This window comes from Rousettus aegyptiacus, unplaced genomic scaffold (genome assembly GCF_014176215.1).
Source record: "Rousettus aegyptiacus isolate mRouAeg1 unplaced genomic scaffold, mRouAeg1.p scaffold_m13_p_6, whole genome shotgun sequence".
Classification (NCBI taxonomy): domain Eukaryota; kingdom Metazoa; phylum Chordata; class Mammalia; order Chiroptera; family Pteropodidae; genus Rousettus; species Rousettus aegyptiacus.
In genome coordinates, this window is record NW_023416309.1 from 89,314,155 (window position 1) to 89,601,161 (window position 287,007).

Below are 287,007 nucleotides of genomic sequence, written 5' to 3' on the forward strand. Positions count from 1 at the left end.
ATTCCACTCTCCTGCCTCCTAACAGTAAAGAATAACGTGTAAATCAGGGTTTAGGGCTCTTTCTAAATCATACCAGCATTTCCTAAGCTTCTCTGACTCTAAAGCCCTTTTTTATCCAAACATTTATTAACATCTCCAGGAACTACTATTCCACAGGATATAGTTTGTGAAACTTGTGCTATACTAATTACTGCTATTTATGTAAAATGCTTACTGTTTAGGATAATTACTATGCAACATAGTAACTGTTATAATTAATATGTTGGCTTAACTTGGTGCACGTTTTTATTTGATGCCACTATACTTTCGTGACTGCCCAGTTTTCTCATGCCCATATAGAAAAACCGTGCCTTCAGATTTGAAATCAGAGTGGACTTTTGTTTTTGTCTCATCTGTGCCCCCTTACCCTCTGACTATTTCTTTAACCTATGGGTTCCCCAGGGCACTGTTCTTCAGTCACTGCTCAATTTGAGTAGTTTCATCCATATTTATGGTTTTTACCATGATGTGGGCCCTGATAGCCCCCATAAAATCCCAGACCGCTCCACTATGGGTATCCCACAGGCTCTTCAGATTCTTCACATATGCACATAAACCTTGGTTGTTAAGAGCATCGATTCTGGCACCAGAATGCCTGGATTCTAACTGCTTTTCACCACTCGACCAGCTGTGCCGATATGGCCAAGCTATTTAGCATCTCAAAGTTTCCTTTTCCTCATCTATAAATCAAGAATAATAATATCCACACTTCGTAGAGTTATGAGTAAATGCATGAAAAACTCTTGGTGCAATGCCTAGTCCATAAGTGATTAAAAATGGTAGCCATCATCAACATCTCTCTTCCAGATTTGTTTCCCTTTTTTGTATATATCATCTCGGTTCATGGCCCCATTATCCACCCAGGCACCAAGTCAGAAACCTGCGAGTCCCCCTATATTTGTATGTCTCCCTTATCCACCACATCTTCATCATCATTAACCTCCTGGCTATTTCTTCAGTTCATGTCTCCTTTATAAGTACCTTATTCTCATTATGAATGCCCTGCATCAGGCACTCATCACGTCCTCCAAATGGTTCCCTGCTCCCATTCTTGGCTCCGTCTTCCCAAATCCACACTGCAGTGATCTATCTAACATGCAAATATCCCACACACCTCCCTCTTCCCTGCTTGGAAAAAAGACCATGGCTCACCTGTCTGTGTCTCTCTCACATATATACACACACACACACACACACACACACACACACACACATACACACACACACACCAGTCTCTGCCTTTTCTCTCCACACTTCCCATCTCCCTCTTCAATCTCTAGTAATACCATCAACTAACTGCCTATAGTTTCCTCCACACCCAGATTCCACACCTTTGTCCATGTGGTTCTCTGGCCTGTGAGGCTATGGCTTTCTTTCCTGGCTAACTCCTTTGAGTGTCCTCTGTGAAGCTTTCCCTGAATCCCAGGTGGGATACATACCCCTCTTCTGTGCTTTGTTACATCCAGGTCTTATCACTGACCATGTTCTATTATATCTGTCAATCTTATGTTTGTCTATAGTTCCTTGTAGACAGGAATCACGCCTTATTTATGTGTGGGCTGCAGAACTCAGCACAGTTCCCGGAACATGGGAAATTCTCTGTAAGTATTGGTTAAACCGATCATGCCCATTAATGGCTGAAAATACAGCTTGGAAGGACACTCTGTCTCATCCTCCACTCAAAGAACCATGGCCAGGCTTTTCTGCCTGTCTAGAACCAGCAATGAATGCTATTTACACTGAGTTTTTCCCACCTAGAGCCAAGTTGCTAGCTAAGGTAAATCATTGTCAGCCCTGGGGAAAGTCCAGGCCTGATTTCTGAATCGATTTCCTCCTCAAACTCTCTGCTGGGTATTTGGCTGCTATCCTGACACCTTACAGGTAAAGACAATTAGGGCTCTCCTACCCCAAACTAACTGGGTCACCCAGAAGAAAGAGACCATGGCAGTGACAGAAGTCATTTCACCAAGCCCGTTAGCCGTTGACTTGATTCAGGGGCTCCAGGAAGATGGAGAAGGATGAGGACACACACACTAACACTCCCATCGCAGTGCAAACTTGGTGCTAGTCCCCTCTGCCAAGTGCCAAGGGGAAAACCTAAAGAAGAAAGCAACATGACTAGAACCACTAGAATCTGCCTCAATTCTGTGCTGATTTTTTAGATGGCCTTGAAAGACATACTTCCCTAGGCAACCATTTACTAAGTCCCAAATATTGCCCCAAATATAAGTCCCCTGAATCCTGGAGGAGCCAGCCAAGGTCAACCATGTGACTTGGAGCTAGCAAGATAAGCACTGGCCGCACTGGGAGTCAGAGGAGAAGTCCTAAGCCCAGTGTGGCTCTAGTCAAGTTATTTCACCTCTCAGAATCTGAATTTCTTCATCTAGAAAATGTAGGACTGGATAGCCTGTAATGTAGCTGTCAGCCCCAAAGTCTACAATTCTCTAATTTCAATACCCTATCACACAGGGTAACTTCCCTGTAGGTCAGAGAAAATTTCTACCTCTAGCCAAGCTGTAATGCTCTTTTTCTGATCCTTCTCACTAATCCACTCAAAAGTCAGAGAGCATATCTTTCTGCTCCCATACCGCCCTCCAAATTTGGGATATCATTTTATTCATCCTTGTATCCCCTCCACTAATAAAGTACCTTGACATAGTTAAGATTCAGCAAATGTCAATTAAAATATTAAAGCAAATGGGCACCAAGAAGGAACCAAGAGAAGATGCTCTAATGAAAGTATAGTAGTGGTGTCTAGGCCGTGACTCCTCATAAGGTAGAAGTCTTCCTCCTTCATTGTCTGTACAGTCTTGAGGAACCCCTGCCCCTGCTGTGGGAGAATCATGGCAATGACCTGGAATTTGTCAGCCCTTGAACATCCAAGAGATCAGGTTAAGGTTCTTGGGTGTAAGAAAGTCTGAAGAAAAAACAGGACCAGAGTAGCTCCTCCCCCTGCCCCTCCCCAGACTCTGGGGAATGGGAACCATGGAACAGTTTCCTCAGGGCATCCCAGTGGGGCAAATCACTAACTTTGCCCTTGAGTTGCCCCACTCTTGATTTAAATTCCCAAAGAAGGGTATCTGATTGGACAAATTGAGTCACAAGTCCACATCTTGGCCATGGAAGTGAAGAGCAGCCTGACTGATAGACCTTCTGAAGTTGAGGGGGAAATAGTTGATAGAAGAAAAATTCACATGCAGTTACCAGAAGCAAGAGAATGGATACTGGGCAGGCAGAAACCATCAATTGCTCTTGGAGAGCCTCGAGAGTGGGAGGCAAGATTTTTACATGGGCATCCTTGTCTCCCCTGTCATAAAAACATACACTATGCTCTCCCCCTCAGTCCGTTAGGGTGAAGTGGGGAATGTTGAGAGGAGCCCTAAAATATTTGGTCTGCACAACTTTGCCTTTCTTTTTGAGGACCATTTTGGAGGAAAACTTTACATCGTCAAGCATGTTGTAGTAGTATATTCCAGTTGTCAAAAGCTATTTTTTATCTTTTTCACTAGGAAATGGAGGCCCACCTTATATTTCACATAATAAGGTAATTATAAACAGCTTGATTGAGATATAGGTCACTTAACGTAAAATTCACCTTTTTAAAGTGTTCAATTCAGTCGTTTTTAGCGTATTCACACAGCTGCGCAACCAGCACCACTACCTAACCTTAGACTATTTCCCCACCCCATAAAGAAACCCCATGCTTATTGGCAGTCACTCTCCTATTTCTCCCCAATCCCCACTAACTTACTGTCTCTATGGATTTGCATATACTGGACATTTCGTATAAGTGGAATCATAAAATATACAGTCTTTTGTGCATGTTTTATTTCACTTAGAATGTTTTCAAGGTTCATCCATGTTATCCATGAATCTGTAGTTCATTCCTTTTTATAACTGGTTAATATACCATTGTGTGGCCATATCACATTTTGTTTATCCATTCATCAGTTGATGGACATTTGGGTTTCCACTTTCTAGCTATTATGAATAATGCCTCTATAAACACTCATGTACAGGATTTTGTGTTGGTATACATTTTCAATTTCCTTGGATATACACATTGGTGTGAAATTGCTGTGTTTTATGGTAACCCTATGCTTAACCTCTTGAGGAATGGTCAGACTGTTTTTTCAAAGCAGCTGCACCATTTGAAATCCCTACAAGCAGTTTATGAAGGCGGCAATTTCTCCACATCCTCACCAACAACTATTATTATCTTTTTTTTAAATTACAGTCATTCTAGTTAGTGTGAAGTGTTATCTCATTATGGTTTTGATTTGCATTTCCTTGGTGGCCAATGATGTTGAACATCTTTTCATGTGTTTGTTGGTAGTTTGTATATTTTCTGTGGAGAAATGTCTGTTCAGATCCTTTATTCACTTTTAAATTAGGTTATTGGTCCTTTATTATTGAGTTGTATATGTTTTTTACGTATTCCGGATACTAGGCCTTCATTAGAGTAATAGTTTACAAGTACTTTCTCTCATTCTACATATTATATTTCCGCTTTCTTGATGGTGGCACAAAGTTTTTAGTTTTGATGAAGACCAGTTTGTCTATTTTTCCTTTTATCCTTTGTGCTTTTGATGTCATATCCAAGAAATCACTGTCTGACCCAAGATCACAAAGATTTACTCCTACGTTTTCTTCTAAGATTCTTAGCTCTTGCTAAATGATCTAGTTTGAGTTAATTTTTGTGTATTGTGTGAGATGGGATCTAATTTCATTGTTTTCCATGCAGATATTCAATTGTCACACATCTTTAGTTGAAAAGAATATTCTTTCGCCACTAAATTGTCTTGACACCCTTATCAAAGATCACTTGACCATACATATAGGAGTTTATTTCTGGACTCCCAATGCTCCATTGATCTATATTTCCGATCCATGAACATGGGATTTCTTCCCATTTATTTAGATCTTCTTTAATTTCTTTCAATAATGTGTTATAATTTTCAATGTAAGTGTCTTGCATTTCTTTTGATATATTCCTAAGAATTACATTATTTTTAGTATTATTGTAAATTGTTGCCTTAATTTCATAATCAAGTTGTTCTTTACTAATGTATAGAAATACAACTGATTTTTGTATACTATAGTCTGTATTCTGCAACCTTGCTAATCTCATGTATTAATTCCTAATTGTGCATGCATGTGTTTTCTTTAGAATTGTCTATATACATGATCATATCATATAAATAGTTTAACTTCTGCCCAATCTAGGTACCTTTTATTCTTTTTCTTGTCCAATTATCCTGGCTAAGAACCTTCAATATAGTGTTAAATAGAAGATATCTTGGTCTTGATCTTGATCTTAGGGGGAAAGCTTTGTCTTTCACCACTAAAACTAATGTTAGATGTGGGGTGTTTGTAGGAACTCTTTACCAAATTGAGGAAATTCACTTCTATTCCTGGTTTGTTGAGTGTTTTTATCATGAAAAGATACAAAACAAGTATCAGATACTTGTTTTGTATCTATTAAGATGAGCATGTGGTTTTGGTCCATTATTCTATTAATGTGGTGTATTATATTGGTTTTCAAGTATTAAACCAATTTGCATTCCTAGAATAAATCTCACTTGGTCATGATGTATAATCCTTTGTTGTTGTTGTTTGTTTCCTATCTACAGCACCCAGTCTTCCTAGGTGGTTTCCCATCCAAGTACTAACCAGGCCTGATCCTGCTTAGCTTCCGAGATCAGACAAGATTGTGCGTGTTCAGGGTAGCATGGCTGTAGACCTGTATAATCCTTTTTATCTGTTGCTGGGTTCACTTTGTTTGTATTTTGTTGAGGATTTTTGCATCTATATTCATAAGCGATGTTGATATATTTTTTTCTTTGATGTCTTTGGTTTTTGGTATCTGAGTAATACATGAAATGAGTAATACATGAAAGTGTTGTCTTCTATTTTTTGGAAGAGTGTGAAGGATTGGTATTTATTCTTTAAATATGTGGTAGAATTCACCAGTGAAGCCACCTGCGCCTGGAATTTTCTTTGCAGGAAGTTTTTAAAATACTAGCAATCTCTACTTTCTAAAAGTCTATTCAAATTACCTACTTCTTGAAGTAGTTTCAGTAGTTTTTGTCTCTCTACCAATTTGTTCATTTTATCTAGGTTATCTAATTTGATAGCATTATATAGTATAGTTGTTCATAGTATTCTTTCATAATCTTTTTTGTTTCTCTAAGGTCTGTACTAATGTCCCTCTTTCAGTTCTCATTATAGTAACTTTAGTCTTCGCTTTTTTCTTGGTCACTCTAGCCACAGATTTGTCAATTTTGTTCATCTCTTCAAACAACTAACTTTTAATTTCATTAATTTATTTCTATTGCTTTTCTCTTAATAAAGTGGTTCTTGAGCACTCAGATGACACAAGCCGCTTGGGTCAGGGCAAGCTCAGACTGAGACTATTTCTTTGAGCAGCTGGATTCAAACTTAACTCCTTGTCTATTTCACTCTAAATCAAGGTTCTCTTATTTTGGTGTCTCCCTCAGCCCTATAACTCTTGAAATGATATGATAAAGAAGATAAGAGACCACACTATTACTTGGGGACTGTGAGGAACAACAATTGCTTTAAACCCATAAACATTCTCCCCCCCCCCATAAACATCTCTTAAACATCTGTAAAAAGCTCTTAGGAAGGCACCAAGGTGGACAGAGATGAGTAGCCAAAAGCAGCCTCAGACTTTTCCAGGTTCGCAGTATAGTTAGGGAGACACTCATGTACATAAAAGCTTTCACACAGGCCAGACTACATTAAGGACTGTGATTGAGAGTAAGCAAAACTCTCGATCACAGTTGGTACATTAGGGCATGGGGGTTGGGGGCATTTAATCTGTCCAGAAGAATCAGGGAACATGAAAAGCTGACATTTAAGATAAGTCTTGAAGCGTGGTAGGATTCAGGACAAAAGAGAAAAGGGAGGAAGGGAAGATTCTTCAGTCAGAAAGAAGCACACAAGCCAAGGCAGGGAATGGTAGGAAGCCAAGCCTGGCAGGACAGAGTGTGCCGGGGAAGAGAACAGGCTAGACAGAAAAGCTAGGGCCAGACTTTAGAGGGTCCTAAAGGATGTGCGAAGGAGCTAGAACTTTATCCTTAAGAAACTTGGGACACATTGAAGGACACTGATCAGGAAGATGACACAACGTGCTTATGTAGGAATTCAGGGCTGCAACAGAAACCCAGGTTGGTTTATTCAGGCCCAATGGTGCCATCCACACCCATAAAAACAGCAGAGAGAGCTGCCTTTACCACTGTTGATCACCCCTCTTCAGTACTGTCTCCTCCCTAAGCTTCCATGGCACAGCACTTCCCTGATTTCCTCCTACCTCTCTAGCTGCCTTAGCAGGCTCCTTGTCCTCTGCCCATCCTGAGTGCTGGTATTTCTCAGAGTTTTGTTCTAGATCCTTTTCTATTTTCACTAGACCATTGTCCCTTGGAGATCTCACGTGTTGCCATAGTTTCAATGGCCAACTGTGGATTGAGAACTCCCAAATCTATATGTAGCTTTCTCAGACCCATCAGATCTAACTGTCCATTGTACATCTCCATTTATGTGCCATACTCATTAAAATTAGGTCCAGCTGTGAGTAGAAGGAAAACCCCAAATAAATGGCCCAAAGAAGAAAGGAGTTTATTTCTTTTTTAGGTAAAAGGAGTCCAGAGGTATTAGGTCTAGACCTGGTGTGACGACCTAGGAGTCATATCTCTGAAATCTTTCCTTTTGTCTTTATGCCCAGGCCACCATCCTCCTGTAGGTCAACTGCAACAGCTTGGTCATTCCTGTTCCTCTCAAATGCATTCTCTATATCAACCCCATCCGGCATGGCAGCCACTAAACACATGTGGCTATTGAGTACTCAAAAGGTGGCTTGTCCAAATCAAGATACACTGTAAGTATAAAATACATCCTAGATTTCAAAGGTTTAATAGGAAAAAAATGTAGAATATCTTAATATTTCTCTATTGATTCTATGTTAAATGATAATAATTTTGATACACTGAATTAAATAAAATATATTATTTAAAATTAATTTCACCTCTTTTTTAATATCTTTTTATTTGTTATTTTTTTTTTTAGGTGAGGCAACCCTTGGTTGACTTCATAGATTACAAAGACCTTGTCAGCTTATGATCTCTTATTTTTTAAGTCTGGTCTTCCTAGGTGGTCTCCTATCCAAGTACTAACCAAGCCCAACCCTGCTTAGCTTCTGAGATCAGACAAGATTGGGCTTATTCAGGGTAACATGGCCATAGACTCTTTTTTTTTTTTTTTTAAATTTTTAACGTGGCTACTTAAAAAATTTCATATCACACATGGTTCACATTTATGGCTCTTATATTTTTATTGAACATACCACCCCCCTCAAAACTAGAAAGGTTCTTTCTAAACACAATTCTGAACATGTCACACATCTTAAAACCTTTCAGTGCTTTATCTTTGTCTTTAGGATAAAGTTCATTCCACTCAATATTGTTTTCAAGTCCTCTGTAACCCAGCCGCAGTCTCACCCTGCGGCCTCATCTTTCACCACCTCCTCCCTCCGCCTGCCCCTTTCACACTATGCTTCAGCCTTCTGCACTCCTTTCAGTTTCTTACATATACCAGGTGCACTCCAGCCTCCGGACCTTCACACATGCTATTCCCTGTGCCTGGAACAGTCTTTCCCCTCTTGGGTGGCTTAATGCTCCCCCATCTTTCCAGCCTCAGCTTAGATGTGTCTCTCCTCCAGGAGGCCTTCCCTGCTACCCTGCTTCTCTGAGCTCCCATTACTTCTCTATCCTGACCTCACCCCACCCCATCCCCAAATAACAGTGTGCCAACTAACTGTGACCTCCAGGCCAACCAGAATCTCACCTGTCATGTTCACTGTAGTATCCCCTGCACCTAGAGCAAAGGCTGGCACATGGTTAGTAGTCAACAAGTATTTGCTGAATGAATGAATGACTCACCACCACAAAGCCAGATAAATAAAATTTCATATGTGGGTAGGGCCAAACTAGATGTGGGTAGGGCCAAACTGAGTCTTAAAGAAAGGGCCAGCCAATGACCATTAAGTTCTCAGTTTTGGAGGTGAGGCAAAGAGAAACTTGCAACATATTCCCTGGTCTTCCATCCTGCCTTAGGCCCCACAGGCCCATTTATAGAGACTCAGGCCACCACTGTCTCTTCCTCCTCCTCAGGAAACACAAATAGCGCTCACTTTCCTCCCGGGAAAGCTCCCTGGCATGTGCCCCCACATTTTCAGAAAGAGCTATATTGAGGATCCTCACCAGAGAAGAGCTTCCTCCTGGGTGGGGGTGGGGCGGGAGGGGAGGGTTGAAAGAGGAGAAGGAGGAGGGTGCCCGTTTTGAGTTACTGTTTATCCAGCACGAGGAGAGTTGATGTGCATGTTGCTAATGGAGCGTGAGCCTCTCTGATGAGATTTCCTTTTAGTAGACTGGTGGTAAAGCAGATGGAGGAATGGGGAGCCAGAGCCACAGACAGGAAAGAACTAGGAGTCAGGAAGCCGGAGAGGGATTCGCTGGGGCTCCACTGCTAACTTGTTTTGTGACCCAAATCACATAGCCTCTCTGTGCTTCAATTCCTCATCTATAATCAGAAGACTCTGCTTTCTGTACCTCTGGAGGGGCTGTTGTAAGGAAGGAAGGTGATGATGGATATAAATAAGCTTTAAAAATACAAGTATCAGAGTAAAAGGTACCACGCAAAGGCAAGGTTTTTGGCTGTTGTTCTGTTTGGGCAGGAGATGAACATACAGTTGTGGAAATGAGGCTGGGAGTAGTGGGTGAGAGCCCACCTTCTCTCAACAAAAGTGTCAGAGCTAGAAACCATCCTCCCTACCATGGCCCAGTAGCCTGATCTGCCTATTCTAAACTTGGACCAGAAAAGATAAATTAATAAATAATTAATTAATAAAAAATAAACTTGGACCAGAAAAGCTGAGTCTTGAATAGAGCCTTGGAGAAAGTGGGCCCAGATGGGACCTCAGGACCTTGAGAGAAGCATAGTTCCATTTTTGCCCCTGCAATGCTTCTGATATACTCAGGTGAACATGAACAGACACACACACGCACACACACACATGCGCGCGTGCGCGCGTCCTGTGTAATTGATGCCCAGGTCTTCTGCTGAGGTCCCTGAACCTTAGAACTTCCCATTATCCCTTCTCCACTCGGAAGGACTACAGGTGGATTAACACTGCCCTTTAACCCAGCTAGAGACCACCCTGCCATAGGCTACTCCACATGGAGTCCCTGATCCCAAAAGAGGGTTTCCCTCTGTCCTACTGAAGTGGGTCTGGAAGTTGGGATACATGTTGGAGGCCCCTCCCTCTTGGGGCAGACCCCATACCTGACAAAGCCATTGCTCACAGCTTTTATTATGCTGGTTTCTCTTTTCCTTTCACAGCCAGGTCAGATCTCACAAAGCAATCAGTAGTACCCACAGTTCCCAACCTGGAGAATTGAAAACACATTCCCCAGCATGCTGCCAGCAGCAGCCAGCACGAAGAGACTCTGTAATTACAGACAGGCAGGAGTTTGCCTTCCTGTTCTCACTCATCTATGAAATGCTTCCATTCCCTTCATTTCCCATGGTGCCTTAAAAAAGGAGATGTGAAACCAGGCCCTTCAGAAAAATGAGTTCCAATTCCCTACTCCATCGTAGGCAGACATTAGACCTTGCTACGATTCAAATCCATTAGGTCACGTGTTCATTTCTTCATCCAAAATACATTTAATAGCCTCCTACCCTGTGCTGGTACTGGGCCTTGTGTTGGGGACACACCAAATGTGACCCAGGTCCCACTTTTGAAGAGCTCACAGTCTTTGAAAAGGTAGTTATGATATAAGTAGTTACAGGAAAACAATCAAAAAGTAATGTGTAATAAAGAAAGTGAAGATACAATCGTAGATAAGAGAAAAATAATTTTGGAAAGAGTGGCTGTTTCTTCAGAGGTAATATAGTATAGTGTCTGAGAATATAGAGTCTGGAGACACAGGCCTGGGTTCAAATTCTGACTTGGCCACTTAATAACTGTGTAACCCAATGGAGAAATGGGGAGAATTTCGAGGTTATTATAAAGAAGAGTATAGTGTCTAGTGCAGAGTAGAACTCGATGGTTGTCAGCTGGTATGATCAGGGCAGGTGACATAGAACATGGGTTTTCTGGAGCAGGAGGGTAGGACATTCTAGAAGGATAGGGGCACAGAAAGAAAATGTCATGTTTTATGGAATTCCTGTTGGCTACAGCATAGCCTGTTAGAAGGGAAGAGATGAGGCGAGTAAATTGGGTCAGGGTTAAACTTTGGAACATTTAATGAGCTTAAAAAGTACAATGACATAGACAACCCTGATAGGGCAGAATGCCCACTTAGCCCCAAGCAATGGTCCAAATGTTCAGAGCCACATTCTATTGAACCAAACTTCAGGGTCTCCAAAGATCGAGGAGCCTGCCCTTGGGGCTTGGTGCAGTGTGCTGGCCTGTCTCCTGGATTTTCCCCACCTGGAAAGGTTTATTCCTGCCTCTCCAGCACACTGAGCCCTGGAATCAGAGCTAAGAAGAGCCATCCTCTTTCACAGGGATTCGTGGATGTAGGCATCTCTACATACCAGAAGGCTGGTGTTGGGGTACAAAGGCTGGAAGAGACCTCAGGAAAGATGGCTGATGGGTAGGGAGGCAGGAGTAGAGGATAGATAAGGTCAGGCAAGGCTGGGGTTATACAGAACTTCCTCAATCCTATTTTGGACTGAGGCAGACTGAGAGCAAAGATTTCATCAAGTGCAAAACTGAGAGGCCCTGCTGAGAGATTGCAAAGGGGAACAAGAGTCCCAGAGAGTGATTCCTAGCTCAGGGGGCATCCCAGCTCTGGGTTGAGGGATCGGATTGGGAGGTACGGTGGTACCTTGCAAAGGGTCCTCGCCTAGAGAAATTAGGAGGCCTCCATTCTTATCGATTGTGTCTCCCTTTGTGGACCTTAGGGAAATCACTTCCCCTTAGCCTCTGTTCCTTCTCAGTAAAACAAAAAGATTTTACCGGGAACATGTCAGATGCCTTTACAGCTTTTTATTTGAGTTAAGCAATGCCCTGCTGTTAGAATTTGGGGTGCTGGAGTGTGTTCTAAATATTGGAAGAACCACCAGACCTGAGAAGAGAGGGAACTAGAGGGGCTGTCCTGAGCCCCCAATTGGTCTTCAGGGTACACAGGAGTGAGGGCTGCAGAAGGGGTGGGGAGAAGAGGGAGAACGAGGAGAGGGAGGCCAGACTATCTGAGCGCCTGGTATCTCCAGGGCAAAAGAAGCTATCTGGTAAGTGTTTTTTTCTACCAACTTCAGCTACCTCAGGATCCTGTGGAAAAACTGCATTATAATCGATAGCCTCATAAATAAATAAAGAGTCAACGCATCCTGTCTCCAGCTCAGGGCTTCTTCAGGAAAATCGAACCTTGACCTACATCTGCTCACCCATTCTGGATTTCAAACTCTTACATGTCATCTGTGGCATCTCTCCACTCTGGGCTGGCCTGTCATGCACCCCATCCAAGAAGGTCAAGGGCTGGGAAGTGTGCCCTCTGTCTCGCCCCAACCCGACCCTCTAGGAAGACCCTCCCTCTCCTGTAGTCTTCTTTCTCCAGGCCCTTGGGGTTCTCTCACTCTTACCTTCACCCTCCTACCCCTGGTAAACACTCCTTCTCAGGCTCTTTGCCTCTCACCTCTGCTAATGGGCCTTTCTTCTGACTACCACTTGGCACCAAACAGAATCTACAACAGGAGGAAGGAAGGAAAAAAGGAAGGAAGGAAGCTGCTCCCCAACCTCTGAAGTCTCCCTCTATACCCACCCCTCAGACTTGTCATCAGTCGTCAATGAGCCTCTTGGGGTCTGACAGAGGAGATGCATTTCCGGAAGCAATGGACAACGACCCTTGTAACTGTATGGAACAGATCCGTGCCAGCAAGTTAACTGCAAGCAGTCTTTCTCTTACAACACTGGAGATGGTTTCTCATAGGAAAAAGCAAGTCTCCAATTCAATATTTTGGACCCCAAAGAATAAGATGGTGGTCAGCTCTGTGTGGTAATGGGCAACTGCATTCTGGATGTGCCTTGACATACCTCAGAACCTCTCTTCTGCATGGCTGCCTCAGTCTCTCCTCTACCTCCTGGCCCAGGCAGGGAACACCCCCATGCCTAAGGATCTTAGGGACTGCCGGTGCAGTGAGCATAGAGAAAGGAGCTGGCGGAGTGTGACAGCCCTCTTTGTTCATAATTAGTGACCACCACACTCCAGCTGATTCCTGGGGACTGAGCATTTATTTAATTAAAGGTTTCTGACTAGAAAGTACCACATCCCTGCTTTCTATGTTCTCCAAGTATGAAATTTAGAATATTCTATTTCCTTCAGAGTTAACCACCGCAGAGTTTTCTGCCCAGCTTCCCAAACCCACCTGACCTCCTCCCGTCATCAGTAGTTACCTGAAGGAACAACTAAGGGTGACGTGGTAGCCAATGTCCCCACAGTGCTTCCCAGTGTTGTTCTGAGACATCTACACTGCAGTTCTGTTCCCTTGGCACTGATAACTGGGGTTTCATTGTCCCAAGGAGGAACTCAGGCCTAGGAAGCAGTCAGTAATCAGGGCTCCTGGCTCTGGTTTGGCTATCTCACAGCCAACAGGAGGTAGCTCTGGCTGCCCAGAAAGTGGCAAAGGATTCATCCCCTGGGACCTCCTAAGGGGCAAGGGTGGCCAGTAGCACACTTAAGTGGACTTGTAAAGCTTGGTTACCAATTTGCAATGCTGAACAAATGAACTCCTTCAAAACATGGGGAACATGCCTGTAATGGACTTCCTACCCTAGGAAAAGCTTATAAATGCAACACACCAACCTTCAGCCATACCTCTGAGAGCCAAAAGGGTCTTCAAGAAGTTATTTAGCACACGCTTCTCCCTTCGAGCAACCTTCAAGAACCAGCCTTGAAGTGACTGGCCCAGGGTCTCATACAGGGAGGGCATTAGGGTCCAGCCTTAGGCTCCCAGCTCTACCCACAGTACAGGCTAGGGCTGGCGCTGAGCAAATGGGTTGTGGTTGTCACCAGAGAGGGACTGGCAGCAGGCACAGCAGACTATGTTTTCTTTGCAGGCTGAGGGTAACTAGAAGAAGCTGAGAATTCCTCTGCTCTGCTCTGCCTCAGGCAGGAGGAAGGGGAATAGGGAGGAGGAGGGGAGCTGGGAAGGCCGGGGGCTTTCACTCCAAAGGAGGAATTGCTCCAGCTCCTAGGACAACAGAGGTAGTTTGGATCAAAGATGGAAGGGAAGACAGCCTTAGGGTCCCATGAAGTCCCTGAGGAGGACGTCAGGAGCCGGGGTCTTGTTTGGAACTGCTCTGGGGGAGTCATGGCAAGACCTAATATTTACTAAACGCTTTGCTCGGTGCCAAGCACTGTGCTAAGAACTCTGCTGTATTATGAAGGCAGTTTATGCAAGAGTGGTAACATAGCCTAAGTGACACAAGCCCAACTTTGCTACTCACTGGCTCTGTGACCTTGGGTAAGTCACTTAACCTCTCTATGCCCCAGTTACTTCATTAATAAAATGGGAATCATAATAGTACCCACCTGATAAAGTCGTGACTATTCAGTGCGTTCACATACATAAATCTCTTAGAACAGTGTCTGCCATGTAGTAAGCAGTAGGTGAGTTTTTGCTATGGCTCCTTAGTTGAATCTGAAGTAGATATTAATTTCTGAGACTCAAAGAAACCAAATTATTGAAAACATGGGTGCCCTCCTAAGGTTCCTTTTGAGAGTAAGCAGCTTCCGAATTCACCAGCTCCCCACCCCAGGTCCGTTTCTTTTTATAAACTCCACAGCTGCTTCATCAACAGAAGGAACAAAGGTGGATCTCTCTCCTGCCTCAGAGGCTTGGCATGCCTCTAGGGGCCAGGCTGGCTGGTGGCTTCAGGCCTAGCCAGAGGTACCACCCACAGACTCCTGCAGCACTCACACCAGAGAACCTCCTAGAGGCCTCACCCTGCATTGCCGCCTCCAGCTTCCCTTGGAGTCACCACCTTCCCCATAGTCTCCCCTCCTTATGCAAGGTGCTGGCCACCCAGACTGGAGGGACCCTTTAGATCTCAGGATAAACAAACTGCTGCTCTGGCCCAGCCCTCTGCTGGCTTGCTGTTCCCTGCCCCCCTCAATCCGCAGTGCAAAGTCGCTCTGTTCCCCTGCCAACTTGGCAGCTCGTCTCTGCTGTTACTATCAACACCTCCAAGGGAGAAGGGAGAGGAGTCAGCTCTGATCGCCTGGCGCACTGAGCAGCAAATTCATGTCAGAGCCAGCCCTGGAATGTCTCCCAAGCTCCCGAGGCTCCTGGTGAAGAAGGAAAGGTGGGCCTGATCACAGCAGCCCTGATTGCAAACCAGCCTCCCAGCAGAGCCGCTGAGCCTGGCCAAAGCTGCAGACCTCCCAGGAGCAGGCAGCCCTGATAGAAAGGGCTGCAGGAGGGTGCTCTGAGGCTAGGCAGGAGCACAGGAGCAGGCTGCAGGGGCCGTCTCATCCCGCCTCTTGCCATGGTTCAGGGCAGGGTTGGTGGCTTTAATTACAGAGATGGTTGGTCGGAGTGGGGCAATCTGTGGCCAGGGCTGAAGAAATAGGTCTTTCTCTCCCCAGACTGTGATTCTTGGAATACCTGGGCTATGCCTTCTTTCTTGAACTCCTTGTGTGCAGAGCTCTTGCCTAGCCTTGTCAGATTGGATCAGGAGCCCTAAGCAACCACACTCTCCCCACAGAATGGAAACTTCCCAGAAAGAAACCATCTTTTCCTTTTCCCGGCCCTCTCCCCCTGCCTCCTGGGCCCTGTCCATTGTTTCTATAAAGCAGCTGATGTCCTTATCTGGCACCTGCCAGGATTCCTGGGGCCCTGTTAGGAAGAAAAGTGAACCCATATCTTCAGAGACCCAGTGCCCACCCTCGAGCAAGGCCTTCCCATGGCACAGGGTCTGTGGTCAGTCATCTGCCCCTTGGCAGGACCGAAGGTGGTCACTATGCAACTCTCCCTGGTGGAATCGCCTTTCCAGCTTTTTCACTGCTTGTCAAGGGAAGACTTATGGGCCCTGCTCAAGGCCACTGGCATCAACAAAAGTGGTGAGTTCAGAGGAAGCTTCCTAATCCTTACACCACCCAGCTACCTGGTCTATTCAAGGATGTGGTTATAAGTTCTCACTCTGGGTGCTGCTAGACTGTTTCCTTCTCTGTGATAGAAATAACCTTTCTGACTCACTGGGTTACAGCAATGGTGATAAAGATATAAAGATGATGCCTATATGCTGCTAGGATTGTGCCTGGCACTTAGAGTCCGTCCTTTCTTCCTTCCCTCCCCCATTCCTTCCTTCTTCCTTTCATTCTCACTTCCTTATCTCTTTCCCTCTTTCCTTTCTCTACTCCCTCTAGGAATCCTCCTCCCAGACATGAAACTGGTCCTAAGATGCCCTCTATTTCCTACTTCAAAAGTCTGAAAAACACCACCTTCCTTGCAAAATGCCCCAGGTTCCTGGAAGTCCAGCTGACTTTCTAGGGGCCTGGAAATAGGAAAAGAGAATAGTGGGCCAGGAAGTAAATAAACCACAAGAGGCTGCACCATTCCAGGCTGCACCTGTGAACATTCCTCGGCTAAAGCCCTGTCAGCGTTTCCATGACAAACTCAAATTTCTGGATGCCTCTCTTCTAGCTTCAAGAGCATGCCTTGTGGTAAGACTTGACACTGAAAATGCTTTCATAATTTTTTTTCCTAAAAAGGTTGCATGCTCTAAAAACCCACCTGCTTGTTATATATGTTAGCTTTCCATTCTGAGAGGTTTTTTTGGATATCGTATTAATACAGTATGCATGCAAGCATACGATATACATGTAGGAGTTCTGTGGTGGAGTGCTGTAATGGCAAATACGACCACCACACAGAGTGATATGACCTCTCCCCTCCCTCAAACAGCTCCCACATTCCTTTGCCTATCCCAAAGCTTGAAATTGTATCATTAGAGATTTACTATTTTTGAGTTTGAATAATTATTGGTCCCTAAGAGTCTCCTATGACAGTGCACCACCCCCTAAAAAGGACTAAACTACCATCTGATAAAGCGTTAGGAAAAGAACCACGAGTCATCAGGAAGGATGGCCAAAGGGTAGAAGAGCCCTAAAAGAGTAGATGAGTGGCATCCAAGATGGATTACCTGTTTTACAGGTTTGTTAGGCCTGCCTGTGGGAGGACACGTGCCTGCGCACAGTGCTCTTTATATAGAACAGTTGTTCCCCAAACCTAAGTGGTGTTCAGATTCATCTGGGATGCTTCCAAAAATGCAGATATCAAGGCCCTGCCCCCAGAAATACTGAATCAGAGTTTCCAGGGCTGGAGTCAAGCCCAAGACTGCATTGAAGCGAAGCATTCAGATGATGCTGATGATCAGACAGGCTTAGAAACCACTGATATAGAGGATAAAGTACCAGGAGAAGAAATGGAACACCTGAACTTGGGTTGCAGTATCACCATTTTTCGAGGGTCCCTGGGCACAGCACTCTCTGAAACCTAGCTGCCATGGCCTGTATGAGGCAGTGTTATAGAAATGCCTGTTGAAAACCGTCAGACAATGCAAATGTTCATTGTTATTCCATACACACACGGGGCACGTGGCACACATGGGTACACTTGTTCATGTTCATCCAGGTACCTGAATTTCCTGCCGAGAGGGCAGGTCTGATCTTCATTCTCCTTCACCTAATTTTGTAGCTGTCTTCACTTCCTGATGGACTTTCTCACTTTGAGACAAGCTCCCTGCTCTCCTCTTCCAACAGCTTGGCACAGCCCCCAATAACTTAAAAAAGGTTTTTCTATCTAATGGTTTTATCTACCATGTATAATCTCTCAAATCTTCATCCCTTCCAGGGAGTAAGAAGGAACAGGGGTAGTTGCTCCCGTTTTATGACAAGGAGAAACCCAGGCAGGTGGTTTTAGATGACTTTATACCATTTAAACGAAAATATACAAACACAGAATTCTTCAACAGTGTCAGGGTGTCATGGATTTCCTGACACCTTCCCATGGCCCCCTAGGAGTCCAGGAACTCAAAGAACACCTGCCCCACCTGGCTCTGGGAGCCCAAGCCCTCTGAACATGCAGAGGGTCTCATTCAAGCACAGGAGGCATCCTTTCATCTGTGCCTTTGCTGACTGACTTGTCACTCCCTCCCCATAAGCTTGGAGATGAACTTGCCTGACCTTCCCTCCTCCCCAAGAAAAAGAGTTAAAATCCAGCGATGCAGTGACATATCACCTGTGTCAAGACAGGATCTTCTCAGACCAGACTCTGCCTTCCTGTTCCGGAACCTGCAGCACAGAGCGTCTGAGCTGCAATAAGATGTCAGGAGGATGGATGGTCATTTTTGCAATAATGGAAAACACAGCTCAGACTGGCTTAAATGATAAAAGGAATCTATTGGTCTGTGACAATCAAAAGTTTGAGGTAGAGTGGGCTTTCTGCGAGGTCCAATCCATCTGTTCTGTGTTGTTTCTTTTTGTCACTCCACCCTTTTCCATGATGTCGGCTTCGTCCTAAGACCCTCAGCCTTCAAGGTTGCAACTTGGTCCCCTGCAGCAGGAGAGAGAATGCGAACTGCTTTTTTGATAGTTCCCGTGAAAGAAAGTGGAAGCCTCTTTCCAGAACCGGTCAGTCAATGTCTCCCCACATTTCATTAGCCCACAATGGGAAACATGCCATCCCAATAAAGGCCTCTGACACTGGAGTGCTGCACGGCTGGGAAATTCAGAACACAGTAAAGATGGCATGCCTCGATGCTCAGATCCCTAAGTCCTGTCCTTGGGCTTAGCCCCCCGCCCCTGTGCAATTCAAACTACTTCCAGGAAAAGAATTAAAAACTCAAAAGAAATGATTTTGTAAATACTCAGGCTCTGGTATTGTCTCACACAGGCCCTTGGCAAAAGCCTGAGCCTTCTCAGAAAGGAAAGCAGGGATGGATTTTCACTTTCTAGAAAGGGAAGGAGACAGAATCTGCAGTCAGTCAGCCGAGTGGAATGCGGGCCATGTAGAGGGTTGGAGGTGTGAGGGATTATGCCTCATTTTTCCCTTAGGCAGCCCTTTGGGTTGCCATGATCAATTTGTTTATCCTCTCCGGCCTCTGTACAAAAAGAGTAAAACGGTTATCCCTTCTACTTCACAGCAATCCTCTGTGAGGTACCACAGCTTGGGACGAAGATGAGTCTAAGATTCTGGGCTTGCATTCTAAGGTGCAGAGAACAGAGAGCATGGTGCGTGGAGTGGTTTCTGGCCAGTCCTCAATTGCCAAAACCATCCAGAGGTCTTTTAGTGTAACTCCAATGAAAGTAGGGGTCCTATGGGGCCTTGGCTCGCTCGGGGGTCATATAATTCAGAAACATGATTAGGCGACTGAAAGTCATTTTCAAAGAAATTCCAATTATTTACATCTTTTGAAGAAATAAAAACACTTGGCAATGTTTTTCTAAAGCCTTCTTTTCTCATCCCTAATTCTCATATCCATAGCTACTCAAGGGCCTTTTATAAGTCAAAAGCTTCCATACTCTCCCCAGCACCCAAATATCTCCCTTCTTTCCGAGCTTGCTTGCTTGCTTTCTCTCTCTCTCTCTCTCTCTCTCTCCCTTCCTTCCTTTCTGTCTTCCTTCCTTCCTTCCTTCCTTCCTTCCTTTCTTTCTTTCTTTTTTTTCTTTTTTTAATTGAAGAAATGATTTAAATTATTTCCCCCCTCGTGCGAGCCCCCATCTACCTTCTCCTTCCCTCCTACCCTCTGGTAACCAATAGTCCATTGTCCATGTCCATGAGTCTCTGTTTCTCCTGTTCATTTGCTGCTTTTAGGTTTATATCCCACATATAAGTGATATCATGTGATTTTCCACTTTTTATGTCTGGCTTATTTCACTCAGTAGGATTATTTCAAGGTCCATCCATGTTGTTGTAATGCAGTATTTCATCTCTTCTTATGGCTGAGTAATATTCCATTGTATATATATACCACAGCTTCTTTAGCCAATCATCTATCGTAGGACACTTCAGGTACTTCCACGACCTGACCACTGTGAATAATGCTGCTATGAACATTGGTGTGCACATATCTTTTTGGATATGAGTTTTAAAGTCTTTGGGGTAAATACCCAGTAGAGGGATTTCTGGATCATATGGTAGATCAATTCTCAGTTTTTTGAGGAAACTCCATACTGTTTTCCATAGTGGCTGTACCAATTTGCAGTCCCACCAGGAGTGTATGAGGGTTCCTATTCCTCTGTATCCTCTCCAACATTGGTTATTACTTGTCCTGTTGATTAAAGCTATTCTAACAGGTGTGAGATGGTATCTCATTGTGGTTTTGATTTGCATTTCCCTAATAGCTAGTGATGTTGAGCATCTTTTCATATATTTGTTGGCCATTTGTTTGTCCTCTTGGGAGAAATGTCTGTTCAGGTCCTCTTGCCCATTTTTTGATTGGATCGTTTGTTTTTTTGTTGTTATTGAGTCATATGAGTTCTTTGTATATTTTGGATATTAGGCCCTTATCAGAGGCGTTGCTTGCAAATGTATTTTCCCATTCAGATGGTTCTCTCTTTACCTAGTTGATGGTTTCTTTTGCTGAGCAGAAGCTTTTTAGTTTGATGTAGTCCCATCCATTTATTTTAGTTTTTACTTCCCTTGCTTTTGAGGTCAAATTCATAAAATCCTCTTTAAGTCCAAGGTCCATGAGTTTAGTTCCTATGTTTTCTTCTATGCATTTTATTGTTTCAGGTCTTACATTCAGGTCCTTAATCCATTTTGAGTTAATTTTGGTGTGTGGTGATAGACAACAGTCCAATTTAATCTTTTGCAGGTGGCTTTCCAGTTTTCCCAGCAGCATTTATTGAAGAGGCTTTCCTTTCTCCACTGTTGGTTTTTGGCTTTGTTGTTGAAAATTATTTGCCTGTATAAATATGAGTTTACTTCTGGACTCTCGATTCTGTTCCACTGGTCTGTGTGTCTGTTTTTCTGCCAATACCATGCTGTTTTGATTACTGTTGCTTTGTAGTATAATTTGAAGTTGGGCAGAGTGATGCCTCCAGCCTTGTTATTTTTTCTCAAGATGTCTTTGGCAATTCGGGAAGTTGGCACAGAAATCTAATTATTACATACCTCATCTTGAAGTAGAATATCAGCTTTAGTTGTTTTTGCCAGTATAAACAGGGGGTCATGAACCATCCACCAGGAGAATATTACCTTCTCATAGCTTTGACTCCTAGACTTGTCATTCAGAGCAAGTCTGGAGGACATTCTCCATTGGCTTCCTCAGCCCCACCTTCCAGCCTTCTTTGCCCCATTCTGAGATCCAAGAGGCTGACCTGTGTGGTCTATACCCAGAGGCTCCCTTGCTCTCTGGTTTCTGGTTGTGTTTGGGCAGTGGGAGGCATTGACAAGAGAAGGGAAGGAGAAGGAGGTCAAGATGTTTATTCTGCCAGCTCCCTCCCTGCTGGGCTGATGGTTGAGTAAAGTCCTCATCCCAAGCCCTCTCTCTCCTAGCTGCAGCTGCCCCTGGGATCAGGCCACTATTTCCCATTTGCCCCTTGAGCTTAGAGGTGATAATGAGTCCCTGTTCTTGCTGGTCCCTGGGACTCCTTACTACAGTCTCTTGCTTCTTTATCCTTGTTGCTTACCTGAACCTTGTAAACAGCCCCTTCATTCGACTCTCCTCACTACCTGGAGCGACAGGACCCAGACGTGCACAGCGTTGTCACTTCATTGAGTTCCATCCTATGGCTGTAAAGCGAAGAGGAGAGGGAGGTAGAATTACATTCTTATTTATGGAGGTTCTGACATGTGAAACTTTTGGAAATGATTCAAATGTCAAGGTCTAATTTGCATTTTTGGATTGAAATATCCACGACTTTTGGCCAAGTAAAGGATTTAGTCAGTGGCTGAAGAACAGTGTTTCTGAAAAGCTAAGATAGGATGAAATCATATCTGCCCATATCTGAAATTTCATCAGTAGAGTGGCATAATTTTGCCTTTAGGCCAAATGTAAATACGGTTCCATGAAAGGAATAATCTAGCTGCATTTGATTAATAGTTTCATTATGTGCAAGGCACTGTGCTAAGCACTAATGTTTTAATCCTAGTGGTTATCCTTGAGCATGAATAAACTGGATATCAGGAAAAGAAAGAGGAACCACAAAGAGGTAGGAAGAAATATGCCAAAAAAAGGAGGAAGCTGAAGACACATTTTGCCTTTATTCATTCTGTGCTCAGGGGAGAGGCTCTGTCTGGATAGTGATGATATAAATAAGGGGTCTTGCAGCATATGGCTGGTGTTTAAAGCCATGGGACTAGATAAGGCCACCCCAGAAAAAAACGCCTAGAGAGGAAAGGAGAGGAGCTGAGAGGAGAGGAGAGAGGAGGGGAGAAGAAGAAAAGGGAGGGGAGTGGTAGAGGGGGAGGGGGAGGGAAGAAAGGAAAAGAGAGGCTAGCAAGAACTAAGCCCTAGGGCATTCCAATCTTAGAGCAATATGATCCTCCTGTGATCATAGGTCACGAATTTAGAGGGAGACTTTCAGCACAGTCATGTGTTTTTCTCCAGCTACGTTCAACGGCTGGAGTATAGTCATGGAATAGGTGAAAGTTAGATTTGACCAGTGTTGGGGCTTTGCTAGGCCCATAAGTTGGGATGGATGAAGGTCAAGATGGTTGTATCTATTGTTAAAAAAATTATCCCAATACTTAGTGGCTTAAAATAATAGACATTTATTACCTCATAGTTTACATGAGACAGAACTTGTAATTTGGAAGCAGCTTGGCTGAGCAGTTCTGGCTTGGCATCTGTCAAGAGGCTGCAGTTAAGATGTTAGCTAGGCTGCAGTCATTTGAAAGCTTGACAGGCCTGGAGAATCTTCTTCCAAGATGGAGCACTCCACGACTGGCAAGCCAGAGGTGGCCACTGGCAAACAGACTCGGTTCATCTCCATGTGAGACTCTTCACAGGCTGCTGGAGTGTCCTCACATCATGACATATTCCCTCTCCCAGAGCTAGCAATCCAAGAGGGAGAACAAAGCAGAAGCTCTCCTTTACGACCCAGACTCCAGTCACATTGCATTACTTTTGCCACATTCTATTTGTTAGAAGTAACTAACCAAGTCCACATACACTCACAGTCAGATGATAATACGACATATCTCATAGGGTTGTTAAAAGGACTAACTGAGCTAATACTCAGTGTTAGACTGCCCGTGCGGTGTGTTTTCTGACCCACACCAATTCTCTGGCCGCAAATGGGTGTGCAACAATTCAGTTCTGACATTGTCTACCTGGAGTTAGCATCAGATCCCACAAATTAAAGGACTAAGCCCCACAAGACTGCCCCTACTTCAGATGTCAGCTGTGAATGGGGTGCCCAGACTTCCCACACTTCCACCCAGACAACTATAAATTTGGGGTTTCCCATAACCCTCCTCAGGTTCAGCAATTTGCTGGAATGACTCACAAAACTCAAGATAATGCTTTACTCACTTTACTTACATTTATGGGTTCCTTATAAAGAATATGAATAAACAGCCCAATGAAGTGGTATATAGGGTAAATCCAGACACAGGAGCCTCCGTCCCTGTGAAGTTCAGGTACGCCACCCTTCCTGTACATGGATGCATTCACCAACCCAGAAGCTCTTCTGGGTCTTGCTGTTCAAGAGTTTTTATCTTGAACAATCTCTAGCCCTCCCCTGTCTTCAGAAATTGGGGGAAGAATGGGGCTGAAAGTTCTCATCCTCTAATCTTACCTGTTTGGTCTTTCAGGTGGCCACCCTCTATCTTGAGCTGTCTAGGGGCTCCACCCTGAGTCTTATTAGCATAAACTCAGATGTAGTTAAAAAGAGTGGGGGAGGGGCTTGTTATGAATAACAAAAGACGCTATTACAATATCACTCAGGAAATTCCGTGGGTTCTAGGAGCCCTGTGCCAGAACCAGGAAGAAAGGCTAAAGATATTTTTTATTATACCACAGCCTGACACATAGTAAGTGCTATATTAGGTGACCAATAGGTGAAAATTGCATTAGTGTGTGTTTTGATATTACCAGTAAGCTTGGACTTTTTTAAATATGTTGATTGGCTATATCTACTTCTTTTAAAAATTGCCTTCCCACCAGCCTCTGTCTGTGCTTCCCATTTTTCTGGTGAACAAAATCAGAACAACTCCTCTTGCCTGCCTATACTGCCACATCGGTTTACTCATCACGGCCCCTCACAGGGTGACCAATTTGTCTGGTTTTAAAACTGGAAGTCCCATGTCCTAGAAATCCCCTCAGTCCTAGGTAAATGGAAACAGGTGGTCACCCGACCTCTGGGCCTTAAATCTTTGCCTGGACAATGAGGACCAGAGGCCCTCTCATGTCCCTCCTAACTCTTCCATCATTCATCCCACAAATTTGTACCATGCTCTACTGCTCTGGACAGGCATCCTGCTAGGCAGGCTTTAGAGATTCTTGTGAACAGGACCCAAGCATTCCTAACATCTGTGATGGTTCCCGGAGGGATAATATCTTGATGAATTTTCAGCTAACACCCTAATGTGATTGGTTGATAGCAAATGAAGGAGTCCTAATATGGGAGAAGGAAGAATGGTCCCCAGGGTATACCTGAGGCAAGTTAGATGCCAGGAAGGGTGAGAGAGGGATAAAGAGGCAAAAGATACATCAGACATACTTTGAAGTTTGGCCAGGGACAAGCCTGTCCATGGCTCATCTCAGGAACAGGTAACAACGTCCACTTCCCCAGAACTGAGACAGGTGCTGTACTATCTGAGGCTATCCACTCCTTCATGCCCTTGCCAAAGTCCAGAGCGCTCAAAATAGGCATTTGAGAAACTCCCCTGGGTTCCAAACGACTTCATGTGTCTCTTTATTGGCCCAGGTTTACATCTCCCAAGATTTTGAAAGAGTTTCTCTCCCTGGGACTTCCTGTAGAAATGAGTACAACTAGAGATTGTCTATTCAATAATCCCCAACCTTTTTGATGATCTGAGGTGGAGCTGAGGCAGTGATGCTAATGGCTGGGAAGCAGCTGCAAATACAAGTAAAGTTTTGCTCACTCACCTGCCACTCACCTCCTGCTGTGCGGCCAGTTTCCTAACGGGCCATGAACCAGTACTGGTCCGCAGCCCAGGGGCTTGGGGACCTCTGGTCTAATGGGGCAAATACTTTTGTGCTCCACATTACTGAATGGCAGAAAATAAATTTTCACAGAGCCCAAGAAAGGACATCAGAGAGAAGCAGCCAGGGACAAAAAGCTATCCAAACCTCTCTACTCTCCACAAGGCTCAAGTGTGCCTGGCTTTTTGGTTCTAATCAAGAGACTGCTGGAAGGACAGGGAGCTCACTGAAGGCAAGAACAAATTTTTGCCTCCCATGCCCCGCTGCAGCACTAAACACAAAGCCTGCACACAGGAGGAGCTAAGTAAGCGCTGACTGAACTGAACGGACCTGGGTGGAGGAGAGGGAGCAGGAAGGGGAAGAGGGAGCTGGAGCCCAGATCTCCCACCAGGCGCCTTCAGGCTGCGGGAAAATTCTAATGAAAAGCCTGCCAGACCTCTAAGCAGAGCTAAACCGCCAGTGGGCTGTGATTGCTCATTGTTTGGTTGTAATTAGCAGCGTGCTCTGTGATGGCAAAGCTGCAGCCTGCAGCAAGCAGGAGCAGAGCTAGGGAATGGCTGCCACCCTCGCAGCCACCAGCCCTGGGATCCAAACACTGGGCCCTTTCGCTTTCTGGCTCAGCCTGCCCTGGGCTCACAGGCACGGCCCTTGGCTGGCCAACGTCCATCATAGATACTACGCCGACACCAAACCCCATTCTCAGGCCAAAGAGGAGCTGCTCACTGTGATTGCATGAGAGCATGTCCTGAAAAATGGGCACACCTGGGTATGAGACCAAGTTCTGTCTGCAACATACAAGCTATGTGGCCTCAGGCAAGTTATTTAACCTTCTGAACCTCAGTTTCTTCACCTATAAAATGGAGACAGTAATAAAAGTATTCAGCCTCCTTATGGGTCTCCTTATGAGACTCAAAAGAGATTGCTCATTTAAGGTATTTGGGAGTGTCTTGTGTGCTGTTGGCACTCAGTGCATTGTGGCAGCTGTCGTGGAGGTGCTGGGAAATGGGCTTCTTCTCAAGCCCTTTCCTCTCTCTTTCCTGCACTGTGTGTCAGCGGCCTGCTACTCTTCTTTTCCCCTGTGGAACCAGCTCTCAGGGGAGAGTCTGCGGTAGCAATTTCGGTCTCAGTGTGAATATATCTAATTGTGTTACCTCTCCCAGAGAGTAGTTTTGAACTTTTTTTACTGTGACCCACAGGGGGAAAAAACAAAAACATTTTACACAGTGGCCCAAGATACAAGGTACAAGCAGATAAAACAGAAACAAAAGTTTCATGAAACAATACTTATCCAAATCAAGTGTGATGTATTCTGATATGTTCTGTTCTCTTCCCTTCTCGTGTCTATATTTATTTATATCTATCTATAGTTTTGAAGTTTTGCCAGAGTTCAGGACCCACTAAATTGATTTTAGGACCCAACAGTGGGTTGAGAACTTCAGTGTGCAAAAATGCCCCAGGAGAAATAGGCCAGTTTTCCCTGTTATAGAGTAAAAGGCTTTGTTCCCTATTAAAGGGATTTTTATCAGAAAGCTAGTGGAGAGAGGATTTTGAAAAGCTGAAGCGACATAGCTGTGTCTGAGGTTTAAAGATGAATTTAAAGTCTGAATTTCTGTCTGTCATTAGGGGGGTGGTCTTACCTAAATTTTGGGGTGCTTCAGAATCAAGCCTCAAAGAATAAGAGGTCATCTATTCTTTGCTCCTATACCAAACTGCAAGCTGACTTTTCCTTAGCTGGGATTTCAGCAAATCTTCCAAACGCCACTATGCCTGGGTACCAGGGAAGGGCAAGATTTATGTAGACTCAGCTGGACAGCAAATGCTCTGAGCTAGAACTGTACTTATGTTTTTTGTTGTTTTTTTTTTTTTCCCCATAACAAATTTGGGGCATGTGGCCTCACAAATACTTACGGAGACAATAGGATAAAATATTTAAAATTGAAACGGTCATGGAAAGCCACAAACTTGGGATTGCAAGTGGAGCCAACAGTCAAGGCAGAAGGAGGGAGAAGTCCTCTTTCTCATGTACTCAGATCTTGTCCTCTGATTTGAAAGGAGCTTTGGGCTTCCAGAACCTTCTGGAATACCAGAAACTTCTGATTCCCCTGAGGGTGTTGAGTTATTAAATGCATTAGTAGATCTGTAGGAGGGCCGGATCCTGATCGGCAAGAGAAGTAGAGAGAGTAAAGGGACATGGGAGGCCTCCAAAGTATTTCATGATTTTGCCTACAATTGCTTGGGCTCTCGGCTTCTTGCTCAACCTGCCTTGCTCCAACAGCCCCCTCCCCTCACTCCCTGCCCAATCCCCACGGCACCCTCAGCTAATTCTCCTGTTAACAATGTGACTTTGGCCAAAGGTGGCTCTCGTTACTGAAGAATGAAGATGGGCTGAACTGGGCTGGGCTGAACTTTCACACTCGGCTCTTTTCTTCGTGGATCACTTCTGTGTAGGAGTGTGATAAAATGGTTTCTTTGTCATTTGAGGGCTCAAATGCTGGGGTTCTTCCCTTCTACACTGCAACTCAGGTTTCTGAGGCTTGAGTAGGATAATCAGAAATCTCCTCTACCTCACAATGTCTTCTACGTCCAGCTCTAGTTATATACACTGCCCACATCTACACTGTGCATGCAGTAGGACACACAGCCAATGGGAATGGTCGCCTCCAGGCCTGGGCCTTCAGTGAGCCTCTGAAAGGGGGTTGATTCCAACATATACTCAAGGGCTTGCTTCAGGACCTAAGGGAGGAAGCCAAGTGAGACAAAGAAAAACTCCCTCTGAGAACCCTCTCTGAGACCTTCCTCCCACAGATTCCATGAGAGAAGGTAAAGGGACCATGGATTACCTCTCAAGAACTTCTATAGCTATTAAACAAGCCCAGCTCAGCCCAGCCCATGATGTTGATGGTCAGCAGATCCTAACCTCAGTGTCAGAAAGTAAAACTCGAAGTCCCTCTAATCGTTTTCCCAATTACCTCGTTCCACGCTCTGACCTCTCCATTCCTTGGCCCTGTACCTTCTGAAAAGAGTGCCTTTAATTAAAAGCCCCGACTACTGTTGCTTTCTGCCATCTGCCTCCTTTGCCCACTTGTTTCCTATGTCTATGTTTCTAGGAGTCTAATTGTGATGAAATTACAGGGTAATACTAATAGAGGGGTGAGAACCCAGCTAATGGCTCACTGTTCCACTAGGCAACAATTGTAGTAATCACCAAGCTAAAGGCTCCCGTGCATTAGCTGAAGGTTGCATGGGTTCCCTGGCCTACGCTTCCTCCACACCCCGTCTATGCGAGTGAATACAGTTCGCAGGGCACACTAAAAACTCAGAGGCGAGAGAAGATGAAAATGACATTTTTGAGAAAATAAAAGGGAAAGCAAGAGAACTCAGAAATAAGAATTTGAGTCACAGCAAAAAAAAAAAAAAAACCTTGGAAAATGAAACCAAGTAATCATATAATTATATAATTTATTAAAAGGGCTTTGGCTTACGTGTTCTGGGATGTGATGAAGTTGGGGTAGCACTGGTCCTTCACCCTCTCCAGATTCGGCCTGATGTAGAGAACGTGTGAAATAAATATTTGCTCTGCAGAGCAAATCCATGCCACAAACATTCCAACAGACAAAGGCCAGCAGCGCTACAATTCCATCCAATAGATTGTGGTCACATTGAGATAGAAGAAAAACAACATGCCATGGGTCTTGACTTCAGGGTCCACACAGTACAAGATGGGGGACTGAATAGAGTTTAACTATAAGTACCTATTCCTGAACACTTGTGACTCACTTCTCAGTTTAGAAAGCACTGCACGGGATTTTGGAATATAGAGACTATTATTCCCATTCTACAGATGTAGAAAGCAAGTCTCAGAAAAGTAACTTGCTAAAGGTCATGCATGGGCCAAGTTCCTAAATTTCTTTGACTCTTACCTCTTTCCTGCAGGGAGTCCCCACAGTGGCTCAATATGCTCTTGAAGAAGTTGGCCCCTGCCACTGCTCCACCACCTCACACCACACCCTGGGGGTGCTAGAAAGCAGCCAAGGACAGCAACTCCCCTCTGGAGTCAGAGTTCCATACAGGAATGCACCAACACCATACGGAGTTTGAATGAAATTCTGTCTGTCCCTCTTTTTTTTTTAATTCGAGTCCCCTCTCTCACTAGAATCTAGATTTGGATTTAAAAGGGCAGGGCCTGGGAAATAAATCCAAATGGTAGACAGTATCCAATGCTTGAAAATATAAGTAAATGTCTTATTAATGCTCAGGATTCAAGTAGGAGCATTTTGGTTCAAGAGGTGTCCTAAATCGAATGAAATCAGATGTTAAAACAGGAGTTTCTGCTGAATCACAATGAATACCAAATTCCAAAATGAAGTGCTAGACCAGGATTGACAAAGTAAGTGGCAAAGAATATCTAAGGTACAGAAGAGTTTAGGGTAAGATCGTAGATGAGAATCCTTTGGAAGAAGTTGTGCTAGGAGTTCCACCCTAGCCCTATCTCACAGGTGTCAAGCCCAAGAAACCAAAATGGCAAGAGGCACAGCAGAGTAGAGTATTACACTTGGGAATTAATTACATCCAGAGTTGGGGCAAAGTTGAGAGTTGTGAGTGAAAGAGAGGGTTGGCTTGGGATAGTCAAAGATTCTTGAGGGGCAAAGAGATCTCAACCAAGATAAAGTGGAGCTGTGGAGGAAGGAGTAAGCAATGAGCCAGAAGAAAGTGCATCACCTACACGGAGAGAACTGTAGGTAAGATGGGGACTCAGCAATTAAAGTATTGTGTACTGAGTGGTTTCTGTGTCCCCTCCCCTCCAAATTCATATGTTGAAATCCTAACCCCCACTGTGATGGGATTAGCAGGTGGGGCTTCTGGGAGGTGATTAGGTCAGAAGGAGGAGCCCTCGTGAATGTGTTTAGGATCCTCATAAGGAGAGGCCAGGGAGCTAGCTGGCTCTTTTTCTGCCTGGTGAAGATACAGTGAGGACTGGTCAGCAGTCTGGGACCCAGAAGAGGGCGCTCATCAGAGTTGGCCTATGTTGGCACCCTGACTTCAGAACTGTGAGAACTAAATTCCGGCTGTTTATAAAACACCAGTATGTATTACTTTCTTTTTCCTTTGTTAAAAATTAATTAATTTATTTTTAATTCTTTAATTTCACCACATATTTGGCTCCTTTTATCTCACCTACCTACCTCCTCTCCCCCCGCCCCCACCTCTGGTAAACCACTAGTCTATTGTCCATGTCCATGAGTCTCTGACCTGTTCATTTGTTGCTTTTAGGTTTATATCCCACATATATGTGATTTTCAACTTTTTCTGTCTGGCTTACCTCACTTGGCATGATTATCTCGAGGTCCATCCATGTTGTCATGTCACTTTGTTATAGTGGCCCAAACCGATTAAGACAGAAGGTGGACAGGATATAAAGAGCCCATACAAATGGCAGCTTTAAATGCCTGCCAAGACCAGAGAACGCCGATGCCAGATCCTCGGGCTAGGACCCGTTAAGTGGGAACTTTCTTGCTTCTTCCCACTCCAACACGGGAAGCACAAGAAACCCCAGTTAAAAAGACAGGAGAGGAAAGACAGAAGCATCGCTGACTTTAAGTGATCATTCAGCCTGAGTTGAAGGAAGGGGAAGAGCTTTGATTTTACATCACATTTTGAATCCTAACGATTACATAAACATTTTGATCACTGAGTTGTGTATATATTCAGACTTAGGAGTGAAAACAGACTAAGAAAGACCAAGGAAGTCATGGGCCCACCTGAATTATCACCCAGGTGCAGCAGATGCACCAGCCCTACCTAACATAAAAGGTTAACAAGAGAGGAAACAAGTTTCTTTATAGTTACATCCCATCATTTGTGCTTGTTTAATTTAACAGTTGTTCAAAAAATGGTCTGATTTGTTAAAATGCTTTCCTGAGAAAGCCAGAAACTTGGTATGCCATCACAAATAGACCCTGCCCCCGAAACTGGTATAGGTTTATTGGGAGGTCACAAGCCAATGAGAGACAGGCCTCACTCTCAGGTGACCAGCTTGAGGAAAGTGCGCAGTCAGGAGCAGGCTTGCCTCTGCAGGGTGGACCACTGGTCACTGCCTGAAGCTGGTGTACAACCGCCAGCCTATCCCAAGGATGTCCTGAGACCCAAGACTCTGCCAGCTCCCCTTGGACAGGAGAGATGGAGAACTATGCAGCTGAGTCTTGGTGCAGGAGGAACCATGTACGCAGAATCTGTTCTTCATCCCACTCTGGGCTGGGTGGGAGGAGATGTTGAGCAATTGGTGCCACTTGCTTCTTTGTTCACAGTGTACCATCTATAGGCCTCCGTACATGTGAGTGCCTACGGTACAGCAGACTCACTTTAGCTGAGGCATGCTTGTAGGCAAGGGAGAATGGAAATGGACTTTCTGGAAATTACTGAAGGAGTTCAGAGGTCATGCTTCTGGAAGGCAGCCCAACCTGTTCATCAGACAGGTACCAACAAGTGTGAATTCTAGCTGAGCAACAGGCTGAGACCTCTCTCTTTCTCTTTCTCTCCCCCCGCCCCGCCCCCGCTTTCTCTCTCTCCCTGCCACACTTTCTTTCTCCTTCTCTCTTCTCTCTCTTCTCTCTCTCTCTTCTCTCTCTCTCTCTCTCTCTCTCTCTCTCTCTCTCTCTCTCTCTCTCTCTCTCTCTCTCTCTCTCTCTCCTCTCTCTCACACACACACACACACAAACGCATGCACCATTAGGAAGTAAAACATTAAAATGCTGGCCTTTCAGCAAACCCCTTCCCCAACATTGTCCTCGCCAGGCTCCCTGCCTGAAAATATCCCTCCTCCAATGTGGCCTGCACACCATCACGCCAGATTAATATTCCTCAATCCCCGTTTTTATTTCACCCCTTCCTCAAGCATGAACGTCCTGATGCCTTTAGGCTCTAGATCCAACCTTCTGCAGCGCCTTCCTTCCAACGACCTTTTTTCTTGTATAGCTACACTGCTTCATTTACTGGCACCCCTGAAGATGCTCTGCACTTTCCTCCATACCTGTTGACACACTTGCCCCATCCTCAGCCAGGTAGGACAGAGCTGCTAGCAGTGGACTGAAAACGAGCCCTGACCAGGGCCTCTGGCTCTGCCACTCGTCAGTCTGTGAACTTCAGGAAGCCACCTCACTCTCTAGGCCTTTCTTCTGTCATAAAATTAGACTGAATAATTTTGAAGGCTTTTTTTCCTAGCTCGAAGTTCAATGATTCTCCTATTAATCTTGCTCTTAAGCAAACCTCTGCCTCTCAGGTAATTCTTTGGCCCAAGTAACCTAAATCCGATGACATATCACTACATTTTTTCTGCTACCCTTTATGCATATTTTCTCTCCTTTGGCCCCAGACTGAGATGGGCTTGCATTGCTTTTATGATCCTCTCTATTAGCAAAGGAAGATTTGTCTTTTTTTTTTTTTTTCTTTCCTTGGTATCTTCTGGGTCCCAGTATTTGTGTTTTTACGGCAGCAACTTGACTTGAGGCCCTGCTTCAAATGGTTCGAGTATTTAAAAGGTGTTTCTGTCTACGCTTTAACTCGACACAAAAGGCTCTAGGTTCATTTGGGGCCACAGGAACAGGATTCTGAAGGAGAGTAAGGACAAAGGGTTAGTTATAATATTTTCAAAACCCAAACCAGACTGAAATTTCATCACTCAGGAAGGGCTGGAGACTCCTGAATTCCAAGAACCTGACCAAGAGATGTTAGCAGTGCCTGCTTATCTGCTACTAGGTGACTGTTTTGGTCCCATTCTGGGTATCGAGGATCACAGTGCCTATCCTTCTTCCCAGTCATAAGCCCATTTGAGAACCCCATGTAGATGGACATAGGCTTATCAGAATGAATATTAATCCTCAGAAATGCAAACATTTGAATTAAAAATTGGGCATCTCTGGGTACTGACCCTAGACAGCTATTTTAATAACTGGTTGACCTTGGGCTAGAGTCTTAACCTTTCTGCCTCAGTTCATTATAAAATGGGAAGTAAAGACAGGGTTATCATGAGAATTAAAATAAAAGAATGAATGTGAAGCTCTGAGCACTATGCTTTGCCCTACTGTTTCACAAATAAGATGAATAACCTTATCAAAGGCTCATGGTCACCCAGCTTTGCCTCCTGGATAGTGGGGTTGGATAATGAGAGGACACAGAGAGAGAACACAGAACCCAGGTTATAATTCTTGCTCTCATCTCCTTGCTTTCAACATGAGTTCTGAAGCACCTGCCTCCAGCACCAATACTTTGAAAATCAGAAGTAACATACAGGCAGCAGGATGATTAGTTATTATAAATAGCCATTTAAAAAGGCTTATGTGTAAGTGAAGGTAAAATATAAGAACTGGAGGAGCCTCGGAGACTCTGGATTTCATTCACCATTGAACTCTCTTTACAAATAAGTAAAGAAAGCCCAAAGAGTAATATCGAGCCAACAGTACGACTAATTTAGGTTAATCTAGGTAAGTTGGAGACTGAGGCAAATATTGCTCAATTAAATTTTAGAGGGTTGTAAATATTTACTGGTTGTTGGTTTTTCATTTGCTGGTTTTTAATTTTAAGTAAGTTTTTACTAAAGGGTAATAAATCTGACTCTCAGACAGAAAGAGCATTTTTTTTCACTGATTAAGAGAGCTGGGGAGAGAAATGGTCTGGCTTGGACCAGAGAAAGAGAGGAACAGGGGAGGCAGGCGTGAGTCGTGGAAGGCTCCAGCTAAAACTGTGAAGTAAAGGCCGAGAATGGGGACCCACAGAAACAGTTTGTGCAGAGCCTGGGCGATGTAGCTGCTTCAAGCTAGTCTATATTGCTGCCCTCCATCCCCCCCCCCCCCCCCCCCAGCAATCAGAGTGTTGGTCAAGGCTGTCCTATTCTAGGAAGTTAACTTGAGGGTGACCAGCGGACAGTGAAAGGGGAAGATCTAAAGGGTGTGGTACTTGTGTGGAGAGAGGAAACCCTGATTGCTAAGATGCTGGTAGGTAAAAATGCTGTCAGAAGTGGAAAAAATCTAGGAAGTCTTCCGGGGGTGTCTTGGGTAGGGCAGTTTGGGGAAGAGGAAAGAAAAAAAGAACTTTTATTTTAGCCTCTACCGTGGGCCAGGCACAGTGCTAGAGAGCATTATTTTTAAATAGCAATTCTTTTTTTTTTTTTTTAGGCAAGGCAACCCTTGGTTGACCTCACAGATTGTAAGGACCTTGTCAGCTTATAATCTTTGATTTTTATTTTTTATGCCTAGAGCACCTGGTCTTCCTAGGTGGTCTCCTATCCAAGTACTAACCAGGCCCAACTCTACTTAGCTTCCGAGATCAGATGGGATCAGGCTTGTTCAGGGTGGCATGGCCATAGACTTAAATAGCAATTTTAATGAGGTATAATTCACATACCATACAATTCATCCATTTAAAACGTACAATTAGGTGGTTTTAGTATATTCAGAGAATTGTGCAACTATTACCAGTATCTAATTCCAGGACATTTTCATCACCCCAAACAGAAACCCCCAAACCCACTGGCAGTCAAACAACCCCATCACCATATTCTCCCCATCCCCACCCTGGGCAGCCATTAACCTATTTTGTCTATTCTGGACACTTCATATAAATGGAATTGCATATGTGATCTTCTGTGACTGGCTTTTTTCACTTAGCATGTTTTCAAGGTTCATCCACGTTGTAGCATGTATCAGTACTTCATTTCCTTTTACTATCAGATAATATTCCATTGTATAGATATACATTTTATCTATTCATCTGTTCATAGACATTCGGGTTGTTACACCTTTTGGCTGCTATGAACAATGCTGCTAACTTGTATATAAACAGTCACATACAAGTTTTTGTGTCAGCATACGTTTTCCTATGTCCTACAGTATATACCTCAGGACCGGAAGTGCTGGGTCATACGGTAACCTATGTTTAACCAGTGGTGACCTGCCAGACCGTTTCCAAAGCAGCTGTACCACTTCACATTCCTATCAGCAGTATGAGGGTTCTCACTTCTCCACATTCTTGCCAACACTTGTCATTATCTGACTTTTCGATTATAGCCATCCTAGTAGGTATGAAGTGGTATCTTTATATATTCTAAATAAAAGTTCCTTTATCAGAAGAATGAGTTGCAAATATTTTCTCCCATTCTGTGTGTTTTTTTTCACCTTCTTGATGTTGTTTGGAAGCACGAGATGTTTTTATTTTTGATGAAATCCAACTTATCTATTTTTTTCTTTCGTCACTTGTGCTTCTGGTTTCATATCTGAGAAACTATTGCCAAGTTCAAGGTCATGAAGATAATTATTTGCTACTCTGGATATTAAGTTGATGTGTGGCAATTTTGATGAATTACAAAATAAAGACATTTGATTTATAAATTATCTTTAGTCCATAAAATATATTCCATAAAATTAATCTTGCCTTTATTTCAGTAAAATCACTAATTTTGTTGTTATAATCTAGATTTTTCGCATAATTTATTTTCCGTTGATAGTAATGACCTAAAGCAAGGGTCAGCAAACTATGGCCCACTGGACAAATTCAGCCTGCCATGTGTTATTACAAGTAAAGATTTATTGTCACACAATCGCACTCATTCATTTACTTATTATCTATGGCAGCAGTGTTGAGTAGCTGTGAAAGAGATCACAGGCCCCAATAAGCTTAAAATATTTACTATCTGGATCTTTACAGAAAAGGTTTACCAAACATTGATGTAAAGGATTAATAAATAAAAAGCAATTTTATTCAAAATACATCCAATTTAAATACATCTCATCAAAAATGTTAAAGTAAATGTCAAATATTGAAAATATAAAATTATATTCATGGTTTCAAAAGTTTCTTCTAAAAATTAAAAACTATTAAAATTAAAAGAAAATTCAAATTATAATGAACAAATATCAACATTTTAAATTAAAATTCTAAAGATTTTAATTTAATTTTTTGAAAACCGTAATTAAATCTTTACATTTTTATAAAAACAAAAGTGTTCAATTCTAGCATTCAATGTCCATCTAGTGACTAATATGAAGAATCTGTACTATGCTTCACACATCATATTACCTACATATATGCACATTTAGGAGTGATATAAATTGTTTAATATTGCAACATATTCCTCATTCACTATGTGCAACTTTTGCAAATACCACTAATTAGTGTGAACCACAATGGAACATAAAGAAAAATGAGAACATGGATGCCTGGCACTACTGGGAAATAACTTCATTATGCAACAATCTCTGTCGCATTTATGCAAAGAGGAAGAATTTGACAAGTTAATTTGTCTTTTCTCTCACCTAAGTCTCTCTGCCACTCAGACCTAAAGCATTCTGTCTCCAACACAGGCAGTAGCACAACTCAGTCTGTTTCAGACACTGGGCTGTGAAGAAGCGTTGCCCTGGAGCCTGAATTGTCCACCACAACAGTGGAGGTTTAGGGTATGTCATGCTGGTTCCACACTTAGTACACAAAAATCAGAGTGCTAGAGGCACCTATGTCTTTATTTTAAATCTTTTAATTTTAATTTTTCAATTACAGTTGACACTCAATATTATTTTATATTAGTTTCAGGCATACAGCATAGTGGTTGGAAATCTATATAATTTATGAAGTGATCCCCCCACTATACATGGTTATTACAATATTATTGACTATATTCCCTATGCTGTACTTTACATCCCTGTGACTATTTTGTAACTACCAATTTGTACTTCTTAATCCCTTTACCTTTTTCACCCAGCCCCCCAATCCCCTCCCATCTGGCAACCATCAGTTTGTTCTGTGTGTCTATGAGTTTTGTTTGTTCATTTGTTTTGTTCTTTAGCTCCACATATAAGTGAGATCATATGGTATCTGTCTTCCTCTGTCTGACTTACTTCACTTAGCATAATAAAGACAGCTATGTTTTTAAAATCGGTGTGTTTTGTGATATGTGTGGAAACTTGAGTAGGGGCCTCTCCTGCCTGCATCTAATGGTGGTATTTCCAAGACAGTAAGAAGGAATTAGCATGAAAACCTGGAGTTTAGGTAGGATCATCCTGAAACTAGTTAACTAGGAATCAGTGTCTCAGTATAGAATATCTTACTATAACTCAAATCAGTAACTATATTGTGGTCCTGAACCTTAAACTAAATAAGTCTAGTTGGTTGGCTTCTCTTGGCTAAGATTGTGCCATCATATAAAAGTGTAGATGATAAAGCAGATGCTTGAAAATGTTTTAGAAAACAACATACTAGAGAAATGAATATATCAAATTTGTGGTTTTAATTTGAAATGTTTAATATCATTAGACATGATATTTAAATTTTCTTATCAACATACTCCATGCTTTGCAAAAGTAAACAGTTTAAAAGTAAAATAATAATTTGAGGTTTATAACAAAAAAACAACAGTCTTCAGTTAATTCCAATAGTAATCACTTTCAATTCTTTTAGCTCTTCTTGAAACTACCTCCATATTTCTATGGTTCTCTTTTAACTTATCAATTGCAAATGGTATGTAATGAGTTATTATTATGATATATGACTGTTTAACTCTCTTACACCCCCATCCAACTTCCAAATAAAGTTAGATAACAATTTTTGCTTGAATTCATACTTCACATTTTAGTTACCATGACTACATAAATATTGTTCAAGGCTGAATAATAGTTTTCCTGGAATTAATAACTGACTTGGTTTTAAAACAAACTTCTATTTTAGAACAGTTTCAGATTTACAGAACTATTACAAAAACAGAACAGAGAGATCCCACATACCCCATACCCAGTTTTCCTTACTATCAACATCTTACATTAGTGGGATATATTTGTCACAATTAATAAATCAATAATGATACATTATTAGTAATTAAAGTCAATATGTTTTATTCAGATTTGTTCAGTTTTTCCCTAATGTTCTTTATCTATCCCAGGATCCTGTCTTAGATTCCTCTTGGTTCTGATAGTTTTCCAGACTCTTCTTGTTTTTATGACTTTGATAGTTTTGAGAATTACTAGTCAGGTATTTTGTAGAATGACCCTCAACTGGTATTTGTCTAATGTTTTTCTCATGATGAGACTGGGCTAATTTTATTTTTAGGAGGAAGATCATTCTCATCACTTCATACCAAGAGTACATGTTATCGATATGACTTATCGTTAACCTTGATCTGGCTTGAGGGAATGTTTACCAGCTTTCTCCACTATTAAGTTACTCTCCTGCCCCAACACACACTCATTTCTATACTGTGCTCTTTAAAAGGAAGTCACTGTCCTCAGCCCACACTTAATGAGTGGGGAGTTAGCTCTATATAACATTTGGAAATATCCTATATGAGAGATGTTTATTTTCCCCATTTATTAAATTATTTATTATATCAGTATGGACTCATAAATATGTTTTTATACTTTGGGTAATTAGCCAATGCAACTTGTTGTTGTTGTTGTTGTAGTTGCCAAATTGTTCCAGCTTTGGTCTTTGGGAGTTCTGTCAGTTGGCTCCCCTCAACATTATCCCCATCATTGTGGTGGTTGTTTATTTGTTTTTTTTTAATTGTTCTTTGTGTATGTGTGTGTGGGGGCGCTGTTTCTTTTTTTAAGCACTTATTTTCTGGCACTAAAAAATGCACTAGGCTCATCTCTTATATTTCCTGCCCCAGTCCTAGAATCAGCCATTTCTCTAAGGAGTCTTGGTTCCTTTTATTGGAAAATGGTATTAGAAACCAAGATCAGGGTGCTGAAAGTGCTTATTACTACTGGCGTGTCTTGTTTTTAGGCCTTCTCAGCTGACAGAGCAAGGAGATATAAACGTGTATACTAATCAGTATACACATGCATACCTAGGAGATATTGTGGGTTTAGTTCCAGACCACTACAATAAAGCAAGTATTGTCAAAGTGAGCCATAATCTTTTTGCTGGTGGAAGGTCTTATCTCTAATTTGTAAAAATGCATCTGTGAAGCACAATAAACAAGGTATGCCTGTATATACATATCTATAAATATTTCTATATGTAGCAATGTGTATCTATACATATAAACATGAGTTCATTTTGTCCCCAACTCTATTCCATTACCACATGAATCATTCTTGCTGCTTCTTCTAATATCTTTTTTCTTGGTTTATTTTTTCTTTTTAGTGGAATATATTTTCTAGCAATTTCCTGAGAAATAATAAATGGAAAATACATCACTGAAAATGTTGGCTTCGCTCATGATTGAGAGTTTGCCTGGGTATAGAAATATCAAGGAATTGTTCCACTGTTGTTGTTGTTTTAGCTCTGAGTGTTGTTATTGAGAAATCTAATGATATTCTGACTCTTGGGAGGGTTTGTATGTGATCTATTTTTTTTTCTTTAAAAGCTTTTAGAATATATTATCTATGGTATTCTAAAATTTCACAATGATGTCACTTGGTTTGGGTTTTCCTTTCGTTCATCATGCTGTTTGATGGTATCTATTAGTTTGAATACTCATATCCTTTAGTTCTGGGAGATATTTTATACTATCTCTTTCATAATATCCTCCCTACCATTCTGCCTTTTTGGGAACACTCATTTTCTTGTTTTTTTTTCTCTTTATTGTCATCTGTTCATTTTTTTGTTGTTGTTCTAATTTCTGATAGGTCTCCTTGATATCACCTTTCAACTCTTCTTTATAGTTTATTTTTACTATCATATTTTGAATTTTCAAGAGTGCTTTTTTCTTATTCTGATTGTTTTATATACATACCACATAAACATTCCAAATCTCCTTTTGTTCCTATTTATTCGCTCCGGTTTCTTTCTTGTTGAACATTTTCCTTAAACATCTGGCACGTTTCCTTTCTCACAACTATGAATGGTCCTTGACTGGCCATTCACAGTATAAGGCGCTAAAAAGATGACTGAAAGCACCATATGTATGAGCAGTACTTCACTATAAGGAGATCATGCTACAATTAATTTACTTTTAGGCAAATTGAATTTTTTTAGAGATTCTATCTCCTATGTTAATTTCACCCACCCTGGAACCCGTTTCTGAGCCTTTTACAGGTTTTGAGAAGGAATTCAGCTTGTTGTGTAGGGCACTCAGGTCTGCCTTTCTGTGACTATGCCAACCTGCCAAGTCATCCATCTACTTTTTATTTCTACTTTCTACTTTTCCGTATGGTTTATGGCCTCAGATGTCTTCTAGTTCTATCAAAGACAGAGTTTGTATTTCTGATTTCTGTTCTTGTGTTTTTCAAGATGAGACTGGGACATAAATGTTTATACTCTGCCTCCTTAAAACCAGAAATCTACTAGAATTATACTTTTATTTGAGGTGTGATTGATATTTGTGATTTTAATCTGAAAAGTGGGAAGAATTTGGTTAATTTCCTAAACAGAATCTTACAAATGTTGGGTTGATAAGCAGTGTTGCATTAGAAAATTTTTCTTTATATTAGATTTGCATGATGGCTGTGAGTGCTATATATGAGTATTATTCTCAATAAACTCATACCACTAGGGCTGTGGGTATAAATGAAGTTACACCAATTAGATGTACTTGTGCCCTAATACAACAAACTATAAAACTTTCCATTGTGTAAACTATGACTAATCATCTACTATCTGCAGCATAGTAGCTACATAGTAATGTCTACAATGGATGCCTGTGATTCTAATTGCGAATGAAGTGCCAATGGAAATGATCCAGTTCTTCTTTTCCATTTCAATAGTACTTCCTGTGCATGCTCAGTTGCTTATGTTTGGCACACTGGAAACTGAACTGCAGGAGATGGAAGATTATAATAATCAGTCAAAACCAAGGCATCAAAATAACTATCAAATATCATACATGGAATATCCAAGCATCAATGTATATTTACTGAACAACTTCTTTGTGACTATGTTACAGGCTGGAAAAAAAACCCCATCTTTTTATTTTTCATGACACCTTTCTTCATGAAGGTTTCAATTTACTTAGAAGAATTGAAACAATGAGCAACAATAATCAAATAAGACAGAAGATAGAGTCTGGCAATGTCTATCTTCCTGAGGCTTTACAGTGTGTGGTGCTGATGAAACTTAGGGTTTCCAGAGTCATCTCTAGCTTCTTGGGTGTTGAGAAGCAACTGCAGTACTGGCAGGCAGATAGCACAATTCAGCGATGAAGCAATTGTGGTGGCTATTACAGCTTCCTAATCCTGGCTCCATGATCCCTGAAAAGCATCTTAGGCTGTGTACTGAAGATTTTTTAATCTCAACAGTTTAGATTCTGGCCTACAGACATCCACTTTCCTGACTGTGGCAGAGGAAGCAATGCTCTTAATAGGTTGGTATGCAGTGTTTTGGGAGCCACACCTGGAGGTATGCCTTGAACCCACTCCTGCATTTCTTTCAACAATTTGCAAGTACCTAATCTCCTGGATTTAACCCCCTTTTGCCTAAAACACCTAGAGTGTTTCTGTTTCCTGCACTTACCCTGACTAATGTAGAAATAATGTCAGGAATTTGAAGAGTTTTAGATAATTGGATATATTTAATATATAATTACTTAAAATGTTCATGTTTCTTTAACTTTGTACTCCTGATGTCCAGCATAGGGCCTGGAATAGTGAGAGTGCTTGATAAATGCTGTGAATAAAAATGAATACACAGGCAGATGAATGGATGGAATAAAAGGACATATATTTAGATGCCCAGCATAATATAACCAATAAATGGAAGTATCAGGATTCAAATTCAGATCTGCTTAACTCCAAAGTCTGTACTTTTCCAAGAATAGGCTGCTGCTCAGCACACCAAAGAAATTAGCAAATGGAACCTGAGATGTTTTTCCAACTAGTTGGTTGTTTAAAAATTACACAAGATAAGTCTCAAGCAACAGAGAAAAGCATTACATTAATCGAGAGGTTTTTATCCTATCAGCTTTCCCACTAGGGAGACATTCTTCAGAAACATACAAAAGCAAAAGAGCCACATCACATTTCCCCCAGTTATATATTTGGATAGCACTGGAGGCTGTGTCCTCTGTGACCAGGGACACTTTTGTTTCTCTACATGATACCTGGAGGGAATTTCTCAACTCTTTCAGCATTAGCCATATCTTCCCTGTCAAAAAAACAACAACAAAAAACCTTAACTTAGGCAAGAACTTCAACATTCTTTCCACTAAGTTATCTATCCATAATATCAAGTTAGTCACAAGACAGACTAGAGTTTCACTTCTAGAGTAAAGTGGACCAACATTTGAACCTTTAAGTGTTGAAAATCCAAGGGCATAGGTAGGTGTTTAGACCCTGAGCAAGAAACATCATTAATTATTCAGAACCTCTGTGTGCAGGCCGCTCTACTACATGTTATTTCATTTAATCTCCATAACAAACTTTGAAGTACTATTATTATCCCCAGTTTTAAGATGAAGAAACAGAGGCTTGAGCACGTTAAGGAAGTTGTGCAAGATCGCACAGCTAGTAAATGACACAGGGGATTGAAACCAAAACCCATCATGTTCAAAGGCCATCTTTCCATTGCACCAGATTTCCAGATGGCAGAACGATAAGATATGTAGAGTAGTCCCTCAGCTGACACATGGTCGCCAATATTTAACATAAAAAAGTAAACCTTGGTTATTCTGTAAGCCACTAGGATTTAGGGAGTTGTTTATTATTACAGCCTTACTGTAAAAAAGTAGGTTGGTATGAGTCTTTAAATACTTAGTTTATAGTGGTGTAAACTTTGGAAATTGCTTTAATAACTTGGTACAGTGCAAACTGTGCTTAGTAAGAGCCTCTATTACTTTATACCATCTCCAAACAAGCATTTACTTTTATTTAAAATAAAGCATCAAAAATTATTGAAATTCTGCAGGGAAAGCTGTGAATATGTCGGGGCATGGCTTTGCATTCAAATAGTTGAATATAAATTGTTGTATAAACTTCTAGAAAAATATATTTTCTTAAGGGCAACTAGAGAAATGTAAGAGTACATTATCAGATGGGAAATGTAACTAGAGCCCCAATATTTATATGTAAACTTGCAAACTAAAACCTTATAAGAAACTTTCTAGAATTGATTTGAATTGCTAACAGAAATACCTATAATTTTCTTAAAAACCCGTATTTAGTTGAGGCTAGGAAAATATATCTTAAGGTGATAAGCAGTTACTACATCTATAAAGATAGAAGATCTGAATAATCCTTTCGACTGTTTTTGTGTTAGGAAGCCTCTCTAGTTCCACAAATTTAAACCAATGCCCATTTACTCATCTCAGAAAAATTTTTTAAAAAGCTTTTTTCTTAATGCAGATATTTTAGACTGAGAAGCTGAATATATTACTTGGGTATATAAATTACTGCTTTTGGCAAAGACATGCTATACTAGTGCAAAATTATTATGGGGAATTATGAATGTATAGATAAACATATTTCTTATCTCTAAGTGGATGTAGATATGTGTTGTGGGAAAGTGTGTGTTCTTGTTTAAGCTGTGGCTTGTACTGTTTCAGATACTGAGATCCAGAAGACCACATAAAGGATTGTCAGACTTGTTTTTCATCACTTACTAGAGAAGCTGGAACTGCAAAAGGAAAAATATATTAGCCCATGTTTGGCTGGCAAGGTTCAATTTTGACTATGTACTACATGTGGTGTTAACTGTTAGCAATCCAGATTTTGGAAAATATATTAATGTTGGCCCATTATGACTTGAGGCAGAGGAAGAGGTTATATTCCTGCAGAAAAAGAGAGGAAATTCTTAAAAAGGCAAACATTCTCATTCTTAATCATTTTATATAGAGATAGATTAAGCCAAGGGAAAGAATTTTTTCTCCCCTGGACTCTGGATTCTACAAAGAGTAGAAATTAACTAAGAAGGAATTCCAGCCAGACAAGGAAGGACCCCATGGTCATGGGTCTACACTGTAGACTACACAGGTTTCCACATTTAGTAGCCCTCTAGGGCTGGCATGGTGGTACCAGCACCAGCCTGAAAAGTGAGGGGATGTAGAACATAATCTGCAAATTTTAGAAAGTTCATCTGTAAATTCCACAGTGAGTAAACACACTAATAGATACTTACTGAGAACAAAACCTCTTATGGACACTTTGCATAAAACATCACTTCAATGCAAGAATGGTTATAGACACCTACACTCCTGCACTGAGCATTATGAGCCAACTAGACTACAAATAAAATAAAATAAAATAAAGCAACCAACTGGAACAGAGCAACAACTCCTGTTCTAGGCTAAGCAGACCAGCAGAGGAGTTTGTTTCTACCAGCTCTTGGAGCCTTATCACTAAACTGTAGTAATGGCTGATGAAGTATATGGAGGGAACAGTTCAAATGAAAAAGTGTATTATGTTTACAACTATTAACAATGTAAGATTTACCCGCAACAAAAATACCTATAAGAGAGAATATGACAAAACTGAATTTTTGAATTAGGTTTAAGCAAAAGTTAAAAAAGCAAGTTATTTTCCTCTCAGTCAGAGACTGGCAAACTTTTTCTGTACAGGGCCAGATGGTAAATATTTCAGGCTTATGGACTGTGTAGTCTATGTTGCAATTACTCAACTCTGCAAGCAAATTTAGAAAAGTAATTCTGAAAGTTTTCAGCTAATCTGGGGTACCTTCCAAAACAATAAAAAGGAAAAAATAATCATTCTTAAAATTTCGAATAAAAAAATTTTTATTGAAACTCTTTCTAACACACTTGGCAGCAGTATCACTATATAATACCACTAGTACTACTAATACTAATAGCTAACATTTATATAGGACTCATACTATAAGATTAAATTGGCAAAAAAAGGTAACTTTTTTAATCAAATAAAGCATATCTGCCATATTTTTAATATAATTCCTTAAAGAGCCATTTTCTCAGTCCAATTAGGAAATGTACAATATAAAGTGGAGTTTTAATTTTTAAGAGAAAGGACTAAGCAAGAAGAGGGAGAGAGAGAGTAATAATTAGGGAGAAGACATGGTAAAAACCTCTTTGTAATAGATCATTTTAAGAGCTGTTTTCTAGCAAAATCATATCCTAATATCATCAATAAGGGAACAATAAAGATGAGATGAATTAGCCAAAAACAAAACAAGATGACTCAAAGAATGAAGGAGGCCAGTCCTACAATAATGACTTATTTGGGCTTGAAAACTGACCATCCTTATTATACTGTGAAATGAAAAAACAATCCTTGCACCCGTTGTGTCTATCCTCTGACAGCAACATGATGAAGTTTCCATAGAAACAACATTCTGCTCATCTAATATCCCGCCTTTTTCAAAGAACAGTCAGTAAATTGTCAATATTTGTTTTAACAGAGAATTTACTGGTAATACAGGGAGTCGCAGCAGAAATATGTCCTCGGCATAGTTTACTAGGGAAGATGAGACAAACAAATGAAAAAACATATACTATTTCTTCCTTTTTCAGAGAATATTTACAACTAAAACAAGGGGAACAATGGAATAGAGAATTATGTGAGTGGACTGTTCCTAGAGATAACTCCTGCATACAGTAGAATCAAATATTCCTAATCTTTGTGCTTCTTTACCTAGTAAAAATAAGTTATCCCCAGGGAAGACAATAGGCCTTGACACACAAATATTAAAAACAACTGCCAGATTAGGGAAACCACATTTCAGTGCAAATTACTCTACAACACCTCCGCCCCCAGTATTGCCTTTACAGGAATGGTACTAGAGAGTGTTTTTGCTGCTTGTGGAGATATTTTTTTCCCCAGTCATTTTTTAAAACTTTGACTGAGTTACAACTTACATACTACACAATTCACTCACTGTAAGTGTATACAATTTAATGGTTTTTAGTATATTTAGAGTTTTGTGTAATTGTCGTCATAGGTATAGGGTTTTAAGTGGTCAGCAAATCACTGAAAAACCGGGTCTTCTGATTTCAACACTAACAGTAATCGACTCTTTGGGTATCTTTCTTTTTTTTCCCTCGAGTAATTATTTCCAGGGTATAGTGCTGACACTAGAACATCCTTACTGAATTGAATTGATAATATTTAAAGAGTTTCCTTTTGAGGAAATAACTTTTCATAAACATCAACAGTGTTGAAAATAAAGCGGCGTCTAGGAATCAAGCTAGTAAAATCCATTCTTAATAGATTAGCTAATTGCAGGAACGATCCATAAACCTGCCTGGGAATATATAACTGAGGAGTTTAGAAATATTCTAACCTCCTTTCTAAGATGAAGATGTAATCTTAGGAGGCCAAACTGCAAGTGGTTGTAATTCAGTCAGCAGAAATCTAATCAATTGCCTAGCATGCTGTTCAGAGAAAGTCTGCATGAAGATTAGCCTACAGAAAAAGAATGGCTAATTTTTACCCAGCTCTATCCAGGAACAGAGACACAAAATCCATGCTGTTACTGAAAAGATATACTCTGTTGTGGAGGCAGCGATCATTTATCAGGTCTCACCAAGATCAGAATGAAATCTCTCTCAAAACAGTTCACCTCATTTTGTTTTGACTCCTCATTTATTAAGCAACGGCCTAATTTGCTTTCCAGTTCTGCCAAAACAGTTACCTTGGTATATGCAATGTGAGTGTCCTGGTTATCAAAAATGAATCTGCCCCACCACCCAACAAAAGAACAAATGGTTTGGTTTACTTGCTTTCTCGTCAAATAAAATATGTTAATTAACTCTGGTACACCAATAATATTAAGATCACAACCTTAACTATAATAATCACCAAGCCAATGTCATCCTGGGAGACCTTGATAAACAGCCATCCAGACTTCTGCTACATCCTGACTTCATCATGGATCCCTGAACCTATAATTTGGTTTTGTTCAAAAACAATAAAAGAGACCAACATAAAAACAAGAATGTCCTATTCACTCTATATTAAAGTCTACCTTGTATTTTTCTGAACTGAACAAAATCAGAAATGATGGCATTGCAATGCAAATTCACAGTTTTATTATTTTTCTGGAATGAAAATGTTTTGAAATTAAATATACTTACATTTAAATCACTTCAGTTATCACTGACTTAACATTAATCAACAGAAGATAAATCTGAATACCTTTGTATTTATGGATAAATTTAGAACAGAAAGATAACATGCTCAGTAAATAACTATTGAATGGGAATAATACATGAGATACCGGCAATTAAAAAAAATATATCTTCTGCTACTAACTGAATAGGACAATGCTGGAAACTAAATAGACTTGTTAAAACAGTATCCTTTTTGATCAGTTACTCATTTAAAAAATTATCAGGTTATTGTCTTTTTAATTAAAAGATCAGTTTTGAAAAATATCATTGAGGATGGTCAAAGGATAGACAATCTGTTCTTCCCTCTAAAATTTTCAGAGATACTTTTCCCTCTTGGAGTCTACAGACTCCTTTAGAAATCTGATTAAAATTTCAAATCCTCTTTGCAGAAAAAGGGACATGCACATATATACATAATTTTGGAAATCAGCACAGTGTTCAAGGACTACCAAACATTTGTAAAATATGTTCAATCAACTTCTAGAACTAAGAAATAATACCCTTCTCCTAAATGATCTATTTTTTTAAATCTTGGAGGAACTTTAGATTTAGAACAAATTTGTTTTTCCTTCTTTACTGACTTCTGGGATGACCAAATTTGCAGTTCATCTCTAGGAACTCACCAGGCTATTACTGCAGGCATTTTGTGTACTAACCTTATCCATGACTTATTTTCCCATTCTCCCTCATTTCTTCATCCAGTTTTAATAATGTTTTATGGCTGCTCTACAAAAAAACCGCCCCAAGTTCTTAGGGAGAGGAATTGTTCCAAATAAATGTATACTATGAAGAAAATCATTCTTAAAGTCAGGGTGCAGATCTGTTTTGGCACACTTATCACTGCAGGGTTTTTTAAGAATTTGAATTCATAACTAATATTTAAATCCCAACATTGCACATAAAAATTCAGATTTTACATGTCTCTGGAAAGAATGTAAAAAGTTCTCGACTCCTTGGGTGAGCACGGAGGCAGGATCTGCTCTGAGCAAGAAACTGTGGTCTCCAGTAGTCACAATTCTCACATATCCATTTTGCCCGTTTATATTACCCGAAAGTCCCGATAATGAGTTAAAAGAAGCGAACTTCAGGATTTTATACACGTACACGCTTTGTCTCGTCTTTGAAAGAGGGTGATAAAATAACACGCACAATTCGTTCTGTAAACCTTCACTGGACCTCTCCTTTGTGCTAAGCCTAACGATAGGCGATTAAAGAGAGAAGCCGAGGTCTGGGTTCCGGTTAGCAGATACCACCAGTGACTGATCAGGGAACGAATCACCTCCACTAGCACAAGAATTAATTAAGCTATACATAAATTAAGTTTTGAACCAAAGGTTGGAAGGACACTTAAAGTTGAATATTTACTTGATTCCCCTAAATGAGACGCTTATCTAATCAACCTACGGCTTGGTCACACAGGGAAGGGAAGACACAGTCAAGCCTTGGATCTTGATTAAGAACAACGCGGTCCCGGATCCGGCGCACTAAGGATGCCCCCGTTTCCGGAGCAACCGCCAGTCCCACCCCCTTTGACCCCGCCCCCGGGGGACTTTCCCGCCGAAGGCCGTTAACGCCGCAGAGCATAGTGGGACAGGTTCTGGACTAGGTTTCACTAAATCCTTTTAAGGTGCTGAGCTGCTTTAAGAGGCTTCTTCCTGAGGAAAGTAACTCTTAAGACTCCACAAGGATTAATAACTCCTCCAAGGAGAACTCTCTATTAGTTTATCAAACGGCGAGTCACTCCATGAGCAAACCACTCCGCAAATCGAAAGCGCGGGGCACTTTTTTCCCTTCGCGCGGAGGGTGACGTCGCGCGTGCGTGATCGTAGTTTCGCTGCACCCGTTACGCTCTTGCGCGTGCGTACTGAGATCAAATAGCTGCTTCCTACCGCGTCTCTTCCTCCCTCCTCCCATATCCGTGCGCCAAGCTGATAAAGGCGCCATTTTGGACGGGCCGCGGGAGACGTGGTGTCGCTGCGGTCTCGCTCTGCTGTGCGCTAGGCTTGGTGGGAAGGCCTGTTCTCGAGTCCGCGCTTTTCGTAGCCGCCATGTCGGGAGGTGGTGTGATTCGTGGCCCGGCAGGGAACAACGATTGCCGCATCTACGTGGGTAACTTACCTCCAGACATCCGAACCAAGGACATTGAGGACGTGTTCTACAAATACGGTGCTATCCGCGACATCGATCTCAAAAATCGCCGCGGAGGACCACCCTTCGCCTTCGTTGAGTTCGAGGACCCTCGGTGAGGCGGCCGAGGCCTTTCGGCCTTGTGAAAATAGGTTAGAGTAGTTGGCGATAGCTCCAAGGCCTTCATTTAGAGAACTGGGAGGTGGGCTCTTAGGTTGAGAGCCAAACAATATCTCCCAGGAGTCGAGTAAGGAGCTGAGTCGGGGTGGCTTTTCTGGTGGCTGGGGCCCATGGTTGTTCCCAGAGTTTACTCAGACACAGAGCGGGAAACTGAGGCGCTGAGAGCTTGTGTAGTTAGTGGTCGGGAGCTTGGCGTGCTTCTGGGTGGGGGAGGGGCCGTTCCTATTATGCAGCGCATGTGGGCTCTAACATACTGGGTGCGCATGTGCGGGGAGTCAGTAGTTCCTGGTTGTGTTAGCTTCTTCGGGTCCTTTTTCTTACCCCTTTTGCTTTCTGTGATCACGCAGAGACGCGGAAGACGCGGTGTATGGTCGCGACGGCTATGATTACGATGGATACCGTCTGCGGGTGGAGTTTCCTCGAAGCGGCCGTGGTACAGGCCGAGGCGGCGGCGGGGGTGGAGGTGGCGGGGCTCCCCGCGGCCGCTATGGCCCCCCATCCAGGCGATCTGAAAACAGAGTGGTTGTCTCTGGTGAGTTTACTGTTAATGTGAATTGATGAGAAGGAACATAAATCACTTAAATTTTTTCTCGCATGACCAGTTTAATGCAGGTTTTTATGTTAGATCTTAAATTAGTTTGTGTGAATTCAGTAAACAAGAATTGCTGTAATGAAGATTTATCAAATTAGGTTGCAGTACCTACAACATAAAGATCCTTACTTTACAAATAATTTGGAGTCTGGATTGGAGAATCGTAGGTCTTTACCCAGGAACCTAACTGTAATCATTAATTTTAAAGTAGTTTTTGTTGTAATGTAAATTAAGTTTAATAAGAAATTTAGGATGATTGGAATTGAAAAACGCTTTTTCAGGACTGCCTCCAAGTGGAAGCTGGCAGGATTTGAAGGATCACATGCGTGAAGCAGGTGATGTATGTTATGCTGATGTTTACCGAGATGGCACTGGTGTCGTGGAGTTTGTACGGAAAGAAGATATGACCTATGCAGTTCGAAAACTGGATAACACTAAGTTTAGATCTCATGAGGTAGGTTATACACTTATTCTTTTCTTTGGCCAGAATTGGATACAGTGGTCTTAACAGTGGAATTTGAAGGTAAGATTCAGGCAAGAGTGTCCAAGTAAAGTGCCAGATTTCTGGTATTAGCTACATTGTTTTCATTCAGCATGCCTGAAGACAGGTAAAAGCTTAGATCTTTCAATCGAAAGTTCTGTCTATTCAATAGGGAGAAACTGCCTACATCCGGGTTAAAGTTGATGGGCCCAGAAGTCCAAGTTATGGAAGATCTCGATCTCGAAGCCGTAGTCGTAGCAGAAGCCGTAGCAGAAGCAACAGCAGGAGTCGCAGTTACTCCCCAAGGAGAAGCAGAGGATCACCACGCTATTCTCCCCGTCATAGCAGATCTCGCTCTCGTACATAAGATGATTGGTGACATTTTTGTAGAACCCATGTTGTATACAGTTTTCCTTTACTCAGTACAATCTTTTCATTTTTTAATTCAAATTGTTTCGTTCAGAATGGGCTAAAGTGTTGAATTGCATTCTTGTGTACTATCCCCTTGCTCCTAACATCTACATTCCCCTCATGTCTGATAAATTGTATTTTAAGTGATGTCATAGACAGGATTGTTTGAATTTAGTTAACTCTCCATGCTCTTCAGACTGTGATATTGTGTAAATGTCTTGTTCTCCTCTGGTTTGTGTGAACTGGGATGTTGGGGATGTTTTTGGTTATCTTACTTGGGGAAGTTCTTATGTTTATCTTGCTTTTCATGTGTCTTTCTGTAGACATATCTGAAGAGATGGATTAAGAATGCTTTGGATTAAGGATTGTGGAGCACATTTCAATCATTTTAGGATTGTCAAAAGGAGGATTGAGGAGGATCAGATCAATAATGGAGGCAATGGTATGACTCCAAGTGCTATTGTCACAGATGAAATTGGCAGTATTGACCTTATACTAAAAGGAAAGGGTTGAAAAAAATGAATATATGCATCTACCTTAAAACACTTGCAGACTTCTTACGCAGTTAGCTACAATTGCTTTGCTTATTAAACCTTGGCAATTGTGGCAAAATTACATTGCCCATTTTGTAACAATTTATTTTGCTCCCTTCCCCCCTTTTTTGTTTTAATAGGGACTAATGTGGGAAGAACTGGCTAATTTGTCACAGTGCTTAGTTACAACTGTTAATGTGTGACCTGCTGTTGGTGTACATGTGGGTACAGGGTGTCTTTAATTCCAATCAGATAGAGTATAATATCAATACTGCTAAATCTGCATGTCCTCTGTGTGACTGATATAGCGTTGCTATTTCATTTTTTTAAAGACAAAATGAAAGCAAATTCCAACATATTGATGTAGATAATCTAGTTGGGAATACTTTTAAGTCTCACCTTCCCCTTTAAACTAATATTCTTAATTGACTGATATGTTTAAAACTTTAATTTACAAATTAAATTGCAGATGGGAGCATTAGATTTAGTTTAGACTTAGGTGGGTAGCATTCCCAGTATACTTTTCAACTTACATAACTTTTTGCGACCACAAAACCTGTAATACGCTGTACAGTAACAAGTGTTGGCATTATCAGTTGAACTGTAAATATAAAATGCTTCTTCCAATTAGTCTCTATGATGATTAAGTTTCTAAAATTTATCTGAACACCATTCAGAAACTTGTTTTGGGGAATTTGATAGTTATTGATGTACATCTGTTAAACTGATGACAGACATAACTCATCATTCCCCAGAAACCTTTTTTGATTACAGTATCTAACATTTTGCCTCCTCTTTTTTGGTTTTGCTGGTTATAAAGGTTTGGATTGGAGAGGGCTCACTGGATCCCAATCCTTGGAGCTGGATCATTGGATTCAAATCATAATGTGGATAGGATAGGGAGGATGAATTACAAGGATTCATGGAGCGGGATCAGATTACCAGGAACATAGGAGTGGATTCCTGCCCCAACCAAACCGCATTCGTGTGGATTTTTTTTTTTTTTATTCAACTTAATTGGCTATTCCAAAGATTTTTTTTTTTCCTATTTTTGACGATTGGAGCCCTTAAGATGCACGATGGAATTGTGTTTTGCATTTTTTGGTAAAAGGAGCAAAGCGAGGACCTGGAGATAAACGCTGGAGCAATCTCCTTGGAAGGATTCAGCACGAGTAGATGGTAAACATTTAAAGGGGAAAGGGGGGGTTTGTTTAAAATAGTAAATCAGTTAAGTCATTTCTAAATTTAAAGAAAACAAAATTGGAGTTGAAGAATAAGTAGGTTTCCAATTGGCTGTTGCCGTTTTTCTTTGAAAAAATAAACATTTTTTAAAAAACTATGCATGGTTGTCCTTTTTCCTCTTCTAAGCTTTTAATTGGGTGACTGTCAGTTAATACTTTGAATTGATAAGATTCTGACTTTGTATTTTTGTGTTAGTAAATTAAAGGTTCTTGAAAGGTAATCTCTAAAGATGTTTATTAACCAATTTAATTGTTAATTGTAAAAATATTCAGGGGAAGATAAGGTGAGAAGATATGGGGAAGATATGGTAAATGAGGGCTGATACAGTCTCTGAAAGATAAGCTTCCCATACTTTGATAAAAATTTATAGATGCTGTTTTTGGTGATCATCTAGACAACAGGCTTTTATGCAAAATCAAGTGATGACTCAATTAACTTGGAGATAGCCTTTGAGATTCTCAATGGAACTCATCTCAAAGGTGGGTAAATATCAAATGTTTAAATTCAGCACAGATTAGAACTCAACACAAATTACATTTTTATTTTGAAATGTGACTAGCATACTAGAAGATTTAATTTGCTGCTTTGAGTGAATCATTGCTAATAAAAAGCTTGAGCATTCTTTAGAATTTTGCCTTGTAAATCCTTTTCAACTATAAGGTTATTCTGTATCTAAAACATACCAAACCAGTGATTACGTATTATAGTCTGCTAGCTTTGTGTCTTTATTTGATATAGTCCCTTGGTTTTAAATTTTCTATTTGCTTGAATTAGAGGGACTTTTTACCTAAAATCCCTAATTTGATTTCTTGATAGCGAGGCAGAACCATCAAACTACTTTTTTTGCACCCAATACAAATAGCTAAAACATTTCCCCAGGGTGCTAAAATTTGGAGGCTGAATTTAAGACAAGCTATTCAAGTGACATTACAAACCTAAGAGAAACTAAAAATAATTTGGTAGTGGAGGAAATGGGCCCCAATAATTACGTAAGGTCACCTAACCAATATATTTAAATGATTCTTGTGGGATTGTCAGGAGGAAAAAAAGATACCCAAAATTAGGGTTCCACATTAAGTAAAGCAATTGGTATAGATTAAGGAACTAGTTTTTATGAAAGTTCAAAAGATGTTCAATAAGATTTACTAGTGAAAACTAGTTCTGTTTCCTGTTCAAGTACTAACTGGGCCTGACCGTACTTGGCTTTCAAGATACGATTGAGTGCTTTCAGGATGGTGTACAGTTTTATGTGTAGAATTTTTTTTTTTAGTATCTTTAAGTGACTAATTTTGGAAATGTAATTGTGAAGTAGATTTTAAGCAAACGAGTTCATTTGTGTTCATTGAACATTTTGGAAATTATGAAAATGAAAATTGCCTTCACTGAAGGCTGACTACGTTTAAGCTAACTTGAAAGATGTACTCTATTAAAAGTTTTAGTAGTTCCAACCCCAGATTGAAATGAGATAGAAAACATTTATTGTATATCAACTGAAGATAAGAGGACATAATGCATGTTTGTAAAAGGTAGAGGGGCACAGGTTTTGCAGTTAAAATCAGACAGCTAAAAGCTGTGAAAAGAGATGCAGACTGTTTCTGTTTTTTTCAGCCTTAGGAGATGGACCTTAAACCCGTATTGGCAGCTATTAGAAGAAAGTCACCCTTTTGGAACTTAAAAGCTGGCTTGAATTTTTTCCCCCTTTCTCCCTGTTTACCCTTAGAATATTGTAGGGAGCCTATAATTAGCTTGTTACTTTCTAACCAAGGAAAAACTTAAGTCCAAGGAGCACTTATTTTCATAACAACAGATTGAATAACCCATCTTGCTGTTCAACCCACATCCTGGAAACAAAAGGTAAGAAACCCATTTTCTGATTCCTAATCGGGAGCTGAATTAAGTTATGTTTAATAATTTTCTTAAAATATTGTTTGGAATATGAACAGATTCCCCTCTTAAGTTTTTTTCTAAGTTTGATGTATTAATAAACTGCATGTATACACATGTGTTTTTATATGATTCTAGAAATTTAGCTATTTTAATTTTGTCTTTGAAATACCTTGATTATTAGGGCTAGTATTTTCAAGTTTCTGTGAAGATGAATTTATATGCGCCTTTTTATTTATATAAAGTAATGAAATACATAATGTGTATTTACCAGAAAAGTTATTAGAAGGAGAGAAACTATTAGACTGAAGTGCTATTGTACCATAACCCTTTGGTTTAACTTTATTACCAAATGAAGACTGCAAAGACAGGAAACAATCTCTTATCCAAAAACTCAAAACAAAAATTTTGTTGAACTAATTGTAAAACCTGACCAGAATTGATGCCTTCATTTTGTACTTACCATGACTAAAAACTGTTCCTGCAGAAATATTGATGTGTTTAATTATACAGTTGCCGCAGGCTTTGTTTGCTGAGCGTGTTAACATTTCATATAAGTCTGTATACTATATTTTTTTAAATTGCGAACAGCTCTAAATTTCAGATAACATCTGCCTCCAAGAGTTTGGATAAGGGATTGAAGAACTGTGTAATAGAATATCCAGGGCCAAAGCTTCTGTGTAACTTCAGGCCTGTGAGTGAAAACAAACCTGTTACTGTGGATCCTTTATTAATCGAGATGTAAGTTTCTCATCTTTTTAAGCTGAAGCAGCCACAAAAGTATGACTTCTTAAAGTCTGTTAGTATAGTGGACTCAACAGTTGTATTTCACTGAAGGAAATACTTTACAATCCTAGTATATATAGGGGAATACTGTATTTTTTCAGTACAGGAACATTGATCATTCCGATTCTCTAGGAAAAGCTGGGATTTGCATGAAGCGAAAAGATAAGGAAACATCTATTTTATCTATAGAATAAATAGTAATCATGGCAAAAATATTAGACCCAAGAAGTTACAGTATACTTAAATCAGCACTTATTGTGATTTAGAACTAAAGAGGTGTCTCTCCCTCACTTTGAAAGATACCTGACAACCCTGAAGGTGGTTATGATATTGTTGGGATCAAGGGAAGGATTTTTTTTCTATTAAAAAATCGCTTGATGCTTCTGTAATACACAAAATAAGTTAGTCTTTGTCATACAGCAATTTAGAAACCTCATAATAAACATTTAGAAGGTTATCAAGTCTTTTCATGCCTTTGCATAGGAGGTTACCATTTAGGTAGGTATGTAAAAAAGTACAGAGGAGTTCAACACCAGACTAAAAAGTGTCTTAATTGCACTTTACAAGTATCATCTATCAAATATTGATAGAACTATCACTGTGGTGATAGTGAAAATTGAGCCTCTGTATGATGCCATACTCATCTTCACCAAATATACTTTGAACAAAACATCGGATGCCAAATGTCTAAGATGATTTTTAAAAAACAATATTCCACTCTATTTGGATAAATGCTAGTGAAAGTCAGCCACTAGAGGGAGCTATGATACAAAATCAACCAGGAAATTATCCCTACTGTAAAGGATCCATACAGCAAGGTGGAAACCAGCTGTATGTACATCAGCTCCAAAGTTTGGATGTTCTGGGGTAAGTTTACTTCTGTAACTTTACCTCTGTCTTATTTATTGGGCAAAATCCTTTATGTTTTCAGCTCTTGGATCCATTTAGGTTTCAAATAAAACTTCATGAGTGCTAAACTGCTATAGATGAGAAAAATGGCTAGAACTTAGAAAATGCTGAAGATGTGAATCAGCTTGTTTTCTGCCTACTTTGTACACCTCCAGGTATGGAATAGTAAGGCCAGGAGTTAAGAATTGAGTGCAGAAGTAGGTGTGCTGCAGAAAAAGAACCTTGGCATAAAATTGGCCATATTCTACAAAAAAGGTACACTCTCAGAAACTTTTTTGCCATTTTTATGTGTCTGGAGTGATCAGTCTTACTTCTCGGCATTCCTAAGATTTTTAGTTGTTAATGTATCTTAACCTATTTGTCAGGTTGGCTGTTTACTTTTCTATTTTCTAAACCTTAAGTAGGTACAATATCTTGTGACTAAAGAAGTATTAGTGCTGTTTGAAGGAAGCTGAAAATTGGGGATTAGCATTTCATTTGTCATTCATACCCTCTAACTTTATTGCAAAGATGTAAAGGACACAGACTTAAACTTGCCTCCTATTTAAATTATCATAAGAACACAAAGTTTTTTAGGCCCACTTGATCCAATTTAGTCAAAATAAATATGGGCGCACTTGTCTGCTTTGAAGAATGAGATTAATGGGACCGATAATGGTATTTTTCCAGGAGAGAAATAAAAATCAAGTTTACATAATAGAGATTACCTGCTAAACATGTAGCAAGTGAGACTGCAGAAGGTGGTTGCTGACTAGCAGCCTTGCTGCAAATTGGATTTAGAGTACTAAATGCACTGGATTGATTATGCCTGTTCTTAATCCTAAAAGTTTTAACTCTGATGTCTCCTTAATTTAACTCATGGAGAAACACTCTAGATCCAAACCTGTACAAAAGAAAGTCTTAGTAAAAGAAAAACTTGGAGATTGCTAAAAGTGCCAGAAGGGATGGCTGAATAGTACCCTATGGTTGCTAGGTACTGGGGGATCCTTTACGTATGTGTAAGTTTGGGATAAGCTTTCAGGTTGTGGCAGTTACTAAGATTTAATACTTAGAATTGGACTGCAGCATCAGTAAAACAAAAGACAAACTACAGCCTTTAAATAGGACTTGAAGCCTTGGGTCATATTCTTCTACCTTTAAAGTGGCAGGCCTAGAAATTTGAGTTACAGCATTTATATATAATCAGTGAATGCCAAACTGATAATTCATTGGTATTATCACCCCAATTCCATCTCTCTACCAGCCGCTGTTGGTAAAGTAAATTTTCTAAAAGTTAAAAATACGTCAACACTAAAATTATTTGAAACATTGTCTGGAGGATATACTCCTTAGAAAGGCGGGTGTAGCAAACGTTGGTAACCTGGCCCCCAGCCTACCTTTGAAGTCTCATTTCTTATTTCTCCCCATGATATTCTTTATATCAAAGGACTTGGCATTCTCCAGCATTTCTTGGATTTGGTCCTACTGTTTCCTTACTCCTGCAGTGTCTTTAGTCTCTTCATTTAGAAGATTTTAACTTACCTTCAGTACCTGAAAAATCACCTCTGAAAACTCTGACACTCATCAAACAGAACCACTCCCAAGTGTGTTGGCACAAACTTTGTATGTGTACCTCTAGTATAGCGTATGTCGCCAAGCTTTCTCACTCTACCTTGACACTCTTGGTTCATGAATTTTTATTTTCTAAGGAACCAAGACTGGCACATGATAAATGCTAAGTTGAATAAGCACCATTGGTCCTTCAGTGTTCTCACGTAGGATTAATGCTATTGTATCTTAAGACTTGAGCCAACATACTGTTCTGATATCAATGAGTTGTTCATATATCTGTCTTCGAAAAGGTCATAACCTCTTCCCCTTTCCTCCCAGGTATATAGCACAATGCAATTACACTGAATATACACTCAAAAGATGAAGTATTTCTCTTTCTGAATATCTTAAGTAACCAGTAAATACAGGTCTTTTTTCAAAGTTGGGAATAAATCCCTACTCAATTTATACTTACTGTGTAGTAGAAGCTGCTAAATATTTGTAGTAGAACATTTTCCATTTTGTGACCTGGGTATTACTAATTTTTGGAGGCATTAAAATATTTTTGATATTTATAAAATAAACCAAGCGACATCCACATCTTAATACTAGAAATGTAAATTATTAGAGCAAACACATCACAATAAAAACTGAAAATGGCAACTTTGTCTTCTAAAACTAGTAGATTTGCAGCAAGGTGATAGTCAAGTTTTATGACCTTCCCCTGCTCTGGTTGATCTGGTAAATACTTTTTACTAACCAAGCTTGTTTTTGCCTCTGTATTTGCTGTCTTTGGACTTATTCCTCCCTTGCACTTAGCAGTCACCCTGCAGCTTTAAATCCTGAATCGTCCTCAAGTTAAAACTTCATTCCAGAAACTATGGAATGCAAGCTGCTAAATTCATGTAATAGCTCACTGATGCATTCAGTCTCAATTTATTACCATAGAGTGTTAATTTTTTCATGCCCTATGGAATTTTTAGAATATCTGTATTTCCCAATGAGCCAAATACAATGCTGACAGTTTAATAGGTTGGAGATAGAAAGAACTTAGTACTCCCTAAAAGCAAAATGATATATAGAAGCCTATTCACAAACTTGGTGAACTGGATGGATGAAGTCACCTCTGAATTTAGTGGTCCTCTTTCGATGAGGATTCCTGCAGATTTCTCAGTGGGATTGAATCATTTTGGTTCTTATTATTTCATAGAGGGATTCATATATCTATATAGAGTCACATAGAGTGAAGAAACAGAATGTTAATGCTATTTCATTTGAGTCTTTTTAACATTACTTCAGGCCCTGACTCTGGTCTTAAGGCTGATAGAGGATGAACCAACTTCAGCAATCTCAAAGCCAATTGACACAGCAAACATTTAACATACACACCCCAAAACCTACAAGCATCCCAATTTCTTTCACCATTAAAAATTTTTCCACCCCTTTATGATCAGCTAACGATTTAAGCTTTCATGGACTAACTGCACTGCATTTCTGCTTTGCTTTCTTTGTGTTTGTGCGGTGTCACATAATGTATGTACTTACATGTTGCCTCTAAGCTGTCTAGCTTCACATGTTTGTTTTTTTCCCCAGCTACATGGTAAACTCTGAGAGCAAGGACTGTGTTAATAACTGACATGTCTTTCAAGATGCCCAGTATGCTAGTATATACGCTGTAATAAATGTTTATGAATAAATACATTCACGAAATCCTAGGCAGGCCCTATAATTAGACCTGATATTGTGGTGTGGTCCTCTAATCACATGGGGCTTATCCCAAAGTGGTGACTTTGCTACTTGTTTTTAATGAAAAATTAGAGGAGAAAATATAAGGACAAGACACATACCTCATTCTTACTGAAAGCAGCTAATCGTTTTATGAAGTAATTTGATTCATTTTAATCCTCAAGTAGTAGTAGCCTCGTTTTACAGTTTGAGGAGATAATCTCAGAGGTGTTAAAGTGGCCTAGAACCTGAGTCCCTGTCTCCTGTTGACAAGTTCTTGTTTATGTTACTACTACATTGCTTTTTTAAAGCTAGCCTGCTGTTTCCAGTGGGGAGATTAAGGTTTTGAACGTCACCTGTAATATCCACCTGATGCCACCAGGGTGTCCCATGGTGCTGTCTGATAAATCGTCTTACCCCGGTTGCCTGGAGGCTGTTAAAAAGCAGGAGTTAATGTAGTTACAGTGGCTGCGGCACAGAGCAAGAAAGTGATATGCTTAGCTTCTTGGCTTTCCAGTGTACAGTGCCCAGCCAACATCAGAGCCCTTGCCCGCTTTTGACCACTAATCAGGCTGGCCCCATAGAAGGACAGCAGGTCATGCAGCAGTGAGGGCCTGGCTAGCACTCCAGGCAGCAGCTCCACAAAGAACAGTAATAGAAAAGACCCCATGAATGGGTAAATAACTACAAATATCTGCATTTGCCTTGGTATTTGTATTAGTAAAAGATCCACAACAAGACAGCACTGAATTGTTTTACCAACATATGTGGTGGTTTCTCACTTTCCAGTTACAATAAAAGTCTGCTTTACATTTAACCGTAAGTGTACAGCCTCTTAGGCATCAGTTTTAATATTCAGCAACCCTAGAGGACAATCCTCAGGGTCAGAGCTAACATGTGAGAAACAGTGAAGTGAACTCTCAGATTTAGTATTAAAGAGACAGCACCTTTAAAATTTCGCTTCCTTCCCAATACTCTTTAAACACTTTGTACAAATATCTAGTCTGTATTCTCAAGTTTTGATTACTGGAAGAGATCTTTCAAAGTAAGTCTAATGACTAATACCATTTTTAGCATTTAGTAGGTGCTCAATAAAAATTTGTTTACTGAAATAAAGCCTCCATAATAGGGAATACTTCTACGCATAAGCCGCTTTTCTAAGGAGGGAATCCACATTAGGGTGGTCTTTTGTCTTCAAGCTGATTAGAATCCATTATGAACTGGGAAGTTAGTCCCTGGGCTAGCCTAGCTGATCTTTCAAAATCTTATTCTAGGTTGTAATTAGCACAGCGTGAATTTGGGAGTTTATCTGAGCTGATTCTCTTTAGATATCCATGCACTATCTTAAGACCAGCTGTTTACCTGATGGCACTTAGAGCCACCAGGAGAGACTAAATTAGAGCAAACATTGGAGATGTTGAACTTGTGCCCTTTTCCCTCCCTCCCTTTCTCCCTATTTTCCCAGATTCTGGTTTTAAGGAGATCACTGTGGAGTGAATCCCAAATCTACTTCTAGTAGTCAAGCTTTCCTTTCAATTTTCTCAGCTATTCTCGGTTAAGAGAGCTAATCACAGATTAGTACCAACTTGGCCCTTTCCATATGCTTTGCTTAAGTAATCAGAGTAACTGCCTCAATGTAGTAAACTTATGTATGGAACATATATGAGGCTTATCCCAACTCCTAGAATGCCTGTTTCTGGGATTGCTTTATACCAATGCTCAGGAAGTGTTTTTACTAGCTTAAATTGATTACTTGTCATCTGCTCTTTGAGCATTCACTGCTGAATAAAAGGGGAGAGAAAGTAAAAGGAGAGGTGTAGGGGGAAGAGGAAGCTAAAAAAAAAAAAGCAAACAGCTGAGGAGTTGGGGATACTTATGTAAGATCGGTGAAACAAAAAACAGGGTCAGGCATTGGGGGTAGAGGGCTAATTAACTTCAGTTGAGTAGAGCCTTGCATGCTTTCTTAGACTAAAGTTACTTCAAAGAAATAATCTAGGTGCTCTGGATCTGTCTTCCTAGTGTGCCATACACAAATTGTTGATCTAGTTAAAATCTATCCTGTCCTCTAGGAATTCTGGTCCTCTTTCTTCAGGTCTAGCAAAGAGTTTGCTGCCACTGCTCAGACAACCAAGGGTGAAATGCTTCAACTAGTACTTGTGGATAGCAGGTAAGCTCAATGTTTTATTCACAGCTTAAGGAGGAAGTACTGAGTACAGTGTTGTTAACAACCAGCTTACCTGGTCCCTGCATCTGCTTTTATACTAAGACCCAAAGACAAGAACGTTAGGCAGTTTCTAGTTCAGAGACTTTTCAAGTTCAAGAAACATCTTTAAAGAAGCTAATTCCCTCTCTAATTCCCTTCCAGATCTTATGCTATCCTAGTCTTATGTTGCTCTTTCTTGGCATTGCTTTCTAGAAAGGAGCTGCCTTCCTAAGCTTAGTCTACCTAGTCTTGCAATATCACTTCAGTGTCTTAGGTCACTACTGCTCACATCCCTTACCTACTGCATAGGTTCCTCAAAACCTGTTTCATTGTTCCTTGTTCCCTTCACCACCAGGAATAGAGGAATCCTCTCAGTTGTAGATCAGATTGACACAATGAGGCTTTTTTTTTTTTTTTAATCCAATGAAAAGGAGGAGTATACTCAGAGGGAGGCATAAAATATGCATATATTAATATGCTAACTCTTTTTAGACTTATGAGAACCCTAAGTCTAAACTATTTCCAAATCTGGTATGAAGAAGAAATTGAATAGATGTTTCTATTCAAGTTTGTGTAAAGAGTATTCACTCCATATATCTTATGTTTTTGCTCTGCCCCTACTCTTCACAAGAACATTTGAACAGGCATTAACAAATAGTAATTTTTTTTTTTTGTCATATGATTAGTGTTTTTCTGGTAACGTAAATAGGGAGCATAATGCTGTTTAGTGTCATACATCATTCTAACCAGTAGAATGTATTTGGGTTAGAGGCGCTAGCTATTGAAAAGTACTTCTGCACCAGGATAACTTTATATAAGGATTTAATTTATGATTTTGGCTATTAGAATGATGTTTTAACTAAGGTAAGCAAGCTTTATAGTTTGGTTCAGGCTCACCAAATTTGTGTGAACTTTTAAGTATCAACTTTTTTTTCAAGTCCAGCCATTACCCTGGGCTTGGGGCATCTGAGGGCAGGGAGGAACAGGTGTCCAAAGGAGAAATGTTGGTGCCTTAGAGTGTGTTTTCCAGTTGTATTGAATTTCTTACTTGGTGTATTTTTGACCTGTCTTAGTTTCCTTCTTGTGTCCTATGCTGTTTTGCTTGCTATTTATTAGATATCCTCCGTCAGCCATTCAGAAGTTGTAAAATGGAAGTTAGTATTTGTACTCAAATACTTTGTGGATGAAACCAGTAGGTTTAGCATCGATTTCTGGCAGCTTCTTTCAAGAAGATTTAAAGTGATAAATGTGTTTCCCTGGCTTTGGACTTGTTTTTGGCATCTTGGATGTGTGAACTTTCTTAGAAACAACATAGAATTTAAGAACAGTCAACTACCAGTCGAACTAAATGTACTAGGAAAATGGGTAGATTTTTCCCTGCCCCTGTGTTCTCTATGACTGTTTTCCCACTGTCAAGGAACTTAAAACAGGTATTAAGAAAAAAAAAATTATTTGTTTCCCTTTTCGCACCTTACCAGTTAAAACAAATAACTAGTAATGACACTTTAGGTGGTACAATTGAAACACAAACCCAACTTCTGACCACATGGGCCACAGGCAGTTGGTTTTTAAGCCCGTAAGTGTGGTTATGGAGCTTGGGGCAGAGTGGAGGGGGATGGGGAGATGACTTCTGCTTTCCTCTCAGGGAGGTTTGGTTGTTGTTTTTGTTTTTGCTTTGTGGGGAGGGGGTGTTTCTTTTTCATCTGGTGTAGAGTGTGCTTCCTTTTCTCAGTTGCATTGAGGCTGGTAATGAAGAGTAACATTTCCCTTTGGCCAATGTTTTTTGGTATTTCTAAATATTGCAGTCTTGATTTTTACTAGTAGATTTGTGAATTGTCACTTCTAGCTTTTTTGCATGAGAGTCCATTAACTTGCCAATTTGAAGGTTCTAACTATATATTCTCTACTGAAAGTTTTGAATTTGATTGTTTTTGGCTTATTGAACAGACTTATGTGGGGACAGGTAGTTGACAACAGCAGAGATGCTTTCTATTGCTAGGATTTTTAATCTAATCCTAATCCTTAATGTACTCACACGATTTTAAAATCCTCTCCAAAATAGGAAAGAAATATCCTGTTGCATACTAATGTTTGCTGAAAGTTGTCTTTAGAAAAGCTAATCTTAATAGGCATTTTCCTTTCATGTATCATTCATTAGCCGTTTGGCCACTTACCATAAAGGACAGGGCATGGGGGAAAACTTGTCACTTTGAGAGAAAATGAGAGGAATAAGTAACTGGCTTAGAGCTGTTATGCAGAGTTCTTGGCCCCAAAGTTAATGGCGGACTACTCAGTAATATCAATAAAAATAGTTAGCACTTGTTATCCCAGAAAATGTTCTAAGCATTTCACATACTGTTCTCATTTAATCCACAAGTGTCACCCTTATGATTTAGGTAATTACTTTCTCATTTTCCAGATGAGGAAACCGAGGCTCTGAAAGATTGACAAGTTATATACAACCTGGGGCTGGGGAAATGGGAAGGAGGAACCTGAATAGGATAGGGAGGGGATCCGAGTTTTATTTGAGTGGATGTAGGCACAGTGTATTCTTTGCTTAGACACCAAACATTGCAGTTATTTATCATATCTGACGGTAATACATTTATTCACTCACTGAAAGTTGTTTACAATAATCAAGATGAATGTACTGTCTTTAGACATTCCTAGTCTTCTGACTGGACCCCAGTATGGTCTGAAAACTGGCTTGAGGAGGGGCTTATTTTATTTTTATTTTCTTGTAGTTAAGGATGTTGTGTGTCCTTAGGATGAAAATGCCCCTTCTAGGGCTGGAGTCTTTGATCTTACTAGTTTCATTATATTCCTCAAAACAGTTGGAGCTGATTGTTTTTCAAAGCCTTCCTAAGGTTTAAAACGGCATCTGAATTTAAAAGGTGGTTAAATTTCCTTTTTAAGAGAGTTTGGGAACCAATCAGGAATTCTGGTTTCATCTCATGGATAGAGATAAAATTAGCTGTTTTCCTCAAGAAAAGAGATACTCCTGAATCTCCTACCTCTTCAGTAATGAGAACTGGATTGTTTTCACTTGACCTCTACTTCCTGTTAGTGGGAAAACCCCTTTCCAGAGGTGCTGTGAGAAAGATTGCTGGAGAAAGTTTTCTACATCGCAGGATAAGTTCGAGTCCAGCAATATTGTGATTATAATAATGGTCTTTGAGTACGTGTTTTCATAATCCTGAAGCTTTATTTTTACCAGTTTGAAAGGCAACAAAGTAGGAGGGGCTACACAGGGAAGGAGGAAAATTGCGATGAATTTACAGGAATGAAGTGAATGTTAAAGCAGAAAAGAAGCAGAGACTTGAGTTTGCTGAAAGAAAACGAAAGAACATGCAATGTCCAAGGTCAGAGCCAAAAGGTTTTAGTTTACCTAGTTAATTCCTTAGGTTTGCAACTTTGTTCCCTCCTTATCTTCTTACATGTATACATAAACTTAGGTTTCCCAGTAAAAAATCATTTTATATATTTTTTCAAAAAGAGCCTAATGGACATTTATAGGCGATATAAGGGGCCATAGTAGCAGTTTATCTGAGGAATGTATTAGAAATTCTTCATCATTTTCGATCCTCTCCTGTCAGGCTTGACCAGTTCCTTGATGTGTTATCTGCTTCTGCCACTGATCCAAACTGCAGAACTTGTCTTTGGTCTCTAAGGCCTCCAGGCGGCATCCAATAGAGAATCAACTCTAAAATGAACCAGACCAATGTTTTCCAGCCCCTTCATTCTGGTGACTGAGGGAAAGAAAGAGTGGCAAGGGGGTATACATGTGTAGTGGATGGAAAGGAAACAAAGACTGTCAAATTACTATACCTCTTCAGTTTAATTTACCAATAGAATTCTTCAACAATATTATGGGAGAAGTTGGAGATGGTGACCTTGATTACAATGTGTTTGAAGAGGAATAAATGGAGGGGATGAGATAGAGACAGTTGGTTATGAAAGATGTCGAAGTCTTGAAATAATGTGACCATCTGAGGATATTTTTTAAACCAGAGTTTATAAAAATATCACTCATACAGCCAGCCCCCTCATTTCCTGCCACCCGAGACTTCTTGGACTGGAGACATTCGTTTAATAAAAACTTGTCTCTGATACTCCCAGTAGCTACCTCTATGTGAGTAAAGGATAGAAAATGTTCAAAACATCATCATACAAAGTGCCAGTAGCAGTGACGCCTACACGGAAGACTTGGAACTGCAAAGAGGCTGGGGTCACCTCAGTCAGTGACATCTGACGCTGGCTGTCCAACCAGAAGTTTTGGGGGGTGAGGAAGCCAACTGTACTAAAGGACTAAAGTAATTTCTTGACTATACTTTCTCACTTATTTTTAATTTTTTGGCGGGAGAGGTGGTGTTTGGGTAGAATATCACAGCCTATCTGGAGTTACAGGGAGGATGGGGAAGCTCAGCCCTTTACCCAAGAATAACCCAGTTATGACATCTCTTCGCGTGGGAAGTGTTTCACTCGGCACTAGGAGTATCTGAGGCTGCACCTCAGTGGGATTCCCTGCTTGAGTTGGAAGGCCACTCAGTTAGATGCTTGTTAGAGAAAGAGTGCATGGGATTTAGCTAACTGGGGATGAAATACCAGAGGGGAGAGATTGGAAGTCGAAAGCTTCCCCCAGTTGGCGGTGGGGGCTTTGCTGAGGATCAGGGACTGGAAAGCCAGGTGGCCGCCTTGGCCTGTGCCTTCCGTTGAGGGTCTGATAGGGACGCGACGCTGCGGGGCACCGTCACGGGAGACGGCCCAGCAGTGCCCAGCCAAGCAGCGCCAGACCCTGGCGTCCTCCATCTTCTCTCCTGAGCTCCCCCTGCTCCAGCTGCCTGAGCCACGGACCGCAGCACCACACACCCCCGCGGGGGGGGACGCCGCGCCCCATCCCCGCCCCCGGCCCCACCCCAGCCCCCCCGCGGGGGCCCTGACCCCACCGCCGGCGGGCACTGGCTGAGCTCCGAGGCGGCGAGTCGGCAGCGGAGACGCCCAGGAGGGGTCCGGGGAACTGGGGGCGGTGGCAGCCGGGTTGGGGCTCCCCCCCCGCCCGCGCTCGCCGCGGCGGTGGTGCGTCCCGGAGGTTACCGGAAGTGGCCGCGCTCGGCGCTGCCATGTTGAGGAGCCGCCGCTGCCGCTGCCGCCGCCGCCGCCGCCGCCGCTTTGTTGTCGCCTCCTCCGGCTGAGGAGGCTCCCCGAGCGGGGGGAGTGGGGAGGAGGGGGGTCGGCCGCCGCAGCTATGGAGGCCAACTGGACCACGTTCCTGTTCCAGGTACTGGGGGCCCCCCCGGGGGGGCACGGGGGGGGACAGGGGGGCCGGGCCCCGGGCTGGCGGGCGGGCGGGCGCTCCTCCTCCCCTCCCTCCCGGCTCCGCTCTCCGGCCCGGCCTTAATCCCCCTTTGTTTTTCCGCCCGCCCGCCTCGGCGGAGCAGGGCTGCTGAGGTGAAAGGAGGCGGCCTCACGGGGTGCGGGGGAGAGTGCAGGCCTCGGGGTGAACCCCGGGCCCCCCCCCCAGCACACTCACGCACACACCCTTCCCTCCCGCCCTGAAGGGGAAGGGAGGAGGCCGGCCGCTGTCACCACCCGCGCGGCCCAGAGAAAGGAGGGCGCCGGGCCGCTGGATAGCGCGGGCCGCTCGGCCACTGCGTGCCGGGCCGGGGCCAGCACTGTGGGGTGAGGGGGTCCCCAGGTCCTTCTCTAAGTCCCCCACCACTACCACTTCTTCCATCTTTCGTTGGCTCTCCTTCCTTTTCACCTCTCTCTCTCTTTTTGTATGTGTTGACTTTCTGACCCCCATCCCTGCGAATAGCGGGTATCCCTGGGTTCTCCGCCACTCCCCCTTCCCGCTGACCCCCCCAGTTGTTTACCCAGTTGGGGGGGGGGTGTTGTGAGTGTGTATTCCCTCCCCAAACTTTTTCACTGGATTTACATTTTTTTTTTTTTTTTGTCCTCAAGTCTCTGCCGAGCCTTGGCAGCTGACACCCTGTCCCTCTGTCCAGCTCTCCCGCCGTCCCATTCAGTTCGGGGAATCCCCCAGCCGGGCAGGGGCGGGGGAGCGGCGATGGGGGCCGGGACTCCAAGAGCGCTTTTCTCTCTCGTCCCACCGCTAACGTTTCCTTCGACCAAGTGGGGGAGAAGGAAAGTGGAGCGAGCAAACAAAGTCCGCTTACAAAGCCCCCAGATGAGTCATTCGTTGGGGTGTTGGTCTTCACTTTTTGCAAGAAACTTGATAGTGACTGTAGCCGATAGGTTTGGCAATCCTCTTGCCAGACCACTTTAGGTGGGGGACCCCTTTTGGAAGACCTAGGCTGGAAGTTATATTTTTCCTGCTTCGTTTCTATTTGCAAGGGAAGCGTTTAGTGGGCAGAAGTGATGAGCTCACGGGGAAAGTTCGGAACCGGAGGAGGCTAGGAAGCTCGTCACTTTAAGTGCGTTCTTCCCGCCTCTCGGAGATATTTTCCTTTGAATAATTTCGTAAAATCTCAGACGCGTAGCTTGGGCGCTTGAGACCTTTCCGAACAAACTAGGAATGGATGCAAAATTTTTAGAAACTTCTCCCAGCCACTGAACCCATCCCAGTGGAGTTAATATAGGGAATTGGGTAATTCAAACATTATCTATTGTGTAGAGCTGGTGTATTGTTTTAAGATGTGTATTATTTCAAATGTGAGTAATTTGGTTTTTAAGTAGTTGTTGAAATATATTCGGGCTTCTTAAAATTGAAAATACCCATAATTATGGAACTCACAAACTTCCCCCTTTCTCATTCTGATCTAGTCTTGTTTTATCAGGCTTTGATGAGCTTGATAATTATAAGTCAACTTAAAAATGCATTGGAAAATAATTGATATATAACTTGCTGGCATCCTGGGTGGTGTCGAGGTGGCAAACGCCCTCTCTAGAAAAAGCTTTCAAACAATTTTTTTTTCAAATATGGGATTAATGGGCCACTGAAGTGACTTTTCATGTCAGGAATGAATTAGAGTTACCATATTAAACCTGATGTCTATAAACTTAATAGAGATTGGAAAAAACTAGAGTTCTTTAAACGAAAAACCCACAACTAATTTTTGGAAAGCTAGTTTAAAAATCTTTTGGAATAATTTTATTATTTTCCTGGATAAAGCAAATGCCAAGCATTTACTGACCAACTTTTTAATTAGATTTTATATTTAATTTTTTTCAGCTTTTAAAATCTTTATCCACCTGATGGAGAAGTGTGAAAGCTAATATTTGATTTGGGGCTTGGTAATGTATGCAGTGAAAATTGTTGGAAAATTTATAATTTACAGCTGAGAGGACAGTCGAATGGGTAAAGAGAATATTTCAGTCTTTACTAGGGAAAGGTAGACTTAAATCTAGTTTTAAGTAATTTTCACTGGGGAAAAGGAGATTTAAACTCTGTTTACTGGAGCATCCTATTGAATTCCTATTTTAAAACAATTTAATACCTGCTTGCTTTCCAGATAACCTGGTGGAAAGTGAAAGCCATAGGTGTTAAAATGTTTGATGGATGATTCTCCTAACAGGACATTCAAGATATGACTCACGGATGCTAATTTGTTTCAGTACAAAATCTTTTACCCTCTGGCACTGGAAATTTCTTGGTGCCATATCCTACCACCCTGGGTGATGAAATAACATTTCTGTTTTATTTTTTGCCAGCCTCAGAAAAAAGGAAAGCTTGGGAGGGTTTAAAAAGCCTTGCAGTTGAAAACGATGAGAGAGAACATTAAAACTTCGGTTGATGATGTTAGTCAAATATGTGTCTACCCAGAAGTTTCTCATATATACATATATGTATATATATATTTTTGTAATCGCTTACCTGAAGGCAGGCCATGTTTGTTATTTTGCTCTGTCTCTCCCCCAGAGAACAAGTTGGGGAAACCCAGTTCCCCTCTTAGAAGGCTTCATGTAGAAGTGTGGGGATCCTAGGAATCCTCAGAGAGAGATTTCCGTAGTGGTCAAGGCATTCTACAGCATTTCACCCAAGAAGCAGGGACCTGGTGTGACCCTCGTGTGAGAGTGAGCTTCAGCAATGCTGTAAAAATACTTTATGTTGCCACAGACATCTGAATTGGTAAAATGGCAGTAAGTGCTTTTAGTACTCCATCAAACTAATGGTTATTTAGAATTGAAAAATGCTTCTAAACACTATAAATCTGAACTTTGTCCAGATTTGCATTCCCTATTATTTGATCTGTTAGCCTTTGAAATTGTGTATTTTGAACTATCTTCAGCTATTAACCATTTGTATACTGTATGGAAACTTGGGTATCCTAAGGCTAGGTTGGAAAGGGGGTAAGATTAGAGTCCAGATTCTATAGTTTCTACTAATGTCACCTGGATAGACACTGACATTTAGAAGAGCTCCATAAGTTAAATTAAAAGTAGACTATAATTCAGTATGATCACTAAGTCCAGAAAGATACTCATAAGTAAGCACACATTTTCTATGAGTGCTTCCAGGACTTAAAGGAAGATTCGATCAAAATTATTAAATTGAAACTAGTAACTCTGGATACCACACCTAATGATTTGGGGGAGACTGGATCCAGGCTTAGCTGTTGTGCTGTCATCATGTAAGTAAATATGGAGCAAAGTATTTGGAGCTCTTAACCTTAGTGCATATATCTTTTTAGGTTTATTAAACTAACATAGGGGCTTAGGCTCACTGTCAAGAGTTTCAGAAATAATGTGTGTAAAGTACAGCATATTAGGAAGAACTATTTCAGGAATTTTTTCCCATCATTTCCTAAATGTTTATCGGTATGAAGGTACGGAGAATTTTGAAAGAATCAAAACTAAGAGAGTAACTACTCATAAATACCAAGAACTTGATCCATTATGAAATTTTAGTTTCAGTGCAGTAAAAGTAAATTTTCAGACAGTGTCCAGCCCCCAATTTTGGAATGGAGAAACACATTATAACAGCAAATGTCTAATACTTTAATGAAACCTACAACTGTTGGAAGAAGATGAAAATGAAAGGAATTTTGATTATTTATAGTTCGTTTTCTCTTTGTCTTTGAGAGTTTAGGGTTAAACAACTAGTGTTGCTAAGGATGCAAACTTACAGTGTAAGGTTAAATGAACTGAAACAACTGACAGGTGTTTTGCTCTGGGCTACCTTCATGGATGCCTTCCAGGTTGATTAATAGCAGGTTTCATTTCAACCAAATCTTTTAGTAGAATTAAGTGAAAACTTTAAAAGTAAGCTTAACAAATAGCATATGTATGCAGAGAATTAGATTCCTTTTATTGCTTAGCAACAGCCTCCTTCAATCACTAAGAGTTCTCTGATGGAAAGAGAGAGACATAATGCTTTTCTTTTTCTAAGTGATAGACAAGTAGATGATTACATTTGGGAGGTGGGTGGTTTGTGCATTACTGTAGTAAGGTACTGTTCAATACTTAAGTCTGGAGTGTAATTTTTTTGACAAGTTATTTAAACTTGGTTTCAGTCGGCAGAATAATGCAGACCGATTTCATCAGCTTGTATATCCCTTATGAACCAGGGTAGTGTGTAGTTTAGTCAGCTGTCTGAAAGCAAGATCACTGTCAGCAACTTAGTCATGAAAGTTTTGTATCCGCACAGTGATTTTAATGCTTTGTATTGGGAACTGTTAAGAGTAACTAGGTGGTTGGTGGATCTCTGCTATAGAAGGTAGCTTACAGACTATTTGATTGTTTCTTCTGGTCCCTGTTGTCTGAAGCATGTTGAATTTTGAAGGTCATTGTGAGAGGCTGAGTTTCTGAAGTGCAAATGTTTGGTTTTAGACCCATGAAGGCTCTCATCACCAACAGCAGGCAGCACAGAACAGCTTGCTGCCCCTCCTGAGCTCTGCCGTGGAGCCCCCTGATCAGAAACCATTGCTTCCAATACCAATAACTCAGAAACCTCAGGCTGCACCAGAAACATTAAAGGATGCCATTGGGATTAAAAAAGAAAAACCTAAAACTTCATTTGTGTGCACTTACTGCAGTAAAGCTTTCAGGGACAGCTATCACCTGAGGCGCCATGAGTCCTGCCACACAGGGATCAAGTTGGTGTCCCGGTCAAAGAAAACCCCTACCACAGTGGTTCCCCTTATCTCCACCATCGCTGGGGACAGCAGCCGAACTTCGCTGGTCTCAACCATTGCAGGCATCTTGTCAACAGTCACTACATCTTCCTCGGGCACCAACCCCAGCAGCAGTGCCAGCACCACAGCTATGCCTGTGACCCAGTCTGTCAAGAAACCCAGTAAGCCTGTCAAGAAGAACCATGCTTGTGAGATGTGTGGGAAGGCCTTCCGAGATGTTTACCACCTCAACCGACACAAGCTCTCCCATTCAGATGAAAAGCCCTTCGAGTGTCCTATTTGTAATCAGCGCTTCAAGAGGAAGGATCGGATGACTTACCATGTGAGGTCTCATGAAGGAGGCATCACCAAGCCCTATACCTGCAGTGTTTGTGGGAAAGGCTTCTCAAGGTACTGCATTTTGCTTTGCTTTTTTTCATTATGGTATTCAGTGAACTTCACTTTTGTTTCTGTGTGTTCTAGAAGGTTTATGTGAAAATGGATGTGGGCAGGCCTGCGTTATTAGAGAATGGTGATAGATAAAGTATTACACCTCCAGGTCTAATTTTGGTTTGTTGTGATTGACAAGTGATGACATATTGATTAACTTTATTATTTCATTTAAGATACCTTGGTGGACTCAGGCCTATATTTGGCACATAAATACTTATTACTGCAAAACCACCAGAATCCAATTAATTCAGTTGGGTGACTGATCATGAGGTTCACTGCCTGCACAAATCAAAGAAACTTATTTTCTGGAAGTTAGGATGACCTTAGATACTCATAATAAAACTTGGGAGAATATTTTTTCATCTTTCTGTGGTTACTAACATTTCACTAATTTTCATTTTTAAAGGCTTTTAAAGTATATATAAAGTATATATAGTAGTAGCCGTTTCTGGCAAGTGTTAGTACTAAAACTTTGGGTATTTTGTAATTGTAAAGAATCAAGACCTAATATGATTTGATGTTGACTAGGAAAGAAAACAGGTAATAAAGGACTTTCGTTTATGGTAAGAGAGGTAAAGATGCTTGGACTGGGGGGAGGGGGAGTTGGTAATTCTACTAGCTTTCTTTAAAATGCCCACCACCCAAATCTGCCAAGCATGTAAACATCACAGTAAGTAGTAGCATTTCTCTATGTGTTCCATTATATCTTCTGTTGAAACTCTCTCTTTCACAGGCCTGACCACTTAAGCTGTCACGTAAAACATGTCCATTCAACAGAAAGACCCTTCAAATGCCAAGTAAGAGTTAAAATGACTTATCCTTAGTGTAGCACTTAATGCACATTATCCAGAAAGTCTGAGCCAATCAAATCTCACCGTTCTTTAAAAGTCTTAAAAATCATTGACTTGAGTAAATGTGGTCCATTTGAATTCTAGTTTTATAAAATATAAATGACAGCTTCTATTTCTGTGGGGCAAGATCATTTAAAAATGTAAATGTTGTTTTTTTGTTAAGCTACATTTCCCTTTCTTTGAGCAACAGCATTTATTGCTATAAGAAAAAAAAATTATAGTCTTGCAAAGGTTGCATATTGAAATGAATGAATGAATGAAGTGTTTGAAATTCATTTCTGGGTTGATGGTAAAGGTTGTCTTAACTATAATAGAAAAAACATGCATTTTCTTTCAAATGTTATCACTTATTGGATTTTTATCTACCATTGCCAAATTAGAGCATTTTCTAGTTGTTTGAAAATCTGTTCATTCATGTTGATGATTTTATTCAACATAAGTTGTGATAATGAAAAGGTTAAGAATCTTGCTAAATCAAATTACTGTTTTACATGTCAGAAATTCTAGTTTGTTGCTGGAAGTCTTTTTGTGTTCCTTTCAGTGAAATTTGTTAATGAATGATTTTATTAAGTAAATGATTTGAATTCTAAGAAAAATCCAGTTGGAGGAAGGAAGCTAGTGTCATTTTGAGTAAGTGTCTTCTATGTGCGAGGCCAGGCTCTTAATCTACCAGCAATTTTGTGAGGTAGGTATTATCATTTTGTAGATAAAGAAACAAATTCAGATAGGTTAAGTAACTTGCTCAATGTTACACTTGTTAGTGAATCGGGGAGCTGGATTTAAATCCAGCTTTAACTGACTTTAAAGCACTTCTCACTACTCTGTTTACATTTTTTCTTCTCCTAAAATGTAAAGTCTAAAATTCGCCAAGTGTTTTATTATGATTATGATTCTAGGTAACACATAACAATCAAAATTCAGCTAACTCAGTCTACTTGCTAACATGCATAGGGTAATGCCTAGAATATAACATGCTTTAAAATGAGTAGAACAGGATAGTCTATATTTAAAAAAAGTTTTCCTCCCTCATGCAGACGTGCACTGCTGCCTTTGCCACCAAAGACAGACTGCGGACACACATGGTGCGCCACGAAGGCAAGGTATCATGTAACATCTGTGGGAAGCTCCTGAGCGCAGCCTACATCACCAGCCACTTAAAGACACATGGGCAGAGCCAAAGTATCAACTGTAATACATGTAAACAAGGCATCAGTAAAAGTAGGTGATGCTTCAAATTGTATTTCTTTGGCATTTGATTGTTGAAATCTAGATGTTTTTATAATGTATCGAAGGTATTTTCGCTGTGCTCTTAGGACTATTATTGTTCATCTTACGTTCCCCGCTATTACTAAAGTGTCCCAGCTTGCAATACTGGAGAATGAATATCAGTATTGGAAATATACTTTATGTGCGTATATGCAAACGGCACTAATTTTGCTTTCAGTCTGTGCTTGTCTACTGTTAGCACCCATGTTAGAAAAGCAAAATTTCCCTACAGCTATTTTTCAGTGTGTCCTGTCTTCTTTGGGGTTGAATAAAAAGCTCTAGTGTGTTAGAATTGTGGCAGTAGAAGCCATACTAGGAAGTTGCATCATATCCAGACAATTTTAATTGTTTTATTTAATGTTAGAAAACTTCTCAACCGTGTATTTCATTACTACTGATGGTATTAATAATGTATCCTTAATAACCTTAAAGATGAAAGCAGTGTTAATAAGTTTCATTTTCAAACCGAAATCTGTAGAGAAATGGAATAGCAAATCCATTTTAAGATTTAAATGCTTTACTTACCTTAAATTCAGAGTTGAAGATAGAATATTCCAGGGACTTAGGGATGAAATTCAGTATTTGCATTTACCCAGGCTTTTTCTTTAAGATCTCTCTAACCACCAGAAGAAAGTGTTTTCCTAATTTTGTATTCTGTTATGTATACTTTATCCAGCAGAAACATCAAATTCTCAAAATAGGTGGACAAGAGTGAGTAGCAAAGAATGCTTAGTGTGTTTTAATCTCATCCATTTTTGCTTCTTTTTAAGTACATTGGGTTTATTATCTAGCATTTCATTCTTTAAGCTCATAAAAATTTACTTTTAGTGTACATCGTCGTGGTCCAGTAACCAAGTATTTTAGATATTTTTATGAATATTAATTAGTTCATGATAATATTACTCAAGTTCCATTCTAAAAGACTTGCTTTTTACTATAGGAAAGAATTCTTTTTTATATTGATTTTCTCTAGCTCTCTAGTTTTCTAAATTAATTTGTCTGTTTTGACCAATAAAGACACAAGCAGCAAAAAAGATGTACTGTAGTAAAAACTATCAAGTTAAATGGTAAAGATCATAGAGGCACAAAGGGTCCAAAGTATCTAATTTTCAGATTTTGAAAAAAATGGCTGCATTTTTCAAGGTAAATGTAGTGTTTCTGGTTTGTCTTTGGAGTAGCATGCATGAATGAAGAGACCAGCAATCAGAAGCAACAGCAGCAGCAGCAGCAGCAGCAACATGTGACAAGCTGGCCAGGGAAGCAGGTAGAGACACTGAGACTGTGGGAAGAAGCTGTTAAAGCAAGAAAGAAAGGTAAGATGAGGGTCTAGTGCTCTAAGTATGGCTAGAGAAGTATTTTCACTCAATATGCCAAGTGATCAAAGTAAGGAAGCCATAGCTTGGGAAAACCAGCTTTATGGAAACGTGGAAATACTATATGCTGGGAAGTATAAGTTATTGGCAACAAAGCTTTCAAGCTTACAGATAGGTTTTTTTAACTAGGAAATAAAGATTCTCAGTATTTCTTGTCATGTTCTTTCTTTTGATTTACTTTTCATTACAGATTTAGAACCAAATTTGGTCCTTGGCTATGTATGCTCAGGGATCCGTTTTTATGTTCATTTTTATGTCAACCTCATGCATTATGGGCTCCTTTTTTTTTTCCCTGTCTAAAAAATTCCCCCTGTTAGAGTTGGGTAAAATGTCCTTATGTGTCATAAGTTCATTTTTTTACAATCATGCTAATTTCTGCTGTTTAGTGTTCTTTCTGTATTGTTTTATTTATTACATGTTCAGGCTCTTTATCTCTTGGTCTCACCCTTAGTCTCACTCAGTCTGTCACTGGGGCTGGCTTTAGCTTAACATGTATGTACTTCAGTTGTTAGAGACTTTGCTTTAATTGTTACCAAAATTGAGAATGGTTTGTTTTTCTCTCATATATATTTTATGAAGAATCAGTTGGAATATCAGTTTTCAACATAGATTTTTAACTGATTAGTTGTAGCTTTGGCTTCTGGACTATTGTGCAGCCATTTCAAGTAAATTATTTTGTCCATGTACCAACAGCTACAGCATAGATTTCAAAATTCCTTCTTTTCTACCCCACCCCTGCCATGTCTTACTGTTTTTTAAATTCATAAGGAATCTTCTACATGTAGGCTCCTCTGTAATTCCTTTGCTGTGTAGTTTCTTCCATCCTTTGCGTTCATATGATGTGGCTGTTCCCTTCTCGAGATCTCCTCTAAACATTCTGTTCTTGGATAAAGTTAAAAGGAGTAGCATCCTTTTCATACATCTACTGGCATTGGAGGAGAAGAACGCAGCAGTCTAGATAGGCCTTTTACCCTTCCTCAGGTCCAGGTCCTGTTTGTTTCTGTCTTCCAAATGAAGATTTGTCATTATTTTGATAAATTTTTTTGTGTGTGTGATAGGAAAAGGGTAAAGAAATGGGGAAAGGGTATAGAAAATGTATATGTGTATATATACTATGATAATTGCATAGTACGTTGAAGTATATTATGAAGGTTGTTTTACTTAGAGAAGGAGTGAGTAATTTTAAGTTATAGAAAAGAACAGTGTTAGATTAAAATGAAAACATGGGGGAGGAGGTAGGGAGACAGCACATGGGAAAGTGAAAACTCCTTTGGCGGATACAGGAGAATATCCTTAGCAATGCTACCATCACCTTAAAAGTGAATTGGTTTTCTCTTTCATTCTCTTTTTCTTTCTGCACTCTTCTGTTTGGTATTGTATTTCAGTTTGCACAATAAGACTCAGTTATTTAGCTCCTAAATCTTTGACCTCCATGAAACAAAATGTTATTGTATTCCCATTCATGGCATAAATAGCTCTGGAAACGATCACTGATGTTAAAAACTTCTGTATTCATGTTAGTAAATGTGACATTTTGGGGGAAAGGAGACTCCTGGCCTAATAAACTTGAATCAGCACATTTCTGTTAAATATTGGGTTTAACTGATGCAATATAAGTTTCCAAACTTGGATGACAATCAGATCATTTTTGCAGCGTTTAAAAAAGTACAGACTTCCCAGGCTCCATCAGTCTCACTGTTGAATTTCCTGGGAAGCCATTTTTTTAAAAAGCTCCCTAAATGATTTTGATCATTAGCCAGGTTTGGGAATCTCTGATATAGAGTACAGAGTATGCCAAGTTACATCATATTGATCAAGGAAGGGCTGCTTATTGGCCCAAGGCTCCATCTGAGGTGATTTGACCCACATGCGGATGTGCACAGACCTTCATCTTTAGTCTCAAATGTATTTTTCCATTTTGACGGCCAAGTCACTGCCAGCCCACCCATCTGTCTTCTCATTACTGTTTTGTGACACACCAGCAGGTGGTGTTGAATTTTGTTGAGTGGTGGGGAGAGGAAGTCATCTCTTAAAGAAGTTTTCTTTAAGAAGACTTTGCTGGATAACAAGAACCAAGGCCCCCCAACTCATTGCAAGGTCTCCTTGCCTGGTTAGTCCTCCTTGGTATTGGTGGTGGTGTGTGTAATATGTGTGGTTAAATGACACTAGGCACAAAGTAGGTGATTATGTCAGCATCAGAAAGAGAAGTACAAATGGGAGTGGGGAGGAAAACATAGGATATGTTTTCTTTTTTAACATAAATAAGACACAACCAGAAACAATAGGGTTATTTAAAACAGTTTTTCTAAGACTGAAATAAATAGGTGATATTAAAATAGCTTGTTTATCAGTCTCTATTTACAGATTTTTAAAACCTTAACAGAATGTTTCTTCACCAGAGAAGGCTCAAGAGTACCTATAGCTTTAAGGAGACCCACCTCTTTCTGCTACAGTGTACCTTATGAGAAGATTTCTCTGATTATCCATTATTGCATAACCATCGACCCAGCTCTTTGTAAACAAGCTCTTGTTGCCTGGCCTGCCTATAGTTGGCTTTTCTCAGGAAAGTCTTTAGAACTCAGAGGAACTGTGTGAAGTGGTAGTAAGAATACTCTTGGGCTCCTTGATTTCTCTGCTCCCCGCCCCCCGCCCAGAGTGCCTTGCAGAAATATACTCATCTTCCCAGTATCTCTGTGATGTAGGTAAGTAAATCTAAACTTGAAACCAGAAGTACCAGAGCTAAACAAGTTGCCTAAGTCCTTGAGGGAACACACGTTGGAATTCCTGGCCCCCCGTCTTATGCGCAGAAGGATCCTCCCTGTTGACTACTTGGTAGAAATTAATTTAATTTATTAAATGTTTGTTCTTTTTAATTGAAAGAAGTTGATTCAGAAGCTGTTTGTGAATTTTGTTCCGTTTTAAGAGTCTAAAGGTCCTTTTGTCTTCTTATTTTAGAAGCTGCTAACCTGTGCCAAACCTCCACGGCTGCTACGACACCTGTGACTCTCACTACTCCATTCAATATAACATCCTCTGTGTCGTCTGGGACTATGTCAAACCCAGTCACAGTGGCAGCTGCAATGAGCATGAGAAGTCCAGTAAATGTTTCAAGTGCAGTTAACATAACCAGCCCAATGAACATAGGGCATCCTGTAACTATAACCAGTCCATTATCCATGACCTCTCCTTTAACACTCACTACCCCAGTCAACCTCCCCACCCCCGTCACTGCTCCAGTGAATATAGCACACCCTGTCACGATCACGTCTCCAATGAACCTGCCCACACCTATGACGTTAGCCGCCCCTCTTAATATAGCAATGAGGCCTGTAGAGAGCATGCCTTTCTTACCCCAAGCTTTGCCTACATCACCACCTTGGTAAACAGTATTATAAAATCAAAATATAAGTTAAAGTAAATATTTACCAGCAACTTTTAGTTTATTAAAGCAAAAAGTAATGATGAAATTGGGAGATTTTATCATATTAGTTAATAATAGTGTAGTAACATTTTTCTCCAATTTGGCTGGGATTGTTCAAAGTAGGGTGTGTGTTTAACTTATCACTGGACCACTTTAGTTTAATCAGAAATTCCTTTTAGCTGACAGCATTGCTTAAACAGGATAGTAGTTGGCAAGATGAAATGCCAGAATTAAAACCAATCATAAAAAAGCAAAACCCATTTCAAAATAAAAAAACAGCATTAGTTTTTAATCCCAAGAAATCATTTTATTCTAAACACTAGCAGAACTCTTCTCTCAGTACAAGGCGGATGGCTGATTTTAACCTGAAGTTCTAAGTCCATGGATTGAGAGCTAGTGTAGAATTGTCTGTGTTTATTGTTTTTATGAGTAAATACATGCATTGTCATAATAAAATGCATTTCAGAGAATATGCATTTTACCTTTGGGAATATGTTAATTTCAGGCAGCATTCCCTATGGGAAAGGTGATACCAGCTCTGATATGCAAAGCATATGATAATTTATCATTCTAACTTCAACATATAATAGGGATTGTGACCTGATATTTGGAGATGTAAATATTGCTCAGCATATTAATCCTGATGGAATATAGCATTGTAGTTGACTTTTTAAAAAAATTTAAAAATATATATATATACAGATTGTGTTTTGGTAAGAGAAGGCCGCAACTGACAGAGGAGAAGTCAAGTGCGTGGACAGGCAGACTCCTAACAAATGGAGGCCAATGGGACTCCTATTCAGGAGCCAAGGAATACTTCGGAACACTTAAAATTATTGCTTTAAATTGGAAGACGCTGGAGGCACTGGGATGTGATATGCCCCTCTCTCTCCCGTTCAGAGCCTGTTGATATTACAACAGGGAAAGAAAGGTGTGTTAGTTGCTTACTAGAGTTTGTCTTATATTAAATTGTATACAGTTTTTATTCTAACCACTAACTAGGTAGTATGCCCCTTCAGAACAAGCAGAGTGTTTTTTTTTTTCATTTCTCCTTTTGTTTCTTAATCAAGTATTGTGCAGATTTGTTCAAGTTTGTAAATATGAACATCACTTTTTTTTTTCTTTGAGAAAACACTTGTATCAGCTTTGTGGTGTTTTCAGGGAGACAGCTGTCCACACTCCCTGTAGAAACCCAGCAATGATTGTGCACGTTAAGACATGTGCTTTTTATTTCTTAGCAAGATATCTTATTTCTGTACATAAAGTAGAAACCAAAACCTAAGGAAACAGATACTCTTTACACCATCATGCCACACATTGTTTTTAAAGCATTGTGTTTTAAAAAATAATTACTAAAACCAAGACGCCGTGATTTTCTTTTAGTTGCGATACGTTTTTGGTTTCTTTTTTCAATTTTGCAGTTAAGTGAAAATTAGTTGTGTTAATCTTGCAGAGTGTTTGCAAGACTCACTATCAAACTGGATGACTTCCGTTTATACCCCACTGTGTCAGTTCAAGCATCAAAATACCCTGCATCTGAGGCAGACTTCCTACATCAGGGACAGGTATCTGTGTGTCATTATACAAAACAGTTCGAGGGGGTTGAACTACATAGTAAAAAATAAAATAAATAGTACTTAGTGTAAAATAATTTTATAAATGATCTTTTGTACTTTAGGACATTAAATTGTACAACTTTTGTATATATAAAAGCTTAGGAACTTTCTGTTTAGCAGGAAGGCAACACATTCCTACACTTTTAATGTATATGTTTGTTATAATGTCCATGTAAACATGCCCTATGTTTGTGCCTTTTAATTAGTTTGTCTCAATAAACAAAATGTAGAGAAAAATATGTAGCTATGACTTTGTTACAACTGTTCCTATCCACAGTACAAAGATGGTTTGTTTTTAAGATGTAGAGCATTATGTGTGGACTACTGGAAGGACTCGTGTAGGGAAGGCCCATTTGTGGCCCTGCTGAGCCTGAGATGAGGCAGGTGGTGGCCATATTTGGAGGAAGCCCACATTTCCTGACATGCAGCCCCAAGACCGAGTTCTGGTTCTGCCTGCTGGGATCCATCATCTCTGACTGGGCTGGTAATCACGGTCCTTCATGATTCAGACAGCCAGCCTTCCTTCACAGTGGCCCAAGGAGCAGTACTCTGTGGGGGCAGGTACAGACCCTACCCCCAGGTTAGAGTGTGGTCGTCAGAACCCTGAAAGTATTAGTTCTTTAAAAAAAAAAAAAAAAAAAAAAAGATATATGCTAGAAATGATTGTTTTATCAATTCAATCAATTCATTGTATAATAAACAGGAGTGATTTCATTGTATGACTTCAGTTAAAATGCTATTTTGTATGCATTCTTTATTCACTTAAGAAGCTTGTCTGCAATAATAAAGCCACGCCGTGTCTTCTTTTGGGAGGGAGAGAGTTGGCAGGATGGGGTGGCAGCAGGCCACTGAAAGGGGGCTGAGTAGGTTGTGTGGTGAAATTCTCCTGTGTTTGGAACTGGAATTGAGTTTTGATGCTGATGAACTGATTCAACCAAGTGTTGAAGGCACAATGGCCACCACTCTACGAAAAAGCAGTTTTTCCATTCCGGTTGTAACCTGGTTGAGAGCATCCCCTTTATCAGATTGGCAGCTGAACAGTTGTATTAGATAATCCTCAAATCTGACATCAGCCTGTTATGCTCTAGGGCTCACTGCTTGGCCTGCATTTGCCTTTTATTGTGTATTCATTTCCCTCCTAAGGTGTGCTCCTAAATGAAGGTTTCTATGTAAGCAGATGATGATTTTTCCTGTCAATACCAGCACTGTATTACTAACATGCGAAATACTGCAGATTTATTTTGACAAATTAAAGTTAACCAGTCACAAATGCTATGATGGATTGCTTAATACCTCAGAAGCTTCACCAGTTCGCTATGACGATAGAGATGTTTTTGAAGCACTGCTTCTCCAGGTGTACACATAATTCTGGGCTGGAGAGAGAGGGAGGGGCTAATTTTAAGCTGGTTGGTATTGAAATACTATGGACAAGGGAGGGTGGAAATGCTCCAGGCTGACTGCAAGAGAAGTACCCATGCTAATCAGCTTGAAGCCAGGCCTCTCTGGGCAGTGGCTACAAGCTTAGGCCTTTGTCCTACCCAAGAGAGAATATGAATTTAGAACATTTCTTTTCATGCTCTAGAACCCAGTTTTTTTTGGAAAAGGCATTAGACTAGGTCCTCGACTGATTTTTATTCAACTAGATTTATCATATGCATAGAATACCAACAATGTCACGCACTGATAAGCACTAAAGGGCACATAAAGGTGGTGAAGACATGGTTGCTACCTCTAAAGAGGACATTGAGAGAGAGAGAAGTACCCGAGTGAGAGATCACCAGACAGCAAATCAAGATGAACCTGACACTCCTTTTATGAAAAAGTTTTGGGTACATACATCTGTTTTATATAGAATTGAGGCTTTCCAAACTTCCTCTGATAATTGCTTTAGTGTCTGTTGACTCCATGAAAACAGCTGGAGGAAAAGTGTTCCTTGTGTTGCTTTTATCAGAGAACAGGAAGTGTTATTTCAAAGAGTCTTATAGCCTCAAAGAATGCCATTTGACCCCATCTGAGCCTATAAATCCGTCCCCCCACCCCACCCCCCGCCCAGCTGGTCTAACCCATCCAGTAAAAGGTGGTAGGCAGGTCAGTGTGTAAGGCTCAAAACTAATTGTGTGCATTGATCTGGCTGCCGACTTTGGGCCCATCTAAAGCTCACTTAGTTCCCAAGAAAAGAATGGAGGCACGGTTAAGGGCTTTGCTCTAGATATTCGTGTGATCTAGCCTTCTCCTTGGAACAACCCATCAAGGGTTGGCTAGCTTTCCCTGTCCCGAGACAGGCACTTGACCCAGATCTTGGCCCTAGACCATGAAGGTCAAGTATACTTCACTTTACAAAAACTGCCCCGTCATGGTAAAGGAGTAGATTTTTACACTTCAGATTCTGTATCACCACTGATTTGCATCTTAATTTCATACATTTCTTCATTCCTAATTATCTTCTTTACGTTGACATCTCATTTCCCTCCCAATGCCAAATATCTCTTTGAAGAGTGCATAAAACAAGAATTTAAAATCACTATTCTTGTTGAAATGAATCCTTTCCGATTCACGTAACTGCCAATCCTGCAGGAAGAATTCTCTGGGGTGTTTTGGTAAATTCACATTGTTTATGGAGTTTTTTCAAAGTGCAGTCTACCTGCATTTGGCTACATCAGCCCTGTTACCTGAATGTCACTTTTTCCTAGGAAAACATCTATAAAGGGCCTGGAGCAAGATCTAGTAAGCTAAAGATGGGTGTGAGGACCATGTTGTGTTCTCCCATGAGTCATCTTTTGTCATGACAGCTGGAAAGGATGAGGAAACCAAGGAAATGGAAGGGACATCCCCTTCTAGTGACTGGCCCAGCAGCTTTGTCTGGTAGTCAGTACCCAGGTCCAACAATGGCAGCAGATGTGTCACTTCTAGAGGCTGCTCTTAGACAGGGGAGGCAGTCTTGGAGACTGGGACGGGAAGCTAAGTCTTTGTCAATCTTAGAGCCAATTGGGGGCCACCAAAGCCACAGTTCCTACCACGTCAGCCTACATACACTCAGAGATCTGGCTTGAAGGATCCTGGATCTCTAAAACTCTTGCTCATGAGCCAAGAAATTCCTAACTCTGTTAATAATGGGTAAAGAGCTAGAGAAAAATCACCTTTGTTTGTGAGGAGAGAGGGAGAAGGTGGAACTTTGATTTTGGGAAGAGGCCCAGGGAGGGAAGAGAGATTTTGAAGAAAAAGTCTTTGTGCTTGCTGTGGTGTAACCTCCATGTTAACACCCATCCCTCTCCATGCATTTGCCCTGTGATGGACACAATTACTCAGAGGACTCTGTGATAGCCTGCTAGTCCAAGCCAGCTGTAATACTGTCAGCTTCAGTAAATGGGCATGAAAAAAGACGTGTTCTTCTAAGCAAGAAAAAGAACAAAATAAGTAGCTGAAGAAACAGGCAAGATGCAAGTGATTAAGTAGGGAATCCTCCCTGCAGTGGGGACCCATAAGCCTCTTCTGGTGAAGAGGTGGGGGGCCCCCTTCCTGGAATCCCTTCATCCCAGGAGAGTAGGCCCTGACTCTAGGGTGTCCTGTCCAACACAAGGGAAGTTCTGCCACCTTGTCAATCCCAAAAGTTTGTGGCTGTCAAGGATCTCTGAGAGAGAAGAATGGGGCAAGGGTGGAGTTGGGGAAGGAAAGGAGACAGAGCCTTTGTATGTGCTGTTCCTTAGGCCTAGAACGGCCTCCCCACAAGCAACCATCCAACACATTTTTTTCCATTGTGAATCCCTAGATATCCTGCAAAGTCCAATTTAAATGTTGCTCCCTCTGAAATCTTCCCTGTAAATTCACGCAGTTGATTCCTCCTTGGTATAACAGGAGGAGTTGGGAGGTATCCCAATAAAGCGGAGGTAGTCCAGCATCCCCCAGAAGGGATGCTAGTTCCTGAATTCAACTTAACTAGTTCCAAATGTTTTGCCACATCCCTTAAATCTTTGGTTCTAAATTAGTCAAACTACGGCAACCTGTGGTTTTTGCTGCCTTTCCCTTGTATTGATGAGTCCCAATGTCTAGAAAGCCTGAAATACAACAAGGAACCAAGCACCAAAGGTCAGAAACAGCAGCAACAGGTCAGTGAGGACCACAGAAGACCCAGAGCAGGATGGGACCTGGCAGAAGGGCCAGTGGCCAGGAAGTGCTGTGATACAGGGTTGCGATCAAGAACAGCAGCTTGGAATCTGACAGGTCCAGGTTGTGCCACTGGGAGCTAGCTGTGTGACCTTGAATGAGATACGTGACCTCGCTGGCCTCAGTTTCCTCAGCTATAAAATAGGGACAATAATAGTTCCAACCTAGTGATGTTTTTGAGGATCTAATTCATGTAAAGCGCTTAGCACAGAGCCTGATATAGAAAAAGGAGCTTCAAAATCAATGCGCGCCCCACCCCACCACCACCTGGTTTTTCTGTTCCCTATTTCAGTAATGGCAACATCAATTGGCTCAGAGGCACCAACTACACTGTCCGAGACCTGCAAAGGAACCAGATACCTTCCTGAATGACTTCTCCACCTCAGATTTTCAGGATGGGCATCTAGTATGGCAATCTAACCTCATCCCAGGAATGAGAAAGTAAGACAGAATACACATCTCCTCAAAAGCAGCTGGCCAGGAATGTTCAGCTGACAAGGAGTGTTCAAGTTAGACGCATGCAAGAACACCAAGTTGGAGACCTTGAAAATGTGCCATGATATGTGCCTATCTGGGGATGGTGCATCCTGCTTCAGAGAATTCTTTCCACCCAGCTTTATTCACCCACATGCGCTAAATCCGGAGGATATAGCATAATTCTTCCCTCTGCAATCTCACCATCCTGGCAGAGTTAGTTCTTAGAGCTGCTGCAAGCCTTCCCAAAAGGACAAGAAGCGCCACCGCCTACCCAGGCAGAATAGGGAAAGAGAAGCCTGCCACATCCTTCTCAGACCTGCTCGCTCCTGAGAAAGCCCTCATCAGCCCCACTGGCTCTCCCAACAGTGTCCTGGACTCTCGCGCTCTGAGAGAGGGGCCCGGCAGAGCGAGCAGCAAATGTGGGTATTGATCGGGCTGGATCAGTCAACCTAATGTGGTACGTTAACATTACTACTGTCAGGCCTAACTTCTGATGTCCTCCACCATTTAGCCTACCCACTTTGCCTACCTTCTCTCCACTAGGGAAGACTAGAGTTAGAGCCCGGCTAGTGCGGAGCGGAGGCCAACAAACAATCCTGGGCGTGTCTGCCCCGCCCCAACTAGAGCATTGCCGAGCCGGGATTGGTTGATATCTTCTTGTTCTGATTGGGCAGGTGAGGGTGCTCATTCACAGGGGTCATTGCTAGCCTCCTGCTGAAGTTTCCATCTCCAATGCGGCTTTGCTTTCTAGCCCCTGCACAATAGTTGTACGCATTCTATGCGAACAGGTAAAATTCAGTTCTGTGTTTTCCACAGATGATGTACCCCCAAGTACAGTGTTGACCCTCTGAAGGATGGGAAATCTGTCTGTTTATTGTATCCTATATCCAAATCACACTTGTGTGGGTGAATGGGGAGAGGGTTGTTAGGGAAGCTGTGGGGGCCTGCATTTTGCATCCCGGGCGAGACCACACTTTATCTAGAGATACCCTTTGCTGAGTTAGCTTCTCAGAAGACCCATTTTTGCCAGAACTTGTTCTTTCTACCATCTACACTTACATTTTACATTTGCTTGCCTTCATACTGTTTTGTATGTTAGAGATGCTTTTCCTTCTCATTCACCATTTGTCTTTTTTTTTTTTTTTTTTAATGTGGTTAAATATTTCTGCTCACTAAGATCCTCTGGAGAAAAAGCTGATTGCAGGGTTTGGTCAGGGAAAACACAAAGCAAGCCCGGAACATTTTTTTTTTTTTAACTTTTTATTTGTAAATAATTTTCAACTTACCAAAAGTTGCAAAAGTGAAAGTAGTGCAAGAAAAACCTGTATACTCTTTATCCAGATTCACATATTGTTAATGTGTGTTTCATCCCTTGCTTAACCGTATATGGGCTTTCCCTTTCTATCTTTCCAATTTCTTTCCTAAACCATTTCAGGGTTTCATACTTCATGGCTCTTACCTCTAAATACTTCCGTATTTCTGAAAAATATAGTTATCCTCTCACACAATAGACCAGTTATTAACTATACATTTACATTTGCATAATACTTTTATTTAATCTACCATCCACATTCTAATTTTGTCAGTTGATCTAATTATGTTCTTGTTAGCATTTTCTCCCCTCCCGTACAGTGTTACATTTAGTTGGCCTGTCTCTTTAGTCTCCTTAAATCTGGAACATTTACATAGCTGGCTTTTTTTTTTTTTAATTTAAATTACAGACCCTTGTCTCTCTCTCTCTCTCTTTTTTTAAAATAGAACATTCCCCATTTTGTGTTTGATGCTTCCCTGTGATTAAATTGAGGTTATGCATTCTCAGCTGGAAAACTGCTGAGGCAATGTGTCCTCAGGATATCATATCTGGAGGCACACGATGTCCCTCTGTTCCTCATAGATGATGTTAATTTAGATCACTCGGTATAGATGTTGCCCAGTTTCTCTATTATCTAATTAATTACATACCCCTCCTTGCAACTAAGAAGTCTGTGAGGAAATACTTTAAGACTATTCAAATATCCTGCTCATCAAAATTTCCCCCTAGTTTTAGCATCCATCAGTGGTCTGATGCAATCTTCACCTTGATGGCCGAAAGTTCTCTTTTCCCAAGAAGGTAAGGGTGGGAATGTATCAAAGAAGATGGGAATGTATTCAAACAAAACAACAGCCAACAAGTGGCCAAATCTAGAACAATCTAAGCATCAAAATAAATCATGATAATAAGAAATTATAAGCTATTGAAGGAAAGTAGGAACCAATGAATACATGAATAAATGAAGTACTATATTCTTCTGCTCCTGTGAATCTCAGTTCAGTCTTCCAATGAACCAGTCCTGAAGTGGTAGCTGTGCCCCTCTATGCTATTATGCTGCTGGCTGTACCTCAGGTCTGACCAACCATCATCTGTGACCCTTCCTTGACTATGGAATGGGGCTGAACTGAGCCCTGACTCCATGTAGCCTTCCCAAAAGGAGAAAGCCCTGCAGGCACAAATGTGAGACCTGAGGCTGAGGGTTTGGACCCTGGGAACCCAAAATCCTGTCATAGCCTTAGGGTCCTCTTGCCCCAACAGATGGTCCTGCCTGGAGAGAGGTTTCTGTTTTCCCTTTTAAAGAGACACCAGAAAGTGAAATCTCCCTCAGCCCTCTAGGATCCTCTGCTCACCATCCTCACCCTCGAAACTGGCTATGATACAATCCCAGGGACACTTTCCTGCCATAGAATAAGACATTTTTGCCATTTCCACTAGTGCCCAGAGCCCTGTTCAGGGGCCAGGCCAGTGAGATAGGGCCAGTTTTCTCTCCTTTCCCTGGCCATTTACTGGCCCAGCAAAGGGCCCCTCCCTCCACGCAGGAAGGAGCCCTCCCCAGTACACCCAAGTCGAGAGGCTCCTCCACTGGTGGCTTTGCTCCCCAGTGTCACTCAGGAATATTCATCCTGCCCCACCCTCACCCTCCTCCATGGATCTTTATCCCTGGAAAGAAGCAGATCTGAACATCTTATTGTTTGCAGGCAGGCCTCCCTGGAATTATAAGAATGACAATAAGTAAAACAGGCATCATTCATTGAGTGTATTAAAGTGAGGAGGAGCAGACTCTGTAGCCAGACCACCTGAGTTCCTATTCTGATTCTACAAAGAAACGTGGGCAAATTACTTAATCTCTCTGTGCCTCGGTTTCCTAACCTATAAACGGGGCTAATGGTACTAACCACCATAGGGAGAGCTTTCTGTTTTCCCTTTTAAAGAGACTCCAGAAAGTGAAATCTCCCTCAGCCCTCTAGGATCCTCTGCCCACCATCCTCACCATAGGGTCACTGAGGAATAACGAGTCAACAATGTCAGTGTTAACTGGCATATAGTAAGTGCTATGTATTTGCATTTATAATTATTGTAATTGTGATCTCTGGGGGGATAATGAAGTGTGTGGGCTCTGGAATCATAGAATAGGTTTGTATCTTGGTTTTACCACTTATTGTTGACCTTGCTCAGCCTTTTTGACCTTCCAGTGTGGCAGTTTCCACATCTATCAAACAGAAATGGTAATAATGCCTGCCCCTTAGGGGTATTCTGAAGATTAAATAAGATAAAATGTGTATAAGTGTTTAAAACAGGGCGAGACACATTGTAACTCAGAAACTTTATTATTTACTATTACTATTTTTCATCTAGTGAGGAGAAAGGCAATATTCTTATCATTTTAGAGATGAGGAAACCAAGGCTCAGAGAGGTTAAGTAATTTGCCCAGTTTGTAAGTGGGTACAGCAGGGGCTTATTTGTCCCCTTCTCTGACTGGCATGAATCTGCTACGCACTATATGTAGCAGATTTACAAGGAGTTTAGGAAGAAGAAAGAAATCTGCTGCTCCAAGCAGGGATTGGGTGTAGCAAACAACTTCAGGCTGGCTTTCGCCAGGAGCTGGTATGGTGCAGGACCGGGGGGCCTCACGGCCTCAACTCTTGGTGATGTCAGTAAAGTCAAAGCCAAAGTTAATATTCGTTTTTGAAATTCAGGCCTGAGCCTGAAACACGCTCCTCCTCTGTAGATTCTTAAGTTTGGTGTTCCAGGCCATTTACTGTCACACCCTTTTCACCTTCCCAGGCTCATCATGCTGTGTCACCCACCCCACACTCTGGCCACAGTGGATGTTCACCCACATCTAAACAGACCTTCACTTATGCTATGCCCTTATCCCTAGTTAAAACCCTTTCATCTCCCAGGCACAGATCCAAGAGCCAGCTTTTCGAAGGTGCCCTCTCTGATTTTTCCCCCATAAGAATTAACCAATTCCTTCCCGTGTAGCCTCCAGCCCCCTGCCTAAACCTTGATTTCACTAAGTTCACACTCTGCCTTGTATCACTTGATAGCTGTTCCATATCGCCCTTCCCTTAGACTCGGAGGGTGAAGGTGGCTACATATCGTTTATTTTGGAGTTCTTGGTATAGAGTTCAATTGAAATAGCCTAAGTTAAACATATTTATGGAAGAAAGTTAGTTATGTTTAACTTTCTTCCTTCCAATCATAATGATCTCAGTTAAATATAGGCACACATACATACAATTATAAAGGAATGTATGTTCAATGGAGGAATTTGGAAAATACAGAAAAATATTAATAGCAAAGTAAAAGTTATCTATAAAACCCTCATCTAACAATTGTTAACATGTTGGCATATTTTCTTCTATGTTTATAATTAAATAAAAATAAATAAATCGGCTCATATTGCATATGCTGGAAATCTCCCTTTCCCATAACATACTGTAACATTTTTATAGGCATTAAATATTCTTTAAAAGCAATTTTAATGGTTACATGGGATTCCATTTATCTGTGCCTATTCTCTGCCCTAAAGACATGCTGTCAGCATCTGTACTGCGGGCAGGACCCCTGGAGCCTCACAAACTATTACCAGTGAAGGGAAGACACATGATTTTGTGAGAGCAAACCAGGCATGTCTCACCTACCTGTCAGAGGTCAGTCCTTTGGCAAATATTTACTCACCCATGAGCCAGCAGCCTTTAGGATGGGAGGTTCAGGCACTGAGACAGAAGACACCCCCACCTCCCGGGAACACACACAGAGACCAACTATAATACCAGTGCTATAGATAGGCTGGCAGGATGGATAAAGGGACTGCCAGGGAGCAGTTTGTTATGCAAGGGAACAGGGTCCAAAGAAAGTACCGTAAGCATGACCTTGGCGCTGTGCCATGAGCATGACCTTGGCTCTGGCACTCTGGAGAAGGATGAAGTTCCCAGAAATCCTTCTCTAAAACGGAACTGAGATTACCAATCCCGCAGGCATCCATCTGGTTATTGTCCCAGAAGGGGTTGTTTTCTCATTTTTTGGGGGGGGTCACTGCTTCCACATGTGACCCATGTGTTCTTTCAGACCCCTCAAGTGATAGTACTAAATTCTTCCAGTTTCCTCTGAGTTTCTTGGTCAAATTGGTGAAGACAAGGAAAGGAATAGGATTACCCAAAATTTCTGGATGTTTACGCCACTTTCTTTTCCACCTTGGGCCTTGTTAAGCTGCCTTTGGTGGTTCAGGGAGGAGGATGGGGTCTCCTGGTGGCTTAGACAATGTGGTTGGTTCCAAAGCTGCAGCACATGCTCTTGTCCACCATTTGTGCCTCAGTGTTTGTCCTGGGCTGGGGAAAATCCCAAAAGGGAAATGTCCTGTTTTCCCTGTGGTCCAGCTGGAACCCACTCTTTCTAACCCTGAGCCCCAGAACTCCCCATCAGCCTCATCCTCGTAGTGGAGGTGAGACATGGCAGATGTGCTCCCTACTGTCTGTGGTTACTGTAGCCAGAGCCTTAGTAAGAGACTTCCCATGTACTCTGTGGGAACAGTAAGTGGTCTTAGCTGATCTAGCCTGGGGGTGGGCAGGTGGGGAGAGCATAGGAAAGGGAAGGAGCTGAATCATAGGTCGAGGGCAGGCTGGGAAGGGCCTAAGGTGTTTAAATTTCATTCTTCAAACAGTGAGATGTCATCTGTATTTTTTTCAACAGGGCAGAGACATCCCTAGTCCATGCTTTAGAAAGTAACTGCTGATATTGAGGAGGATGGATTGAAAGGTGGGGGCCTGGTGGCCTGAAACAGGGCAGAGCAGTGGGAATAAATAGAGAGGGGACAGAATATTATGGAAAGTCCAGAGAAATTCAGGAAGTAGAAAGCCCTGAGTTTACCTAGGGGTTTGCTTGTGGGAGAGGAGGAAGGTGGAATGTGAAGTTGGTAGCATGGGTGAGTGAGAGATACCCTTCTCCAGGACAGAGAATTCTGGCAAATGAGGATGTGGAAATGATGGGTTCCAGGCTTGCCATGCTGAAGGTGAGTTGACTGGGACAGCCTGTCCAATGGAAAGGACACATTCCAGTCAGCTCAAGAGAGGGAGCAGGTGCAGGAATCGGTCATCAGCAGATATGGTACTATTATTATCAATAACAATACTGGGACTTCCTGTACATTCAATGTACCAGGCACTGTTCTGGGTACTTCACATGTGTGGATTTGTTTAATTCTCACCACAATCTTTTGAGGTAGGCAGGCAGTGTTATGTGCCCCAAATATAGATGATGAAACTGAGGCACAGAGAGTTAAGAAACTGGCCCAAAGCTGTGCGGCATGCAAGTGGAGCACTCAGGGGATGGTATCCACTTTGCCCTAATCCCTTCGTGAGAGCATCCTGGGAATTGTGAGGCTTGTGAAAAGTTAAAAGGATCATGCCCTGGAGAAGCGCCTGGGACAGGCAGTGCTGAAGAAATGAAAGAGTTGGTAGGAAAACCAAGAGGGTCAGAAGCCAAGTCGTGGGAATGGGAGTCATTTCAAGGTGTTAACTGCACCCAGGGCTGCAAGGGGGCCAAAAAGTGAAGTAGGGAGGAGGCCATGGGTTAACCCAATGGCCCCGTTTGAGAGCCATTCCTGGAATGACGGGAAGAAAGCCAGATTGTAGGAGATTGAGGATTAAATGGTGATTGAAGCAGCAGAGAGAGTAACACATGGTTTATTAGAGGAAGTCTGATGAATGGGCAAGTGAGAACTAGGATAATGGCCTGAGTGCAGGGCATGGTTGGGGTAAGAGTTTCTTAGAAGGGTGAATCCTAGAGTGTTTTTAGGTCTGAAGCAGAGAAAGGGGGAGAAAGAAAGAACTGATAGAGTATCTGGAAGCAGACAGGAGGGTAGGTCTTGAAAGCAGACTCATCCTCTGAGATGAGCAGAGACAATAAGGAGCCTGAACCAGGGCAGAAGCTGGGGGAATAAGGGAGCAGAAGGAAATGCAGGAATGAATAGGACCTGATAACTAATACAATGCAAGGGAAGGAACACTGAGGACTGAGGTTTCTAGCTGCTAAGCCAGAGGATGAGGAGGAGGCTTGGGGAGGCAAGGGGTTTAAGTTCACTTTTAGCCTCCTTGCAGGTAAAGTGTCTGAGGAACCTGTAGGTAGAGAGTTTCTGTAGGTAGCGTGTATGAGGGGCTGGAGCACAGAAGGGAGATTTTACCTGGGACCCTGGGGAACCTGCAGCTCAGAGGCAGTGGTGGGAGTGAGGGTGGTTACCCAGTTGGGTTGTAAGAGGCAGGAAAAGAGTCTGAGGAAAGCTTACAGGAAGATAGCCCTGAAAGGCAGAGTATGTTTGCAATGCCTAAGAAGAGCCTGTCAACAAAGAGCGTCCATTACAGTGACTAGTTTCATTTGATAACTATATTAATAATGTATTAAATGCTTTTATGAGCACTCAGAGATGAGTATATACAGGGACATCTCTATGTTTGCAGGTGCATTGCCTGGTCTCTGAAATGCCAAGGGAGGAACTGCAGAGGGATCTTGCAAGTAAACAGAAAAGTGGCAGATGACATAATCTAGATGAATAACAAGAAAGATAAATCCTGACTTCCCAGTCACAACTTCAGGACAGGAGTCAGCATGGGTCAATTCCTCTAGATTAAAAATCTTTAGCCTGAGGTTGAGGGGACCACCTCCTGGGGTTTCAAGGATTTCCCAGAATCGAATGTACCACCAAATGAAGGAGCTTAGGGAACAGGGGCAGCAGAGAGCATTCCCAGGAAGGTCTGGGAGCCAATTCTTAGAGCTCCACTCAACATGCTAACCTAATGTAGGGCCTCCCCAAAGAGGGAGTGGTTCTAAGGTTTTTCCCCCTCCCAGGTTCCCGATTTGCAGAAGAAACTTACCCTTGACATGCAAATGATGGAAACACATTGGCTGGCGTCTGGGGCCTTTTGGTTTGTGGTTTTTACCATCAGATGTCTCTGTGGCTGAGCATGTTGATTTGCTCATCAAAGCTAGAGGACTGCAAGTCCTCAGAAAAACGGGAGAGGGGGGCTCATCTTTGAGATCTGGGCCTATGGGCAAGTGGGTCTCTAAGGCAAACTTGTTCAGGAGGAAGGCTCAGACCCTCTGCAAGAGCTCTAGGGGCAGAGCTGGAACTGCACTTTGGCCTGTCCTCCTCAGATCCTCTAGAGCCTAGGTAGCTCCTCTTCCAAACAGAGTGCTTGGTGATCACCACCTGGCCCACCTACCCACCCCCAAAGTGGAGCTGGAAACCAAACAACATGGAAAAAGACTAGCTAAAATTGATTTTTCATTTATTGAACAAGTTTTTCCGTGGAAAATATTCTCAGGTCGCAGAAACCCCAGAAATGGCCAGGGATGTCGGAGAGGAGATGGGGAAATGGCAGGTCGAATCTAACGATATTAATGGGTAATAGCTTCGATTTCCTGACCTACTCCCCACCGTCTCCGCTGACCTCGCATTTTATTTTGTTTCCTTCCCGAGTCCTAATTCCCAGGAGGCCGCCCCTCCCCCACACCTCAGCCGTCCCAGACCTTGCTCTTCTTTTCTCCTAGGAGCCGAGGTCTCGAGTCTCCCCGAGCCTGGAGGGGCAGAACCCCAACACCCTGCTCTGCCCGGGAGACTGAGGCTTCTCTCTCACGCCCTCCTGCCCGCCAGCTGGGAAGTCACTACGGCTGGTGCCAGGGGGCGGGTGGGGGGGGTAAACGGCGGGGATTTTCCTGATCGTCACCCGGCGCCCCCTATCCCCCGCCACCGTGTCGCTTTCTGCACCCACTCCGGCGGTCCTCCTCTCTCATAAGGGGTCAAGCACCCGGAGAGGGTCTGGGGGCGCCGCCGCCTGGCCCCCGCCCTGCCTGCAGCCCGCTCCTCCCCGCGCGGCCCCACTTGTAGCCCCGCCGGCAGGCGCGCAGGGACAGCTGCATTTCTCGCCGCCCGCCGCTAGGAAGCTGGCCTCGCCTCGCTTTCTCCGCCTCCCGCTCCCCAGCCGCGCCGCCGCGCCGGGCCCGCCGCCGCCGCCGCCGCCGCGGGATTGCCGCCCCTCCCCCCGTCCGCCGGCCCCACCGGCCCGCGGGGCGCGGACGCGCGTGGCGGCTGCTCGGTAAGACCCTCCCCCCCGCCGTCCTCCGCCGGCCGCCCCGCGCGCCTTCCGGACCCCGGCCTCGCAGCCCCACCTTCCCGGGCACCGACCGCCGAGACGCCGCCGGGAGGGCAGGGCCGGCGCGAGTTTGATTCCCGGTGCTGCCGCCGCGGCTTCCCGGGAGCCCGCGCCGCCCAGCCGCGTGCGGCAGGTCCGGCCTCGCTTTCCTCCCGACCCCCACCTCCTCCCTGGCCGGGGGCTCTCGGGGCGTGCGGGCGTCTGGGGGCAGGGAGCGGCGCGCGGGATTAGGGGGGTGGGCTCCGGCGGGCGGCTCCAGGCAAGGCAGCGAGGCCTCTCCGAGCCAGCGCCGCCCGGATCCTCCTCCCCGGCCGCTCCCCCTTTTGTGTGGGCGCCCCTCTCGGCATTGCTCCGGCCTTGGGGCGCTGTCTGGTTGGCGACAGCTGGTGGGGGCGCCTGCTGGGGGCAGAGCTCCTTTTAGGAGAGGGAGAGGTTCGCTTCCTGCCCCTGCCGATGTCCCAGGTCGCCTCAGCCTGTTCTGGTCCCACCCGGTCCCCTGGGAGCTGCATCTCCGGGCGTCTTGGCTAGGGAAAGTTCAGAGCGTACTGTCCCCGCCCCTGCTCCCCCGCCCCTCTGGCTCTTTATGCTGGGGGCTCTAAGCTCTGGGGGGTTGGTGTTTGCGTTAATTCATTCTTTCCTCTTCGGTTTCTCTTTGTATTGTTGCCTTATACCTACCCCAGGCTTGCCCATTTCTTTTCCCCTTAAAAGAAGTTTTAGCTCCAAGAAATTTATACAGAAATTAAATTCCTGGAGAGGAATTCATTTTAGGGAGGGAAGTTGTAGATTTTTCGTCTTTCTTTTCTTTGCTTTTTTCTTTTCTTTGCTTTTTTCTTTTTTTTCTTTTGGTGAAAGTGGAGTGTGAGGCAGAATGACTGGGAGTTTAGAAATAAGATGTCCTAGAGGTGATACAAGACCACCTCACTCCCCACCTGACCCTCAGACAGGAACATCACACAGGATGCTGCGTGAAGGGGCAGGAGAAACAAGCCTTCCTGTTGGTTATTCTGCTGCACCCTGAGCCACCTGGCCCAAGAGAAAGGACTCAGGGAGATTTTCTGGGCCTTTTATCCCTCTCCTTTGCCAGGCATGCTCACCGTTACAGCCTGGGCAGAGTTATCCAGGTGTGCCTGAAGCAGGTAAGGGACACCAGGAATCCTCTTGTGCAGAAACTCATCTCACCATGAAATTTGGCCTCCGTGGGATTAAGTGTGAAATTGGGCCCTCTCTGCTGTTGGGGGTCGATGCCCTTGGCACCTCAATTTGAATGGAAGGTGGCATCTCTGAGATGGAGAGAAAAATCTGGTGCAGGTCACCAGGAAGCTGGAGGATGCGTATAGGAGGGTTGCCTTTGAAACCCCCCCCCCCCCCGGCCACTTTCTGATGCTGGAAAGAGCAAGAGACAAGGGAATAGGAGTGGTGCCTCAGGCCTGGGCACATCCATGAATAGGAGAGAGATCTTGGACAGCTAGGACGGCTTAGGACTAATATAATGACGAGGGGGAACTTGGGGGCCAAAGGCTAGGGTCATGGGCTACTCTGAGAATCAGATGGAAAATTCTAACTCCTTTCCCCCTCAGAATCATGCATGTGTGCAGGAACACATTATGTATGCAATATCCAAGGGTTACTATACCTCTTGGAACTGGGACCCCTATAAAGAGCTCTAATCTAGAGTTTGTGGTCTAGCCTAGGCCGTTCAGAACAGTTTTCTCCATTGTGGTAGGTCATTGAATGATCCCAGGGTGCAAAGAACAGACCTCTCAAGAGGTCTTTTCTCATGACCTTCTGATGCCACTTTGGGCTTGTGGCCATGGAAACCTGTAAACTCTGGACCAGATCCCAGTTTCCTATAGCTAGCCAGGATGGGGCAGATGGGGGCCCTTTCTCTAAGTGCTGATTTTACTGTCCCTGTGTAGGATGGCTCTGGCACTGGGCCTCGGCCTCAGAGCTATTGACTTAAAGGTAAATACAGAGATTAGGGTAAGGGCTGGATATTGTGGTGTTTTAGCTGAGAATAGGAGCCAGGTGCTTTAAGAGCCCAGCTCATTCTTTGGATAAAGGGGTTGAGATGGGAGCAGGTGCTTCGGTGGAAAGTTTAAGTGTGAAAGATGCTCTTCCTCTTGAGGTCTTGGGACAGAGTTGTCCAAGACCAGGGTCTAGGTATTGTAGGTTCCTTAAATCGCTCTGGACTTTAAAAGGCAACTGGGGGCCAGAGGGGATGTCCGTCACTATCCCCAGAGTATCCCTGAGGAGGCCTGGTGTACCTTTTCTTTCTTAGTCAAAGCTCACTGGGTCCTGGCTGCTGCTCAGCTATTGGTGGCATCTATACTTCCTGGGGATCTGGAAGAGCCTTTGGTAGAGTCTGCCTCTGCCATCTGCAACTTCTTTGCCTTGGTATTGAGAAGTTTTTCTTCTTAGGCTCAAGTGCCCCCAGACTATGGTAGCTCATGGGATTTTTCTTTAACTAGAGAGCATAGCATTTGTCATATAGTACCATTCTCACTTGTTTCTTCCAAAAGAACTCCCTAAATTTACTCTGCCTGATGGGTTATTCCCATTCTGACAATGAGCAATTTAGGCAGGAGTATTCTAGAGCCTTGGGGGCAGGAAGCTGGGAGTCAGATAGGGATCACTTCTGACTATACAAGGTGGCCTGGAGGAGGTGATGCCTGCATTCTGTTGATTTCTTACATTTATGGGGAGTAAGAACCGTAAAGAGCTTTGGAGATGCAGTGGGCCAACAGTCCCTGCCTTGGAACTTGGAAGTTGTCTTGGGGTAAAGGGTCCTGTGGCAGTGACGAAAGATTCACATTCCTCAGCGGCCAGGACCTGTCTGCTGCTGCCATGGCTGCCCCAGGTTGATGAGTTTAGGTTGCTGGTTGTGCTGGCCCACTCAGTGCTTCTCTGATCCCCCCTCTGCTTCCAGACTCCCAGTAAGTACCTCTGATGTGTCACAGCAGTGTATGGACTCCTCATAATGTAGCCATTGCTCTTATCTTTAAAACAGGCCTTGACGATAAATATGATAGTAATGTCTGCAAGCATAAACCCCTCTTTTCATAAAATGTCGCCATTTCATTTCTGTTATGGTGACACCAAGTGTCTTTGAGGAATGATTGGTGGAATAAAAAAGTTCCAGTTCCACTGGTCTGACCTTCACCCCCAGGAGGCAATCTGGCCACTTTGTGCCTGTTTCCACATAGTTTAGTTGTTTGGAGTATAGGATCTTAAGTTCTATATCCCCAGTTAGAATCCCAGCTCTTACTCTATGACTTTGAAAGTACCTCAGTTTCTTGGCTCTAGAAAGGGTTCAAATAGATCTAATAGGTATACCAAAAGAGGAAACATTCCTTAGATGCCATATTATTATTTTTGCATATGGGTGCTAATGTTCTGAGGCTCCTTATTATTAAGGAAAATCTTTGGTAAAATCCATAGCGGCTAAGGCTGGCTTTTGGAGAGGCGAGACAGGGTGGGGTGAGACTCTTAAATCATGAGCAGAGGAGATCGTACAGCGAGGAGCTGGGGAGCCTGAAATATCAAGAGCGATGACAGAGGAGCATAGTCGGGGGCAGAATTACTCAATATTTGTAGCCCTGCTGTGGAACCAACTTTTCTTCCTTTTCTTCGGAGAGTTTGCCCTATAAGTTCATGGAGGTGGGGTGAGGGGAAGAGTGTAATTGGTGAGGAGAGTGAGTGACATAGTAACACCACTGGTCCTGGTGGAACAGAGCCCAGGGGGCCTGGAAGAGGGGAGTCTAGTAGGAGGGGCAAAATGTAGACACGGGGTGGAAGCTGCAGGGAGTAAGTAGCGGGGTTCTGTGAGGTAATAGGCTTAGGAGATAATAAATCCAACACTCTGCACTTGGCTGTGGGTCAGACCTTGTTCCAAGTGCTTCTCATGGATCAACTCCTTTAATCCTCACAAGACCATCGGAGATATTATCTCTATTTTTCAGTGAAGAAATAGAGACATAAAGAGGTTAAATAACTTGCCTAAGATCACATGGCTACAAAGTGGCAGAGCCAGGATTTGAACCTAAGAAGGCCAGCTACAGAGCTTACATCCTTAGATTCTCAGAGATCTCTGCTGAGCTGGGGGCGGGGGAGGTGGTGGAGGAGGGAGGTAGAAAGCTGGGGTGGGAGGGACTGGGGACATATTAGTGTTCTGCTTGGAGCGCTGCCAGTCCAGTGTTCAAGCATTGCTGGAGCATGCCTGGAGGGTTCAGACTAGCATAGTCTGCTGAGAACCCCTGGCCAATGTCAGACACCTTACTGGAGTCTGTCCCCAAGAACAAAGGTCACTAAGACATGGCCCCTGCTTGCAAGATGCCTACAGTCTATTAGAAACAAACACATTAGCCTAGAACTCCAAACACTATGGCAAGTGCTGTGATGAGGCAAAGCACTGAGTAAAGGGGCGCTTTGCCATCCAGAAGGGGAGTTGGGGGAGGGAAGGCTTCTTGGAAAAGGGGGCACTTGAGCTGAATGAGGGTCAAGGTGGCTGCTATCTCCGGGACTTTTGATCTGGCTATGTGACCTCGCTCTCCTATTCTGTGAACTCGGAGTGCAATGGAGGGTCATATTTTCAGGGTAAGGCAGGAACTGGGAAGTGTAGATGGTTTCCTTGATGCCTTTGTGGTTTTTAATAGTTACCTCCTGTAATGCCTGCAATGAACAGGCCAAAGAAGAAATAAGAGTCTTGTAAGAGTATTGCTCAGAACACAGTGATTCACTCTCATTTCTGCGTATTTAGAAGCAGAACCAGAGGCAAATTAACGTAAGCTGCGGAGGAAGGACTCAAGGCACAGGGACAGCATTCCAGATAGGATGTGAGAACAAGTGACTCATAGGAACAGAGTGGAATGGCTTCCCCTGAAGGTCTTTAGAAATGGGAACCAGTTCCATTTATCTTTGTGGTTTAAAAGGTTTCTTCTGGAGACAAGAAGATGAAATAGAGACCCCAAGAGGTCTGTGTCAACTCAGTAATAGGAGGGTCAAAGAAGCTGGAATTTTTGAGCTAGAAGGTTATTCATATCTGGTCTAGCCTCTCATTGTACCCTTGAAGTGACTGAAGAATGCTCAATAACGTTGAGCGACTCACCCTTAATTAGTGATCCAAGTCACAAATCGCATCTGCTCAACAGCTGTGTGTTGCCCTGTGTTGATCCTGGCCAGAGCAGATGCTTCCTGGGAGTGCTCACGGCCCTACAGGATGGAGTCCAAGCTTTGTGAAGAGGGTTGCAGGAAACCTGCAAGTATCGACCTGTTGTCTGGCTGTTGGAACTAGAGAAAGCATCAGCTCCTACTCGGAAGATGTTCCTGAGAATGGGATGCCCAGCAGGAGCTAATAGGTCATCTTATTCACCCTGCTGGACCAGCACCTAGAAGAGCTTCTAGTGCCTATACAGAGCCCTCAGTAAACTTTGTAGGGTGAAGAGTAAATAGCAGATAATCCAAAAGTTTTTACTCTTTTATCCACTTGTTGGGCCAGTGCATTTACCCTTTCAACTCTGTTTTGCTTAAGCCAACAGTAGAATCATTACATAATGCTGCCAGCAACAGAGAAAGACTCCCAAAAGTGTGCTGGGGGCAAGGGTAATTAACAACAACAACAACAACAACAACAACAAAAACAGTTCAGGATCTTTCTTAAAATTTATAATTTTTTTGAAAGATCATCAAGGGCTGATATTATGTTCATTTATCTTGACTTGCTTTTTTTGCTTGTTTTAGTTTTGATGTTTCTTGCGTAAAAGTAAAGGCTGCATTTTTCAAATTTTGGAAAAGCATGCAATATAGCTAGCAATCTAGGGTCCATTCAGCAAGATGGCTACAGAGATCTCCGAAGAGAACAAGCCTTGCTCTCAGGAGAGAATCTGATTAAGAGTGAGCCAGATATGAACTGATACTGGACAATGAGTTTAAATTACTGGGTGGTGAATTATAGTTCCTGGGGTGAATTTAGATCGACTTGTGCAAATTGAAGAGAAGCAGCAGCAGAAAACACTATGGCAAGAACTCTTGCTTCCTCCTCTAACCCTGTTATCTCCTATTCATTAAGGGATCATTAGGTTCTGGGAGAGGACCTGAAGAGGTCTGTTTTTATTTTTTGGTAACCAGTGAGCTGGATTTGGAGCTCTTTTGAGGAGAAGATTCTCTGTGGTCACATAGGGTGATCAGGAGTAGGAAATGATTTCACTTCATTCAGGCCTGAGATTAGTTTCGGTTTCAGGCTGTACCAGGAGCTGAGAGAGATGGAGCTTGGGAGAGCAAGAGGAGGGTGAGCTAGGAGAGAGTTTCGCCATTGGCTGTGCCTGCTAGTGGCAAGGCGGGTGGGCAGCGAACTCCTGTGCTGAGAGAGAGGAACAAGATGAATCAGAGATGGAGTCCAGGAAGGCAGCCATTGAGTGTGTGTCTGGAGGCTGGGCTAGGTGGTGAGGGAGGGAGCTTATGGTATCAGCATGCATGGATAGGACAAAGCCCCGTGCAAGTATAGGACTAGTGAGCCATGTGCTAGGAGGATATAAGGAACCTGTAAAACAGATCGTTCGATGAGGTGAGTTTTCCACGAGCAAGTGTAGACCCGAGAGGAAAGCAAAGTGTAAATATGCCACAAGGCCTACATGTATCCTGTACTGGCATCCTTAACACTAGTCCTCACTCTGCAGCATTTTCTTATATTTGACTTTCCTTGGGTGGGGGGGGGGGGAAGATCCTGTTAAGATTTGAGAGCTGATAGTTGAGAACTTGAACTTGCAAACTTTTGCAAGTTGGTGCATCCTTTAAGAACCTCAAGCTGTCATTTTTCCTGAGATGGTTTGGGGCCAGTCTGGTTGTTTCACAGGGCATCATTATCCTAGAAAATCATCAGTTTTCCTCCCCTGACTGGATGTGGGTGAGGCATACCCAGATATTTCATTCCACCTTAGCAGTGTAGAGCATCATTGCATTTTATTTCTCACATTCATAAATTCATTTTATTTCTAAAAGCAAAAAATTATTGAATTTTAAAGCCGGAAAGGATTCTGAAGATCATGCAGACGGCTCCTAGAGGAATTTATGGTCCTGGGTCATAAAGCACCTTGAAAAGACCTATGGTTTGTGGTTAAGAACACCAAGTCAGATCACTCTTGTTTGAATCCAGCCTCTGCTAGTTGCTACTGTGTTCTTAGGCCAAGTTAGTCAATCTCTCCAAGTTTCCTGAGCCATGCAACGGGAGTAATAATAGTCCCTGATGGTTGCTAATGAGTATCAAATACTTATTAAGCTCATGGCACAGTGTTTGGCATACTATAAAGCCTAAGTAAATGTTAGCTGCTCTTGCTGTGGTTGCTATCATCATCATCATCATCATCATCATCATCATCATTTCACGAAATCATGTGGCTAGTTAGTGGTAGAGCCAGGGCTGCAATGCTAAACTCTTTATTCCTAATTCTCTCCAGCCTGGCCATAAGGTGATTTCATCACAGTGAAGAAGTCATGTGAAGAGCGTTTATGAAAGCGATTGTATAGAACTCTTTTAATGAATGTTCATAATAGAGCTAGAAGAAATGGGCTTAATTCATTTATTAGATATAATTAGATTTTAGGCATGAAGTCATATGTTTGCCAGATAGTATGTTTCCATCAATATCATTTACTAGTGTTTAGAGGATTCCTAATGCCAGATTGGTTACCTCTGCTGGAAAGGTTGGGGGGTGTTTTTAGATGTTTTTGTTGAGCAGTTCTCAGACTGGGAACATCTACTTTCAATGAGTTGTGGCACACAGGCTTTTGGGGTTAATGGAAATATTTCTGTAGCCTGGATGCTATATATCAAAGATGAAGACTGTGCATATTTAAAAAAAATACAGGCTTGGCAAAAGTTCACATATCTTAGGCCATGCCTGCACAATGCACTCCCAAATGATTTGCACTAACCCTTTTTGCAAATTGTTGACAGCCTAGGAGCCTCCCAAGGGAGCCCTTTTAGCCTGTAACATTGTTGAGGCCAGTGTGATCCTCAGCCCTGTGGGGTCCTTTGACACTTTAGATGGGGTGATACCCTCTCCTTTAAGACTGCTTTGACATATTTTCTTGGAATATGGAAACAAATAGAATTAATTTTGTTTGGCGAATCTTGCAGCACTCCCTAGAGATACTGCCACTCTCTGGGGTTACAGGATTGAAATGCGTTTTTCATGGTGATCCATGGGGCTTCTCAAATTTCCATGCCTGAGGGAGGAAGCGTTTTGAAGTGTGTAATTTGTTAGTATGCAACTTGGAGTTTAAGACCAGAGATCTCATCTCAGCTTGGCCACGTATGTATGGCCTGTGTCATCCTGAGCAGATTGTTTAACTTCTTAATTTTTTTTGAGTTTAATCTATTATTATCCCCACAATAAGAAGTGGCTGTTGAACAAACCTGTTAAATAAAGCTGGTAATAGTCAACCCTACACACAGGATTGTTGTGATGGTCTCATAGTATTACGTGCTTACTGCATGCCAGGAATCTTTCTCAGCATTTTAAGAGTATTAATTTATTTACTCAATCCTATATGAATACAGTATTATCACTGCTTTACATATGAGGAGACTGAGGTGCAGAGGGTTAAGTCAGCTTGCCCAAGGCCACAGAGCTAGTGAGTTGAGGAGCTGGGATCAGAACTCAGCCAGGCTGCTGGGGTGTTTAGAGGAGGGCTTTTGTAACATTGCAGTTGTACTTATTTTATGACTGTTCTTCTTCTTATTTGATGAGCTGAGGGAGGGATAAGCCGAGCCTGGAGGTAGATTAAGTGTACAGATCACAGTGTTGGAAAGAATGAGGAGACGAGCATATGAGAGCTTTTTTTGGAGTTAGAGAGAAACAGCTGTTTCTAAGTTTGGGACAGAGCTGAAGAGAGCCGGCAGGGACAGAGAAGGGCATTTTCTGGGTGGATTTTTACTACCTGCTGTGAAGGATTGCGCAGTCTGCAGATTTAAGAGCCATGTGTCTTTTCCTCTCCTATCGCATTTTGTTTGGAAGCCTGTCTTTAAATCCCAACTCAGCCCTCAGCTGTGATAGCTTTAGAAACTTCGAAAACAGCCAAGCATAGTGAGTTCTTGAGACACGAAAGGTGAAGGATGAGCTTTTCAGTGGAATTTCTGTTATTGCATTTCTATGAAGTACACATGGGGACGAACCATGGAGAGGCTTACGTTCAACAGAGAGGACTGGGAACTTGGGTGACTTCCCTTTTTCTCATGAGTCGACTTAATGAGAGAATGAATCATCCTATTAGCTTTTATCCTGGAAAAGAAAAAAGAGAGCGAGTGAGTGAGAGAGATGGCATTTGACTGAAACCAGAAGCCTTCTGTGTCTGTTCCCAGGGCAGAGGCCAGGCCAGGCAGACTCACACGGTCTTGGTGGTTCAAGCCAAGGTGCAGTCCCTCAGGGGGCTTTGAGAAGGGCTATTAGCTTCCTGTCACTGCCACCCTCAGCCCTCTCCACCCCTGCGAGCCTTGGGGCATGAATAGACCTTAAGGGGAAATGAATAGGGGATGTAAGTGTCATTTTCTGATAACAAACCACTGGTGAAATTTACACATGAGCAGTGATAATTTTGAAGATATTAACATAAAAAATTTACTACATTATACTAGACAATTCAAAAATAGCTTTTGACCTTCAAAAATGTAAATGGCTACTCATACTTGTCTCAGTGAAGGTGGCAGGGGCCCTCCCTGTGCTAATGCTTGACCCCTGGACATCTGTGGGGACCTCTGTTCTCTTCTAGTACTCCAGATAGGAGCCTTCCAGGAGTGAGCACTTCGTGCCTGCCCAGCCCCACCAATCCGTTGCCCTGTTCTCTGAGTTTGCCGGGAGGCTGGGAACACAGCCTTTACTGAGCCACTCTGTGACCTTTCTGTGGACCATAATTTGGATTCTGCGCTGAGGCTGGGGTCTCTAGAGGAATGTGACATCTGCCTCAGGAGAGTGGAGTTGCAAGGAAACTCCCCTTAGCCAGTCCCTTGGAAGCCCAATTTAGGCGCATCAGTAAGGTGGTTGGTTGTGTTTTCAGACTATCGGGCTTATAGCACTTTCTTTCCTTGACAGTGCCCCTCTGTCCCCATTTTGCCTCATTTTCCTTCCTGCCCCCAGCCATCATCAGCAGCTAATAGCTCCCATGCATAAGAGGACTTACTCCGTGTCAAGCATTTCGCTTGATTTAATTGAGTCCCTTTACCAGCCCTATGAGCCCGGGATTATTGTCTTTTGCAATGTGGGAACTAAGACTGAGGGCTAAAGTACCGTAAGTCCTCACTTAACGTTGTCCATAGGTTCTTGGAATTGTGGCAAAACAATGTGAAATGAAACCAGTTTTACCATAGGCTAATTGATATAAACAAGAACTAAGTTCCTACAGCATCTCATTGACGAAAGGACATTGAACAAGGTGTCAGTGTTATCAAGGACCACCTGTAACTAGTTCAAGTAACAGCCACTTACTGGGCGGGACTTTTTTTCATTTGCTTGTTTTAACTTTTTATTGTGAAAATTTTCAAATATACACAAAAGTAGAGGGACTAGATAAATTCCCATGTACCCATCACCAAACTTCACTCCTAATGGAGAAGCCCCAGCTCCAGGGGTTCTATGGCTGCAGCTTACAGTAGACCCCTTGTGTATATTAGATGAAGGGAACCTTTCTCCTGGGTACACAGCTTGGTAAGGAGAGCATGGGCTGGATTCCAGCCCCATTCGCTCCTTTGGATGGGTACCTTGTGCAGTGAACAGGCCACACAACTGTACATGGTGACTCCATCTGCCTGACTTCTCATCTAGCTTTTGGCAGCCAGACACCAGTTCCTGACTGATGATTTCTCTTGTTGGTCCTTAACTACATGGGGTCAATGGAGAAAAGTGCAGTGATTGGGGACTTTTGAGGCTAAAATAAATTAAGCAGGGGGGTGATTCCCAGAGGAGATACTTCTGCAGAAGAAGGTAAGGGTAGCTGAGCTGCGTCTTTTGCTACTTCTGTTTTCTACCAGCCACCTGCTCTCTTGATGACTCCTCCTTGATGCCTTCTTTCCTCTGTTCTGTGCCCAGGGTAAGGCCACACTTGTGTGTGGCCACAAGGCTGGTAGGCGGAGAGCTGGCAGAGGCCAGGGCATGAAAGCCTGGTATGAATTCACTCTTGGCTGCCACCCTCCTGGAGTCTCTGGGATAAGCTGTTTTTGCCTCCCAGACAGCTAACCTTTACTTGAGGCTCAATTTAGCCAATGGCTAGGTGGGAGGTCCTGCTTTCACTCCTTTTAGTCCTGAAGTGAGGACTGGGGGTCACCTGATAGGGAGCTTCTTAGGAAGGATTGGGTCTTTCTTACTCCTGTGCTCTTAGCTATACCCACGACAGCAGCTGGTGTTGGTGTTCTAGAAATATTTGTTAAATAAATATTAAATAAATAAATGTAGCATCCTGCAGACCAGAGCAATGTGCCGAAGGGTCCAGGTTGAATAATTGGTATGCTTCAGTCAGAAGGGGGTAGACTATGCTGTGTTAATAATTAAATCCTAACTTCCCAGTGGCTTGACACAGTCTAGGTTTAATTTGTGCTCATGGAAAATCTGATGTCGGGTAGGCTGTTCTCCTCCATCTGTAGCCACACCATCTAGAATATGGGGCCTTCAGGGTTACCACAAGAAGGGATGAGAGAGATGGAGGCAGCCTCTGGCTTTTAAATGGTTGTCAAGGAACTGACACCTGTTACTTCTATTTACATTTTATTGGCCAGAACTAGTCAGTGGCTCCAAGCTAACTGCAAGGGAGGGTAGGAAATGCAGAGGTGCAAAGCGCTGTCTTGGGCTTTCAAAGGAGAGAGAGAATTTTGTATTTTTTGTCCTTGGCTTTAGTCCATTGGAATGCCTCTGGCCTGATCACTTAACCTCAGTTACCATTTTTTCACACTGCAGGAAGCGAACACCTGCCACTTCCTTTAATATGGGGAAGGAAGCATGGGATGACATTGAAGGAAAGTCGCATAGCAGGGATTTACCTTCTCCTTTATGACATTTTGGTCATGTGACATTCATTTAGTCACTTAACCTCTGTGAACCTCTTTTCTCATCTATAAAAGGAGGATAATAATCCAGCCCATCTTTTTGTTCACACTCTACTGAATGCAAGTAGCAACTAGCCTGAGCAATTGGAAGCCACAGGGGAATGGAAGAATCAAGGGCAGGAAAAATGGCTTGCCTCCTAAGTGCCTAAAAGTACAGGATGCCATCGCTTCTGTAGATGTGTGTCAGATGTCATGGACCATGTATGAGCTCCCAACTATACCCTCTTCCTTTCAGAATGAATAGTACTGCAAACTTGATTCGAATTCCTGGGGAAAGAATTTGATTGGCCCATCTGTGTCAGCTGTCTCTCACTGGTCCAATCAGCTGTAGCCTGGAGGACATGGTCATAAAGTACCACTATGAGTTGGGGGGCCTTCCACTGTGAATGGAGGTGGAGGCAGTCTTCAAAAAGGTGCCCTCGCTTACTTGGTTTAAGGGTCGTCCAGTCAACTGGATATTGTCTGTAAGACAGCTTAGGGAACTGTAAAGTGCTACATAAACGTGAGCTGGCATGGTGGCATGGGATTTCTCTTTAGGAATCTTGGAGATTGCACTGCCCTAAGGGGAATGGGAGAGATTGTAACACTGTGAGAGAGAACTTAAAAATCTTCGTGGAGGCAGGGGAGCTGTTTGTTGGAAGGTCATGAAGCAGGGACCAGAGGGAGTGGACAGGGCTAGCATGAGGCATTGCCAGGGGTCAAAAAGTAGGTAGGTTTATAGGCCATTGGACCATAACATTGTAAAAGAGAGTACCTTGAGTATACTCTCACCTGTGTAAATATGGATGCTTCTGTAGTTGAAACTACGCGATGCGGAAAGGATGTTAGCCCGGATTATAGGACTTCAGCCCTTATCCAACTGACTGCCTCAGCTGGATGTGTGGATATGAGCAAGTCACTTCACTTCTCTGGGCTTGGTTCTGCCTTTTGAAGATTCTCTGTGTGTGTGCAGCATATGCATACGACTGGTAATGTGGGGATTAAGGCACGGATCTGGAATTAAACAGCCAGATCTGAATCCTTGTCCTTCACTTGCTATCTGTATGACCTGGGGAAATTTCTTAGCCTCCTCGCGTGTTGGTTTCCTCACTTTCGAAATGAGGATATTCGTAGTACCTACCTCATATGGTTTGAGGATTACGTGAAATGAGTACTCAATAAAATATCAGCTAATATCAATAAAAGGCAAAGTCGGCCAATTCCAGGGACCTTCGGCTGTGTAGCAGTAATGCCTTATGGGGTGGGTGAGGGGTGCAGGAAGCAGCCTGCAAGGGCATAGGGAGCTGGAGGTTGGGGAGGCTGCCGACAGAAAGGCAAGTCTAGCAGGATGCTCTCAGGTCTTTCTATTCATTCAGTTCTGCCAGGACTGAGAGGTGCGACAGGTAGTAGATGCAGCTCCTGGAGTGCCTGTGGCCTCTCTTCCCACTGCCCCATTTGCTTCCCAGTCATTGTCCCTGGGCCTCAGGAATTTGTTGAATTCGGTAGAACCGTATAGGCGTTTAGAAGTTTAGTGGCTCTTTCACTTTAGTGCTAGGCTAGGAGCTAGGGAGGCTATGGGTCTCAAACCAGGTCCAGGTTTGAGATTAAAGTGCTTCCCCATTAGAAACTGCAGAGCCTAGAGACTTAAAAAATAAATGAAGAAACCCTTCTGACCACAGAGCAATTTGAGGGCTGAATTATTTAGAGGCTCGGCTCCCTCTGGCTTATCCTGGGAGAAAGGACAAAGGGCGTCGTAATGTGGGTTCCGGAGGGTTTAGGTCCCCTGGGCAGCCGATGCCCTCAGTCCTGGTCCTCTGCCTCTGTCCCCGCAGCGGCAGCTCCAGGTTTGGGCTGAAGCCCGGAGGGCGGCCCCTCCCCTCACCCGCTCCTGCTTGGATCCGGGGACGTAGTGATAATGAATTACATAAATAAGTCATCGCCATTAGCAGCCGGGAGGAAGCTGGTCGCTAGGGGAGGCGGGTGTGGCCCAGCCAGGCCTCCTCCCTCCCGCCTGGGGTCTGAGCCAGGAAGGCCAGTCAAGTCCCTGGGCCTTTCCTTGGGGAGCCCCTGAGGGAGGGAGCCGCTTGGCCTGCTCTGGGAGGAGCCTTAATTCTCATTCCTTCCCTTCAGGATTATGTTGTCAGCCGAGGACTTGATGAAAATCAGCGTTTCCCCCACTTGCGGGGGTTCAGCAGAGGGGTGTTAAGGAAAAGGGTGTTGGGGGCCAGTAGAGTCCTCTAGAATGGGGTCAGGGCGAGTTCCTGGCACTGAGGCTTCATCTGGGTTGCCAAGATGGACGGTGGCCATGGCAACCCTTGCCTGAGTTGGGGTAAACACAGGCTTTCAAAGGGGGCCTTGTTCCCTGTGGGAGCCCTTCAGTTCCAGCCCGCTGGGGCTTTTCAAACCTGGGGAGGAAAGGGAGGGCAGTGGAGGGGGGGCGGGCCTGTTGTGAGGAAATGTCACTCGGGGTTCTCCTCCTCTCCCCTGCCCCCAAGGCATGTTTCCTGGAGGCCCCAGTTTCCAAAGCTGTAGTTTCTGAAGAATGAAAAGAAGCATAAGCACCAGGAATGTGTTCAGTCTCTAGGCAACAGCGTGTAAGAGTGTGTGTGTGTGTGTGTGTGTGTGTGTGTGTGTGCCTGCGCGTAATTGAGGGAGGGAAGGAAGCTTGAAAAAAATCGCCCTCCCACTGGCCACCTCAGAATAGAAGGTCTCAGTGCCCTAGAAGGATTACAACAGCTAGCCAGGGCCACCTGAGGGCTTGCTTGTGCATCCTGTTGGCAATTAATATCAGATAAGTATAATCTCAGAGAAAACTCTAAATCATTCATTAAATATAATGTAACCACATTGGCAATTTGCATTCTTATGTATTAGCAAGTAAATTTTAGTAGAAAGTTGATCTTGGGAGCTTGAATAGCCTTTGCCATCCTTTGGGGAGCTTGGTCCCTAGATTCTCCTCCCTTCATTTTGTCTTTAACCCAAGCTCAACATCAGAAAGGATGGTGTGTCTGCCCTTTAAGCACTTAGATCACTTTTAAGGTATTCTCTCTATATTTGTTACTGAATGAGTGAGTGATGAATGCATTTCCACTTCTTAGAAAGATAGGAGTTAATAGTATTCTCCCTTGACACTGCATTCCTCGTTGGCCTTGTCTGAAGAGGTGGCCAGTGAGGGCAGTCTCAGGGGTAGGAAGGAGGGCAGGCAGGACACAGACCTGACTACATCTGTCAATGTTGGCCAGGCCTCTCTCAGTCAACTCTCCAGTTCTTCCTGGGGATCCTTACGGGAGGTGTGGGAAAAGATCCTAGACTTTCGGGCTCAGAAAGGAGCTGATTCTGAGCTCGTGTATATTTATTCTCATGTCACTGTCAGCCTGAGGAAACCAGCAACATCCAGTGTGGTAGACTGGAGTTTTTACTACTGCTGCCAACCCCCAGCCTCACGCCTTCAATTTTGGTTGGGAGCGGTGGGGTTCAATAAACTTGAGTATATGTAGCTGGCACCCTGGCAACCTGGCCAAGTTTCTTCACACCGAGGGAGAGCATGAAGGGGGACTTTTCATGGACGCTGGGACCAAAAGCAGATAGCTGGATTCTCATGGACCCCCATCTCTTCTGTCCCTTTCTCCTTTTGAAGTTTAGAAGTTTGTAAATTCTTCCTTGTCACATGCTGTTGAATTTGGGCTCATGTAAAGGGCTTCTTCATCTGAAATTAGGGTGAGAGAGGCTCAATAAGTTTCCAAAATTTTCTGATGAGCATAAAATAGGAGGAACTGCTTGGAACACTGTCTGGAACTTCTGGAGAGATTCTGGTGACTCAGTCAATACATTAAAAGAACACCAAGGGCTTGTCAAGTGACAGAAATTTTTGTTCACCTGTGGAATTTAGGCCAGAATCACAGTGTGTGTGGAGTAGGGGCCCAGGTTTGGGTGAGTTTTATAAGCTCCCCAGGTTTTTCTCATGTGCAGCCCAGGTTGTGGGCCATCCCTCTAGGGCAGTAATCCCAATTGGGAATACTTTCGTCCCCCAGGAGACGTGGGCAGTGTCTGGAGACATCGTTGGTTGTCACAGCTGGGGATGGTGGTGCTACTGGTATTTGTCAATAGAGGGCAAATATGCTGCTAAACATCTTCCAAGAGACAGCACAATCCCCAAAACAGAATTATTTGACTCCAAACGTCAGTAATGCCCGGAGCTGAGAAATCCTGCTCTAGTGCCTGGGCCAGACCTTCTGGAGATTTATTTTAAGCAGAATTCTGAGGGAGGGAAGGACATGATTGGTTGTAGGAGCAAGGTAGGGGCATCACATAAGGAAATAGCATTTGGCAGGGTTTGAAGGTAGGAGAATGTGATTGGTTTTTACAAAAAAGAAGGACGCTCATGGTTTCATGACAGTTATTGAAGATCCAGAGGAGGTTTTCAGCCTGGAGTTGGGCTCGCAGACCCTTTTGGTGGGGACATCAAGCCCCTCTGACTGTGTTTGCTGTCTGTGTGTCAGTAACCTGTAGGCCTTTCTCCACCTTGTGTGAGTCAAGTGAAGGAAGGCTTGTCAAATATCAGCAACTTCAAAAGCCCAGTCCCACCTCGGGGCTGACTTTCCCTGAGTCCATGCATATGTGAACTCACTTTCCTCCTGGCTCTAGAAGCAGGCAGTGCCCTTTGCACTAGTGAACAGCTCTATGGTTCCTTCTATCATGTATTCTCTGCTTCTTACAGAAGCGGGAGGAAAGCGCCCTTGGCTTCCAAGTCCATGCTGTATGCCCACGTCCTGTCGGTGCCTGGCTTGTGGCAGTTGTTCCATAAATGTTTTTTGAATGCATGAGTGAACCCCCTGAATGAGTGGGAGGTCCGAGGCTCTTACTGTGAATTGCCTCTTTAATAAGTACAGTCCTTCAGTCCCTGTGCCCTAAGTTAAATTAGGAGAGACTGAGGTTGGTAATAAGACTAAGGAAGGTCTCTATTGTCAAGAATTCCTAGGGAGTAGAGTAGATAACCTGAGGGTTACCTGTGGGAAGTGAGCATCATTCCCCTTTGGAGGTGAGCTGCTTGTGGCTCTTTCTGGCTGCATAAGTGGCCGGGGTGGGAGGGGGGCGGCGGCATTTTTGCCTTCCTGGAGTGACCCACATTAGTCTCCTTTCTCTTAGGCTTCCAGCTCTTAGATTTCTTTTTTCTCACAATAGACACAAATGTCTTTTTTTTTAAGAAGTAAAAAGTGCTGTCCTGATGCATGTGTGTAGTAATCCTTCCAGGGTATGACTGTCCGAGATCCAACTACAGTCTGGCATGATCAGGGTGAAGGTAGTAAGCACAGTTTTCTCAGAACATCTTCTCTTCTAGCAAATGGTTATAGGTAGATTCCCTGATGTTTTCAGATGCTTCTGAGCTGCTCTTCTCTGCCTTCTGTCAAGCCCTTGGGACAGAAAGAGTCTTCTGTTTCTTCAGCTCAGGAAAAAAGGGCCCTTGGGTGGCCCAGGCTCAGACCGATGTGGGGAAAGGTATGTTGGAAGGGCTGCCTGTGAGCTCAGCCCAATCCCATGCAAGGCCTCCTGCCCTCACAGCCAGTCCTGGTTGGTGAACCTGTTCTTGGGCCCTTTGCTGGGCTCTGGCTGGCTTTGTCAGGTGGACTTTCTGGCACCAGCCTCAATTGCCTCACTTAGTTTGTACAATTCGATTCTTACTCCTCAAAGTCCGGTCCTCAGACCAGCCATCTATCACCTGTTTAGAAATGGCGAATCTCAGGCCGCACCTCAGACTGCCCAAGGCAGTCTGCATTTTAAGACGATCCTGGGTATTTCTTGCCCATTTAAGTCTGAGGAGTGCTCTGCTAGAAGATTTTGCATATAGAGGGGACCACTGAGGAGATGGCTAGAGGTCTCGTTTGAGTGTCATATATGCCTCTGTCTTTGCAGAGTCCTTTGGAACTGGGCTTCTCAAACTCCCTGGAGTGAAGAACAGGTTGTTTTCTTCATTTGGGGATGAATTTTCATATGTGGTCCCAGTGAATATGGCCAGTCTGCACAAATGTGACACTGTCCAAACTAGTCTATATGTACCTTGTTCAAAGAGGCAAGTCCACTGTCAGTCACATGCTTGGATGCTGTGGCAATGTTAAATTGCTAGGAATGTCTCTAAATCCTTAATTTCTTTTTCTGGACTTATCTTGCCAAAGACCCATAACTACCAGTGTGTGGGTGGTATGTGGACTTGCTTTTAGTGGCCCTGGTCTAAAGCCCCATCTTTTAGGAACAGGTAGACCTGGGTCTGTCACTTGTTGTGTTTTCTCGGGCAGCTCTTTAACCTTTCTGAGCCTTAACATTGTCATCTGAAAGTCAGAGATAAAAATGCCCTTGCCTCCTAAGGCCGGGGTGAGGATTGAATGAGGTCAATGTAAAGCACAGAGCCCAGTACAGAGGACGTGCACTTGGTAATGTTGGCTGTCAGATGTGGGCAGCAGCACCACAGCTATTGTTTACTGTCTTGGAGCATCTGAAAACGAGGACAATGGCCCTAGTCAAAGGATGCCCTTGTTTTTAGACAGACAGTGGTCTTTAAAACTGTAGTAAAAAAAATAAAGAAATAAAATAAAAATAAAAAAATCTGATCGTTTCGGGCTGTTGGTAATGAATTTTCAATCCAAGCAAAACCCAGGATCAGAATTAGGACCATGCTGGAACTTGTTTATAAGTGATGGAAAGGAGTAATAAACACTGTAGGAAATTCCTTTTATTTTCAGAGTCCCCGCTGGTAACCTTTTGCCTCCTCCCCGCACAGTGTATCTATCTTCTGGTACCCTCTCCCAAGCAGGCCGGGTGGGTTTTCTGAGCCATGCTGCCTAATTCTAAACTGCCAGTGCATCCTCCCTTTCTGGAGAAATGCAGTCAGCCCTCTTGGCTATTTCTTTAGAGTCAAGTGAAAAAGTAGAGGACTCAAGTCAGAAGGTCTGTGTTCTAGAGTCAGCTTAAGAAGGCATTGGGGTGTGGCCTCTTTGGCCCATGGTTCTTAACCTCTTTTTGGGTCCCAGATCCCTTTGATAATCTAAGAGAACTTTGACACTCCTTGCCATCCTGAAAATTCCATGCACACATAAACACATTAAATTGTACATTTGATTTGAGGGGGTGGTTTCCACGGACCGCATCAAAACCTCAAGGACCCTTGACTAAGAACCTCTTACCGGGTTGCAACCTCCACAAGGCTTGTTTCTAGTGTACTAGAATATCCTAGTGACCCCCAGCATGTAGGGGTTGAATGCATAGGCTTTAGAGTGAGGGTGCTGGGGTCTGAATTACTCCTCTGCTGCTTGCTAGTTTGCTGACCTTGGGTAATTACTTATCTAAGCCTTTGCAGAAGGGATAAGGGTAGTACCTACCACATAGGGTAGTTGTGAGATTAGATGATGTAGTATTTGTCATGCTCACGTCACACTATTATTGTTTAGTCTACAGAACATTTCATTGCACTCTGGAGGAATCCCACCTTGGTGGCATTTGGACTGAGACCATGAGGCTTTCCTTTGGATGGGGCGAGGAGTGGACCTCTTAACATATCTCTGGGAAATTTGGAGGGTTGGAGAGCTTTGGAGCAAGGCTCATTAGAAGCCCTCTAGATCCAGCTGCTCCTGTTCAATAATTTCCATGCTGTTGTTGGTTTTGGCTCCCAGCGTGGAGCTCCCTGCCTCCAGAGCGTTCCTGAAACTAGACGCCCAACCCAGAGTGTGGGGAGGAGGGAAATGAAGAACTGAGAAGCAGACTTCTTTTTTTTCTCTCCTTAATTAACTCCGGCTTTTTTTCTCCCCGGGCTTTTGGGTTCTCTGCAGCCCCAGCAATTAGTGGGTGTGTTAACTGGGGTCAGGGCAGTGACAGGGCTTCAGGGAACTCCTGGAGACAGTGCCGAGGAGGAGGAAGTTCCTCTGGAGCCTCAAGCCTCGCATGAAGGCTTCCCCTCCGGCTGTCATAGCCCTCCTGTCCCTTGCTGCCCCCTTTTATCTGAGCTGCCCAGAAATGCAGTGCCGCCCCCCAGTTACAGCCTCACGCTCTGGCTCAGCTGTTGTATGAGAATGGTGAGGAGTTAAAGGATTCCAAACATTGGCCCCCACTGGGCCCTTAATTACATTAAAGCACAAAGCGGCAGTGCTGGACGTCTGCTCCATTGCGGTGCCCGGCCAGTCCTAGGGAACAATTGCCGTTCTGTTCTCACGGCCTGTTTTCCCCCAGCTGTGCCTCCCTTTCATCTCGGCCTCTTTCCCAGGGATGGGGGCTCATTTCCCAGGAGGGTGGAATCTCGGTTCTAACCTTCTTGCTTCCTCCTTGGTTTTGTTGGTTTTGTTTACTCCTTTCTCTCTTTCGCCTTTCCCCCATGAGCCAGTGCTTGCCCTCTGGTTTTGGAGGCCCCGTGCAGACTGCAGCCTCCGAGCCCCATTTCATATGTTCCCAAGAAAGCCCCATCCAATCCTGTTTTAGAGTGGGTGGGTGATGGTTTGGAGAAAAAAAATTAATGTGCTCGTTTGATTTTGCTTCTAATTTGCATGTTGTCATGAAAGAGAAACAAAATGTCTCACTTTATAATGACACCCCACTAATCATAATGACACCTTCCATTTGTTTAGAATTTGATAGTTTTTAGAAGGACCATCCCATATATTCCTCATGGATCTGCAAACTTTTTTTATGCAGTAGCTAGGATAGATACCACTTGCACCTTATTTTGGGGAGCGAGACACTTGCCCCAGCCCCCCAGCTAGCAAGCCATGCAACAGTGACAAGACCTGGTCTGACTATCAGGCCCTTCCTGCCTCCTTGGCTTCATGAGTGTGGGCACTTTCCATTTCTCCCCAGTGTCTCAGCAGGACAATATCCAGGAGGGGCCTTGTCAGTGATAATGAACTTGAGCTCCTTGCCCTGACTCGTGAGTGAGTGACCCCTTAAGAACTTGGATTTCTTATCTTTCTATTTGACTCTGTCTTCTCCTCAGCTTTAAGGGACAAAGAGATCCCGACCCCCCCCCCATTTTAGCGTTGAGCTGTTCCAGATGCTTATTAGGTCTTTAAAATTTCCAGAGAAGGAAATTCTCTAGACCTCTCCACATTCCAGTGTCTTCCAGCCTGGCCCTGGCACAGGCCTCCTGACCCTATACTGTAGACTTCTTGGTAAGCAGGACCTTTGGAAGCTGCTTTGTGGACCTGGGCTTCCCCATCCAGCTGGGGGAGGTGGCAGGCCTGTAGCCCCAGCCGGTTTCCTGGGTTTCCTGCTCGCTGCCTCTGGGCCAGCCACAGGCAGCGAAGCACAGGTGGATGGGTGACTGCTGGACCCTTGGGAGGATCTTCGCTTGAGTACCAGGCCTTGTTCAGGCGGAGCAGCCCCTGTAATTAGTGTTTTTTAGACACAGCTGGTGTAGTTCCTTCTCTTTAAACCCCCTTCCTTTTTCACATTTGCACATGGCTTAGAGACCTGCCATTCTCCCACTCATTAGCATTCCCAAAAGGCACCTGAGCCCCATATGGTGAAGCTTGTCTTTTTTACATCTTTGTGCGGTGGGCGGGGGAGGGGGGATCGGGATCGCGCAGTGGGCAGGAATCATCTGCTTGGGGTCTCGGAGGGACTTTGGACCCTACAGTGGCAGATGTCTTCTGTCTCTCTGCCTGGGGCAGAGCACCTGACTGGATTGTGTTTCACTTTGGCGTTTTCCCGAAAATCCTTTTGAGCATTTTGAGGGCTAATGGGCTTTCTATTATGTCCCCTGGAGGATTTCAGCCCCTTGGGAAGGGCAGCACACTGACTTGCTTGTCCAGGTGTGACCACAGCAGCCCTGCAGGCCTCTGGATCGCAGCTGCGTTTGTTCCATTTCATTGCTGTGGGCTGCTTGGGGTCAGGGGAGGGCGGTGGGGGGAACTATACGCCAGCATAGTCTTCATTCCGACTTCTCAGACACACTGATTTTAGTCAGAATGTGTTCCTCTTGCCCCTGTGTAGTTTACGTGTTCATTAAATTAAAAAAAAAAAAAAAAATGCTTAATTTCCAAAACAAACTGATCATTCTGACCATTTAAACACTGCCACTGATAACATTCGGTTGTATTTCCCTCTGATCTTTTATGTGCATCAATTGAAAAAAAAATAGGTGATTACATACTTTTGTATATAGTTTTTTAATGTAATGCTACATAATGAGCATTTTTAATGACACGGTGTGGTCTTCAAACATTATTTTAAATGGCTATGTAATATTTCTTCCAGTACAATATTGGCCATATAATTGCTTACTTGAGCATTCCCCTATTGCTGACCACCCCTTTCCCAACTTGTCCTTATTTTAAGCCTTGGAACTTTAGGAAGCATGACATTCAGGAGCCATTTGTTTGGGTTCTGTTGGTATAATGTTAATCCAGAGTGGGACCTCTGCCAATCTTGGCAAGAAGTGGCCTGGCTGTGATATAGGTCTGGGGCCTTACTGGGACAGAGGCTCTTAGCACGTTTTCTTCAGCCCTCAGCTCCATAGTCCTTAAAATGTGCCTCTCATTCTAATGGCCTTTGGTGGCTTCAAGAAGCTTCTTGCGGCTTATGGAGGGGTGAGGCGATGGGATACTCGTTCAGGCTGGCTCTCAGGGCTCATTGGTGCATTGCTTGAATCTCATTTCCAGCCGTGGGCCTGGCATAGTGGGCCAGGTGTCAGGAACATGCGACTGTGACCCAGCTCTGTCTCCTTCCTTGAGCTGTTGGGTTTTCGGACTTGCTATCTCACAGCCAGGGCCTTCCCCCAAAGTCTCCTGGGTATTTACCCTGTAGTTACAGGTGCTGTTCCCCCTTTCTTAGAGGGACGGGGGACTGCAGTGGCCTGGGCTGCTGGAAACTGCCTGAGGCTGGTGCCTTGCTTAGTCACCCTAAACATCAGGGTAAACACCAATTTTTTTCTACCCAGGTCTTTTAATTACACTTCTGATGATGATAATGATTAATAATCAGTATAATGATAATAGTTATTTCCCTTTGTTCTTGGAGACCCAAAGCCATTTTCAGTTCTGTGGATTTATACCTTTTTCCCTGCCCTAGTGGAAGGGTAAATTGAGGCACTGAGCAATTTAAGAGTAGTGAGCAGCACCAAAAGGAAGTGAGAAGGATTGGCCAGGTTTGGGTTCCAGTCCTGGCTCCGTCCTCTGTAAGTTCCATTATCACTTATCTACAGAACCTCAGTTTCCTAGTCTACATAATGAAAACAGTGATGCCTGACTTGCAAAGTTGATGTGAGGCTCAAATGTGAATATTTCTGTAAAATTCCCTGACACACACACATAGTAGTCATGTTGTTATGTTGATGTTGTTCAGGGTCACAAAGTGCATCAACCTCAAAGCCAGAAGGGACTTGCCAGCCCAGCCTCCTCCCTGCTCATGTTTCCCTGGAGTCCCTTCAACTGTGCTGACCTAGCCAGCTCCAGGCAGGAAGCTTTCCTGCTTGGCTGATCAGAGGAGTCTGGCTGACCAGAGTTGCCATTGTTTTCAGCTCCTTCTGGCTGAGACATCCTGCCAAATCAGGCCATGTTCTCTTACACCCCACTCATGCAAGTGAAAGTAAGTAGGGCCCTTTCTTTCTGACTTTTCCCTTGGATGGTATTGAGAAGGCAGCTCCATGTGAATGCAGGGTGTGGTGTCATGTTTAATTTGCTAGTGCGTCTTTGTGGCCATACTTGTCTGCAGGCTCTTATTAGAACTCAAAAAGCTAACAGGAAGCCAAAGTGAGAGTCATCTGAGGACAGGCTTTAATTCTAGGTCCTTGTACCCCAGTCTAAGGTCATATAGTTGACTGTCTGCTTCCAGGAGGCAATGGACTCTAGCCTGGCTAGACAGAGCTGGCCTTCGAGACTGTGCAGAAAAGCAGCTTATAAACTTCCCAGTCATCTGCCCAAGACCTCGAGTTTTGGGTGTTGTTCTTCCTGAGTCCATGGACCAGCAGCATTGGCATCCCCTGGGAACTAGTTGGAAATGCAGAATCTCAGGCCTCGCACCAAACCTACTGAGTCAGAACTTGGATTTTAGCAGGATCCTTAGGAGACTCACACACATGTAAAAAGTTGAGAAGCACTGATTTAAGTTACAGTTCTCAGCCATAGGTACATAATAGAATCGCCTAGAGAGCTATTAAAAATGTACTGATTCCCTAGGTCCCACCCCAGATCACTGAATCAGAATCACTGAGGATAAGATCTGGGCATTGGTATTAAAAAAAGAAAAAACTTTCCTAGGTGATTCTAATGTGAAGCTGGAATGGGGAACTGATTTAGACTCCTGTCTTTGGGACAGATGGTCTCCAATGACGATGGTGATGGTGGTAATAGTTGCTGTTTGAGATCTTACTCTGTATGAAGGGCTTTGTTCTTATCTAGGATCTTCTTTCCAAACCTGAAAAGTGGTAGTCTTCTTACTGTCTTACATATGAGGAAACTGAAACTCAGAGAGGTGAAGTGAGGTGTCTAAGGCCACGTAAGCAGTGGGGCTGGCACTGTCTGCCGTGAGGCATCTTTTGCCATTACTTCTCTGTAACTGAAGCTCATAATGGTTTAGAAGGGCCTGGTTCTGCTTGGAAAGTCTGGCAGGGGATTCTTTTCTGGCCAAGTTTCAAAGATACTTTGAGATTGTGTGGTTTTAGGATCGTTCAGTTTGACGAAAATCACAGCAGCTTTTAGTCCTCAGATTCCTATGTCCTAGAATGGAAGGGCAGAGGGATGAGATCAATGACAGACAAGTCACAAATGAATGATAGTGAAATCTTACATGAAAGCTGGATTCTCAAAGATCATTGAGGCTTGACCCAACTCTATTTATTTTAAACTAGCCAAATGGGTTTCAGCAAGTCATGTTACCTCTCTGTACCCACGCTCCACACCCCTCAGGTGAGAAAGGGGTGAGTCTCACTGCTCTTTCTGGTTCTGTGAATCTGAGTTGTGAGACAAAAGCCGGGAAATTAAGGCCTCAAGTCTTTTGCGCTAAGAGCAGCTGGGAGACAGCACTGGGCATCGGGTGCCATGGAAAGCAAAGGAGAGTACAGCCCCTGTGCCCAAATGCAAGGTACACAGAACCCTGAAACAGAACCTCCTGGGAGTTGGGAGCCTGTAGAGAAAGCTGGCAGCAAACACAGAGAAAATGAGCTGGAGAAATAGCCCTTTCTTTTCCTGTTTTGAACCACTTCCAAACCTAACTTTTAAGTTCGAATAAGGATTTGAAAGTCAGCCTGAGGCTCCCAGAATCTAAATCCAGGTTACTCTGTATATCTTCCTTATAAAGTCATGGAATAGTTGTGTTTAGGGAATGGAATGAGTGAGGGTGAATGTTTCATTGCTTTTTTCATTGCTTTTCTTTTCAAGGAAACACTTGGCCCTTGCGTTGCATAGCACCTTGCAGTTCATAGGGGCCTTTTATGCATTTTAAAGCACGGTTGGTCCCCGCACCAGCGCTATGGGGCTGGAAGGGTGTGTGAGGTGGCCCCCATTTTACAGTGAAGGAAACACAGCCCTACAGATGTTAAGTGAGAGCCTTGAGGTCCCAGAGTAAATAGGGGCAGAGCCTGGACTTGAGCCTGGCTCTTCTGACTCCAGGCACAGCACTCCTTTTGATCTATCAATCCTTTCCTGTGGACTCCTTCCCTTGGCCTTGCAGGGCCTGGAGTTGGGAATGGTCAGTAGCCTCAGACAGATGTAGTTCATAAAGTACAAGCAATTTCCAATGATCTGTACTTGTGTTTTGAAACATGGTTTCCTTTTTGATTACATTATACACAACCACATTATTTTTATTAAATATTTCAGATCATACAAACAACCCCTTTTACTACCCCTTCTTCGTATCCCATCCCATTCCTCAGAGGTAACCAATGATGAGTTTGAGGTGAATCTTCCTAGCCCTTTTAACCAAATGCATTTCATATTTGTTACTGATGGATTATTATAATCCCTAACCATCTTTCTTGCTTTAATTACCAGCTCTGTGTGTGTGTGTGTGTGTGTGTGTGTGTGTGTGTGTGTGTGTGTGTGTGTAATCAAAGATTCTAATATTACCTTCAGCAAGATAAAACTAGGATGGTGAATCAGCTGGACGGGTGGTTTAGAACAGTGATTCTCCAACTTGGGATGTGCATAAGAATCACAGAGTTTGCTAAAATGCAGATTCTGATTCAGTAGGTTTGGAGTAGGTCCTAGGACCCTGTATTTCTAATAAAGCCCCAGTTGGTACAGATACTGCCAGTGGTAGGCCACTTTTGGAGTAGGGAGGGTTTAGAGCACAGACTGGAATCAACAAGGACCCCATGAGCCTTTTATTGCTAGCCGGTTGAGCTGGGCAAATGTGTAAGCCTTCCACACTTGTAAATCGGGAATAACACCAACACCATTATGCATAGAATTGTGAAAACAAAATGAGCTGGGGCCCGTGAAGAAGCATTTAGTCCAGCACCTGGCACAGTGTGTGTGCTCAATAAATGTTAGTTATTAGTATCATCTAGAGACAAATACCATAAAGTTGTTTGAGCCCAACAGAAAATGCTTGCTGATTAGCTGCTTTTTGGGGCTGTTAATGCTGATTCACTTCTCCATTATCCATTTAATGTCACCAGCATTGTTGTAATCATCATCATCAAGATTTTTAATATGACTTATATGGTATTATTCCCATTTACTCTTGGGAAACTGAGGCTCAGGGAGTTTGGGTGACTTAACGAAATCCACACAGCTAAGAAGGAGCAGAAGCAAACTTACACCCAGGTTTCACGTCCAGTGCTTGTCATATACACTGTAGCTGCCTTCACTTGAGAATTCACTACATGCATAGCCCAGTGGGTCTGTCGGTGGCATGGAAGCTGCAGCCTCTGCGTGTAGCTCCAGGGAAGTGAAGCCACAAGCTTCAGACTTTTTTTTGCTCCCACACCTGTCAAAATAATTTTACAAAATCATATCCCCTTATGCGTTTTAAAATTCACATGTAAAATTTATTTATCATAACTTTAAGTAGAGTATATTTCCCACCTCATTGTATGTCATATACTTAAAATAGTTTGTTACAGCCTTACAATGGCAAACTGAGACCATGCAGTTATGGAAAATGTCTGCCATAATTCCTAATTGGGAAAGCTGGACCTTGTTTCAGCCATCAGCCACATCATACTGTGTGTCAGAAAAAGTCTGGACTCCATTTTTGATTTGAATAAATGTGTTTAATAGGTGTTCCTCTGTCAGCTTCCTCCCTTCCTCATTCTAATCCTGAAGTAAGCAGATGGCTAGATAAGATAAATAAGGCCCCTTCTCATTTAGAAGGGCCACTGTGAAAGGACTGCTGGTAGACCAGACAATTCTCAGCACAATTTAAGGGAGGACTCCACATGGAAGAGGTTTTGGAAATCAACTCCCTGAAAGCCAGTCGTGTGTGAACACCCCCAGGAAGTCCCTGGGCTTCCCAAATGTACCCTGATGAGAAGACCATTGAACCAGGAGGTTTTGCGCTGTGAACATTACACGTCTTGCTCCAGAGCTTGTGGATCTCTGGGAATCTTTTGCTAGAGCTAGGACTGAGCCTGTTCCTCCTACGGGCTCCCTGGTGACACCTTGGACCCAAGCCCTCTGTTCCTTCCCAGCTCTTCTCTCAGTGAGATGGTAAGGGCTCGCACTATGCTGATGCTTCCTTGTTACAGGAGAGTGACTTCATGGTCACAGAGCAGTCCATGTACCCCACCAAGAAAGCTGGTTGGCCTTCCCAAGGGAGGTATTGCAGGGGCAAAAAAGCCTTGGGTGGGTCAGGAGAGTGGATCTTCAGAGTCTGTCCCTGGCCTCAGTGCAAGTTGCTTGTACTCTGTCATTCTCAGCATCTCTTTCTGTTAAACGGACTGATGTGGCAGCATTTAGCCTAGTGTTCATGCTTTGAAGTTGGACAGAAATGTGTTTGAGTCCCGGCTTTGCCACTTACTAGCTGTGTGACCTTGGGCAGGTGAATTGCCTCTCTGTGCTTATCTCCCCATTGGTAAATGGCAGTAAGAATAGCATCTCCCTCATGGGGTGGTTGAGAGGATAAATGAGACGATGGCTATTTAGTGTCTGGCCGACGCAGCATGCTCAGTATATATTATTATTCTTGTTATGCTTGGTTTTTGTTCTTGTAGGAATCGTAGTCAGGAAAAGACTGGAGTGAAGGCTTGGTTGAGACTCTCTGAGGGCAGGGCTGTGCTGGTACGTGGTGTTGTTTCCAGGATGACAGCATGTGCAAAGAGGTGCTTAACACATGTCACCTGATGGATGGGGAGAGCAAGCCAGGAAGCTCCTATTACAGCTCTTGAGCCCCTGCCTTCTGCAGAGCCTACTGTTGGCATTTTCTTCAGGCTGGCCTTCACCAGGGAGCATTTCAAGCCTCTGACCTTCCTGATGCCCTGGGGGGGATGAGGGCTGCCCCCTTCTGCTCCTCACATTTCCTCTTAGCTTAATGGCTTTGAGAGTACAGTGCTTTGTGCGTGTGTTTTTTTTTTTTTTGGGGGGGGGGGCGCGGCGCTATGCTAGAGACCTGTTGGAAACCTGGGGCTGCCCAGACTCCTCCGCTGTAATCCAGGTTCTCGTGTCCTTTGTGGTGACCAGGACACAGGCATTCAGTTCACTCCCCTTTCTGTTTTAAAGTTGCCCTGTCTCGGTTTCTTGTGAGCCACTCCCAACAGATACCTTATAAACAGATGCCTTGTCCCCACCTCTCCGTCCTTTCCCTTTAGGAATTTTGTAATCTTTTCTTAAAAACTTTGAACTGGAAGTTATTCCCTTGTCCTTCTCCTCGGCCTTGGAGAGGCAAATAATGAAACAAAATGAGCCTCCGGTCCAACCCTGGGGTTTGGCAGTTTCAAGGAATCTCTTTGTCAAGCAAAGAATCCTTTTGTAAAGTGAATAATTGCTCACTTTGGATTTCTCTTCAGGAATTTTTTTTTTTGGTTCAGGATCTTTCTCAAGAGCGGGGGGCCTCTCTCTACCAACTGAAAGGGTTCCTGGTATGACTTCTAGATCTTCAGATTACCTTAATCTTCCCCTTGCCTTCCTGTCAGGGCCCTGGCCCGCCAACATCGATCACATTAGCCCCGGAAGGAAGGTGGTGACTGGTTTGTGTTTCTCCCCCTGTTTTGTTCCTTTGCTTCGCCAATCACGTCTCCATGGAAACAGGTGCAGCCTTTGTGTTGCCTTTGCTTTGGGCAAATCAATGCTGAGTGAGGGTTTTTCTTTGCTCTTTACCCCCTCCCATCTTTGGGATCCAAGGGGGAGGTGGGAGCAGTGACAGGAGGCCTTGTGGTGGCCTGGAGCTCCCTGGGCACGGAAGCTATGGTCAGTTCCTGCCAGGGACCCCGTGCAACCTGGCCTGGCCTGTTCTGCGTGGTCACACCTGGTGCATAATGACACTCTTGGAAGGATAGCAGTGAGCAGTTGTTTATAGACACTCTCGGCGCTCCCCTCCCCGCAAACCTCAATTCTCAGTCAGCTGCCGGCCACCTGCGATGGGAGGCTGGGTGAGAGAGCTGGCACCAGCTCTGATTCTTCGGCGGGACCTCGAGGGTGAGACCTTTTAATCTTCCGGCCCTTGGTTTCTCCTGCGGGGGTGAGAGGTTTTGAACCTCTTTGGTAATATGATATCTTTTACCTTAAGGAAATCCCATATCGGAGTAAACTCTGCAAAGGTATTGTCACATGATTGTTCTATGGTGAATAGTAAATCCTGTGTTTGATTCAAACCTGTGAGTTGCGTGGTTTGAAATGAAACATTTAGAAACAAGAACCTCCCTTCAGACTGAGCCTCTTGCTCAGTCTAAAGGGAGGTTCCAGCTCCCCAGGCTCCAGCTCCACAGGCGTCACCTCCTCTGCCCAGGGTGTTCTGCATTGGGGCTGATCATAGCCAAAGCACAAATGTTGGCCTGAGCAGCCTGGGGCAGCTCGGATCTGCCTGGTGTCCTCACAGGCATCCCAGCGTTTCAGCAGTGAGGGGGTGCGGGTGCCCACATGGGATGGGGATTTCCGAGGCCAGGCAGCAGTTCTCTGCCTGAGCTGTTTGTCCGCCACATGTCTCATAGTCATCTTTGTCACTGCTGGTTTCACAAACTATGTTACCCAATGGTAGACTTTTAGCAATGCCACGCTGGTGCTGACTTCAACGCAGTCACAGGACCCTCATTGCTTAAATCAACAAAATACTTCGTTTTAATATCTGAACTTTCTAGACCCACCTGCCTGTTAAATTTAGCTAAAGATATGTTTAGCCTCAGATTTTGCATTGCTTAAAAACCTCCCTTGAGCCTGGCGTGGAGCCAAACTGGCTGAGGGTACCTCTAGCATGTTAGGCAAGGTTCTCGTGGTGGTAAAGGTCAAGCTGTCCAGACTCCTACCTGCAGAACAGGCACTTGATGGAGCTGCCACCTTCTAGGATCTATCCCAGAAGTGAAGTCTGTAACATCTCTTTACAGTCAAGAAGTTTCTTCTAGAATCTAGCCTAAATCCCATTTTATTTTGTCTGTCTAGAAGGAAGATGGAGAACAAAAAGCAATTATCTTCAGTACTTTATTCAGAAACCCTTAAATCTCTCCTCAGCCTTGGCCAAACACTCCCAATCTTTGAGGGTTGCTTCCTCACTTTCTCTCCTTCCAGCAGAACAGTAACCGAGTTTCTTTTTGGTAAGACCAGGAGAATGTAGTAGCTGCCTCATTTGGGTAGGTGTAAAAATTAAATAAAGACTGTGGGGACAGCACCTCGCCAAGTGCCTGGCATATGGTTCACTTTCATTCATTTTCATCTATTCAGTTGGCTCTGAATGCATTTTATTTCCTGCCTGCTTTTATGCCACTCAGGGTTCCTGCTTTTCTTCACAGCCTCCTAGCAAAGCCCCTGAGCTAGTGGAACATCCTCCTCACTAGGCTGTTTGTGAGCCCAGAACAGGGGCACGTGGGACCGGTGCAGGCCACACACCTCCGCTACTCCAGAACCAGCGGACTGGGAGCCTCGGGCATGGAAGAGAGAAGCCTTCTCATGCCCAGGCCCTAGATGGCGTTATCCCTGTCCCTGTTTCTAGATCGACCTCAAGAGCTCCCAGTTGGTAATGCTGACTCCCCCGCTCCCCCAGATGGATGCAGCAGTGTCCCTGGTACCTCACTGAGAGGGGCCTGTGGCAGAGGCAAATCGGTCCTGCTCCCGTGGACCGTAGTCTGGATCTGTGCTTTGTCCAAAGGATGAAGTATGGACTCATTGTGACCCAAAGTCACAAAGAGCAGGGACTTCAGAGGTAGCTATTTCCCCCCCCCCCCAAATTAAAAAAAAAAAAAGTCTTCCTTAGTTTGAACCACAGATACCATAGCAGAGTGGTTGAGAGCAAGCCTGTGGGGTCAAGCTGCCTGGGCTCTCACCCAGCTATACCACTGTAGGCATGCTCTGTCTTCTCCGTGGCACATACGCCGTATTTAAAAAACATAGTTGCTATAATTCCCCTAGAGTTTTGAAAAATTCATATAGTGAAGCTGTTTGATTTAAAATGTCCTCTCCTCCCTTTCTCCTGATGAGCATAAATGTACATATTTGCTTGCCTGCTCTGTGCTGGGCACTGAGCTTGGTGTTGGGGACAAAGAGCTGAATGAGACAAAAACAAATAAACAAAAAAAAAAACCCCTGCCCTCCAAGTGGGCACTGTCTGTTGGGGCCACCAACTGGTACACTGGCACATTAGTCATTGTGATATCATGTGACTAGTGCTGCCATGCTGATTGTGCAGGAGGAGTAAGAATCTAACATGCATCTGGGAAGGAGTGCATCTGGCAAGACTTCTTGGAGGAGGAGGTCTGAAGTCTGAATCCTGAAATAAAGAGGCACAGTTGGTCAGAGAGAGGCTGCTGGGTCTAAGGCAGTTAGGATGAAGGACCAGAGAAATGTGCTGGGTGTGGCTGCCACCACAGTAAGGAGCAGTCCAGGATGAAGCAGTGAGGACATTCCTTCCCCAATCCCGCTGGTTTCTGGGCACCCTTGACACTTAACAGCCCCCTGCCGTCACTGCCCCCGCCTCCTCTCTTCTTAAATGATGATTTGCTACCCACCTCTGGGGTAGTGTCTTTTACGCAGGAGCGGCCCAGACTACTGGAACCTCTTTGACTTGCTTGGAGTTTGGGGAATGGGGATTCGGTGATTCAGTAGGGGGCCTTGGACATTTGTCTTTCGGAAGCTGCGCAGAGATCCCGTTGCACCCCTGCAGCTGCGATCACTGCTCCAGCCAGGCCTGTATACGTTGCAGGCTCCCGCACCAGACGCCGATGCGTCTTCCCTGCCTGTCTCTTTGCAGTTTCTTTCTTTTACTTTGACAGAGTGGCATTATTGTTTTTTTGTTTTTTAATCTTTCCTTCTTTTCTTCCAAATGGGATCTCTATCATCTCTCTCTCTCTCTCTCTCTCTCTCTCTCTCTTTGGCTTTATTACTTTTAAAAAAGATATTAGATAATGAAATGGGGGCACAAAGAAGTTAAAGTTGCCCAAGGTCCAGGAGAAGCCATGGTCTCCTCAGCCTGCTCAAAATGCCTTGCTGAGCAGAGGCCTGAGCGTCCAGAGCTCCAGATGTTTGAGGAAATGGGGCAGGGGTCTGCTCCTCAGAATTTAGATTTACCGCCTAGTCTTTAGGAGGTGGTGTCACAATTTCCTCTGGTGGGCCTAGGCCTGTAGCCACAACCATTGCTCCCAGCTGCTCTGTCCTCTTGCCTGGACATCTGTTCTCCTGACAATATCTGCCCATAAATTCTATCTCTGAGTCCAGGGTGGCTGGCTTCACTGGGGAACAGTGAAACCTGCAACTGGCGGCCAAGCCTTCACCATGGCTACGTGAGGGTGTGACCACAACTGTGTGCTTGCTGGCGGGCACCTACATCTTCATCTCAGCCAGGGGCGTGTGTGTGTGTGTGTGTGTGTGTGTGTGTGTGTGTGTGTCTCTCTCTCTCTCTCTCTCTCTCTCTCTCCGCCCCCCTCGGGCTAGAGGGGCGGGGTGGCGTTTCTCTGCAGTTGAAAGCGACCCTTACAGAGCCCCGTCTACAGGCTTCTGTTGTAATTCATGCTATAGTAATCCTTGGCCTCTCTGAAGAAAAGAGATTTTTATCATGTGTGCCCTGACATACAGTTGGTGCTTACTAAGTGTTTTTTGAGAGTGAATGAATGAGTGCATAATTACAAGTCCATGTATGGGTGTCCCTGGGGTGCTGTGAATGAAACGTTTGGTTCACCTTGGACATGCAAAATACCGCCTGGGTAATATAGGGTCACTGAAGTGTACTTTTAGTCTCTGCCTTTAAGAGCTGATATGATGGAGGAAGACAGCACTCTTCCCTCTTTCAGACCACCAGACCACGTTAAGTGTGAGGTGGTTTGGAAAAGTGGAGAGAGAGCAGCATTGGCCGAAGTTTCCAGTTACTGACTGCTTTGTGGAAAGGAGGAACTCCAGCTAGGTCTTGAAAGCTGAACAGAGCTTGAAAGGAGGACAGAGGAGAGGTGAAAATCAGTATTTTAAAGTGTGGTCCCTGAACTAGTGGCATCAGCACCACCTGAGAACTTGTTAGATACACGAATTTAGGGGCTCAACCTCTGACCTAGGGAAGGAGGATCTTTGGGGGTGGAGCCCAGCAATGTGTGTTTAGCAAGCCCTGCAGGTAACCTGATACTCTGGGATCCTGGCGATCACTGATGCAGAAAAAAAGAAAAGGGGTCTTTCATCTCTACTGGAGAAGCTGGAGAGCTGGGAAGTGACCTGGCTTGTCTTAGGTGAGAAAGACAAATGAGGAGGCATCAAAGGGAGCGGACCTGGGATACTGAGGGTCTCAGCTGGATCCGCGGAGGCTGTGGGAACCGAGAGCAAAGCCAGGTAATCCTGTGAAGGGAGAGTGGAAAAGCCTGGTGACACATTTGATCTCGTGCCACATTTTAAGAGCACTCTTTTCTTTCAAATGTTTTAAAATGACTTGTCCCCTATTGCATTGTCACATGCTAATTGTGGAAAACTATAAGAAAGAAAAAGATGTGGGGGCGGGGCACACAGAATTCCGCCATCCAATACAATTATTGATATATTGGCCCATTTCCTTCTGGTCCTTTTTTTCTATATATATATATTTTTCTTTCTGTAGTTGAAAGCACATGTATCAGTTTGCATCCTGCATTCTTTGGTTAACAAAATATCACAAGCATTTCCTGACGTGCTTTCAGGCTGTCTCTTTTATTGTCACAGGAATCCCATCACTTGGGCAGGGCAATGCTGGCCAGGAAGAAGTAACAGGATCAGAGAGAAAAAGAAACTTCCTGCATGAACTCCAGATAGTAGACAGTAGGGAAGTCTGTAGTCAAATGGCCTGGGTTCTTCAACTCGAAAATTATAAGGAAGGAAAAAGAAAGGGATGAAGGGGGAACCTATAGGTTAAAACAGACTTAAGAGACAAACAGTGTGCAAGACTGTAGTTAGTGTCCATGGGGATACATTTGAGTGACAAAGAAATGCAAGGGAGTGGTTACTACAGGAGTTAGCTGGTGGCACCTGGAGAGAATGTGGGAGTGGCTGGCAAAGTTTTATTTCTTGACCTGAGTTGTTACAAAGGTGTTTGCCTTATTCGTTAAATTCATTCATTAAACTTACATCTGTTTTGTGTAGTTTTCCTTATCTGTTTTATTTTATTTTAAAAAGAAAAAATGGTCAAAAGGAAAAAGGAACTTGCTCAAGGGTCCGTATGGCAGAGCCAGGACCAGATCCCAGGTCCCCACCTCAGGGGTTCATTTCCCATTGTTCCCACACTTTGTGGGTTGTCCACTCGCCCACCTCCTAGCCCCCAATCTTTGGCGAGCTGGAAAAACTGCAGATTTACCGCTCACTTTGGTTGACTTTCAGTGCTAAGCTGAGACAGCTTGGGAGGGAAATTGGTGATGCCCCTTTGACTCAAATGGAGAATTCTTTAAGAGATAGGTTAAGTTAGTAGTGAAGAGATTTCATACCTTCATGTGTGGTAGGTTTTGCAGGGGCGGGAGTTGCCTTGACCAATTTTTCTATCTCTGGTTAGCTCAAAAATACAAGCCCGAACACCCAGTCATCATTTGCATACTCAGAACCCCTTTCAGTTTATTTGCGTAGCCTGACCCATTTGGTTCCTTGAAATGATGTGTTTTTTTTTCTTTGATAAGCACTTACCCCCACTCCCCGCCCCCCACCCCCCCCCATCCCTGCCTCAGCTGTCCTTTTCCTCTGACTCCTTCCTATTGCTCTGGAGAAGCCCAAGGAGGCAGTGCCAAAGCCATCATGGGACACACCCTGGAAAGAGGACAGTGGATGAGCCCTGATGATGCTAAGCACCGCCTTCCCGCTGGCAAAGCAAACTGGAGGGCCTTTTCTGAATCTACTCTGAGAGGGGTCCTAAGAGGGCTGAAACCAGAACTTGGGCTCCTAGCTGGACTCCTGCTTTTCTCTGCCTGGGCTGTCAAGTTTCACTGGCAACAGGCCATAGCTTTGATCTCCCATGAGGCCCTAAACACCAGTGGGGAGAGGGCCTAGTGTGCACCCCAGCTCTGCCTGTTTAGGAAAAGGAATCATTCTTTGTACTTACCTGCCCATTCCAAAAGGATGTGGAAGGGCTTCTCTGTTGGGGATCAGTTGTCCACAGTCCTTGATCTCCCCCAGGTAATTGTAATGAAGCCCTCCAGTTTTCATACCGCTAAGGAAGAGGGCTCCCCTGTAGGCTCTGAAAGCACTGTCTGATGGAACTTCCTGTGATGCTGGAAATGTATATACTGTTCAACACGATGGCCACTGGCCTAGGTGGCCATTGAGCACTTGAAATGTGGTAGTTTAACTGAGAATCAGAATTTTAAATTGTATTTAATTTTAATTAATTGAAATTTAAGTTTATATTGCTGTGAGTGACTACTTGGACAGTAGTTCTAGGAGTGGGTCACTGAGACGGCTGGCTGTAAGTGACCAAGTTGAGATGTTTCAGAACTGCCTGTCCCCCCTTTTCCTGCGCATACATATACACTCTTACACAGCCTGGAAAGGCCTTGGATACTCTTCCAACAAAGTCCACTGTTCCCATGTTCTTATCTGGAGCGAGGCAGAGCTGCCACCGACCACAGAGCTGCCCCAGAGCACAGCCCCTGTGTCCTTGCACGATTGGAGATAAGCCGGGTGAGACCTCAGGGTCGCACGCACCTGAGAAGTTTGCATTCAGCAGTCGCAGGCGCCCTAGACCTGGTGTCCCACCCTGGCATGCCCACCCTTCTCTCTTTTCTTTGTGAAGAAAGTCTCTGGTATCTGTCAATGCCCGGGAACCGGGGGCAAGCATCCTTGTGTGACGAAGGCCCAGTCGCCAGGGAGGCTAGCCCACGCTGGCAGTTTTGATGTTATTTCTCATTCTGGATGGAAATGTTCGGCCTCGAGAGAGGAGGGGTTGGCCCTCTGCGAGAAGGCGGAGGTGGGGGACAGCTCTCAGTTTCTTTTTACATATGTACACATTTTGGGGCAAGGCGGGTGGTGGGACTGAAAGCACACTAAGGTATTCGCCGGATGAGTTGGTCCTCCTGTTCCCCCCACCTCCGCTTTCCCCCCGCCCAGCTGCTGGGAGCGCTCTGCCATGTTTGTTGAACGAATGATGAATGAATGAGAGATTTCCGCCTGCTGGAGTGTTCTCGAGGATGGACTTCTGCTTATCCTCCCCGCTCCTCTGCCCTGCTCTGCCTCTCCTCCTGCAGTATAGGCATGCTGTCTCCCCTTTCCCCTTCCCTTTTCATGAAGGCTCTTCGATGCATGCTTCGTTTTCCGGCACACTAACCTTTGCTAATAGCTGTTTCAGATCAGAGAGGGCTGAAAGTATCCCTGCACCGCCATCTCCCCCCAGCCCCATGGCATGTGTGACTCTGCAGGCCATGTGAACAGTCCTCAGCAACAGGGGTGTCATTGTCCCCTGGCCCGTCCTCGCAGATGGGGACAGAGCTCCTCTGTGTAGGCAGGATTTCCTGTGTGCTGGTTGCCCTGTCTCTGAACACTCCAAGCAGTGCCCCCTTCTGCCTGGTGACTCACGGTCTCTTCTACAACCCAGTGCCTAATCCCGCCAGATTTCTCTTTATTTTCATTGTGGTAAAATATACATAACAAAAAATGTTACCATTTTAACTATTTTTAAGTGGCAATTCAGTGGCATTAGGTATATTTACAGTGTCGTACAATCGTCACCACTATCCATTTGCAGAAATTGTTTATCATCCCACACAGAACCTCTGTGCCCAGTAAACAATAGCTCCTCATTCCCCCGTCCCCTCAGCCCCTGGTCACCTCTATTCTAATTTCTGTCTCTAGGAATTTGCCTATTCTGGGTACCTCATAAAAGTGGAGTCGTACTGTACTTGTCTTTTCGTGTCTGGCTTATATCACATAGCATGCTTTCAAGGTTCATCCATGTTGTAGCATATCTCAGAATTTCATTCCTTTTGTGGCTGAATAATATTCCATTGTTCCATATGTATATACTGTATTCATCTGTTTATTCATCTGTCGATGGATGCTTGGGTCGTTTCTACCTTCAGGCTATTGTGAATAATGTTACTGTGAACATGGGTGTGCAAATATCTGTTCAAATGCCTGCTTTCAGTTCTTTTGGGTATATACTTAGGAGTGGAATTGCTGGATGATATGGCAATTCTTTGTTTAACTTTTTGAGGAACCACCCAACTGTTTTCCACAGCAGCTATGCCATTTTACATTCCTCCAGCAATATACTTTTAAAAAAATTATTAATTTTAAGCTATAGAAATAATGCATTTGCTGTAAAAACTTCCAAGGACGTAGAGGTGCGGAAGTGAACAGCAAGGCCCTCATGTAACCCTACTTCTCAGGTAACTGCTACTTAGTATCTGGTGCATATCCACGCAGACATCTTCCTGTGCATAGCCAAATACACAAGTATATACTCGGACACTTCAACAGAAATCCTCCTGTACACGTGGCCCTGCAGCTTGGTTTTTCATGTCAGTCCACATTGGTGCCTGAAGGTCTCGGCTGCATGCTTTTCCGTTTTGTGGATGCACCTTGTGTTATTTATTTATTGCCAGGTATTGAGAGATAAGAGGGAGCTTCTCCTTTTTGCTGTCACAAAGGGGCCACCGTTTCCCCAGCTCTTGGCCCTTTTGGGGAATGCGAGCTGAGCCTGGCGTTGGGGAGACCACACAGCCCAGAACCATCTTCCCCACCAGTCTTAGCTTTTTCCGAGTTGCTCTCCGCTCTCAGGGCAGCTAAACTAAGCTGAGCTGTGAGCTTCTTTGTGGAGGAGGGCCACCCACCTGGCCTTAGCTGGCTGGCAGCCTCACCAGGCACACCCTCCACTTTGGGAGTTAGGGAGTCAGCTTCCTCAGAAGTAAGGAAGTAATTTAGAGCTGGTCAAAGGGGTGAGCAGGGGCTGGGGCATGGTGGGGGTAGGGCGGTGAGATAGCCATTAGCAGGCTGGGCTCTAGTCATGGGGCACGCAGGTAGGTTTTCTTTTTGGGGCTATGAGAAGTGTTTGTGGAGCCATCAAAGCAGGTGGTGGAAAGACCCAGTTTAGTCCTGTCAAAAGGCCACCTTTCAAGCCAAGGAGCAGCCTGTCTTTCACCAGCACCTTTCTGCAGAGCCCCAGGCAGCTGGTGAGAGTGTACAAAGAGGCCTGGAAAATCCATAAACTGCAAAATCAGCCCCTGCGTTTGGCCGCTTGACTCTGTTTATTACTTCCTGTCCCCGAAAGCCCTTTACAAACAGAGAGGCTTTGAGGGGGGTGAGTTGGACCTGGTGGGTGGCCTGCCCCTGCTAGACAGAGGTCCCTAAATAGGCCCCCACCCCTATGTTGTTTAGGGAGGGTGGGAGGGAGGGGTGGTCTGAGAGTGTGAGGGGACCCTCCCAAAGGAGGGAGATCCCACAGAGTGCTGTTTACTTTGTAATTAACAAAGGACAAGGATCCCATTTCTCCCAATTTCCTTGGGGGCCTGGAGGTTAAGCTCTAATGAGGTGCAGGAAGAGAGCAGAGTGAAACCTTAGCCCCTGACTGACCCCTGCCAGGTGTTGAGGGATGCAGACCCCAGTTCCCCAGGATCTAGGGACAGTCCTGGTTCCAAAGGCTTGTGAGGCTTGCTCAAAGCCTGTTTTATTCTTGTTATTTGTGTTACATTTTTTAAAATGGATTTTTCCTTGTCAGTTGACTTCGCTCCCTGAAAAGCTGCCCTGGACACACAGTGATTCGAGGCCTCAGGGGGGGTGCCTGTGGGGCCGTTCTTGCCTTGCATCTGGGAGACATGGGGGACATGTGACACCTGTGTGGTTGGAAGAGGTACAGCATTTTTGAGAATGGGGGTATAGGAAGGCTGCCTTCCCAGAGCTGGGGCTGCCCGTGCCAGCCAGATGTGGGGGGCGCTGTCCATCTCTGGGATCTGGGGCTCCAAACACGGCTGTGGTTCGGCGGCCTGAATGCCCACCCTCCCTCCCTCTGCCGCCTTTCTGCTTCCTTCCTTTGCTTGGTTTCCCTGACCTGGAAGATGACTGACCATAAAGTCCCGACATACTCTCTGTTGGAAGGCCTCTCCGATTTGAAAGGCAGTGGAGTTGTATTGGCCTGCAATCTCTCTCTGCATGGACCTGCCAGGTGTGAGGGCCATGAGTTTGCTGATGCTTTCCCTCAGGGGCCATCTAAGCCGACTTCCACATGGGACCTGTGTGTGTCTGAGCCTGTGTTTTTGGTTGTGCAATTCTGAGCCTGCCCCACCCTCCCAGCTCCTTCCTGAAAGTGAAATGCTTCAGTCCTTGCTCAAGAACAAAGGCCCCAAGCTCAGCCCTGCATGTTAATGATTTTCAAGTGTGGCCACTTCCTCTTGCCAGGCCTTGACTCACTCAGGCTGCTGCCCGCTGTGGTTGGGATGGAAGCACAGCTTGACGAGAACCCAGACTGGGACTGGCCCTGCTGGGGTGGGAGCGGGAGGCCGCAGAGGTCCCCTCTGGGCCTGGGACGGCTGTGGCACTGAGGAGGCATGTGGTGGGACTGGCCTGCCCAGCCCTGAGCTGGATGCATCCTCCTCTTTTTACCTCCTTGCCGCTGGGCCTGCTCCATACATCTGCTTTTCTCCTACCCCAGGATACCTGGAAGTGGGACCATTGCCAGGCCGACCCCGTGTTCCCAGCCCTCAGTTTCTCCCTTTGCCCCATGCAGAGTTGGAGTGGCTTATCACTGTAAGTGGGCTGTCTATCTGGTGACAGTTAGGAGTGTGGGCTTTGGGGTAGAATCCTACCCCACTTCCTGGCTGTGAGACCTCGGGCAAGTTATTTAATTCCTTTGCACTTCAATGTCCTTATCTGCAGAATAACACTTCCTACCTCACACTTCTGTTGTGAGGGTTCCACATAGGTAGAGTACCTAGTACAGTGCCAGGATGAGTCCCCTGGTGTGGGGTACATGCCCAGCCTAGAGTATGGCTGAATGGAAAGGGCTGTGGACACTCAGCATCGTAAACTGTTAAGTGCTGTGCACATAAAAAGCACAATCATTTGGGGCAGTCAACATGTTCAGAGTGCGAGGATGATCTATTTTGGGATTCTTAAATGGCTAGCTAGCATCAGCAGACCGTGGGTACAATTCAGATGTTTCCCACTGGCCATCCTTCCTCTTTGGTTATTTTGCACACATGCTTGCACGCAGGTTCACCGTACACAAAGGTAGCATGAATCTGAATTCACCCAGTGTCCATGGGCTATGGGTCTGGTAACCGCCATACTCCACACTCGGAGATTTATAAACTTTGAAGGATGAGTGAGTCATCTTTTGCCACTAGCAAGCAGTGCTTGAGCCCTGGCTGAATACATAGTGCTTTAATGGTGATATTAAGGAGACAAGGAACCGAGGAATGTCTAGCTGCTTTTGAAGGGGCCCAGCTACTTCCGGGTGCTCCCCTGCTATCACCTCAGACCCCTTCCGTCTGGATAACCTTGTAACCCATTTGTAGGCTGGGGCCACTCTGACTACATCATCTGTCTGACCCTCCCCTCGTGCCCTTCTGTAATGGGAGTAAGGGATAGGGTCCACGCAGCCCACGCCGGCTGCTTCCCTGTGAGACACAGAGCCGGATGAGTCCGGGCATGTGGGGTGACTTGGCAGTGCCTTTGTTTGATGACTGTTGACTAAGCTCAGGTGTGGGACCCAGTGTTTACAGAATCTGGTTGGCTCAGGCTGGAATGAAGAAAATAGATATTCAGAGGAACAGGGAGGTATCATGGATAATCCAAGAGGTATTTGTTTAGGGCCTAGAGCCAGAGATAAGGTATTTTTGCAGATTTTCCTAAGTTGAACAGACAGGAACTCTTTTTAATGTGTGCCTACAGTGTACGTTGGCTGCTACAGGGACTGAACGGTCCATGAAACTCGGCTCATACACCTATGGATCATCTAGAGACTCAGGGCAGACGCAGTGGATATGAGGGGTGAAAGAGGTCTTAGAGATCACGTAGTCCTCCCTGCCCATTTTTCAGATGGGAACTTAAAGTTCCAGGAGGTAAAACGACTTGCCCAGTGTCACTCCAGTGGTTCAGATGGAGCTAACACCAGAGTCCGGGGCTCCAAACTGCATCACCCTGTAAGGTAACGGTCCTCTTAATTTACTGGGCATCAAGCTGACCTGGGGAGCTTGTTGCCGTGCAGATTCTCAGGCCAGCCGTCCAGAAATTCTGATTTAATAGTGGAGTGGAGAATATGTGTTCTTAGCAGACACCTCAGAGGAGTCTGATGAAGTATCACCATGCTCTGAGGTACAACGCTAAAATGCAAAGAGCATTTGCTTGTTAGACTGATAGAGAAGTACACTTTCATTTCCAGAAGAGCAGCTTGGTTGCAGCGGAGGAAACAGGCAGAGGTGCCGGCAGCTTTGGAGATGAGAGCACATGGGTTAAACCCACGCTTTAAGATACTTGGAAGTAACCGATGTGTCAGGAGACTTGACAGAGGTACACTTGTCTCTGCCCTGTACGGCCGTGCAGTTTGGATGTGGCACAGTCTTGGACAGACTCTAGGTCACGTATAACTCAGTGTCCCCACCTGTAAAATGGCTCTGATAACCTAGTAATCTACAGTACTAGGTTATCATGAGGATTTACTGACATTTATTGAGCCAGGGCTCAATAATACTGCCTAGCCTCAGTAAATGGCAGGTTCTCTGATTACAGATAATTGCTGGATGAGAAGGGTGAAGGCAGGCTTCTGCTTAATGTCTTTATAGAATGGACTTCTGCTGAGGGTTTCTTTGGAGGAAGGGGTCTGATTCTATAGCTAAAGAAAGGATACAGATCCTTCCAGCACGGGGGGGACCTGGATGTAGTCACCTCCTACAGAAGCGTCATCATGGTTTATACCTAATACAGTGGTCTTTTTCTGGCCTTGATCCATCCCCCATCCCCACCCATGTTCCTGCATCCCTGGGAGGTTTCAGTGATGGGAAAGGTCAGGCCGAGTAGGGACTATTTCTCTCCGTTTTCTAGAGGTGGAAACTGAGGATCCCTAGGGGTAAAGAGGGCCGGTTATGGGACCCCCTAGGAGGTCTTGCCCCCTCCCCCGACTGTCATATTTGAGGGCCAGGACTGGTAGCCTCAGCAGCCTGAGGCCCTTCCCTACACTCCCTTCCAGGGGCCAGTCCTACAAGTAACCAGGAAGCTGGTACCTTGGCTAGAGTGTGCCGCTTCCAAATTCTGGCCAGTTTTGTTGCAAGTCAGGTCAGCCCGACCTCACTGTCATTGCACCAGACGCTGTAAAAACTATTCCGGGCAAAGATGGAAAAAAGATTGGGATTTGGAGCCACATCTGGCCCTGCCATCAGCGTAGTGAAGAGAGTGACGAGGGTGCTGTTAGTGCACATTAGTGTGTGTTTAGGAGAGTGTGGCTATAATTTTAAAAACATAGCTTCAGAGCTGGGTGGAAAGAGAAGTAGATTGAGTGCCTGGACTGGATGGGAGAGTTCAGGAAAAATCTGAAGAAGGTGTCTGTGTCCTGTGGCTGAGGGCCTGAGATGAGCACGTGGCACTCTGTGAGTGAACGGGTCTGATCGAGCTGGTGCTTGTGGCACACCGAGGCACACGAGCCGTTTTGGAGTGTGGTAGTGTGTATGCCTGCGCGGGGAACGGACGCTGGCCCAGGAGTCTTGAGAGCAGGGTTCAAATCCCAGCTCTGTAGCTATTGAATTCTGTGACCTTGGCAACATGCATCTGAAAGTGAGAACATGAGGTTTTTTCCTGCCTTCCTAACCATGGCGTCTCCAGAGGCCATGTGTGGGCGTGTGGGTATGTAGAGGCAAGGCCATGTAGATGAGTGAGGGCCTCAGGTGGGGAGGCGAGGCCTGGCAGCCGGCCTGTAGGCGCCTTGGTTGTGACTGTGGAAGGAGAGCTTTGCTGCTACACAGGCCAAGAAGGGACGGAGGCGGAAAGGAGGGAGCAGCCTGTGGCTGGGGGAGGTAGCTGGCCTGGTAAGTGGCTCTAAACAATCCCATCTGCTGTGTGGGCTGGGCCCTTCTCCATGGGGTGGAATTTCTGATGGTGTCCTGGCTGCCTGGTTAGGGGCGGGGAGTGGGCTGGGGAGGGGTGTCAATGGCCCTCCAGCCACAGCTGCTGCCTGCTCTTTTGAGCTCAGGGCCAACCACCCCCTCCCCAAGCCTCTGCTCCCAGCCCTTAGTTTGCATTCCTCAGCTGCCAGAGGTAGCACTTCTGAGAAGGCCACTGTGCTCCTGCTGCCCAGGGCCCTGAGAGGGAAGGTCCCTGTCACACCACTTCCTAGCCCTCAGCCCCCCAGCGGAGTGGGAGGCCTGGCAAACCAGGGCCCGTACAATATCCCAGTCGCTTCACTTCTCCTCCCCTAGGCTGGTTCTCTAGGGGCAGAGTATAGGAAGGAATGGGGCTGTTGGCCCAGCTCCCTGCTCCACTCAGGAGTCCTGGAGCCCCTAGCCTGAGGTCCTGGAGGCCCCTGAGGGCAGGCCTTTGTGCTATGCACACTCCCTCTTCAGGGCTGGGCTCAAGATCATAACCCCAGGCCTGACTCCTGGGCCTGGCCAGAGACTCAGCCCCTGAGTACTATGTGGCCTTAGGGCTTACTAACACCTGTCGTCCACTGAGAGGGTCCAGATGTGGAGCATGCTGCCCATCACAAATCCGCTTCAGGAGCCCATCCGAGGAGGTGTAGGTATCCCGTTCTACAGATGAGGAAACTCACCTAGAGAAGGTCCACTCACATCCCCCATCCCCCCAGTGGGGATCAGGATGTAAGCCGAGTTTGGCCCTGAGGTAAAGCCTCCGCCTTAACCGCTGTGCTCTGTGGCCTCTTACCTCAGACTCAGCTTGTGGTTTCCCCTCCACCAGGAGCTTCCTGGCCAGACCTGACCCTGCCCTTCCCCAGTGGGCCCTCCATGCTGTAGTCCGACCTCTGAAACAGCTGTGGCCTGGGCCATCACCTTACCCACTGGGCCTTGTCGTCCCCAGCAACTCCACCCGGAGGTGGGCAGGCCCTGACCATAAGGTTCAAGGAAGCACCAGGGGAGGGGCGGTGCCTGGTTCCCACTGAGGCAGGACTGAAGACGGCCTCTGAGTGGTGGAGGCGGGGAGGACCGAGTTGACTATTCTCAAGATTACAAAAGTTTTAAAGCCCTGGAGCCTCTGTGGTTCACTTTTTTCTTAAGATTTTTTTTTTCTATTATTCAGTTTTTTGTTTGTTTTTAATTAGACAGTATAAGGTGGAAGTTAAGGAGAGCACAGACTCTGGGACAGATGTTGGAATTCAGATTTTGGCTCTGTCACTGACCCTGTGACCCACTATAAGCTATATGAACTCCCTGAGCTTTAGTTTCCCTTTCTGTAAAGTGGGTATAATAATTGCTTCACTGTGAGGCTTTGATGAGATCATACATGCCAAGCGCTTGGAAAGTGCACGGCACACAGGAAGTGCTTGTGGATACTTGCTCTAATTATTTTTCAAAAGTAATTCACATCCTTCGTAGATAATATACATATGCAAAAGGAACATTAAACACCACTGGTAAGACTATCACTGATATTCTTTTCGAATTAATAAATGAACATGAAGCAAAATTTAAGATACACAAAGATTTACAGAGAAAAGTTTCCCTGATCTGTTTCGTATGACTTAATTCTCCCCTGTAGCAACCTGTTTTATTTGTTTCTTATGAATCTTTTCAGAGAGTGTTCTCTTTCTCCCTCTTCATGCATACAGACACGCACGTACCACAGTGCACGATAGTGCACAGGCACGCCTTGTTTTATTGCACTCCATTTTAGTGCACTTCACACATGTTGCATTTTTTACAAATTGGAAGCAAGGCTCTCCACCAGCAAAAAGATTACTGCTCTGTTGCGACACTTGCTTTATGACAGCGTCTGGAACCGAACCCGCGCTGTCTCCCAAAGTAGGCCTTCAGTGACTAACGTTTTGTGCCTCACCTTGTCTCTCTTAGCAATAAGCCTTGAGCATAGAGACATACAGAGATGCCTCATTTTTGTTTACCACCGCATAGTATTTTGTTATATATATTATATGAATTCCATAGAAGTGGAATTCGGATCAGTAGGTGGGTGCGAAGTGTATGTTAGTGTGGGGGGGAAAGGGGTCAGGAGTTGGGATTTCTGTTCCCCAGATCCTCCTCTGCTCACCCTGAGCACCCCTTCCTAATCTTGATTCCTTGGCCTGCATTCCTTGAATGTGCTCAGATACTAAATTAAATACTAAATGTGGCATTGTTGACTGACCACCTACCTGCCCAGGGGCCCAGAGACATTTCCCGTGGCTGTCTAGACTCCAGAGCTCAGCTCCAGACCGTGCAGGCCCCACCTGTGGAAGAGCCTTCACCCTAACTACCTGAAGGAGAGGTTCAAGGGAGGGACAGATGGCCCCTCTTTCCCAAGGGGCTGGACCTGGGCCAGCATGAGCTCATGCCTAGAGCCAGCCCAGCTCCACTGCCATGTACCTGAGCTGCCAGAGGCTACCCCAGTTCAGGCCATTGCACTCAGTTCCAGGTACAAACACATTCAGGTCAGCCCAGAAGCCTCCCCAGGGCTTTGGTCCCATGCGGGGCAGTGGGGAGAAGCAGTGCTCTGTCCACTGAGGTTTGATCTCCTCTCAGGCACCTGGGCTAAATGTCTTGGCTGAACTGGTGGTGTTTGTTGATGGAGAGAGGGATTGTTGTGGAAATAGTCCCAGCCAACTCAGGTAGAAGTGGAAAACAGTTGGTTGCCCAGGCAACTTGATAACCTTGGCAGGGTGGGAAAGAGGTTTTTGTAAGAAACTGCCAGGATTCTGAAGTTTTTCCTTTTGGATGAGGCTTTGCCTGAAGCCTCCTCCTTCTTCCTCTCTCACTCCCCCTGCATGGGCACGTACCCCCAGCCCTCCAGGGGCAACTCTGCCCTGCTAGGACTCAACTCAGTTCATAGTTACTGAGTTCTTGCTGTGTGCTCTCTGCTTAGCTCCAGGGAGTAACAGAGAGGTGGTTAAGCTCACGGACTGTAGAGTGTCAAATCTGGAATCAGACTTCCTGAGCTCAAGTGTCAGCTCGGCCACTTAGCTGTGGGGCCTTGAACAAGTTACTTGACTCTTTTGTGCCTCATTTTTGTACCTGTAAAGTGGAAGTAGCAGTGGTAATAAGTACCTCATAGGGCTGTAGAGAGAACGAAGAGTTAACATGCCTAAGGCACTTGGAATAATGGTTGGCATGTCAAGAAGTAGGCAATAGTGTTATCATTATTACTATTATTACCGTTATCTACCAAGATGAACCAAACAAATGACATGTTACTCATGCCTGAGGAGCTTCCTCTTGGATCTTTTCAACTGGAAGGCAGAGTTGGCTTCTTGATGGTGCCTTTCATGGCAGACAGGCCTAATATTTGGGCCTCAGGAGCAAAGATGAATGATGGTGTCCTTATGATAGAAGCTCTGGGGCCAACCCTCCCATAGGGGAGGGACCTTATTAACTTCCTTTGAAACCTCTTGTCCTAGTCCTTGCCCCACAGCCTGGATTGGCTACTGACCACAGAAGTTGAGGTGAGAGAAAAATTAGGAAAGAAAATGTGTTTTTCCCCTTTTTTTTTTCTTCTACAGATTTTAAAAAGATCTTTGGGGGATTTTTTTCTGCCCTAGCCCTAGATTAGACTAAATGATGGGGGATGGCCCAGAAAGGTCAATGGCTAACTCAAGGTCACACAGCAGGGAATGGCAGAGCCCTCTCCCTCTTTTTTTCCTGTCCTCTCAGGTCCTGCCGGGTCTCCTTTTCCCAGTGGCTGTGCCTGAGGGTCCTCTCTGCCCTTCCAACCCCTGCCCCCATCCAGCAGGTGGGCACAGGTGTGGCTGCCCAGGAGCTCCAGGCACCTGGGGAATGAGGCTGGCTTTGTTGCAGTCCCAGCAGCTGTGGCCCTTTGAGTTTCCATTAAGCCATTTCCGAGCCTTGGGCAGGAGCTGGAGGCTCGACATTTAAAGGTCACCCGGCTTTTTGAAGCGGCAGCGACATTAATAGCTTGGGAAGAAAACAAGCCTATGCAGGGGCAGGAGGACAAGGCGCCTCTGTCAGGGCTGCTCCCTGCTCCTCCCTGCTGGAAGCTCACACACGTACACACACACACACACACACACACACACACACACAGACCCTGAGAGTCTCTCTCTCATTTGTTCCACCCCCACCCCCCAAATTTCTCCCCCTTTTGGAGCCTCTCCAGCTCAGAAGCCCAGAAGCTAAGCAGACATCCCTGCTCCCTGCCCCCACCACGTCTGAGGTGACAACTGGACAAGGACGCAGCTGCCCCTGGCCCAGCAGCTTCTCCATTAACGCTGCCATTACCCACTTGAGGTTTCCCCAGGACTTAACCATGGTTACACAAGCGTCCCAGGGGTCATATGACCTCATTCTGGCCCTGCTGGCTTTTGCAGCCTGGATTCCTGATGAGACAAAGTTAGCCCAGGCCTACTCTTATACGGGAAATGAAAGGGCTGGCAAGCAGGTGCGTCTTCCTTGCCAGTTCTAATCACTCGGTAGTGGCTTGCCCAGAGCACAGTGTTAAAAAGGATCTGAGGCTGTGTGGGCGCCACAGGACAGTAACACCTGGATGGATTAGCAATGTCTGACAAGGACACGGGCTATAAATATGTGGCGTGTGTGCCTCGTATTTACTATCTTGGGAATAAATTATTTTGAAACTCTTGAATCTTGGGTTCTAAGACCCCTGGGGTGGTTGGGTGGGTCCTTTCCCTTTTAGTGAGGCCAAGGGTGGGGGTGGGGCAGATTCTTGGGTTCTGAGAAGCCGCTGTTTGCCCTTTCCATGGGAGCAGCCATGGCCCGAGTCCTGGGACACCACCTAGTGGCCTGGCATGGCAGTGCCACTGGGCTGAGCCCAGATCGTAGACAAGAGATAGCGAGTCCTTCTGCAGGCTGTTATCAAAGCAATTGTAGATGGATCACAAGATGGAATCTGTCCCTCCGGGATTTTCAGAGAAGGAAGCCAGGGGTGAGTAGGGACACAGCTGGCCTGGGGCAGTCCCACACACTTCCAGAAGAGTGACAGATGGGCAAGAAAGTGCTAGCAATTGAGATCTCTGGTCTTCCAGCCCCACCCCCACCTTTCTAACCCCCACCTCTCAGATGTGGGTCCTGGTCCTCATGGGGTGGGGGAGAGTGGATTTTGAAGGGGATCGACTTCCTGTCCCCTGAAGCTGGAGCTCACTTCAAAAGGGGACCAGCCTGATATCATGCTATGGGCCATGGAGGAGGCCCTCAGGCCAGGTGCCAGAAGGCTTATGGAACTTCAGCCATGTCACTAGACTGCGTTGGCCTTGGTTGCTTTGTCTGTGAAGTGGGATAGTAACGCCCCTGTGTAAGTGATAGGTTTGTTGTGAGGACTGCATGAGAACATAGAGGAGAAGGGGCTTTGGAAATGAAGAAGTCCCCCACCCCCATTGCTGTGAAGTTGGAGGAGGAAGGGAAGGGAAGACGGTCCCGTTACTGTGCCCCTTAGTCTCTCCTTCCCTTCTTTACTTACCCACCTAATAAATACCTGTTGACAGAGCCAGGCACTGTTGTAGGCACTGGGGATACCGCAGTGAACAGAGCAAAGACCTTGTCCTCACGGAGCTTACATTTGAGTGGAGAAGACAATCAATGACAATTAAATATGTAATCCCTCTGGTGATCTGTTTCATGAGGATAAAGGGTTAGGGAACACTGGCAGATGGGGCGGGTGGCATCTCTCTGATGAAGTGATGCTTGAGTGGGGGCTGGAAGGAAGCGGTCACGTAGATATTTGAGAGAAGAACTGGCAGGTGGTGGGAAGCGTAAGTTCAGAGTCCCCTCGATGGGATCTTACCAGGCTCGTTGGTGGACTAGCAAAGACCCAGGGTGGCCAGAGTGAGTAAGAGGAGGAAAGAGAGTGAGGGTCTGTTTGTGTGTGTGTCTGTGTGTGCGTAGTTTGATGGCAAAGTCAGAAAGGGGGTGCAGGCAGGACCACGTGGGGCCCAGTGGGCCACGGTAAGGCTCTGGAATGTGTTCTGAGGACATGGGGAGACACTGGGAGGTTTGGGGCAGAGAAATAACCACCACGATGAGTAGACTGTAGGGAGGCAGTCGGGGAGACAGGGAGATGGGCAAGGGGTAGTAGCAGTGAAGGTGTCAAGGAGGGGCCGGATTCTGGAATCATTTTGAAGACAGGGAAGACTGGATTTGCTGCAGTTTGTGAGGGTGTAAGAGAATGTGAGCACTCAAGGATGACTCCCAAATGTTTGGCCTGAGCCACATGGAGTTGCCATCAACAGAGATGGAGGAGAGGAGATGCAGGTTGGGGTTGGAAGAAATCACGAAGGTGGACAACCTGTCATGTTAGAGCTGGTACTGGACATCCAAGGGGAGGCAGCAGGTCAGATGCACAAGTGTGGAGTTGAAGGCCAGGAAACCTTAGGGCAAGAGAAATTTGGGAGCCAGTATTGCGTGTGAATGGTATTTAAAGCCATGGGACCGGATAAGATCACTCAGGGTGTGGTGTAGTCCAGGAAAAGGGCCAAGGCTGAGGCCACGCAAACCTGTCTCATTGGGGAGATAGAACTATGCTCCAGGCATCCTCGTAAGTTCTATCATAGCACTCCTGCCAGGTCGGTGTTATCCCTATTTTAACAAATAAGGAAGCTGGGGTTCAGAAAAGTGAAAAATTTCTCCAAGTCAAACAATCTTAATGGGAACCCAGAACTCTGGCTCCTGGGCCCTCACATCACCCATGTGGCCCCTGCCTGGTTCTGCAGGAGACTGGCTAGAGTGACCTTGGGCAAAGTCAAGAGAATAACACTGGGGCAGCTTGCCCACCTCTCTGGGCCAGGAGGGAGTGACTCAGGCCTTGGCTGTCTATTCGAGCTTGGAGTGAAGGTTGGCTATTCGCATCCCCTGCCAGGCCTGGATTGTTTCACGGGGAAGTGGAAGGCCTGGCTGCCTGGGACCTGCAGGAAGACAGGTATGGGGTTTCTGCTTCCCAGTCCCAAGGTCAGTCACAACTATGAATTCAGGAGAGCCTTTGAGTCAGCCTCCAAGACTTCTAACAGGCTCAGCGGGTTTGATTCACTTCCTTCTTCAGAAGCCGGTCAGGGGTTATCTCCCTCTGTTTCCCTGCCAGTGCCCAGCAGCTGGGGTTCAGAGCAGTGCAGTGGTTTTCCCCAAGGTCACAGAGCCAGCTCTGGGGCAGAGCCAGCAGACACCCCCCTTCCCTCCTCCCTTCCTCAGTGCAGTCTGGGTCACATTTCCTCTGCTGGAATGTCAGCCAGGCTGTGCCCTGTCTCTTGAGCCCGGGGCACACATGGCTGCATTTCTGAGGCTCCTTGGCTCTTAGCCCTGCAAGCCTGACTTGGCATTTTTGGCTCTTAGGTAGTAGATTCCTAATTCTGGCCTCTCTACCTACTGGCTGTGTGACTTTGCGCAAGTTACCTGACTTCTATGAACTTGTTCCCACAGCTACAACATGGAGATGATAACATCTATCTCTGGAGTTGTAATAAAGATTAAATGCGAAAGTGCCTGGCACAGCTCATAAACCTAAATCTCCTGCCATAATTCTTGCATGTGTTTCAAATTGCTTTTCATTCGAGTCTTACTAGTTGCAAAAGGCAGCCTGGGAAAGATGACTCTGACCCTGAGGACAGTCCTTCTGCCTGCTACCAGCCATGCTAGCCATACCTCAGCCCTGGCCTCAGATTGCACTTGAGTTTAGTTGGGGGTGGCGGGGGGATGATTCTGAAAGGTAGGGGCCTCACAGCCCCACCTGGTGCTAATTATAGGCGGCCTGGCTTGAGAGTCTGGGAGTCCTTGCAGAGCCCTGTGAAAATGGTATTTCTGTACATTAAATCCTGTTTCCCAGCATTTCCCATTACCATTTCTGAGCCACTTTCTCTTCATCCACAGAACCACCCTTTGATGGAAAAGTCTGGGCTTTGTCACTACTGGCTCTGTGTCTGTGGGCGACTCCCTCCTAGTCTTAGGTCTCCTCTCTTCATCTGTAATTTGGAGCAGGGGGTGCGGCTGGCTTAGAGTTTTCAGCCATTTACATGTCATGGCACACATACAAAATACTCTTTCAAGATTTTGCATATGGGGTGAATGGAAGAGGCTTCTTGACCTGTTGTGTCTCCAGCTGCCCAGGCCAGCTAGGCTTTCCCTGGGGCTTCAAGGACCAGTATCTCTTTCCAGAGGAAATTCCAGGGGTTAACATCCAGATGGTGGGGAAGGATTCTCTTAGAATCCCCCACCCTATCTACTCCCATAGCAGCGCGGCCAGTATTACTGACTGCTGCTGGCTTCTTGCCAGTCTTCTGGAGCAGTGGCAACAATGGTCACACACCTAACCATGTTCCAGGCACTGGGCTGAGGATTATCTTGTCGAATTCTCTTTGAAGCTCCATACATATAGGTGAGGGCACTGGGCACAGAGAGAAGAGATTGGTGTAAGGTCCCATAGCCAAGGTATGACAGAATAGAAATTATAGCTTGGGTCTGAACTGATGCACTTACTATAAATAGTAGGCATGTGAGAATGACTCTCAGAGAGGCCCAGAGGCTGAGGGACTGGTCCAAACAGGAAGATGTAAACCTCACCATTTTCCTTTTTCCTCCGCCAGGGGTGGGTCAGGTCCTGGCTTCTTTCTTTAAGTGACTGCCCTTAGCAAAGTGAAAGCTGAGTACCCCCCACCCCCCATCTCTCTTACTAAATTACTCTGAGGGGCAGGATGATGGTCGCTTTACTCCAAAAGGCACTGACTCCTATGTGCGACAATACCAAGATAGCAGGTGGCAACCCAGGGCGCAGGTTTCTGGGGCCTCCTGGCCTGAGGTCTGTGTGAGAGGCCTCAAGGCAGATTTCCAGGGCCCAGCCCAAAAGCAGTCCCCAGAGTGGAGCTCTGTCTTGGAGGGCATTCTGCCAATCAGAGTAGCATCCTCCAACTTCTCAGTGAGTTGGGGGTGGTGGGAGATGTGGGTGTGGGGATTTGCGGCATCTAAAGCCAGCTGTGGGAGGCCATGTCATACTTGGCTACCTTCCTGTGTTCATTCTCATAACAAGATTCTTGAACTGATCATTTGAGGTCACCCTCTGTCTTTCCTTGTGAATGGCTTTGGCCTCTTTGGGCTGTGACTTGCTCATCTGGGAAGTGATGGAGAGGAGGAGGTTGAATAATAAATCATGCTTCGGCCAGTCAACAGAATACTACTCAGGCATTAAAAACGATGAAGTATATCTATATGTATGTTCTAACATGGAAAGATGGCTATAATAAATTATGAAATGGAAAATACAAGTTGTGAAATAGATTTATGCTTTGATCACATTTCAGTAAAAAATTCAGATATATGGTAGTATATGCATAGAAGAGGAATATAGATATAGATATATCGATGTTAATCAGTTTTCTTTGGGAGTGGGAGGGGATTATAGTTCTGTAACATCAGTGTCAGGGGGCTGCATGGGACCCATGTGCTTCTAGTTTCTATACTTGAATACAGCCCACCGCTCTGGGACTAGGCAGACACCTGCCCAGCAAATCCCAGAACACGAGCCCTGGATAATTTCCATATCCCTCCAAAAAGGTAGAGGTTTGAAGGAAGTTAGAGTCTAAGCATGGTGGCTCTGGAAGGCACTAGGAGGTCAGTTTGAGGTCTCATTTTACCTGTGAGGGGACTGTCCTAAAGAGACAGAATCAGTGGTAGTGATGGGTCTTCTGACCCTGGGATGAGGGAGGGTCACCCCTTCCTCATTCCTGTGGTCTCGTCTTCCTCATATCATCAGCCATTTGACTGTTGAGACTATGGCAAAGAAGATCATCACATTGATTTGCACACACAAACATTTCTATATCAGCTGTTAAGATTATGACACAAGTACTAGAAAAGGGAAAACAGGTTTGCACCTGTTTCATCAAACTTAAGAATATCCTTTGATAGAACAGTTCCTTAAAATAAAGCTGCCACTTTTCTATAATCAGGAAAATTACTGTAAAACTTGGAATAAGCATGAGAAAGTCAGAACTTGATTTTAGACACGCACAACTCTCAATTCAATGCACTAACAGAAATGCAACCTTGGCAGTGATTTACATGCCTTGATCTGAGTGGGCTGGATGGTTTTCTGTCACAGATTTAGTGGAGCTGTGTACAGATTGGAAGCCATGATGGTGGGACCATGATGTTGGGACCGTGATGTGGGAAGACGAGGAAACCAGGAACAGGGTGGGGCTGGAGGCCAGAGAGGCAGGACGTGACCTATAGAGAGCCCTTCCTTCTTCATTCAGATCCTCAAGGGTTTTTGTCAGTGTGTGGTTGAGACCAGTGGCTCAGAGACCATAGTCCTGGGTTCAGATTCCAGCTTCTCCACTTCTTCAGCGTCTATGCCTCGATTTTTTTTTCATCTCCAAAATGGGGATACTCGCAGCTACCTCATAGCAGTGTCATCCGTTAGCCCACACAGAACACTTAGGATGGTGCCTGGCACAGAGTAAGCCCTTGCCAACTGATGGAACTGTTAGTGAAGAACTGTGCCTGTTTAATTATTGCAGCTGGAGAAGGAAGCGGTTCTCCCATGGGCGTGGCAGGGGTCGCCCTAATTCCCTTGCCCATCACCCTGAGCTTCATTCAGTTCGTTGCGTTCTGTCCCTGACACTGTCTACCTCGGTTTCAGGTGCGACCGACTGTGGAGGCGGCCTCAGGATGTCCCAGGGGTGCGGATGATCAGCTGTCCAGCCCCCCAGGGCCCAGGCCCGGATGCCGCCGGCTCTCGAGGATCGCTCCCCGAGGGCCGCCTGTGGCCCAGCGCTCTAGTCTCCTGACCCGGCGACCCCGCCCTTCTCGTCCGGTCCCGCCTGGCCGCCCGGGGGCCGGGGTAGGCGGGAGCAGCTTCCCGAGCCCCCCGAGCGTGCGGCGACGGCGCAGGGACCCGGGGGAAGGGGCTCTGCGCCGGCGGGCAGCACTTTCGCCCAGCGGCTCAGCAAAATGACCAGCCTGTTCCGCAGGAGCAGCGGCGGCAGCGCTGGCGGCGGCTCCGCCGGGGCGCGCGGGGCCGGGGGCAGCGAGGCGACCGCCTCGCAGGAGCTCAACAACAGCCGGCCCGCCCGCCAGGTGCGCCGCCTCGAGTTCAACCAGGCCATGGACGACTTCAAGACCATGTTCCCCAACATGGATTACGACATCATCGAGTGCGTGCTGCGCGCCAACAGCGGCGCCGTGGATGCCACCATCGACCAGCTGCTGCAGATGAACCTGGAGGGGGGTGGCGGCAGCGTCTACGAGGACAGCTCTGACTCTGAGGACAGCATCCCCCCAGAGGTAGGGGCGTGGCCCTGGTAATTCACCAGGGGCTCCAGTGCTGTTTGAACCTTAGAGGACTCGGGTTAGGACCTGGCCTGGGTCCTAACTAGCGAGCAGCCTTATTTCTCCTGGGGAAACCTACCCAAGTCAGTCAGTGACCTTATTTTACCGGCAGAAATCATGCAGTCATTCAACAAACACTGAGCACTTAGTGGTATGCCGAACATGGTAATAGACCCTGGGTCAGGAGTCATCAGAATCAAGGAGTTTGTTAAAAATGCAGACGCCTGGGCCCCATGCGACATAGTGAATGCCAATCCAGGGTGGAGCACTGTAGTCTGTATTTTTCAAAGGAAGGCTACTCTTGAACCTCTGGGAATCCACCTGGGCCAAATCAGACAAAGTTTCTGCCCTGGAAGAGCTCACAGTCCAGTGGGGACTAGGGGCAAGAGCCAGGCATGACAGCTCAGGTTGGCAAGTGCTATGTTGGGAGAAGCGGAAGCAGGAGTGGAGGGTACCCGCTTCCGAGGCACATATACTAAAATAGGAGAGGAGGGGATAGTTTCCAAGAGGACATCTATACTGAGACCCGAAGGAAGAGTGAAGAATGAGGGAAAGGGCGTGCAGGCAGAGGGAACGGCTCCTGCAAAGGCTCAGAGGTGAAACAGACCATGAATCAATCACCAGGGAACTGACAGCAGGACCATCTGTCAGGATCCTAGAATGAATGGAGACTGGGAGGTTGACGAGGCCTAACCACTGAGAAAGAGTGGGGCTGTGCTCCTAGAGCACAGGGAGCCGCAGAAGAGGAGTGACATCAGACTTTCTCTGACTGAGGCGTGATGGAGGGGGTAGTGAGTGATAGATACCCGAGCCGTTCTCTTCTCACTCCAGGGAGGTGGCTGAGGGATATGCGACCACCCTACAGCATCAAGGCCCACCTGCTGGGTGTGGCCAGTCCTCTCTGGCCCCATTCAAGAATTTAGTACACATTTGGACCCCAGCCTCCACAGGACCTGTAGTGGCTTGAGCAAAATGGGGGCACACAGAGTCTTTCAGTGAAAAGGTCACGGTCTGCAGGAGCATGTGGCACATGCAGCCATGGACAAGACAGAAGGACTCAGTGGATGGGATTTAACTCTGCTCTTCACCGAGTCCCAGCCTGTGCCAGGCACCATCCTCATGCTTTAGATGTTACCATCTCTTCTAATCCTCACAAACTGTTTGAGGTGGTGGTATTATTACTCGCATTTACAATGAGAAAACCTAGACCCAGATAAGCTTTCAGAACCCTACTCTGCACAGCCCTGCAGGCAGCCACTGTCCATCAATCAGAGTCATCCTGCAGGCTGAAGCTCACTTGCTCTTCCTCCCTTGGTGGATACTGCCTCAGCTTTCTCTCTCCAGGTAGAGAAATTTTGTGGACAATGACATCTGGCTCGTCCCTGTGCCTCTTGCAGCACCTGGGACAGTCCTGGCACATCACAGGCACTCAGGGAATGTTGTTGAATGAATAAATGTTGCTGCTGTCTTTACACAGCTTTCTCTAGTTTCTTTCCCCAGGAGACCACTCCTGTGATCTGCCTGGATTAGCAAATGGGGGGAATATTGGAAAACCCAGATTTTCTTTGTGAAAAGAAGGGCTGAATGTGTGTGTGTGTGTGTGTGTGTGTGTGTGTGTGTGAGAGAGAGAGAGAGAGAGAGAGAGAGAGAGAAAGGAGAGAGAGCGCGAGCGAGAGAACGAGAGCGCTCGCGCGCTAGAAGGAAAGTTCTCTGAAAACTCTGACCCTTCTATAGTCTCATTTGTTCTGACAGTCTGGCAGGTAGGATACTATTTCTTCCTTTGTCCATGGCACCCACAGCCCTGCGAACCTCTGCAAGGCTTCAGCGTCCCCCTAGATAGGCTTCTGTTTTTCTAAGAATCTTGCTTTCCAGATCGAATCCCTTCTCAGCACCCCTCTTTGGTTGTGTCCCCATCCCCCCACCTTTTGAGTTCTGCTTGAGCCCATCGGCAGGCAGTTCCTGAGCCAGCGGAAAGTGCTTTGGAAAATTTATGAGCAGCAGCTGGAATGACAATAACTGCTGACTGGAAAAAGCCCCCTCTCTGGGGGCTGATGGATGGTGGGCTGGCCCGAGGGGTAGCCTTGCCACAGAAAAACATCTTCCGTCAGATAAATGGCCAGACCCTGGCCCCCAGAGCACCTGGCAGGCATCCATCACCCACACTGAATTAAGCCAGGAGGCCGCAGAGCCGAACACTTCAGCACCTTTAGAGCCAGAAGAACGACCTCATTGTGGCTGGTGGGGTTGTGGGGAGAGAGGTAGGGGGAGGCCAGAAACATGGCTGGGGTTACTCTCCCTGGAAACGGGATCAGCCTTTCTGGAGCGTGCCTGGCCCGCTGCCCGCCTCCTTGGCGTTCCCTCATTCTGCTCCAGGAGTCTCTGATGAGTGTCTGGTTCTTGCAGCCCCAAGAGGCCACACTGAGGCACAGGAGCTGCCGAGAGGCCAGGGTGCCTCCTGTTGTGGTCATGGAGGCCTGATCTCCCTGCATCTGGGGACCCCAACTGCTAGGCCAGTTATGGGAAACCACAAGCAGCTTCCTTCTAGGAACAATTCCCACTAAGCTCACCCCTCCTCACCCATCTAACTCAGACCAAGCTTAGTGTGGACAGACTAGACCAACCACTGAAGGTGGAGAGGCTTATCCTCCAGGAATTGGCCTCAAGGTCCCAGGCTGGAACCCTGTCCCTCAGAGCAGTGGGGTCTGGGGGATGGAGAATAGGGGCTGAGGGACAGTACCAGTATGGTCTCTGGGTGTGCCAGATAGTTGCTGAGCCACTGTTCATGCCAGACACCTGAGGCTCACTGGTGACTAGGAATGGAGCTCACAGTGTGCTCTCTTCTCTTTTTTCCCTCTTTTGGAAATTTGGGGTAGGCAGAGCAGTGGCCTGCAAAGCAGCTACATTCTTCTCTTTCTGCAAAAGCATCTGTTTAAATACTTTCCGCCTCAAAGGGAAGAACGTTAGTGCATTCCAGGGCAAGAGGCCTTCTTGGGTCAGGCTTGCTGTATCTGCACAGAGCGTGGCAGTGTGTGTGTGTGTGTGTGTGTGTGCGCGCGCGCGCGCATGTGTGAGCATGTGTGCACTCATGTGTTCATGCTCACTTACCACCTGCCCATCTGCCAGGTGTCCCTGTAAGATTCTAGGCACGGCTGGGCTCAGGGCCAGGATGTGCCAGTACAACCCGGCCTGGCCCAGGCTTGCAGAGGCAGAGCAGAGGCCGTTTAGCAGTGACTTCTGCAAACTCACTTGAGGTTAAACCATGGGGTGTGGGGACTCTAGGGCAATTGACAGCCTCTGAGCCCTTCCCAGGTTCTTTGATCTTGAAGGAGATGGGAACAGAGCTGGGGAGGAAAGGAGAGGTGAGCTGGAGGCTAAGATATAGGCTGGTTGGGGTTGTGTGTCCTTGGATCTCTTGGTTGATGGCTGCCTCCTGCCCCAGACTTCTCTGTGGACCTCTCGGGAAGGGTCTAGGTCAGTCTATGGAGCAGAAACCCCAGCCTTTGCTCAGCCCTCAGCCTCTGCCTGCTCCTCTTTCTGGCTCCTGGATGAAGAAAGGAGTCCGGGAAGGAGAGGCACCCAGAGTACTTTCCTTGCCGCTGTCCACCCTGAGAATCCACCCCGGGAATGCAGGCACTGTGCCTGAGGGAGAGACCCTTGCTGCAGAGACCATGTTCAAGTTGAAGATTCAGTTCTAAAAAGTGTGTGGCTTTTGCCATGTCACTTAGTCAGCTTGGGTCTCAGTTTCCTCATCTGTAAAATGGGATATCAACCCATATCCTACCTTGCCAAATTGTTTGGGGTCTAGGTGAGATAATCCATGTAGAAGTACTTCGAGAGAGGGTGTGACTGATGTTAAAGTTAGTATTCAGCGATGACACATGTATAGAAGAGTTCGTCCATCGCAGGTGTGCAGCTCAGTGGCATTTCACCAGCACTCAGATCAAGAAACATCAACAGGACCTGGAATCTTCCTCATATCCCTTCCTGGCTTCTCCACCCTCACACCCTCACTGCTCTGACTTCTATCACGGTGATTTGCTTTGCTTGTTTTTGAACCTTACTTAGGTGAATAATGCTGCTCTGAACATTCTTTCGGGACATGTATTTTCATGTTTTAGAGTATGTTGGAATTGTAGGGTCAGGGGTAGACTTTCAGTATATAAAGCCAAACAGTTTTTGCAAAGTGCTGGTTGTAGCAATTTACATTCCCACCAGCAAAGCAGGGTTCCTTTACATCCTTGCCCACACTGGGTCTTGTGTAAATGTTACTTAAATTCAAGGAAGGGTTGTTAATATTCTTTTCTCTATTCTCTCTGATGCAGATCTTGGAAAGGACTTTGGAACCTGATAGTTCCGATGAAGAGCCCCCTCCTGTGTACTCCCCGCCAGCCTACCACATGCACGTGTTCGACAGGCCTTACCCTCTGGCTCCCCCCACTCCACCACCCCGGTGAGAAGCCAGCTCCTCTCAGCACAGGGCAGTATGGAAAGGGACCAGGGGTTGGGACTAGGTGCAGACACAGTAGGAATCTTGGCTGGACCCCACAGCATGCGGCAAGAGACATTTGAACTAGATACCAAGAACTTTCAAACTGTAAAGATTTTAAGAGCAAACGTTTCCTAAATTCCTTCTCTAGGCTGGGTGCTATGCCTAACATCGTATGGGACACAGAGTCAAATAAGGCTCGGCCTCTGTCTTCTGGGAGATGATAGTCAAGGAAGATATAGAGTGGGAATGACAAATCCATGAAGTGGGACACTTCCTTTCCTGAGCCCATGGCAGACATTACTAATCGATCACTGTGCTCCTTCCTGCTCAGTTGAGACAGACCCTCAGAATCCTCCTTAGCGCAGCAATCCCAGATAGCCATCAGTCATTGATGGAATGAGTATGTATTTGCCATCCCTCATCGAGGGATGTTGTGGGGATTTTTAAGCAATGGGAGCAAGTAAGTCTCTTTTGCTGGGATAGTGTGATAACTGGAGGCAGAAGGATAGACTGCTAGGTACTTGGAGACTGCTAGGTCAGGGACTCTGTAATTTGGAAATTAAACATGAAACTGGTTGCCAGTTGGGTGCCATGGATTTCTGAGGTGCTTGTTTTTCAGGGCTTTGTGTTTGTGGTGGGGGTGCTGGAACCCAGGTTTCTCTTTATCATAGAGCTGCAGTTCCTTAGAATGACTCAGGCCTGGGGTGGTGAGGGATGGGGAGAAATTATGGGACAGGGGACTTGTTCCAGTGGAGCTTCCCTTCTGAAGATCTTGGGAGCCTCAGACAGTGGTAGTGGAGAACTCTGTTATCACACAGAGTATAGACAAGATATAGGTATAGACAATAACATCAGCTACCATTTACTAAGTGCTGGAAACCATCACATTCCAGTCCTCTAACAACCTTTGAGGTAGGCACTGTTGTTATCCCTTTTTGACAGATGAGGAAAGTGAGCCTAAGAGAGGTTTCATAATGTCCCCAAGACTGATTTTTTAAATTTATTTACTTATTATTATTATTTTTAATGGTTTTGCAAAAGGTTTGATTTCTATTAGGCAGAGTGGTTCTGCCTATTTTTCAGAAGAGAGAATTTGGGCCCTAAGAGACAGGATCCCAGTGTAAACCTGGCATGAATATTCTGGCCACATCCTCCCTTCCCTACTCTGGCTGGGTGTTCAGCTGCTCTGGGTGGGGTAGGCCTGGGGGCAAGGGCAGTGCAGCCCAGTGATGGGAGCCCCACATGGGGGCAAGGTGACCTCAGCACTAGACCAGGGCTCAGGAGGCCTCAGTGACTTTGGACAAGTCACTGCCCTTGCCTGAGTTCAGAGTCCTGACCTAGAAATACTAGAAATGAAGGCTTTGCTGGCTGGAGGTAAATACAGGGGAAGAGAACTTGAGTTGTGGAGTTAGCCAGAAGCTCTCCCCACACGCTTCCTTCAGCTACCTAATTTCTAATTCTTTAGGTACCTTTGCTGTGAGGCCTTTGGCTCACCACTTAACATCTCTGAGCTTCATTTGCCTCTTCTGTGAAATGGGACTACTAATTCCCGCCTCAGCACTGTTGTGAGGATTGACCGAGAATCATTTGTGGAGCACTTAGCATAGTGCCAGGCACGATCAGGCTTACCATCAGTGGTTCACTGCTCCTCCCACCCCTACCCCCGCTGCATGGCTGGCCTCCGAGCTCTAACACTGAGCCCTGAGACCAGTGGTGAGGCTTCCTTTCAGAGACCAGTGTTCAGAAGAGGTGGGGCCGGCTTTTGAGCAGGAGCCCCTTTGTTCCAGGATGGTCCTGCTAGGCCCAGATCCATTCCTAGGCTACTTCCACAGCCTTATTTAGTCTCTCTATCCAGGACATTCATTTCCAGCATTTATTGAGTCACCTGCAATATTCAGGTGTGTGATGCAGAGATGAATACAGCACTGTCTGGACCCGTCCCTCCCAAGAAGTTCAGAGTCTGTGTGGGACACAGGATGCAAGAAAGGCTGCCTGAAGGAGCTGATGTCCGAGCTGTGACCTGGTGAAGCAGAGGACAGGAGGGCAATCCAGGCGAAGGAAACAGCAAGTGAAAAGGCCTAGAGGCAGGAACCATCTGGGGAACTCTAGGAAGTGTGGAATGGCTGGGTGAGGCAGCAGGAGGCGAGGAGATCGTGGGGTCTCTGTGGGTCCTCCGAGGAGCTTTGACCTTATCTTTCAGCCAGTGAGTTTAAGCGGGGGAGTGATGTGATCAGGTTAGTGTTTTAGAATCTTCCTCAGGCTGCTGGGGGAGATTAGATTTGAGGAGGGTCTTCAGGGAGGAATGGCCTGGCCCCTTTCTGCCACCTCTAGTTACTGGGCTGCCTGCAAAACTGCAGTTAGGGCAGGGTTTGGGAGATTGTCCTACTGGGGCACAGAGAGGCAGGGGGATCCCAGGGGAGCACATCTGAAATGCCAGGATCCCTGGTTTTGCCTGGATGATCTGTATGCCCAGGGACAGAGCCTGACCCTAGCTGGGCCTCAGTGTTCAGTCTTTACGAAAATCCTGCCTGGAAGGTTTGCCTCTGAAATCCTTCTGGGCTCTGATGTTCGGTTGGTAAACCTGGAGTTCTGATGGGGTATGAAGTTCTAGTGTTGGGGTCTGTGGGTAGGCTCTGCGCCAGGAGAGCCTCCCCAGTGTCTCTCTCCTTCTCCCCTCCCCCAGCCAGTCCTTCCCTCTGTCTCCTGAATGAAAGACCAGCTCTGAAGCCCAGAGGCACCCCTCCACACAGGCCACCTGCTGTTTTTCCATTGAAATTACAGCCTTGGAAGTTTTTTATTTGCCTCTCGGCTCATTTCTGACATTCCGTTCCAACCACAATGGAGTTGCCTAGGCTGACTGGGCCCAGGGCCCCCCTGTCTCTCGCAGCTGCGGGCTGACCTCATCTTCGCTGGTGCCAGGGCAAGGGGCCCAGTGGGGGCTGGGCTTGCCCTTCCTCCAGGACTCAGGCCCAGAAGCAAGGGAAACTCAGCTGAGGATGGGGCTCCTGCTTATTTGTCCCCCTCCCCCTCGGGCTCGGGGGGTCTGAATGTGACTTGAGGGCTCTCCACAGCGAGGTGTAGTGAGGTGTAGTTGCAGTGGGGTGGATACCCATGCCCCAGACGAAGGCTTTGAAGCCCAAGGAAGGCTGGCGACGTTGGGGAGGCTTTCTCCATGCTTGAACTCACTAAAGGTGGTCTTAGGGTTCCTGAGAGATGGGGGAGCTTTTCCGCTCCCTCTTGGGCCCTTGGGAAAAATGAAGCCTCCAACAGTGACAGGAGGTGGCAGAGTGATGTGGAGAGAAAGCCGCCAAGGAATCAGGTCCTGGGTCGAGACGCAGACGCTCGTCTGGACCATCCCCTCATCTGTACAGCGAGAGGGTGGACGAGGCGTGCCGGGGTTCCCTTGGCTCCAGCCTGCGTGTGCTGCTACCGCCATGCACTTAGCAGCTTGTTATCCTGTCTGCTGCCGCCCCCGCCCCCCCTCACCCCCCCCCCAGGCCACCCGCCCAAAATAGAAAAGGAAAGGAAGTTATTTCCACAGGCAGCAGCAGCCCAGCCGGAAAAGCTCCCCTCCAGTGAGGGGGCGGCGGGATTCCTGGAGCTGGAGACCAAATCAAGGCCAGGCTCCAAAGCCAGAGTGGCCCCCACCACCCCCAGGCCTCGGCTGCCTTCTGCGCGTGTCACCTCCCTGATTCAGCAGAACACGTGTCCTGAGGTTGCCACGCTGCAGGCTGCTGAGGAGCTGTGGGGAGCTCCTGGCTTGGGCCCAGGCTGCCCTCGGGCTCAGGGCGGCAGAGCAGGAGCCTGGGGTCAGGGAGGGCGCATGCTACCTCTTCCCTTCCTCTCCTTCCCTCCTCGTTGTTGGCCTCTGCCAAGGCACATGCCTCACACCAGGCACCTTGCCTACGAAGAAAGGTACCTTGCCTATAAAGAGCAGAACTGAGTGCCCCCGGAACAAGAATCCTTCTGTGCCTTTTCAGAACATTGTTCAAGACAGCCTCATGAGGGGCTCCCACCTGCCTTGGTAGCGAGTCATGGGCTCACCCGAGACCACCCTGCAGGCTTGCGGCTGCATCAGAACTGGAACTTAAATATATTCTACACTCTGGGGATCCTGGCCATTCAATAGCCCCTTATCCAAGCAAGCCAGCATTCCGGCAGACTGGGCTGTTAGTAGCTTATGTGCTTGTTAATTTGGAGCATACCTGTTACTCAGCAGCCATGAGCCCGTCCTGTGCTAGGTACTAGGGATAGAAGCATGAAAGGACATGACCCCTGCTCTCTTTAGAGGGTGTTCATAAACATCTCCATCTAAATCCACAACACCCAACCTGAGTGCCATGATCAGAGAGCTCTCTAGGCCTAGAGACCTCGATGGCACCGAGTAATGGTTGGAGAGCAGTGAACTTCTGGTGCATCGAGAATCCACGCCCGAGGCTAGAGGTGGGGCTTAGCCAAACCTGGTGGAGAAGATGAGCTAGAGCCCTGGGCCTCTGAGCTGGAAGCAGTGGAGGGCATGAGCAGAAGGAATGCCATTCTGAGCAGGATCCTGGTGTGATGGGCCAGGACACCTGTGTTTGGGCCTGACTGTTCCCTCCTCATTGTCACTTTTCGTCCTCCAGCATTGATGTGCTGGGCTCTGCGCCCCCTTCCAGCCAGAGGCGCTATCGGAACTGGAACCCACCACTCCTGGGCAACCTCCCCGACGACTTTCTCCGCATCCTGCCCCAGCAGCTGGACAGCATACAGGTAACGGAGGATGCCCCCGACCTGCCTGTGAGCATCCCCGCTTGCCCACACAGTTCATGCCAGCTAGTTTCACTTCCTGATGTTTAAGCCCCAGCTAAGCTATTTCTGTTACCCCGGGTTTGTAGGGAAAGAATGCTGAGCCAAAAGCCTCATTTCCTGTCCAGGCCTGGAGATTTCCTGTTCCACCCAGGGAAGGTGACAGCCCTGAGGAGACTCTGGCTATAGTCACCATCCCAGGCTTGAGAGAGGTGGGCATGTGGGCAGCCAGTGGCAGAGGGCCAGAGCACCTTCCTTCCCTCTCCTGGGAAAGGGCCAGAGGTGACTTCTCCCCCGATGTTAGCGTATCCCAAGGGGCTCTTGCACACAGTGGTGGCCTCACCCTGAGGTAGCTGGTGCAGGGAGAGTTTTGAGTTTGGGAATCCTTGTGTAGGCTCTTGAGCAGTTTGCAGATTACTTTTCAGGACTATTCAGGTTGTAAATAAAGGGATAGGATGGTCCAAGGGGGAGGAGAAGTCATTTTTAAGCTCTTGCTGCTTCCTGAGCAGAGAGGGGGCTCTGGCCCATTCAGTTGGATTTTGGCCAATGATAGACCCTTAAAGGAGGCTCAGGCCCCCAGGTTGTGGCTGGAGGATTCTGGGAGAGGACACGTGTACCCCCAGATGTGCATGGATGTTTGTACATGTGCCCTTGTGGGTAGGCATTCAACATACTCGCTCCCCTCCTTAGGGCAACCCTGGGAGCTCCAAGCCCAGGAGCGGAGATGGCGGCCTGCCCCCTGTGGCCGGGCCTGGCACCCGGGACCTGGAGAGCCGCTGGAAGCAGTACCTGGAGGACGAGAGGATCGCCCTCTTCCTGCAGAACGAGGAGTTCATGAAGGAGCTGCAACGCAATCGCGACTTCCTTCTGGCCCTGGAAAGAGGTGGTACACTGGGTGGGGACCCTGTGGCCACTTCTTTGTGACTGGGTGATGGAAATGATGTTGGCTATAGCCTTCGGGTTCAGGAGAGGCAGGGAGCTGGAGGCCAAGGGAGCTGAAGGTCTCTGAACTGCTGAGACGTGGCCCTTATCACCTTGTCCTTATGGGAGCCAACGGGGACCTGAATCACCAGGAAGGAAGCTGTGCCCTCTTGGGCCCTCTCCTCCCCACTCCCCACTCTCCACCCGCCAAAACACACACACATCTGCTCTGTGCCAGGCACTGGCCTCGTGTCTGGAGCTCCAGGAGCAGAGTGACTGGATCCATAGGTGTCGGAGAAGGAGCCTGGCTGAGTGGAGGACATTAGAGCAGGAGTTCTTGAGTTTTTTGGGTATTTGGGTTGTCTTTGGCCCGGGGACCCTGCTCTCCAGCCTGGCTGCCTTTCCCCTTCAGGGCTGGAGTGTGTTTGAGGTAGAGCACGGCAAGAGGGCTGTGGGACATCTGCCTTGTGCTGGTCACAGTGGCTACATGTGTGTGTGTGTGTGTGTGTGTGTGTGTGTGTGAGAGAGAGAGAGAGACAAAGAGAGACAGAGACAGACTGACAGCTCGTCATGGGGGAGGGGCAAGATGTATAGAGAGAAGGCTGGGCTGAGACAGAGGCCCAAGGTTAGCCCCAGCTCTGTAGCAAAAGCACTGGGGGTCTTGGGGCCTCTCCTTTTAAATGAAGGGGGTCGAACTATATGATCACTCAGGGTCCTACTAATTCTGCCATTCTGCCATTCCAGTGCTTGTCAGGGAAAGTGTTTCTGTGGCCTCTGGTTCTTTGAGAGCCCGCAGACATTGTGTGCACACACTTCGTGTGTACGCACTTCGTGTGTACTCGTAGGCATGCCTGGGGGTTTCACTTCCAGCGACCACCTGCATCTCAGCCCGGGCGCTACCTTCCCTGACTGATATGTGGTCCTTTTCCAGATCGATTGAAATACGAGTCCCAGAAATCCAAATCAAGCAGTGTGGCTGTGGGAAGTGACTTTGGCTTTCCCTCTCCCGCTCCAGGTAACCGTGCTTTCCTGGGAGAGAGGCCTGGAGGGCACAGGGGCTCATAGCCAAGCCGTGCTTTGTGTTCCTGGAGTTGGGGGTAGAGTGAGGACATGGGCGGGTGGGGAGGGTGTGGCTCCACCACTGCACTCACCGTGGAATGAGATGGCTCCCCTTCTTAGCAGTCCTGGGTTCTTACCCATCCAGAGGCTGCTGGAGCCCACAGCTGGGGCTGGCTAACAGGCTGGCTGAACTCCTCAGAGGTGCCTGGAGCTTTGGCAAGAAGGGGACACGCCGCCCCACATAACGTACCATGTGAGGATGGGGGAAAGAGGGAGGACTTAGAGACTTATGAGGTTTGGCCTTGGCCCCAGGGGAGCTTATAGAAATATATCCAAGAAACAGCAGAGCAAACCAGCAAAGCTGAGGACACACTTGTTGAATACAGCAAGCGCATGGCGAGGAGCAGGGCAGGATCCATCTGGGAAGGAATCCGCCAGCTGAAGGAAGGCCAGGGGTGGCCAGGAGCCTGCTGGGATGCATGGACGAGGGTCAAGCTAGGAACATGGGGCAGAGAGGCCCAGGGGCCCTGGTTCAACACTCGACACCTGGACTCTGCATCTATGTGTGGCATAGTGGCCCCTCATCAGCCAGAGCCCTCCACATACACGCACAGGCTGCCCTCCTCAGAGACAGAACCAGCAGCTTCTGCCCGAAACAGATCTTATATCGTACTGTGGAGAGGGGACAGGGAAACAGAAGGATGGAGAGCTCAGCTGTCCCAGCTCGAAGAGAGAAAATCCCATGGAACTGATTCATAAGCAATAGGCTGGGAGCTTAGGCCCCACCAGATGTGCAGCTGAGGGTTTTAACGGCAGCCTCTGTCCTTGATCCTGAATTAACCATAGACACCAGGGCCGCTGAGATGGATCAGAATGACTCACAGGGGACTTAGCAAACAAGGTGACTCAGGATTAGCCGAGCTGCAGGGTAGACAGCATGGACTTTAGAAGGGCAGTAAGAAACCCAAGTGGGTGCTGAGTAAGTGGGGAGACTCTGGGTGGCCAACTGGGTTCTGACATTGGTACCCGCCCCATTCTCATTCCTGTTCATTGTCTATAACGATTCAGCAACTCCACATCTGGGGGGAATTATGGAGGGGGCTGACCCTGGAGGGAAGGGGACAGGAGCCATCACGGGTGAATGCCTCTGTGCCCTGCACCTTCCTTCCGTTACCTCATTCGCTCTCACACCCTGGGGGACACAGGCAGGCAGACCACTTGCTGGTGAATGTTCAGCAGCCAGTTGGGTTGCGAGATAAGGCCAGGTGTGCAATGTCTGGTGACTTGTACGGCATAAAAAAATCCCAACCACAGCTGATTTCAAGCTGCCAACGTGACTTCACGGACGTGGAGTTGGTCCAAGAAGCAAGACAGTTGGGAGCAGGTTCTCCTCACGTACAGCAGGCCACAGGACCGTCCCTCTTTTTACAGAGGAGGAAAGCCAGGCGCGGGGTGGGGAAGGACATGCTCCTTGAACCACAAGTGTCGTCCTTGCTCTAAACCGTTTCCTAGTTACAGAAGAAGCCTGCTCTTCACCTCCTTCCTCAGATAGCAGGGTTGGGCTGAACCCCTGTCCTTCAGGGCAGCCCCATCCTGCCCCCCTGGGGCCTTGGGCAGCCGCCGTTCCTCTCTGGCCGGCCCTCAGAAGTGTCTCCTCCTTCCAGGAGTCAGTGACACCAACTCCACTGTGTCTGAAGATGCCTTATTCAGGGACAAGTTGAAACACATGGGAAAATGTGAGTCCAGCGCATGTCCCCCGTCTAGCTCTTCTAAGACAGGCCCTGTGGCCCCACGGGAGGGAGGGAGCCACCCAGAATTTGTAATGCCGTTGACTCTTGGTGAACCCAAGTGACATTTTAATCACAGGCTAGCTCCCTCGGTCTTCTTCCCTCATTTCTCTGTGCAGCTGAGTCTGGATACAAATTAAGTTTTTAAATCCTCTTGAGCCAGCTGTCTGCAGAAAAATGACGTGCTGTACCTCCCTCCCCCGAGTTTTAGTGGCCGGGCCTGACTGGGTGGGGGTGGGGGCAGGCATTGCTAAACCCGCTTTCTGCAGGTGGGAGGCCTGCGAGGTTGACGACCTCTTCCCACAAAATCCTGCCAGCCAGTGCTCGCCTGCCCCTCCCCACCCCGCAGACACAGCACCATGTGTGAATGAGGCTGCCATCCTTTCAGGCTCCATTTCAGGGAAAATCTGGGATTAGTCACGGAAATCCCAGAACCAACTCTGGAGGCGGCAAGGGGGATGGAGGTAGGCGGCGGGAAAGAAAGCCAAGATGCATTGCTGTTTGTCTCAGCGGCGGAGTACCCGGATCTCGGGGCTGCCAGCTGTCCCTGATCTGGTTTGCAGTGGCCTGTGCTGCCCCTGCAGGCCGACCCAGGATGGCAGCTTCACTCCCCCAAGGCGCCAGCCTGTCATCACCTCTCTGGCTCCCTGCGCTCTCACGCCAGCCTGCCCACCTGCCTCCAGCCCTGGCGGGGGTGGGGGCCTGCCCCAGCCTCCTCCTGAGCCCTGGTGGGCAGCTACCTGGTGCTCTGGCTGCCGGCTTACAAGTCTCTCTGCCCCCAGCCACCCGGAGGAAGCTGTTTGAACTGGCCAGGGCCTTCTCAGAGAAGACCAAGATGAGGAAGTCAAAGAGGAAACACTTGCTGAAGCATCAGTCGTATCCTTTCTGGCCTGGCACTGGGTGGGGGCAGTGGGTGCTAGGGGCACTGAGACCCTGGGCTGGGCTCCCCAAGGCTATACCCTCCTCCAGGAGTGGGACCTGGGTCTGTGGCCCTCCTTTCTCCATGAGCCCTGCTGCCAACCTGCTGTCCCATCTCTCCGTTCCAGTCTTGACCACCATGACCAGGCTTGGGGAGAAGGCCAGCGTCTGACATCTTCCTGCTGCAGGCTCAGAAGTTGTCCTCCAGCATTTGTACTTTTTGTCTGGAGTAATCTGCATCTTGGGAGCAAACTCGATTCTTCCTTTGAATTCAGCAAACCTTTGCCTAATTTCTCTAGTTGCACTGATCCTCAGATCTTTCTGCCTCCTCATATAAAGCACGTTGGCCCTGGCTTCTCACTTTCAGTCCCTGGAGTAAAAATAAGGTTTTCCATATGTTTAACCATCCAAGATCCCATCCATTCATGTCAGACAGGACCTAGGACATGAGAAGCTGAACAGCCAAAGGAGAACAGGGAGAAAGTCACTTCTCTGTCCCCAGGATGGGAGCTAGCTAGTAGTCAGGGCCTGGCTGCTCAGGTGACTCGAAGAAAAGGAGCCTGGGTGAGGTCCTGGGGAGTGTCGGGGGGATAGGGCTGGTGTGGTAGAAGCCTCCTGAGCTTGGCATGGGTGGTGGAAGGCTGGGGACAGGGAGTGGGAGGACAATGGCGGCGGCCACTCATCAGTTTTCCTGAACGGCTGGGTAGGCTGGGGGCTGCTGCGTCCACTGCCAATCTCCTGGACGACGTGGAGGGCCACACCTGTGGTGAGGCACGGAGGGTGGGGAAGCTTGAGCTCTAAGCTGCCTGTGGTCAGTGGCCCTGCAGAGGAGGGCCTGGGCGTTTCATGGTGGACCCAGGGACACATCAAGGGTTGGTGGGCAGGTGTCCCAAAGAAATGGGCCCTTCCACTTGGACCATATTGCCTCTCCCTTCCTTCCACTCCTGAAAGGGAACTTGAGCTGCATCTCCACCTAGATCTCCACCTGCAGCATAAAGTGCCAGGTGTTTTTTTCTGGGGAGTATTCTCTTCTCTGGGGTGTGAGGGGGAAGACAGGCCTACCTACACAGAGGGACCTCAACTTGAGAATAAGCTTGGGGCAGGTTCAGTTTCTGGGCCCAGAGGCCTTTCAGCATTCATTGATCCAGTCCCTCCCAAAGGCCACATGGACCAGAAGATGCTGCCTCATACCTTATCGGGCCTGTAGCCAAGCCTTGATACCTATGCCTCAGAGCAGAGGACCCTTCTGTGGTCAGGAGATATCCAGAAACAAGGGTTTGGAGAGCCTTGGAGGTCATCTGGGTAGTCCGAATTCCCCATCCCACTTTATAGGCGAGGAAACTGAGGGAAGACCGTGTCCGAGGTCTTGGAGCTCAGTCATGGAGCCAGGCTGGCAGTCAGGTGTCCTAACCTTGTACCGTGCCCTGCTGCCTTCTCACCAGACCCACACGTCGCCCCCCAGGGACCAGCATGTGCTGAAGAAAACAAAGACACTGTTGCCCAGCCTGGGGGACTTGTCTGAGCTAGCCCTGCAGGGTGGAGGATGAGGCAGCTTCCCTCTGCTTTTCAGATGAAGACTTCCGGGGAAGGCGGCAGGAGGTGTCCAAGGTGGAGGAAGCCCTAAGGGAAGGACAGTAAGAGGTAAGGCCTGGAGCCACTGCTGCCCAGGGACTGTCCAAGGTCGGGGCTGCCACTCCCCTCATCCCACCTCTCTTCCCAGGGGTCCAGAGGCATTGGGCTCAGGAGACTGGATAGTGCAGGCCCTGGGTTTCTTCCCTCATTGCTGTGGCAGAGGATTTGGGCTTCTGCCTGGGAATTAGTCTTTTGCATTTCTTTTTCATGGTTATTTATTCATTTGACAAAAGATAACCACACCGGCCTAAACCAGATGCTGAGAACAGGGGAAAAAAAATCAGCTTACACCCTGAATAGCTTACAGCCTCGTTGAGAAAACAGTCCTGGACACACACAGCCCCCTATGAGGATGATTTAAGAAAAGCCATGATGGCCTCAGCCCAGCCGAACACACATGGGACTCTCCCACTGCCTGCCTGGGTCAGGTGGTGCAGGATCTGCCACAACCAGAAGAGGAAAACTGCCCCTTTCAGGACAGCTCGGTTTCTGGCTGGAGCCCTGGCCCCCAGGCTGCTTTTCCTCCTCTCTTCCTGAGAAAACAGGGAATGTCAACACCTCCTCCAGGTCACTCCCATCACTCTCCCAGCCCCTGCCCCCATCAGGAAGCTGCCTGCCCGCCCTCCCTGCAGCTGTTGTCCTGGTCCCAGTGGTCAGCATCTACAAGGCTTTCTTGAGCTGACGGTGTGGCAGGTATGGCCCTGTTTCAGACTGTAAAGAAATACTTGCTACCCTGAAGATAGTTGTCATGGAGGTGAGGTAAATCGGCTCGCAGAGGACACAGCCAGGAACAGTACAAGTGCCCGCTCCCCTCAGCCTCTGCGGCTGGCCTTCACGTCACCTCTCGTTGACCCCTTTTGTTCTCAGGCTTTCTTCACCCACAGATTTGCACCCACACTTCCCATTTCTCTGGAAAGCTCAAATAAAGCCAGCCAGGGGAAGGGCCCTCACTCCCACTCGGTGTTGCTGCCATCTCTATCCTGTGGGTCCTCAGGGGCGATGTGTGCAGCCCAAAGCTACCTCAGCATCATGACCTTGCCCATTATTTATTTCTCTCCCGAGTCTTCCCGGTTTTCCCTTTCTAGCTCCTTTCTCAAGTCTACCTACATTCTCTTCCTCCTCCCCGTCTTAGAAACCGAGAGTCATCAACATTTTCCTTCATCACCCAACTTGCAAAAAAGTTTCACCCGTTTGCAGGCTGGCAGTCCCTCCTGCCACCCTCAGACTGACTCGAGAATGTCACCTGGCAGGCGCAGGGCCTTTTCCTGTCCCGTCCTCTGGCGCTCTCTCCTGCATGCCGTGCCCAGCATCTTTCTTGAAACTGCTTCCCCTTGGCTCCTATGGCCCCAGAATCCTGGGCTTTCTTTCTCTTGTCTTTATTCTCTGGGTGCTTTTCAGGTTCCCGTTACTCCTCCCATTCCCTCAATCCCAGGTAGCTCTGCCCTTGATGTCCCTTGAAGTCTTCTCACTCCTGACTCTCTCTGGCACTGAGTAATAATTTTGTGCAGTTGCCTCCAAAATCTGAATCCCCACCTCGGTCAGTCATCCCTGTCTGCTCCGTATCCCCAGCTGTGCCCGTGATTGTCATTCTAACCCTGGATTTCAACTCACTGATGGCCAGACGGTCTTTCCTCCTGACTTCCCCATTTCATTTCTCATTTCTTTCATCACTGCCCTGGTAGACAGACTCTCATCACCTGGTTAATAACCCCTAGGCTCTTCACTGCCCCTGTTCTGTTCACTTTACTTCCATTTCTCCCTTGCTCTCTGAGTGGGTCTTCTGAGTACGAAAGGCTTAGGAACTTATGCTGTGAGTGGGGCCCACCTAATTCTAGTCCCAATTTACTTTTCTCCTGCCATAGGTGCCTTTAGTCTGGCTCACCTGAGCTACTACTGTATCATAGATAGAATGGGCTGGGTACTTCCTCCCGCTCACCCCTTCCCATTCAGCAGCTTCCACCAGAATTCCAGCCCCCTACTCCATCTCTAGCTGCCAGAGTCCCTGCTGTTCTGCAAATCAAAACGTTTCTAGGAGTTTAGAGTGTGCGTGTGTGTGTGCGCACACGCACGCGTGACCCCAGGCAGAATTCCAAGGCTGACACAGAGTCCCAGGGGGAAGGAGAGAGTCTCCTGTCTTTGGTAGCTTCTGCCCGAAACCATCTCTCGACAAACTAGTGATGGAAGACCATCAAGCTCCGTTGAAAAAGACTCCTCCTGTCCCTTTTCCTTACCAGATGCGTGCAGTTCCTCCTCGCTGGAGATGACCTGACCTGGTGGAGGCAGCCAGAGAACAAAACTGGCCCCCAGCTGAAGAGCACAGCTGCGGCCAGACAGATGGTGCTTGAGTACCAAGGCCCAGTGATTCTCCGGCCACAGCCCAGCCCAGCCACTGCCACTTTCCGTGGGACTTAGAACTTCGGAGTTGCTGTGATTGGAGGAAGGACCTGGGGTTGGGGTGCAACAGCCAACCAGGGCCCCTTTTGTAGCCAGGATGTTCTATGGGCAATGAGTGGAAATGCAGGATCCAACTTCCCTTCTTATAAACAAAACAAACAAAACAACCCTGATCCTCTACCTGCAGCCTCCCACCCCGCCCCCTCCCCCCCCCCCCCCCCGCCCCCATCTCCCTGCTGGGCACCTTGAGTTTATTTCCATGGCCTCCTGCATCCCACCTTTTTCCTGGGGCTGCTGACCTGCACAGCCCCTTAGGCTGCCTTTGTTAGGGGCTGGCATGGCCCCCAGCAGTGATGGGGAGGGTGGCCCACCCGCCCCCGGAGCTGGAGGACTCTGGCTAGGCAGGGGTAGTCTGTACTTTGACAGAAAACAAAAGCCAGTTTTGGATGGGACCCTGCAGTCTCAACAGTGGGATCTCACAGGGGCTCTGACTCTAGAGCTGGACTAGAAGTTCTGTTATAGCCAAGGGTATACAGCAGCCGGTTCTGAAGTGACCCTTGAGAAGGTACAGGCCTGTGGAACAAGGTGAAGAGGCTGCCAGCCTGGGTGGGAGCACCTGGGCCAGAAGGGATTCTTGGGTACCCCCTGCCAAGATGGAGTAAGTGAATGGTCAAGAGGAGACTCTGGTTCTACAAACCTTACCTGGCACCAACCACTGCCAATGGGAGAGAGACTGCCTAGTCTCTCTGGCCACACCATCGGGATAGGACCATGCTGACCTCCCTGGAGATCCTGTAAGCCTGAGCAGCCCGAGGCTTCCGCGCTCCCCGGCCCCACCCCGCCCCGCCCCGCCCGGCCCGGGCCAGAGTGTGGAACCAGCCCAACCGCTGGGCAGAGAGTGGGAACCAAGCCTTGGCGGGGCCCTGGTGGCCTCAAGTCACCCCGACATAATGAGGGCGTGGAGAGCGCTCAGGGCCGGCGAGGCGACACTGCCATTGCACCTCTTCCCACCCCCCACCCCACGGTGCTGGCGGAAGGCCTGGCCTGGCCCGGGCGGGAGGGGTCGGATGCGCTACTGCCTCTGCGCGTGACCAAGTTTGGAAGCGCGCGGGTGGCTCTATAGCTGGGACCGGCTGCCCTCCGCTGTGCCCTGCGGCCAGGCAGTGCCTCCGAGGAGCCCCCTCCCCCGCCTTCGCCCCGGGCCCTCAGCCCAAGCTCCAGCAGGGTCTGACCCCTCTGGGTTAGAGGTGGGGGGAGGGGGGCCTCCGGGCTGTGGCCCTGGACCGGGTGCACCGCGGGGAAGTCCCAGCCCCACGTCTGTGTGTTGCTTTGTTAGTGGATTTTTTTTCTCTTATGTGTGGGTTTTTTCTTGGGGCTGTTTCATAGGAATTCCTGTAATAAAGACTTGGTGTTCTCTTGGTGCTCTGATGTGGCCTGCAGCATGGGCTGGACCTTCTCTCTTCTCTCCCCTGGGTAGGGTTTGGCCCCTCGAGCCCCGCGTCTAACCCATGAGCCACCTGCCTCTCCCGCCCCCCCTAAACCGCAGCATGTGACGCCCAAGACCTCAGCCCTCTCTGCAATGCACTCGGGAGGTGACACCTGCTGCCCCCTCCGCCACCCTGCTGACCTGCCAGCTTTGCTCAGCATGGTCGCCTTCCCGTTTACCCTAGGAAAACAAACTGCTTGCTAATAGGCAAAGGAAATGCAGACTGGAAAGCCAGCCTCTAAAGCTGCAGCAGGTCACCTCCCTAAATAAACAGAAGGCTTCTGGAGTAACGACTGGAGGCTGGATGGATGTGCAATCTCAGACTTCAGAGATGTCTGCAGAGATGTCCCAGTTCGACTGTCTCTAGTTGTCCCTTACTCCCCAGCTCAGCTGGACTACCTCCCACACCAAGGAACTCACTGCCAAAAGAGGAAGCTGGTGCCCTTTTCACATAGGGCAGTTCTCAAGGTCTAAAAGTTCTTGTGTTGAATCCCAAAGCCTCCTTGTTGGTTCCACCCACACAGCTTGTTTCTGGGCTCGGGGTCACCCAGGCCAAGGCTACCACTCTTCCCCCAGATACCAGGTTTGAGCTCAGTGGCTTAACTCTTTCCTTTAGGACAAACACGCAGGTTCCTCCTGTCCTCCCTACAAAGAAGTTGTCCTGACACCCACAGTTTGACCGAGGTCAGCTTATAAATTGGCATACCTGAGACAGCTGGTGATGCTCTAGATGTGCGATTTCGATCTAGGCAGACCAGGATTATCCTCCTACCCAGGGGTCCCCAACCCCCTGGCCTTGGACTGGTATTGGGCCCTGAGGGCCCTGTTAAGAAATGGGCTGCACAGGAGGAAGTGAGCGGTGGATGGGTGAGCGAAGCTTCATCTGTTTGCAGCCGCTTCCCAGCGCTAGCATCACCACCTCAGCTCCCCTCAGATCATCAAGGCATCAGATTTTCATTGGAGCACTGGACCCTGGTGCCAAAAAGGTTGGGGACCACTGAACTAAAGTTTGGGAGCCACGGTGCCAGGCTGGTACCTAGTATTGGCTGCACAGTATAAGAACCTGAGTAGCTTGGGGGAAAAAAAAAAATCCTGATGCTCAGGATCCTGATTAATTAAATCAACATCCATGGTTGGTTTCTTTTAAAGTTCCTCCAGTAATTCAGGTTTGCAGTCAAGTTTGAGGACCAGCACACAAAACAGTCTGTTAGGTGTTTCATATTAGCTGAATTAATCTTGCTTAATAATGGCTACTTTGCAGATGATGCAATAACAATTCAGAAAGGTTAAGTAACTTATACAGATCACAGAGCTAGCAAGCTGTGAAGCCAGAAATGGTCCAGGGCTGCCTGACACTAAAACCTGTGTTCCATCCTCTATACCCCTGCTCCCCAGTGTGCTCTGCGGACAGCAGCACTGACATTACCTGGGAGCTTGTCAGAAATGCATGTTATTGGGCCCCATCCTAGATCTCCTGCATCTCAACCGGGGGTATATTTTAACAAGCCCTCCAGAGGGTTCTGATATATGCTCGTGTGTTCTACAGCCTTGCTACTCAAAGTTTGGTCTGTGGACCAGCAGCAACTGAATCATAGGGAGCTTGTTAGATGACTTATATGCACATTAAGGCTTGAGAAACAGTAGAACACTGGTTCTCAAACTGCTGTACACTGGAATCATCTCTGATGCTTAGGGTCCCATTCCCAGAGATTCTGGTTTAATTGGTTTGGGATTTAGCTTGGAAATCAGATTGTAAACGCTCCTGAGGTGATTCTAACGTGTGGCAAAGTTTGAGAAACATTCACCATTTTGCCTATTTGTATAGATGAGACTGATAGTGATTGGAACCAGAGAGGAGGGTGTAGGGAGAGAAGGCAAATATTACCAGGTTCAACAGGAGTGCAGAAGATGAAGACCCTGCTCCATGATGAGTCCCTCCCTGTTGAACAGTGTGTATAGGACCTAGGAAGGAGTTGGGCTGGGCCAGATAACCGTCCTAGCCATCTACCTTCAGACACCATGCTCATCTGCAAATCCTGGGCTCTTGGTATTTATAAGGTGATACAGATTTAACTCCTGCAAAAATGCTGAGCCCGGCTATCTGGAGCCCGGTCCAGGCAGTGCCCCGCCCCCTCTCGTATGCTTTGCTGTCTCCAGGGCTCAGTCCCAACCTGAGAAGATGGCATAGGTCTGCAGAATGCTGTATCCAGAAGAACTAGCCTGGTTATTACCACACTGGATCTCAGTCATCCCTCTGTTCTCACGAACAGGCAGCTGACAGGGCGTTAACACTGAAGGAAAGACGAAAGAACTTGGTTTGAAGAAGGTAGGGTAGGTGTGGGATGACAAAGTGAAAGCCGCTTGTGAGTCCTTCTGTATGTTTAGTCACCTTTCTAGGGTGCGGTAAATGTCATTTTACCTATTTCCCACAACTATTGTATGAAATTAGTATGATTATTCCTATTTCACAGATTATAAAACGAGGCACAGAATCCTTAAGGTCCTTACTCAACATCACCCTCAGTAAGTGGTGGTACCTGGATTTGAACTCACGCAGCTGAACACTAGAACTGGTGCCTAAACACCAAGCTATATATTGGGATGGGGAAAACAAGTGGTAAGACCCAGAACCCCTGCAGAAATGGGAGCTCAGAAAGGGCCACCTTCTAAAAAACATCACCATAGCGATACCTGATCCAATAGTATGCCTGGAACTCACCTATTAGCATTCTTTAAATGGTTTTAAAAACAATCTCTTAGTATTTCCACTAAATAGCAAATATTCTGAGAGAGAAGCACATGAACTCCTTTTGCCCATTATCACAGCCTAGATTAATTTGTTGGATTAACTGGCTGGGCCAGCTGGAGGAAGATTTGGAAATTTCTGGAGACAAGGAAGGGGTTGAAGAGGCTGTGTAAATCTACTGCCACCTGGTGGTTATCTCAGAAATGGCAGTTGCTGGCCCCTGAGAGGCCAATCGCCATTTTCCCAGGAGGAAGAGAGCACCTGCTTGGCCCCAGGCCAGAGGGGCGTGTTTTGTAAAATTTGCAAAACAGAGACTTTTGCACTTTAAAGAGCCACTAAGGTTGTATAAACATTAGGCCCCACAAAACCAGCATTTACCCTGCCTGTCATTTCTAGAGAGTAAAGGGTCCCAATTTCTTATCAGATCAAGAGGATTATTCTAGGGACTCTGAAGTGAGGTGCTGTGAAACTCAGTACAAACTCAACACGAACTTGCTTCGCTATAACCTTGCTATTCCAAGTGTGGTCTGTGGTTGTTGACATCAACCTGGAAGCTCGTTAGAAACGCAGAGTTTTAGGCCTCGCTCCAGATCTATGGAGTCAGAATCTTCATTTCCCAATAATAAAAGACCAGAGTGTTGCTCCAGGCCTACAGGGCTCCCGTTTCCTTGACTACAAAAGAAGCCAAATCATACAGACCTCCCAGGGCAGGTATAGGGGTAAAGTGCTTCTCTTTCCTTTGCCAGAACTCAATTCTCCTTGGGGACTGAGCTGCTGTCTGCCGAAGAAATAAATGGGCAGTCCCATGAAAATGCCTTGCAAATTGTTAGGTGTGATTTAATTGTAGGTGTGATTCAATACATTGTGATTTATTGTTCTTAAGCATAGAATGGTCAGAAACCATTATCGTCACTCCTATTTACTGAGCAGTTACTCCACTATTGCTACAGTTACTACACTTACTAGACTGTTACTATACAGTTACTACACTGTTACTACACTAGCGCTGTTCTAAGTACTCTTCAAGTATAAGCCCACTGACTCCTGACAACAAAGCTATATGGTGGGTGCTACAATTATGCCCATTTTACGGATGACAAAGCTGATGTCCAGAGGTTTGTAAAAGGGATCTATCCATCAGTGAGGCACAGAGGACAGCCAGAACTGGAAATGACCATAGCTTTTTCCCTAGGGGTATATCCAGGGGAAGGCCTTCAGGAAGGAGGGCTGGATGTGAGCAGGCAGCAAAGGCGGGATGACATGGCTGTGTCCTCATTTGTCCTAAATTGGCTTTGTTCACTAGAAGACTTTCTAAGAGCCAGCTAAGGGCCAAGCACCAGGCTGGTTGTGGGAGGCAGACAGAGCCCTCGTTCCTGCCCTCAGAGAGGCTCAGTTAGACAGACTCAGACAAGTAAACAGTTACTACACCAAATTTTGAGGGACTTAAGACTACGGAAGGCGGGAGTAGGTCCTGGGGGCACATTCATCCAGTCTGGCTGAGTATGTGCACGCAGGAGCCTGGAGGTGAGAGATGGCACTCCCACCTCCCTGAACACCTCCCTCCTTGCCCTCTGTCCTCCTGCTCCTTGTACTGTGCATTGACTAGATATTACTACTTTCCTCTTCTTTTAAATCAACAGCTGATTCCCCCCTGATCCTAGCTCTCTGCCAAAGGTGAATAGCAGGAGTAATGATTTCATCAATATGCTGGGATTTTCACTTAAAAAGTTGTTCTGCTATTGGGGGTGCTTTTCCTCTTTTTGTCTGACAAACTGTTGGGCTTTATTTAAGGGAATTAATTACAAAGATGTGGGTTGAGTGTATGGAAGCCACAAGGGATGGCCTAGACCTCAAGGCCAGTAACAGAGGGGCACAGTTTGCTGTGTCTAAGCCCAAAGGGCAAGGGAGAGAACAGTGACTGGAATCTGGTGAGAGGGCTGTTCGAAGAGGTCACCTGATGCCGTGCAGAGAGGGAGGCAGAGGAACAGAGAATGACTTCACTCTCCTCCTTCCTTCCTGTCCCCTGCCAATGCCTTCCGTTGGTAGCACCAACTGGAACTTGACTGGAAGCACAGGGCAAGGGGCCGAGGGTGCAGTCGATGAAAGTCAGCTTCCTGGGGCACAGAGCAGGGGGGAAAATGGCAGAGAGTGCATGTAGATGTGGATGGGCAAATTGAAGCTACTCAGCACAAGTGCTTATCAATCAGTGTTAAGGGCTGAATGACATCCCTCTAAAATTCATGCTGAAGTCTTAACCCCCAGTACCTCAGGTCATGTCTGTATTTGGAGATAGTCTTTAAAGAATTTTTTAAGTTAAAATGAGGTCATTAGGTTGAGCCTGAGTCCAATATGACTGGTATGATAAGAAGACAGGCATGTATGAAGGAAAGACCCTGTGAAGACACAGGGAGAAGACAGCCATCTACAAGCCAAGGAGAGAGGCCTCAGAAAAAGCCAACCCTGCCAATGCCTTGATCTTGGACTTCTAGCCTACAGAATTGGGAGAAAAATAAGTTTCTGTTGTTTAAGTCATCCAGTCCATGGTATTTTGTTATTGCAGCCCTAGCAAACTAATACAATTCTATAAGCTATTCAGTATATAACTTCTCAATTATGAATTTGCCTCTCTATCTCCCCCACTGGACAGTCAGCTTCCCTAGGATTCACCAAAGGGTTAGACAGACGCTTAAATATTTGTGGGACGAATGGATTACTTAACAAGAAAATAAAACAATAAGGCAATCTATGAAATAAAATCAAAATGCTGCAGTATCAGGTGACAATCAGTGGTTTACAGGACGCAACAGCAATAGTGATGCTGTGACAGCCATCGGACTTGTAAATTATGAGGACTCACTATGTGTGCTGCAATTAGTGCTTTACAAGAACAATTACTTTTACTCTTGTACAACCCATGCTGATAGCTGATTCTGTCATTCGCATTTTAACATGTGGGGAAACGGAGGCTTGTAAAGTTATGTAACTTGCCCAAGATGACACGATTAGTGGGCATATCTATCGTGTGATGCAGTGGGACTAAAATGGGGCCGAATGTCATAGTGGAAGGAATATGGCCTTTTGGAGAATTTACAAGCTCTATTTCCTTATCTGTACAATTGTCAGGACAATACATCAGGTGACTGAACAATTGAATGAGATAATCCAGGTTCCTGGTGCAATGCACCTGCATGAGTCTATCAGCTCCTTGCAGGCTTGAGAAGCTGTAGTGAGAAGAAAGAGAAGAAAGAAAGTCTCCAATGCCAGTCCGACAGCTTCCTTCTATATTATGAATGAGCACTCTCTGGGGTCTGCTCTTCCTGTTTTAGGCTCAGGGGGTTTCCAATCCATCTTGTTCCCACATCTCCATAGTCCTCTACTTTAACCACCAACATTCTGCTCTCAGCCACAAAAGCATTAGATATGATACTGGAGAGGAAACTTTAAAGGCTCAAAAGAGGAAGGAACTTCCCTAAGATCTAGAGAGAAAACTCCTGTCTTGCAATTCCTCCTCCATTAAGAGTTTGGGTCTTTGGCTCCCCTCCCTGAATTTAGAATAAACCCTTCTAATTCTTTAGTGGTAACTGCAGTGACCTATAGGGGCAGCCCCAAGTGGGAGAAGGGAAGTGTGTCTGTGGTCTGGGCTGGCAACTAGCTCTGACTTGGACAGAATTAGAAACTTGTTATGAGGCCTAGGAAGATTATATTTAGCTGCGAGCATGTTTGCTCTCCCTAGAGCAATCTTCTAGACCTTCCTAGGATAGGAAGACTGGAGACTCCACACTTGGCCCACTGGCCAGAGCTGTGTGTGCTCTGTATCTCTCTCCTATTCCCCAGGGCCTCAACACAGCAGTGGCACTCACCTTTCAGTTTATTTCTGGGCCTCAAATCACCCTGTCCCTTGCTCCTGGGGTCAGTTCTGCCTTATCTACTCTGTCCACTCATCACTCTGTCCACCTGTCTCCAGCCTGAGGCATAGTTAAGGAGGCACTGTGGTGTTCTGAAAAGGGCCCAGGCTGGGCTGGAAGTTTGGCCCTGTGGTTACCTATCAGACAAGTTACTTACTTAATCCCCTGGGGCCTCACTTTCTAATCTATAAAGAAGATAATAACAGCCACCTTGTAGGTAGATGTGTGGATTCAGTGAGACAACTCCAACAAGCAGTAACTGTTCATCACACATTCCTTTCCTCCTCCTCACCAGCCTCCCACAGAGCAGAACTCTTGGATGATTTGGTGTTCTTTCTTGCTGACAAAGATAATGGGATCCCGGGAGACATTTTGTGTGCATGTGATTCAAAACATTTCATTGGATTAAAAAGTTCAAATATAAAAAAAACTCTTTACAGGTCAAACTCTGAAAGATAAATAGAGAAAAAATTCTTTCTTCCCCTCCTGCAATTTCATTGGAGATAAACAATGTTCACAGCCTTATGTGTTTTCCCACAAGTTTCTATCCTTATACAAACACAAATATATAGTGTATATTTTCTTTTTTCTTTTAACAGGTAAGGATCTCATGAAAGGTGTTTCTCTGCAACTTCTTTTTCCATTTAACTCATGGGCATCCACCTAGCTAAATACACATGGATCTAACTAATTTATTTTAATAGCAGCATAGGATTCCACAGAATATACGAACCGTACATTTCCAGACATTTAGCTGCGATGGACTTTTTCTTGCCGCTACAATGATGCAATGCTGCAAAGCCAATTCTTGCACAAATATCCTTACGAAATTGTGTTTTAATTTCTAATTTACTCGAAGTATGATTATTGGGCCAAAAGGTAACTCTAAGAGATTACTTTCCCAGATTTTTGAGTTTCTTTCTCGGAATTTGTTCCGGACACTTTTACTTTTCAAGCTCCAAGGATGAGCTAGCCAGCGACGCCTCCCGGCAGCATCTCTATTAGAGCGGATGCAGGTGGCGCTCCAGGACCCGAGGGTTTAAAGGGGAGTGCTCAACAGCGAGAGACGTCGCAACGGGGGCTTGGGCTCCAGTGTGACCCTGGGCAAGTGACTGCCCCCCCCCGCCCTCCCCCCAGGCCTCGGTTTCCTTCTTCGTAGTCTGTGACTCCAACCAAGATTAAGCGCAGCCGGGGCCTAGCGTTGGTGACCTGGTTGGCCCCCCGAGGACAGGGGCTGCGCCTCCCTCCTCCCTCTCCGTCATCTTCCCTCCGCGCGGCCCCACCTTCTCGAGAGGAACTGACTCAGGCCAGAAAAGGTAAAGCACCCACCACAATATACTCCTGCCCTAGATCGGTCACTTATTGCCTCTGCCCGGCTGATCGGTCATTTGTTGCTTCTGCCGGGCGGTGGCTCCCTCCCTCCCTTTCGGCTCGGCTCTCGAATGCTCCTGGCTGAACCTGGTAAGTAGACGAGGAGCGCAGCAATTCGGCCGATCCTTTGCTTCCGTCTGGCTCTGTTCTCCCGTAGGGGCGGCGGAGTAAGCACCGAGATCCTCGGCTCGGCTAGCAACTTGCGCCCCTTGTGCCGGCCGCCGGCGCTTCCGGTTCCGGCGGTCACCGCTCGTGCTGGGTCAGAGGCGCGGCCATGGCGGGGAGCCGGCTGGAGACCGTGGGCAGCATTTTCACGCGGTGCGTGCTCGGAGCCGCGGTGGGCCGACGGCGCCTCCCCCGGGCGGGGGGCTCTTAGCGTGTCCCACCCTTTCTTGGGTGGTGTGAGCAGAGCTACGCATGCTCCGGCGTGCAGTGTCGGAGCCCTCTGGTGCTCTCTCCTGCCACGGAACAGTTGTGCTTGACAACCTCACCCCTTGAATTTCTTTTCTCACGTTCAAGATTGCACCTCTCGCCCTCTCCGAGTGCAATTCTTTAGGAAGAGGAAGGAAGAGGCTGGTGGGTTTGGCTGGACCGTCTTCGCAATTTCCTTGAATGGGGCCGGGCGGGGCCGATATAAGATTGAAGGACTTAACTGCGAAGCATTGTTAGGTTGGTTTACAGCATGGAAATATCTTACTGTAGGCGGGAAACACCCCTCTTCTGCCCTCCTTCTCTTTCTGTCTTGCGGACTCGGTGATCCCGTTGACGTCCCAGGTGTGGCTAGACTGATTCAGGGGCTTAGACAGGCCGTTGTAACTGACCGACATTTGTTCTTTTCCTTCTTTCCTTAAGGACGCGGGACCTGATTCGGGCTGGGGTGTTGAAGGAGAAGCCCCTCTGGTTTGACATATATGATGCCTTTCCACCGCTGAGGGAGCCGGTCTTCCAAAGGCCCCGCTTGCGATATGGCAAATCCAAAGCTCCCATCCAGGACATCTTCTACCATGAGGATCGGATTAGAGCGTGAGTGTGAAGCCCATATGGTGGACCAGAGGGAGCAGAAGTGCAGAAAGGTTTAGCTGGCAGTCCGGTAACCTAACTTAAATAGGAATTGCATCAGGGCTTACCCTGTGGAGAAAGTCTTGTAAACCTAGCCAAATGTAGGAATCAGTGTCCTGTCCCATGTGAGAGAAACAGAAGTTCTGAGAAATAGAATCTGGAGCCCAGCAATTGACTGATCATTGCAATTCCCTCTACCTGATCCTGTCTTATCTGTTTTGCAGCAGGCACAACGGTAAGCACTTAACAAACACCTCATTTAGGCCTTACTCTAATCCTGCAACATAGGTATCCTCTCCATTTTAGTTTTGATGATTCTGAGGCTTAAGGAGGTTAACTCACTGGGAGTTTACTGACAAAGCCCTCTCCTTCAAATGCTTATATCAGTTAGTGTTTAGTACTAGAACTTGTGTGGTTCCTTTTCTATAAATGTTAAGGTCCGAGATTGTGTCTAATTGAAGTCAATATATATTCTTTATCCTTACCCCTATTCCTGGATATGAGAAAACGGCATTTATTCTTTGTCGCGGTCCAGGCCCTTTCATTCGAGGGATCTTTTTTTTTTCTTTTTTTCCCCCATAGCACTCCCTCATGTTTGGAGAACAAGTATGTTCTTGCTCTATTTGGAAGAAATCAGGGTAGGACACAAGATCTTCAGGGCCATTCAATACTTTTTCAGCACTTTTCTGCTCAAGTCCCTTACATGCACTTGGTCACAATGCTTTCAAGGTTCATTTATACATTGAAATCATTTGTACTTCTTTGTGGATAGCAGTTAGAACTAGGTGATAGGTCATTGGACAAGGTGGAATATTTTATAGGTCTCATTACTATTAATGCCAAAATAATAACACCTTGTATTTAAATAGTTTTTTGAACTGTTATAGCTTTTTTGGGGAGGTCTTTTATATTTTCAAGAACTCATAACAAAATTAATTCTAGATGATCAGAACCTAAATGCAAATAATGAAACCATAAAAGCACTGGAAGAAAACATGGGAGAATTTTAAAAATAGTCTGAGTGATAAAGGCCTTTTTAAGAATGACATAAAACCTAGAAGCCATAAAAGAAAATATTAAAATTTTCTATACAAAAAAATTACTATAAGCAAAATCAAAAGTCAGCTGACATATTGGGAAGAAGATTTGCAACATGTATGACAAAGGGCTAATTTTCTATTTATACTGCTATAAGGTTTGCTTATAAGTCAAGAAGAAGAAGACCATCAAATGGAGAAATTGACAAAGAATGTGGACAGGTCACAGAAAAGGAGATTCAGTTTTCTTTTTAAAACTATGATAAGATGTTCAATGTATTTCATAAGAAAAGCAAGAGTACCATGAATTATAATTTTTCACCTATCAAAACGACAAAGATCAAAACATTGGAAAATATAATTTAATCAAGTTTTAGGAAAATAAGCACTCTCATACATTACTGGTATGAGTGTAAATTGGCACAGCTGCTGAGGAAAGCATTTTGGCAATTTGGAAGGCCAAATTACAAATACACATACCTTGACCCTACAATACCACTCTTATGAATTTATTCCACAGACATTTGCATAGTTCAGTTAAAAAAACACACACACACACACACATAAAAGTAATCTTGCAGCACCGTCTAGAGTAGCTAAGGAGTGGAAACAATCTACATGCACTGATTTGAAATGATCTCTAAGAAAAGTAAGAAGCAAGATGTAGAGTAGTGTTAATATCCTTGGGGTTAAACATTGTGGCTGGAGACGGAATGATAGATGCATGTATATTTGTATTTTAGAATATTACTGATGGATACACAAGAAACTGGTTAGTGCTACTTCCTGGGAAAGGAACTGGGTGAAGATATTGGGGTGCAGAGGTGAGGAGTAATACTTTTCACTGGCTACCTTTGTGTAACATTCGATAAATGCATGAATTACTTATTTAAAAATAAAAAACAAAAATCTTATCCTCGAGCTATGTAGGTCATGTTATACTTAACTTTTCAGGGCCTAGCAGTTATTCTTCTTTCTATTCTTGGCTATGATCTATAATTGGAGATTTATGTGTGTTCTTTGCATTTCCCAGGAAATTTTATTCAGCTTATGGATCTGGTCAAAAAGCGTTTGATCTGTTTAATCCAAACTTCAAGTCTACCTGTCAACGGTAAGCCATTTTATAAGTCCAGGGTGATTTTTTTTTTTTTTTTTTTAAAGGATTTAGTTAGCAGTTTGAAGAGTTTTGTTGAATTCCACTTGAGGAAAAAAAAATGTTCCTCTGGGAAGATCTGTCAAAGGAATGCTTGACACTGTGTAACAGCCTGTCTTGAGATCTCTCAGTATACAGGCCTAAGATGTGACTTCGGAATTTCAGGTTTGTGGAGAAGTACATTGAGCTGCAGAAACTTGGAGAAACAGATGAAGAGAAGTTATTTGTGGAAACAGGGAAGGCTTTATTGGCTGAAGGTGTCATTTTAAGACGAGTAGGAGAAGCAAGAGCTGTGAGTATTTTCTTATTAAAATTGTTTTTAGGCTTGGTTTTCTATTTGTCAGAGGTTAAAGGAAGACTTGATTTTCTTTCCCCAACCTTGGTTAATGTTCCTAAACTCCAGGTCAAATACTCTTAGCTGGAATGTACTGGAATTTTGTGGTAATGATATAGACTTAGAACAAGTGAGTTGTCATTCGGGCTTTTGAAATTGTGCTTCTGTGGAGATTTTTAAAAATCATATTTATTGTTCGTTACAATAGAATTTAACCTGAAACATTAGCCTTAAAATTTTGACTCAGTGATAGAATGTGCTTAAGTCATGTAGCTTCAGCCAATTACTTGAGCGAAAATGATATCATATGTGTGACGTACTTATGTCCGGTCTTCTAAGCAACAGGAAGGTGGTCATATTGCCTGGAAATCTGAACCCACAGTTGTCAAATCCCAAACTGTGTTGGAAAAAAAACAGCCTCTGAAAGAAGTTGCACAGGACCAGTTTTCGGAGTCACCTGAGGAACCGCCAAAAGGTCTCTCACCTCCCTGAAGAATTTGTGTGCTGTGTGTTCTCACACCCAAACCATGTTCACCAGATGAATGTTGAACTGTTTTTAACAGTTGAGCTGTGTAAATGTTTCTGGATCTCTAAGGCATTTTGTTTGCCTTCTTTTAGTTCCTATCCCTAGGCCGTCATAAAGCTCAGTATCGTGGATTGAAAGAAGCAGTTATGTGAACTTTGATGTTACAACGGTATTAAATAAAGAATTCCCTAGCTGCTTTTAAATTAAATTTACTTTAAAATTGTAAATAGCATGAGGAAACCTTTCTAAGTATTATTTGAATGGGACTCGTTCTGAGTAGGTTTGCTTGCATTTCAGTGTTAACGTTGGCTGGCTACACTTGAGTCTCTGGTATGTTCCTCTTCTCTGGATCTGTCAGACTTTTACTTGCACATACAATGTCGTCCCTTGGTCAACTGTTCCTGTCTGCAAGTAATGTTTGTACTTTTTGCTATGGAACTGTTGATCTTCAACTTGAGAGGCCAAGTTGACTTGGGCTTGCAGTAAGAACTATTGATAGCCAAAAGCCAAAACTATAATCTCATGGGTTGACTGTGCTAGAGACAATGAGCATAGGTCTGAACATAAGAGGCTGGTCAGTAAAGATTTGTTGGATGAATGATTACATCCAGCTAAAGACCGAATCCAGATGACATCTCTTAGGTAACTGGATTGCCAAGAGGGGTCCAGCTAATTTAGATGATGCTTTCCACCAGCGTCCACATGCTTCCCTGGTGTGAAGGTGTGCTTTCAAGTCCTTATCAATTGTACTGTATTCTTAATTTCCAAATCTTTTATTAAATAAATGAAATATCCCTCTGAGATCATAGCGTTTGTATTTGTGATCAAGCCAGTAGTTTTCAGCTACTAGTAATAACCTGCTTCATAAATCCCTTATTTTAAAACTCATGTAGCTCTCGTATCCTTTGTTTTTTCTGTACAGTCTCTTCTGTCTCCTGGTGGACCAAGGGTGGGGCATACATCTCACAGCCTGTGCACCTCCTTGCACATGGGAACTCAAATAATGGAGGGTAAATGAGTACGTGAAGCAAAAATAATTCTCAGCCGTGCTCCTTCTCCCCACCCAACCCCTTTATCACTGTTTTACAATTCCTCTTGTTTGGAGAAGGTTTTACTTTCAGATGGGAAAGTAAATTTCACCCATTCAACAATATTAGGCCACCATTGGGTTCCAAGTACCGGACCTGAGCCTGGGAGGACTTAGCAGGTAGAGGGGACATTCCATTCTCAGAGAAACAACCGGGGATCACTCATTACTTCTCAAAATCTTATGTATCTGAGGTTTAAAAGTCAGTTTATTTGCCATAAGGATAAAGAGATTTAAAAAATATGACAGCATAATTCTTAAAAGAATTATACATACACATGGTTCAAAATTTAAAGGTGAAAAGCCAGTTCCTTCTGCCCCTGTGCACCAGCCACCCATTTTCCTTTCCCCAAAGCCACTACTATCACCATTTTATTTCCAGAAATATTTTGTGCATATACATGGGGACACTATGGACTCTGTTCTGTACCTTGTTTTTCCCCTCACTATGTCTCATAGATCTTTTGTGTGGATGTATAATGATTTAATCACTGCCCAGCTGACAAAAGTGTCATTTCTATATTATCTTGTGCTGCAAGTAGGCTGGTGTACCTGGTGGGGTGTATTCCTAGCAGGGGCATTATCTTCCTTAGAAACTGCTAAATTATACTCCCACCAGCAGTGTATGCAAATGCCTTTTTCCCCACGCCCTTGCCAGTACATTCTGATCTTGTTAAACCAGACAGGGACCCTCATGAGGAAGGCCTAAGCTTGGTAGAAGGCGGAGAGACTATCCCATATAACAAAACTTCAGGTGTGATCAAAACACAATGAAAGGTTGCGAAGCTTACTTGGAGAATTGAGAGAGCTCTTCCCAGGGCTTTGGCAAAAGCCATTAGGTCCAGTCCCTATTGTTTGGAGAGAATGGTTGTGTGACCTCATTCTTGCCTTTAAAGAGCTTAAAATCTAGTTGGAAAGATAAGAGTGACTTTCAAAACAATACGATTAATAGGAATTCTTTTTAAATTATGATATAAAAGCATGGTAGAGAGTCAGAGCTCTGGACTAGTCTAGGAATTAGTACTGCACGCAGAGCCTTGAAGTGTAGGTGGGATTTGAAGTGTGTGTGCTGCTGCGTCTGCCAGGAGCACCCTCCCTGCCACCATGGTCTTTAGAAACCATACCTTCACTGTCCTTTTCAAAGGGTATCTCAGAAGTTCTACCTCACATTCAAGTCTCGACCCTTTCTCGAGCCTCTTCCAGGCTGCACTCCCACACTTCACTGCAGTTGGCATACCTGGTCCACTGTACTCCTGCATGATTTACCCAGCTCTTCCATTCCAGAGACGTAACTATTCTTTTTTACTTTGGAGGGTAAACAAGGGCAGAAGTTCTTATTTGTATCCACTGAAGCATTACACATAGCCTTTGACGAGCAGACCCTCCCTCTGGGTTTGCTGAGCTGAAGCCCAGGAAGGCACGCATCCAGGTTACAGTAAAGTTTGCACAAGGCATGTCTGAAGGTCTGAGTGCTAGTTCTGGTTACTCCATTGTTTATCGTCATGACCTTGTGCCTGTCATGTCTCTCAGAGTACATAATAGGGATAATCACTGCTACTTTGGCTTCCAGTTAGTATTGTGAGAATTGAGGTAACGAATGCAAAACTCATTTGTAATATATATGATAGGTGCTTTTATTATTCTTTTAAAGAATAATGGGAAACAGGTTTGAACAGATAGGATGGAATCTGATCATGGTGGCCTCAGTGACTACACAGAAGAGTTCAGCTGGATATAAGCAAGTTTGAGCAGAGAAGTAACATGAAAGCAGTGTCGGGTCAAAGGAAGATTTGCCAGATATGATAATAAAGAATGTGGCTTCGGGAGTGGGCAGGGAGGGAGGGAAGAGGAGACATGTCAGAGAGGCTTTGGTCTTTCAGCAGCCGTTCCAGTTAGAGGCAGAGATTCCAAGGTTACAAACCTGAGTGACCAGAAGAACAGCATCACTAACAGTAAGGTTGGGGGGAAGAGAGCTTCAGCTCTTAATGTACTGAGTTAGAGGCGATGGTGTAACATCCAGGTGGCAGACAGAGATATGAATTAGATGTCTGGGAGAAGGGGAGGAAATCTCGGGCTCAGGTAAAGCGTTGGAGCCAGAACGAATGAGCTCGCCCAGGGGAGTGTAGAGAGACACAGATGTTGGAGGCTGAGCCAGGTGGATGCTCTCAGTTAAAGGGCAGGAGGAACAAGAAAGCCAGCAAAGGAAACAGGGTCCGCATCTTCCATCACCTAAATAGCGAGGCCCATTGAAGCTGTCCTGGATTCACTGAGTTTTATAGTGTTTCCTTTGCTTTTTTTTGTTGTTGTTGGGTAGACCCGATCCTTGATCATGTGCCCTTAAAAGGCAAGCCCGATTCTTTTAGTAATTTTGTATGACATTTAGTGTCGTGTTCTTGGATAATGAAAGTGGTATAACAGAAAAATCTGTGCCTCCAAGGGATTCCTAATTTTGTTAAAGTGATACCCTTTCTCTAAATAAATGATGGCTTGCCACTTAAAAATGTTCAATGGATTCCTTTTTTTAAAACCAAGTTGTTCCAGTGGGATGATAAAATTTTCTCTGAGGCTAGCCCTGGTACCTGCCTCTGCTCTTAGGAATCCAGACAAGGCACGCCAGGGTTGTGTGGCCTCATCCATCCTTCTTGGCTCTTAGCTATGACCAATTCTGACTCAGAACTGGGCTGGCAGTTTTCCTAGTCAGGAAAACTACATAGGAGCTAGGGTATATGACATGATGCGAAAGCAAGTTAGCCTCAGTGAGAGGACTGTGGAGCTATGAACAAGGAAGGTGGGTCGGGTGTGTTTGTGGAAGGGGGTGAGGTTATTACTTTGTTCCTGGTCTCTGTGTTTCTGAGCTCTATTCCAGAACAGCCAAAAGGTGCAGGACTGACTGGCTAGGTTAGTCATGTGTTTCGAGCCTTCGAAGGTGCTCAGTGACATGGATGCTTGAGCAGGTTCAGTGAGCAACTTGGTTGAGGTCACCTTGGCTGTTGGAGGAAGGGCACCTACTCTCCTGTGGAAAAGACAGGAAATGGCTTTCATGTCATTCCTAGGGTAGCGCTCAGTGTGGCAGGCAGGTCTCTGATTGGATGAGCCCAGCACTGGAGCAGTTTCTGTGGAGATGCTGAGCCAGACAAGTGGTTATTGCTGCAGCACAAAAATGAAAAGGTTGCTAGGGGAAGGCAAAGGAGGCAGGAAGTTAAGTGTTATATCCCCCTACAAAATGTCGCCGCCACCCCCCGCCCCCTCCATCTGTGCAGATTAGAGAGAGGAGGTTTTTGTTGACTGCTAGCTGACAATGAAATTACATTTTAGGTCTAGTTTTACTCTCAATGGATGCTTTTCTTGGACTGGAACTTAAATGTCAGTCACCTGACCTTCTAGTGGCTCAGTTCTTTTAATTAAAAGATGGTTCTAAGCAACATCCAGTAGTGGTCTCTTTATTATTTATCAAGCATTTTCCTTCCAGCAGTTACTGAAAGGTCAGTGGCTTCAACAGATGCTTTGTTTTTGGTGAACAGCTTAGATGAAAAAGATATACAATCAATCCCTGCTCCCTCCTGTTTGCTCACGGGCAGGACACTGTTTAATAGTCATTGTGGCATTTAGGATCGCAGGCCTCTGAAACATGCAGAAAAGTGCATGTGCATCCCTTGCTACTGAACATTTCTCCAAAAGTAAACATCAGGTTGTGATTATGGTTAATAATGAGATATTGATTGTTTGAAAATGTCACTGCCTGGGACGATCAGCCCCAGAACCACTAGATGGCGCTGCACTCTCATGCCGTTCAACTACAATAATTTTATTTCTTTGCCTCGGGGTACCTTGCCTTTCAAGGTTGGCGAGTGTCCTTGTAAAATAATGTGCTGGCTGAGATTTAGGAAGCTGAGGTCCTGGGGTGTCTGGGGTAGGGTTGAGCTGGGAGCAGTTAGGCTGCAGGACAAATGACAAAGGCCTGGCGTGGGGTGGGTGTGTGTGTGTGGGGGGAACCAGTTCTGTTTGTAACATAATAGGAGCAGGAGCGGAAGGAGCTAACTGTGCTGAGCCCCTGGAGACTCTGCCCAGAGCAGTGTTTTCTTACCTTCTCCAGTCAATGACACATCTGTGAATTTGCTGTGGGGAGAAGGTGTGGGCAGGGAGGCAGTGCTGAGTAGTGGAAAAAACCCAGGCCTTAGAGAGACAGACCTGGATCTGAAACCCTGATCAACTGCTTTGTCTTGTGACATTAGGTGCGTTGGTGAATAACTCGAGCCTCAATTCTTTATCTGTAAAACCGGAATACTAACATCTACCTCATCGAGTTGCTACATGGATGAGAGGAGAGTGTGAACAGCGTCCTTGGCACGAGTCAGTCTTCTTCTTCGCTCTCAGTGCTTGGAAAGCGCTCAGCAACTGTTGATTCTCATGGGGTGGAGATGAATGTGCATTAGATTAAAATGAAGAAATGTAAAGATGATGTGGTGTACCTTTTTCCCAGACGCTCGTTTTCTTAACCCCTCCCCTTAGATACTATTTTCTTTATCTTCTTCACACCAAAGCAATCAATCAATTAGAGAAAAAGACAAGAGAGGAAACCAAAGAACATCCTGGGAACTTGTTCGTTATTGGAACTTAACAGTACTGGTAGCTTTCACTGAAAAACTTGCTTTCATTTAGTTATTTCTTAGATATAGATTGTGCGTGTGTGTAGAAACCAGTATCTTAATGACCTTACCTTCATCTCTTTCCTTCCTCACTGATGCTCACTCTGCCTGTGTTGCGGGATTCTTGAACAGAGAGACCGGACACCGAGGCTGTAAGCAGGAAGCAGGGTTTATTGATGCTGACACCAGCTCAGCGGATTCTTATCCAAAGGCGGAGCCTCGATCGTAACATAACAGGCAGTTTTATACAGTCTTGTTATCCCTACACATATCAGCTACAGATATAAGGATGAACATTAATTGGTTGGCAAGCTATGAAACAACTGATGTTAGTTTGGAGAGTCCTTGAGATGGACAGTCAGGAATAAACTCCTCAGAGCAGGAAATGGCCAGGCAGGGTCAGGCTGCTACACCTGCCTTGTGGTAAACGTTTTTCTTTCTCCTCCTGCACCCCAGATTGTGGAGGGAAGCCAGAGGGTCAATACCTAGGGACCCAATGAAGAAAATGGATCCAACCTCAGAGACATTGTTTCTGGAGCCTCAGCAGTTGGGGCAGGGATTCCTGGAACTCCCTCGGGTCATCCTGCCGGTGAAGCGCAGGGGCGATGCTAGGGCCGGAACGGCGGGTGCGATGGGAGGGAGGCCTGGAGGGCCAGAAAGGTCTATCCGTGTCTTTCCCGGCGTCCTGCACCCCTCGCACTCCATTTGACCCTGGTTGGTCTGCAGGCAGACTGTAGGACCCCTCTGCCTCTGGTCACCTGGGGCGGTGGGCCAGAGGAACATAAGTGCTGAGGTGCATCACCCAGGTGCATTACTGAGAAAGAGCTCTGGCCCCTTTCCTCTCTAGGTCTCAGTCGAAAGGTCTGGGCTCTCTCACACCCCGTGTGACTGTGTGACTGTGGCTTCGGGCAAGTCTCCAATTCAATCTCGGCACAGGGTCTGGAGCCTAACAGATCTTTGAAAGTGTATTTGCTGAGTGAATGAATAAACGAGTGAATGACTAAAAACAGGGATAATAATATCTGCAGCAAGTATGTTTTGGGGTGCAGAACCCAAACAAAATGCTGGCTGTGGCAGAACTTTGCAAACTCTCAAGGCTGCTACAGCCACACAAAATAAAGATGAAGAAAATGGCCCAGCTTTCACTAGAAAAAGAGCAGAGCCAGAAGTTACAAACTCAGGAGAGGAGCAGCAGCCGGCCAGGATGACTGGTCTAGTCTCCGCTCGCTACAGGATTCTACAGGAAATGCCACATTGCCTTTCGAACCCACTCCTGGGGTGCTCGGTTTAAACCCTAAGCATGTTCGGGGTTGTCTCTTGAATATTAAACACGGATAGAAGACGATTGTGAGCTTTATTACCAGTTTCCTCGACTCCTGCCAAGTGAGGTGAAATGGCCCTGCTCCATCTCGGCAGTGGGCCTGGCCTCCCTGCCCTCCTGGAGTTTACCCCCGTCCTCAGGCCTGGCTTCCTGGTGGGAACCAGTCCCCTGCCCTGGCGTATGTGTCACTTTGGTGCCTTGAGAAATAACGGCTTGTGTTACCACTGCCCCTGGACTCTCACAGCTCAGGCAGGGTCTTCAGACTGGGGAAAGGGAGGGCTCTGCACCTCGGATCTGGCTCACCTCAGCGAGTGTGCCTGAGCCCCGACTTCTGGTGTCTCTGTCCACCCACAGTCACCAGGCCCCTGAGGTTAGAACAAGAGGTGGCCATCTTAGTCCCAGAAAAAATCTCATTTAAATCCTAAGAAGGCAAAAAAAGCTTGTCTTTGGCAACCCTGCCGCATTTTCAGACTGAAGACGAAAAGGGGGCTGTGGAGCCTGGCCAGATAGGTAGGAGGGGTCTGGGGACTTGAGCTGCAGGCAGATAAAGGCACTGGCACACCAGAATATTCCTTAGTCCTGCAGTGTTCTGTCCATGACTCTCCTGGCTTTCTGGGCAGCTAACCTCCAATACAGCATGCTCTCAAGATTTATACTTTCCCTTTTGATTACTGAAGTGCCTAGACTGGCTTCTTGAAAGAACCACTTTGAATACCTGTAAAGTCAAGAAGGTCAAATTTAGGAAAATCTCATCTGCAGGACTTAGTTTCCCTGAGCTGTCATCCACTTGTAATTAATATTACTGAAAGACAGATGACAGATGCTTATTGCTCAGCTGACACATGCATTGCTAAGCCCCAAGCGGGATACTCTAAGATCTAAAGGACTTGAATGTACTTCACTGTCACTTTGAACAGAATAAAACTTTCAGGGTATAATCAAGATTACTTATGTATAAGAACTCAATGACCCATAGGCAATATCTGCATTAAAAAAAAAAAAAAAGGACCGAATGTTCCACCATTGCTTACTGACATTTAAAAATAGCTCTATTAGCCCCAAACTGAGGCAGATGATGGCACGGGACAGTAGATGGAGCCCTGGATGAGGCTCCTGGAGACCCCAGCTCATCCACTAATTGGCTCGTGACTCAGAATGTCATTACGCCTTTCTAGCTGTTTGTAAAATCAGGACGTGGAACTACAAGACCTCAGAAATGCTCTCCTTTGTGTCTACGGGTCCGAGAAGGGCTGCAAAGGTGGGGAGCGCAACGCATTCCAAGACTTATCGCGTACTTATTTAAAGTCTTTTCACTTTTTAAATTTTGGTTATGGAAACATAACCAAAGGTAGAGAGGGCAAATAATCCTCCAGATGTTCATCACGTAGACTGAACTATTATTAATATTTTGTCATATTTGCTCATCTATGGTTTTCTGAAGAATTTTATTATTTTTTCTTTTATTTTTTTGAGGTTTAAAAATTTTTTTCAATTACAGTTGATATTCAATATTATTTTATATTAGTTTCAGGTGTACAGCATAGTAGTTAAACAATTATGTAACTTATGACGTGATCCCCCTGATTAGTACCCACCTGGCACTCTACATGGTTTTTATGATATTAACTATATTCTCTATTCTGTACTTTCCTGAAGGATTTTAAAGCAAATCCAGACATGACTTGTCACTCAAGGCTTCAGCCTGCTTCTCTGAAAAATAAGACCTTTTCTTACACCAACATAATACTATTATTAAGCCTACCAAAGTGTTAATTAACTGTAATTCTTTAATATCATCCAATAACCAGTCCATATTCAAATTTCCCCACACTCTTTTGAACAGGCCCTTCACCTCCTCCTACCCTAGGCCTGTGCCTGGGGCCAGCCACTGTTAGTCACTTTAGTCTTTAGGTTTCAGGTGATTGACTACCTTCACGCAAACAATTAGTTAATGGCACCAATTCTTGCTTTATCAACTGCAGTCTTGATCTCTTGTCTTTCTGCTATGGTTGATGAGGGTTTAGCTAACTTAGATTCTCTCTTCCTTCCTTTGTTATATATTTCCACTTTAGTTCCTCTGTGTAGTAACATTTATGCAGGTTCTGTTTTGGGTTGAATTGTGTCCTTTCAAAAGGTATGGTGAAGTTCTAATTGCTGGTGCCTTATTTGGCAATAGGGTCTCTGCAGATGGGAACAGGTTAAGGTGAGGTTGTAATGGATTAGGGGGGCCCTTGATCAAATGACCGGAGTCCTTATAAGGAGAGAGATTTGGAAACACACACACAGAGAGGGAAGACAGCTTTGTGAGGACAGAGGCAGAGATCGGAGTGATGCAGTCCTTCCTTATCCACAGGGGATACGTTCCAAGACCCCTGGTGGGTGCCTGCAACCGCGGACAGTATCAATCCCCACGAATTCTGTTTTTCCCTCTACATTTATGCCTGTGACAAGGTTTAACTTATAAATTAGGCATGGAGAATGATCAACAAGAGCTACTACTAATAAAACAGAACAATTATAATAATATAATAACGTGAATGTGGCATTATTAAGTAAAATAAGGGTTACTTGAACATAAGCACTGTGATACCACGATAGTTGATCTGATAACCTTGATTTTGAACTTCTGGCCTCCAGAACTGTGAAAGAATAAATTACTGTTGTTTTAAGCCACTCGATTTTTGGTCATTTGTTATGGAAGTCCTAGGAAATGAATATGGTTCCTCTGCCTTAGGAGCTTTACTGTAAGGGGAAAACTTGGTTTTCTATCTTCATATGTAGAAAAAATCCAGTTCTAACCTATTGTTTTTTTCTTTGTGAATCTTCTTTACTACTCACATAGAACACTTTTCTTCCTATCACCAAATATGTGGGGTTTTTCCCCACAGAAAGCAAACTCTGTGATACTAGCTGGGTGTCCTATAATTTAATTCAGTTTTGACTGAATTACCTGCTCTCTACCCCTTAAACACACACACACACACACACACACACACACACACACACATGCACACACGCGCACACACACTTTAAGATGACAGTCACAAGCCCAGGTTATCAACGGTGCTTCTGACTAACTGGCTATAAATCAAAGATTCTAACACTCCCCATCGCCTTGAGTTTGATTAATTTTCTACAGCAGATCGTAAAACTCAGTTTATTAAAGGATATTATAAAAGATATATACATAGACATCCAGATGGAAGAAATGTGTGAGACAAGGTAAGTGGGAACGGGCATGGAGCTTCCATGCCTGTGCGGGTACGCTACTCTCCCAGCACCTTCAAGAGATTTTAAGGAGCCCTGAGTCAGGAGCTGGGGACAGATCAATACATATTTCTTATTACATATCACAGTATTACAACTACGTAAAATACTCATGTCTCTATTTCTTGTTCCATCAGCTACCTCTTGACTCCCTACTTTGTAAGATGAGGATAAGAACCAGAGGTTTAAATAGACAGTTGGATGGATCCAAGGTCCAAGAAGTTAGGGTGATGATGAGCAGCACTAGACAGAACTGGTGCCTTCTGATCCCAGTGCCAGAACTGCTCCATCTTATAAGCCCATGGTGTACCTTGAAGGTGTGCCCACAGCTCCGTGTCCCAGAACCAGGAGCAGGAGCTTGAGGGAGTCCTGCCCCGAGTTAAGGTAATCTCATGCCCCTCCGGGCACTAGCCCCAGGATCTGCCTGCTTCCCTCTTGCTTCACCCAGTCCTGCTCTTCTGGAAATGTCCCCAGACACTGGCAATAGAGAAGGGTCTCTCACAGAGCAGTTTCTTCTGAGTCCCGCTGTGACATGAAGCCATTGGCATGCACTGAGGGACACTAGGAAGTGGTTGTATGATGCTCCCTTTTGTTTTTACTGTAGGAATGATATCAACCACCTTTTGCACTATGAAGGCCACAGGAGAAGTTTCTCTCACATCTCGATTCGAAGAAGAGCTGTACTGCTTCTGAACAACTGGGGATGGCTTACTTTCGTGGTCTTGGCAAATTTACTGTCTTAGTTTCCCTCTTGGCTTTTGGCTGTGAGGAAATTCAGAGTTAAATTTACAATCATGTGCAGCTCTGACATAGGAGATTATGCTGGCATTCACTTTGATTTTTATGAAATATTTCAGGCATACAAAAATTACAGAGAATGTATAGCAAGCAGTCACGTACCTACCACCCACCTTCAGACGTAAAACTCAATACAAATAGAGCCCTCTGTGTATCCAGTTCTGATCTCATTCTTTCTCTGCCCCACCCCTGTGGTAAATGTCTGCCTAGAGTTGGTGTTTATCCGTTCCATGTGAAAAACAATATTTTTTCTCCAAATGTATGCATCTATAACAAACATGCAGTATTGTTTTGCATGTTTTAAAACATTATATAAGTGGTTTCATATTACACGTATCCCTCTAATTTCTTTTCATTCAGGAATTTTACTTTGAAACTTACCTGTGTTGACACATGTAGCTTTAGTTAACTCATAATTTGTATTTTACTATAAGATTAGGCAAATAATTAGGTAATGTTTACGAGAACGGCCCTGGGGCGAGACCACCAGGGTTCAAACCCTAGCTCTGCCACTTACTAGTTCTGTAATTTTGGGCAAATTACTTAACCCCTCTGTGCCTCAGTTTCCTCATCTCTAAGATGGAGTTAATGATAACACCTACCTCATAAAGTTGATATGAAGATTAAATAACTTAATAGACGTAAAGCACTTAAAATATGCCTGGTACATTGTGTATGCTATTTAAGAGCTGGCTATTATCGTTACATGTTTATTCCATGTTGGTGGACATTTGTTTCAAAGTTTTTACTGTCTTTAGTGTGTCGTGTGCAGGGAACGTTATTATATCTGTTTCTTTGTGTGCGTGTGCCTGCTACCCTAGCCCTAGACCCACGGGTTTATGGGCTCTCAGGATTTGTCGCGGTTGCTATCAGTCATGGCTAACATTTGCCGAGTGCTTCCTACATGATAGGTGCACGCCATGCATTATCTTGTCCGATCTCACGGCAACCCTATGAAACAGGACTGCTATTCCCATAACCTTGATTCAAACGAGGCAGTCTTATGCCAGGGACCATGCTCTTCACCAGGGCCGCCACGTGAGGTGGCTCGGGCTGCATGCTGCATGCCTCTAGGAGGCACCACTTGCACAGACTGCAGTTGATGGCACCCCTCGGAGTTGGGCAGTGCAGTGGCCCTGGCCTTCTGCTCAGTAAGAGCTTGAAGAAAATGCTTTCTATTTGACAGGCTTAGAGGAGTCGACCCCATTACCCACTGAGGGCCTTTTCGGCTCTGGATTTATAGGCCTTTCTTAGGGTCATGGTTCTTCATGCTTTAAAAGCCCACTGGCATGGGAGCCCTCCCACTTGTGTAAACGTTTGTTTAGGAAGGGAGGACCCGGCATGCGCCCCGCGCGCTGACACTAACTGTGTAAGGGCACCGGCTCGGCCGCTGTTCGTGGCTTTCCCCCTTGGCCACCGCAGACTTATTGAGCAATATATTATGAGTGTGCCTCACTCTGATGATGTGTTATGGATAAATCATTAAGGAGGCAGCTCACCGCGGTGATGTATTGGTGTAATAGATCATCAGAGTGAAGTCTTCTGCCGACATACGGGCTGGCTCAAAGGGTGGTGTCATTCAGGGAAGAATTAGCCCAGCAGCAGATCTGGCTTAATTACAGGATAAAAGGTTCGTGAATGATAGGCTGAAGGCTGTGGCACCAGCATTTTGATTCTTGATGTAAAAATATAATTGGGCTTCCTGAGAGAATTTTTGATTATTTTCAAACAGCCTCTGCTTTATCGCAACAGCACAATTCGCCACGTGGCTGCAGGGGTACCTTATACCGGGGTGGGGTGGGAGGGTCTCCAGGCCCTGTCCACATCTGAATTATTATTATCCTTTCAGTTTGTAGGTCACATAATGAGCTAAGGGAGACAAAATCCAGGAGGCCTGCCTCTAAGGCCTCCAGAATGATGTCCTTAGCAACCAGACCGTCAGAATCGAGTGATTTATTCAAATCATCATTAAGGCCATGGTTCTCGACTAGATCTGTGTGTGTGCACATGTGGGAAAGAGGGGGTTGTCTGGTGAGTACGTGTGTGTTTGTGTCTGAGGACATCAGCATCTTAGGCATAATAATCATTATCATGTTTATCAGACACTTAACAATGTGCTAAAGGCTTTGCATACTTTTTTTTAATCTTGTTTAATCCGTACGACAACACTGTGAGACAGGCATTATTATTATTCTTCTCATTTTCCAGATGAGGAAACCAGCCAAGAACTGGCATTACTGGCCAAGGTTGCACAACTGCTCAGTGGCAGAGCAGTTGAGCCTGATGCTGGGGTGACTCTTACAATCTTTCTTTCCCACTTCCAGATCTCCGCTTCCTGTGAGGACCTTAAACCAGTGCTTGTGTGAACTGCAGACCTAAATGAGCACAATTAAAGATGTGTTTGTTGAAAATTGATTATTTCATTTTAAGACACAGAAATTAAACTTCAGGTGTTAGTAGGGTCCCAAATTTGGTCTGAGTCAATTATTTCTTGAGAGGCTTTAGGATGAGACTTCCTAGCAACAGTGGGCTAAACTCTTTGGACCAACTCTCCCACTAGAGACAACTATAAGAGCTGCATAAAATATTTTTTGAAATCTTAAATAGCATTAAATCGCTGACAAGGCAGCAAAAAACGTCTAGGTCAACACAGAGAAGAATAGGAACCAGAGAGGCCACTTTTGTCCTGAGGGCGACTGATCCTGGATAGCTTCACAGCCCTCTGGGCAGAGAAGATAGGATGGAAGACAGGATCCAGCCCAAGGAGAAGTGGCCCTCTCCACAGTAAGCTGGAACTCCCAGGGCTACTTCCTCAGGTGAGGGTGGCGTGGAAGTGGAGTGGTCTTCATGTGGAATTACAACCCAGGTTCCTATTACCCAGATTATCCCAGTTCAGAAGACCTCAGGCCTTGGAATTGGTTTAAGGTGGGCCCAGACTGGTATGTCTCCAGCACATTAGCGAAGCAGATCTCTGGGCATAGGTGCTTTTACGTTAGGCCTCATATTATTCCTATAAAGAATTTTTAAAATACTGAACTATCGTCAGTGATAACCAGGAACACAAGGAAACATGACTCCATGCGTGAGAATCAGCAGAAACAGGCAATAGAAGCAGATCTATGAAGATGTTAGATATTGAAACTATCAGACTACAGACAATAAATGACTTTCGTTCCTTGTTATGTTTAAATAAATACAAAACGAGCTTGCAGCTATTTTCAGGGAACATAAAACAATGAAAAAGAAGCTGTTATAGGACAGATATGCAGCAATTTAGCCACCATTCTCTTCTCCTACTCCACCCTCCTGCCCCCCACCCACCAAAGAAGAAAGAAATTCTGGGCAGCGGAATTCCATATGGAAATCTCACTTGGCTTGGTATTAGGCAAACTAGAAAAGACATTCTCTTATCCTAAATATGTTTATTTTCAACAAAGCATGTCAAAGATAGAATTTTAACTTTTATTTGTGACTTTAAAAAATTATAATTTCTTATGGACATAAGAAATACTTTTAGACAAACTGACCAAAGTCTTAAAAATAGAAAACAGAAAATATATCATACCCCTATCTTGCAAAAAGGGGAGGCATACAACCTCATATTTTAAAATTACCGCTCCTGAGGCCTGACTCAGGGCTGCTGGGGCGTGGCCATTTACAGTGAGCCTTTTGATAGAAAAGTCACCTATTCTGGCCTCTAAAATTAAGGCCGTCTCCTTGTGAAGGGTAGAAATCCAGGTGAGATAAGGTCGATAATCCTGCATTGCAGAATTTATTAAAGATGTCCAGATTAAAAATTGTATTGTTTGTCAATCAACCAGCCTGGTTTCCATGTTTACTCTGTCACTTACTAAAAATATTGCTGTACAACACGGACCCCCCCCCCCCCATAGATATCATAACTGCTAATCTCCCTTTCTTTCCCTTCTGAAAGATAACCTTGGTCATGTTCCCTAGCAGAGGTCCCTAGATTTGTCCTTGTCTTGCTAAAGGCTGGCTTTATTATTATTATTCAAAATTTTTCCAAGTCATATGATTTCAAGTGAGGAAAAAGGGCACATGAGTGGAAGTCATCAGTGAAGGGTGGTTTTTGCTGCATTTCTCCTTCTTTGGGTAGTTTCCTTGAATGCTGGTGAGAGGGGTCAGGTTGGAAACAACCAACCTGAAGATTGATCTAAGGCTGAACTATTGATCGGTTGATCACTGTGCAACTGTTGGAGTTCAGCATTGTTCAAGTCTCTCAATATCTTGGCCCGAGCTAGGGGATACCTTGGGTTGGGTCCCCTAGAAGCAAACTCTGAGAAGGAGAGCTGCATGCAGAACTTTAGTTAGGAGTGTTCTTGGAGATATACCTATAAGGGGACAAGGAAGGCAGGACCAGGCAGAGGGAGAAGATGTCTCCCAAAATGGTTGCCATGGAGACCTCAGCTAATTATACAGGGAGCTCTGCCAGTGGGATGGCCCATCAGAGTTATCCCAAGGTAGGGGGGCTAAGCTTTTGCATCCGGTCATCAGCCAGTCATTGGCCAGGGCTGTTTCTGGGAGAGGATGTACCTTGGGTAAAAGCAATTTCCGGTGAGAGATGAAGCTCTGAGCCATCAGCAGCTGATATTCTCAGCAGCTGGGGGATGGGTGTGTGGCCCTGAAGATCTCGGCATACAGGATCCAAGATGGACCATCCTCTGAGCAGCTCAGATTCATTTGCTTCTCATAGTAAGTTTGCCCCATCTCTAATGGCTTCTTTAGGATTATGGATTGTTTCCTCAGGAAACTGACAAGAGAAGGGTTGGTGGGACAAACGACAGCCCCTGATAGTCATTTGATCTCAAGATTCTAACCGATATGCTCCTTTTCTTCCCATATTAGATTCTTTGTACCCTTGACTAGTGTCTGTGCTGGTCTAAGTAGCTTGTTTAGTGGGATGGCTCAGACTCTCCTGTGTGAGGGTTTTGATCGTTTAGTTACCATGCTCTTTTCAAGGTTTGGATGCTGTACTTGTCCACTCATCATTAAAACTGGATATGAAAACACCGAGAAATGCCCCAGTGGATCATCTGTGTGCCAAACCTATTCTGTCCTGCCTCCATTGAGTACTAGCAGCCATGGCTCACAGTGACATGTACTGAGCTGACCCATCTATGAACCTGGCTGGGAGTTTTTCCTCCCCTGTCAGTTGGCCACAAGGGACCCCTCATGCAGCCATAGGTGTGAGCTGAGGAGAGGGGCCAGGGTAACACTCGTGTGTGATGTGGGAGTCTGGGCTACCTGTTTTTGCAGCTTACTCATGCTGATCCTGAATTTACCACTTTCATCTTATGATGGATCTCTGCTGGACCTGCCTGCCCTGGTGACTGTGTAGATCTGACAAAAATCAGCTGGTGATGGGCATCTCGGGGTCGCCTGGTCATTTGGTGTCACTAGGTCAGAAATTTCATCTGTATCAGGCACCTCCAGCATCTGGGAGCTGCTTTTCAAATGGTCTGTATAGTTTTTTCCTGCAGATGTCATGGCTAGCTTCAGAACCGTAGGGATCGATAATATTATTCTCTTCCTGGAGCTTGCCGGAAACTCCATGTTTTGTCTTTTCCCACCATAGATACGGCTAGTTCCATCAAGCCTGCCGGGTCATACAGCACAAGAAGCAGGGCTGTCTGAACCTGATCAGAGCCCCTTCCTGCTGGCGGCCTTCTGCGTTACCCAGTAAATGGGTTAGAGTAGTGTTCCAAAGTATAAACTATGGTTCCTCCAGAACCTGATAAGGCCTGCCAAGCATGGCGCTTCTTGATTGGTGTGTGTGTGGGGGTGGGAGGGCGGCGTTGAAGGGGGAGTTACTGAGGCTCTGGAGCTCTGGAGCTGGCATAGCTCTTCAAAGCTCTTCCAAATTGAGATGAGGAGGCTGGGTGTTTGCATTCCTGCCTCAGCTAGTCCTTGGCCATAGACTGCCCCTGGAGGGGGTGTAATTTTGGGCAAGGCAGTTTCCTATGGCCAGAGTAATTCACAGTGAGGGATGCAGCTGTGAGCCATTATCAGCTGATGTCACAGCAGCTTGAATGGATGTGGAAGGAGTCTGGCAGAGGACCACAAGGGATCAAACTCCAGGGCTGTGACTAGGGAAATGCAAGTGAGGTACCTAAGACCCAAATTTACAGAGTCAGTCACTCTGAAGGTCATTTGAATACAGATGGCACTTATCTCACCCTAGGCCTGGCCCTGTCAAATACCCATGGGGATCTAATACCAGGAAGTGGTAGAAATTTCAGCTTGACCAGGATAACCTTACCAGTCACCATGAAAACAGCCTTTCATGGAACTAGTGGTATCTTGGACAACACAGTCCTAGAATATTTTCTTTCTACTTCTCTGCAGGACACAAGGAAGGGTGGACGCTGGGGAAGGTGCTACCTGTTACTGCTGCTAAAAAAAAAAATTCAAAACATCTTTCCTAACCTGTCAGTTAGTCTATGATTTTATTCGTCTGGCCCAATGTCATTTCTCCATGATTTCTGTGTTATGGAAATAAAGTTAAAGGAAGGAGTTTGAGCTAGAAGATTCCTAAGTTTCCTTCTGTTATTATGGCATCGAAGACATGGTCCAATCCTGAACCTACTGGCTGCTTCAGTGGGCAGGACCGCTCACCTGCATGCAGGAGCAGATTGCAGAAAGGTTAAGTGAGAGAAGACCAGCAACGCCAGGCTAAGAGAACAGGAGGAGGTGGTTGGAAGGCCAGATAAACAAATAACATACGCAGGTAGGAATCAGAGTTGAAGCCCAATAGGAAGAACAAGCAAGATTTGAATACACAGCAGTCTGACTGGAGCGGACCATGGATATGAGGCAGAATCATTCCAGGACTGATCCTGAGCCCACTGGATTCCAGCTGTGGCATCCTGGGTCTGTATGGGCATCCATGGGTAGTTTTTGTTTTTCCCTTTTGCCCAAAGAGTCTTGGACCATCCTTCCCAACTTTACACACACACACACACACACACACACACACACACACACACACACACACATATTGCAGCTTTTATTTTTAACTTAACAATTTGGTAATGAAGTTCACCTAGAAGCATAAATGCATGGGAATAGCTAATAAAATTTTGAAATGTCAGAATGTGGTATGTCTACTAGCCATCAAATGTACTATAAAGCAATGATAATTAAAGTAGCATGATACAGGTGGTATGGCATAGGAATTAGACCAGGAGAGTACAATAGAAAATCTATGGGTACAATAGAAGATGTGTGGGTATTAAGTATAACAAGTCCTTGAATAACGTCATTTTGTTCAATGTTGTTTCATTATAACATAGATGAGATGCCATAGAAACTTAACTCTTGTTTATATAATTAGCCTATGGTAAGATTGGTTTCATTATACATTGTTTCAGTTAAAGTCACAGAACTTATTGATGATGTTAAGTGAGGACTTACTATATATGAAAAAGATATTTCACATCAGTGAGTAGAGGATGGATTATTAAATAAACTGTGTTGGGAACAGGGAAAATTTTCAGGGAAAATTCTAATTTAATATTCTATCTGGTACCAAACCCCAAATAAGTCCAAAGATAGATTAAAAATCTAAAAATAAAAGTTAAAACTATGTAAATACTAGAAGAAAATATAGGGCCTTTTTGAACATGACATGAAGCCCAGAAGACGGCAGGGAAAGTTATGACTATGCAAATCAAACAATGACAACAACTTCTGTATGGAAAATACCACAAGTGAAATTTAAAGAATTTCAAAGAAGGAAATGTTTTAAACATATATACCGGACAAAAGGTTAACATCTATAATATACAAAGAGCTGCTACAAATCAGCAAGTAAGAGAAATACCAGGGACAGAGGAGCAAGGGCGATGAACTGGCAGCCGAGCATGAAGAGATGCTCAACCTCAGCAACAATGAAAACAACATGAATCAAAGCAAAATGAGCTGTGTTTTCCTTGTCAAAACTAGTAAAAGTTAACCAGATTGTTTGTACTCAGTGTTTGGAAGGATGCAAATACAAAGGCGTGCATGGCTGAAAATGAAACTTGCTGTACCATTTTTGAAGAAGAATTTGGCAATATCAGTCAAATTTAAAACGCATATCCCCCTTGACCCAGAAATTATACTTTTAGGAATTTATCACACAGAAACCCTCCTTCAGGAAAGAACACATGCCTGTCTAAATATGTTTACTTAGCATTGTTTGTTATAGAAAAATACTTCATGCAAATAATTCATTAGTGTTGCTTGCTTTTTAAAAAAGCCACCTCCAGTCTTTTATGGAATGGTTTGAGATTAATACATCAATAAAGATATAAAAATTTTAATATATAATTAATACTTAATATGATCAGAATATCCTGTTTATATCGAGTTTTGATAGTTGAGTTGTAGTCTTTATATGCTACATCTATTATAATATAGAGAAATCCTTATGAAATTGATATTGTGATGAACTAAAGATTTGTGTCCCCCAAACTTCATTTGTTAAAGTACTAATCCCCAATGTGATGATATTAGGAAGTGGGGCCTTTAGGAGGTGATTAGGTCTTGAGGGTGGAGCCCCTGTGAATGGGATTAGTGCTCTTACAAAAGAGACCCCAGAAGCCTCCCTTATCCTGCTGCCATGTGAGGCAGAAGGTCAAGGTGGCCTCACCAAACACTGAATCTGCTGGCACATTGATCTTGGACTTCTCAGCCTCTGGAACTGTGAGATATAAATTTCTGTCGTTTATAAGCCACCCAGTCTATAGTATTCTGCTATAGCAGCTCAAATGGACTGAGACAGATGTGGACATTTACGACCATTTTATGGAAATGAAGTAGCCCACTTGCGAAGTTCGCAGGGGGAGAATCTGATTGGCCTACGTTGGGTCACCTGCTCTCTCCTGGCCCGATCGCCTGTGACCAGGGGGTGGATGTGGCTTGGGCAGACACTTCACCCCTACTGGGGTTGCTTCTACAGCTCTCCTTGTGTTTCCTCCTCTCGTGTTTATCGACACAACGGCCTCATGCGGCCAGCAAGGGTGTGGGGGGAAGAGCATGGTGGACCTACAGAGGCAGGAGCCTTAAAGGGTTGGGATTGACTAACTGTGACTTTTAGTAGGTCCCTAATCTCTGAAGCTAATTCCTCCCTTTAAGTGTCATGAGGAGAAAATGCCTTCCGGTTGAAGACTACCAAGTACATGCCTGGCACGAAGTAGGCTTCCAGCACCCCTTGGTCACGAAGCGTAAGCACAAGCTTCTCACTGAAGATCATGCCCTTGGAATATTTTGGTGTGAGGACCTTGGAGTTGCCGCAGCACAGGCCCTGTTACTGCAGAAGCCAGTGTCAGAGGAATCCTCCTCTCCTCCCCGCTGGGCTAGGCGCAGCCCGTGAAGCACTGTCGTCCCAGCCAGGCGCTCCCCCACTCTTCCCCATGACCTTGGAGTTCAGCCCCCAGGGCAGCTGCTCACAGGCCTACTCTTCCCACTCAGGCCCATCTCCCCTCACCACAGGCCTCTCCACAAACCCACTCGCATATGCACTAATGCCATTATCTTCCTGAAATTAAAATCAAGCCTCAACCTATAATGTTTCACGGAGAGGGAATTGGGGTTATATATTCCTGCGTCGAGCCGTATTCTATTTCAGTCATAGCATTTAATTATGATTGGTATGTTAGTGCCCACCGGAGCATAACAAATTGTCATTATGTTATTCTGCTGAGTCTAATTTAATTGGCAAGTTGTCACAAAAGCAATTATCCATCATTTATTTTGTTGCCATAACCACATCTAGAAGAGCACCTGCTGTCTGCGAGGAGAAACGCGCCACCGTCTCTCAGCCCTGGATCCAGACCACTTATCTGACACAAAGACATTGCTTCCCCCTTCTGATTTAAAAATATGTTCCTCATTTCCTGCTGCGGTCTCAAGAATCCTCCTGGGGGAGCCTCAAAGTGCCAAAGGAAATTCACGGGCTGGGAAGTCGCCTAGCGCCCCACGGGGAGGCTGGAAGTCAGCCCTGCTCTGTCAGGGTGCGGGTGGGAGGCAGCGGCGATGCAGGCCCCACGGAGGGTCCGGGCCCTGACTGGGTCAGGCTTTGCTCCATTGGCTGTGTCAGCTGACACCTCAGTGACGGATTTATAAATATTTGTTGCTCTTTTCTCCTGAGGCACGCTGCGTGCTCGCTCCCTGGGAAGCAGGATTGTTTGGCCATTTCACAGAGCGGGAACCAGAGGACCTGGGGACTGAAGGCCCAAAGTCGTGTGGGAGGTCTGGGGCACGGTGAGCCAGGGCCACACTGAAGATCTCTAAAGGCTTTTCTCGCTCTTGGAACAAGTGCGTGCAGGCAAAACAAGGCGCCTTGTGCCTGCCGGGGTCCCAGACTGTGCCTCTCGATGCAGCAGGACATTTCTCATGGCCCTGTTTCACATGGACACATCTGCCATAGGGTCTGGGTGGGGGAAAAGGGCAGAGAGAGAAGAGAAAAAAGGGAAGGAAGAGCCACCAAACCCCTGTCCACATTAGAGAGGCCAAGACACAACCAACCTGCTTTCCCAGGAGCCTCTGATTCCAATCTCTTCGGGGACCCTGTTAGCCCGACCCCTGCCTGGCTACCTCCCCACGTGTGCACAATGTCCTCCTCACTCAAGCCCAACAAGACTTTTGTGAGTGAGGAAGCAGAGGCAGGCAAAATCGTCACATGATTTTTTTTCCCCCCTGAAGAAGGGAAGACATAGCCTGCAGGTGTGGCTCTGTCCTCTGGGCTGGAAGCAGGTACCAACGTGAATAATTTTGTTCTTGCTTCCATGATGCTCTCAGTAGCAAAGTCAAGAAAAGACTTGCTAAAAACAAAACCAAAACCAAAAACAATGACCACTATATTGCAAAAAGGAAAAAAGAACCAGACCTTTAAACCAACTGACTTTTCCCTCTGGGTCGGTCAGCTATTTGGGGACATTGGAAAATTACCAGCTTCCTGACCACAGACAAACCATTTCTTGTAACTCTTTTAAAAAAGAATCTCTCATTGTAATTGCTGACTAAAAATAAACTAGGGATGTGTCAGGTTCCTTCCTCCCCGACCGGCGTTATCCCTGAGGAATCTTCCTCATGGCTGTGGAGAGGTCGCTCTTGCCACCACGAAGGCCACCATAGCAAGATGGTCAGGATCCTGGCTCATTCAGTCTCAGGGGCCAGACTTATATAACGTTGACATCAGAGCAGGAAAAAGCTTAATGTGCAGGCAGGGGGCTGTGCACGAGGGCCCTTCTGGGCTCAGTGGGCATGTAAATTAGCTTGATCTCTGGAAAATAAGTTGGCTAAATGGGTCAGTCAAAAGCCACAAAAAAATGTCCATCACCTCTGACCCAAGAATTCCACTTAGGATAAACGAATTGCTTCGAAAACAAGAAAGATGTTTGCCCTGGTATTATTCATCATAGCAAAAACAAAATCTGTGCTGAGAGCAATCTGTGCTGACTTAGAGCACGTGGCTGTAAGCCCATGGATGCCGATAGAGTTTCCTTCATGTTTCCTGGGAGGGCTGTTGGGTTATGAGGAATTCTTTATGCAATTTTGTTAAGTAAGCGTCTATTAAGCACTGCAGTAATAGATGGAGCTAGTTTATGTGTGTATATAAATATAGGTGAGCCATGGTCCTTCCTAGGTTAGTTTCCTATTGTCTTGTAACAAATTATCTCCAGTTTAGTGGCTTAAACAATACATGTTTATCATCTTACAGTTCTGGAAGTCTGGAACCGATCTCACCCGGCTAAAATCAACATATCAGCAGGGCTGCATTCCTTTATGGAATCTCTAGGGGAGAAACTGTTTCTTGCCTTTCCAGTGTCTAGAGGCAGCCTGTATTCCTTGGCTCATTGCCCCCTTCCGCCATCTTTGAAGCTAGCAATGGTGAGCCGAGTCCTCTTCACGTTGCCTCACTCTGACCTTCCTCCATAGTCATAGCTCCCTTTGACTCCTCTTCTGCCTCCCTGTTCCACTATTAAGGACTCATGTGATGACATTGAGCCCACCAGGATAATGCAGGATAATGTCCTTGTTTTAAGGTCATTTGATTAGCAATCCTAATTCTCCTTTGCCATGTGATGCAACATATTCACAGGTCCTGGGGGTTAGGACCTCATCTTTGAGAGATGGGGACCGGGGGGGGGGGGCATTATTTTGCAAACCATACTCTAGACCAGGAGCTTACAGTTTGGTGAGACATATACAATGACACATCTTTAGAGTCCATGGCAGAGTGCCATGATCAGCCAGCACAATCTGGGGAGGCAGCACGCAGATTCATAATAATCCAGGCATTTCTTGCTGGGAAGCTAGATGCTATTCTACTTGGTTTTCCTCCTCCTTCTAACACAAACTCTCTGTTCTGGTCACTTTAGTTTTCTTGCTGTTTCATAATCACCATATATTCTTTGCTAATCCCAAACCTTTACCCATTGCTGCCCCTCCCTGACTGCTCTTGTTTCTGCTTACTCCCTGCCCAAATCCCACCCGCCCCTCAAAATCTAGAGCAAGTCCCACGTCCTCTATCACCTTCTCTGCCCCCTGTCACATGGGGCTTCTATCACACTTATATTCTCAATTATATAATATTCTATTTAAGTGTACTAACTAGTTGCTCTCATGTGCTGCTGTCTCAATTTTAGTGTGTTCTTACGTTTTTAATCACTCAGTTATCAGGGATCATGTGTTATAAATCTTCTGTCATCTCCATAATGCCGGGCACAGTGGTGCCAAAGAAAAGTTTACTAAATTGTTCCAGCATTCTTTGAATAAATGGAGCACTCACTAAGGTGCTAGACCGTGGGAATGGACATGTGCTCTAAAGGGAGTCCCGCTCTAAAGGACACTCATCTAGATAGAGAGGGAGACTTACAGGCAAACCAGTGGGTTATGACATGATGTGGCAAGAGCCAGAATAAAATTATACATAAAAGGGGCTTCTAGGTCAGCTTGTGGGTGGATCAAAGGAGGTTTTCAGAGGAGGTGATGTCTGAGCTGAGTTTTGACGGTTGAGTAGGAGTGAGCTAGATAAAGGGATATGGGAGAAAGATTCTATTCCAAGAGGAGGAGGAACAGTTAAAGCAGAACAAAGAGGTTAAATGAATTCTGGAAAAGCTTTTTCTTCTCTCCGTATCAGATATGAGAGTATTATAGATGGCTAACTGCTGTCCAAGTTCATTTTCCTAGCCTCCCAAAACAAACTCGTTGCTCTGGTCATTTGAATCTTCTTTCTGTTCTGTCCTAGTCCTACACCTTTGTCTATTAACTTGGAAAAAGTGGTGAAAGCTGGCATTCACGAGTGAACCTGACCGGGGAGGGATAAAAATGGCCAACTCCCACTAAGTCAGAGGACTAACGATAATACCTGTGATAAACAATAAATAATATTCTTAATTATAACCCGATAAGGAAAAGACAAAACTTAAAAAAAAAACTGACAAAGGATATGAACAAGCATTTTATAGATGAGAGAATGTGAATGACCGATAAGCATATGAAAAGACACTCAACTCTGCTTGTAAACAGGGAAGTGAAAAATCAAACAACAATTAATACCATTTTCACTCATCAGATTGGCAAAAATTAGATTGATAACATCTAGTGCTGTCAAGTGTGTGGGTAAACAGGGATTGTCATACATTGTTTGTAGGTATGTGAACTGGTAAACTGTTTTGGGAAAGTAATCTCAAGGTGTCTGTTAGGAGTAAAAATAAACATGTCCTTTGATTCCAATTTTGAGAATACATCCTATAGAAACGTCAGTATACACACCTATATAATATATACACAATAGATACAATAAGATATATAATATCACATGTATATAACAAGATATATATGTATATATATTTACAAGATTGACTCCATTTATAATAGCAAAAGCTGGCTCCAATCAGGATTGCCCATCAATAGAGGAATGTTGAATAAATCATACTATTAGACAATGTTATAGAACAGAATATTATAGAATATTATGGAGGTATCAAAGAATAAATTCAATCCATATGTTAAGATGAAGGGATCCCCATGATACCATGATATAACTAATATTAAGTAGCAAGAGCGATGTTAAAGTATGTGGGGGTGGGGGGGGGGAGAGGAGACATACTGGGGAATGGTTTCTATGTTTAAATTATCAAAAAGAAAGGTATAGAAGGCTACATATAGTTCAGGATGTTAACACTGATTACTCGACTGACTAGAACTGGGAGACAGTTACTGAAAAATCTGTATTGTTTGACTTGTTATTATGAGCACAAATGATTTTTGTAATTCCAAATATTAGTAACATTTTTTAAAAAAGGACTGAGAAAAGAGTTCATTCAGCAGGGTCTCGGTGTTAAGGAAGTGAGAAATGATCGAGTCCTGAGTTCAGGCCTATTTGCCCCTCCCTGGCTTCTCTTCTATTCAAAGAAGCTAATTAAACAAATGTGAGATAGCTTTCATTTCCCTGGTTAAGTACGGTTAGATACTGGGATAAAAACAGCGTCATTTACATATGTAGCGGCCCTCCCTTTATATGAGTGAACTCCAATAATAAATTAATTAGAGCCATTCAGTCCCAACCGGCCTCCCTGGGGATGGCCTTTGTTTGGGTGCATCCATCTGCCAAAACCGGGCCCAGGGCGAGGTGTATCGTTAACACTTCTACTCCCGAGTAGCAGAGTGAGCCCAGTGTCAGCGCCCATGCATCCGAAGTTGTTCGAGCACTTTCTGCAGATCTCCAAGGCTCAACTAGTTAAATATCTGCCCAATTGACCAAGGAAAATGCCATTTGCATCTAGGCTCCCCGCTTCTTAGTCACTGATGGTGGAAATCCTTTCTTCGCAACCTGAGCTACTCCAGAGGTCACCGGCTGTCCCACGGTCACCATGGCAACTCCCTTCAGGGTATGGCCGAGGGGGCTGAGGAAAAGAGTCAGAAACCTACCAGGTGGCCTCGGGAGAAAGCCATTTTCAGAGAGAGGGATTTCAAAGTCTCAACTATTGGGTTGCTATATAGGGCACTGCTTTATATAGGATACGTTATTTCTGGAAAAGTTGCTCCAGGTCAATTTTTTGGGTAAAATTTTGTAATTTTATTTTAAACACACAGATGGAGTTCCCTATATTGAGAACCCTGTTGTGAATTCTTTTGTACGGTGGATAAAACCCCTATTTTTCTTTTAGTGCAAGCATAGCCGTTGAGATGTCAAGTTATTCAAAGTTCGGCACGCCGGTGTTTTGGGGTGTGGAAGGTGGGGGATAGCAGTGTGGGTGAGAGTTGGGGAGGAATCTACCTTGAGAAATGCTGTCGGTGGTGTTCTGTCTTAAGACTGGGTGGGTTCTCCCCAAAGATGAGCCTGGGCCAAGGATTCAGGTGCAAGTGATTTATAAAGGAAGTGCTCTCAGAAGGAATCTGAGAGCAGGATAAGGAAGGGGCCGAAGCACAGCGAAGGTCAGATCTCAGCTCCTGCACTCAGCCAGCCTGATCTGGCGGGGAGCTCTGGAACGGAAATTACACTTCAGAGATTACCACCTTGAATCAAAGGTGCCAGGCTCTTGTGCTCTCATATCATCAGTCAGTCATTGGCTATAGGCTGCCCAGGGGAAAGTGTAAAATTCCCCGAGTGAAGCAGCTTTGGTGCCCGAGGTCAGTCCTCCAAAAGTCATCAGTGCAAGCTGTTAGCAGCAAAGTTCAGAGCTGGCAGTGGGCATACAGAGCTGGTGAAAGGGATCCAAGAGGCTTGAGGAGGCGTTTCAGAGTCCGTTACAGATGCCGAGTATGGTATACAACAGTTCTATAAGGGGTCGACCTTAACAAAAAATCAGTGAAATTAATTAATTCTCACAACCAGGTCTTTAGAATGGTGTAGGTGGAGAAAGATGATAGTACACTTAGACGAATGCAGAACTGGTTGAACACACATTTCAGAAGAGCATGGAATGAATGAATGGCTATTGGTTGGAGGAGTAGCTCTAGGAGTAGCTCTAGGAGTAGTGGGGCCTGTGTCGTGAAACATTTATATCTATAACTTAGAGGCAGATGGAGTTCATCCAGGTAAAGCTGGAGATTACCCTAAACTAAGAAGAAAGGTAATAGAACAAAGGGGAAAAAAAGTTGAAAAGGAGATTCCAATGAATGGATATCTATATGATTAAAATTAAAGAGATAAATGTGAACGTAACATGAAGTTCATTTCATTATAGTTATCCTTGCAGTGGAATATTACATGGCCGCTAAAAATAATGTTGAATAATAAAAGTGACAAAAAGTGTTCATGATTATTTGCTTTTTAAAAGGATGTTACAAAATTCATGGGAAAAGTTTTGAAAGATGTTCTAAAATGGTGATGCCGCTTGTTTCTCTAGAGGTAGGATTATTATTATTTTTTAAAACCATCTTTGCCTTTGTTCATCTCCATTACTATTTATTTAAAGATTGGAATTTATGGAAAAATGTTGTCCCAGGTATTTTTGGCGATTGTCTTTTGCTTTTTCTTTCAGCTGTATGAAAAAAACATAGCTTAAAAACAGAAGATGTTAACAATTCTAAATCTGAATGCATCTAGTAACAGAGTTTAAAAATACATGAACCAAAAACTTACAAAACTGACAATTGGCAGAGATCAGTAGTTGATAAAAAAAAGTAGACAGAAAATCAGTAAGGCTCTAGAAACTTGAACAACACTGTCAACCAACTGACAACTTAACTGATATTTATAAAAGACTATCCTAAACAACGGCAGAATAGATTGTCTTTTTCAAGGCTCAAGGTTCTTCACCAAGATAGACCACATACTGGGCAATAAAACAAGAATCAATGACTTTAAAGGAATCAACACAATATAGAATATATTCGCTGACCATGATGAAATTAAAATAGATTTAAATAATAGGGAGGTATCTAAAATATCTCCCCAATATTTGATAATTAAACAACAATTAGATAATCCTTAGGTCAAAGAAGAAATCAAAAATATTTTTTGTGGGTGATAATGAAAGCAACATATTGGAATATTTGGGATATAACTAAAACACAGCTTATTCAAAAAAACAAGAAAGGTTTAAAATGAATGACTTAAGCCTCCACTTTACGAAGGAGAAAAAGAAAAGCAAAACAAACTCAAAATGAGTAGAAGGAAGAACTTATAAAGATGAGTGCAGAAATAAATACAATATGAAACAAATGGTAGAGAAAATTAATGGAAATAAAAGCCATTTAAAAATAATAAAAGTGATAAACCTCTAGCTAAAATAATCAAGAAAAAATTGAGAAGATGCAAATTACAAATACTAAAAATGAAAGAAGTGACATCACTATACAGCCTACAGACATTAAGATAATAAGAAAATAAGATAAACAGCTTTCTGCCAATAAATTCAACAACCTAAGAGAGATTTACAAAAATTTCCAAAGACACAAATTACCAAAATAAACTCAAAAAAAAATAGAAAATTCAAATAACCTAAGTTCTATTAAAGAAGTCAAATTTATAATTTGAAAAAAACACCTTTCTATAATGAAAACTCAAGGCCCACACAGCTTCATTCATGAATTATACCAAACTTTAGGAAGACATAATACCAATCTTATACAAAGTTTTTCAAAAAATAGAGAAGATTTCACAACTCATTTTATAAAAATAGCATTACCTGATACCCAATACAAAGACATTACAAGGAAAACAAACTACAGAACATCCCTCGTGAACATAGATGCGAACTTCTTAACAAAACATTAAGAAATAAAATCCAGAAATATACAAAAAGGATAAAATATCACGACCTAATGGGACTAATCTTAGGAAGGTATGGTTGGTTCAATATTTGAAAATCAGTTAATGCAATTAACTTTATTAACAACATAAAAAGAGAAAAAATATATGGTCATCTCAGTAGAAATATGTAATTGACAAAATTTCCCCATTTATGATACTTTTAGCAAACTATAAATAAAAGGAAACTTCCTCAGAAATAAAAGACCCCTAAGAAAAACCTGTCACTAACATTATGCTTAATGGTAAAATATTGAATACTTTCTCCCTAAAAGAGAAAGATTGGGAAAAAGCAAGGATGAATGCTCTCACCACATCTATTCAACAATATACCGATGGTTCTAGCAGATGTAATAAGGCAAAGCAAACAAAAAGAAAAACATGCATACAGATAGAAAGGTAAAAATAAAGCCATCTTTGTTCACAGATGATATAATTTTTATGTAGAAAATCCTAAGGAAAGTTATGAGAACTAATAAGTGACTTTAGAAAGGTTTCAGGGTACAAGGTCTATTATATACAAAAATAAATTATGTTTCTATATACTAGCAACAAATAATTAGAAACTGAAATCTTTAAAAATATCTATAATAACATCAAAATGTCAAATACATAGGTATATATTTGATGAAAGATATGCAAGATACCAAAATTTTAAAAGAATTGTTGAGAGAGATTAAAGAAGATAAATAAATGGAAGTTAGATGACATTTGCTACAGATTAAGTTGTGTCCCCCAAAATTCATATGTTGAAGCCCTACTCCCCCATGTGACCATATTTGTAGATGGGGCCTCTAAAGAAGTAGTTAATATCAAGGTGGAGCCCTGATCCAATACAGTTAGTGTCCGGATGAGAAGGGTCACCAGAACGCTAGAGTTCTCTCTCTCCCTCTCTCCCTTCCACCTGTTCTGGTGTGCCCACAAAGAACTGAGACAGAATTTATACCAGTAACGTAAAGAGGGAAATTTAACATAAAGAAATATAAAGAAAAGGAAAAAGGTGATTCACTATTGAAAAAGGTAAAAGAGAATGCTAAGATATAATAAAAGTAGTAACTGTAGGAAGTAGCTACTACCTTGAGGGCTGAGGGAAAAGTGAACAAGGAAGGTGCTTAAAATTTTAGAAGGGGAGCCTTGCAAGATTGAGATTCAGATCTCTGAGGATGAGGCAGACCCTGTCTGTTATCACAGTAACAAAGGAAACAGCTGGAAAGTACTCGGCACTGAACAGCAAGGGCAGCCCACCCCTGTGGTACACATATCTGGGGTCCCTACACACGGCTCCATGAAAAAATAGGAAAACAGAAGAAAAAAGTATCTCTTCCTCTTCCGGCCTTGCAATGAACCTCCAGTATCTTCCACTGACAAAGCACATCATCAAGCCAGCGAGCAAAGGAGAAATATCATCTTCAGAGTCCAGTTCTAGAGTCACAAAAGGAAGCAAAGAGAGGTAGTAAATTTACAACTGAAATAAAAGTAGAAAGGCAAACCACAGAGAGTGGAAGAAAATATTTGTCATATGTGTATCTATCAGAGGATGCATATAAAGAATATATAAGGATCTCTTACAAATTGATCAGGAAAAAAGACAATTCAATGGAAAAATGTGCAAAGGACTTGTACAGGCACATTACAAAAAAATTTCTGAATAATCAATAAATATATTAAAATGTTATCCAGGAAATGCAAATTAAAACTACAGTGTGATACCACTATATACCCACCAGAACGGCTAACATGGAACAGATTGTATATTGACCTTGTATCCAGTGACTTTGGTAAATTACTTATTAATTCTAAAGAGTCCTTCTCAATATCTTTTTAGATTTTCTATGTGACAAGTTATGTTGTTTGTGAATAATAACATTATGCTTCATGCATTTTGAAGCTCTGTTGTTACACATATAAATATTTATGATTATTATGTCCTCTTGATAAATTTACTCCTTTATTATTATGAAATGACCCTTCTCTTATCCTTGGTAATATTCCTGTTCTAAAATCTACCTTGTCTGCTATTTTACAGCAACTCCTGCTTTCTTCTGCTTAGCATTAATATGATATATATTTTCCTGTCCTTTAACCAATTCGTTCTTTGCATCCCAACTGGTTTCCTTATAGAAAGTATATAATTGTGTTTTGCTTTCTTATCCAATCTGACACTCTCTGCCTTTGAATTGGGGGTGTCGATTGATGTGGTTAGGTTTAAATACACCGTTTTGCTATTTGTTTTCTATTTGTGCCATCCATTCTTTGTTCTTTTACTTATCTCTCACAGCTTTCTTTTTATTGAGTCAATATTCTTCTGATGATTTCATTTTATCACCTTTATTGGCTTATTAGTTAAACCTCTTTGCTTTGTCCTCTTAGTGATTGCTTTAGGATTTCTAATGTATACATTTAACTTAACAGAGTCTTTCTTTGATAAACATTACACCACTTCACATATGATGTAAGAACTCACAACACTATGTTTCCATTTCTCCGCTCCTGGCCATTGTGTTATTGTTGCCACACATTTTACTTCTATGTGTATTAGAAACTACAATGCACGGTTATTTTTGCTTTAAACGATCAATTAGCTTTTAGGAGGTCTAAATAATAATGAAATAAGACTTTTATATTTCTTCACATATTTACTATTTCTGGGGCTCTGTCTTCCTTTTTGCAAATGTAAATTTTCTTTCGGCATAATTTTCATTCTGCCTAAAGGAACACTTTAAGATTTCATTGTACTAGTGGCTTGCCGGTGATGAATTCTCTCAGCTTTCATATGTCTTAAAGGTCTTTATTTCGTTTTAACTTTTGAAAGATATTTTCTCTCTCTATAGAAATGTAGGCTGGTAGTTTTTTCCCTAATACTTCGGAGATGTTGCTCTACTATCTTCTCACATGCATTGTTTATGATGAAAAGTCTGCCGTCATTCTTATCATTGTTCTTCTGTATGTAACGTGTCTCTTCTCTAGCTGCTTCTAAGATTTTTTCTTTATTACTGGTTTTAAGTGATGTGATTATGATATAACTTGATGTAGTGTTCTTCAAGTTTCTTGTTTTTAGGGTTCCTCAAGCTTCTTGTGTCTATGGGTTTGTTATTTTCCTCAAATTTGAAGAGGCTTTGGCCATTATCACTTCAGATTGTTCTGTACCTCCCTCCTTTTCCTCTCCTTGGATTCCCGTTACATGTGTGTTTAATGTTGTGTCACAGCTCACTGATACTAGTTCAAGTGTTTTGGCCATTATTTTTTAGTATTTTTTCCCTTTGTGTTTCACTTTGGATTGTTTTTATTGCTATACCCTCAAGTTCATTAATCTTTTCTCCTGCAGTAATCCTGTCCAGACTGTTTTTGACTTCAGATGTATTTTTCATGTCCAGAAGTTTGACTTGAATCTTTTTTATATTTTCCATGTCTGGCCTTATCATGGTCACATTTTCCTCTACCTTCTTGAACATATAGAGTAATAGCTATTTTAATACTCTGTCTACTAATTCTATCATCTGTTTCATTATTGGATCTGTTTCTGGTGCTTGCTTGCTTTTTCTCTTCATTATGGATCATTTATTCTGCTTCTTTCTATGCTCAGTAATTTTTGAATTCCTCCCTCTACCATGCCAAAACTTGCTTCTGCAACACTTCAACCTGTTTATCCTAATTGTGTCCTTTCAAGTTATGTAAAACCTGTATTATTGGTGTCTGTAGTACCTTTTTTCATAGTACTTCTCAACCTTTTAAATGTCACATTTATTTGTGTGATCATTTGATCATGTCAGCCCTCCTCACCAGACTTCCTTTGCGTACAGGATCCAGGAATAATCATAGTCACCATCATATCCCAGTTTCGTGCACAAGCCTGGTACACGGGAGGTCCTTGATAAATATTTGTTGAATGACTAAATGAATGAGTGCTTGGCTTTGATGACTGCTGCCTGTTAAGGCTGCTATTCTGGTACCTGCTCTAAATTTGTATTTTGTACTTTTAAAGTTCAGAATTTAGTTCTTTGTCTTGAGATATGGAAATCAATCATAATTATAAGGACTTTATTTGGATCCTGATTCAAAGAAACAAAAAATGTATGAGATAATCAGGAAAAGTTAAATGCCTGGATATTTATGATATTGAGGAATTAACTTTTTTTTTCAGGCTGAGCGTGGGATATTTACAATGGTTTTAAAAAGATTTTATCTCATATATATGTATATATGTATGTATGTGTATATATGTATGTATGTATGTGTGTGTATGTGTGTGTGTATATACATATACATATACATATACGTATATATCTCCTGAACTTGTTATGGATGAAGTGATACAACATTTGGAATTTGCTTCAAAGTAATTGATGGGGAAGAAAGGAATGGTGGGAATACAGATGAAACAAGATTGGCCATGAGTTAGTTGATAATTATTGAATCTGGGAAAAAAATATACAGAGTTTATTATACTCTAAAATGTTTCTTTATAAAAATTTTAAAAAATCCAGCTCTTTAGTTGGCTGGTTGAACAAAAATACATAGGCAGAGGTGGGATGGGTATTCAAGATGGGAGGGGTTTGGGTCAAAATAAGGTGTGAGGGTTCAAAGACCCCAGACCCTCCAAGCCACCTGGAGGCTGCCAAACCAAGGCGTCTCTGACAAAGTGAGGGGCTTCTGCTGGCAGCCTCTTTTTAGTTAGTTAGTTTGTTTCCTTATGTATTTATCAACCAATCCCTTTCATTTTCATAAACAGAACAGTTATAATTAAGAGACAAGTCTTACAGGCTATCTCAAGCAGGATGCAAAAAAATGTCCTTTAAGCAACAGTACCCCCTGCCAGGAGCCTACTCACCCGGGTGGCTTGCTGATTCTTCCTTGACAGAGGGAGTCAGCCTTCTGAAGCAGGAACTCAAAGCAGGGTCTCAGGTGACACCACTGGGGCTTCCTGTCTCACGCCAATCTAGTTATCCCCTGACAGCAGCTCAGTGTCTTTAGGAGCCGAGGTGCTGAGCACCAGTCTTCCTCCTTTTTGCAGGGGCTGCTGGGAGGGGACTTCTTAGCTATATTACCGAGGGCCCAGCCCAGGCTTCTCCTGCTGTTCTTAGCACACAGGTCTGAAGGGAATGATCTCTCATACTCAGAACCTTCTTCTTCTCCATTTGTGCAGCCCTGCCACATGTGCATTCTATAGGCTGCCCTCCCAGCGCACAGAAGGCAGGTGCTTCTGTAAGATCTGACCAGGCGACTGTGGTGTTTTAGGAATATCAGGCCATCCAGTGGAGGATTTTATCTTGACTTCCTCTGGGTCTATCTGCGTATACCATAACTGCTTCTGCCCCTCTGACCATCCTCCCTGCTTGGAGGTAAAAACTAAGGGACCGTGGGGATTTCGAGGGAAGAAAGATGCATTAATATGCTTGGAGAGGCAGAATTTTAATACTGCTGGACTATACATGGAATGAAAAAAATACTTCTCTGTAAAAAGTTTACTTCCATGCAAAACTTTTCAATTGGATGTTAAAGCAAAAACTCTTGATGGGTTTTCTAATTTGAAGACCAACAATTATTTTCCACTTTAAAAATGGAAAGTAAACTTGAAAAATATAAAAAGAAAAAACAACGACAAAAAAATCCTAGCCATGGCCCCATCACCCAAACACAAGCATAAATATATTTATGTCTGTTTTATTCCACTAGTTTTTTAAGTGCACAGTCCCTGTCATCTTGTGCCATTGGTTGAAAATCTAGGGAACACAAATTTCGATGAAACTGTCATTCCCAACCGTGTTATAAAATGCCTCCATGTTACCACATGCTCTTCATGCTGCCAGATGGTTCTCACAGAAGATGCACGTGATTCCTCTCTCTCTACCCCTACAAATGGGCAGACGGATGTTTCCATTTTTGCAGTTTTGTTTTTGCTAGTATAAATAACACCATAGCAAACATCTTTTTCTGTATTTGGACCAATTTCCTTAGTATCCAACCCCAGAAATGGAATTTCTGAGTCAAAGATGATGGATATTTTTATGGCTCTTGACTCATTTAGCCAATTTGCCTTTCAAAGATTTTGCATGAATTTGCGCTCCCATAGGAATCCTAATTTGAGCCTTTAAATTTTGAGTGACATTGTCCCACGTACCACACCTTCTAGAGTAAATATTTTTCTGCTCAGATATAAACTTTAAAGGTCTGACACCTGCAACGATATCTTCTCCTGTTTCAAGACTTCTGGTTCTTCCCGAACTATGTATAAGAGCAGTCTTATCTGCAGCCTGTGTTTGTAGCCTGTCCTTGTTTTCCCAACCTTGTCTTAGGCTACTAGTAGTCATTCCTGCCCTTTCCCTTTGGGGACAATTTCCTTATCTAAAGGCCCTGCAGCAATTCAGAAGCTGCTGCCCAGCTGGACCCTGTCTGGTCCCCACTTCAGTCTGTGGCTGTGTCGGTAACTGCCTAGTTGAGGTTCCTTCTAATGCTTCTCAGAGTCTGGTGGAATGGGAGTGATTAGGGTTAAGAACTCACTCTGGTTCCTGGTCAGCTAATTCAGCATTCCTCTTTCTCGGGGATAGGAAATAAAGTTGTGTTCAGGCTTTGCCAACTTCAACCCCTCCCCCACCCCCTACCTAAGGAGAAAAACATCCCCTCACCCATCCCCTGCTTCTTTAGATACAAAAGAAAAAGGAAAAGAGAGATTAAAATATTTACAAGTATCCGATCGTTCTCCCTCTTTTGGAAGGCACATAGTAGAGGAAAGCAGACAGACATCTGTGAGTGTTTAGAGAGTGGAAGAAGAAATGAGCAGGTTTCAAGCAGAGCCTGTCAGGTGGTTGGAGCAACTGTCCTGGGGACGGAGTTTATATCCCGATTATATTGTTTCCTTCTGCCCACGGGAAGGGAAGAACTGCTGTGGATGCAGAAGGAGAGAAATGCCATGGAATTGATGGAGGGATTCTCCATTTTAATTCAACTTACTTTGAGAATGAGTTAAAGTCTTGTGGCAAAAAAGAACCCCTCCAAGGGTGGCTCCATAGTGTAGTGGTTAGCATGTCTGCTTTACACACAGAAGGTCCTGGGTTCGCGCCCCAGGCGGAGCCAAGGACACTGGGTGGAGCCAAGGACACTGGGCAGAACCAAGGACCAGGCCCCAGGCCCCAGGCAGAGCCAAGGACCAGGCCCCGGGTGCACCCTGCAAGCATGCGGGAGGAGATGCCCTGCCTTCAGAGCTCCCCTTCTTAAGGGGAAGTGGCAACATCCATAGGGAGAATTGAAGGGGGAGGGGAATAATTCCTCCAGGCCAGAAATTTACTGGACTTAAAAACACCAGGAAAACGAAGCTATCTAAAATATTAGACTATGCATAGGCCTTGAGAAGAAGGCCCAGGAACATAGTGGTAGGTCCTTGGGATAGAAGGGAGCACAGTGGTTCAGGGTCGGAGGCTGAGAAATAATAGTGATGATGTTGATGGTAGGCTGAGAAATAATGGTAATAATGGTGATATGCTGATGGTGATAAGGATGACGACAATGGTGATAATGAGGATGAGGATGATGAGGATGATGATGACGGTCACAGCTAACATTTCTTGAATGCTTATTATGTCCTAGATACTATCCCAAACTGTTTATTCCTCACTATAGACTTATGTGAAATGACTACTATTCACCTCGTTTATGGATGAAGAACTGAGGCATGGAGAAGGTATGCAAAAAGGGTGACAGATGGCATCTGTGAACAGACTGGGGACAATGATATGAACTGGAGCCTGACGGTGCAGGAGAGGAAGTAGGAAGGGATGGCAAACCACCTTTCTAGGCCTCAGATCCGGGAACCTCCCTCTACTTGCACCTCTCCCTCCCTCCTGCTACTCGTCTAGTCTCTCTTAGGTCCAGTCCATCCTGTAGCACCCGTCCTACCACCCAGCACTGCTCTACCCGTGTCTTGCCTAGACTATTGCGTTAAGGTCTCAACTGTTGAGTCACCATCAGCCCGCTCCTGCAATCCATCCTTTATATCGACCTCCCTCCACACCACAGAGTAATCTTTCTTTAGGCTTCCTTAAACCTGATGAATAGCTATATTTAGTATTTCACACACTAATTGTGAGTTTTATATAGTTGTCTATCCGGCCAAATGTTTATTGAATGAAAGAATAAGGTCACAGCTAAGGAGAGAAATTTCTATTTGAAGCCAGAGAGGGTAAACCAGCTGACAGTGCCCTAAATGTTCTTTTTCTTTGAACATATCATTGGAACAGTGAATGATAGATAGAGACTGGTGACATGATATAATAAAGGATAATCTTGGGAGAGTTATTTTACGAGTTTGTCTCTGTTCTATGATGGGGGAAAAAAAAGAAAAAAGAAAAGAAATCTAACTGGCCAACTCAGAAGTGGAAGAGGCTATATTATCTCAGGCTCTTCAAGCCTTTTATAATTAATTTTCTTGAGACTGAGAAGACTAAAGCATTATTGCTCTTGTTCTAGATAGAAGCCTGTCTAATAGGTTATTGGTGACAGGCAAAGCTCGGAGCCATGACCGTGTCTCTAAAATCAGTGCTGAGGTCAGACTTGGGTCTTTTGCCTCTCAATCACGTGGAGGGACAGCTGGTGTGGACCAATTTATTCTTGCAATCAACATATATTTACTGAACAGCTACTGTGTGCCAGGCACTGCACTGGGACGTGGGAATGTAGCAGTGCACAAATCCAAGTCCTTGTTCCATGGTGCGTGGGATCTAGTTGGAGGAGGTAGAAAATAACTGTTAAATTTATATGTCAAGTGGTGATAAATGGTATGAATACATCATGGTAAGGAGGAAGGCATTGGGTGGGGTTTCTATCCTATATGGAGTGGGCAGGGAAGGCCTCACTACTAAGATGAGCAGAGACTGAATGAAGTAAGGGAAGGAGCTCCGTGGTGACTTGGCTGATGTCAGAGCATTCCAGAAAGTGAGACCAGTAGGTACAAAGGTCCTGAGGCAGAATCATGCTTAGCACACTCCAGCAAGAGCAAGGGAATCGATGTGGCCTGAGAGAAGTGGACATGGTTAATGGCAAGATCATGTGCGGCCCTGTAGACCATTGTATTCTGTTCTTAGGGAGGAGAGAAACCTTTGGAGAGTTTTCAGCGGAGCGACGTGACTTGACTTTTGTTGTATAAGACTCTATTTGCTGCTATGTGGAAATATCTGCAGGGCAGCATGAGTAGAAACTGGAAGACCAGCCAGGAGATGATAGTGGCTTGGATCGGAGGTAGCAGTGGAGAATCCAAGAAGCAGTCAGACTGGGTACATCTTAAAGGCAAATCTGGGTTCGCCGATGGCCTGATGTCATGTGTAAAAGAAAGAGGCAATGAGGATGACCACAGCATTCGGCAAATGAAGCATGAAGTTGCTGTTTATTTGGGTGGGGAAGAGAGAAAAGAGGGACTCAAAAGCTCCATTTGGACATGTCTAGATAGATGACTGCAGGACCTTCAGGCAGAGATGGCGAAGAGGCTGTGCAAGTCTCTGGATGCGTAAGCCTGTTGTTCAGGGAGAGGGGGACCTAGAGACACAAATGTGGGCATCGCCAGTGAGTTGTGGTTAAAACCTGGGGCTGGCAGAAGTCACCTAGAGAGTGAGTGTAGATAAAGAGAACTGGACACTGGGCCCAGGACATCCTGACATTTAGAGACTGAGAAGATGAGCATCCAGCCAAACGTGACTGAGAAGGACTGGCCATAGAGGTTGGAGGAGAGCCCGGGGTGAGTGTGGGAGGAAGAGGCATTCCAAGGAGGAGGGGACGGTCCACCAACCATGTCAGTGTTGCTAACGGGTGGGAGGAAGAGGCCTGACGACAATGGACCAGTGGGTGAGCTTTGTGCCGCTCTCTGGTGACCATGATGAGGGCAGGTGAAGTGAGGTAGTGAGGTGAGTGGTGGACACAAACGCCTGACTGAGCAGGTTCAAGAGCTAAAGACTAACAGAGGAGAGGAAGTGGAGTCATTGAGCATATTTCGAGAAGTTAGGCTATGTAGAAAAGGAAAAAAGTTTGGGTGGAGGGGATGTGGAGTCGTCTTTTTTTTTTTTTTTTAATGGGCGATGTTTCAGCATGTTTATAATTAATGGATATAATCCAGCAAAGTGGGGAAAATTGATAATGTAGGCCAGAGTCTCCACAAACATAACTCTTCTCCCTTTTCTTTATTGCACAGCTCGGAGCATTGATCAATGTGTTTAGTAATTGCTTGTGGTTGATGTTTCTGTGAATGTCTCTGGAATTTATTTCTCCTTTAGGCAAAGTTGTTTCTCTCAACTATGCCCATGGAACTGGATCAGATCCATTTAATGATGAAAATGCTTTGAAAAAAGAAATCCCGTGACTTTTGTCTGTGGGATCTTGTCAGATATTCTCTTATTACCTAGTTGTAGAGGTGTCAGCTGAATCAATAATAATAGTAATTATTATTGAAAACTTGACATGTGCTTTACATGAATTATCTCCTTAAAGCATCTCTGTGATATAGATACTACTGATGATATCACTTTAATGATTAAGAACCTGAAGCTTCAGAGGTTGAACCATATGCCCAGGGTCGGGCAGACAATGCGTTGTGGAGCCAGTTTTGGAACCAGGTTCCACACTGTTAACTGCGCTGCTCTAGAGAACTGCCTTAGGCCCCACGCTCCCCTACTCCGGAGGAGCTGGTCCAGGCCCTTGGCCGCCACAGAGGATGTCAGTGCAGAGAGGTTGCATCGTCCTTCTGCCAGGCTGGCTGCGAAGCGGGTCCTGCGGGGTCCGCGGTGCCACTCCTTGGATGACCGCGCCGCCGGGGACACAGCCCTTCTCGGTGCTGATGCGCTCGCAGCGTCGGGCTCGGGCAGCAGGGGGCGCTCTCCTGTCACAAGAGGCGCACGAACCCGCCACAGTCCCACACCTCGGAGACGCTGGGAGGAAAACAAGACTCCCTCAGCCACCGTCCCCAACCAGCGGGACTTTCACCCTCCGCGGCTCATTCTCAGCCCGAACTTATTGCAAAGCTATCCTAGGAGCAGGAAGAACCTCTCTATGGAGGTTCGTGAAAACCCTCCGCCCTGGTGAAGGGTCCCGGGAAGGGGTGGGATAGAGGTGGGAGGTGCTAGCCCTTGGCTTGGGGGCTGTCGAAGTTAAAATATTTGCAGAGAAGAGGCGACCAGCTCTGCCCTAGAGTCCAGCTGATCGGTGTGCAGCCCAGCTCCCGGAATGGTGTACATCTGGTGCTTGGCAGGGGCTCCACAAACATCAGCTTTCTGCCCCGAGTTCCTTTCTGAGATCCCAACCACCAGAACCACCGAAATACTCCGTGGGGGAAAAACAAGAGTCCCATGTCTGCAGGGATGCTACAAAGAAAGGAAAGCACCTCCTGTGACTTTGAAGTAAATGTTACAGGAAGAAGGGTGGGGAGGGAGCAGGTGCTCTTCACCCTTGCCCACCCTCCTCCTCCGCCCCTTCTCTGAGGACACCGCTGGCAGTTTGCTGCCCTGGTGGCAGCGGAGGAGCAGCCAGCCCAGGGGAGGGTCAGAATCAAAAAGGAAGCCAGGTGGTAGGCGTCTGAGTCCTGGGGCCACCACAGCTGTCAGCTGCATGTGACTGCTCTTGCCCTGAGCAGAGGCGCCCCAGGCCGCAGAGGGAGGGCGGGGACACAGCTGCTCCCGCTGGGAGCACGAACTCCTTAGCCCTCTCTGGGACCCACAAACCCAGACCAGGGAACAAAGATGAGAGGGAAGAAGAGGTACCGGATACATCCCGTTCTAAGTGATTCCAGATTTGGCTTGGCTGCGTGGTCCTTTTGCCCTCATGCTTACTGATTAAGTCCGGCTTCCCCAGGGCGGCCGCTTCCCGGGACTCGCAGAAGCAGCTGTGGGTGGCAGGCAGGAAGCAACCGGTGTCCTGGCATCGCCCCGGACAGAAATCTAGCCCTGGATTTGGCAGTACTGGCCTTGCCCCCACCTACCCCCATCTGCTCAGAATCAGAGGGACAACACTCTGAGGGTCTTAAAACCCCCTCTCCTGCTGCAGGTTCTTTGCATTTCCCCTTTCGAAGTAGCGAGTGTGTCCCGGAGCTGTTCTGATGTGTTTAAAGTTAAAAACATTCTGCCCAGCAGCCGCCCAGCATAGCTGTGGTTTCTATGGGCTAGACTTAAAGAAACTCAAAAGTCCAGTGTGCATCAAGTATCAATTGCCTACTGAACAGAGAAACAGAGCAAGAAATAGAAGCAGCCACACCCTGGAGGGGCACGTAATCTAGTTGAAGAGATGAGATGCAAACACATGGAAAGTACAGCACGGGGACCGGTGTAAGTCACGGTTTTAACCACACTAGAAGAGATGTCACAGGTCCCTATGTGATTAATTATTAGATGAATCGCTCTGACAGTAATGGATCTCCTGGTCCAGGAGAGAGAGGGTGGGCCGTAGACCCGTGTGGTTAGGAAGGGCTGCTCTGGTGTGGGGATTGGGGGATCTGAGTTGCTTCTTGAAGGCTGAGTACATCAGATATTATTAAGTGATGCTTTTTTGCTTTGGATAAGATACAGGATTAACCCATCCTTTCTAGATTAGTGCCTAATTCCAGGGCACTGCCCCTCACATCTTCAGGGTGCCCAGAAAATGTAATTTGATAAATAAGAATGACCTTTTATGAGAACCTACTATGTGTCAGTCACTGCATGGGGCGCATTTTAAAAATTATTTCTGATATTTACAGCAAAACTCACTGGAAAATCATTTTCTGCCTTAATCTGCAACTGAAAGAAACAGGACTCAGAAAGTATAGGTATCTGGCCCAAGGTCATGGAACTAAATCAGAGTGAAGCTTGTTTTAACTGATACCAAAACTGACAGGCTGTTTTCTGAGGAGTTTCCCATATTAGTGCCTAATTGCTTGCCTTCAAGAAGACTTTGACCCTTGGGGACCTCCTTAAATACTGCATGGATTGAGGATCCAGTTTTGATATTATTTTGTCTTTTTTATGATAAAGAGAGAGAAGCCCAAACGGATATTGTAACTGCTAAGTGTAAACAAAATATTAGGGAGGTTTCGGAACTGGGCAGTGGGTCTGAGCCAGAAGAATCGTTTAGAAGGCAGAGATCTCGGTGACTCAGAGACTCCTGGAGGGAAAATGAATGGACTCTTCCCCACCCCAACCCCCACTTCCTGTCCATCCTGACGCTCTCTTCCCTCCATCTCTGCTGACACCCACCAAGGCGATGCTAATGCTGACAAGTCCCACTCCAGCTCCTGGAGGGAACAGAAACCTCCGCTCATGGAGTGAGGTTGGGGGCACCCCTTCAAGCCCCTGCCCGCCAGGTCCTCAGCAGCAGAGGCGGGGACAGGGGAGGCTGCACCTGGTACCCCTGGTCATGCTGCCTGCTCAGGGCAAGCTTCTGACCTGTCAATTGGGTGGAGTAGAGTGTAAATCTCTTCCCTCCCTCTGCTTTGCTTTTCTGACTCCACAGAAACGAGGTGATTAACTCCCAGCTCCTCCTATCTGTTCCCATGGAACCTCTGATCCATTGGGCTCACGATGACCCTTTCAAAAGCTCCTGTAGTTTAAGATGATATACATGTTGCCAGTTATGGAAATAAAACCAAAATGTTCTAGAAAATGTATGTATAAATCTAATGTTTTAAAAGACTAGATTAGAAAATAGAATATATGGTAGAACTTCGATTTTGTAAAAAATAAAATTGAACACATGCACGTATCTCAAGAAATATAAAAAAAATAAAATGTACGTATATGTGCATAAAGAACAGAAAGATGAATAATGAACTCCTCTAAAGATAACTACTGTGATATTCAGGTATGCCCCAGTGGTAATATTAAATTTTTTTCCATACGGTTTTGATGAAACTACATTGAACTTTGTATCTTATTCATTCATTTAGATTTTCCCCAAATTACTTCTAATTTTTTTATGAGCATCACTTTAATTACTATATAATATTCCATCATATGAATGTATCGAAATTTATTAAATTCTGATATGACTGACTATTTAAATGGCTCTAGCTTTTTGCTACTCTCAGTCGTATTACAATGGACATATTTGTACGTAAAGATTTTGACACTTTAGTTTATAGCCTTAGGATGGATTCCCAGAAGTAGAATTATGAGGCCAAGAGTACGAACATGTTTAAGGCTCTTGATACATTTTTCCAAATTGCTTTCCAAAAGGGTTATATTAATTTATTACTTTATTGGGAGTCTATAAAAGTGTTAAACATGTCACACTCTTTCCGGCAATCAATATACTCTTTTAAAAAGTAGCTTTTAACTGCTCAAGTCTATTCTCCTTAAAAAACAAAATGTTACAGATTAGACTGATACCATCTTTGACCATATTCTCGCTTACTCTTCTCCTCATCTCTTCACAGATACCCAGTGCTGGTTGTTGGTTTAAGTTTCTGGCCTTCTCTTTATCTCTACATACACTGACTCAATGTACTATTCGATTGTGTACACCTGCTGGTATATTAAAAAATATGTTCCTTTTCTCCTCCTAGAGTAGAGGTTGGCAAATGTTTTCTGCAAAAGGCCAGGTAGGAAATAGTTTATGCTTGTGGGCCATGGTGTGTCTATTGCAGCTACTCTACCCTGCTGTGGGAGAGCAAAGGCAGGCACCATCTGTGAGCCAATGAGTGCGACTATGTGCCAATAAAACTTTATTTACCAAAATAGTCTTCAGGCTGGATTTGACCTGTAGACTTTAGTTGGCTGACCTTTATTCTAGACTATAAATTACTCGGAGCAAGGATCGGGCAGATGCCCTGAGACGGTGGAATGGGGTTATGCACAATTAGGGCCTTGAGGTGACTAGGTGGATAGCAAGGATGGGGAGGCATCACTCTGTGTGACCGCCTCTGTGCTCCTTGCACCTTGGCCCTTGTGGGAAGACAGAGAGGCAAATGAAAGGACATTCCAAGGTGACTCAAGTTTTTTGACACTGGGAGTAGGAAATCAAAGAGCTGCATTGCGACTTTTCTCTACCCTCCTCTCCCTCAGCTTCCCTGAAGCCCAGTTCTTCCTCTGTGGTCGGATGGAAGCATACTGGGCAGGGTAACAGTTGGAGTGTCAATCATGTGACTATTGGCAGAGCAATAACAATAACCGGCATTCAGTGCACAGGTACCATGTCCCAGAGCACTGCAGATTCCCAATAAGCAAACAGTAATGGTATTGCCAGTGATGAGGTTAGTACTATGGTTACTCCCATTACATAGATGGGAACAGGGAAGGACAGAGATTAGGTAACCTGCCGAGGCTCTCCAGGCTGGTCATTAGGGGAGCAAAGGATTTAAACCTACGGAGCTGATTCCAGCCCCTCCTTTCTAGGCTTTTCTGACTGTCTCTGTGGCAGACCCTTCCATCTGCCTGCTCAGCATCCATTCTTTTCTTCTTCCTTAGTGTCAGGCTTCTGGGCAACACATCTATCCGACAAATTAATTTCCAGTCTCTTTTGCAGTTACATGTGGTCAATGAGATGTAAGTGGAAGCTCTTTGGTTATTTCTCTTTCCTGCTGCTTGGAATGCAAATGTGATGACTGGAACTCCAGCAGCCATAATGAAGGCTCCTCATAGGTGGAAAGCACGTGCCGAGGATGATGGAACAGAAGCATGCAAGGAGCTCGGAAGCTCCCAGGTCCGCTCGGGGCTGCCTTATTCTGGATTCTCTCTCTCTCTCTCTCTCTGTCTCTCTCTCTCTCATAACATGAGAGATATATAAATCTCTATCTTGTTTAGGCCTCATTGATTAGGTCTCTCTTACAGGAAGATAAATGAAATTCCTAAGTGTTAAAGCCTCAGAGAAGGCCTGTAGTTCGCAGGTTTTATAACACACAAGAGATTTGCTAAAAGGAGTTGATCTGGCAGGATATGAACATATGCCTCTTACCTCATCTCTAATTCCAGAGTCATCAGATGCAGTGGAGTGAGATGATTGAAATATGTGCCAGAGGTTGAACGAAAGTGGAGCCCAGAACAAGGAGTGCAAATGGGCTAAAAGGAGAAGAAAGAGCCTCTAAAGGGAGGAAAAGATTTTTCTTACCAGCTTTGAGAGGGGTGGCTGCAAAAGGCCAAGAGCTGAGGCTGAAGGCCTTGTGTCCTTTGAAGAGCAGGACTCCGAATTATCTGTGGATTCTGGACAGATTAGACGATAGGCCATGAGCCTGAAACAAAGGACTGCTGTTTCTATGTTCTGGATCCATCTGATTAACTGACCATCAGTGAGACTGTTTAGCAATGGCCTGTACCCTCTTGTCCTTCCACTGTTTAGCCCACTAATAGTGAGATTACAGTTTGGTGGAAATTAAGACCAATCTGACCCAGCCTGTGGGTCCATCTGTTACCAAACCTGCAGGGGCTTAGGGTTATTCACACAGAGATCTGGTTCAGATCCACGTTGTGTCACAAAGTGGGAAGTCTGAAGCTCAGGTTCTCAGTGGCCGAGACCATCTATGGCCAGGTGACAAGAGTAAGGGCATCCGTACATCCACTCTGGGAGGACATGATCACAGCGAAAGCATTCTTTCCCACCTGAGACAAAGAGGAGGAGAATCCTTACGAACGCCTTTGGAAGCATCCCGCACTCTGAGGTTAACCTTGAAAGAAAGTCGCTGGCTGAGGTCACACACTTCACCCTTGTCCTCTGACAAGTGCAGCACTTTCTAGTTTTCCCTCAGACATCTCCCTATCAAGATAATCTGTAGATTTCCCTCCAGCTGGCATATTGGCTGCAGAGATAATGTAGGTATTTTCAGTCAGCTCGAAGCAGGACAGATAAGGGAAGAGAGCCGGGGAAAACTTGATTGAGTGACCAAGATAAATGTACTGTACCACAGGAAATCGAAATGCAAAAATAAGGATTGGGAGTAACTGAAATATTTAAAAAGAAAGAAAGGAACGGGCAGTCTAAGCCTTACCCCTTCATCGCCTGAGCTCCTGAATATTGCAAAAGATAATAGGGTGGAGAAAGTCCCAGAATAGAAACCAGCCATTAAGGGAGACAGAATGACAGGGTTGGCTTACAAATGGGATTATAATTAAGAAGGGAGGAGAAATAAGGGGGTGGGAGGTTGGGGTTTGATTCTTTGCCCCCGGTCTCACTTAGGTTATGTCTCAGAGACAGCGCTTCCCTGTGTTGTGGTTTCTGCCTTACCAGACCTCTGTCTTGCCCTGCCTCTCTGAGGGTCCCTGAAGGAGGCGAGCGCTGTAGCATTCTTGGTGGATGGGCATGAGGAGTGTTTTGGTTGCTTAGAAGTCAGGCTTGGCTGCTGCCACCCAGAAGCCCAGGGGTAATGGACTAACTTCCACAAGATAAGCATTTACTTCTCCGTGATGTCACCGTTTGAGGTGAGCCTTCCACACAGTCAGAGGGACCTGAGTTTCTGCCATCGGACCTTGGTTTGGTCTACATGGTTGAAGCCAGGCTGCCATGTTCTAGTCGCAGGGGAAGAGAGCATAGAGAAGGCACACTCAGGCGCCCCAACACTCAGACTTGGACACGGCATCCCTCAAGAGTGGCTGGGGTGCTGGCAGGCAGTGGTGTCTGGCGACAGCCGCCCCACCCGGCTGGGGCCTGGACTTCTTCCTTCTGTCATGGACCGGTGGTGGACAAGCAGAGTCCATTTCTCATGGGTACAAAGCAGAATCTGGTGAAGGTGCGGCAGCATCTTTCCCCACCTTTCTGCAAGTGATCAGCCCCTACTCACCCCACCTTTGCACAAACCTGGGCTGCCGAAATGCTCGTTTCCACTTATTATGGATGAGAAGCATCATCTTTGCAGAAGATCTTCCTCTTTGATCCTCCTAAATTGAGAGTAAAATCTAGGATGGCAGGAGGGCAAATTAAGCCATCGGCACCTTGCCAAGGGAACTAGGCCTGCAGGTTCCAGCGGGGAGGACAGAGCATGGCGCACAGCCCACCCTCCCAATCAGCAGGGAGGGGGTATCTCTTTCATGGGCAGGAGAGGGGGCCAGTGTGTTCTACCCACCAGGCTCCAGTCAGCCAGGAGCCAGCTGGCCCTTCCTCAGGGCTGTTGCTGAGGGTTGTACATGTGCTAATTGTCAGGCACGGGCAACCTCTCAGAGCCAGTGGCTTTAGATCCGTCTTCACAAGATCTTTTCCCCAGTGTTGCAATCAATATGCACATTTCATCAGGAGCTGGCCGCTGGGCAAGCCAGATCTGACAGTTTCGGCATCCCCCCAACATAACCTAACTCCTCCGTCTGTTTTTAAGGAATAAAAATCTATGCTTGAAACACCCAACTGATTCAGAGGGCACAGTATAGCTTATCTATTTTTTCCTTCATAACATCAGCTTGGCATTTCTTGAAACAATGAAACTCTTTTCTTTCTTTAGGCATGAAACATGGCCTCAGAAACCTTGACTTGCAGTCAGAAGACCTGGGCTCTTCTGGGGTTGTCCAGGAGGAATTCATCCCGGCCACAAACAGTCCTCTCCTGGAAGTCTCTCTCCAATGTAACCTGGGAGCAGGCTGAGCATGCGCTTCTCAGGAATTTACAAAAAAGAATGTGTTTATGCAGGAAGAATACTTTCAATATTCTGAAAATGCCAGCTGCTTCAACTACGCACCTGGTTCAGGGTGGCTTATGTAGACTCAGAGCTTGTTACTTAACTTTTTTTTTTTTTTTTTTGCTGAAATTTAGTCTTATTTAGACACAAAACCTTGCAGGAACCTGCTTCCCAAGCCCCAAGAGTACACCTCATCTTCCTCCTCTCCCGGTCAGCCCAGGCTCCTGTTGGGACACTTTGTCATAAATCTTGACTTTGAAATTTAGAAGGCAAAGCTCTTTGATTTCTTTCTAAAAAAAAAAAATAGAGTTTATTTTTCACTCCATACATCATGAGAGTTGAAAATAAAAAGAAAATATAGAAAATATGGAGCAAGCGGATGATCGTTGAGTGGGGCTTGGTAGGGTATCAGCAGAAAGAAACTTTCTCTTCCCCGTGCTGGTCCTACCCACTGGCTTTATGGATTCATTTCCCCTTTCTCTTGCTTTTCGGATACTCCCTCATATTAATGAAGAGTCTCATTTCTTCAGGTAATAAAATGTCAAGTCTGGGCTCCTCTCAGACCCTCGTGTAATTTGTAACTTCTCTCCGCCTAAGCGTGGCCTGCGGGCACAGAGGTGTGGTCGGCCCCTTCTTTTTTTTTTTTTTTTCCCTCCCCCTCGTTCTCTTCTCCCACTTGCTCAACTGCCTTTACCTCAGCCAGTGTAGGAAAAGAATAGGGGAAAGTGTTAAGTGGGCTACCGGGTCTCTGTTGAGGGGAACAGTTGTCATTGGTGTCTCCTGGGCATGTTTCTTTTTCGGGGTCTTTGGAAACCCAGCTGCCCAGAGACCAGAGCCCTTGAGAAAATGTTGAATGATGTCTAAGAAAGACCCCAAGGGCCCAAACTGGTGGTCTGCGTGCAAGCATGCTCATCCAAAAATGTGTCTTAGGCAGGGAGACAAGGTGATAGATAAGCCTTGGGAGCTGGGAACAGGCAAAGGAAAGGCCTCTGTCAACGTGGGAGGCTGTTTCTGTTGGGCCCGGGCTGGAGGTGGGTTATGTGGGCGGCACAACTTCTTTTAAAGGGGCCAGGCTGGGATGGATAGCACGTCGCTTTTTCATGGACCCTGGATGCTGATGATAAATCTTTGTGATCTCATCAGGGTCATTGTCTTCATTGTTGCCATGACTATCACCATCATCAACAAAAGCATCCTCAAATGTGGGGGCCAATGAGTTTCTTCGTACAATTAGGAGACTCCTGAGGGGACCACCTAGATTACATTTGGCCATGCCTCACTCTCTTCCTCTTGTCTCCTAAGGAAAGGAACATTCTGGGCTCTACCTACTCTGCTATGTTTTCTCCTTAGAGGAGAAAGTGGCTGGAGGCTTCTTTCCTGTTAGTCCCCAAGGTAAGAGGTACCTCACGCCTCTCCTCCACCCCTTCTCTCTGTAAACAAGGGAGGAAATGCCACACAAACCCAATATGGCATCCACTTATAAGCCCAACTCACACTTTGCTCTTTGTTTAAAAGGCAGAAATGCCTCTCATCTTACATTATCTTCTTAAAATTTGCAACTCACTTCATCAGCTCTCTTAGGACTCCCAAAGCTTAGGACCTTAAGACGCAACAAAGCCCCAACTTTCCAGAGATATCAGTGCTCTCAATTCAGGATATTTTCTTTCTCTTTTTTCACCGGGATTATCCAGGGGACAGAGTTGGAGTGGGTCAGGAAAGAGAGAGATCAATCTAAAATGTGGAAGCTGATGGCTAATGGCCTTTAGACTGCAGAGATTGGGTAAACAGATTTAGCACACTGATTCAACATATTAATTGTTTGTTAACCTTTGCATAACCTTTAGGAAGCCTCTGAACATGTCGATTTAAAACCCAAAGTACACTTGAGGTATTCCCATGGCACAACCCATTTTTGCAAGGTGTTAAAACTCATTAATTTTCTGTTGAAGCTGGGCGGGAAAGGGGGGTTTGGGGGGAACAAAAGAATACCAAACAGAAAACTAATCAAGCAAATTAATGTATGCAGAAGGCTGTCTCCCAGGCTTGCAGAATATCCATTTGTTACCTATATAAGCTATAATTACATAAAATGCAAGTGATCACGAGATGGAGTGTGATTTAAGGGTTGAGAGAGCAAACATAATAACAATAGCGTAATACTAATAGCCATCATCACTCTAATAATGTTGGCCCTTGGCTAACACTCTCGTTTAGGGATCTCTGAGCATGTTAGCCACATTAATTAATCCTCTCACTGTACGGGTGCGAGGGTTGCTCAGAACCATTACCCCCTTACCCTTCAGATGCAGAGGAGGACATGAGTTGGGAAGAGGCTGTGGAATCCTACTCCCTGCCTCACTCCATGGTCCCCTGTGCCCAGGAAATCTCCAAAATGGAAGGGATCTGCCAGCCCAGTGGCAGGCCATGGCCTTGGTTCTGTGAAGCTTGGATGGGAAGAATGGATCACTAATGGTCTTTTAGTAACTGAATCATTCAGCCATTCAACAAACACTCTTCAGGTTAAGGGAAACCCTAAGAAGCCCTCAGATCTATCTCATGGTCTGGTGCCTTCAAACTTTCTCCAAGGACCATTGTCTACCCTGTCCTTCAAGCCCTGGAAAACAGATTGCTGATTCTTTGTGTCCTCTGGGCTTCTCAGTGTGACATCTGAGACTGTCTTATTCTCCTCCAATATAAGTCTCACCAGCTGCAGTCTTATTTGGTCTTTGTCAGTCCATCCTCCTCAGATGACTTGAGGCCATAAGTCCTCCTGTAAAGGAAAGGAGTGGTAGTAATACTTTATACTGTCATTTCCCCAATGTTAACTGCTATATAAGTAGTAATCATCAGATTGTTTTCACCGAAGACAGACCTTTGGAGTCTGCCCCCTGTGATCTGACTGCCAGTGAGGTCTCTCCTGGGTCAAGCTGGCTCCATAATCCTCTCTAGTTGGTCATTCATCTTGGTGACAACATTGCTTTTCTGAATGAGCCGGACAAAGGCTTGGGCCCTGTTTTTTGTGCAGATGGCATGAGCAGCCCCTGCAGCCCCTTCCCCTGCAGAACCATTCTCTCTCAGTCCCTTCTTCCCTCCCCCTTGTGCTGGCCTCTTCCCTCCTGTGCCTTCCCTACAACCTTCTTTAATCCGTTGCATGAAACTTGGCTTAGCCCCTCTCCAGTTGTATGACTTTAAGCATATTTCTTATCCCCTTTCTGTCTTGGTTTTGCCTCCTGCAACATGAAGTGTTTGGATGAAAGGATTTCCAAGGTTGCTTCCGGGACACAGATTAAGAGGTACGATAACACATTTGTCCTGGCCCCACAACGTCTGCTGTAGTGGCTTCACTTCCTATGCCAGCCTGCTTCCTGCCCCTGGGAATGAGGACCCTGCCCTCTGCTGGACAGGGTGGTAGGAAGAGGCAGGGCTTCTGGACTCTCACTCACAAAGAGTCCTCCCGACTAGCGGCAGCCTGCAAAGCTGTCTCGACTGGGGGCTGCTCAGCCCAGCCCAGGCCAGCCCAGTATCTTGCAAACATCCCCACCACACTGTCTTTCCCCGCCTTTTCATCAAGGGAGACCTCACTCTACACACCTGACCTCCCCACCCTGTGCTCTGTGTACAGTCTTGGCTTTTGAGCTTCTCGGCAAGCATCCTGGGTCCTCTCAGCCTTCCCTCTGCAGTCTGAGTCTTTCTAAGGATGATCTTGACCAACAGAAGTGATGGGGAAATGTTAGCTTCTTAAAGCTCTGCCCTTCTAACTTCTTGGTTAGAAGCCAAAACAAACTAACAGCAACAATTAAAAGCAAAAAAACTAAGGAGAAAGCAAAAACAATCTCATCTTACACATGAAACAGAAATGTCATGGAAAGAGCCAGGGTTTAGCTGTGGGAACTTGGGCAAGTCATTGGGCTCCCTTCTTCCTGTTTCTCAGCCAGATGGCTGCAAAGGCTGTCTACAGCTCCAAGGTCAAGTGACATAATGCAGGAAATTGCCAATTGCCTGCATGTAGCAGCCATTAGGGAAGGACTTCCTGTGTGCCAGGCACATTGCAGAGGGCTTGACACGCATCATTTCCCACTATGCTCCCAGCAGCCCTGAGAGGGTGGCAATACGCTTGCCACAATTAGCCTCCACAGTTGATAGCCATGGAAAGGGAGGCTCAGAGAAAAACTATCCCTAAGTCACATGCTAGTAAGTGGAAGGGCAGGGACTTGTAGACAGGCTCCATGCGACCAAACTTTGACCAGGTGGTCATCTCCTAAAAGCGGTTCTATTTTGCATTGCTGTCTCAAGCTTGTATTGTTTACTTTGCTTAGAATGAACAAGTAGTGCCCCAGGGTAAGTTGCAGACACAGAGTTGTCCTTTCCTGGCAAAGCTCACAGAACTCACAGGGCTGGGTCATCTGATTTAAGGAAGCAGGCTCTTGCTGGCTCTTGGAAGTTGCTTTTGCCCGGCGAGCTGGCTAAACCGTTAGGGCTTATGAAGCTTCAAACTCTCTGAGTTGTTTCTCTCCTCCTTCCCTGGGTTCTCTCTGTCCTGTGCTGTGGCTGCAGCTCTTTGTGGGTCGTTCGCATCAATTTCTAAAGCTGTGGCCACGCCCGTTGTTTGGCCTTGCCTGCTCTGCCCTTTCGCAAATGCACCTTTTATCCGTCCAAATCATAGATTTCTTTTCTGAGCTCCCTGGTTGACACCCACTCACCTTGCCCCAACACACACACATTAGGAGCTTCGCCAGGAGAAGGACGCCTCTGTGTTTGCAGCTTACCCCGTGTCTGGACCACTACTTGTTCATTCCAAGCAAAGTAAACAATGCAAGCTTGACACAGCAATGCAAAGTGAAACAGCATTTAGGAGACGGTCACCTGATCACACACCCATTAGGACTCTTAAAGGAAGTCGAACGAGCCAGAAGTCTAGAGCTGCACTGACCAATAAAGTAGCCTCTAGCCATTAGCTATTGAGCCCTTGAAAGGTACTTAGTCCTAGGTGAGATGTGCTGTAAGGTAAAATATACAGCAGGCGTTTGAAAACTTACTATGAAAAAGACGAATGTAGATATCTCAATAGTTTCAGTTTAGTTAACATCCATTGCCACACATTACAATTTTTTTTCTGTGTTGATAAGTTTCAAGATTTACTCTTTTAACAACTCCCAAATATACACCTAAGTCTCCGGCACCTCAGGGACCTCTGAGACTTGCTCACGGGGAACATGGGCTCTTCCTTTAGCACACCTGAGAGACACCTGGTCTATACTGACACTAACCACTGTTTACTGAGCGCTGAGTGTGTGTCGCACTGATCTCTTCTATGCACATCTCATCTGAATCTTTCGACACCCCTAAGAGGGTAGGCACTGTTTGTTACTAACCCCAGTCCAGGGGGAAGGAAATTGAAGCTTAGAGACATGGAGTCATAAGCCAAGAGAGACATTGCTGGAACTCAGGCCTTGAGCAGACTTGAAAAGCACTGATGTTTGTCAAATGTATATTTTAATTTTTTTAATTATGCAAGTAATGCACAGATATTTGCATTAGAAAAATTGAAGCGTTGAGTGTTACAGAACTCCTCCACAGCCTCCTCCAACCATTTCTTTTGCCTGAACCCTCCAAAGGTAACCACTGTCTGTGCATTTATGTACATATGTTTATGTACCCACGTACCCACAGTTGGGTATTTTTTTAGAACATACCTGGTATCACGCTTACATATTGATTTTCAACCAGTTTTTTCCCCTCATAACAATAAGCCTTAAAGGTTTTTCTATATCAATAGGTATAGATTCCTTTTATTATTTTCTAATAACGAAGGAGTATTTTATCGTATGGATATACCATCAATTTCCATCATGATGGATATTTAAAATCGATTCTCCTTTGTTTTGAGCCTTGTTGCCAAGAACGCTCATGCCTGCCACCTTGCATACGCCTGCCATATTGCTGTAGGGTGAATTCCAGGGATTGCTGGGTCAAAGGGTGCAGACGTTAACATTTCGATCAATGTGGACACGCCGTTTTAGAAAAAGCCTTTATGTTACCCCCCCCCATGCAAGAGTGCCTGTTTCCCCACCTCGTCACCAGAGCTGTGCATCTTCCAGGGTTGTCATTTTCGTCTAACAGGCTCTTGCTAGTATCCACTAACCCTCTTGCCCCATTTTCCTGCCTGGGAACTCTTAAACCATCACACCTTAAATTTCCTGTTGTCCAGCCCTGGTGACCATGCTGTAGCCAGCCCTACAGCAGGGTCAGTTCCCTGGGTGACAAGTTGATCTCTACAGTGAAATCTGGAGACATCACCAGCATCCACTGTTTAATATTTATTGGGAGCCTGCTGTGTGCTGGGCCTGCACAGCAACCAAGGCCTTTGGGAAGAAAACATGCAGTGATTTGAAAGGCAGAGATTACTTAATAAAAAGCGACAGCCCCATCGGAGGCCACAGAGGTGCCGCTGTTTCCCTGGGCATCTGTATGTTCCCCGTGAAGCAAGTGGGGGTGTGTCCCCCCTCTGAGAGGCTGCATTAATATGGCAGCTGGTCTCCTACAGGATGTCTGCGCAGTGTGACGGAGCTCATCACTTTTCTGTCTCTGAGCAATTAAAATGTACCGGGAAGCCCTGTATCTTTATAACATCCTCTAATGACTAGGAGCGGGGGCAGCGGTGGATACAAAGAGTGCACATCCGTGGTTAATTGGCAAAGTTAGCACCTTTCTTCGGAGGCCAAATGTTCAGTCCATTTCCAGTTCCTCTCCACATGCCAAGACCGGAAAACAACTGGCTTTGTCCCTCGCGCGCACCTCTGGAATTAAATACCATTTGCAAAGCCCGTAATTGCTTGAAGAGACAGTCGCTTCTTTTTGTCTTTCTCAGACTCTGATACCTTTAACCTGGTCCACTCCCACTCCTGCTCTCCCGCCCTGCAGACTTTTGTTTCCCAAGTCCCATCCCAGGGCCTGTCAGATCACATTTTTTATTGCATCGAGACAAAAAGCCATCTGGAGCTCCTGGTCTCCACTGTCAGTGGGCTGCCGTTCCCAGGGTCTCCTGCCAGGCTCCCGATTAAGAGTAACCCCCTACCGGTCCTCTTTATTTGTCCTCCCCTCTCCACCGCCTCCTCAGCTCTGGTGCCTGGTCCCTCTGCTCCCTTCACCCTATCTCTGGGATCCAGCTACCTTGTCTTGGCAGAACAATGTGGGCTGTCGGCTTGTATTAAGTGTGCTGGCGAAAGCACCACAATTTCAGGAGGCTGAAAGCTTACAGATTCTTCATTTGGTTCTATGAGACTGAAGTTTCTCTCCTGGTCGCTCATCTATTTATTTTAGGTCTCAGCTATTCTTCTTTGCCTCTCTTCTTGGCCCTAAGCCTAAATAACACATTAGGGAAGAGCCTTTGTAAGGACACAGAAGCCAAGGACACAGCACAGAAGTGAGTGGGAGGCAAACTCGTCTCTCTTTGGCTCCAATAGCCCAGCAGGGGGTGGATCTGTGCATGGGGGAACATGGGGGTGAAAAGAGAGGCCACCCTCCCTCCCCCAGGTGGGCCAGAGCACCAAGAATTACATTTGCACTTTAGGATGTGTGTGTCGGAATTACAGGGTGAGAACCCAGGCTCCAGTGACCTCTGGATCCCAGAGCTCAGACAAGTGCTCCCAGGGAGCATGTAGAGGCCTCTGCTTATAAGAGTGACTTTGTCACACCTGTCAGAATGGCTATCATCAATAAATTAACAAACAAGCGTAGGTGAGGACGTGGAGAAAAGGGAACCCTTGTACGCTGTTGGTGGGACTGTAAATTGATGTAGCCTCTCTAGAAAACAGTATGGAGGTTCTCCAGAAAGTTACAAATAGAACTGCCATATGCCCCGGCAATTCCACTTCTGAGTAGCTGAGGAAATCTGAAACACTAATTTGAAAAGGTATATGCACCCCTATGTTCATCACAGCATTGTTTACAAGAGCCAAGATATGAAAGCAACCTTTGTATCCATTGATAGACGAATAGATGAACAAGATATGGTACAATGGAATGTTATCTAGCCACAAAAAAGAATGGAATCTTTCCATTTGCAACAACGTGGACCTAGAAGGTATTATGTTAAGTGAAATAAAACAGAGAAGGACAAATACCATATGGTTTCGCTTATAGGTGGAATCTAAAAAACAAAATAAATGAACAAACAAAACAGAAACAAACTCGTAGATACAGAGGACAAATTGATGATTGCCAGATGGGATGAGCGCTGGAGGGATAGGTGAGAAGGGGAAGGGATTAAGATGTACAAACTGCCAGTTATAAAAACAATTACAGGGATGTAAAGTACTGTATAGGAAATATAGTCGATAATATTGTAATAACTATGTATAGTGTTAGATGGGTTCTAAACTTATTAGGATGATTACTTCATAAGGTATATAAATGTCTAATCGCTATGTTGAACACCTGAAAATAATATAATATCGTATGTCAACCGTAATTAGAAAATGTTCAAAAAGTGACTTTGCCAGGCAGACAGGTAGGTTTTGCCTGAAGATGGGATGGGAGGCAGGCACGGCTGCTAGTGTTTTCCTGGAATAGCATCTCAGAGGCCCTGTGGCCAGCAGTTAAGAGTCGGGCATCACGTTTTCACTTCAGGGTCCTGCCCATGGGGAGCCTTGTGGCCTTGGACAACGGGCCTGACTTCTCAGTGTTCTCAGCTATGATAATAATCTACTACTTCGTGGGGCTGATGGGAGGATGGAATGAGACGTTGGTGTAAAACGTGAAGCCTCCTGTTTAGCTTCCAGTGAATGCCCAATAATTACTGGCTGTCGTGATTGTCTTCAGTTCGGGCTTTGGACTCCGGTTGACTCCTTTCTTGATTCCCACTTGGCAGTGGTGTCATTCGTCTTTGCAGTAGAGGGGAGCTCTTCCCCAGAGGGGAAAGAATGGGCCAGAGGTCCCAGGTCTCAGTGGGCTGCATGGTATGTGTCCTCCGGGGTGTCCTCCAAGGGCCGGCGCCTCGCCCTACACTGGATGCCTAGGGAGGCACCTTGCACACCTTCCCCTCTGCAGATTGCTTCCGGATGGTGGAAAGTTGCAGAAGGGTCAATAAATTGAAAATAGCATGCCTAAACTGAAACTCAGCCAGGTCTCCAATATCAGGTTCCAGATTAGCTCTGGGAGGGTATTTACTTTTATTGAAACATGTCAGCAACTGCCCTTTAGATCAGAAGCCCAAGCAGAAACATTAAGCATGAATGTGTCCTCTCCTTTCTTTTGCTTTGAACTTGAATCTGGCTCTGAGCTAATTCATCCCACGCTTCACAAGGGTCTCTCTTTGAGTCACTCCTTGAGTGCCTGTCAAGAAATAATCCCGCCTCATCTTCCCTGGAGCAGAAGTTGCATTTCTAGAGGGAACACAGTGGGATGGAGCTCACGACTTCTGAATGCATACATTTCCTGTTTAATTCTCACAAAGTTTCTTAAAGGAGGTTTTATCACCTCTTTTTCACACGTAAATAACTGGGGACTCAGAGAATTTAAGAAACTCACCCACGGCCTCAGAGCCAAGCAAGGAGTCAAAATCTGTCTCCAAATCTATCTAGAACAAAATTCAGGCCTTCCAAGCCACACCGGCCCCTCCAGCAATCTTTTATTAATCATTAAATAAAGGCAGACAGGATACCTGTCAAGTTTTGTCAAGAGTTAACACATCCAAGTGTCCAATTTTCGCAAACGACCAACCGGCTGGACCGTAACACTAGGGCATCTTTCCCAAAACACCGAAATTACTTTGAGGCTCAGCCTCTCACTAATGATCACACACTGCCTTGGGGAACAATCCTTTTTAAAAATGAAGCTGGTCACAAACTTGCAGTGGGCAAATACGGCCCGTAGTTGTGTCACAAATCTCTCTGTAATGAGCACAGGCGTGGAGACGCTGTGTGGCGCTGCCTGTGCTGACGTCGATGAAGTATTTGGGAGCCTGAAGGCTCGTGCGGCGTTGCTTTAAACCCATTTATAATAGAAACGTCTCTTATTTCCAATGAGGTCACAACAGAGAAATGAAAACGGTCCGCACAAGGCCTATGGAAGTGGTCAGAAGCGAAGCACGCGGGTAGGCACACACAGCAGGCGCCCGCTGCGGAAAATAAACACTTTGCCATCTGCATGCCTCGGTTTTTCTCTAAGGTTAGACAATCAAACTACAGTGCTTTCCAAGATTCCTTCCCGACTCAACGTCTTATAATGTTGTGTCTCAATACCAGGCACCGCTGGGGATGAAACAAAATATAATTACCTATCAGAACAACGGCAACAACAGCAACAACAATGATTTTTTGAGCTCTTGCCACGTGGCAGGCTCCGTCCGAGCCGCTTTTAATCTTCACAGCAATCTCCTGAGGTAAATATTATCATTCCTATTTCTAAAATGAGGAAACTGAGGCCCAGAGAAGGTGACTAACTTTCCTAAGCTTGCACAGCTAGTAAGTGGCAGAACCAGGATTTGAACTGGGTAGTTTGGCTCCCTAGCCCCAGTTATTTGCTGCAGTCAAGTGGATAAAATACCCACACAGAGCTCACAGCCTTCTCTGGCCTCCTGCCCCAGACCTCTATAGCACCCACACAGATAATCACTCAGAGCTGGTTTGTCAGGTAGAAAAATTACGTGACTATAGTATGAAAGATACAGCCACAGTCTAATTCAATCCCTTCTCTGATTTCAAGGCAAAGTTGTGGATCTAGGCTCTCCTCTTAATTCTAATCACTTTTATTGCCCTTGACCTGCTAACTGGTCACATACATGTTCATATATTCATGTCTGGAGCACAGAGCTCTGGGCCAGGAGTCTGAAGAACCAGGGTCTCACACTGGCTCTGTCCTAACTAGCTATGTGACATCTGCAGTTACCGGCCTCTCTGGGCCTCAGAGTCCTTATTTGTACCAAGGCTAGTAGATTAGATCAGTTTCACAAATCCCAGGCATGAGGGTCAAATTGGACCCACTAACAGGTTTTGTTCATTATGCACAGTTTTTTTTTTAAATGTTATTTGAATAAATTGCCGACACTTAGAATAGGGACTATTCCCATAAAAATCCAGATCTCCATGATCTCATGAAAAACTGGATCTGATGGATTTGAACTCCCCTTCCCCAGGGCAACCGTGAGCAGGGGACGGACTTTGCTGCCCTGTGGGCAGCCTGTGCGCCCTCTGCATGGGCTTACACTCTGCCGTCTTTCCTGGCTCCCATTTCCTCCTGGCCCCTCTAAGGATATGGGTTTGTAGCCCCCGAGATCCACATTCCTAAAGCCCATCTAACGTGATCTAGGTGTTTCATGTGCTCACCTGGTCTCTACACTTCCACAGGGCTGGAAAGCGCCCCTTTCTGTCATGACCCCACACAGCAGTCACTGTGGGTGGGCTACACTGCTGCCGAGTGACTGAGCCTGTCGCAGAATGGAGAGAGGTAGGGAGCTGTGTGCTTTGTGCTGCCATGCCCTGGTTCTGTTTTGTGTCAGGGTTACTGTGGCTCCTGGGATGCAGAAAGTTAAGAGGAAGCTTGCAAGGCATTCTTTTTCAGCACCAGGTCTCAACTTGACCCACCTCTGAAAGGGAGATGAAGGATGAATGCCCAGGTCATGGCTGGACTCCAGTGTGGGTTGCCAGAATCCCTTTTGGACTCATCTCTGCCTAGGGTTTTTTTTTTTTTTTTTTTTTTTAGCCCTTGCTTTTCAGAGATTAATTGTTGTCAAACACAACTTATTTTCTAATCCTTTCTGGCTCCATTTAAAACCTTCTGCTTTATTTTACCTTTTTCGATAAAGTCTCTAAGGTTTTTTTAGTTTAGTTTTTTTTTTTTTATGGATTTGCCAATGACTGTCCAGTTTGACAAATTGGATTCTTAAAGCCGATTCTTTGAAGAAAAGGATGCAGTGTGACAAGACAAGAAACAGCTCATCCTCGAATCAGGAGGATAAATAAAAAAATAAAGGCAGCCCCATTCTCTGGCTTCCCGGTGACTCAAAGGGTGTCTCAGTTGTCACTGATAATCTAATCTTTCTATGATAGGTGAGGAACAGGACAATGGCGACTCAGCCAGGCTGTGGGTGTGATAGGCTTCTGATTAATAGGACTGTCCAATAAGCCCCCAGCCCCCAGGAAGGTGATTAATGACATTTGATGTGAACTGTGACCTCCCCCCACAAGAACAGAGGGAGAAAAGGGAGCTGCTCAGACAGGATGGTGCATCCTGCCACAGCTGATTGATTCCTGAAGGCTTTGTTACCCTGCGGGTGTGTGTGTGTGGGGGGCGCAGGGGAGGCGCGGGCACCGGCGCGGCCTGCTCCTGGCTCCGACGAGCGCCTGGGCCCAGCAGGTTTTCGCGGGCAACGCCTCTCCCATGCACTAGCCTGTTAATCGCCCCCAGAACATGGTGTCTCAGGAGCAATTTCCTTCGGGGCTTCGGCCAACCTTTGCTGACCTGTCATCCCCAACCTATGAGATCGGGTCGACCCCTACCCAACCCAAGTGCCCTGAGTTAGACCAAGAAGCCTTTAAAAGTGAGGCCTGTAAGCCATTCTTTCTACTCTCTCCCCTGGATGGGCCTAGTGTGGCTTGGAGCTACTGGGCTTATGGCAAAAACATGTTTCTGTGGCTGGCAGGGAGGTGCCTGAGGATAGAAACCAGAAGGAAAGGGGGTGCTGTGTGAGGAGGGCATCTACGGGACTGTCAGGCCACGTTTGGGGTGTGAGAGGAGACAGCCTGCTTGGCTCTGTCGGTTTGGCTGCAAGTATAACCTCAAACGTGGCAGTCACTGGGTCTTCCCTGCTTAGCTCTCCGGGCTCCCTTTCCAAATGGTCTCCCCTTAACAGGATGGCTGTAAGGTAGCCTTAAAGATTTCCAATTATTGGCCTTTTCCGGCTTCACTGGTTACGCCAACTCTCACGTCTTCAATAGCAACCCCATGCCACTGTCTTATTGAGAGGGACCATTTAGTGTCTAGGCCTGGGCCGTAATAATGACCAAATGATTATTGCCAAGAAAAGTGTTAATCATAAGATCAATTAAGGAAGTACGTAGGCCGCTGAGCACTCATAAGATGGAAGCGTGTCTGCCTGTGCGTGTGAGTGCACCTGAAAACCAGCAGAGCCGGTCTCTTCCTAGGTCCTGTCCACAGATGTTGGGAGCCTGAAAATAAGGGTGGCTGCGGGTGAGCCTGTGAGAGAGGAGCCCAACGCCAGGCCAGCAGGAGTGGGAGCCAGATACACAGTGACCCTCCGACTAGAAAGGACCAGGTAGGACTCGGGCACAACCCTCACTTTCTGATAATATACTTCAAAAACCACTGGATGCCTTCCGCATGCTGGATTTGGTTCCTAGAGCCTCCGCCATCCTAGAGAGGCTGTTGGCTAGTGGGTCAGTGTGGGCAGTGCTGCCAGCTTTGGACCACGCCGTGGAAGTGGTGCAAGTGGCGAAATGTTTTAGGGCATCCTGGCCTTATTTAATAAATATGAGTGGAAGGTGGACAAAAGGCAGCTGCTGCTATAAGACTCATACCTAATCCAACCGGAACAAGGATAAGCCTTGTTCACATGCCTGGGCTGATGGCTCTTTAGTTTCAAAGGGATAGTGCCCACAAAGCGCCTGGGCTGGGCACCGGAAAGCACTACATTCATGGTAAGAAGGATTATTGTTTTTCATTTTATGACGTGATGCTTACTGAATAGTCGTTTGACAGTGTGCTTCGTTGTAAAGAAAAAAACAAAAACAAAATTCAGGAGCATATGTGAATCACTGAAAAAGTATTCTAAAGAGGAAGTGTAATTGGTAATTCATAATTTCTTTTTTAGCTAAGAATGGATCCCCGTCACAACATGAAGTCTACCGTTCGGTTTTTGTCTGTTGGAACCTCACGGGTTTTTTGAGTGACATGTCAAGTTGAGAAGCAGAGGACTACCTGGGACATAAAAGGCCAGCTGACCTGCTTCTCTGGGCCAGGAAGAGAAGATGGGACCCCTGGGCCTCCCCTCTGCCTGAGTGTCTGATTCAGAAGAACTGGATAGGGCTTGAGAATTTGCATTTCCAACGAGTTCCCAAGAGATGCCAATTGCTGTTGGACTAAAGACCACCCTTTGAGAACCACTGGATTAGATAGATTGGTAGAAAGCATCAGTGTGATCTGAGGGATCTTGTTAAAAATGCCAGTTTCTAAATCCTTTGTAACAGTCATGATGTGTTTGGCTGCAATTAAAAGAATACCAGATGACAAGTGTTTGAGCAAAGAAGGCATTTAATAACAGGTCGATTAGACTGGAGGTAGATTGTTTGAGTTTTGGTGTAGTGACTCGGTGATGTTATATAAAATAGAGACTCTTTTTATCTAATTATTCATCCTTAGCACGTTTGAATTTTCATCCTTAGGTTTGTCACCTCATGATTGCAGAATAGCTGCCACAGTTCCAACCATCATGTTCTCGCGCAGCTATATCCGGGTCATAAAAAGAGGTAGACCTCTGTCTCTCTGTCTCTCTCTGTCCCTCTCTGTCTCTCTGTCTCTGTCTGTTTCTCCCTCCTTCTTCTGTTAGTCTCATTCTCTTATATCATATGTAATACCTTTCCATAAGTCTTCCCTTTACAAGCCCACCTTAAATAAAGCAATAGCAAATGGGGAATGGAAATCCTGAATGCATCCAGGTTCACCACCTGGGGCTGTGTGAGGGCTCACCTTCCCAAAGCATGTTACTGCCTGCCTGATCACAACAGGATTCTGTGACCCAAGGAAGGAAGGAATGTCCGTGGGCAGAGACTAACAATGCCTGCTCCAGCTAGAATGATGTGCCCCAGATTTTCTGGGACTGTCCTGGTTTTAAAACTGAGTCTCACATCCCAGGAACTCCCTTGGTTCAGGGAAAATCAAGAGGATTAGTTGTCTAACTCCAGCCTCCCAAGACCTTCTGAATTAGAATCTCTGGAGGGTGAAATCCACATCTTCAACATGACTTTTAATGCTCTCCCAAGACGATTATAATGTATGATGAAGTTCGACAATCACTGGGCTTCAGTTTCCATGAAGCCAAAACAGGGGACTCAGGGTCAACATCTTCCCGGCAACCTCAGAGCAGGAGGAAGTCCCAGATAAATGGATGTGGGTGTGAGCTGAGATCACGAACTCCCACAGGAGCAAACTGAACCTCGAACTCATTACTCATCATTAGGTCTTCAGACTCCATCCGCAGCCTGCTCCTTGTTCCCAGCATGGGAAGGGACAGTCTGACTTAGAGTCCCCTGCTCTGGGTGGTCTGGAGCCCAGCAGTGAGGCCCCTTACAGAACCTGTGTTGTTGGACTTGCTAGGCTGTCACCACAGTAGATTCTGAGTTCTTTTAAGACAGAAACTCCATCTTTGGTGTCTTGTATTCTGAGCATCTAGCACCGTGCTAGCTTATCGTAGTCAGTTGATAAATGTGTTTTGAATACATGAATGAATGAATGAATGGATGGATGGATGGATGAATGAATAACTGAACAAACGAATAAATGAATAAATGAGGCCGCACTCTTAATAAAAGATAAACTGGTCACTAGACCGTAACCAACCCTTGTAGCAGCCAAGTGCCCAGGGCCTAGAAACCGCTCTGCCTCATCGGTGAGCAGCAGGACCCTGGGTGGGGGCGGGAGGGGAGCCATGCCCTTTCCTAGCACACTAGATGACTGCACCCTGTCTCCCCGGCCCAGGCTTCCATGGGAAGCTGTGTGTGTCCCACCGCATGGCCCTGGGTAACTTTCCAATGGTTTGAGCTCATTACTCATCATTAGGAGTCCTGGTGTCTGGAGTTTTCCAGGTGATCAAAGCTTCTCTGTCTAGAGCCGCCAGGCAGGCCCTGGTGTCTGTCACCAGTAATCCTCTAGCCTCGCCAGGCAGACAGTTAAGTAACCCAGGAAGAAAGGGATTGGGTTTTTAAGCGCACATAATTCAGTTTGACACCCCGACATGTAGGCAGTGGCTCTGGCTCTGTTCCTGGTTAGAGGGGTGAGGGCTGGAGGGAGTAGCAACTTGCCTTGAAGGGGGTTTTAAAGCCGGCAGGCGCCCTCCTGCCCTGCTCTTCTGGAGAGGGCTTTGAGTGGGAAGAAGAATCAGCCACCCACACAGCATTTGCTACCCATCACTCTGTCTATTCTCCCTGGAGACTGGCCTCTAGACAGTACCCCGGGCCCTTGTTTCCCCCAAACGCAGGTTTCCGATGGAGCTCTTTTTGGTCCCTGGTCTCAGGTTGGGCTCAGGGTCCAATCTGCCTCCCCAAACTCCTCAATACTCCCCACTATCTGTGTCTGTGCCTAAAAAATGTGTCAGAGGCCTGAACTCCAGAGTTCTGACATTTCACTAAAAATCACGAATTCCTTTAATAATGGGGGAAAAAAGATGCTTAGAATAATTGCCTTTTCTCATTTTAAGAAAATGTTGAGATTACAAATTTTGGTCTATAATATTTTCTGATTTGGCCTTTCTGCAACAAAATTGGCTCATCTCTGCCTTAAACAGAGAGAACCATGCTTCCAGTCCACATAGAAGGCAGTCTGAAGGAAGAGGAACCTTGGGGAGCTCATTAGTCTTGGAAATGGAAATGGCTTTTCTAAAGAGTTTATATAAGTGTCCAGGTACTGGCTTTATGATAGGTCATTTAAGAAAATGAGTGTTGAGAGTGGGATAGAGAATTTCAAGTGGGGTGATGCCAGGCCCTTCCTGGCCTGCTCTCGGGGTCACCGTGCTCCCCAGTGGACCCCACGAGGCTCTCTTTTGTGTGGATGTTCTGCCCCAGCTAAGTTGCATGCCTGGTGGAGCAGGTGGAGGGTGCAGGGCAGACATCACCTTGTCTGGCCTACTTTGGAGGGCCCTCCTGGAGCGGTCCTGGGTCTGCGGGGCTGGAGAAGGGCCAGCCCGCTGGCGGGGCCACTAGCTCCGCTGCAGCTCCAAGGACTGCTCCTGTGTCTTCGGATCCACTCCCACCAGGATGTTTTACATATTTTAATTAAAGTGCCACCCTGGGCTGGCAGGGCCTCTGATAGATGGCTCTAAGCCGAGTTGCAGGGTTGCAGTAGTGTAAAACATGGCATCCGACGATGCGCTCCTGCTCTCGAGAATGCTTTGGCTCCCACCCCGGAGGCGGGTCCACTTGGGTTCCAGGAGGGGCGGTGAACCCGGCAGGCAGGCGGTGGGCAGGTGGCAGGCACATCCAGGGGTGTCCAAGGCGGGGCTCAGGGATGGGAGAAGAGTTCAGGTAGGAAAACACCCGGAATGGTTTCCATGGACCAGCTGGCTCATGGGCTGCGGACGAGTCCGATTCTTGCAGACACACAGCCTTGTGGACACTCCCTATCAGTGTCAAATTATGATAAATGACAACGGGTAAAAGTTGCTGGGTGGCAGCTGCTGCATCATAGAAGGAAGCAGGTATTTTTAGCACCGAGCCTTGGGGCCCTGGCTCCGGGTTAATTAATCACGGTAAACTGCACTGAGTTTGGTTCTTGATCCTGGTTACCACCCCCATCAGAGCCTTGTCCCCATTCCCCAGACTGGAATACAAGCCACAGAGGTGGAAGTCATACACAGCTGGAGTGACCCTTAGCTGCCCTCGCACTGCACTGGGCATACACTGGGGATCCCCGTGCAGCTGCGGCCCTGTACCTCCCCTGCCTTCCGGCCACCTGGGCCTGCTCCTACCCCAAGGCCTCTCCACTCACTGTTTCCTTTTGAACATTACCCCCAGGTTTCTTCATACTTCCTGCCTCACCCCCAATGCCCTCACTGCACCGAGGCCTTCGCAGAGCGCCCCTCTCCCCTGCAGGCTCTCCATCACCTCGCTCTGTTTATTTCTTTCAGAGCACTTAGACCAGCCCAAAGCACCTACTTTGCTAACTACATCACTTTGTTGTCACTCTCCTTCTGTTGAAATGTTAGCGGCTCGAGATCAGTTCTCTCTACCTTGTTTGCTACCTTGAATCCCAGCTCAGTGTACACAGGGCAGATGCTTGGTGAATGTCCTTAAATAAGCAACTGAATGGATAGATGAGTGGAAGGCTGGAGGGAGGCCCTCTATGGGCTTGGAGTTCAAGATACAGTGTGTCAAGATCTCTCTTGCTGATAGAGGCACATATGGGGAGATAATGGCTGTGTAGCATCCTCCCGCAGGCCAGCAGCTGCCATGGGAGGTCCAGGCCCAGGCCCAGGGGATTCTGGGAAGACAGTGTACTGGCAGGGCCAACCACTGCCCTCTCTGCTTTGGAAATATCCAACCACAGGCTCATTGGTATTGGTGAGAGATTGCTCTGGATTCTGAGTTTTTTTTTTAATATTTTTTTTGGGGGGATGGGTAAGGGGAGAGAGACAAGTTTTAAGGACTCCTAAAAGACTGCTTGAGAGCTGATATTAGTAGTTCATTTTTAGAGATTAAGGAAGTTCCTTTCACTGTGTTTTCTCTTTAAATATAGCAATTTTTTTTGTGTGTGTGTAGAAGCCACAATTGGTTGCCTATCCTCCCTTTTCTGGCTTGGGAACAGAACCCCATTTGGTCCTTGCACTGGGAGACCTGTGCTTCGGGGAGGCCCAGTCCTGCCCCAGGAGGGCCCCATGATTTCTCTGTGCCAGCTACGGGAACTCAACCCCACAGACAGTGCTTGGGTTGGAAATGGGACCCCGACTGTGACTCTAACAGGATGTGAGGAGCTTTTGTGTTGTGTCCCCTTTCTTAATCGTAAAAAGGACCGAGGTTTATTTCACATGCAGAGACAAAAGGATGAGCAGGGAGCACGTGACAGGAGCCGGGAAGGATTGCTGATCCACGAGGACAGCGTCTGGCAGGAACGTCCCCAGTGGAGGACCTCATAAAAACTCAGTTCCCGCTCCTGAGCTCCTCCCCATTCAGGCTGAATCTGATTCTTGGGGTCTGGGTTCTGGAACTCTGCGGGGTTCATACCCCTGATTGTCCCCCCATTATTCTGAGACACAGGGACAGAGAAACCCCTCTGACAGGGCCCCAGAGATGCCTTGCCAGAAAGTGTTAGATTTCTTTTCCCTTGACACCTTGAAGGGCAAACTTAGGTTTGCCTTCTTTCTTTCCTAGGATACATGAAACGCGCTTTGTGAGGAAGGCACAGGCTTGGACTATGAAACTTCTAGGGGGACGTTCAAAACATGTGCCCAGCGAGTTGCCCCTGCTGGGGACACTCTGAAGTTTTGGGGGCCACCGAGCCTGCAGTCCTCTGCTGACAGAGCGCTCATTTGCTCTCAACCCCTGCTGAGGCTCAGGTGGAAATGAGGTCCTCCCCGGCCAGTTTTGAGGAGAAATAACCCAAAATTTCAGTAAAAAGCAGCAGAGAAATTGAGAAATTGCCGTTCCTTAACTTTCACTACTTTTCTTTCACAGCTCTAGTTATGACTTTCATCATTCCCTATGAGAGACAGAGACGAAGAGGCAGAGAATTAGTGTGTGTGTGTGTGTGTGTGTGTGTGTGTGTAAGAGAGACAGACAGAGAGACAGAGAGAGAGAGAGACAGAGAAAGACAGAGACAGAGACAGAGAGACAACAGACAGATGGACAGACAGACAAAGGGGCACAAACGGGAAAATGAAGATGACCGGATCGAGAAAACAGACACATTTTTTCTTCTGCTGATTCAAGAAGTATTTACTGAGAACCTACTATAAGCTGCACCTGCACACACACCCCTAATTAATGCATCACCAGACCACAGGCTGTTTATATATCATTTTCCCTGTTCTCATCTGGATCTTAGGCAGGGGAATAAAGAGGGTGCTGTTCCTGTTCAGACCAGTAGGTGTCATCCTGTCAGAGGGAAAGCCGGGGAGCCGCTGGATCTGATTGCCACCTGTGAAGGTAATGTCTACTTCATCTAGTTTTCTGAGTGCCATCATGGGGAGGGTACCAGGCAGGACACTTGAGGGTATATAAGATGAGAAATGCACAGTCCCTGTCCTCATGGAATTTACTGTGCCATCAGGGACCTGGAAGGACAGATCCTGGGTCACAGAAAAAGAGGAAGAAGGTGGTAAGTGCCTCAGGAGATGTTAAAAGGAGTATGCGGATCTTAGACCATCAGAGACCTCAGAGGAGCTATCTCCTACCTTCTCAACATCACAACAGAAGGAATAGGCTCAGAGAAGGGAGGTGATTGATCTGTGGTCACACAGCAATACCAGACACCAAATCTCCTGACTCCTAGAACAGTGCTCTTTCTACCAAACATTTTGTTTCAATATTTGGGGTTGCTATCCTATCTTGAGATTCAAAATTCCACTTCAGGTCAGCCATGAACCTCCCTGGAAAATGCCCTCTCTGATGCCCACTGCAAGGCACTCGGGATAGGTCAATTCTGCACCTTGGAGAAGACAGCTGTTCTCATCACAGGCCCTGTGGTTACAGAGTCAGCTTGCATAGGTTCATGAAGGTGGATTGTGTACATCTGTTCCCAGAGGCATCCTATTGGTAGCTTGAAATCAGTCACAGTGGGAATATTTACACCATGGAAATTGGTAACAACTATAAATCAGAGCTGCTTTTATTTTTTCCTCCCAGAGAGCTGCACACCTCCTGCACACTGCTGAATTAGTGTCTTGACTTTATAGAAAAGAAAACTGAGGCTCGAGGAGGTAAAGTAGTTTGTTCAAGAGACACAGCTTGTAGGAGGTGGAGTGGAGACCCCTACCCAGGCGGTTTGATGCTAGAGTGCTCAGAGATGGTGGCGTCGATAGGACTCAGAGCCACTTGGGTGTGGAGGGGTCTAGGTTATCCCACTAGCACCCACGAAGTACTGGCATGGGTGCAACACTGCACGGGAACCAGTTCGATGAAATGATAACCAGTTTAGCTGTTGGTGGATTGAATTTGAGGCACACTGTTGGAGAGATGTTTATATTTGGAGGCTAGGAGAGAAGTCTGGGCAGGAGATTGAGATTTGCAAGATAGAGATTTGTATTTGATAAAACCAAACACAGGTTAGCTAGAAATATTTTCTTAGAGCAATGAGGTAAGAAGTGAGAGATTCATCCTTCTATACATTTTTTTTTTTTTTTTTCACCTCTGTCAACATGCAGGGCAGGCAGTAGGGGACCACACACTCTGTTTCCTGGTCCTGGGGCAGAGTGAGCGCTCAATGAGTACTTGCGGGTGAATGAATTAATGACTTGATTTTACCCTGCACATCTGGAGTCAGCACTGCTGTGGACCATACATCAAAACCTAAGTGCCTTTCTCGCAGCTTCTAAAGTTATTGAGAATTCTGGTATCATGATAGGAATATGGAATTGGAATCAGAAATTACTTTTTTAAATAGCATTTTATAATGAGAAGTGGGATTCTGTATCATCTCGTACAATGTCCTTGTTTCACTGATGAGGTACTGAAGCCTGTAGATCATTCTGAGACCCTCCAGGCCCCTTGCCAGTGTGGGAGACCACCCGGACTTGGCTGGTTTACTTCCCTGCTCTGAGCCTCGGTTTGTCCCTCAGGTTAAAGGAGAGAGTGAGCTCTGGCTCTGGAAGAGTGATGAGTCAATCAGAAGCCACATCTCAGGAGGGATGATTAAATACTTCTTGGGTAGATGAGCAGACCAAGTCCTGGATAACCAACCAAGGAGACTACAATATGCAAATGAATGGATTGCGGCTTTCCTCCTGGTTGGCTGAAGGGGCCCTGATGTCACAATTTGTGGGTTTTCCAGTCCAAATGATTGTGTCTCTAGCAAACAAAACAAAATAAAACAAAACAAAAACTCACTGACGTGGTTGGTCTCTTAGCTCCCTCTGTTTGTCCAGACGAGAAGGAAGACCATGGAACCACTCTATCACGCTGGGTCCATTCTCATGAAGGTGAATACTTTACAGGGGAAGAAGATGGTGGAGAGTGGTCTCCAGTCTGGAGACTTTTCCCTCCCCCCGTCGTGGTCCTCTTGCCTCCTGCAGCCAGCTGACTTGGAGATCCTGCAGCAGAAGGTGGCCATGGTGCAGCGGGAGCTGGAGGACTTTAAGAAGGAAGCGCTGATGGCCATCCATTACCTGGAAGATGCCTTCTGTAAGATGAATGGGGCCCTGGCCCAGCAGGAGGAGCAGGCAGCCCGAGTGAAGCAGCGGTTGAGGGAGGAGGAGGACCGAGGCATCGTGCGGAATAAGGTCCTCACCTTCCTGCTGCCCCGTGAGAAGCAGCTCCGGGAGCAGTGCAAGCGGCTGGAGTGCATGCTGCTGGGCAGGAGCCATGAGGTGTTGAGCTTCACCAGGAAGATCCAGGCAAACTGAGGCCTCCTCAAGCAGAAGCCAAGTTTCTAGCCGAGCAGCCAAGGCGAAGATTTTTTTAAATGGAAGGACAAACCCTGAGTCCCCGTCCATTTGCTCCCTTCCCCCCTATTTCCATTGCTTTCCTTCTACCTAAATAACATCTTGCTGAGAGGTGAAAAGACCCCAGTATGTTCTTTCATTGAAGCTCCATTTACCCAGCATCATCAAAGAAGGAGGTGCCCCAGTACTAAGTCTTTCAGACATCTGTAACTTCCACATTTAACTGTTTTCCTGTTTGTAATGGTAATATTGCTCAAATGTATAACATGTTTTTTTTTAATCTTTTTAAATCAATTGTGTTTAACAGATTTACCTTTCTTTTAATGACTCAAGGCTCTTATGATTCGTTACTTAATGCATGGTCTACTGAGAGGGGTCGATCGTTTGCCCATGCACTAAATGACCTCAGGTTACTTTACTTTTGCTGTTCTTACCCTCGCCTCGTTGACTCTTATGTCTGCTTTCACTGTTGGATTGTAATATCTCACTTTGCTGCCTTCACCCACCTCTACTTCCTCTCCATTTAGTCTGAAGTCTCGCCAACCCGATTGACAGCTTATTAGTGCTCCAGTGGGTGGAGTCATGTGAGCTCAGTGCACTGATGACGCAACACCTATAAGATGGGGCCATAAATAGTGAAACTGATTTTCACATTTGACCCATGGAGCAGAAATTGTTATGGTGCCCACTTCTCAGGCAACGCACACACGCCATCCTACTTACTCCACAGGCACCGTTGGAAGCCAGCGTTGTTTCCCCATGAAGCACAGGGAGAAGCTGATCTCGGGAGGGTCAATCCTTTACTCAGGGTCTGCTAGAAAGTGGCAGGACTTTGGTTCAAGTCCAGGTCACCTGTGCTCATTCACTATTCTGCTGTCCCTTTGGAACCTCATTCATTGATTTATAGACCTGTTCTTCTGGAGGGTGGAGATTGTCACTCAGGCAACTCAGGGGATTCCTTAGCTAGCCCTGTGCTTTTTCCCTAATGAGCATTCTGTTTCATCGAGTCACATAGTCTCTCTCTGATCCCCTCAAACACTGCCATGAAGCAGGGATTCTCCCCTAAACACAGAAGCGAGGCACCCGGAAGAGTCGGGCCTCTGTCCTCCTCGCCCGAGTCTTACGGCCTATGCCGTCCTCTCTGATATTCTCGTTCAGCCCTAGCCGTCCTCCTTGTCCCTTCTTAGAATCTTTCCAAATAAGATTCGAACATCTCAATCCCCAAGGCGAACTTCATAAATGGACCCCGTGACCCATTGTTAATTGCAATATCCATCCATCGGCCATCCTCCCTGAAAGGCTGCATCCCTATTCTAACTTTAGGCCATTTCTACTTTGGAAGGTTTAGCTGAAGTGGTATTAATAATGTTAAATACTGGTAATATTGCTGCTGCTGCTGCTGCTGCTACTACTATTACTACTGCTACTACTACTGCTGCTGCTACTATTACTACTGTTGCTACTACTACCACTACTACAACAACTACTACTACTGCTACTGGCTTATAGTTATCGAGAATATAATATAGACTAGGCACCAGGCTTGACCCTCTGAAGGTAGGTACTATTATATCTTCATTGTAAGATTCTGAGGAAACTAAAGCTCGGAGAGGCTCAGCAACTCGTCCGAGGTCACACAGCTGATAAATGGTAGTGCTGGGATTTGAACCTAGGAAAGTTTTACTTCAGAGGCTGTGCTCTTTACCACTAGGCTGTATTTTGGAAACCTTACGAATATCTGCAAAATACTTCTTGAATAGACAATGTGTGAGCACGCTGAAACTGATGAGGCGAGCTCTGGGAGAAAGGATTGTTTCGTGGGGGAGATTTTTATACCCCTAAATCTTGTAGCTACCTTTATGTGTTTACGAATGTATCTGAGAAAGCGAATTTGCCTGGCCAACTCTAAGAAGAGGTTTAAAAAATTTACTGTCCTGTGCAGAGGAGACTGATTCATATGGAAAAGGATTTGAGTCTGCTGCAGGTTCAGCATGTAATAGGACTGCTTCTGTAAACCAGATAGCGTGACCTCTCTACAGAGGGACAGCTCAAGAGAGAGGAAGAGGTGAGCTGTGCTAGAGTTGGTACTTCTCCTAAATTTGCCAATGAGAAAGTCACTCCCCTTTCCTGGGAGAGAAGTGAGGGGAAGGAGAAGCCAAGATGCAACTTAAGTAGGGGTCTGTGCCTCCATAATGAAAGAGGAATGAAAAAGAAAGGTCCTTCCCCCTGCCCCCAACAATTAGGAAAAAAGATTGGACCGAAGTCACATAATCCTATAGGGCAGTACCAGTGATAAAGGAATGATGGCTAGGAGGAGGCAGATTTCAGCCCCGTCAGAAACAAAAATAACATTGGGTGCTTCTTATGTGTCTGTGCAGTAAATAGTTGACTCAGCAAGTGTGGGGTGTTCAAACCTTGCATATTTCAAAGAAAGATCTGGCTCCTGACCAACTCTAAGAGATATCCTCTAAGCCCTTGCAATATGCTGCCTGATAAGAGTGTCTTAGCTTACCTGGGGCCTTGGGTCATGCCAGATAGTTTATGCTAATAATGTGATTTACGGCAGGGTCCTTGGGTCAGGCTGTATCAGTTTGACCTCTGGAGTGTCTGGAGACTGAGGAACTAAGGTTAGCTATGGAGGCATTCTATGCCTAGTGATAAACCACCAATAAAAACCCTGGACACCAAGACTCATGTGGGCTTCCCTGGTTGACAGTACTTCATATGTATTGCCACACATTATTTCTGGGAAAATTAAGCATTGTCCCCATAACTCCACTTGGAGAGGACAGCTGGAAGCTTGTGCTAGTCTCCCTAGACCTTGCCCTGTGCTCCTTTTACCTTGCTGATATTAAGCTACATCCTTTAGCTGTGATAAATTAATCATGCATATAATAGCTTTTCTTAGTCTGTGACTCATTAAATTTGAGGGTAGTCTTGGGGACTTGTGATGCAGTGTCAGATGCACTCAATATTTCATCCTTACTATCCTCACAGTAACCTTGCGAGTTAGGCACTTTTGTCCCCATGAAAGATGAAGAAACTGAGGCATAGAGAAGTTAAGTAGCTTGCTTAGGAGTGCATAGTAAGACTTCAGAGTTCCTTCTCTTGATCACCATCCCCCTCCAAAGAAAGGGATTTAGAGTGTTGAGCTGGCTCCCTTTGCTGCAAAGTTCCATGGAGGTGGCCCCAGGGCCCTCCACATCTAAGGAGGTGAGTCATCCTGGAGTGACGACAATAAGGAAGTGCTAGAGGAAGAGGCAGGAAGCTTGTGAATTTGCTGTCTTGGAGAACTCAGATGCATGTGTGTCTAGGTTGTCCTACTTGAAGACAGGGTGAGAGTCTAGGTCTCCTCTCATGGTTTTCTCTGTGACAGGGATTCAAGCTTCCTTCTTCTCTATCAAGAGATTTTAACTGCAAGCCACAGGATACCCATTACTCTGACTTCTTTGAAGAGTCTAGACCCCTGAACAAGACATCTGAAGTAGATGATTCATTCAATAACTCAACAATGGCAAGGCTCTGGGCTGGGGTCTCTGTGATCCTCTTTCCTACCTCCCGCACTGCTCCTTGCAAGGCCACATGATAATGCCATCACTCAATGACTTCCAAAGCAGAAAAGTAGTGTTAGACCCAAACCTTTTCCCAGAATCTCCCCAGCAAATTTTCTTTGACATCTCCTTGGCCAGACATGGTTTGCTTGCCCTTCCTAAACCAATCATGAGCAAAAGGAAAGAAATAGCCACAACTCAGCCCCTGGGGCCGGGCACCTCAATTACTCAAGAGCTGAATAAAATCAAGGTTCTATTAATGAGGTTGGCTGTTGGGAGGTAATCAAGCCAAGGCACCACAACCTCAGTCTTAACTTTTCTACTTAACTATACCGAGGGCCAGGAAGAAGAGAGATGGTGGATAGCAGGACTGGGCAGAGTTGAGCAGTGTGAGAGGCTGTCACATTGCTGGAAGAAGATGGATTTAGGTCTGGGAATTGGGGAGGGGTGGAGTGGAGGTGTGAAGTGACTTTAGTGCTATGGGTGGAAATCCATTGCCTTCAGCTTTCTCCACCCTCACGTGCTCCACACTCAGCTTCACCCTTGAAGTCAGGGGCTTAAGATGACTCAAAGGGTGCCAGGGAGGCTTTGCAACCCCTTGATCCTTAAAACAGGCAGCCACGCTTAGAGATGTAATCCACGTGTACCAGTCATCATTACCTAGGGTGACCAACTAGTCCTAGTTTAACTGAGACTGTCTCTGATTGAAAACAAAGTCCAATATGCCAGGAACCCTCTCAGTCCTGGGCAAACTGGGATAGTTGGTCACCTTGCATTAAACCTAAAGCACCTTGGGATGACCCAGGTGAGGCTGTGGTGTGGCAAGTCACAGGAGGTCAGGGCAGGAAACAAGGATGGTAGGTGCCTTTTCTGCCACGTCGGTGCACCTGGTTTTATTTTTAACCAGAGGTGGCTGACATGCCATTCTGTGGCAGGAAGGACTTATTCTGGACTTTATTTCTCCTCCCTACTCTCAGGTCCTTGTCTGTCACCGCAAACTGGCAAGGAGATGTGAGAGCTAGGTATTTTCTGGGCCACTTTAGAGATCTGTATGTGGACAGTTCAGATTTCTGATTGGGCCACATCTCATGGCTCCATGGTCGACTAGAGAGCTTAGGGTCTGTGAATGGTGTCAAGAAGAGACAACTTTTTGCATGTTTGGAAGATGGAATTTTCATTCCAACTCTTCTCCTTCCAACTGCTAGATAAAGTTGAGCAGCCCAACTGCTCACTTTTGTTGAAATTCTAAAACAAATAGAAGACAAAATAACAGATGGGTTTTTCCCTGCCAATAGCAATAGTTCTCAAAAGTTTTCTCCAAGCTGCCATGCTCTGCCTGCTCTGAGTCCTCCCAGCAGTCAGAGTGATGCTGAGATCTTAGACACACGGCTCTATCTTCACACAGCCTATGTCAGTCAAGGGAGCCCTCCCCAGGCCCCCAAGTCCTGTATTTGCTGTGACCTGGGACTCTTGGGTGAGCGGCAAGATGGCAGAGGTGCAGGAAAGCTTAAACACGTGGCGCCTGATACTGGCAGCAATGAACTTCAGTGGCTGCAACTTCAGTCTTATTTTTTCTACCTACCCGACACTCAGGGATGGCGTGGCTGGGCGGAGCTGGTGGTGTGGGTGGGAGGCAAGGGTTGGGTCTGGAAACTGGCTTCTTTCCATGCAGAATTTGCCTCCGGATCTGATCCAATCCATTTAGTAATTCCTGGAGTGCTGAGAGCAGCCAACCTGGGCATCTTTCCTGACATTCACCAGGTGTCGATTTTTCCTTGTTTTTCCCTGGGAAAACGGTTTGGCAGTGTCTCAACATGTCGAACATAGAGTTACCATGTGACACAGCAATTCCACTCCTAGATGTACGCCCAAGAGAACTGAAAACATATGACCACAAAAAACTTTTCCATGAACGTTCATAGCATTATTCATAACAGCTCCAAAGAGGAACAACCGAAATGTCCCTCAACTGATAAAGGATAAATAAAATGTGGTATATTTGTACAATAGAATCTTATTTGGCAATAAAAAAAAAGAATGCCATACTAATCACACTATGATATTATGCTAAGTGAAAGAGAAGCCAGTCTCAAAAGGCACAGAGTATATGATACCATTTATATACAATGTCCAAAATAGGCACATCTGTAGAGATGGAAAGTAGATCAGCTAGTGCCTGGGGCTGTGGGCTTGGAGAGTAGGAGTGACTGCTAATGGGTATGAAGTTTCTTTTTGAAGTGGCAGAAGTGTTGTAAAATTATTGTGTACTTTAAATAGATAAATTAGATGGCATGTGAATTATATTTCAATGAAACTTTAAAAAAGTGTACGTTCGAATACACAGTGAAAAAAAAGAAATGATCTTGTGACTTATAATTTGAATCCCCTTTAATACTGAGAGCTACAAATCAAGACTGGAATTATGCTCATTCTGGAGCCACAGGGACTCCAAGGTTTATTTGAGTCCTTTATGTGAAAAGTGCCTAAATCAGAGACTGGCACATAACAGGTATATCATAAATGAATACTGAATCAAAACTGTAGGTAAGAAACAAAATGTTGAGATCAATGACCTTAATCAATCTCCATCATCTCCAAGAAGTCTTTGGGGGTGTGGCAGCATGTGTAAGACATTCTTTGGTGCTCCACTGTGTGCTTGACTCCCCTCTCTGGGGGCATGGGAGATGGAACTGCTGGAGGAAGACTAAACCCCTCACCTCTCTCTCAGCTCTCTCAGCCCAGAAGATGTCTCTGATGGGGTAAGAGCAGCATCAGGACCATGTTGCTCAAGACGCTGTTGACAGCTGTCATGTGACGAAGAGGCAGTTAAGAGGTCTTCCGATTTTCAGATGCCTTGTCTGGTGAGACCCCTTGGTTGACCTCCTGCTCATCTCACCTCTTTCCTTTGAATTCCTTTCAGGAGAAGGCAGTGGATAGGCATTCAGGCTCTGCAGGCAAACTGACCTGCTTGGACACCAGCTCTGTTCTCATTTTTCGTATGGCAGAGGGACATTACTTCACCCCTTGCAATGCTGTCCAAGAGAACTTACTGGAATGATGAAAATGTTCTATAATTCTGAGCTGTCAATATTGTCATACTAGCCACGTGTAGCTGTTGAGCACTTGAAACATAGCTAGTGAGATTTAGAAACTGAATTTTAAATTTAATTTAATTTCAATTAGCTGTATGTGACCAGTGGCTACAGCCTCAAAACCTCAGTTTCCCCATCTCTCTCAATGAGATGATGACACTACTTAGCTAGTGGGATCAATGGGTGAATTAATGGAGGAAATGCAGATACAGCAGGACAACTGGCTGAGATTTTAATTACAATATGGTTCCCTGATCCACAGATAGGCTGCGTTGTCTGCTACAGGGGCTCTTATTTGAGGGGCCCCAAATAGATGTTGCCAGAAACCCAGAAGGGAAGCTTGGCATTTGTGCTTGGAAGTGTAAATTGTGGAGAGAAATTATGCTGAATCAACAGAGTGCGAGTGATGGAAACAAGTGCTTCTGAGTGTAGAAGGTGGAGGATGCCAGCTCCCAGGGAGAGGCCGGGTAGGAGCCTGAATCTTGATCTATCCTGGCAAGTGGGACTGGCTGTGTGGGAGATGGTTCCTGTCCTCAGCTGTGACAGGTCGAGTCTCTCTCTCTCTCTCTCTCTCTCTCTCTCTCTCTCTCTCTCTCTCTCTCCCCCCCCAACCCCCGCTCTCACCATTGAAGTCACACTGATCAGCTGAAACTGTGGGTTCCTTTAGGAGACAGCCAGTGTGTTGTCATTCAGAAAAAAAGCAGTCAAGCCAAAGTCCATTGGGGCTAAGGTTTAAAACCAGGTCCAGGTAGAAATGTCACCTTCCCGAGACAGAATCAGGGCTTGAGGGAGAGTTGCAGAGTCTGAGGGTCAGAGCTTGGGAGCGATAGCCCCAGCAGCAGAGCAGGTGGGAGCAAGCAGAAGAGGTTTCTACGGTTCGCCCTTGTGTGCCCGCAGGTCTGAGGCACAGGGAGGGGCGTCTGGCTAACACAGAGTGAACACCTCGACTTTCAGACATTCATCTTTATAGGAATGGTTCTCAAAGATGCTCTGACAATCGGTCTGAGGTGAGAGAAAAACCAGAAAGGCAGGCCCTGTCTCTGAGACTCAGAGAGAGGAAGAAAGCTGCTTCTGGTGTCCTTGGCTTGTCTGTCACCATCCCGGGTGGTTATTGCTCCAGGAGGTCCATGGCCCCATTTCTGGGTTTGACAGTTCTGGTGGAGTCAAACCTGTCTCTACTAAATAAATTAGATCTCTCCAGGGCAGATCAATATTTAATGTGGGGTTTAAAAAGACCGACTCAGGAAATGAGTTTAAAAGTGGAGAATTTGCCTTAGGTAGCAATTTCTGAAATACAGTGGTATCAGGGGACAGATTATTCAAACCCGAGCCATGGATAATATAAAAACAGTTGAACAAGCCATGTTCTGCTTCCTGAGCATCAGGGACTCTGACTCCCCAGTTTTCTGCGTGCTACTCACACAGAGGGTTCGTGTCAAGTTAGAAGAGAACATCTACTATGAGAGCATCTACTCCAGGGATCGCAAAGGTCCTATAGATGCCTTAGCCCTCACCTGTGGCAGACATCACTAGTCAATCTGGCCTCTTCCCTCTTGAGTTGGTTGTAGAATCCTATTTTTTTCTCAACACCTCACTCCAGGCAACCACCATCTATCGGTCAGAGTGCGCTCGAATTGAAATTTATTCCCCATCCTCATCTAGTCCAAATTCCTCACTTAGCAGAGGGGAAACCAAAGGTTACACAGTGAGTTAGAGGCTGGTCTAGGGCCAGGGCCCAAGTCTTCTTGCTCCTAAGACATGCTTCTCCTTGGTACATCAATGCATTAGCAATCCTCTGACCGACCCCTCTGTGAGCAATATGGGGCTTTCCTTGAGTGGCTTTGAATACTTTGTTCTAGAGATAAAATTATAGAATTTCAGAGCTAGAGAGCAGCTTGGAGATCATCTAGTTCTACTTGTTCCATCATGGAGAAATTAAAACTCAGGGAGTTAAGCGACTCGCCTAAAGACACACAGCTGGTAGCTCTCTTCTCAACATCCATAATATGCATTCCAATTCTAGTGCTCTCATTTCGAGGCCATGGACACATCACTCAAATGTTTGGACCTCCATTTTCTGCTTAGATTCTCGTCACCTCAGAGTTGCAAAAGTGCATGTTTTAAGACATGAACAGCATGTATTTTTGATATATTTTGATATTTTCATGTATACCTCCAGATTGATCTTTCTAATAATATTTTGTTTGGCTGATACAAAAATTGATTTGTATTCCCTAAACAAATAGTAACTGGGAATCTAGTTTTGTGCCGGACCATCGAGACGGGTCTGTTTTGCGTGAAAATCTTTAAAATAATTTTTTGGTATGCACGCGTGAGCAGGAAATGATGGTTTCTAAGACAGGAAAGAAATGTCCTCTCCCTGGAGTGGAGGAGCAACCCTAAGCTGAACACGACTTTTGTGGCCTCCACTTCCTCATCCATAAAATGGCAATAACGATGTCTGTCCTCTCGGCTTGGGAGGCATGTAGTAAAGGTCAAATGGAATAATGTTTGGAAAGGATTTTTTAAAAAGTAAGGGATTACTGTGACAGGCAAAGGGGATGAAGCTGACTGAGCTGAGGTTCTCAGGAGTGGGGGCGGGGCGGGGAGGGTGGAGGGGGAAAAAGACGCTGCCTTGGCATCGGAGCGCTGGCAGGAATGTCCATGCCCTCATTACACTAGGTGCTCCTGTCAGATTTAAACCAACCTCTGCTTTACTGCTCGAGATGCTGTGATATTTTAGGAGTGGCAGCCCAAAGGAAAGCTACGTTTGAAAAAGGTTGCTTTCCTGAATTTGCCACTGGGTATTATTTTTATGACACTGTTCTGTTATCCAACTTCAAAATATACATCATATTTATATTGCTTCTGCTAAGCATATATTTTTATTTTATTGCTTACCATGTGGGTGACATTTGGTTATTGAATGTCTGGAGAATTAGACCCGGTGGTTGTTTTTTATGCTTTCGTAAGTGCTTACTCTGATGTATTCATCTTTACAAAAGGAATGGGACAGGGACACATAAGCATTTGCACACACACACACACACACACACACACACACACACACTAATCACATTGCCATTTTATCTCACTTTGCGGGTGTGTGGCTACATTTATAAGAGCCGACAGATCTGAAATAGGTGGTCTGAACTGATTCAGGTGGGAAGTGATGAAGCCAGCAGTCTCCTGGGAACTGGTTAAAGGAGGGAGGGAGAGAGCCCTTTGTCTTCTGTTTGTGAAGGACATACCAGGCAAGAAGCAAGGATGGAACCATGGTGAGTCTGAGCTGAAAGGGACCCTGGGGATATATTTATATGTCTGTAAAAATATAGACATGTGTTTTATGGATATTTTATATCTTATATATTTGTATATCTATTCGGCACCTCACATAATTCCTGATCCTGGGCTCAATAAATGGTTATTGAATTAAGGAACAAAAAGGATCGTTATATAAACTGTTTATGGGGATTGTACTCTGTGCAAGACACATTACATGCACTCTCTTAAGCCTCCCAGCATCCCCACAAAGTAATTTCATCATCTCCATTAAAAAAAAAAAGAAAAGAAAAAAGAAAAAAGAATGGGCTCCTCAAAAAGTTAAACATAGAATTTTCATATGACCCAGCAATTGTACTCCTATTTTGGGGGTACATACCCAAAGGAATCGAAAACAGGTTCTCAGACAAATATTCGCACATGAATGTTATAACAGTACTATTCGCAATAACCAAAAGGTGGAAACATCTCACATGCCCATCAGTGGAAGAATGGAAAAGGAATTTTGGCGCATTCATACAATGGAATATTATTCAGCCACATGAAGGAACGAAGTGCTGATACATGCTACAACATGGATGAACCTCGAAAACATTGTAAGTCAAAGAAGCCGGACACAAAATGTCACATGTTCAATGTATCTGAAATGTCCAGAATAGGAAGATCCATAGAAACAGAAAGCAGATTAGTGGTTGCCAGGGGCTAGAGGCGGGGTAGATGGGGAACGAGTCCTTAATGGATATGGAGTTTTATTTTGGGGTAATTAAAATGTTTTGGAGCTGGATAGAGGTGACGGTTGCACAACACGGTGAATATGCTAAATGCCACTGAATTGTTCACTTTAGAATGGTTAATTTTATGTTATGCGACTTTCACCTCAATTAAAAAAAAAAGGAAACTGAGCTTAGAGGGTGTGGCAGATTGATTGTGTTGGAAACCCTAATCATTCTCCTTGTGTCCACGCCATCTGCTCTGTAACTTTATAGGCCTCTTCTATTCTGACTCTGGGCTCGGCCAAATGACTGGCCAATGGGACAAAAGCAAACTTAATGGAAAGGTTTGGAAAAGCCCACATGTGTTTCCACTCACCCTCTTGGATGTAAACACCGCCATGAGAATAAGCCTGGACTAGCCTTCTGGGGGATGAGAGACCACGTGGAGCAGGGCCAAGTTTCCCAGCCAAGGCCATCCTACACCAGCCAGCCCCCAGCCGACCTGCCAGCTGCCTGCAGATGCATGAGCAACCTCGGCCAGGATCAGCTGAGCCCTGGCTCACATCGGCAGAACTGCCCAGGCTACTCATAGATTCATGAGAAATAACAACTGATTGTTGTTTTAAGTCATTAAGTTTTGAAGTGGCTTGTTTCACAGCAATAGCTAATGGATACAGAGAATTTGTATAACTTGCCTGAGGTCTCACGTCTAGTAAGAAAGAGTAGAATTGGTTCTGAAGACTGGTTCTAAAGGCACTGTTCTACTCGCTTGTCCCCTTCATTTGACAAGTGAAGGAAATGAGACCCAGAAAGGGTGTAGAGAGTGGGAGCAAGAACATCACCTGGGGGAGGGGGTGAGAGTCATCCTTCCCTGTCCCCGGCACATGAAAACCCTCCGCCAGACACTCATCACTCCAGAAAAGCCTCCACACAATATCACAGGAAGGTATTGAACTGCTGGTGCCAGTTTGCGTTTCAAGTGGCATCTCTGCAGTTTTCCATCCATTTTTGGCAACGCTGCTGTCCTGCCCCGCACTGCCACGAGCATTGCCTTGCTGGCAGAAAAGTGAAAAAGAGCACTTGTCTATGTGCTATTCTGGGTTTGGAAAGGGACTCAAGCATATGAGGATTGCACTCCCACTGCCCGCGTATAGTCAGGGGGGCCCTGCCCATTCACGCAGCTCTGTATTTTCCTCGTTGGCATTTCCGAAGCTGAGAGTCCAGGTCATAGGGCTCTTAGCAGCCGAGAAAACTGGGAGAGCTTGACTTTAACTTGACGGAGAGGACTGAGCCCAGGTCGTGCCTTTCTGTGATGGCTGCTGTGTCACGTCAAGATGGGACCCCTCTAGTCTCTGAGTCTCACCAGCATGGACAAAGGTCCATGCAGAACCCAGGTTTAGCAGCGAAGCTAGAAGTGAGAACAGAAAGGGCTTTCTCCTTCCTCATTATCATGTCATATATTGGTCACCTTGTACCCAACACTATTCAAACATCACTCTCTTATACCTCACACCAGATCACACACACGTACCAGGTACTGCACACGCACCACGATTCATAAACCACTTCAAAGCACATGCTGTACAAACACACTATACGGCATATAGCAAATACACATCATATCACCCACCAAATACACACACACAACATACCTATACTTCAACACACTGCACATGTATTTACCACCTGAGACATACCCATTACGCATTGCATCCCATACACATACTTACACACCCCCCACCCACTCTCATGTTTCTCTCCCCTCCAAGTCCCATAGCACATAGCATCTGCTATACCCCATGCCACACCCTCCCTCCCCACTTTCCTTCTCGTTTAGCCCAGGGCAGAAACCTAAAGGCATCTTTGTGATCATCTCATGGCAAAAAGCCTCAGCGGACAAGGGAGAAATGGAGGGGGGCGGAGTGAACACATGTAAGCAATTGAATGTTTTTGGCATCAAACAGGCATCTGGGTACAGCGGAACATTTTATGAGCTGGTGGAGTTTTTGAAACGTTAGTTTATCTAACTGAGATGATTATTTTCTCCTCTCTGAAAAGTAAGGCCATAGGTGCTGCCTTGAAGGGGCCACTGTATGATCGGGGTGACTGACAAGTACACAGGTTATGATGAAGTCTTTCCAGAGCACTGGGGGCCCAGTGCTTGCCTGCCATGAGCATCTACCCGGGCAGACCTCGGGAAGACCCAGAGGACACAGAGTGACCTGTGTTTGTTCTGAGATTTGCAGACTAGCCCAGGGGCCAGATGTAGAGACTGAGAGCACTGACAGATCAAGCTTCCAGGGAAGTGCAAGTTCATGCGAGTTGAAGGTGTGGGAGGTGCAAGGTAGTGGCAGAGAGGTGGTCTCCATGACAGCTAAGGACTCAGCTTTGGTGGCAGAGGAACCTGCGTGTGAATCTGGCCCTGCCACTCAGTAGCGCTGGGACTTTGGTCTTTTATTTAACTTCCCTGGGCCTTAGTTTCCTCATCTAAAAAAACGGGCAATAATAGGACCTATAGGAAAGGGTTGTTTGGAGGACCAAATCTAAATAAGACATCCAGATGCCCTGTACATATTAAGCTCTGCATGGATATAGCATGTTGCAATCATCAGATTATCAGGCCTTGGGAAGACGTTTCTGGGTTATGCTTATATCCCGGTATCTTTGAACCTGGCACCTGCATGCATTTAGGTAATTTGTGAAGAAGCTCACCTTAGAATGGAAGACAATGTTTGTGTTTTTCCCAAAGTGGTCTCTTTTTCTCCATCCTGTGCTTTGATACTCTCCATAAGTAAGAGAGGGCCTCAGCTCCAGAAGGGTCTCTGCTGGGCCTTGGGGACAGCTGTGGGGACGGCATGTGTCTGGGCTGCTGGGATCCGTGGGGCTGCCTTCTGCCCAAGGTGGGGGTGCAGCTCAGCTCTGTTTAGGCCTTCCAACCCTGTGCACGGTGGGACGCCCTGGACAGCAATGTGGCATCTCGGTGGGTCTATTCTAGCTACACGGTGAATACAGAAACCTACCCCAGATGTGCTATGTGTGAACAACCTGCTCTTCCACCACAGCTGCCCTCCTCCAGTCCTCCTCGCCTCTTTCCTTTCCTGAAGCAGCCCTTGGCCCTGAAGCAGCAGTGGCTGGGGTTTAGACAAATGAGCACCTGAAACCCCGGGCTTAATGTTAGGTGCTTGAGAGGATGGACTGTCAAAGGCCTTGGTCTCCCTGCTGAAGGCCAAGGTTGATTGGGCTGCTTGCCCTGGCAAGGGGATGGTGTCCTTTTTCTCACTGTCTGGTGGTCAAGGCCAGTGGCTGATACTTACTACTCCCTCCTGCCACCTCTCCTGGGGGTCAAGAGGAAGGTTGGGTCTTGACTCCGCCACTGTCATTGTGTGCCCTTGGGCAAGTCCCTTCTCCTCTGTCAACAAGGGAGTGGGACTCAGTGGTCTGGGATGCTGTGACTCTCCCAGGAACTGGGATAAGCATAAAGTCCCCTCTCTGCAGGTGGCATCATGGCTGCCTTGCTCAGGGTCGGAGCTATACCTCCAGGTGAGTCATTGACAGAGCTGCAGAGTGGCCACGCTCCAGTCCTACCCTGGGATAATCTTGATGGGGGAACAGATGAACCCTAAAGTTACACTGTCCCCTACCACCCTCCTTTTCCTAGGGTTTGCTCCATTGCCACTTGGGGTGGAAGGGTTCTGCATAAAATGAATAACGCTGCCCCCTTTCTTTGCCTCTGACCCGGAAGGCAGAGCAGCCCTGGTCTGCACCTCTGGGGATTTGAATCAGAGTGGAATGCTCTGCTGGGGCTCTGCTTCCTTCCCCTAGACTGACAGATGCATAGGACAAGCCGTATCACTGCCCTAAGACTCCAGGATCAGGAGCCTGCTTTCCCACCATCTTGACCCCCATCCAGCTCCTCCCAGCATCCCTTTGTGCTCCTCCGAGATCTGGTTTTGGGACAAAGAGCCAGCAGTTCCTTTGGTCCGGCCAAGCTGTGGATGGCTGGGACAGGTGGTAGCCCCCCTCCTCTTGCAAACAGATGCAATCAAGCCATCAGCCTGTCTTTTTTTTTTTTCCTCTTAATCAATTCCCATGACAAACGGGTCTGTGAAGGAGGGAAGCCTGCCCTGGGCATTCTACACTTCATTCGGGACAACAGAAGGAGCTGGATTCATAAAACTATAATGCGCCACTTGAACATATTTCCCAGTAACTGGACCCTGCAGAAGGAGGGCTGCCTGGGCCTTCCTTTCCATTAGGGGCGGCAGCTTAGTGCTTTACCCCGAGTGCAGATGAAGTTTTTCACAGCCTCCTCATGGGACCAGGAACAGGTCTATGTGCTGAGCTTACCAGAGGGCGTTTGTGGGGCGGGGCATTGGAAGGAGTGGGTGCGGCACATGGTCCTTGGGGGAGCATGTGGGCTTTGGCAAACCTTTACCTCCAGTAGCTATGTGACCTAACTTCTCTGGTCCTCAGTTTTCTCGTCTGTAAAATAGGGCTGGTAACACTTTTCCTTCTGGGCGATGATTCATGAGCCGGAGCCAATGCGTCATACAGGGCCTTTCTGTCCACATAGACCGAGAAGGAGGTCAGAAGCTGTCCCTCTGTCCTAACCACAGGCAAAAAGCTGAGCCAGCTGGAAATCAACAACTCTTCACAGATCCATCACAGAATTGAGGTCACTGGGCAAACTGCTGCCCCTCAAATTGGAAAGACTCACAGGCAGCTACAGAGAATCACAACTTGCCTGAGCAGAAACCCTAGAGCAGAAACTGCTCCAGGTACCAGTGTGAGAATTTGAAGTGTAATTGATGAATTGGTTGAGATTTGGTGTGGAAAAGCAAGAAAAATAAAAACTCCAGAGGGATCAGTCATAGAGGGCCCACACTTCTGTGAGTTTTACCTCCAGAAATTCTACCAAGTTCCTACAGTAAGATGGGAGAAAGATCCCCCTTGCTTCCTGCAGGGGGCGGGAAAAGGAACCTTTTGGAAATACGTTTGAACATTCTGCTCTCCTTAACAAGGCCTACCCTCAAGAGAAAGTAGTTAGCCAGAGCCTGGCCTGCTGGGGTTTTATTAGAACCTGAGGGACCTGGGGGAAGGAAATACCCAACTCAGCTCACTCTAGCCTTCCTGTCCTACCTAAGGGGGTGAAAAATACTGAGAAGCTCTTGTGAAGGTCACAGGCCCTGGGCACAGGCTCACTAAAAGATGGAGACCTAATCCTAGGGCTAGAGAGCACGGCTCCTCTGCCCCCACCCCCAACCCCTGACTGCCACCTCATCGCCACTCCACTGATGGTCTAGACACATGAACTGGATCAGTCCTCTTCATCATCCTGAAGCAGGAGCTGTTACTTCCATGTCCAGATGAGGAAGCTGAGGCTCACGGGGGTTAAGGGAACTGCCGAGGCGCCATAACTAACAAAGCAGGAAGCAGGAATGAGATCAGGTCTTCTTATGCCCAGACCACAGTCGGCAGAGATGCCCCTGTACTTCCGCTTCAGCCCCATACTCGATTCCTCTTGTTCTGGAGCATCTTAAGGCTAAAATTCTCCTCTTTTCCCAAACCAGGTAGACGCCTTGGCCACACAGGTAATCCGAAGCAGCTATTCCCAAGTGACCCTGGGAAGCTACCAATGGAGAATCTCGTGGGATTTGGGCATTGCTGTTGCAAAGAGGCCTGTGTGGCAGGTCATACCCTATGCTCCACCAGATGACATGTGCCCCAGGGAGCTGATGTCCTGTTCCAAGCCCCTTAAGGCCTAACCCTACTCCATTCTGGATGTCCAGCCTGAGAACCAGATGCTGAGGATGTGAAGATGCCCAACAGAGCACCAGACCTCATGGTCGAGCTGTCTGGAGCCAGGCCCCTTCCCCGCTGTCAGCACTGCATCAGGCCAGCCTGGTGAGACAGAGGTAAGTACACCCCTTCCTCAGGACCCCGATACTCACAGCTGACACTGCCTGGGGTCCAGGACAGCCTGTCTCCGTAATGCTTCCAGAAAAAAATTGTGTTTCCTGGCAGAGGCAAATGGAAAGAACTCCAGGTCATCCATCGACTTATCTGGGGACAAGCGTAAGGAGAGAACTTGGGGGTTGAGCGCACAGGCTCTGCTGTTGGGCAATCTGGATTCAAGGGCTGGTTCCAGCTGCGTGGCTTGAACAGGCTCTCTAGTATTGGTTTTCCCTTAGGAAAAGTGAGGATAATAACCATAACCAATTCATGCGGCTGCTGCGAGGAGGATTAAGTGGGGCGTTTTATACAGAACCTCAGCTCCTGGCACCAGGAGATGATAAACAAACTGTAATATTATGACAGGAGCCTTCCTTTCTGGGACATCACCAGATAGAAAAGAGTCCATGATAAAGCAATGCTCCTGGGTCTCCCTGTACCACCAACCATCTGCCAGGTGACCTTGAGGCAGTCACTTTGCCTTGCTGGGATCAAGTTTCTCCATCTGTGAGTGAGGAATACTCTCTTGTGATGGCTGTTCCATGCTGTCACAGAAACCGACTCATTGGCCAGACCTGGAAGGGGCAGGGGAGCACACTGAGCCCCTGGGAGGCATTGTGCTGCCACAATTCGAGATATTATTGTTTGTGAGTTTGAAATTTCCTGACAGACAGAATGAGCCATCTGAGCCGAGAGTTTCATTTCCGTAGCTGTCCAGCTCGGCCATCTCCTGGGGAAGGCGTGTGAGTGACAAGCTATAATTAAAGCCCCAGCCTAAGTCCAAGTCAGAGAAAGATGGTCTTTTAGTCCAGCACACTGGCGAGGACAGACCTTCCATTTGCATGCCTTTGGGGACCTCTCCCAGGTCGCTCTGTCTGCTGGAGCAGGCTGCCTGTCCTTGTGACCTTTACTGACCTGGCACAAGTAACCCACACTCAGCCTTCAGCCTATCTGCTTGTCCCCTGAGAAACCTGTGGAGCTGTGTGGATCTGTTCCCGGGCCCTGAGGAGGCCTTTGTGATGAGGTCCTAGGAGGCCGCCTGCTTGGAAAAAGGGCACAGGGGCAGGTTGTGCCCCGGGGAGCTCAGGCAACCTACAGTGGGGGCACTGAGGCCTGGCTCTGGAAACAGGATTGCCTTCTCTGGTTCTGTCGGCCAGCAGCTCTGGGACATGCTTGTGTGGAGGGTGGGTGTGCCGCTAGACAGAGGGCTCCTCGATCCACTTAGAAGCCCCTGCAAACGAGGGCCACCTGTCTTAACTGGCTCTGTCTGCCCTAGCTGCATCTGGCCTGTGAGACACCTCTGCCTTGGCAGTATTTCTCTTTCTCTCTCTCGTCTTACTCTTTCATCTGTTCGACAAATATTTGTTAGGGAACCTGTGCTATGCCCCAGAAATACAGTGTAAACAAGACAGATGTTTCCACCAGCTTCCAGAGGGAGAGCAGCTATGAATAGACAGAGAAGGACACCTCGAGGCCCACACAGAAGCCTCACCCAAACCCAGGCCTCCCCTGAGCCTGCTGGGTAGAGGGAGCAGGGCAGCTCCCTCCCCGACTCAGGTGTCTTGCTCTGTAGGCAGACTTCCTGCTCCAGGACAAACTCATGGAAGCCCCTACCTCCCACCCAGAGAGAGAATTTCTTTCTCTCTCCCCAGCCTGGGCCAGACTGTCTGAGGCCAGTAGATTGTGACCCCAGCCATGTTCTCCTTCCCAGATCATCTTGACCGCTGGCCTGTTTCTGCTAGCATTACCTCTCTAGCTACTCCTTGGCAAGGAAGAAATATTTCTAGTTTACCCTGGGGACAACGAGGTGTAGAGTGAGGCAGGATGGGATGGTGTCCCTGGCCACCCTGCCTTTGGCTAATCACAAGCATATTTTTGTCCCACACACTTTCTTATTTGTTGCACGTGTTAATACTCTTGTCCTTTTTCATGCCTCCGTGGTCACCTCGTGAAGTCAGGATCTTCAAAGAGCAAAAGCTATTCCTTCTGCTTCTTTAGGGTCCTTCCTGAACTAGCATGCAGGTGGGAGATGGGCGCGGGGCGTGGTTTGAGTCTTGCTAGGCGGCCTCCAGTTCCCCTTCGAGACCCTCGCCCCGCCCTCCCACCTTCACACGCACTCCCCCGCCTGCTGGGTCCTCAGCAGGCTCAGCTGTTGGGAGACACAGATGGGAAGCTTGGAGGGCAGGACGGAGGGGGGGGGGGTTGGGGCAGTGAGGGGAAGCGGCCGGGCCACTGCTCCTGCCTGGCAGCCTCTGTCCTGTGGATCCCACGCGCCTTGGACTCTAATAACACGGATCCCTAGTGGCCTAGCGGTGTCCACTGTTGTGACTTCAGTGTATTAGTTTCCTAGGGCTGCTGTAACAAAACGCCACAAGTCAGATGGCTTAAAAGAGTTGAAATTTATTCTCTCACAGATCTGGAAGCTAAACGTCTGAGATCAAAGTGGCGGCAGGGTGGAGCTCCCTCTGAAACCCTCCTCCAGCTTCCGGCCGGGTGCTGGCCATGCACGACACTCCTTGGTTCCCGGGGTAGCACGTCGGGCTCTGCCTCCCCTGTGTCTCTTTTCTTTTTACATGCACACCAGTCATAACTGGGTTCACCTTTCTCCCATATAACTTTATCTTTGCTAATTACATCTGCAATGACCCTATTTGCAAATAAGGTCACAATTTGAGGTACGGGGGTTAGAGCTTCGACATATTATCTTTGGGGACCCAGTTCGACCCATAATACTCTGGGTTGCTTCCTCGTCCATTGTCAGTCCCTTAGCCACACCCCTGGCTCTTTAAAGAATCCTTTCATTGAACCCTCTTTCATTACCATTTTGCGTATGCTATTTGTTTCCTGCTCTGAAATGGATCCCTGCTCTAACCCTTCCTAGCTGTGTGACCTTGGGCGAGACACTTAACTTCTCTGAGCCTTGGTTTCTTCACCTCTAAAGTGGAAATAATTTTCGTACCTGCTCTACCTACTTTGCTGTGTTGCCAATAGCTCTTTGTAAACCAAAAGGGCCCATAGCACTGACTGGGGCCATTATCATCCTCTGGGTGTGTGTTGCAAGACATTGTTGGGAGAGGGGTGGGTCAAGATTGTTCTCTTTGATCTGAACCAAGCATAGCTCCATGTGCTAACACGTGCCGAATGAATGCTTCTTGATACTGTTGATGACACATCTCAGTCATCCTGGCCCAGCTTTCAGAGGCCGAACACTGAGCTGCTCCCTGAATACGATTCATCCAGCGCCAGTGTCTTAGGGTCCTTTGGGTTTGGACTTCAGCTGAACCCTGACATCACAGGCTCCTCCATCACCAGTCCTTGGAGAAGCCAGCATCCCCCCGAGTGGAGCCCTTACTCTTAGTGCGACAGCTATTTTATCTAGGCCGCAGGGAAACAGATTTTTTAAGATGTGTGTGTCAGCTGGGGTCGGTTTCTGCTCGGCTATCACTCGCCGCCTTCAGGAGGAGAGAGGTTTCAGCTGTCTGTCGGGAGCCCATCAATCACTCCCGACAGACAAAGCAGCCCTCACCATAGTGTTTCAGAGAGGGAGACTGTATTATTGTTCACACTCAACAAATAATTTTGGACAGGAGTTTTAAGCCTGCAAATAAGATGCTTGTATCTTTCAAGTGTTTAGAACCCTAAGGTAGTGGACAGCCTTCCTCTCAGGTTTAGTGTCTCCCATGCCTCTTTTGGCACAACTCTCCTCTTTTTCCCAAAAGCTATTTTTATTTATTTATTCATTCATTCATTCAACAAACATTCGTTGAGCTTTTCTGTGTGCCAGGCCTCCTCTGCCAGGTGCTGAGGCCAGTTGTATGGAGGGGAGGGGCTTCTGAGCGACAAATTCCAATACCACGTGAGAAGAACTTGAGCGCAGGTAGCAGGTACCTAGGAGAAGGTAGGAGAGACCTAAGTGAGGAGGGCAAAGTCTGCATCAGGAGGAGCAGCTCAGCTGGGTCCCAACAACCTCCATGGGTGTGTGAGGGGCACTGAGGACATTCCAGAAAGAGGCAGCAGCAAAGTTATGGAAGTGGAAAAGAATGCTTAGGATTTTGATGGTTTAATAGACAGGGTACAGGAGGAGATAATTCTAGGGAGGCAAGTGAGGGCCTGACCATGAAGAACATGGTAAATTTGGTAGAGCAGAGGCTCCATGAAGGCAAATACCTTGCCTGCCTTGCTCACTGCTGCTTTTCCTGGGCCTAGAACAGTGCCTGGACATTGGAGACATCCAGTCAATATTGACTGAATAAATTAAGGAATTGTGAGTGCCTGGCAAGGAGGCTGATGCTGAACCAATCCCCTCTGTCACCCCAACTCAATCCCTGGCTGGTACTCCAAGCTTTATCTCTCATCACCTTCTCCAACTGTGTGTTCTAAGTCCAGTGTTAATAAGCTATGGACAGCTGGCCAGGTCTGGCCCACCACCTGCTTTAGTAGATTTTTTTTATTAGAACACAGCCATGTCCATTGGTTTACATACGTGTCACCTGGGGCTGCTTTCCTTCCACAAGGCAGAGCTGAGCAGTTGCAACAGAGACCCACAACGCTGGAAATATTTACTATTTGGCTCTTTACAGAAAAAGTGTGTGGACACCTGTGTGAAGTCTTTGGCCCTAGTGCCTTGAACATAGTTGATGCTCAGTACCTACTGTTGAATGAATGAATAAGTGAGTGGAGGACTCATTTCATTCGTCCGCTCGCCCCTACACAGTCTACCTCTCAGGCCTGAGCACAGCACTGCTTGGTGACCTTTCAGCAAGATGGAGCAGAGGGCAGGGCTGGACATGCACCTCAACCCTATGCCCATATATAGGCCAGGACAGATCCCAGGACTTCATTCACATGCTGCTGCTGATAGAAGGTTCTGGGGCCAGAGCAGCCATGTACTGCTGGGAAAGGCTGGGGTATCGGTCAGGACCCTTTGAGTTATAAGTAACAGAAACCCCATCAACGAGCTTAGAAAAACAGGAGGCTTATCAGGGGAAAGTGGAGGGCAGTTCCCAGCTCTGAAGAAATGTAGGAAACTGGGCAAATCCAGAGACCAGGGTAGAGGAGGCCACAATTCTGTTCCCTCTGCCCATCTCTTCCTCACCTCTATTCTAGAATCCACCCTGTTTCTTTCTCTTCATTGACGGGCAAGTTTGCTTCAGGTGGCAGAAAAGATGGCCACCACCAGGCCTAGATTTCAGCTTTCTTGTTTCATAATCCAAGGGCCAGAGGTCTCTCCCAATAAACTCTACAAGAACAATACTGGGGAAGGACTCTGATTGGTCAAATTGGGACTGCTTGTGCCCATCCTTGAGCTAATCCTTGTAGCAAAAAGCTTGAGTACCTGATTGGCCAGGCCTGGGTCACACGGTCATCCTTGACATATGGGTGAAGTTTATTATCAAAAGAAAAGGGTTGGTGAAGCAAGGCAAGGAGCCAAACAGATGTCCATCAGGAGGTAGCAGAACCCCATCAAATGACACATAGACTTTGCTGCAGAGCTGGGTCACCAAGGGAGGAAGGAGATGTCTTTAAAATAACCGAAGCCCTGCCAGCAAACTGGGGTAAAAGGTCAGCTGTATATCTGCAGTGCAGGTGATGTTGCTGAGTCCTAGAATCTATAATTGGGGTTGCTTAAATCTCTCCTGCCTCCTGTTAGGCTTGGTCCTGGGAATAGAGATAGGTCTGAGCCTGTAGGACTGAAAGAACCAATTGAGTGAGTGAGTGTGTGTGTGTGTGTGTGTGTGTGTGTGTGTGTGTGTGCGCGCGCGCGCGCGCGGTGAGCTGGGAAACCAGGCTAGGCCTGGGAGCAGCCAGATCTTGAGATCTCCTTCCTCCAAGCCTCCCTCTCTGACTGTCCCTCCTGGAAGGACTTTCCTCTTCCTCTGACTTCCCATGGAACACTGGCTCTTTTTGCTCACTGGGCACTTACCATTCCTTGCCCAGGATTGTTCCTAGAGCTTCTCTCTGTGTCAGTCTCACTCCAGCTGGAGAAAGAGAAGCCAGCAGACACTTGGTCTTCTACTTGTCTACTTTCCTGGAAGGCTCCAGCACTACTCCACGTGTATAACATAGGATCTCAGAATGCTGGATTTAGAAGGAACCCTGGCCAGCTGGTCTGACCTGCTATCTCTGACCTCTCTGTCCAGTGGCTACTTCAATGCTGTTTGGGCACCTTCAGCAATGACACACTCTCTCTTTTGTCTGATACATATCCCATGGAGGACAACTTTGCTTCCATCAAACCAATGTCTGGGTCCTAGTAACCTCCCCTCTCTGATTGCAGCTCTGAATCCTGAAGGATCTCAGAAAAAAATGAGCTGCTTTTCTAAATCGCAGGCTTTCAAATATTTCTAGAACATTATCGTGTTATTTTCCTCCTAAATCTTTTCTCCAGGCAAATTCTCCAAGTTGCCAGCACTCAGTGGTGGCTAAATGGGTAAGGGATGGACTGAGGCATGGGCGCCAGGCTCTTTATCACCCTGGTCAGGTCAGATTTGGTTTGTAAGTGTAACACAAACAGTTAAGACAAAAAATTATTTCCCAAGGAGAAATGATAGGATGGTGTGGCTTGGGTTAGTTCAGTGCCTCAATACAGTCATCAATGACTTGGGGCATTTCCATTTCTCCACTCTATGTCTTTCGCATTTGGCTAGTCTTCCAGCACCAGATTCCTCGAGGTGCCCAGATGACTGCTAGAGTCCCAGACTTTACATACTAACGACTCTTAGAGTCAGAAGAAAGACAGGGACAGCTGTTTCTAGTGCTTCTTTTAAACAAAGAGGAAAACTTTACCAAAAACTCCCCCGCATACTCACCCCCACATCCTGTTGACCAAAGCTGGATGATGTGCCATTTTCAAAACCATTACTGGTAAAAAGAAAGGAGTCACTGTGATTAGCTTAGATTAATCGAGCTTTACCCCCTGGTGCTGGAGAAGGATAGAGCATTAGCCCTGGAGACAGGAAGACCTGAATTCAAATTCTGTCTCCAACCCTTTGGAACTTAATTCCAGTAGTTTAACATGAATCACTTAATAGCTTGATGTGAATCATTTATTCACTTAATAACAATATGATCCCAAGTTTCCTAATCTGTGAAATATGCTCAGCGATAGAGCTTGCCCCAGAGAAATGGCATGTGATTATTTAAAGCAGCGGTCCCCAACCTTTTTGGTACCAGGGACCTGCACTCCTATGGGAATCCGATGCCTGCTGATCTGAGGTGGAGCTGAGGTGGTGATGCTAGCGCTGGGGAGCGGCTGCAAATACAGGTAAAGCTTCTCTTGCTGGCCCGCCACTCACCTCCTGCTCTGCGCCTTCATTCCTAACAGGCCCCTGATTTAAAGCATCCAATACACTAGGAAGACCCGGTACTGTAGGTGCAAACAAACAAACAAACAAACAAATAAATAAAGCATCCAATACAGCTCTCGGTACACTAACAAATGCTTCTGTTCCTTCTTTCTTCTCCTGATTTAACCACTAACTGTGCTACATTGGCTCCTACTTAGCTGTCTTTTCTGCTTCTAAGCTCTGTGTTCTCATATCTGATGTTTATGAAAACATTTAAAAAAAACAACCTAAATTCAGGAATTTACATTTATTCCTTATACATGTTTTCAGCCTATTATTTCAACCTGTCAAGATATTTTCGAATCTCGATTCCGCCATCCTTTCTATCAACGATCCCTCTGGCTTTGTGTCAGCAGCAAATTTGATAAGCGGATCTTCTGTTCTGCTTCATCCAAGTTGCAGAAAAAAAGGGCTGAGGCGGATAAAGTCAAGGGCTGAGCCTTGGGGTATTGCTGGAGATGCCTGCCGGGCTGACATCGGGGCCCCTCACGGCTTCCACAGCGTTTGCGCCATCAGGCAGGCCATACTCTGCCTACTTATTCGGGGCCTCAGAGGCTTTGACGAATGCCTGACTGGAATCGCCGGGCCACGCCCTTTGTCAAAAGCGCCCCCTTGTCCCTCCTGTGCTTGTTGTCTGTCCCTTCAGGACAAGAATTCATTCGGGCACGGCTCATCCTTGGTGAACTCATGCTGGCTCCTAGGGATTGTTGCTTTCTCTTCATCTAGGAATTTGCCAAGGATTTTTTTCCAACCTGCCAGCCTGTCATTACTGGGATTTAAAGTTTTGTTTCATTTTAAAAATCAAGACATGGGCTGTCAGTAGTCCAGCGTTTCTTCACTCTCTATAATCCCTCAAAGATGCTTGCCAAGGGTTCTGTACTTGTCCTTGAGGTTCTTGCCTTAGGACCATGTGCCGGGACAACTGAGCTCCTGGAGAGACTAGAGTCACTCGGGCTTTACATATGTTGAGTCCAGTCCCCTCTCCTCCCCTCCCCTCCCCTTCTCTCCCCTTCTTTTCCATTCTCTTTCCTCCCTATTCCCTTCCTTTTTCTTCTCCCTTTCTCCTTTTTCTCCTTCCTTTTCTTCTCTCCCTCCACCTTCTCTCTTATTTTCTTGAAAGAAAAAAATTTAGGTATTTTACCAGTATAGTATAATAAATATATACTTTTTGTAGAAAATTTAGAAAATATCTACCTCTGAGACGTTACCTGATTTACAGTTTAGTGTCCCGTCTTGCCATTTTCTAGGCATAGTCTTGTTTGTTTTAGATAGTTGTAAACATATAATATAATTAAAATATATCTTTTAAATATTTTGAAATATTATATGCCACAGTTTTTCTAATGTAAAGCTAATACATGAAAAAGTAGTACACGCTTATAATAGAAAACACGCTGGATAAGCAAGTTTGAGGCCTATTATTTTGTTTTCACTGAACATGACAGGATACATTTTTCAGGCTCTTATAAACTCTGGAGGGGTTTTGATGACTCTTTGAGAGGCTACAGGCTGGATGCTCCCTAGTTGCTTAACTCGTCTTCTTTATCTTGTTTCCAATTTTTCATTAAACAATGCTGAAATGAGCATCTTTGTGCATACCTCTTTCCCCTATTTCCAATTACTTTCTTTGCACAAAATTCCAGGAATGGATCGATTCTCTCTTAACCGTGTGTGTTTTACCCTTTTGGGTCTGAAACCCTCCTCTCTGGCAGAGATACTTGCAGCAAAATAATTGAGGTGTTCTGTTTTCTCTCTACCAATCAGTCCTAATAAACCATCTGCTCTGAGTGGTGGATTCTTCTTGCTCCCCGTGTAACTCACAAGCCCTTCGGAGTGTGGGCATGTGATTCTGCATGTTTTCAAGCATTTCCAACTCAAGTCTAGGATCATCCTCATCCTACTGGCTTTATCCTCCATGAGACCTGTTAAAATAAGACTTATGAAGGCAGACTCCAACCTTTTCTCGTTCATTCCCCAAATGCCTTTGCCAAAGAAAACAAAACTCTCATGGAAGTTTTCCAGAGAAGACCTGGGGAGATGAAAAATAATTGGAGGCCTCTCCAGCTCTGCCTTCTCTCACAGTGACTTTGTCATCTTAGGGCAAATTTATGCCTTTCTGTGACTCCAACTGCTTCTCGGCTGACGCCTCCAACATTTTCCTTAGGCCCCACCTTGTAGCTCCCTCAAGTAAAGGCTGAAATTTTACTCTCTGATTCCACAAGTTTGGTTCTTTGGTATTTCAAAGAAATTCTTTGGTAAGCGATCATATAGTATCTGTCTTTCTCTGACTTATTTCACTGAGCACAATGCCCTTGAGGTCCATTCATGTTGTTGCAAATGGCAGAATTTCCTTTTTTCCTATATATAGATATAAATTACATCTTCTTTATCAGGGGAGATGCTGGTCAAAGAGTACCAACTTCCAGTTATAAGATGAATAAGTTCCGGGGATCTAATGCACAGCATGGTGACTATAGTTACCAGTACTTCTCTACATGCTTGACAGTCACTAAGAGAGTAAAGTTTGAATGCTCTCGCCACAGCAAAGAAATGGTAATGATGTGACATGATGGAGCTGTTAGCTGACACTAGGTATTGCAATCAAATCAACACATTCTCTACCTAAACTTACAAAATATGTATATTATATCTCAATAAAGCTGGGAGGAAAAAAAAGGCTGAAATTATGTGCTCCTCAGCTTTAGGGTGGCATCATAAGATTGTGAAGAGTGGTGGGGAGACCTGCCCGGCCGAGCCAACCCAGACCACCTTGACAGTGGGGAAGGTGTGGCTCAGCTGGGATGTGTGGGGTGGGTATGCAGCAAGAGTTCTGTACAGGGGCCAGGGTGACCTGTCCCAAATGCGTCGGGCTCCCCCGATGCTGATCACCATTAGGATATTGTCTGTGCTATCCTCTGCCGGATCGTGGGCTCTACCTGCTAGGCAGTCCCCTCCCCCCCCCCCAATAGCATCTACTGCTGCATTTGACCTTCCAGCACCACCTTCCTCTACAGATCAGATCTAGTTCTCCCCTCCCATGGGTCTAAGCTCTGCTTCTGTTAGCCATGCCAGACTTAAAAGTCCTAAGAAAAGGCACTTTTTAGTAGGTCACTTATGAGGACTGGTGAGGAGAATGGTTGGGAAAAACAGGGTTTTGGGGAGCCTTGTGTAAATTACTTGTAAACTAGGGAGTCATCTAGGACCCAGGACATAGGTCAATGTCTTGGTTAGCAACAAGAGGACTCTTACCACATGTCCCTATCTAAGGCGGTTTGGCATAGTGAAAGGAACCTTGGAGAGGGGGTTAAAACCTCTGGGATGTAGTGCTAGTCCTGAGCTCAGTAGCTGCGTGGTCTGAAGCAAGTCACTTATTCTCGCTGGCCTTCAGAAAAGGGGACTTGGCCTCGATTTGTGGCTCTCAGTCTTTTAGAGCTTCAAGACCCCCAGTGATTACTCACTGTATTTCTGGTATCTATTGCTCGAGGAAAACATGACTGTGACTTTGGAAATGTCACCGGCTTAATCTTTGCTGGAAGGTTATCATTCACGTTAACCTCCTGGAGGTGTCTGCAGGAAAGAGTCAGAGTCCTGGGTCTGAGGGAACTCTAGGCAGCCTCCCTACTGCTTCCCCTTCCATTCTTTCCCAAAGGCTGTGAGGGAAAGGGATAAGAGGATGAGGAGGCAGATGAAGGGAGGGGTGGGGTGAGGAGTTTGGGGACGAGGAGCTCAGCTGTGTAGATGGTAGGATGGTGTCACCCCTCCTCCTTACCCTCTTCCTCTTTTCCTACACTCATGCCCGGGGTAGGTTTTTGGTATAATCCATCAAAGTGATGCTGTGCAAGGTGGTTGTCTCATAGCTACTTCCCTCTAAGAACGTGAGGATCCCCCATCCTCCCTTGCTCCTGTGAGATACGGGAGAATAACTCCCCAGCTTCCATCCTAAGGAGCAAAGACCAGATGGAACTGGTTCCCTTGAGAGGGGCAGAGGGAAGAAAGGAAAGAGGGAAGGGAGAAGTAACAGAGGCTCTCAGACCTTCATAGAGGCTGCCCTCAGGCCCAGGGTTCAGGAAGGAGACACAATGCCCTCCTGCAGACGATCAATGTGCGTAGAGATCGGTTTCTAGCGAGCCTGTTCTTCCTGACTGTGTGTAGGTTGTCCAGATGGGTTCCCAGACAGGACAGAAGAGCAGCATTTCTTTGGAAAATGGAAAAATAGAGAAGGCCGCAAGATCTTGGTAGGGCTTTGCTATAGGGAAGAGGCAGGAAGAAGCGGCAGATAAAAGGGAGACGGGGGACACAGACAGAGGTCTATAGTAGAACATGGTGGAAAACCCCTAACTGTGAGGACCACCAACCACAGAGTGATGGATGGGAAGCCACAGCACCTGCCTGTGTTCTCACCTGGGTTCTGCCAGTTGCCCTCTACCTGATTTCAGGCACATCCGTCCTTCTCCGAGCCTATTTCCTTATCTTTATAATGGGAGGGGCAGAAATGAGGAAGGTGGACCCACCACGTGCAAAGCTCCTTACAACTCCATCTTGGCGTCTCCCATGCCTTGTGGTCCCCTCTCTCATGTCTTTGAGGGGCAGCCCCCCTGCTCACCAGGCCTGCAGTGGCAGCTTCGGGACAAGCGCCTCGTTTCTGGACGTAACTACCCATTACACGGAACCACTCTTTACCAAGCTGGGGCTCTGGCAGCTTTATTATAAGTTTATTACATGCTAATTCAAGCAAATAAATTTGCCCCAGCTGTGAAGCAGAGGAGATTAATAACCTCAAAGATTACTTTGCTGCTTTGATGAGTTTCTTGAGCAGAGTATATTTAGGAAGAGCAACTAGATTAGCCAAAACCCCCTTTAATTATTAGTGACACTGTGCAAACGACTCTATATGACTGGAATACCAACTACTTAACTCTCTGACCTTCATATTCAAATAAACACATCCTATTATAACAACATGCTTTCCGAGTCCACACACCATGGCAACTGCTGGCCGAGGACCTGGCAATGGGACAGCTGGCATGTGGATTCTGTTGAGGGTAGGACGACAGCCTTAAAGGTATACATTCCCCTTTCCCTGGGCCACAGGGAATGCGAGTGTCCTGGAGTTGGACGAATCAGCTCTCAAATGAGAGGAAGTGACTGGCCCATAGTCATGCAGTGAATTAACCACCTGGTCTCTACTACTCTGACACCTGGGTCTTCCACGTCAAAATCATTTTTTTTTTTTTTTCCTACAGGAGGCTTGGTCTGCTTCTGGTGGGAACTGTGAAGGAGATAAAATCTTCCCCTTCACTTCTACCCAGGTACATGGGGCCTTTGTTCGGCTTCATCTTAGCACTCTTCCTCCATGAAGCCTTAGGCTGCTTGACAATTCCACTTCCCCAGTTTCAGAGAATGAAGGGGAGATCGAGCCATTTAACCAGGGGTGCTGACATCTCTGTCAGGGAAGGGAGAGAGTGCCCTGCTGCATGACAAACCCAGCACAAGGCTCATCCCTGAATTTTGAAAACAAGCTCACGAAGGAGGTACTACCCCCGTGTTTTCTAGATGTAGAAACCAGAACTCAGACAGTTTCAGCAGCTTGCTCTGAAACGCCCATCCCCCACTCGTCTACCTGGAAAACACTCTCTGACCTTTCCTGATTCAACTCACGAGTCGTCTCCTTTGTGACCCTTTCTCGTGTGTCCTCCCTCCACTCCGTTCCCAGCGCTGATTGCACTTGATGGTGCTGATCTGTTTATGATTTGTCCGCTATTCGATTGCTTCTTAAAAGCAAGAACTGAGTTTCTTTTTTCTGCGTGTCCTATGATCCTGGCAGAGAGCCTGGTCTGGACTAAGTGCTCAACCAACACTGACAAAGACTTGAAATCGTTCCGGATAATCTTAGTCGCATGGGCCCTCTATGCCGTATCATCTGTCTCACGTCTGACCCTGCTGATTGGCAATTCAGAAAAAAATTGCCACGGTTGCCTGATGCTATTCCGTAAAACATATTTTATTGAACAAAAATTATAGGTATAAAAGAAAAATCTAATAATACAGAAAAGAACTACAGAAAAAAGATAAACACGTCTCGCAATGCAAGCATAGAAATAAAAATGGAATTCATAAACTATATATCTGACTATGTAAAGGTTTAGATTTTTTCCATAGGCTAAGCGTAGTTTCCTTTCCCATATTGTGTCTGCATGTATTCCTCATCGGCCACTTGATTTCATCCTAAGCTTAAAAAATTATCAATAGGGTGAAAAATTTGCGGCAAAAATGCTGGGGGTTATATGACACTTTGGTTTATTATTTAGGGAGTGTAGCAGACGCAGGTCCCCCAATGAGTTACTTTCTCCTTCCCTTAGTGAAAAGAACCCCCCAAATTTAGCTGAGCACCTTGCTTTCTCGCAAAATACTGCATTTCCTAGTTTTCTGTGCAGCTAACTGGTTCATGGGATATAAATAGAAGTTGTATGTGCAAATTCTGGGTCCTGCCCTTAATGACAACTGGCCTCTTCTTCCCCTGTCCCTTTCTTGCTGGCTGGCATGAGACAGGATCTGGGGCGGCCATCTAGATCACAAGGTGGAAGCCACGTGTTGAGGGCAGTGGAGTGACAAGGCGGAAGGACCACAGAGCTGTTGCATCCGCCCTACAGAGCTTCCCGGAACGAGTAGGTGAGAAGTCCATATAATTGTGAGTTTAGGGTCTTTGTTACAGCATCGATCCTATATTCTAATTATAAAACACTTTGATATAAATAACTGAGAATTTGCCAGAGTGTTGAAATGGAAGAACTTCAAGGTTTTGGTGGCTACACTACTCTGAGCATGTTTAGGACCTGCTCAAATGTTCACAGACTAGAATTTATAGATTTCTTTTATGATAACTTATTCTGTAGTTGTGACTCTGGAACCTTGTAGAAATTATTTACAGTTACAAAAGATAATTTTCAAGAAACTAATCCATAAAAATTGAAATAAAAACAACTTAAATTGTGAAAACGAAATGAAAGAAAGAAACGTGTGTATTGATTGGTATGGTAGCCTAATTACACAGGGACAAACTATTCCAAGTGACTTAAAAACAAATTATTTGATTATTATCCCAAGGGGAGGGTATACCTTGACAAAACTAATTGCAAAAAATCCTTAAATTGTTTATCCATATGCATAGTATTGATGATAGTGCTAGTAATCATCATCTGAGGCTATTGGGTATATATCGTGAGGTTAGGAAGTGAATAATTATGATGGTTTTGTTGAGAATTGGGATGTTCAGTGTGAAAGAAAGAATTACTCAGATCTAAGACTGATAAGGCTAAGTAAAAGCCCTGAAATCCTGGATCTGAATGGGAATATCAATACGAATTCAGGAGTTATGTTGCTATTTAATTACTTATTTTTTAGCTCTGTCCATTTTCTATCCATCACAAAGACCTGGGAACAGTAGCCACCCCAGTAACAGTGAATATCACTGCATACGAGATTATAGTCTCTACACAATACTGTCCAAAAAAAAAAAAAAAAAAAAAAAAAAAGGAAATTCAGGCTTTTTGGAGAAATAATGAATTCTAGTTCTGGGGCACAAAATGTGCAAGATGACCCCGGGATATTTTGTCACATCACAGATTGATAGGTAGCAGCAACTTGAAGAGGCTCTTAGTGGTCAAAGATGGGACGATTTCATTAGTAAAAATAATAACTACAATAAATTAAAACGTATCATATTTGGTCATATGGGCACTCTATGTAATACCATCTGTTCCATGCCTGACCCTACTGACTGGCAATTTAGAAAAAAATTTAAGAGATGTTTCAATCCACAAGTTCATAATAAATTTTACAAAGATAAGAAAAATAAAAACCACTGATTCCTCACTCTTGGAGGTAGATAGGGACTCTACTAATTTGTTGAAAACTGACAAATGTAGAGAAAGAATCAAGTCTTTTCTGCCTTTCCTATATGAACAACGGGGTAAACAAATGGTGGATGAAAGGTATCCCTTAATACAAAGAATGAGAAATAGAGTAATAGTATTTGCAACTCTTCATGAAATCATCGACGACCAGATATTGTGTGCTCTCTAATAATGGAAGAACACAGCACTACCAATAAAGTATTATTGCCAAATAATTGGACCTGAATTTTATCAAATCTCTAGATCTAACTTCCAGTTTTTTGTGAAGGAGAAGGAAAAGCATATTGAAGGATGCTCTGGGGATGCAAATAGCAAAATCTCAGTTGTGAAAAGTTTACAGAGCCAAGAATCCAATCTTTTCAATAAACAAAGTAGGTGTCCGTGTGGGGGTAGGATGGTGGTGTGGGGCACGGCCTTGGTGGCATCAATGCATCACCTAGCCTAATGTGCCAGAGACTGAGGGGGTCAGAATGGTGTCCCTGTGGGGGTGCCAGAGCCAAGCAGGGTGAAGACAGCCTGTGTGTGGCCTGGCACAGGGAGTGAGAGTCCAGGTGAGGAGGATGTCTACAGTGGTGAGTGGTGGGTTTTCAGAGCCTGGGTGGGGGTGGGAGATGGCCACACTGGGCAGCTCAGCAGAGGGCGTCAGAGCCTGATCAGGGTGAGGACCATGTCCACGTGGCAGGGGTATCCTCATGGCAAAGGGGAGTGGACACAGGGTCTTGAAGCCTGAGAGGGCTGAAGAGGGCATCTACATGGGGTGCATAGGGAATGACTACTAATGGGCACAGGGTCTCTTTCAGAGTTATGAAAATGTTCTAAAATTGGTTGTGGTGATAATTGCACAAGTCTGTGAAGATACTAAAAACCATTGTATTATACACTTTAAATTAAATGGATGAGTTGTTTGGCATATAAATTATATCTCAACAAAGCTATTATCAAAAAAAGAAAAAAGAGAAAAAAAAGGAAAAAGCGAACTGCATATGCATGATTCATCAATACATAAATTCCAGTGTAATCCTAATCTGGTGAGATCTGCTTGGGGAAAAAAATGAATCTGCTACCAAATTCAATTAAATTCAACACATATTTGATGTAGTTCCATACTGTAGTGGTTAGCACGTCTGCTTTACACACAGAAGGTCCTGGGTTCACGCTCCAGTGAAGCCACTGTCCATGGTCTATGGCCCTGACACCCTGAACAAGCCCAATGTCTGATCTTGGAAGCTAAGCAGGGTTGGGCCTGGTTAGTACTTGGATGGGAGACCACTCTGGAAGACCAGGTGCTACAGGCATAAATAATATGCCTAAAAAAACTAATTTCAAAAAAATTCAACACATATTTGGTGAGTGCCTACCAAAAGGAGTGTTTTAAAAATTAAAAAGTCACCGGGTTCTGTGCTAAGGGTCTGAGATTCAGAAAGAGGAGACACAGGCCATCTGTGCCCTCAAAGAGCTCAGACTGGTCCGCAGTCCCACCACCGCAGGATCCCTGCTGGTGCAGAAGGGAGCACGGGGCTGTGGGTGCTCAGAAGAGGGGCGCTCCGTCCATTCTGCCTAGAAGGCTTTCCCTGGGGCCACCACTGACAGCAGAGGGGAAAGGGATGTAGAAGGGTTAGCCAGGGAGAAGAGAATACCGCAGGATATTATAGACCAAGGAAGCAAGTTGAGCCATTGAACAGAGACCAGGCACTGCTCGGTGTGTTTGGGAAAATGCAGAGTTAATGGGGAGGGAGGGTAGGCAGGTGGGCAGGTGCCCAGAATGGAGGCCATTGTGTGCTGAGGGAAAAGGAGTCCCTGAGTGGGCAGAATCCACTGAAGAATGCACGGAAGACAATAGAAGGTCATTTGCAGCTTCCCGAATGCTAATGGGAACAGGGAATTAGGAGACAATTGATGGTGCCCCCTGGAGCAGAGGAGCAGGCCACAGTCCCCAGACTGTCTGTCCTTCTTTGGGTTAACCGGTACCTGCTGGGCTCCCAGGCCCTGAGGCTTCTCTGTCACTATAGATCACTCCACAGACTCGGTCTCACCAGCTTGGTTCCCTGGAGTCTGACTGTCACTTGATTCCCCTGGAAGCCAGCTGCTGTGCAGCGAGGGGGAGGGAAGCAAGGTTGTAGGACAGATCTCCTTTGTGCAGAGCTCACGTCCCTCCCTGCTCCAGATGGAGGTGGCAACCCCTCCCTGAACAGAAGACAGGCTCTGAAGCTGTCAGGCCAAGTTGGCTCACCTTGGAGGCTCCTGGGAGAGGGGAGGGGATGAAGGGAGGTAAATAAAGGGCCTTTGAGTCTTTGCAGGAGCTCGGTTCAAAGCGTCCCGTGTCAGGCGTGGGGGTGGAGGCGAGGGTGTCATGGGGCAGGGGGCTTGTATCTCAGGACCATGTGGTGAGAGATTCTGAAAAATATTTACCTTCTCGTGCCCCTTCTTCAGCAAAGCCTGTCGTGGACTATAGAAAAGCCGATCCCATCTGAGGTATAGTTGGCGGCATGGTTCCATTTCACAGAAGGAGTGGCTGAGGTGGTGCGGAGAGGTTAAGGAACTTGACCAAGATCACAACGCTGGCTTTGGACATAGGAGTGGCAGGTTCCAAAGCCTGTGTGGTCCAGGACATGGGATGGGACAGTCTCGAAGATCCTCGCGGCTATGTGGAACTAACAGAAGCATCATGGGAAATCTGAAAGCCAGCGGGCCTCGAAGGCATCAGGAGATGCTTCAGAGGGGGTGGGCCTGAGCTCCATGCTCAGGACTGGGCTGAAATACCACATGGTCCATCCACTCGTTTACTCCACGCGTTTATATTTAGGGCCTACCATGTGTCGGGAACTGTTTCCAGCTGGCCTGCATGCTTGCAGGGATCCAGGTGCTAGGGACACAAACTCCAGGAAGTTGTACCTTCCTTGAAGCTGGGTAGGAGACAGACCTTTAATCCCCAAATGCAGGGGTAGAAGTGAGCACTGCACCAAACGAGAGGGCGTGTGAAGGTGGGGGTCTCCCCAAGGGGAGGGGGGCAGGCCTCTCAGACGGGCATGCACTGTCTTGCAGAATTCACTCCCATCTGCTTGCATGGTCACACACCTGGTTTCGCCAGCACACTGAGAGTGAACTTTTCTCTGCTTGCACACCTACAACACAAAACAGAGGGACAATTACAGAGGGCCAGCTCACTGACATCATCTGGGACTACCTGGGAGGCCAGATTATAACCAGAGGGTTGCTTGGCACATTTTCAACCAGAACAAGTGGCAGCTGGGTGGAGCAAATGCTTAACTACCTCACCTGAGAGAGGTTGATGCAGCTGTGTCTCAGTAGGGACGGTGTGAGCGTGGGATGGGAATGCTAGAAACCCGTGGGCTCAGGGTCCTACATCCGTTGTCACCTTGCAGATGCCCTGGCCATGGCTACAACACTTGAAGTTAACTGGTTAAGATTTCCTCTTCCTGCAAGAGGAGCAGAGGTCCCAAGACTCTCCTTGGTTCTGTTTTCATGGCTAAATGATGCATCTCTCTGTTCACCTTCCATTTATAGTTTAACTCCCCAAGAGAGATCATGATTCTCTCGTTGGCCGGCACTTCGGGAAAGCCTTACACTGACTCATCTTCATATCAGCATGCCCCATAACCAATTCATCAAAAGACCGACTTCATCAAATTTACCCAATTTACCCATTCACACGCAATCCTTGTTTCTCTTGGATACAGTCTTTCCTGCAATTCTTGGTGAAAGAAAGTTGTTCCACACCTAGTCTTCGACAGAACCGAGAATAGTTTTGCATGACGTGATCTACAGGCCCTCAGGGAAGTTAGACTTATCCACTCAACTTTCCCTCAGCCCTTGACCACACATTCCT

General features: G+C 45.4%; 5 protein-coding genes, 1 long non-coding RNA gene and 3 pseudogenes across 18 annotated transcripts; 7 read left to right on the forward strand and 2 right to left on the reverse strand.

Annotated features, from left to right (window-relative positions):
* Nucleotides 1–5,663: 5,663 nt before the first annotated feature.
* On the reverse strand, nt 5,664–5,782 carry LOC118604754 (annotated as a pseudogene).
* A 28,702-nt stretch (nt 5,783–34,484) lies between these two features.
* Nucleotides 34,485–34,603, reverse strand: LOC118604475 (annotated as a pseudogene).
* A 14,524-nt stretch (nt 34,604–49,127) lies between these two features.
* On the forward strand, nt 49,128–52,897 carry SRSF1 (serine and arginine rich splicing factor 1). 2 transcript variants are annotated; one of them, XR_001595128.2, is made up of 5 exons: nt 49,128–49,476; nt 49,889–50,073; nt 50,415–50,587; nt 50,787–51,467; nt 52,379–52,897. XR_001595128.2 is itself a non-coding variant. In XM_016130851.2 (4 exons), the coding sequence occupies exons 1-4, from the start codon at nt 49,283–49,285 to the stop codon at nt 50,979–50,981; spliced, it is 747 nt and encodes a 248-aa protein (XP_015986337.1). In that variant the 5' UTR covers nt 49,128–49,282; the 3' UTR covers nt 50,982–52,897. The 2 variants fall into 2 exon arrangements, 1 of the variants encoding a protein (XP_015986337.1); XM_016130851.2 differs by having other exon boundaries at nt 50,787–52,897.
* A 13,908-nt stretch (nt 52,898–66,805) lies between these two features.
* VEZF1 (vascular endothelial zinc finger 1) lies at nt 66,806–82,163 on the forward strand. 9 transcript variants are annotated; one of them, XM_036222035.1, is made up of 7 exons: nt 66,806–67,115; nt 69,717–69,937; nt 71,627–72,321; nt 73,097–73,160; nt 74,231–74,432; nt 75,656–75,793; nt 78,809–82,163. In XM_036222035.1, the coding sequence occupies exons 2-7, from the start codon at nt 69,932–69,934 to the stop codon at nt 79,234–79,236; spliced, it is 1,533 nt and encodes a 510-aa protein (XP_036077928.1). In that variant the 5' UTR covers nt 66,806–67,115; nt 69,717–69,931; the 3' UTR covers nt 79,237–82,163. The 9 variants fall into 9 exon arrangements, with proteins under 9 accessions (XP_036077928.1, XP_036077925.1, XP_036077926.1 ...); XM_036222037.1 differs by lacking the exon at nt 66,806–67,115 and adding an exon at nt 67,208–67,516; XM_036222036.1 differs by lacking the exon at nt 66,806–67,115 and adding an exon at nt 67,523–69,595.
* Nucleotides 82,164–94,789: 12,626 nt separating this feature from the next.
* Nucleotides 94,790–168,119, forward strand: CUEDC1 (CUE domain containing 1). Of its 3 annotated transcripts, none has more exons than XR_004951292.1 (11): nt 94,790–94,933; nt 149,279–149,922; nt 154,290–154,417; nt 159,079–159,205; nt 159,932–160,124; nt 161,094–161,177; nt 162,886–162,957; nt 163,791–163,884; nt 164,074–164,490; nt 165,497–165,567; nt 167,793–168,119. XR_004951292.1 is itself a non-coding variant. In XM_016130840.2 (11 exons), the coding sequence occupies exons 2-10, from the start codon at nt 149,590–149,592 to the stop codon at nt 165,562–165,564; spliced, it is 1,158 nt and encodes a 385-aa protein (XP_015986326.2). In that variant the 5' UTR covers nt 94,791–94,933; nt 149,279–149,589; the 3' UTR covers nt 165,565–165,567; nt 167,793–168,119. The 3 variants fall into 3 exon arrangements, 2 of the variants coding, with proteins under 2 accessions (XP_015986326.2, XP_036078199.1); XM_016130840.2 differs by lacking the exon at nt 164,074–164,490 and adding an exon at nt 164,634–164,692 and having other exon boundaries at nt 94,791–94,933; XM_036222306.1 differs by lacking the exons at nt 94,790–94,933; nt 164,074–164,490 and adding exons at nt 134,596–138,552; nt 164,634–164,692.
* Nucleotides 166,307–170,452, forward strand: LOC118603931 (annotated as a pseudogene).
* A 6,779-nt stretch (nt 170,453–177,231) lies between these two features.
* MRPS23 (mitochondrial ribosomal protein S23) lies at nt 177,232–182,457 on the forward strand. 2 transcript variants are annotated; one of them, XM_016130845.2, is made up of 6 exons: nt 177,232–177,405; nt 177,618–177,778; nt 178,313–178,483; nt 180,590–180,667; nt 180,875–181,001; nt 181,389–182,457. In XM_016130845.2, the coding sequence occupies exons 2-6, from the start codon at nt 177,735–177,737 to the stop codon at nt 181,533–181,535; spliced, it is 567 nt and encodes a 188-aa protein (XP_015986331.2). In that variant the 5' UTR covers nt 177,232–177,405; nt 177,618–177,734; the 3' UTR covers nt 181,536–182,457. The 2 variants fall into 2 exon arrangements, with proteins under 2 accessions (XP_015986331.2, XP_015986329.2); XM_016130843.2 differs by having other exon boundaries at nt 177,244–177,405; nt 181,383–182,457.
* A 57,788-nt stretch (nt 182,458–240,245) lies between these two features.
* Nucleotides 240,246–243,224, forward strand: LOC107503024. Its single transcript, XR_001595127.2, has 3 exons — nt 240,246–240,435; nt 242,133–242,263; nt 242,819–243,224. It is a non-coding gene; the product is annotated as an uncharacterized LOC107503024 (long non-coding RNA).
* Nucleotides 243,225–250,810: 7,586 nt separating this feature from the next.
* Nucleotides 250,811–251,272, forward strand: CCDC182 (coiled-coil domain containing 182). Its single transcript, XM_016130832.2, has one exon. The coding sequence runs from the start codon at nt 250,811–250,813 to the stop codon at nt 251,270–251,272; it is 462 nt and encodes a 153-aa protein (XP_015986318.1).
* Nucleotides 251,273–287,007: the final 35,735 nt, after the last annotated feature.

Excerpts from the sequence above, each read along its gene's own strand:
- VEZF1 (XM_036222032.1), top strand. The coding sequence starts at position 67,083 with ATGGAGGCCAACTGGACCACGTTCCTGTTCCAG. Across the intron at positions 74,433-75,655 it reads TAAACAAGGCATCAGTAAAA|TAGCATGCATGAATGAAGAG; the intron begins GTAGGTGATGCT and ends TTGTCTTTGGAG. Across the intron at positions 75,794-78,808 it reads TGTTAAAGCAAGAAAGAAAG|AAGCTGCTAACCTGTGCCAA; the intron begins GTAAGATGAGGG and ends TTCTTATTTTAG.
- MRPS23 (XM_016130843.2), top strand. The coding sequence starts at position 177,735 with ATGGCGGGGAGCCGGCTGGAGACCGTGGGCAGCATTTTCACGCG. Across the intron at positions 178,484-180,589 it reads CATGAGGATCGGATTAGAGC|GAAATTTTATTCAGCTTATG; the intron begins GTGAGTGTGAAG and ends TGCATTTCCCAG. Across the intron at positions 180,668-180,874 it reads TTCAAGTCTACCTGTCAACG|GTTTGTGGAGAAGTACATTG; the intron begins GTAAGCCATTTT and ends TCGGAATTTCAG.
- CCDC182 (XM_016130832.2), top strand. The coding sequence starts at position 250,811 with ATGGAACCACTCTATCACGCTGGGTCCATTCTCATGAAGGTGAATACT.
- SRSF1 (XM_016130851.2), top strand. The coding sequence starts at position 49,283 with ATGTCGGGAGGTGGTGTGATTCGTGGCCCGGCAGGGAACAACGATTGC. Across the intron at positions 49,477-49,888 it reads GTTGAGTTCGAGGACCCTCG|AGACGCGGAAGACGCGGTGT; the intron begins GTGAGGCGGCCG and ends GTGATCACGCAG. Across the intron at positions 50,588-50,786 it reads CTAAGTTTAGATCTCATGAG|GGAGAAACTGCCTACATCCG; the intron begins GTAGGTTATACA and ends TCTATTCAATAG.
- CUEDC1 (XM_016130840.2), top strand. The coding sequence starts at position 149,590 with ATGACCAGCCTGTTCCGCAGGAGCAGCGGCGGCAGCGCTGGCGGCGGC. Across the intron at positions 154,418-159,078 it reads CCCCCCACTCCACCACCCCG|CATTGATGTGCTGGGCTCTG; the intron begins GTGAGAAGCCAG and ends TTCGTCCTCCAG. Across the intron at positions 159,206-159,931 it reads AGCAGCTGGACAGCATACAG|GGCAACCCTGGGAGCTCCAA; the intron begins GTAACGGAGGAT and ends TCCCCTCCTTAG.